The sequence below is a fragment of the Centroberyx affinis genome, unplaced genomic scaffold, assembly GCF_046629955.1.
Source record: "Centroberyx affinis isolate AG114_WGS23_722 - 3 ecotype Tasmania unplaced genomic scaffold, CSIRO-AGI_Caff_v1 ptg000915l_1, whole genome shotgun sequence".
NCBI lineage: Eukaryota > Metazoa > Chordata > Actinopteri > Beryciformes > Berycidae > Centroberyx > Centroberyx affinis.
Genome location: NW_027279498.1, coordinates 216,481 through 484,628, shown reverse-complemented (window position 1 = coordinate 484,628; position 268,148 = coordinate 216,481). Strand labels below are relative to the sequence as shown.

The 268,148-nt window shown below is 43.8% G+C and overlaps 20 protein-coding genes across 29 annotated transcripts; 8 read left to right on the top strand and 12 right to left on the bottom strand.

The window, feature by feature from the left end:
* Positions 1–2,986: 2,986 nt before the first annotated feature.
* Positions 2,987–4,982, bottom strand: LOC139645852 (eggshell protein 1-like). 2 transcript variants are annotated; one of them, XM_071521713.1, is made up of 6 exons: positions 4,869–4,982; positions 4,728–4,774; positions 3,835–3,845; positions 3,672–3,719; positions 3,533–3,553; positions 2,987–3,435 (listed from the first exon to the last, which is right to left on the bottom strand). In XM_071521713.1, exons 2-6 carry the CDS (start codon positions 4,738–4,740, stop codon positions 3,259–3,261), a joined length of 270 nt encoding a protein of 89 aa, XP_071377814.1. In that variant the 5' UTR covers positions 4,741–4,774; positions 4,869–4,982; the 3' UTR covers positions 2,987–3,258. The 2 variants fall into 2 exon arrangements, with proteins under 2 accessions (XP_071377814.1, XP_071377815.1); XM_071521714.1 differs by having other exon boundaries at positions 3,672–3,722; positions 4,869–4,978.
* Positions 4,983–10,880: 5,898 nt separating this feature from the next.
* Positions 10,881–25,979, top strand: LOC139645821 (coiled-coil domain-containing protein 9B). Its single transcript, XM_071521667.1, has 13 exons — positions 10,881–10,892; positions 14,207–14,314; positions 14,473–14,577; positions 14,728–14,883; positions 15,857–15,982; positions 21,457–21,635; positions 23,190–23,239; positions 23,376–23,426; positions 23,597–23,693; positions 24,588–24,621; positions 24,740–25,373; positions 25,460–25,542; positions 25,953–25,979. The coding sequence occupies exons 1-13, from the start codon at positions 10,881–10,883 to the stop codon at positions 25,977–25,979; spliced, it is 1,662 nt and encodes a 553-aa protein (XP_071377768.1).
* A 12,348-nt stretch (positions 25,980–38,327) lies between these two features.
* On the top strand, positions 38,328–56,948 carry plcb2 (phospholipase C, beta 2). The gene is made up of 32 exons (XM_071521677.1): positions 38,328–38,499; positions 38,909–38,986; positions 39,705–39,773; positions 40,837–40,977; positions 41,403–41,482; positions 41,581–41,634; positions 41,729–41,804; positions 42,099–42,199; positions 42,804–42,964; positions 43,444–43,590; positions 43,823–43,980; positions 44,957–45,039; positions 45,213–45,297; positions 45,703–45,916; positions 46,043–46,134; positions 46,236–46,332; positions 46,568–46,652; positions 46,860–46,984; positions 47,268–47,419; positions 48,210–48,374; positions 48,644–48,743; positions 49,078–49,182; positions 49,436–49,497; positions 49,667–49,763; positions 49,971–50,552; positions 50,734–50,917; positions 51,619–51,760; positions 52,781–52,845; positions 53,607–53,666; positions 53,940–53,997; positions 55,089–55,172; positions 55,887–56,948. The coding sequence occupies exons 1-32, from the start codon at positions 38,419–38,421 to the stop codon at positions 56,055–56,057; spliced, it is 3,954 nt and encodes a 1,317-aa protein (XP_071377778.1). The 5' UTR covers positions 38,328–38,418; the 3' UTR covers positions 56,058–56,948.
* A 10,757-nt stretch (positions 56,949–67,705) lies between these two features.
* LOC139645822 (uncharacterized) lies at positions 67,706–69,325 on the top strand. The gene has a single exon (XM_071521668.1). The coding sequence runs from the start codon at positions 67,706–67,708 to the stop codon at positions 69,323–69,325; it is 1,620 nt and encodes a 539-aa protein (XP_071377769.1).
* Positions 69,326–71,292: 1,967 nt separating this feature from the next.
* LOC139645861 (serine/threonine-protein kinase PAK 6) lies at positions 71,293–77,773 on the bottom strand. The gene is made up of 8 exons (XM_071521730.1): positions 77,570–77,773; positions 75,399–76,070; positions 74,308–74,841; positions 73,882–74,015; positions 72,576–72,702; positions 72,350–72,475; positions 72,125–72,259; positions 71,293–71,460 (listed from the first exon to the last, which is right to left on the bottom strand). Exons 1-8 carry the CDS (start codon positions 77,771–77,773, stop codon positions 71,293–71,295), a joined length of 2,100 nt encoding a protein of 699 aa, XP_071377831.1.
* An 11,382-nt stretch (positions 77,774–89,155) lies between these two features.
* Positions 89,156–92,576, bottom strand: bub1bb (BUB1 mitotic checkpoint serine/threonine kinase Bb). Of its 2 annotated transcripts, none has more exons than XM_071521717.1 (9): positions 92,421–92,576; positions 91,819–91,978; positions 91,667–91,726; positions 91,378–91,522; positions 91,069–91,265; positions 90,785–90,948; positions 90,454–90,662; positions 90,178–90,278; positions 89,156–89,981 (listed from the first exon to the last, which is right to left on the bottom strand). In XM_071521717.1, the coding sequence occupies exons 2-9, from the start codon at positions 91,959–91,961 to the stop codon at positions 89,696–89,698; spliced, it is 1,305 nt and encodes a 434-aa protein (XP_071377818.1). In that variant the 5' UTR covers positions 91,962–91,978; positions 92,421–92,576; the 3' UTR covers positions 89,156–89,695. The 2 variants fall into 2 exon arrangements, with proteins under 2 accessions (XP_071377818.1, XP_071377819.1); XM_071521718.1 differs by having other exon boundaries at positions 90,454–90,647; positions 92,421–92,575.
* On the top strand, positions 92,507–95,839 carry zfyve19 (zinc finger, FYVE domain containing 19). 2 transcript variants are annotated; one of them, XM_071521720.1, is made up of 12 exons: positions 92,507–92,621; positions 92,751–92,853; positions 92,969–93,090; positions 93,202–93,255; positions 93,343–93,509; positions 93,617–93,759; positions 93,930–94,035; positions 94,238–94,456; positions 94,785–94,861; positions 95,143–95,244; positions 95,340–95,503; positions 95,708–95,839. In XM_071521720.1, exons 2-12 carry the CDS (start codon positions 92,800–92,802, stop codon positions 95,784–95,786), a joined length of 1,287 nt encoding a protein of 428 aa, XP_071377821.1. In that variant the 5' UTR covers positions 92,507–92,621; positions 92,751–92,799; the 3' UTR covers positions 95,787–95,839. The 2 variants fall into 2 exon arrangements, with proteins under 2 accessions (XP_071377821.1, XP_071377820.1); XM_071521719.1 differs by lacking the exon at positions 92,507–92,621 and having other exon boundaries at positions 92,681–92,853.
* Positions 95,840–97,877: 2,038 nt separating this feature from the next.
* ppp1r14d (protein phosphatase 1 regulatory inhibitor subunit 14D) lies at positions 97,878–104,605 on the bottom strand. Its single transcript, XM_071521721.1, has 4 exons — positions 104,192–104,605; positions 98,567–98,647; positions 98,149–98,181; positions 97,878–97,980 (listed from the first exon to the last, which is right to left on the bottom strand). The coding sequence occupies exons 1-4, from the start codon at positions 104,369–104,371 to the stop codon at positions 97,912–97,914; spliced, it is 363 nt and encodes a 120-aa protein (XP_071377822.1). The 5' UTR covers positions 104,372–104,605; the 3' UTR covers positions 97,878–97,911.
* Positions 104,606–107,277: 2,672 nt separating this feature from the next.
* spint1a (serine peptidase inhibitor, Kunitz type 1 a) lies at positions 107,278–117,197 on the top strand. Of its 2 annotated transcripts, none has more exons than XM_071521728.1 (11): positions 107,278–107,436; positions 107,606–108,066; positions 108,922–109,079; positions 109,268–109,409; positions 112,380–112,547; positions 112,939–112,986; positions 113,307–113,435; positions 113,583–113,633; positions 113,753–113,923; positions 114,895–114,954; positions 116,736–117,197. In XM_071521728.1, the coding sequence occupies exons 2-11, from the start codon at positions 107,655–107,657 to the stop codon at positions 116,921–116,923; spliced, it is 1,527 nt and encodes a 508-aa protein (XP_071377829.1). In that variant the 5' UTR covers positions 107,278–107,436; positions 107,606–107,654; the 3' UTR covers positions 116,924–117,197. The 2 variants fall into 2 exon arrangements, with proteins under 2 accessions (XP_071377829.1, XP_071377828.1); XM_071521727.1 differs by having other exon boundaries at positions 113,304–113,435.
* Positions 117,198–119,848: 2,651 nt separating this feature from the next.
* Positions 119,849–155,287, top strand: LOC139645839 (pleckstrin homology domain-containing family G member 3-like). The gene is made up of 18 exons (XM_071521691.1): positions 119,849–119,986; positions 126,489–126,556; positions 138,364–138,896; positions 141,743–141,843; positions 144,068–144,137; positions 144,236–144,282; positions 144,426–144,576; positions 145,513–145,644; positions 146,477–146,659; positions 146,898–146,990; positions 147,317–147,403; positions 147,497–147,530; positions 147,766–147,867; positions 148,107–148,139; positions 148,981–148,991; positions 150,751–150,870; positions 151,886–153,380; positions 153,511–155,287. Exons 2-18 carry the CDS (start codon positions 126,508–126,510, stop codon positions 154,338–154,340), a joined length of 4,071 nt encoding a protein of 1,356 aa, XP_071377792.1. The 5' UTR covers positions 119,849–119,986; positions 126,489–126,507; the 3' UTR covers positions 154,341–155,287.
* Positions 155,288–156,289: 1,002 nt separating this feature from the next.
* Positions 156,290–161,974, top strand: xgb (x globin). Its single transcript, XM_071521675.1, has 5 exons — positions 156,290–156,456; positions 159,515–159,622; positions 160,608–160,728; positions 160,945–161,025; positions 161,855–161,974. The coding sequence occupies exons 1-5, from the start codon at positions 156,290–156,292 to the stop codon at positions 161,972–161,974; spliced, it is 597 nt and encodes a 198-aa protein (XP_071377776.1).
* A 206-nt stretch (positions 161,975–162,180) lies between these two features.
* srp14 (signal recognition particle 14) lies at positions 162,181–164,854 on the bottom strand. The gene is made up of 5 exons (XM_071521676.1): positions 164,743–164,854; positions 164,014–164,086; positions 163,779–163,891; positions 163,643–163,675; positions 162,181–163,392 (listed from the first exon to the last, which is right to left on the bottom strand). The coding sequence occupies exons 1-5, from the start codon at positions 164,764–164,766 to the stop codon at positions 163,303–163,305; spliced, it is 333 nt and encodes a 110-aa protein (XP_071377777.1). The 5' UTR covers positions 164,767–164,854; the 3' UTR covers positions 162,181–163,302.
* Positions 164,855–165,012: 158 nt separating this feature from the next.
* On the bottom strand, positions 165,013–169,084 carry LOC139645827 (5'-3' exonuclease PLD4). Its single transcript, XM_071521674.1, has 11 exons — positions 168,954–169,084; positions 168,702–168,774; positions 168,414–168,574; positions 167,483–167,666; positions 167,214–167,334; positions 166,921–167,048; positions 166,625–166,825; positions 166,234–166,373; positions 165,962–166,127; positions 165,750–165,846; positions 165,013–165,623 (listed from the first exon to the last, which is right to left on the bottom strand). The coding sequence occupies exons 2-11, from the start codon at positions 168,750–168,752 to the stop codon at positions 165,418–165,420; spliced, it is 1,455 nt and encodes a 484-aa protein (XP_071377775.1). The 5' UTR covers positions 168,753–168,774; positions 168,954–169,084; the 3' UTR covers positions 165,013–165,417.
* Positions 169,085–169,254: 170 nt separating this feature from the next.
* Positions 169,255–190,039, bottom strand: cep170ba (centrosomal protein 170Ba). Of its 5 annotated transcripts, none has more exons than XM_071521692.1 (19): positions 189,910–190,039; positions 188,940–189,077; positions 187,043–187,132; positions 186,007–186,085; positions 185,061–185,119; positions 184,125–184,284; positions 179,809–179,937; positions 178,534–179,022; positions 177,487–178,439; positions 177,085–177,243; positions 176,420–176,558; positions 174,645–176,300; positions 173,484–173,733; positions 173,174–173,306; positions 172,599–172,733; positions 172,415–172,503; positions 171,927–172,020; positions 171,785–171,836; positions 169,255–171,675 (listed from the first exon to the last, which is right to left on the bottom strand). In XM_071521692.1, exons 2-19 carry the CDS (start codon positions 189,042–189,044, stop codon positions 171,455–171,457), a joined length of 4,992 nt encoding a protein of 1,663 aa, XP_071377793.1. In that variant the 5' UTR covers positions 189,045–189,077; positions 189,910–190,039; the 3' UTR covers positions 169,255–171,454. The 5 variants fall into 5 exon arrangements, with proteins under 5 accessions (XP_071377793.1, XP_071377797.1, XP_071377794.1 ...); XM_071521696.1 differs by having other exon boundaries at positions 173,484–173,625; XM_071521693.1 differs by having other exon boundaries at positions 174,645–176,297.
* A 6,470-nt stretch (positions 190,040–196,509) lies between these two features.
* akt1 (v-akt murine thymoma viral oncogene homolog 1) lies at positions 196,510–229,163 on the bottom strand. Of its 2 annotated transcripts, none has more exons than XM_071521673.1 (14): positions 229,026–229,163; positions 223,502–223,687; positions 209,285–209,413; positions 207,600–207,711; positions 207,155–207,281; positions 205,810–205,941; positions 205,616–205,681; positions 205,000–205,068; positions 204,705–204,830; positions 203,406–203,534; positions 200,026–200,240; positions 199,610–199,697; positions 199,315–199,417; positions 196,510–198,482 (listed from the first exon to the last, which is right to left on the bottom strand). In XM_071521673.1, the coding sequence occupies exons 2-14, from the start codon at positions 223,545–223,547 to the stop codon at positions 198,403–198,405; spliced, it is 1,422 nt and encodes a 473-aa protein (XP_071377774.1). In that variant the 5' UTR covers positions 223,548–223,687; positions 229,026–229,163; the 3' UTR covers positions 196,510–198,402. The 2 variants fall into 2 exon arrangements, with proteins under 2 accessions (XP_071377774.1, XP_071377773.1); XM_071521672.1 differs by having other exon boundaries at positions 228,969–229,161.
* A 4,048-nt stretch (positions 229,164–233,211) lies between these two features.
* Positions 233,212–240,643, top strand: zbtb42 (zinc finger and BTB domain containing 42). The gene is made up of 2 exons (XM_071521690.1): positions 233,212–233,335; positions 234,659–240,643. Exon 2 carries the CDS (start codon positions 234,673–234,675, stop codon positions 236,266–236,268), a length of 1,596 nt encoding a protein of 531 aa, XP_071377791.1. The 5' UTR covers positions 233,212–233,335; positions 234,659–234,672; the 3' UTR covers positions 236,269–240,643.
* A 3,594-nt stretch (positions 240,644–244,237) lies between these two features.
* Positions 244,238–247,045, bottom strand: siva1 (SIVA1, apoptosis-inducing factor). The gene is made up of 4 exons (XM_071521738.1): positions 246,882–247,045; positions 246,079–246,267; positions 245,597–245,750; positions 244,238–244,472 (listed from the first exon to the last, which is right to left on the bottom strand). Exons 1-4 carry the CDS (start codon positions 247,000–247,002, stop codon positions 244,424–244,426), a joined length of 513 nt encoding a protein of 170 aa, XP_071377839.1. The 5' UTR covers positions 247,003–247,045; the 3' UTR covers positions 244,238–244,423.
* Positions 247,046–247,547: 502 nt separating this feature from the next.
* On the bottom strand, positions 247,548–252,553 carry adss1 (adenylosuccinate synthase 1). Its single transcript, XM_071521669.1, has 13 exons — positions 252,167–252,553; positions 250,967–251,069; positions 250,801–250,863; positions 250,656–250,706; positions 250,448–250,514; positions 250,180–250,287; positions 250,003–250,084; positions 249,774–249,900; positions 249,517–249,671; positions 248,808–248,932; positions 248,515–248,612; positions 248,227–248,376; positions 247,548–247,869 (listed from the first exon to the last, which is right to left on the bottom strand). The coding sequence occupies exons 1-13, from the start codon at positions 252,356–252,358 to the stop codon at positions 247,817–247,819; spliced, it is 1,374 nt and encodes a 457-aa protein (XP_071377770.1). The 5' UTR covers positions 252,359–252,553; the 3' UTR covers positions 247,548–247,816.
* A 1,080-nt stretch (positions 252,554–253,633) lies between these two features.
* Positions 253,634–260,062, bottom strand: LOC139645871 (inverted formin-2-like). Its single transcript, XM_071521740.1, has 16 exons — positions 259,973–260,062; positions 259,588–259,720; positions 258,783–259,364; positions 258,440–258,623; positions 258,106–258,208; positions 257,872–257,957; positions 257,667–257,767; positions 257,412–257,482; positions 257,214–257,321; positions 257,052–257,122; positions 256,811–256,931; positions 256,526–256,690; positions 256,026–256,128; positions 255,728–255,880; positions 254,477–255,409; positions 253,634–253,662 (listed from the first exon to the last, which is right to left on the bottom strand). Exons 1-16 carry the CDS (start codon positions 260,060–260,062, stop codon positions 253,634–253,636), a joined length of 3,033 nt encoding a protein of 1,010 aa, XP_071377841.1.
* Positions 260,063–260,372: 310 nt separating this feature from the next.
* Positions 260,373–266,081, bottom strand: inf2 (inverted formin 2). Its single transcript, XM_071521689.1, has 5 exons — positions 265,988–266,081; positions 262,228–262,638; positions 261,476–261,591; positions 261,077–261,236; positions 260,373–260,410 (listed from the first exon to the last, which is right to left on the bottom strand). The coding sequence occupies exons 2-5, from the start codon at positions 262,622–262,624 to the stop codon at positions 260,373–260,375; spliced, it is 711 nt and encodes a 236-aa protein (XP_071377790.1). The 5' UTR covers positions 262,625–262,638; positions 265,988–266,081.
* Positions 266,082–268,148: the final 2,067 nt, after the last annotated feature.

The window sequence follows — 268,148 nt, the reverse complement described above, 5'->3', positions numbered from 1 at the left end:
TCAAAAATTTGGTGCTGAATGTTATTTGATCATCTGCCTTAAAGTATAAAGTCTATAGCCTACATAGAACAGTAAGTTTTCTTTTTAAAACAAAATATTTCATTGGCTGGTAAGATGCTCTCTATACCAACTTAAATATTCATCCATGGATGAGTCATGGAGGTAAAATCAAACAGCATTGCTTGGAATGGTCTAACCAGCAATTTGACCAAATGCTTGTGACTCACTGATGCACAGACTGTCTAATAAACAATACCAGATGATGAGACCAGTGTGACTGGACCAACTGTGCAAAGCAGACACTAACCTCATTCTTTCTTTTGATATCTAGGAAAAAAATCACACTTCTCTTTCACATATGAGTGACAAATGCTCTTTCCTTCAGGGAAGGAAACGCTTGAAGACCTTGGATAACCACAAATGAACCATGTCAGTCAAAGAAACTTCGATTGGACATGGCTCGTTTAAAAAGGTGCTGAGGAGAAAGCTGACCGGTCCTCCACATCTTCTGCTGGGCAAATCGAAGAGGAAAGATGGAGGTGGAAGCGGGAGCGTCCGGGCTGGCAGACACCGAGGCTCAAATAACAGCTGTAATATGACAGACGTTTCAGAACGAAGCTGTGGAGAACAAATGGGTGCAGAAGTTGCAGGGAAATCTGCCACAGAGCCTCAAAGACAAGCAGGTGACAATAAGGAAAAGAAAGAAGAGGCCTTGACTGAAAAACCTGCCATAGCAGCCAAGTCACCCTCCATAGATCGGGCTGAAATAGTATCTGACCAAAATCAGTTCACACAAAAGCTGACTACTTTGAAGCAACTTTTCTCACCATCTGTCATTTGCTTCACATGTAGCCGGAAACCTGGTGAGAGAGACGACTGCGATGAAGGTGAATACCACGCTGTCACATTCTTCAACAGACAGACCAGAGACTCTGTGGACCTCACCGCTCAGTCAGCTGTGAAATGTAGCAACTCAGAAATACAGCAGCACGGCTTCGCAGAACATAAGTCTGCTGCTGCGGAGGAGGAGAGGGAAACAATTAAAGCCAAGACGTTTCAACTCTTCAAACGACTCATTACCGCTCCTAAGTACCAATCAAAAGCAAAATCTGTGGCACCAGATAATTCCCTACAATATGACGGCGTAATTCCCTGTTCCTTTAAGAAGCAGCCCAAGACATTCTGGAGACACAGACCCAAAAAGCCTTCTCCTTTCTTCCAGGAGCGTATCGGAGAAAACAAGGAGTATATTGAGGAGGAGACGATAGTCCTGACCAATAAACATGTCGACGATCTCTTTGCTAAGAGCGTGACCTTGAGCCCGTTCCCTGAAAACAAGGTCAAATGTCATTGCCCTGAGATGCTGACAGTGAGTGTAGATGTGAGCGCTGTGACATTAGAGATCAAGGGCTCTGACGAAAGCAGTAAAGCTGCCAAGACCTCACACACAAGTAATGACATGAAAGTGATGGTGGAAGCTGAAGGAGATCTAGGAGAGGGTCTGATTGGGGGGGGAGAGATTCAGATGAACCCAGATTCCTTGGAGGAGCGCTGCAGTCCCCAGAATAGCATGGTGAGTCAGGGTTTTGGAGTGTGTCAAAATGTGGACGTTTTACATGGGCAACAAGGCAACAAGGCAAACGTGACTGCGTCAGAGCATCCAACAGGAGGGGAGGAGATCAGATTGTATGCTACGTGCAACAGTGACTCAAACACAACTCACCTTAAGGCTTCTATAGAGAATGGCATAGATGCAACGGCAAGCAAAATACCAGAAACTGTAACAGGTGATGGTGCAGTTACAGAGGATTTGCATTTAGACATGTCTGATGATGTGCAGTCATGTATTATGGAACAAAGCAGGCCTGTTTTGAAGAGTTGCGGTGACACTTTTTATGTAAGGATGGTTCACTCTGAGGAAAATGCTGAGCAAGGGTGTGATAAAAGAGAGATCTTCCTGCTGGAAACTGCATGCTCTGTGGTTCAGGTTGCCATAAAAGGTGCACTGGATCAGTTTAAAGATGAGCTAATGGACTCAGTAACCGGTTTGGATCACTAGGACTGACACTGAAAAAGAACAAGCTATTATGTTTATGGATACACACTGTATAACTGGAAAATAACATCAGATAAGTAATAAAAATGATCATTTACACGAGATAGGATAGTTGTATATTCTATATTGTATCATAAATAATTGATAATTTCCCATGGGCGTCCCAGACAAATATTATTCAGATATACAAGTCTCTGTCCTCCCTAATACTGTTACCAAGTACTGTTGTTAATTATCTTCTCAGATGCATTTTCCTTCAATATGTAGTTTTGCAGAGTCAACAGTGTGGAACAAATTGTGCATCATTTTCATTTGGCATTATGTTCTTTATATGACTAACACACCAAGATTGTGAAAGACTTCTTTTTATAATAATGGGTTGTGATCATTTACTTTATTATGCAGTGTATGGTATTAAGAAAAATCCATTCTGTGATGTTCTATTCATTCAGCAGAGGGACTCGTTTGGTGACTTTGTATAACCGTACATGAAACTAGGGCTCGCATATAATTTCACTGATGATTACAACATTGACATTTTACACATTAGTCCTTTGGTAAAGTATGAGGGACTCCCAGTTGGCTGTGTCCCTGTTGCAGTCAAAATCATAGATACAACTGGTGATGAATTATTTTCACAAATTAATTTTGTATTCACTGCACTGTATGTGTATTTACTAGTTTAGTAGTTTCTTGTTATTGTTGTTACTCATTAAAAAGATCAATGTGAAGTGATGAGTTAGATGGATTGTGATAATGTAGATGAGAATGTCAGAGTAGCACAGACTGTATACAGCCTGTGGAAAGCTCTTGTTTCACATATTAACTTCTGAACAGGGCGTTGTCTACTGGAATGCCTTGTCTAAGTCAATTAGACAAGGCATTCCAGGTTACATTATGTGTGAAAGACTGTATGACATTCAAGTATAATAAAGAACAAAAAACATGAACAGGTTTATTGTATAGCTCTGACATGTTTTATACAGTAATGGTACATTTTCTTGAGTTGTGAACTGAAGAAGGCATTTAAACTGTAAAGATTACAGGCAACTGTTTTGTATAAATGTGTTATTGTGAAGTTTACCACTGACTTTAGCTAAAACGATCTGAATAAACAATACAACAAACAACAAACAATCTGGTTTAGTTTATTGGAGTTGTGTTTGATATTTCACAGGGTTTTCTTCTTCACTTGTGAGAATTCATCTCTGACCGCCACGGCCACCGCCATGGCCACCGCCACCGCCACCGCCACGGCCACGGCCACCGCCACGGCCACGGCCATCACCACCACCACCACTACGACTGTGACCGCCATCGCGACCATTACCATGACCATGATCATGATCATGACCATGACCTTGTCCCCCTCCTTTCGCCTGTAAACAGCCATGACAACAGTGAATGAAGCCATTTATGAACAATGAGAGATTGGCTGCATAGTTGTAATTTAAAATAAGGTTGTAAATTTCCTACCTTGTCTTTGCCCTGTCCTTTCTGTGAAAGATTAAAAACAACAACATGTCACAGGTGATGGGAAATTATTGAATCTGTCAGTGAAGCAGAGCAGTATAATAACCAAAACAAACATCAAGTAAGTTGGGAGATGTCTTACGTCATCACATTCCTCCTCATCATTATCATACTCCTCCTCATCCTCCACCTGCTTGTCCGGAGACGGGGAAACATGCAGACCAGATCTCATGAGTACATTTCATGCAATTTCATTCACAGGTCTATTGCACTTTCTGTATTTACAAGCAAACAAACTGACTCACCTTTTGGACTTCTGTAATGTAAATCAAGAGAGAGAGAGAGTTAAATAAAATAAATAAAAAATAAATCCAACTTTTTCAAACGAGGTTGTACATCATGCAAACAGTTTATCCTGGCATCGGATTTATTCCTTGTTGAATTTTAGTCATTACTGCCTTTCAAAATAAAATGGTCCTTATCAAATCATGCTGACCAACACAAAATAATTCTCATTAAAACAGAATATGCAATGATAATTTCCTAATATTTAGATTATCTTTAGCAAAATGAGCAAAATGTTTTCACTCGCATGTGAAGTATTTGAATTATGTACAGTGAGCATTCCCTGTGATATCAAAATCCTGTATGTAGGTACATACTGTACAAGCCAACATGAGTGTAATATGTGTACATAGTATATATAATGTAAAGTGTACAGTGATCATTTCTATAGCAGCACAACACAGTAAAGTGTGTACAAAAACTCACATACATTACACTATTTACAGTAGCAGTCTCAGTAGTAACAGTAACCAAAAATACTGTTGCTATTTCACAAACAGTCATATTAGTTTTCTAACAGCCTTTTCTGTAGTTGTGAAGTGACTGGCAATTGTTTTGCAGGGTTGCTAACCTGGGCAATGTGGTTGGAAGTAGCAAGACATGACTGAAAATGCCTGTTGAGTTGAACTGCATGTGTAGTAGTAAGCATTGGAACATTGTACTTATATGCAGAGTGTGTGTTTCTGAGAAGTGAGCTTGTGATTTAGATTTGTGCACTTTGTATCTAAGCACAGCATTTTGAGTCTTAAAGTAAATCAGTTTGGCTCTTTGCCCTTTTAAACTCTGTTGTGAAAACTGTTCCAAAGCAATCGTGAAAAAATGTAAAAAAAATAAATAAATGATGGAGACTTACCTGGGCCGCTCATTTTGTTTTGTTGTTGACAAGTACAGAAGAAAACACTGTAAAATGAAAATTGAAATCATTGTCTTCCTCATCATTAGTTGCAGCAAATAATCAACAACAACACTCAATATCAAAATGTGTAGATCATACCTGGTTTAGAAATTTGAAAGACTGTGTCTAATCGGTGTGTTTATTCAGTATTTATAAGGTACCATCAGTGATGAAGAATGTGGGAGTGTGAAGTCTACGCCCGAGCCTGTTATGATGTGAGTGAGTGTTTGATGGTTGCAGGAGAGGTAAGCCCAGGACAAAACTGTGATTGAGTGATGGACGGTTCCATCCAAACATATTAAAGTAGATTAAGCTTTCACAGACAGTTGAAACCATGAAGCCAAAATCCTGTTTTGATCCTTTTGTATATCATGTCAAACTTGAATATCCAGGATGCTAATTCTAACTAGATCAACTAATAGTTACACACAGCTTCTGTTTCTACTTTTAGCATTTACTGTTCTATACATACAGTATTTTGCAAAAGTGTAGGGACAGACAGAATGTGGCTCTATGTGTAGAAAACGTATGAATTTGTGTTTCTGATTAAAAGCTGTGTCAAAAGGCCCAGCTCTGTCTCTGCTGTCTGCTCTCTCTCTCTCTCTCTCTCTCTCTCTCTCTTGGCCACACCCAGCCCCAGGTGCAACACCTGGGGCTGGGTGTGTGTGAACGAAACGTGAGTACAGTTATCACCTTAGTTATGCAAATCCTAATATCCTTTGAACCTTTACTTTAAGTTAAGATTGTTGCTGGTCGAGTTAAAGGCCATGAACCTTGTTTTATGTAGGGCCCACAGTGTAACTGTGGCCTCCTGTTTAGTTCATGCTTCGGCATTTTGTCTATTATTGGCCTGTGGCTTGTGTAGTTTGTGTGATGGCTGTTTGTCTGGGCTGCAAGGGACCTTTTGCTATTGACTGTATATCTAGTCCCACTTATACATGACTGGTAGTCTGTCAGTGGAATTATTAGTTTAATCCATTCCCTCTTTATATATTACATTAGTTTAATATCTTATCATTTATTTCCTATTGGCTGTTTATTCCACATTACCCGTACAGCCTATCTGCCTTGTCTAATGCCTGTTTCCTCTCACCCCTTTCTGCAGCACGCTGCCACAGCGACTGCTCAACAGCCAGCAATCATCTCCAAATCATGTTGCTTTACCTTTATTAAAACCTGCACCCTCCTATACCTGCAACCTCCGCCTCAGTGTCTCTTCTTATACCTCCACCGGTCATCTGACCGTGACCGCCAGCCTGTGTCACATCCTCCTCACCCTAACCAGTTACACATCACCCAGAGGTCCCCTGACCTCGTTCAAGCTGTATTTAGCAAAAGTACAGTACACAATCAACTATTAATTATAGGTATTATATGACTTGTACACTCTAAATATAAAAGGGCTCTGAGGTTCCCAGGTGGGGCATGTTGAGGTTGAGTAACTTTTGACTTATGTGGAATGTTCAGCAACAATAGTTCTTCAGAAGTTAAAATGTTTTGGCAGTGATGTTAAAATGCTCTTTGTCTTACATAAGGTGAGATCTCCCAGGGTGTAGCTAGTGTTCACAGTGTACATCATCATACTAGTTAAATCTCTATGTAGCCTCAGATGGATCAGGTGTATGGCACCTTGAATGGCATCATTAATTGTCTCTAAGTAGGCAAAGCCTGCAAACCACAACACCCACTCTTGCCAATTGCATAACACAAGGTGCAGTTCATGTTGTTGTAATGTTGAAAACTGGAAAGACAACAAATAGCCACCCAGCCTATGCTTTCAACTGATGTAACTGCCATCCTATTCTGCTTAGTATCCTATTTTAAAATGCATTGTAATGAATTGGCCCTTACCACCACATTTGAAAATTTTATGACAGCCAATCAGGTCAAATATGAACTTCACTGTGACTCCGGGTAAACTCATTTATCAGTTATTCTGATGAATCATGCATACAGATTCTGCAGGATATCTGTGTATCTAAAAGGATCCACAGCTAAAGCATAATTGTAGCCAAAGCCAAATTTAAATATGAACCTGCTTGCATTTAATAATCACTGACCAATCATCCTGAGTAAAGTGTTAAATTGTGCTGCCCATGGGCCGCCTCAACATGCTGCAGGCCTGTATAACATCAGTTTTGGCTCAGGCTGCATGCAGCCAGGTCACAGTGGAATGTGAGTGGGTGTGAGCGTGAGAAACAAGGATGCAACTTCACCACTCATAAATGCAAAAGCAGTTCCACCCTTACTAAAATAATCAGGGGTTATGCATGTTTAAATGACCTGCAAGGGATGTGCAACATGTGCATGTGGGAAAACTAGATCCAGCACTGGTGTTATGTCAGGTGAATGAATGAGGTCATGTACTGCGAGACAAACAATAGGTGTCTATGATTGACGGACTGGGTGACTTATGAAGGATACACCCTAAATATTATGGCCTGAGCACTATGGTAGGCTGGTTTGGTATTTATTTCCTGGGTCTGGAACACATCACCTCATCTTATTTTATCTATCTTAACTTTCATTTTACAAACATATACTTCAATGTTTATGACTATGGTATGGCCCATAGTCAAAGTGTACCTATATCATGTATGGAACTGCCACATAGTCTGAATTTGGGTGAGAGACTGTGAACAAAGACATCTCAATTATCTGTGTATAATATGTATCAGTGCTGCAAAACAGTGCTGCATCTGTTCTAAAGATGTAAAATATCTGAGATCAAAATCCTCATCAATCTATCAACCTGTCTCATACATGTTGATAATTGCACCGTCATGACTTAATGTTCCTCTGAACCAGATTATGAAATTAACTTCTCCAAACTGATCTCCAGACAGATTTAAACTATGCAGATGAAACTGGAACCCAGAATAAATAGAGTAAATGAATCTCCAGCTCCACTACAGTTGAAACAGGATATATAGTACCACCTAGTGGACAAAATGTACAACAGCTATTTACCGCCGCTGCTGCTCCCCCCCCCCCCCCCCCTTTTAGCATAATGATGATGCTGAATGTAATGTGAAGGTGAGTGCAGTTTTCATTTGATGCCTTATTAGGGAATTTGCCCAACATTGTTGCTTTTCACTATATTTCTATATTCCTGTTCTAAAACCCGTTCGTTTTACGAATGCTTTTCAAAAGTTATACCGATAGATCAATTTAATAAGACCGTTTAATGGCGGTAAGAATATCTTTTAAGACCAGTTTCACATTATAACTAAAGCTAAAGAGTACAAACCATGTAAATCTGTCAAGACATACTAAAGTCTGCGTTATTGGGTTGATGTATCGCGAAAAAAATAGCGTTACACCAAGCAAGCACAACAATTGTAAGACCACTGGAGCTGTAAAACTGCAATTGCTCAAGGCCTTGATTTTTAGGTGGTTCAATTTACGATGTTTTAAGACTTCTTTATGACCTCCACTGTGTCAGCACAACATAGCTTGATTTCGTATCGCATATAAAATGTTTATAGGCTAAATAACCCCATTTACAGTAGTATTATGTCCATTTGATTAAAAAAGGGCTAACTCAAAGCTGCTATTCTCACTGTTTCCTTATCTATGGGGCGCCCAAAGGCCTATATTGTATTTAAAACATTTATTACAAGGTATTACACTATATTGCTATCTACACATCATTTTCGGTTGATAAAGTTCATCTAAAGGTGAAACACACAGACTTCCAGCTGTTTTCAGCTAATCTATCTATCTATCTATCTATCTATCTATCTATCTATCTGAGTTCACCTTTTTAACCTTTCAGACGGAGGCACATCTGCTTCCAGCTAGCAGCACACACTTTTATCCCAGAAATGTAGCCTGCTAACGTTACTTCTCTAGTATGATTCTAGTATCATTTCTGCAATTTGGCTGAATTTTGATGAGAAGCACTGAACCACATTTCTGTTTGATGTTGCTGCTGCAGTGATGCCATCAACAGAAGAACCTAGGAGTGAGCATGCCAGCCAGACTGGGAAGACAGTCAGTGATGGATGGCAGAGGTAGAACGCAACTAATTTCAGTTACTGTGTGCAGTGCAAGTAAGTACATTTTTGAATAACATTACTTTCTCAAGAAAATCACATGTGAAAACCCACATGTGAATTCAAAGCACATGTGCTTTTTGTACAAGTTGGTTTTCATATGTGAATATGTACATATGAACATATTTTCATATGTAATGGCAGGTGAAAAAAAAACGTAAGTAAAAAAACGTGCATGTGATGTCAGAATAGAACATGGAAAAAAATTGTTCAAATATGAAAACCAGCATGTGTTCAAAACGTACATGTGTTTTGAATTCACATGGGTTTTCACATGTGACATTTTTTGTAAGGGCATTATTTTTGAAAATAAGTACTTTTAGTTATGCTTAAGCAGTATTTTCTTTATATTCACTGAGCTGTGGTGCAAATAGGGCAGTGGTGGCCTAAAGGTTGGAGAAGCGAGCTTGTGATCAGAAGGTCGTCGGTTCAATCCCCCGGGCCGGCAGGATAAATCTGGGTGGGGAAAGTGAAAAGCAGCGCTTGCCCCTCCCTCATTACCACCACTGAGGTGCCCTTGAGCAAGGCCCTTAACCCCAACCGCTCCAGTGGAGCTGCTGAGTGGCCAGCAGATCAGACTGTGGTTGTACTGGTCAGCTTCCACGTGTGAATATGATCAGGGGGTTCCTGAAAAAGAAACTCCCCCTGAATAAATAAAGGTGTAAAAAAAATAAATAAATAAAATATATGTAATGAATTAAAGACCATAGTGAAAATTATTAGGGGGAAATACGCAATAGTTTTGAGTTGATTTATTGGTGAAATGCCTCTGTAATGATTTTTGTTCTTAACGTAACACTTGAGTACTTTTTGTGAGCTAATCTCAAGCTTATACTTGAAATATGTCAGTGCCATTTCCACCTTGATAGCAGCTATGCAGTAGACAGCCTCAACCGCTATGAATTAAGGGTCAAAGCATACAATCCCTGATTATTCTTTTGCCATAAATCTACTTACAAGGTTGAAGCTCTTGAGTTTCCCCTTGAGTATGATGACGTCTGATGTACAACTTCATTGTAAGGTATTGACATGTTAAGGGCCTATGCAACATTTCCTTTAGGGATTTCTTAAGGTAATCCTAAAACACCTAAAATGCTTGTAGGCTAAAATAGATTGTAAAGAGCTTTTGTTTGGTAGTAAGATTAATCCTCTAGAAATGTATGCTATGTGGTCTTGAGTGTGCTTAAAACCTACAATGTTGTAGCTCGGACTAGTAACTCTCAAAGATGTGTCTGTTTCCATAATGCTCTGGAAATTGCAGAGTGCTGACATTGAGCCTCACGTGGCTGACTTCACTGCTGCTGCTCTCTTCAGCAGCCTGTGGCATTTGTCTGCCAGCTTGCCTGCTTGCTGCATGTCATTAGCTCCTAGACTTGCCTTTGGTAGAGGCAACATGCCTTGCATGAAGAATTGTGGGAAATCCGGCAGGCAACCCCCCGTCTTTAGGAACCCCCCATAGTACTCTGAACATGCAGTCTGGAGCTCACAGGCAACGCAGCTGTTGAGACGACAGTGGGATTGGGACCAAACACGCATATCATTTGTGATGTCTGGAATTATTTAGCGTCAGTTTGTTATGTAGTGACATGTTCAAATGAGAATGAGACTCTAGCAGAATGTGAGGGATTCAAGTAGCTTTCCAGAAATGTAAAGATTGTTATTATGCAGATGAGGGGGCAAAAGTGTCATTTTCCTTTAAAATTCAGAGTGCACAGTAAGCATGAATGTATGGGGGGGCAATATTTAACTAACCAGCTTTGAGCAGAGGACAAGTGAGGAGGGGAAAGAGCAAGTGCTCTAGAGAGAGAGACAGAGAAGGAGAGAGAGCATGTGTGGAGAAGGGTGGGAGGGTTGGGGAGAGAGAGAGAGAGAGAGAGAGAGAGAGGACAAGCGGGTGGGTGCTGCGAAATCCGTTAACAGGGGAGCTCTGTGCGTCTTGGCCGCTTGCCCAACTTGGCTCATTGTAATCAAGGCATGATCGTCGACTCCAGGCAGCCCTCTCTGCCGCCTCGGCTGCCTAGCGCCTGGACCCAGCCCAGCTTTCCCCGCTGACATGGAAAGACCCGTGAGTGCCTCCTCTCCTTCCCTCTCCTCTCATCCCACTCTCTCTCGCTCTCTAGCCTCCATGCTCTCGCTCGCTCTCTTTTCTGCCTCAGCCTGTCTGGTATTAGGTTCCCTCTCGCTGCTGTGTCCTCTCCCCGCTGCCGGAGATTTAGCTGTGGCTAAATGCAGCAATTTCAGTCAGCCGTTACGTCTCTTCGCCTCCCTGCTGGCTCTCTCCCCTGCAGTAGCTCCTGTAAGTGGCAGGAACGCTGGGCAGGGAGAAAGCCTTGGCAGCTTTCACTCTGCAGCCCCCCCCCCACCCCTCCTGCCGGTCCGGGCATGGGTGCCGTCCGCTGGCAGGCCCACAGCGTCTCTGTGTGTTTTGTGATTGTGCGTGTTTACGTGAGGATCTGCCTCCCTACCACACAGTCAGAGAGACACACACACAGAGAAAGAGTTACCCCGCCAGACCCAGAGGGGTATCGTTCCCACACCGCAGCTCCCCACACTAAGCTAGCAGTGAGCTTCGCTGGCTAGTGGAGGCCGGCGTTCTTCAGGCTCCGCCATTGGCCTTGCTGAGATTGGGAGTCGGCAGCGTGTCTCTCTCTCGCTCCTATTCTTGGTGGTATGTCCTCATGGTGTGTTGTGTTTGGATACCCTGACAACCAGGAGCCGTGAGGCAGCTAGCCACTTCCCACCCTGCTTCCCAGCTCTGTGAGTGAGTCCCAACTTTTCTCCTACTGACTGTGTTTTTGCAGGCTTTGACACAGGTTTGAGACGCAGTTGGATTCTGCATGTGGATTCTTTGTTTTTTTTTTTTGCTCTAGGATTGTGCTGACAACAGTGTAATTGCCTCCACCATATTGGGCTTAGTTCACATCATAGTTGTTTGGGCGATAAGTGTTTGGTTTCTCTGAGGGTGATATTGATGGCGATAGTTAAACTGACAAATCTAATGAACTCAAACTGTCCAACAAAATCTCATATTCCCACATCAGGAAAGTGGCAGCCATTCTTTGTAGGCAGTAATAGCGGCGGCGATGGAAAAGCATGGAAGAATCTCATGCAGCCCCAATGTGACGGTCTCTGTGTGCTTGCTAGCCGTGAGTCATCGTTCTGTGCTAGGAATATCACATGGAGCAGCGAGGACTCTTTCTTGTCGTCACTGGGGCAACAGTGGGGGGATGACTGACTCACAAACTGTTTGGCACCCTCTCCCTCCTGTCAGGAAGGTCTGACCCCTTCATGTAGTTTATACAGAACGAGGTGAATGGGATGACTCTCAAATGAACGCTGAATTATGCTTTTGACACAATGTTGCTGGAAAGGCCCTGACTAGAATTGGTGCAGCCTAGTAGCGTCCTTGCAACGGCAGCGTCTTCATTTTATGATGAATCATCTGCAGTTCTATTCAACTGTCAATAACAATAGCGAGTGTCAATGTCGATCTTAAGTGGGAAACACTTTTTAGAACTTTTTAGAAGAGTTTGTGGTGATTGTTGGGTCATTGAATATTGCCTGAGCCCAGGGGTACAAGGGATGAGATGATATATCGAAATTCAATATATCACAATACAAAAATGTGACAATACGTATCGTGGGGCACAAAAATGAATCACGATATTAGCTCCATTTTATTCTGCTGTAGTAACCACAAATGAGACGGCTTGCTTATCATAATTTCACAAGCTCTCCATCAAAATTATATTATTTGCACTTTGTAATGGCATTTTTAAATTGTTGTTTACATTCTAGCAAGCCAATGCCATCACTAGAAAGATTTGTGGCTCAGAAATAAACATAATTCTGCACAGTTATACTTTGTTGTCATTGAACTTTTATTTATTACATCATGTGGTTGTATCAAATTGTAAAACCCATATCGTATCATATCGTGAGATAAGCATATTGTCACATCCCTATCAGATGAAATCTGATATGTTGATCCTAAATCCCAGAGTTGTTGTTAGTGTCGTGTGCACACAGGTAATGTGAGTTGACAGTTCATCCACACGCGCTACACTCACAGCGCCGAGTGTGTAAGTGGGCAGTTTGTTTGAAGAGGAAACAGCTGAGTGTTTTTCAGCATTATGTCACAGAGCATGTGTCTTTGAAACCATATGTCACATTTTGCATGAGGAAGGACCGGCCATGTGGCCTATGTTCAGGCTTGAGTTTTATGTATATCACTTTATAAAAGGAAAGTAGGCTGTACAGTGATTTTATTGCAATGCCAACTGACTTCCAAGAAAGCAGATTATCAGTAGACAGTGATAAGTGCAGCATGCTTAGGATGAGAATCACTGAAATGCCATGCTGCGATCTGTTGACATTTGCACTTTTGACATGCTGCGATCTTATTCCTTCATGGTATGACATGGCAGGAACCTGACCTAGGCCTCCAGTGACCTTGTGCTTAAAAGAAGGCAGTCGGACTCTCCTGACCCGCATGCTGCAGAGAGATCTTCCTCATTCCCCAGTCTTGTAAGACATGCGCCCTTTTAGTCCACTCAGCGGCCGTTTAAAGGAACCACACTGCCACCACTCACACATCGCACCTTACCAGGGACTAGAGAGACCAGGTCAGAGAGGGCAGAACACAGGTCAAAGCAACTGAGATCTCTTTCTTGGAGTTGGTCTACTTGGAGTTGGTGGTTCCCTGTTATAATCCCTAAAGCATATTATCCTAAGCTTGCTTGTTGTGAATAGTTGTGTTGGAAGTTAGAGTGACCTTCAAGTCGACAGCCCCCATAATCAGTTTGAAGAGAGCTTCTCTTGAAAGTAAGTGTTAACACACACCTAGTTACAGTGCCATGAGAGCACATGGAGGCTTGCAGCGAGGGGCCCCTTGTCGTGTGAGGAGGCTCGCCCTGCTGACCGCATCGGGATGTTTAGGATGCTCTGCATGTGCCTTCTCACTGTGTAACTGAGCTGCGTAATGAACGCTCCATCTGTGGGTGGGAGGCCATGCTGGTGTGTTGTGTGTTACCGCAGCCTACACAGCGGTATAGAAAGATAGGGACACATTCACACTGCCTCCAATTGTCCATCTGTAAGTGAGTTCCTCTATTCACAAGGGGCCTGAATTTATAGCTTGGTATTATTGTTATTTGTTGATTTTTCTATGAAGGCCTTTACTCATTCTATGGCTGGTTAAAGTGGCAATAGATATGTGAGTACTAGCCCAAAATACAAGGCTGCTACAGCTTACACTGAAGAAAGAAAGCACACTGCAGACCTACTTTAGAAAGGTGAAGGTCACGCTATTGTATAGTGAGCCACTTGTTGCCATGGTGTTGCCTTGTTGGTCTGAATCCTATGTGTCCCCCCTCCCAGACCCCCAGTGACATGATGCCCAAGAGGGATCAGGAGAGGGATGTGGAGCTGGATAAGAAGATCGAGGCTCTCCGCAGGAAGAATGAAGCGCTCATGAAGAGGTACCAGGTAAGGACAAGTGCTTGCAGGCAGAGGAAGAAGCCTCTGTGGCCTCACAAATTTGCCTGGCTATCATTAGGTGCAAGTATGGGGCATGTTTCCTTTCTGTGAAACCCTAGGGCTCCTACAGGTTTCCTGTTGAATGGGTTTCATTGTGTTGCATTTAGGAGGTGGAGGAGGACAGGAAGAAGGCGGAGGAGGAAGGAATGGCACTGCAGAGCCGCAAGGGCAAAGCTGACGACCTCACCATCACTATCAGCAAGTCCACCAGTGTGAGTGTCTACAATGTGAGGTGGTGGGACTTGAGGACTGTATTTTAAGTTGTACAGGAACTAGGCTAGCATTTGGGATTTCGGATGAAGGGATAACATTGCAAATGGTCAAAATGTTTTATACATGTTATTTGCTTTGGTGTGGAGCAGGATACTCGTGTGGTGATGACCAAGCTGTGCAGTGGTGGTTCACCAACTGGAAAGGGTCAGCAGGAGGCGGGGCCTGACAGGGGGGGAGACGGCCCCCAGCCGGGCCCAGGCCGAGGCCGCAGGAAGCAGCTAACGGTCACCATGGCTGGAAAAAAGGTAAAAAAAACTAAAAAAAAACTGCTGGGATTGTGCAATATTGACTTTCATGTCAAGTTACAAGGGAAAGTATGTGAACCCATGGTCTGTAGTTTTTTTGGAGCAAATAAAATGATGAACAAAACATTTACCAAAAAAGCAATTGCCAAAAAAATGTTGCCTATCATTACTCATTAAAAACAACACTACAGCTAGAGCAAAGATGAAAGCTGACCCAGCAATGAATTAAACATTCAACCAGAGTACAGCTGAGATGAATCATACCACAGCTAAAAAACAGAGGCTTGGCTGAATTGAAAATAATGAATATGATTATTATGATATAATATGAAGAATTCATCTGACCTGTATCAAAGCCAAAGCTGAATCTTCCTTGGCACTATGCAAGACTGATAAACCCTTATGGAAAACACTTTGCCAGAGTCAAAGCTGTATTACTTGAGATTACTGCATATCTGGTACTCAACAGGAGGTTTGCTTAATTTTTCCAGAGTCTACTTAATGTTTAGTTGTGATTCATTATAAACATTGCAACTTTTATTTATTATTTATTATTACCGTATTATTTGTCATATGACATCCTCACCATTAATGGAAGTTTTGTAAAGATCTGATTCAGAATCATACATAGAACAACATAACATAACAGTGGATCTCAGTGGTTACACTGCATGTGCATGGTTAACTACGACCAGGTGCAGCTCTTAACATGTGAAACTTTCACAGCATTGTTGACACAATTTTGAATTGTCAAGTTGGCCGACCAGGATCACAGAATTACTGCTTCTTGCAAAACTTGGAATAAAAAACAATGCTTCCTTTCACTTTCCAGACATCACAATATAAGACATAACAAACTGGTTGATACAGATACATCGCCATCAGAAATTTAGATACATTTCAGTGCACCTTTCATATTACAAAACACCCTTCTGTAAGTATGGTGTACTGATGTAAATAACTGCCTCTCCAGGGTAAGCGGGTGGTGAGTGAGAGGACAGAGAGGAGGCCAGGCCCTGTGGACGTGAAGAGCCCTACTGATGACGGACAGGGGAGGCGTGTGGAGTCAGCCGGGAGAGGGAAGCAGCCAACTCACATGGCCAAGAGAGACGCAGCAGCACAGGTTCGAACCAGATACTGTTACATAACGCTGTTAGTGTTCATAAGCTTCAACATTTAAGAGCAGGCTCGCTCGCTCTTGTCTGTATCCTCTCTCTCTCTCCCCCCTCTTTTGGCCATCCTCCGACGCTGCACCGCCGTGTTTTACATAGATGTCAGACATGTCGGCTGGCCACACCCCTCCTGTGATGGAGCACAATGGCCTGTGGACAGGAGGTGGACCCCGCGGCTGTGATTGACTGGTGGGGTGGGGCTGGGAACAGAGCTGTACTGGGGGCTGGAGTCTAGTATTGTTGCCTAAAATGCTCTGTAGAGTCAAAGCTCGGCAAAGTGAGAGTCTGCAGAAAGACTCTGAGTCTGAGTGGGGAAGGCGTTTATTAATTAAACTGCCCCATAGAGCTCAGTACAAGCCACAATTATGTTATATCTTAATCCCATTCTGGTTCTACAGTTGTTTGTGTTCCTTGGCTTCCTCCTAACAGCTTTTGTCTATGTTTTTAGTGAAAGAAATATCAGTTAGCCTCTGGGTGTAGATGCCTTTGGTTGTGTGGAACATCCTGTAAAGTTCCCTCTTGGGCCATGAAAGCTAGATAGATGCTGTAATAGGACTTGTCTCGATGACCTCATAGCTGTCCTCATTGTTTGTGTCAGTAGTATTATTATTGTAGTAACACAATCCAATGGGACGCGCTTTGAGATAGGAGATCTCATGTTTAAGACGGATAGACAGAGGCACACATACGCACATGCAGGCCCCCCGGTTGCTCTGTGAAATGCCACACTGTCACTGACTTTAGGCCCCCTGGGTATGCAGAAACTCTGGAACAGCCGCTCTGGCTCTGCCACACACACACACATACACACACACACACGCACACACACACACACACACACACACACGCACACACACACACACTTACACACAAGCTGTCCAATCAGCACGCTGATGCACAGCGCAGACAGCTGATCCTCACCCACTGTAAACACAGACACTGTCATTCTCTGGTAGAAGGGAGGGGCCTGGACACAAGGGGGGGCAGCAATTGTATAGAACAGAGGCCTTTTCTAGGTGTGTGTGTGTGTGTGTGTGTGTATTGGCTGACGTATCGAATGCTGCTCACTGGCCCATCAGAGTTAATGTGCACTAAATCTCTGGGCTGAACATGCTGTTCCCTTGTCTTTATTTCTGGCCTGCCTGCATTCGGTCAGTCCCCTTTATTTATCATGTGGACTGAATCAGCACTTGAACGGTGGCCAGCGCTCCAGTGCACCGGTCATCTGTGAATCCCAGAGACCCGGTTTCCATGTGGTCGCTGTTTACAGAGCCAGTGAACAGAGCTACTCTGGCTAATTAGGCAACAGCAGCAGCAAGGAAATGTTGTGCAACTTTGGGATAGGAGGGGAAAATGTCATGTATCTCTTTGGCGAAGGATGTTTGCATGGAAAAGATTCATGATGAACTGCACATGGCTATGGTTTTTCCCTGCTACTGTGTGGTCCAAATATGTTTTGTTAATGTGTGTGTGTGTGTGTGTGTGTGGGTGTGTGTGCGTTGAGACAGTGAACAACAGGGATTGTTCTTCCTGGACACCCTGGATAATGACTCTAGGAGAGGGGCGTGGGTAGGGCAGAGTCCCAGGCAGAGTGGAAATAGGACTGTCTCAAAACTAGACTGTCACTTCACACTCTGGAGAAGGAGAGAGGATAAAGGAAAGGGAAGGGAGAGGGAGGGAGCAGGGAAAAAAGAGGGAGAGAGAGAGAGACTCCTGGCTGCCCACCGTCTGTTTCCAGTCTCCATTTCTCCTCCCCAAGCCTTGAGGAGTCTGCTCTCCTCCGCCACATTGTTTCCCCATTCCCACCATCCTGAAAGGGGTGATTTGATCTAATTAACATTCGACTGCCTTTTCACTCTGAATAGGCTCATTATGCTGCCAGAGGAACCGGCCTGGCAAGGTGCCAGGAAAGGGTCCGGGATGGAGGGAGAGGAAGGAGGAGTGTGAGACAGAGGAGAGAGGAAGGAAGAAAAGAAGGAATGGGCGAGTCAGAGGGGTCTTTAGTGTGTGTGTGTGTGTGTGTGTGGGTCTGTATGTGTGTGTGTGTGTGTGTGGGGGGGGGGGGGGGGTCATTGTCAGCGGGTGTACTAAATCACTCTGCCTAGTTTCTACAGTGCCTTTTTCCCACTGTTCATGAAAGTGCTGCTGCTAATGGCAACATGACTCATCCGCTGTGTTTGCCGGAGCATAACCTTGCAGTCAGAAATACACCGAAAACTCTACTGTTAGATATAAAATTCACACCATTCTCTCTATGCAATGAGATGACAGTTTCATTTTCCAAACCACTGAATATACTCACTTACACCGTCTCCCCCTGGAAATTGCAGTCTGTTCCGGTGACCCCATTGCAGAAAATTGAGCCTCAACACCAACTCTGACCATAGCAACATTTGTCCACTTGGGGGCAGTGTAGGTCTCTCCATGGATGAGTCGGTATCCTCACTATGATGTGCTGTTACTGTTTATGGCAGCAGTAATGGTCCCCTTTACAAGTAGAAGTCATGTTTAATTGGTTGGTAAACAGTTGTTGTGTCACTCGTATTGCAGTTGTGTTCATCTTCCCTTTTTTCCCTCTCTCTCCTCCTCTGTTTCAGGATGAGGTTAGACAAGTGCAGAGGCATACTGAGGAGCATCAGAGGCTGTCAGAGCTTTGCCAGGTATGACAAGGCCTAAGACAGACACACACTCACACAAGCACACACACACACCCACACAAGCACACACACACACACCAACACAAGCACACACACACACACACACACACACACACACAGATATACATATTCATATTGTCACTGTTGCGTGAAACAGCGTATGTTTTCAGGATTTATGAAATTTGGTTTTTGCTTGACTACCACGCATTTTTGACTTCAGCCAGTGGGTTTATGAAAGGGTTCATAATCCGAAGGGTATTAGACTTTTTCCCAACCCATAGATCATCATGTAATCCTTCCACGGAAGTAAAACATAAAAATCGCCAAATTTGGAGTCACAAGGTTTTCATGTGACAACAGCGATATGTGAGCACACGAACACACAGAGAAATACATACATGCGCACCCGCTCAACACCAACACACACACATGCAGACAGGCGCAGCACGCCGCGCATGCCCCTTTCTACTGCTTGTCCCCATCTGCCTCCCGCTGGCATGCGTTAATGTTGCCAGCGAGCGTTTGCTGGAGCAGCTCAGAGCTGTCTAACAGATCAGGCGCAGGATAAACAGGCCGACTGGGGAGGCAGGGAGGACGGGCTTCAAAGGCGCCGCAGAATAAGCCACATGACAAGTGATGCTGTTCATGCCTCTCTGTGTTACCTTGCCTGCTTTGCAGTCCGGGCGGTGAGCGCTGAAGGTTATACCACGCAGCCTTAGCTTTTGGAAGTGTTGCATAAGGTGGGGGGTGGGAAGGTCAGACAGCCCTTAGCTTTGTTAACTGTTTTGGTTAACAAATATAAACGTCTTCTGGCATTTTCAGGGCCGGCCAAGCCAACTCCGCTTCTAGAGCAGTGATTCTCAACCGTTGTCATATCAAGAACCCCTAATTTAGTACACATTAGGGCCATTAGACCCCCATTAGACCCCCATTTGATAAGATTTGTAAGATATATATGTATTGTTAGATATGATTTTGTCCAGAATTCCATGACTATTTGTATTATAGGTAGAGAGATAACAGTGAAACTATGAGGAAAATAGTCACTCTTCTACATTCTCGAACTTCTTAGAAATAATGGTGAAGTTTAATAATTCATCAATTTGCTGGGGACCCCCTGGAGCCCACTCAAGGACCCCTGGTGGTCCCTGGACCCCACGTTGAGAACCACTGTTTTAGAGGACGGCTAGTAGCGGCTCAGCAGTCCAGAGTAAAGACGTGCTCATCATATTTTCACTGTTTACTAATCTACTGTTTAGTCTGCTGTCAAATAGTAGAACGGGCAGTTTGAGTGGTACAAATTAGCGGTACAGCGGATGTTATGCCACCTACATGAAACCCAGTGAGCCTGCTCTCTCGCGCGGCATCAGCCAGACACGGTGTGAAAGTCAGTGTGAGGCCCCCTTCCTGCCTTGGCCCCTGACGGCCTCCCTGGGAAGCATTGTGGAGGCGAGAAATTGAAAAAGCGCTAATTAGCGGGGCGGCTGGGGCGGCGGCGGGAGATGACCTGTTGGAACATGCGAGACTTGTGGCCCCTTGTGGCCCGCGTGTCCTCCAGGGCCGGAGGAGAGGGAGGAGAGAGGAGATGGAAAACAGAGGGATGAGCACAGATGCTGTGTTCGCCAGTACTGCCTGCAGGAAGGCAACATGTTTACCTGGCTCTGATTGGTCCACAGCCGAGAGGAAAACATCACCTATCATGACCGTTTCTCACAGACACTTTCCTCCTCTCTCTCTCTCTCTCTCTCTCTCTCTCTCACTCTCTCTCTCTGTCTGTCTCTCTCTCTCTCCCTCTCTCTCTCTCTCTCTCTCTCCTGCTCTCTCTGTTTCTCTAAACCCTTGTTTTTACTGTTTTTTACAGTTTCTGTGAGAAAGGATATGCAGAGCAGCATACAGATTTTTTCACAGTTTTCATTTCTCTCTAGCCAGCAGCAAGCTGTCCCTGCTCCTTGTACAGACAGCAAGTCCTGCTGGTCTTTTAGGTGGTTTCCCTTGGAGCTCAGCGGTGTTTGCAGTGCTGATTCTCTCCAGGGCTTTTTGTAACAAGAACACACAGCCTCTGTCCCCTTTGATGTGTTAAAGAGCGTGCATCTGAACTCCCTTTAATATTAGGCAAGCAATTCGTTCAGCTTTATCACAATAATCAATACACAGGGTAAGAGGGGAAAGGAGGAAAGGGATTTAATTGCATTTACATTGCACTGCACTTTTCCTGGAGTACCTTCTCAAAGAATGTGATTGCGTTGCCTTACAACCGTCTTTGTAGATGAACCACAGGTTTCTATAATCAAACAGAGGGCGACTGAAAAGAACTGACATCCAGAGGCAACGATTAGTGTTTACAGTAATGTGCCGTAACATAAGAACGCATGAAACATGAAAGTACCATGAACGTGAGAGCTAATCCAATATCCTTGTTTGTTCGGCTTCTTTTATGAATCAGTTGCTGTCTGACTCAACCCCCTGCTGCTCTTCTTATTGCCCACGTTGCTATTAATTAATTTGTTTAGAGATGAGCAGCTGTTATTTGTTAGGGCCACCCATGGTTAACGTGAGGGTATATTGTTGGGCTCCCATTAGTGTATAGAGCGATGCTTCAAATATAATATGACACAAGTGGTGCAGGTGTTTAGCGACGGTGAACACCTGATGAGAGCAGAGGTTCCTGATACAAGCCTGTATTAAGGAAGCCAATCGTAGGTCTTAAGTATTAAAAGACAGTCAGCTGTCTTGTGTCTCCCAAGGAGTCTGAGAGCCAGCAGGCCAGCACAGACCTCACCATTCCTACGTCGAAAGAGGAGCAGGAGGAGTACCTACGGTGGAAGAGGGAGCGCGAGCAGATCGACAGGGAGAGGGTCGCGCGCCACAAGAATGCCAAGGGCCAGTGGAGGCGGGCGTGGGACATGGACAAAACCGAGAACATGTAAGACTTCTTACCACTCGTCTTCCCCGAGCCGCTTCGCCTGAGCATGCTTACTCATCTCCAGCAACGCCCTGCTTCATATTCACACTCATTCTGAGCAGTAGGGGATGAAATGCCTTGCTCAAGGGAACACCTATGGTAGTTTAAGGAGGGGAGAGATCTTCTGGTCTCAAGTCCACTCCTCTAACCACTAAATTTGTGTCACTAATGAAAAAAGAGGCGGTTCTACATGTTGTTTCCCTTTAACCTCATATAATGCAATTTGGCAAGTTGCTAACAATCCCACCGCAGGTTGGTTGCCAAGTCACTAGCTTCATCAACCAATCACGTGCTCTGCTGGCAGTTTGTTGTTTGAGGGTTTATAAAGAATAAGACTTCCTTTTCCTTCGGCCCTTTTACTTGTCAAGTATGTCTGTGAATGGTTTCATTTGCTTTTATTCATGCAGATAACAAGGCAGTTGGGCCTTACAAACAGGCTTTACTGTTTCTAGTTAGATTATTCAGTGGAAGAATCCATTAGATCAAGTATCTCCATGCCCTACCTCGTGATCAAGTCACGTGGCATTGCTAACATTGCAGCATTACAAACTAAATTAAATGATTGGACCATCAAATAATTACATTGTAGGGTAAACAGTAAAGGTATGTTTCTTAGAATTCAATCGGAAACAGAGTTGCATTTGAAGAGAAACAATATTACATTGGAAATAGCAGTTGTTGAGTATTCTTACATTGCGAAAACTCAAAGCCTCTTATTTCTACATACATGGATAATGATAAAGGTTAGGCCTGGAGGCCCTCATTTAGGCCTAAATATAAACATATACAATCTGTTGAGTTTGAGAATTGCTTGATCTAATTTTAAAATGATCCCATAAACATGTTCAGTGTACTTAATGTTCTGCTATCCCATTGCTTAATCAAATCACACAATTGCACTCCAAAGTGCCTGGAGGAGAAAATACAGCCCATTCGTTTTTTATGGTGCTTGTTAGATTTCAAACAAGCCCAGCTGTAGTGTCCAGAGTGAAAAAGTAGCAGAGTGAATTCATGTGCTGTTTAAAGGAAGCATCGAAATGTAAAGAGACAAGGGAAGAGCAGCTATTTTTAGCAAGGGATGGAATGCCTTGCCTTATTTGGCAAGGCTTAAACAAGGCCCTTGAGTCAGAATACAAGAGGAAACGTCTTTTTGATTCAACAATTTAGATGTTATCAATGGTTGTTAAGATGTATTGTGAGTCAAACAGCAAAACACTCTCTCGTTCTGCAAAACATCAAATTCTAGACCAGCAATAAACGCACAATGATGATCCTCAAATGTCAGAGGGGCCTGTTTAATGGTATTTAAATGAGTGGACATTGTTACGTCACCTAAACAAACAATGAGATGATAAATTGCCCACCTGCTGCATGGATCCCCACTTAAACAATGGACTAGCATCCACAGAATTTGCATGTTTATTGTTAACACCAAACCATCATCCGGCACTCCCGTTTATGGAAAACACTGCTTGGGCATTTGTGTTCCTGTTTAAACTGAACCTCTGCTTTCAGGTTTTCAGACAAATCCCTTCCTGAGAGAGACCGGGGGCCCCTCAGCAGAGGTGAGACATCCGCACTGTCCCAGCTGAGAACATGGAGAATAAGCCCTGGCATGTCAAAACATGAGAAAATGTTGTTCACCAGCTTTTCGGTCTTCTTTAGTATTATTAATTCATTCATTTCTTCTTTGATTTCCAGGTGGACGAAACACGAGAAGAGGACACCCCAGGTCAAATGCTGACTCACGAGGTATCCGCTAAGGCTATGCACTTATTCATTATTTACAGGATAGCAATATTGAATATGGCCTTCAGTTCTGTTCCTTGAAATCACCACTTACACAAAAGGTGGGAAAACTTCTAGAAGTTGTCGATAAATATGTCTTGTCTATGTTGTTTTCCAATATTTTTCACCCCTAGGTCATGAGATGCGGGGCAAAGACAAGGGGGCTAAAAATTTGCCAGTGGTGAGCAGTAAGGCTAAAGGCAAGGACCGTCTGACTGGGAGGGCGAGGAGGTCAGTAACAGCTCAGCATCATCTGGACTGATACCAGACACACAACAGCCTGACGTAGTATGCAATTTAAAAGTTGATTCAACCGTCGGAGTGCCAGATGTCTCTTGCCGCAGTCTCAATTAACTGTTGTGAAACAACTTACTGTAACTAATGAAATGCTTAAAATGGATATGGGAAGGCAGTTTGTTTTCCTGCACTATGCCCCGATGTACAAATTCCCCCAGATGTCATGCGACTTGATTTAGAAGTTGTGGCAGCTGACTAAATAACCCAGAAGGCCTCATTCACATCTCACTGCATTCATATTTTATTTCCTCCAGCTTTTCTCATTTGTGAAAGGAGCTACTGTGTTGAGTCAGGGTGGTGAGGAAGCTTTCAGGGTGTGTTACACATAACCTCCAAAACCCATGAGATCACAGACCCGGAAGTGAACCATTTCACTGCAGAAGTGGTAGCTTTCCATCTCTATGTGCCGGCTAGTGATGGAGGCAGGTAAAGGCCTGGGGACAGTAAGAGAGCACTCAGCTCTGTCCAGGCAGATCCTTGTTATTAGGCTGTGCTGCTGTCACAGATGGCAATAGATCGAAGCGTGGAGAGAGACAGTCCACAGGCCACTAAGACTATAGCAGCTGTGACCAAACACTCATGGATGTGAGATGAGCTGTACACCTACAGCTGTAACCTCATTTCCTTCCTCTCCCTGTACCTTCTCCTTCTTACCTGACTGTGCAGTGTTAACCTTTCTGTGCAGTTTGCTTTAATCATGCACGTTGTAGGATTAATTGATTCTGTTGCCATCAGAAGCTGCCTGTTGCCATACACTCTGCTATTTACAATTCACATATTGCTGTGTGTTATTGAATGCTTTTTGATATAAATCCTTTTGTTTTTCAGATGGGATGCAAATGAGGAAGGAGAGCACTTACAGGTGAGAGGTCAAAACTGTGTTGCTATGAATAACAAGTATGCACGAGGATATAAAAAACATAAAAAAAACACCTGCTTTTCGATCATAAATGTATCATGGGTTAAATTTGATCTCCTAGACTTCTGAGACAACACTGGAAGACTTCTTGGAGGAACTTGATGCCTTGGCTGACACTGAGGTAGATGATCCCAGCCCAGACACGCTGAGTAAGCCTGAGGAAGCAGTCAGCGGTTCTGGCTCCGCAGAGGTGGAAACGAGCGGTGGATCCACAGGTCCTGAGCCAGCTGAAACTGCGGGAGAGGACGCCGTCACCCATGGGAAGGCAGAGACCTCGTCCCCTCGAGGCTCGGAGAAGAAAGTGCGCTTCTCGGAGGAACTCATCCAGGGGGCTCACACAAGGCCCACCGCGGGCGCACAGGACACCGCCTGCTCCGAATCCAGAGGATCCAGCTCATTAAAAGCTTCCTCACCCAGCGAAATCAAACATGAGGTGCAGGGGCCACAGCAGCCTCTGGAAAGTGCCAAGGAGGACGTTGGTAGCCTTCAGGACCAGGGGGATCCATCTGCTCCTGTTGCCCAGCAGCAGGCCTCTGAAGCCCTCGTCGCTTCTGAAAGCGCATGCACTAAAAATGACAGTGTGGCCCCCGCTGCTCCCAGCTCTCCCCCTGCTGAAAAGGCCTGTGCCCCTCTACAGGAGAACTCGGTCCAGCCTGTAGAGCTCGCTAAGTGCAATATCAGCAACACAAACACAGGTATGCTATAGCGTTGGCGGCCCTGATTGCCTTGACAGAGCATCTGGATGGTTTGTCAGTGAACTAATGTTGATTTTCCTTCATAGAGGAACTAATAGACTCCAGCCTCTCTGTCCTGAGCCTGGAGTCAGGAGAAACACACCCAGCACACACCACCAGCAGTGACAAGGTCAGTGCAAGAGAGAAGAGGGCTGGGTGAATCAATGGATGGGTAAATGGATGGATAGAGGGAAGGGCAAATGGATGAGGAGTTCAATGGATGGACGGAGGGACAGATGGATAGCGAAAGCACAATCTGCATTGCAGCGGTGTAATACCTGATTTTGGTTTGAGCATGTTCACCCCCTCTGAGGCCTGTTGGTGTTGAAGTGGAGTAGAAATAGCTTCATGAGATAATGCCTGTTCATCTCATCAGCCGCTGGAACAGGCTGATAATGTGTTACTGCCCACTTAAACCATGCATATAGAAAAACTGTGGGTTTCTGGTTTGTCCAGAGAAAGAGAAATTGCATATGCCTACATATGTGGATTGTACAAAAGAAAGGCACTGTTTTAATTATTAAAATGTTTTGTTTGCAGGCAAGAGAGAATGGGAAGATTGTCTGAAGGACATTCTCAAGATGAGCGTCATATGGAAGAAATACTGAAACCAAAATCCAGTGAGATAGATCATTGCCTTTTTGTAGTTGGAGACTACATTTGCTTCCGGTAGCTCATTTGAGATGCCCTGTTTATGGCTTACCCATAAAGCTGTGTTTTAATTGTGCTGTGCTGTGTCCCACTCGTCGAACACAGTTATCCCATAGCAAAGTCAGAATGCTATGTTTTTCAGCTATCTAAAACTTACATAGGAATGGTGAGAAGTGTTTTTGAACATTTTCCCTGCTCAAATACTTTGCGTCCAAGCACTTTATGAATATTGAAGGTATGAGTATTGGCACATTATTCAGTATATTATGCTGTGTAATGGCAAGCTCATTGAATGTCTGTCTCTGTTTACATTTGTATTAAGATTTCAAGGTACATATCAGGAGGCTAGCTAATCAACCTTACTTAGGCTGCCCTTGACAATAAACTTCAGCAACAGTCAAATTATCTTGTGCCTGATTCTGCCTTAGGGGTATTTTGAATGATGAAATGTATTCTGCATTATATGCTGTTGCCACTCAAAATGTTGAGTGGATATTATTTATCAACTGCTTCCAGCATCATTTAGTCAATGGCCTTTCATGAATCAGCAATCAATTCAAGTGCATTACTAAAGGGCACATTTGGGACTCAGAAAATCCTATCTTATTGGCCACTGACCAAGACTCTATTAAGTTTCCAAAATGTTATTCCTGACTAAAATGTTTTGTTTTGGAGAGAATGAAATGCTGCAGGTTTTACTAAGTAACAGTAACAGAATCAGCAATACAACTCGATAAGAGGCATTAACATTGTCAACAGCTAACAGTTTCTCAAAACATACATTGCTGGCATAAAAACTTTTTGGACATCCTAAAAGGACTCTTGATAAGTGATCAATAAAACACAGTAAATTTAAAATCTCAAACTTGCCCTTTAACATATTATGGTTATCGTGTTCCATCAAATCTGTGTGATTTCAAATCGAAGCTGAATCCCAACTGTCTGGTCTTCCTCAGGCTTCTGGACCTTCAGGCGGCTAGTGAAGGCTTTTCAAGCAATGTGGACCTGTAATGTGGGTCTTCAACAAGGGCCTTGGCCACAGTTCAAAGCAGAAGGGACATGATTAGAGAAAAAATAATTTGTTTATGAATTAAATCATTTGTGAATTAAAACTTAACTCATAAAGCTCTAATGGAGTAGCACATTGAGTTCAAACCCATCCAAGTGATGCATTCATATATTTTAGAATGTGTGGATTTATTAATTACCTACACAAATATGCTTTGGCATTCTATTTGCATTCATTATTTTTTTTTCTAATATAACCCAGATGCTGATTTGCCGATGCTGCATTTGCACAGCCAATGTTAATACTCCTGGTTTAGTAGGGAGGAATGGTGTCAATTTTTTTCTGAATTCAGACTCTTATCCCCCTTTGAACTGTTGAGAATTTGGAAAGTCCATAGTCCACAGTCCAAACATTGGGATTCAGCTGTAATTCCCATTGGAAATGTCATGTTATTTGTTCTGTTTTATAATTGTGAATGAGAACTAATATTTTTTTAAAGGCTTCCTAATTGAGAATTTAGTCAATTGCTGTGCCTTGCATATTAGATTCTTCAGATATTGAAGGTGTACCTCCTCATTTCATGGTTTGTATCATAACATAGTGTCCATGTACTGTACTAACAAGAGTTTGTGCAGTGCATTGATTTTATTTATTTGCCTCTCCATTTGGACAACTGAATGTTACCTAGTATAATTCTGCAAACCTAAAACTGTTTTGAAACAATGTTTATGTGCATTAGTGACTGTTTTTTCTCTGTAAAATGTATGGAAATGTTTTATTTATTACCACTTTATTTTTTATCTCACTTTGGTATCAAGTGACAAGTATAATAGAAAGCCTTATAACACGTCTTGTCATCAAAGAGGTTTTTTGGCTTTTGTCAATGCTACATACTTTGATAGTATAGTATACAGTACTGTAATTGTAACTAGAGAACATAGTGGACATGCTCTGAGCCACCAGGCTCTGTAATCTTACATGAAAAAGAATAATCAGGAATCTATTAGAAGCACACTGGGAAAACCAAGAAGCAAGTCACAAGGGTTGAGGCCTTATTCTAAATTTGGCATGTGATTGGATGGTAGAGAAAAAACGCTGTTTATTTGAAAACTACGCACAGAATCAGGTCACACAGCTTACCTTTGAAATAATTCAAATTCCCTCTGGGATTCAATCAAATTTGGAATTTAGGGTGGAATGAGCTACAACCACACAGCTGTGGCCCTCGATCAGCACCTGGTCATTTTGAGGCACAGTAATGTTTACGTGTTTCAGTAATTAATTTGCACATTCAAGGGTCATTAGACATTTGCATTATCACCTTGCTTAATGACAAATTTAAGAGGTGGCTCTGATTGTGTTGCTCCCATGGGTGTGCACCACTGTCCTCCATGTTCGCACATACTGTAGGATGGAAGGAATCATTGTGTATGTTTGGGTGTGTGTGCGTGTGTGTGTGTGTGTGTGTGTGTGTTGTCAATCGAGGTGTGTTTGCAGCTTTTTACTGTTCAGAAATGCTCATGTTAGTTTGAATCTGTGTGCAACATAATTCATTGTAAAACAATTGGAAGGAGGCATACAGAACATCAATAAAGGTTTTCCGTATTTCACACTCGAGTCTCTTTTGTTTTGGCAGCATCATTTCTGTCATGACTGGCTTCATTTTGTTGCACTGTCACAATCTCTCTCCCTCTCCCTCCCTCTGCATGTTGCCTCTGACTGACGCACCTGTGGCTCAGGACAGCGCCACAGATGTGTGTGAATCAGATCTCTGGAGAGTTGCGGTGACTACAGAAAAACAATGCCACTGCAGCGAGAAAGAAAGAGAGAGAGAGAGAGAGAATGATAGAACACACAATAGCATCAGCAGCCCATGAAGTTTGACCTCAGACCGATGGAGGTGTGAGCAGATGAGACCAAAGCCGAAGCCAGGTGTTGTCCCTGCAAATCTGCCTCCGCGTTGGATCCCGACTGATTAATTTCAAATGAGCTCTCTGCAGGGCCGTTGCACTGGAAACCATCCCCTCCCAGACCTGCAGGTGGGACGTCCCATGGGTGCTACTCTTTTAATCATCTCTCCCCGAGGCTGTCACCATGGCAGCTGTCTGTCCTCGAGGCCACAGTGCTTTGAGCTTGTGACCTTATGCACAGAGGCCTTGTTCCTCCTTGATAATCGGCAGCCTTCTCACTGCACTGAAATTATTTATTTCCTCATGTTACATGCTGCAGCCTCATTAGGCTTTTTATATTTAACACAAGATCAAAGGTTCTTATTTCCTGTAGACTTTAATTTACGAGCAGAGTCGCCTTTTCAAAGCAACAGCCCATTGTTTCAACAGCAGTAACACGGCTTGCTTCAGCTAGCTAGCTAATAGTTTGAAGGGTCTGATGCAATAGTACACCACAGTGGGTGTTAATATGGAAATAAGTCCTGTAGGCTGTGGTAGAGGGTTTAAGTGTAGTGTAGGATTATGTCAGCTACACTCTGCAGTGGAGAAAAGCCTCAGAAGCCTCAGAGAAATGAACAGGAGCTCAACTTTTTGCCCAAGCAGCTCTGAAAAGCAAGGTAGTGCTGAGGCTGTGTGCATGGAACCAAGCCTGTCACCATGGGAAATGCAAGATCCTTTTTGGTGTGCAACAACATGCGGTAGTTTTTACTGCTGGTTTCAAATAGAAGTAGCTGTCCCTCTTAAATCCACGTTCACAACTCCCCTGCTGCCCCGGCTGCCCGTCTGCCCAAAATACTGCCTCTAAACCAGGCTGTGAAGATGCTTGGAGGTAATATTAACTTTTCACTGCAGTATGGTTTGGAGCAGAAGCCCCTTCAGCTATGCGTTCCCTGCTGCTGTGGGCAACCAAGAATTTCAGTTTGAATCTGAAGTGCTAATGTGATGTCCTACTTAACAAGTTTGTGATGGCTTCTTTGAGACAGGCACGATGTGAACACAGTGAGATTACAGTAGGAGGCTCTTGAGGTGTTTCATTACAGTTGATTGATACAGGTTAAGTGGGAGAAAGGCCCGGCCGCACCCTGTGACCTTGACAGAACCTCAAACAGAAAGGTTGACAGTCCCCACTGAGCGTGTGCGTCATCCCCCCGGCCCCGTCACGGTTCAGGATGTAACAACCACGCCTTAGCAGCTGCCCTGATCACAGACAGTGTGCTCTCCCCCCTCTGCTCATCCTGGAGACAGGAGGCTGGGCTGGAGAGGCTGTCCGTGTGCTTCCTGCCATATAGATCTGAGGGCAGCGCCTTTTGCTAGCATCATCAAACAACCCCAGATGACAATCCATAAGTAGAAACTAAATGATTGTGTGATTTGTGATTTGAATAAATGTATGAAAGTACCCAATTTAGCATTCAATGAAAGCAAGAAATCTGCATCTCATTAGGATTTTCTACTGTCTGTGTGTCTTGGATCAGTTTTATATGAGAATGCAATCTGTTGTATAAAGCTGGTCAACCTCTTAGGCTTCAAAAGTCTTAGATAAAAGTTACGACTTTAACCTGTTAACAAATCTCTGGTCATTCAGTCTTGACTTTTGCAGCTAATGCTATTATTATTTTGCTAGTGTTTTGCTAGTAGGTAACAAATACAATTCCAGCTAGCCAGTGACCAGAGATTTACCTAATATTGCTCAGCAACAAAATTTGGCTCCTGGAAAGCAAAAAATAATTCACTAGAGGCTTATAAATAGCAGTAGATGCTTTTAAGTGTTCCGGACCACTCCACCACAATGTCACACCTCTTAGATATTTGGCTTTAGGGGAATGAACTACATATTGGTGACTTTTGAGCCTAGCAAATAGAAAAAATATGTCCTCTCTAGTGTTTATCTGGATCCTACAGAATAAGTATAATAATAATATAGTAATTGTAGTTTTGCTTGTTCTTTGATATTTCCCGGTGAGTATATAGACATCTAGATCATAGGTAATACAGCGTGAGATCAAAACACTTATAGGCCTACTGTGGTGTCAGTCTGTGCTTACTAATACATTATGTTGCCCACACCTGTGTCCCACACTGTGTTTCAATGCTGCTGTAATTAATTCATGCAAACATTTACAGTCCTGCGATGACTGGATGGGAGCGTTCCTAGATTTAACAAAGTTATGAAACTAGATTACTCGCACAATGCTGACAATACAGTGCCTACTGCATACAGCTTCCCTTTTGTTTCTTTAATTATGCATCACCCCATAATTTTGCCCCTTTCATTACCTGAAAAGGCCATTGTAAGCTGCCTTATATTGTTTCCATGTTTTGCAAGGCTGCGTGTTAATATTTCATAACTTTTCTGATGGTGTCTTGCTCCAACAATGGGATAATGAAAAGCCTTTGATTCCTCCAGCTTTGCTGTAAAGGTCTCTGTGGTATAGCGTTTCAGCATAACATGACAATGTAGTGTGTTGCTCCCATGCATGTCAAGTCTGATCAGTAAAACAGTCTCTGGAAAGTAGAATTTTAAGCAAAAGAAACACTTTTGTGCTGAGCATTACATTGTGTCTTTGAACAGACTCTTCTTCCTTATAATTAACATTCTTATCCTCTCTTTTTTCATGGTAAGCTGTCTGTAGTTATTATTGCAGGTAATAGGCCAATAACTGGATCTTATGGATCCAAATTCTGGTACTTTACATGGACAGCATGACTCTGGATGGACACTGGAATTACATTTTTTTCATGACAAATCTAACATTAAAGTGACCAGTACAGCTGCAAGATATCATGCTGTCTAACAATGCTTGTCACCCTGTAAAGATAATTGAAATGAAAGCAGCTATAACAACAGAATTTTATATTTATATTGATGGCTTAGTTGGGGCTGACACTGTTTAAATCAACACTGCCAGATGTAGCCATGATTATTGCTGACAACAGGGTAGAAATCTTGCATTAAAGCTTCTCTCATTGGCTTACTCATAGTACTCTGATCCTGAAATGCTGACTGGGTTAATCAATTTAATGTTTTTGTAATGTTTTACTAATAAATAACTAATAAAAAACAAAAAAAAAGATATCTTGCTATCTATTTCCTGGCTTGAGTGAGAAAGCTACAAAACAAATGAATCTTATCTTTGGCTCTTATGTAGTGTATGGCTGATTTCACATCAGATAATGTGATCATCTGCCTAGGTGACTGGGTTCAAGAGTCATAAGGTCAGAGGCCGTCTCCTGGCTCAGATGTGGCTGCCAGCAATATCTGTCAGTACTGATGGACTCCTTCATCAATAGGTCGGTCATTACTCCTTCCATATATCACAGGAGGCCATAAGAGGCATTGAAAACATATCTGTCAAGGCCCTTCTATATACAGAGAGCACTGCAGCATTGACAAGTCTGTCACAGTGTTATACACACTCTATTACATTTTTCTAGGACACACATGGTTTGTGTTGTGATGGGGGATGTTACTCTGTTGTGCAATCTTCCCTGATGAATGGACATCCTGTTTAGCACCCAAAACAGATGCCTTGGCTTTGGTTCTGAGAATCTGTCATCTGACAATTGATGCTAACAAAACAGTAGATCACCAAACCATCTCTTTACATCACAGTGTAAAGGCACCGGCTGCTTAACGGCGATCAGGTGAAGTTTTATTTTCAGTGTAATAGTGAATGATGCTTGTCACTGCCAGCATAAAAACCAAGATTTGAGCCAAACAGTCCTTTCAGGGAGAGTTGGCTTGAAATAGAACCAAGCAGTATTGTGTAATGTGTTCTTGTTTCCTTTGTACACTGTAACAACAGAGCTCTCAAATCAATACACCTCCCTCACATGCTGCTCAGCGCTCAAGTAGAAAGCGCATGGGGCGGTTGGTCTTATTTCCACTTCATAGTTCACCACATGTGACTGTGTGAAGTGCTTCTGTGAGCTGCAGTGACTAGAGTCTGAACTGTGGCAGACTGGGAGATGAATGTTCCTCTCTGCCTGAGGAGCAGACTCTTCCTCTGCTCACATACGTTACAGTTCGCTCAGGGTTTCCTGCTATAACACACACTGATTTGATTAAATGCCCAGGTCACAAGACTGGCTGTAAATTGAGGGCTCTTTGTACTGGCATGGTTATTATTAAGTCAGCCTAGTTTTTCAAATCTATTAAGGCCCAGTGAGAGTTGAGTTAAATATTAAGGTTGGTATGTACATTCCAGCTACAGTCTAATAGCCCACAGTGCATCACAATTCATTATCTGACTTTTTGGAAACAAATGTAAGATGTTAGCTAAAAACTAACATTTATTTGAATATATATTTTCAATTATATTATGGCTCTAAATAGCTAAAATAACATTGATAACATACAATATGGCACTGGTGAATTGACAATTTGCATATGATCTATTATAAATCATAGAAATGAATCATTTTCTAAGGATGTTTATTTGTACCTTGTGATATGTATACCTATTATACATACTGTAACCTTAATAAAAAGTATCTAATTACACTAAAAGTTCATCAAGGCCAAAATATGTACGCCTGCCCTATGTACATTACCAAATACACAATACATTTACATGGTTATATGCACATACCTGAGCGTAACTCAATAATGCAGGTTCCTCTATACTTGGAATCCAGATTTTATCCATGAAAGAAAATATAGCCTATGTAAAATGCAATAATTCAGTATTGTTTTCGACCAGCCGATGAATGGCAGTGATGTTAAGCGCTGTATGCCTGTGAGTTATATTTATGTCCTGCAAACCAAAAGCATCTCTGGGGGCCTGTATGTTCTATCTGACAAAATATCTATACCAATGTTGTCCATACACAGGCAGGCTAGTGACCTCAAGAGCTGTCCAAGGTAAAGTAGACACACGTTGACTTAAGGCATACAGTTGGCCTAAAAGAAGAAAAAACGCATAGTTGTTGAAGGGGGAAACAATAATCGTTGAAGATGCTCTCAGGTCTCATCACTTCTCAGTCATGGCCATTCAGAATAGGATATTACTTGGACGTGCATGAAGCCTGTGCAATCCAGCATCCATAGGCGCTCTGCAAAACAATGAGTTTGAAGAAGACCTGTGTTATCCGACCCGCGGCATTGAGTCTGTGAAACACTCCTTGTTGGATCAGTGTGTGTGTGTGTGTGTGTGTGTGTCTGTGTGAGTGTGGGTAGAGGCCTCATCAGTCTCCCCTGCGCAGGCCAGCTTGGCTCGTCGCGGAGGTGGCCCCGGTAGGAGAAACAGTGGCAGCATCTGCAGCCACTTGGTCGGGGTCGCGTTTATTCGCACCGTCAACCCGTCTGCGCGCATCCCTGTCCTCGCCCTCATGATGCGCGGTGCCAGACACCCCGGTGCCCGACGGGATGTAATGGCTCACTCGGGGCTGAGCAGATGCATGCGTGTCTCTACCCAGAGAGTCTGATCTCTGCGCGGCTCCTGCGGTTGTGTGGCCGTGGGAAGATGCGTAGAGTCCTTCCTCCTGCTGCTGGGAGTGCGCAATTTCTGCTCCGGCACCGTCCGGGGAGAGAGCCACGCTCTCGGCTCTGTCATCCCACTGAAACGCCTGGCTGTGGGGCTTTGCACCCTGCCTGGTCTGGTTCAGAGAGAACAGCTCTGTCTGTGTAGAGTTCGACTCTGAGACATTGTTGCTGGTGGAAATATTAGTTGAGATGTTTGCGGTGGCGGTGACCTCCCCCGGCACCCCCGGCTTCCCCGCAGAAGAGGATGCACTGGTCGGTTTCCAGATCAAGCTGTAATAAATTGCCAGTATAATGGCTGCTAAAGACACGGACAATACATATGCAAATACAGTGGCTAGTCTCACCCACTTCTTGTTAGTCTTAGCAGCCATCTTAGCCTTTTTGTCCCCCGTATAAGTAGCAGGTTTGCCCCTCTCCATATTGGGCATGAAGTCCCGCTCTCTCATATTGCCCCTATTTTTTCCTCGATGCTCCACCACCCCGTCCGTCTTGAAGGCTACTTGTTATCCACAATCCAAGAGAAGACGGGAACCAGAAGGTTGAGGGAAAAGATGCTGGACCACCTTGAACCGTCCGCACCGGAGTATTTTTGCAGTTAAATTGATCTGTGGTAATTCATTTCATCTCAGGAGCACTGCGCCTAATCTTCGGTACCCAGTGCAGCATTGCGTTTCATCATGGACATCAAGCATCCCCTGGCTTATTGCGCGTTTCAGCATCCGACAGCAGCCAAGACCGATGTGTATCCTTACGACATTTCCAGGGAAGAGCTGGCTGGAGGCCCACGGCGAATCCGCAGTATAAGATTTGATGTCATTTATTGAAACGATTAAGTGAGATCATACGGTACACAACTGTCTGTCTTATCCAGCAAATGAAGTGGCTGGCTCAGCTAAAAATACAGGAGAGGGGGCGGGCGGTGGCTCTTAAAGAACCAGCATCTGTGCAGCAGCCTGGAGAAGCTCTGATGAAACCACAGAATACACACATCACCTTCACATCACATCAGGAGGATGCTGCTGCTGCACATGGAGAGGAGAGGAATGGGGATGAAAATTTAATTGATGCTGTAGAGTTCAGCCTACAATGTGTTTGTCTGCGCAGCCAAGTGTAGAGAAGATGTGGGCCAATCATGTGCAACCAGTCCCGTTAGAGCCACTGAGGAGGTCATTTATGGATTCTGACCCATGAAAGCTTCTATAGTATCTACCCGCGAATATATAGGCATTACATAGGACAAATCAACCCCATTGATACACAAGTAACCATAGCTATACCTACAGCTTACTAGACATTTAGTTCATTTTGAATCAGCTCTGACCTCATCCTACCTGTTGTCTGGTCAGTTTGCATGACGGTGCATCATTTCAGCACAATGGACAGCGCCTGAGTTGGCCCTGGCGCGTTGCCTTCTGGGATACTGTAGGTAAAGCAGGTGAACAAACACTGCTAGAATTTGACCAAGCTATTACCTCCAGTTGGTGATCATCATAATTCAGTATTTCTAATAAAATGTATTTATGCCTGCTTTTGTGTATTAGAAATATTGTCATCAACAAAACAACAAAACACACAGACTATTTTTCTCAGAGATTAATAAATATCTCTACACACATGCAAGCACCATACTAGGATTGGACACCTTGTATTGCCCAGACTAAGAACTAATTCCTTACCCACTTTTATTGCAGCTAAGGCCAATAGCTAATTTATTTATTTTTTAAACTTGCTAGAAGACATTTGATTATGAGTTGAGGTCAAATGCTTAATTTTAGTACTTGTTTTATACTATTGTATCCATGCATATGTATTTTATTCAAACTTTTGTTTGTTTGAGCATGTCCTTAGCCTTTTGATATGTAAGAATTATTGTTTACTGTACAAATGTGACATTATCTTATTAATATTTCTGCTTGTCTTACATGCTGTGGCCCATGACAAAGTGGTCCTAATATTTGATTTTATTGTATCCTGGTTTTAAACTTTGTGCATTTGTTTTGGATGTATATTGTGTTTTAGTGGGACCCCAGGAAGAATAGCTGACACCCTTGAGTACAGCTAATTGGGATCCTTATCAATAAACAAATAAATAAACAAACAATCACCAATCTAAACAAAAAATGTATTATATTTTCAGAAAAACATTAACATGTATTTTTTTTTTTTCATTAAAAGACCCTATCCTTACATAACTCATACTGTTTGCCACTTTTTCTTATGATGTATGGCCTACTAAAAACTTAGCAAGATGAAAAGGTTGGAAGCCACTTCACTGCAAAGGGTGAAAATATATTAATTGCTTAGTCAGGGTGCTGCTAGGAAGAACGCTAAGCTTGAAAGGACGTGCTTATCCTGCATGTAGTGTGTGTTGTTTTCTTGTTTTGCGCCTAAGCAATTAACACATTTTCACCCTTTGCATTAAAGTGGCTTCCAACCTTTTTATCTTGTTTGCTTCGGGCCTTTTGGAAGCCCTTATTTTTTTCCACTGTTCTCTAGTGGATACTATGAATGTAGGTCATAAAGATTTATGTCAGCCTAGAAAGGTAAAATGATTTTTAACCTCCGCTACATCCCTGCATCTAACCATTTGCAAACAATGGAGCATCATGTGTCATGTTGGCCAAAGACAAAGTTTCTAGTATCACAAAATCCTTACTGAAATGACAATAAACATTGTATTATCCCTACAAAGAGGAGGCCTGAAGGTAAAGTACATTGTTGTATCTGGCAGTTACAAAAGCTTTTCCACAGTGAAGCCAAATATTAATCCTGTCACTACAAGCTTGGCTATCAGCATAGAGCATGATGGCTGCTCTACAAAGACAGGTGTTTGGAGGATTATTTTTTTTACCTGCTTTCCCAAGATAGTGGAGCTGGAAGGAAGGTGGTGATGAGCTGAAGCAGTTTTTTCTTCCTGGCATCCCTGCATGACAGCATAACGTGTATTGATCATGGTTGAGAAAATTTCATGGAAAATATTTGCATTTTCCCCTGTTAAGTGCTAAAGGGTTGTTGCAAAAATCAAATGGGACTTTCCCACATAAACTGAGTCTGTAGTGATTTAGCTGGTGTCACTGGTGGCTCTTGTCCCTGCTTGGCTGTACATTTGCATTAGATATTGCACAGTCTAAAGGTTTATTTGCATGATATTCAAATGACAGGGAGACCTCTGTTGAAACTATCATTCAGCAGTCACTACCCCCCCCCCCCCCCCCCTCCTAATATAAGACACTTTAATATGACCCTGGGTGGCTGCGGTATCATTTAGCAAAATAATAGGCATACAGGCATGGAGTGAATGAAGATGATTTACTGTTAAGTGAATATACAGTATATATGAAGCTCCATAACGCAGACATTTATTTAGATTCTGTAATAACATCTATTAAGGAAGCAATCAGCTAAGCTAAATGGAGTAATGTTTATGCTTTTTGTCAGAGGAACAGCCTGCCCCTGCATTGCATTACATCCTGTTCCCTCCAGTTTTAGTTTGGTTGTTTTGATGATAGACATAAACTTAAAACTAGAGGTTTAATGCAGCAAGAATTAAGATGTAACAGAGGGGACTGAAAGCAAAGGACAACTGTGAAAACCACGTCTTTAAATCAACGATAAAACTGTGTTTGTGGTCTGCCTTTTCCTCACAATTTGCTCAATCTAGAGTCCTGACTCTCGGCAGCTCTGCAGCAGCACATTCGCCTTTAGTCATGTTACCTATTTTTTTTGTCACCTTCATTTGCAATGCATATTTCTCGGGGTGCGTCCTCTGAAGTTATCAGCTGAAATCCAGTTTAGTGCGTCCTTTGGACAGACATGGAGGGGTAAGCTGGCAGATGGTTATACACAGATAGTAAATCTGTATCAGATATAGCATTACACTGGAATAAAAGATCACTCTAGAAGGACGGAAAAATGAAGAAAAGATACACTCTGGAGCCTCCAGAGGTCAAAGACTACTTGGTCAAAGGAGACAGGTTCACCAAGTGGTCAGAGGTGAGTGGATATTGATAGAAAATAGTTGGTTCATTCAAGGAGGCACTGATTACTGAAAATCAATCAGGGATTTACCATGTAACCTATGCTGATCAAGTGTGTGCGATCCTAAAAGTGACTCATTTTGCATCATCTGATGAGTAGTAGGCCTACAATGGAAATGTATTTTTCTGTTTCAGTAAAATTCCACAACTGAGATGTTACTATAAGTAACTTTTATGTGTGATAAACTTCTATCACTGATATTCAGTTACTGGATTGTACTGGAAAATACAAATGTCCCTACAGTCTAAATTATCCAACATTTCAGCATTAAGCAGCCCTATTACAGAGGTATAAAGCAACTTGATGTACTATAATAAATTATCTATGTGTATGAAAAAGTGTGATTTCCCTCACCTAAAACCAGGATTCAACAAAGACTGTCCCTGTCACCATGAAGATGGATTCTAAAGGTTATTACGTCTACTGGACCAACCAAAGCAAGGTAACCGACTTTAAGCATCTAAAGAAAAAAAAATAGCACATACACTACACTATTGCACAGTTGTAGAGCAACCTAGGCGCCCATACAGTGAATCCAGATATGAAATGTCTCTTTTTCACGAATGCTGACAGATCAAAACACTCCGTGCCCCACATCCACAGTGTGTGTAATGTGCACACATGTGAATAGGATCTGGCAAAGCGGTGGGATCGCTGAGAGCTGCATTGCGCCTCCCAGTCCCAGCAGCCTGTGGAGATTATTGATTGGTGCTGATGTGGGTTCACCATCCTGCCGTGCTGTGCAGCTGAACTCTCCCTGTGATGCACACTCGGCTGAGATCCGTCTTTTCTCTTCTCTCTCTCTCTCTCTCTCTCTCTCTCTCTCTCTCTCTCTCTCATTGAGGCACTTTCTGGTTTGCAGTACATTAGTCTGAAAAGCAGTGGAGCCTAAATCAAATGTGTGCCTCCTCCAATCATTGCTGGCATGCAAAGTGTTGAGCAGTGATTATAAAGTGGTCATACACATTTTAAATTAAAAAAATACATTTTCCTACAGGATTTTCCAAACCTTCACAGTCAAATACTCTTCACATCAACCATTTAAGTCCCATAGTTTTTTCACGCTGCCAAAAGATGACTTGTATCTCAATCCATATTTGGATTGGCGCCTACATGTTGAATACAGTATTGGAGATGATTTTTCTGCTTCTTGTTTCTAGGAGACAACGTTCCTGGATGTTGCCACCATCAGAGATACCAGAACAGGAAAATATGCAAAACTTCCTAAAGTGAGTATTATTATGTAATGCAGTAACCCTTTCCCTGCTCTCTGATCCGGGGTGAATGGTGCGTTCGCCGTCTCCCTGATTGTCAAAATCTCTGCATGCACTCGATGCACGAGTTCACGCATTAGTAGGAGTGGTGTATTTGCATTGCAAAAATGGCAATGGACACATGTACCCAGGGCACACACACACACACACACACACACACACACACACACACAGCCACATTCACGTACACACATAAACAAACATAAACACACAGTATCATGCCACACACTGAGTCATGAGTGTGTGTGTGTATCTGTGTTTTTTTTAGGTTTTTTTTTACCAGCTCAAGCAGTCAAGAGCTGATTTAGTTTGACAGTTTGAGATTCAGTTCCCTTCCAGTCCTCGCTCCCATCCATCGCCGGCCTCCACAGAGAGTTGCAGTATGCAGCAATTCCCACCCCCCACTGAGGGTTCAGAGGTGAAATGTGTTCCCCGGGGGGCACAGAGCACTGCAACATCCTTGTTGGGGTGCGCTTGGAAGCCAGCGCATCCTCTTTAGGGGCCCCCTGAGGACTTTTGGAAAACCAGCTTTCGTGCTGGCTTCAGCTCTGTGCTTTTGAGCTTAGCAATAGACGTGATTGGTGGTCTGTAGTATAGCAGACGTAGGAAGGTAGTGTCTAAAACATTTCTCTGCTCTTGGGTTTCTCTGCCTGTAGGTGTGTGTGTGTGTGTGTGTGTGCGCATGTGTGTGTGTGTATGCGCATATTTTTCCATGCCCTGGTCAGCAAATTTGCATGTTTGGAACAAGCTTTTGCTCCCAGGTGTCCAATCTGTAGAGAGAACAAACACTGCAGACTTGACTTTCTCTTGTCTAAACAAACAGAGGATGAAGGGATTATAAGTCAATTAAAGAGTTAATTGATTTACAATCGTACATTTTCCCCATAATTTGAACCAAGTCGAGTTTATTTATACAGCCCTATATCACAAGAATGTCTCAAAGATCGCATTAGTTATGAAAGACATGACAGTGATATTTTACAGTATAATTTAATTGTCTTGATTTTACCCTTCACAGCACCCCAAGGTTCGCAATGTGTTCAACCTGGATTTCCCAGACAGTAACCATCTCGCTAAAACCCTGACCATCGTCTCAGGTCCAGACATGGTGAATCTGACTTATCACAACTTCTTTGCCTCCAAGGAGAAAGTGACACAGGTAATAAACCACTGTACATTCCCCTTTGTCTGATATTGACACTATATCACTCCCTTATCTGTTGACTATTCTCCCTTTCTATCACTAATCCTGTTTGATTGCTCAAACAGCCACAGGCCATTAGCCAGTGTGCAGTGAGCCTTTGCTTCCCCCAACAAGGCGCCCTCTGTCCCTTTAGTCTTTATTGGACTTTATGACTCCAATATCCGGATTTAAACAAATGTAATGAAATCAGAATTGCGCTTTGTTCAAAGGCAACATGCATTACTCTCTGTTACTGATTCTGTCGATGCCCTCTAGTGGTGGTTTTTTTTGTTGATATAAAGGCTTTTATAATATGGTTTGAGAACTGAGGTTTCAAGCACAACTCAGCTTGACATTGAGTGTAATATTCCTGTATGTATTTGTGATTAAATTCACTCTAGAACTGGGCAAGTGACATTGTTGCGATTGCCTACAACCCTGCAAGAAACAACGCATGCAGACAAGTCTTCCTGGATAAAATGTAAGTGAACAATTGCCTACATATTGATAAAATATCATGTATAACCTAATATCACATGTAATGGTAATCCTCTGTTTTACTTGTGTGTTCAATCCTAGATACGTCCGCATCTCTCTCCAGACCAACAAGGATGGCAAGATCCCTGTAAAAAAGTGGGTCACAAACCTGTGAAAGTGTTGGCTAGCAGACAGTATTCAGTATTTAGATTTGTACCCTCTCAATGATTCACTGTGTTCACTTTCTCAGCATTTATAAGATGTTTCCAGCGGATAAGAAGAGGGTGGAAAGTGCCCTCGCCTCAGCACACCTCCCTAAAGGAAAGGTTAGAAACTAGACTTTCTGGCCGTCCGTCACTCCGCATAGCACTGCTACCATGAATGTATCTGTGTCTTTGAAGCTTGTTTACTGTATTTATGCCACCTCCTCCCTCAATGCTCTGGTGTATGTTATGATTCTTGAGTGTTATCTCAGTGAATAAATGAGGTCCCCGCACGGATATTACGCTATAATTCAACACGCCATCTGCATAAATGTGATAAGGCCCATGGTTTCTGCTTATGTTTTTGCATTGGTAAATAGAGTCTGATTGTTTTGATATTGTGTGTTAACATATCAGCATGACACCATGAAGCCTGATGTGTTCACTGAGACCGCCTTCAAGTCGTTCCTGACACATCTGTGCCCTCGGCCTGAGGTCTACGAGATCTTCACTTCTTAGTGAGTCTTCCTCCTCTGTGTTTCACTCATCATCGTCTGCTGTGGCTCAATAATCCTCTATTCATCATGGCCTCCCATAGCTTGTCCTACATATAATGCTTAACATTTGTTTAACCTTGCATTTACATTTTCAAGACTACTATTTTGTACCAGTTTAGAGAGCGTCAGATAAGTTCCCAATCAAGAAAACTTTCATTGAATTGATTTCCAAAAACTGTGAATGTTTTTATTCATTGTATTGTCCTATGTGGCAAACTCCATCCATCAGGCACCTAAGCAGGCTAAAACAAGCTATAAAACAAGCGAACCAAAATGTTTAACCCAAATTCTCTGAACTGTTCTCAACAGCTTAACTAATATTTTATTTAATAGCCATAAAGCATGGAACACGCTGCTTCACACATATCAATTTGGGAGTACAAGGCCAGAGACGCCCGGTGCAAATTACATTATGCCCGCCTCATGCTTGGTCAGTCAGGGCCTCCAGTTTCTGCATTAGCTACCTGGCACGGGCTCAGGTGGCAGGCAGCGGGCCGTGATGGCCACTGGCAGCATTAAGTGCGGTGCTGATGTGATTGTCACGGCTCACTGTGCCTCCTCCCAGCTCCACCAAACCCTACATGACCAAGGACAACTTTTCCAAGTTCCTCAATGAGAAACAGAGGGACTCGCGGCTCAACGAGGAGCTGTTTCCCCGTCTGCGGCAGGACCAGATCAAGGCTCTGATTGACAAATATGAGCCCGTCTCCTCTAACTCCAACAGAGGTGAGAGGCATTGATGACATTGTTGTTATATGGTAGGAGGGCTGGCATGCAGGACAAATTCATTATAATACATTGTTACTGCATTGTGTCTATACTTAAAACCACTTCCACCACCACCAAGTTTCACAGCCAAGCTTTGTTCAAACCCACAGAACTTTATTTTAAATTCTAGTCAAGATCCTAAGGTTTCCAAAGATACCAAATATGTCATGCTTAATTACACAGACATCTAGATTTTTTTTATCCATTTGTTGTAATGGTGCAGCCATAAAAAATGTCATCTTGGGTTTCAATATTTCACTCATAAGTAATCAATGAAGTGTTGGAACAAGCAGATACAGAATATGTGTGTGACGTTGTTGTACAGTTTGGGGAAAAAAAAATCTAACTTTCTAACTAGCTACTTAAGGGGAAATTTAAGGGGAAAGTCAGGGTGCAAAGGGTTAATGCTTTAATATGCATTTGTTGGTCATCTGCAGGTCAGATTTCTCCAGAAGGTCTCCTGTTCTACCTGATGGGGCCAGAGACTTCAGTCGTCATACAGGACAGGCTGGCGAAGTGTCAGGACATGACCCAGCCCCTTCCCCACTACTTCATCAAGTCATCCCACAACACATACCTGACAGGTCAGAGGGCAGACAGATAGGCACAATGAAAAACATCCTGCAGTACATTGCATTGTCCAAATACCTGTTAAAACAGGCATATATCACTTTGAGTATGGATTATATGGTCGCATGCATGATCCCCATAATATTTACAAGCAGAGTATTTTGTATATTTGCGAGTATGACATGTACGGCAACACCTGAGGATAATTTCTGAGACTCTGGTGTCTTTGCGTCTCTTCCCCTGCAGCCGGTCAGTTCTCCGGCGTGTCGTCTCCGGAGATGTACCGCCAGTGTCTGCTGTCTGGCTGCCGCTGTCTGGAGCTGGACTGCTGGAAGGGCAAACCTCCAGATGAAGAGCCCATCATTACCCATGGCTTCACCATGACGACTGAGATCCTCTTCAAGGTGCCACATGCATAGTTTTGGGGCACTGCTTTAGTGGGCTCTTCACCCATGTAACCAATTCTTAAGTGGGCTTTTTTTTTATTTTATTTTTTTTAACCAGATTTTTTGCCACTTTCATTGCTCTGCAAACAGAAAAGTGTATACCAACCAAATCCCTTTTTAGATACCATACATCACTTATTATTTGCTGAACCCTCCTGGATCTTGCAAACTACAACTTGAATATGTCTGAATACTACTATTGTCATTAATCTTGGACCTGTTACAGTAAATGACTGTGTACGGAACCCTTGTCTCCTGTGAATAAGCAGGAGAAGTGTGTTTTGCCTCAATGTGACAGCTTCTTGTGTACACTTGCCAGCCGGAGTCCATGGTGACTGAAGAGTGTCACAATGCATCATGAGTATCATCATGAGCCTATATATTCACTTTATTATTGATGTGTGCATAACAGAGGGCAAAAGGGCATAAAGGCTTAACTGTACACAGAAACACACACACACACTCACACACATAGGCATGTACCCCCGTCATCCTCTCTCACTCAACACTTCCATTTAAGGGCAGCCGGAGCTCCACATTCCCTCTGGCCCAGACAAAACACCTCAGTTCAGTTTACTGTCAGCCTGTAGATGTGATAGGTTTGGAGCTGACTCCAGGTCCTCTGCATGGAGGCAATAGCTGTGCTGTTTGTCATGTCGTCTCTCTTCATGTTTCGAGAGAATCGTCCTGATTGGCTCTGTCTGTCTGTTTGTTTGTTTTACTTTTATGTGATTTTGATGCTTTTGTTTGTATTTTTACTTATGTGCATTGCTGTATGTTGTTTGTCTGCAGTGTTTTCATTTGTTTTGATGTTTGCTTTCTTGACAGGTCTCCCTTGAAAACAAAGTATTAATCTCAATGGGACTATCTAGTTAAAATAACTGTCTGTCTGGTTGAATAAAAAAAAAGAAATGCCTGTCTCTTTTTGATACAGGATGTGATTGAGGCCATTGCTGAGAGTGCCTTCAAGACCTCACAGTTCCCCGTTATCCTCTCCTTTGAGAACCATGTTGACTCGTAAGACTGAGTTTTTCCATGAACTCATTCAGTGTAATGTTATTATCGCAAATGCAATAATGCTCTAATGCCATTATTGCAAATGGAGTATTGATGGAACATATCCAGGATATGATTTAACCTTTTGCTCTGTAACAACGAATACTAACAGGTGTTACTGTGCTTTGCTCCAGGGTGAAGCAGCAGGAGAAGATGGCCAACTACTGCAAAACCATATTTGGTGATGCCCTGCTGACAGAGCCACTGGAGAAGTATCCTGTGAGTATGCTGTTGCAACACAGCTGGTACTCAAAAAGGATTAGATAAAGCTTTTATATAAGGGATATATTAAATAACATTATCATAGCATACTGTGGGACTGTGTGTGCTGAGTTCTTGAGTTGAGTCACATTAGCTTGAAGGCAATAAAAGACAAAGTTCATGCTCAGCATCTTGTCCTGTTTCTCATCTCTGTTAGACTTGACCCTCCTGGGCTCCTGTATCCATCCAACTGATTTATGTGAACAGCCAACTTCTGTTCACCTCCTCTGAATTGTGTGCTTGTGTGTGTGGGTTTGGAAGTGTGCATGTGTGTGCAAACAGTGTATGTGTCCTTTCCTTGTTTTGTCACTGTTTGCCCCCAAGTTTGTTTCACCTCCCACTTTATTTGTCTGTAACATCTAGCTGAAACCAGGCCAGCAGATCCCCAGCCCATCTGAACTCATGGGCAAAATCCTAATAAAGAACAAGAAGGGCAGCCATGAGAAGCCAAGCCAGCCAAAGAAAACCACAGCCCTGACCAGTGACCAGACCGCAGCTGCAGCCACCCCCACCCAGGACCCAAACACCCCTGTCCAGGACCTTGCCACCCCAGCACCCACTACCCAGGAGAGCCAAGGTGGATAAGATGGAACTCAAGCCAAATCAGATCGCACTCTATCTGATTTCTTCGGCTGGTTTGGTTATTTTTAGGTTATATTGTGATGGTGCGGTTATGTAGTATTTACTAGAGGTTGTTTATAAGGTTCATCAGAGGGGGACGCAGCTGTGGAGGACAACGAGGAACAAGAAGACACAGAGGAACAGGACGAGGAGAAGATGAAGACCTCCGATGAGGTAGAGGATGACGATATTGATGACGGTATCGTTGCTCCGCATCGCCTGTGTCCAGCCAAAACAAGTCAGACGTCAGCTAACATCCTGTCAATCCCCCATAGGGCACAGCTGGACAAGAAGTAACAGCGTACGAAGAGATGTCTGCCATTGTCAACTACATCCAGCCCAACAAATTCATCTCTTTTGACAATGCCAGAAGTATGTCTTTGCTTCTTAATGTTGCAAATAAATGTAAATATGTATGTATGTATGTAAGTATTATGTGAAAAATGTGTCCTGCACGCAGTCCTTCTGACAACATAAACATTACAATATACGTATACTTCTTTTCTCATACATGTGATGAAAGGGATACTTAAACCAAAACACTGGTAAACTAATGAAAATCAGTATGTCATACAATTCTTCTTTATATTACTTCTTTCATTCACAGAGAAGAACAAGAGTTATGTCATCTCATCCTTTGTGGAGACCAAAGGAGAGGCCATGATAGCCAAGACTGCTGTAGAGTTTGTGGAGTATCCTTTAAAACTATTGCTGATGCCGTCATGCTCCAAAATCTTGCAAACCGTGTGTAGGTGGATTGAAACCGTTGCAGTCATTTTGAATTTGATCAAAAAGCCCACTAAATTAGCCTGAAATGTGTTTTATGCAGTCATGTGATTATCAGTTACATATATAAATAGAGAGCAATAAAACCATGCTTCCTAAATCGTCTCCTCCAGATACAACAAGAGGCAGATGAGCAGGATCTACCCCAAAGGAACCAGGATGGACTCATCCAATTACAGCCCCCAGCCCTTCTGGAACGCAGGCTGCCAGTTGGTGGCGCTCAACTACCAGACTATGGGTAGAAATGGACACATGTACACTGATAGCCAGTTAAACTGTCAGAAATATGTTGCATTGCATGAGAGGGTGCGACCATTCACAGTTCCCATGTGATTATCATTTCTTAGTGAGTCTGACATATTTCTGTTGCCGTGTGCGTTTGATTTTATTTTTAAACTTGAGGTTCTGTTTTTCACCACAGCAGGTCAGTGTTGTACCTTTTTGAGCTGCACAAGGCTCTGCTGTGCTTTGCATGCAAAATGCTCACTAGTAGGGCATGAATGGGCTGTGTCTATTTTCAGATTTCCCCATGCAGCTGAACATGTCTCTGTTTGAATACAATGGGAAGACTGGCTACCTCCTCAAGCATGATGTCCTGCGTCGCGGTGACAAGAAGTTTGACCCTTTTTGTGATAGGATTGACACCATTGTGGCGAACACACTGACCATCAAGGCAGGTTCACTGTGCTACAGCACAGCCTTTCATCTGACATGTTATTTTACTTCTCTCTCTTCAACCATCCCTATGGTATTGTTTGGCATATGGCCGCTGGTGCAGGCATCTGGTCAAAATAATACAAAAAAAAGGTGAAAGAAAAGGGGGAAAATAATCACTTGATTGCTACAGTTTAGCAATTATTCCTGTTTCATAAAATAAGGGTCCATTGTTTATCCTATTGCATTATGGGGCAATGATCAACAAGCAATGTGTGTATTGCTGAAAGCTGTTTTCCCCCTACTTGATTTGAAAGTCAAATAGCCTTGATAGCCTTGGGGTATGTGTGTGTGTGTGTGTGTGTGTGTGTGCGTGTGTGTGTGTGTGTGTGTGTGTGTGTGTGTGTGTGTGTGCACATGTGTATATGTGTTTGCCTGTGCTTCTTTGTGTATGTGCATGGATGTTTGTGTGCACGTGTATTTGCACATCTGTCTATGCATGTGTGCATGTGTGTGTGTATGTGTGTGTGTGTGTGTGTGCATGTGTGTGTGTGTGTGTGTGTGTGTGTTTCTATGTATGCGTAGCCATGTTTGCTCAGCTTCTAATTTGCTGTCAGGATACAGAGTCGCTAATAGTACAAGCTGCCTGCTGTGACTGATACCTGGTTCATGGTATTCAACAGACTCCACACTAAAACTGAGCTCTATTTATATCCACAGCACTATGTCCTACACATGTCTATCCACAGAATAGTACGTGCCATTTTCCAGTATGTAGATCATCGACTTTTGCTCACCTATCCCACCAGATCTATTCAGGTCAGTTTCTGACTGACAAGAGCGTGAAAACAGGAGTTGAGGTGGAGGTGATCGGGTTGCCAGGAGACCCCAAGAAGAAATACCGCACCAAGTGGTCCACTACACCTAATGCCATCAACCCAGTGTGGAATGAGGAACCCTTTGTTTTTGAGAAGGTGTGTATGTGTGTGACGCATGTACCAGATGAACATGTTCATGTGTGCAAATGCATGCATGAGTGAATGTGTTTGAGTATGTATGTGTGTTTGTGTGTACTTAATCAAAAGCATTCACACAAACAATATCTGAACTCTAAAGTTTTACCTATATAGTAACATTTTTATATTTTAAGTTCAAGCACTGTTGTGAATACAAAGAGTTTACGTGTCATAAACTGCTCTGCTGCTGTTATTGGTCTTAATGCAGTTATTGTTATTATGGATAGATCCTGCTCCCAGATATGGCCTCCCTAAGAATTGTAGTCCACGAAGAGAACGGTAAATTCCTGGGACACAGGATCATGCCTGTTGATGCCATCCAGTCAGGTCAGTGGGAGAGAGAAAAAAATCATCCATAGATACATATACAGTATATGTATGGTTTTATCTAACCTACACATATTTGCTTTTATTTATACTAACTAGTAATGGTTAGGGTTAAACTTCCCTGCTAAATTCAAGCACTTGTTGTGGTTGTTGTTCCCCAGATGGCAAGGTAATTTGGTCTATCCAATATCCTCACTTGTGCTAGTTTTATTTATATGCCAATCTTCCGGGTAGAGTTTCCCATTCAAAATGGCCACCATGTGAATAAGGTCAAATTTCTGAGTCAGAGTAGCTGCTGCCTTGTCTTTAATTCACAAGGTTTTATGCCCTGCAGGCTTCCAGCACATCTGCTTGCGCAGTGAGAGCAACATGCCACTCACGCTGCCAGCTCTCTTTGTGTACATCGAGGTCAAGGACTACATCCCTGCTGCCTTCGCAGGTGCTCCGCTTTCCACTTTGTGTTCTCACAAAAAGCTCCACTGCACTTGAATTTGTTTTGGTAGAGTGACAGTCAGGGACAGGGCTCAAATTTAATTTAGACCAGTGGAGCTTGGTAGAATATTGTTTATTGCTACTCATTTTGACACAAATGTATGCACACACACACAAACACTCACACACCTCAATTTGATTCAATGTTGAATTATGAATTACTGCTGCATTATGCAGTGACGCATTTGATTCTACCTCAGATTTCACGGATGCCTTATTCAACCCAACAAAGGGTACAGAGAAGACCACAAAGACGCAGGAGGTAAAAATAAGCCGCTAAAGCAAATTTCACTTAGCCAGTGGCTGCTAAAACTGATATATCAATAATGTCCCCAGTTCTCCCATAAAACCATAACAGCACTAATTGTTTTCCTGGAACATGATCATACTTGCTAGAATGTCATGTTCCTGTCCTCTGTGTGCCCACACAGTCGTCATCTGACTACATCTCGCCCTATGAGATGCCTATTGTGGTTCAACCCCCCACTGACAAAGCTGGAGCCAAGGGCAATGCAGTGGATGCTACAGGTAATGGAGTACAGTTCAGAGAAACACATTTTTTAATCATAATATTTTTTATATATTTTTTAAGATTTTGGGCTTTAATATGACTCTAGTGGTAGGTCTCTGAATCATAGTGTCAGTGTTCCGCCAGAATTGGAAAAGGAAGCAGTCAACAGTATAGAATAAACAGCTGATTTGATTTGACCGCTGATGTGCTGAACTCTCCACCAGAAAAACCCCCACCAGAACCTCAGACCTCTGAGGACCCTGCTGACCCATCATCCCAGTCTCCAGCGGACACCAGTACAGACACCAGTAAAGAACCCAGCAGAGAGGCGGATAACCCATTAGACACTGCACAGCCTGCTGCAGACCCGTCCCAGACTTCTGATGAGGCTGCTCCTGAAGATCCAGCCCCAGATGCAGTCAGTGCCAAACCTGAACCCCTTCCTGATGCCACTCCTTCCCCTGACACTGAAGAGGCCGCCGCTGTAAAGGAACGGCTCTCAGAACCTGAGGCAGCTCCCGAAACCAATGAAGAACCCGCCGGTGACTCCAGTATGAACCCTGAGCCTGGTTCAGATGATAACCCCAGCGTAGATGCTCCCCCGACTGCAGACGAGGGTCCAGGAGAGCCGGCTGCTGAGGCTGATCCTGAGCCCGCTGCTGAGGCTGAGCCCGCTGCTGATCCTGAGCCCGCTGCTGAGGCTGAGCCCGCTTTAGCAGTTGTGGTTCCTGTCCAGCCCAATGAGCCAAGTACATCACCTGAGTCTGCTGGATCAGATGACTCATCTCAGCCAACATCTAGTGGAGGTAATGCTAAAATGCTTCATGTGCTGCAATTTTCCCTCTGTCATTGTAGGTCAAGGTGAAAATCCTGGAAAGGAAAATTTATTTTTTTGGTTGAATAGATATAAATGCATATCTAGTGGCAACAGAAGTAGGAGGTTTTTGCAAACGAGTTCTAAGGTGGCCTGTGTGTATAACACCATAGAGCCCTCCACTGTGACTACTGAAGAACTGACGCAGCACAAGAACTATGTGAAGGTGATCAAGCATCAGGAGAGAGATATGAAGGAACTGGAAAAGAAGTTTCAGAAGAAAGGAGAGGACCTGATTCAGAAGTACTCGGACTCCTTCAAGGCCCTCAAGAAGAAGGCCTCAGTGAAGAAAAAAGAGTAAGAGGATTCATGTCTTCTCTTTGTTGTTTTTCTGCATTCCACCCTCCTTCTGTGTTAGCTGGTATTTACCTGAAGGATTGAGGGAGACAAACTGGGAATTGTGGAAGGATTCAGACCTGAGGTGAGGCGTTGTGTATGTGCTCCACAGGCAGGGAATGTAATCATTTCAGTGAACTAAGAACAGTGTGTTAACCTTTGTGTTCATGTCTAGTCATTCAACAAAGACCGGCCTATGTTTTCCAGTGGTGGTGAATTATACAGCACAATACTGACCCACTAATCAAGTTGTTGTTGTTTTGGCCAGTGTCATTAATGAGATTATATTTAGAAGCACAGAGAATATTCCTCGGCTAATGTGTTTTTCTAGGTGAAACAGAATGTTGGAGGATGAAAGTAACAGCTAAATGAATATGCTTCAAGGGTTGCAGTGCTTTTTGCACACAGTCCTCCAGTAAGCTTTCATTACAAAAGATGTTATGCAAAGCCAAGTGAACATTGCCATGTGATTTTGAACCACGTTCGACCAAGTGAACCACGTGGTCGAACAATGTTGGGGCTGTCACAGTTTAATCCTTCATAGATATTTGGTGTAAACCTATTTCTGTAGATTGAGGTACAGTGGCTGTTTCGATAAACTCTGTTCCCCTTCCATATGTCCTGTTATGTCATATGATGTTATGGCATAACGTGTCTTCCAGGGGAGGGGGCAACACTTCAGACTCCGGTGTCAAAATGGAGCGGGTGCAGGAGCAGAAGGAGAAGCTCCAGGCCGAGCTGCAGGCTCTGTGGATAGAGCAGTGTGACCAGCTGAAGAAGAGGAAAGAGCAGTGTGCCACAGAGGTAGGTACAATACAGCTGTACGTTTAAAACAACACCCGAGGGCCTCATCAAAAAGTTTCAAAAAGTGATGGAGTTGCTCCACCAGTTATTTTGCCTCCCAAACAAAAATAGGTTCATGTGTATAGCAAAAGAGGGGATGCTTAGTTGTGGCTGATTCAATTAGCAGGAAGCAATTTATACTGAATTCTTAAATAAACTATCATTTTCTTGCAAGAATGCTTTCCAAAATTGTTTTCTAAATTTCCAAATTGTTTCATATTGTTTGATCTCAGATATTTGGTGATAATGTGCATTATTCTGTTATCTTCAAAATAGGTTTTAAGGCTTTTTTTTGTCTTACATACATACATATACATATACATAAATACATTTTAAGATGGGTACCATAAAGGCAAGATGTGTTCTGCTCCTTGTCCTTTTGCAACCTCTTCTCATAACACTCCTCATGTAACCACCGCTCACCCCATACCCAGCCCTTGGCTGTCTTCATTGCATCTATTGATCCACCCTAAAACTAGGACTCATCTCCATGGCTCAGGATGCTCTCATGGCGCACCTCATCTCACCTCCCTGGGCTGTGTGTCTGGGATCATGGGCGAGTAGCCAGGGCTTTAGAGCCTCTATTGATTATACATCAGACCTAGGTGCTCTGGGGTGCTCTTAGCATAAGCTCTGAATCTGCATGAGATTGAGAGGTCAATCAGGTAATTTTCCAAGGGTCGCCACCTCGCTAGAGTATAGACCGAGCCGCAGAAGTGCAGCGGAGTGAAGTGGCAGTTAGCATCTCGTATTCAGGTGCCAAGCGCTTCAACAAACCTGAAGCCAGAGTGCATGCAAATTAACAACAGAGGTCTGATCTTGGAGAATCGCTTGGATTAAACAAAAGGAAATTTAATCACACATCCCTTGGATATTGTTAATGAGAGGCATTTAGTCTCGCTGAAGTCACTCTCTATTTGTGCTCGGGCTATGTGACTGCTTTCACTCTGACTGTGCCACTTCCTTTTTCCTGTGTGACAGCGGCTGGCCAAACTGTTGGAGATGGCTACAGAGAGACACACCAGTGAACTGAAGACCCTGGAGAGGTGTGACCACACATACAACACATTGAGTACATGCTGTACACACTGACAGTGTGCGGGACTGAATCTATCCAATCTGTGCCTTGAATTTTTGGTGTGAGACTCCCTGTGTGTGTATGTGTGTTGCCTGAGGTGAAGCTTTTGACATTTTGCAAAAAGAATACCTCAAGTAATGAATGAGTCACCTCAGCATGCAGGTCTTCTATTGTCCTTGGCTGGCTTATGGTGTTCTTCAGTGTGTGTGTGTGTGTGTGTGTGTGTGTGTGTGTGTGTGTGTGTGTGTGTTTGTGTGTTTGTGCATATGTGCTTGTGTTTGAGTCCAAAAGCGTGTTTGAATTTGGGTGTGTACACGCGCTTGTGTTTGAGTGTCTCTAAAAGCCTGTGTGTGTGTGTTTGTGTGTGTCTAAAAGCCTGTGTGTGTGTTTATGTGTGTCTAAAAGTGTGTGTGTCTGTGTGTGTGTGTGTGTGTGTGTGTGTGTGTGTGTGTGTGTGTGTGTGTTATCCAGTGTCCCCAGCTGGCAGATGGTTATCTAAGGACAACCATTATCCAACAGGTGTTTAAACAGCAAGGGAAGGGAAGACAGCCTCGGTCATCTACCTGTCCACACAGACACTATAACGCAGCATTTAAGCCCTGCTCACTGTAGAGAAAAGGTCACACAGCGCTGTATCATATGTGTAGGGTATATATAGAAGGTCACTTTTCATAGAGAGAGTTTCAATCAGGCAGGCATCCTTACATTCAGTCTATGTCTTGTTTCCAGTGAAACCAAAGAAAATAAGAAGAAAGGGCTCTCAAAACGTTCATCTTCAGAGAAAGCGAAGTGAGTTCACAACACTACCTTGCTGTCAATCCCTTTTTTGTGGTTCTATTCATTTCCATTCTTCTCGCTCATTGATCTTCTTGTCCAATCAAAAAAGAAATGTCAGAAGACAAATATGGTGAGGTCTCTCTCTATCCATTTCTAAGAGAAAAGCTGCTTAGATTCTCACCACTGTGGCACATGGCATTGCACAGGAAACCTCGCTTGATTTTATGAATTTTTATCAACGTTATGTACATGAGGTCTAATTGAAAATTATAATCATGTTCTCAGGCTAAAAAAGGCAGCAAGCTGTGAGCTGTTGGAAGAATCTGCTCAGTCTGATGCTGCAGTAAGTACAGAACTAAGGATTTCTATAAGATTCACCTGGAAACTGAATTTACATGGTGTATTCAGTGAAATAGTTAAAAAAAACTCATGTTCATATATACTATACCTATGTAAGACATTTACCTGTTGTAAACGTGTACTGTATTTATCATGTTCACGTTTACCCTCTTTGACAGAGTAACTATGGTTACATGGTGGGAGAAAGAGTCTAAAGATTTGAACAAAATGTGAGAAAATACCACAGGAGTCACATGGCCACCCTCTCCTTTAGTACATGTTCACATACGGTACACCTCCATGCCTGCATGCAGACCTAGCCACACAGTGCGTACAATAAGCGCTCTCTCACATACATACCCATCCACCCACGCACCCACGCACCACACACTTGTACACAGTGAGTAAAGTGCAGTGGGCCCTGACCATAGCCCAGGCTTGTCCATTACTCAAAGGCTGTTTACAGGGAGCGGGCAAGCCATGTGTGGTCGATGACTCACTGCCTCTGCTGTTGTTGCTGCGTTGGCTCATCAAGATTCAGACCAATTGTGTCTGGGTTATGGGTCCAGCCGCTCTGCCCGGTTCCTCCCAGATCAGCTCAATCTGGATAACAGCAACCCCCCCCATTCACATATTAGGGTTGCATTGCAGCTCATTTTGATCCACTTAATCAGCATTTGCCCATTAATTACTGCAACTATTTATAACACAATCACTTGTTTAATCAGCGCAGCCTTAGTATTGAATGGCTGGCTGCATTAAGGGCTGTGTAATTGAATTGGACAAGTCCAACCTGTTGTGACCCAACACTATCGATCCTCTCTCTCAGGTTGCATCCCATGGGTCCACTCCTCTCTAGACAGTCTCACACACACACACACACACACACACACACACACACACACACACAGAGGGAAACATGAGCAGATGAACTGTTTATAGACATGAAAACGCTCTTTATCTTTCACTTGATAGCGTCCACACAGACAAGTACAGACACACAGGCACACGCACAAACATACACACTCACACAGTCTCAAACCGCTGATCGATGGTGTATTTTTGAGCAGTGACATATGTTTTGTGCTGTTACAGTCCTCAGATTACAGTCCTCAGCAAGAGGCTTTGATGAAGAAACAGGCTGCGACACTGGAGGAGATCAAAGCCCTGGCTAATCAGGTACATACACTTACACCGACACATACGCTCTCTCTATCACACACACACACACACACACACACAGTTTTTACAATGGGAGTGATTCACCATGCACACCATGCCAACACATAGCTGCATTTTAGATGCATTGTCTGCCCTGGCCATCTGTTGAGTCGGTGATTGTACGTAATACTGTAATGTGACGCATCCTATTGAGGCGATTCACAAAGTACAGTCCGAGCTCCCACCGCTGTAAATGATGTCAGAGCACATTTTGGGTTTGCTTTGACATGGTAAAATCTTGGAAATTGATATTGAGAGTGAGGTGTTAGATATTCACACAATAGTTTAGACATTGACGCGTGAACGCCAGATGGATAGTGTTTTTTTTTTTATGCCTCACCAATGATTTCTTTAGCTTACAAATACAGTTTTTGATATTGAGGGGAATTTAAATGATGACATTAGAGATAAGGACATAAATGATGCTAGCTCCCTTATTTCAGGAGGAAAGCTAATCTTTACTCTCCATTTAACATTACTGAGTTTGAGCATTGACTCATTTTTCCTCATTAGGCACTTGTCACAGTACAGGAAAAATGTTTCTATATTTGTGCTGCAGCTATCCTAAAAATAGCTCATTAGCATACTCGAAATCAGTTCATGCCATTTGGCCTCAAGCTAGTTCCTTAGCTTGTGATTAGCAGAATCTTTTTTTTTTTTTTTAACTTGTAGCTCAACCAGGAGGCCCTGAAGGAGCATGAGCAGAAAATGAGGTCTCTGCCAGGGGAGGTGAGGGAGGCCATGAACGCCTGTGTGGGAGCCCACTTCCCTGACATGGTGGACCAGGCCGGGGACAAGAAGGTGGATGGAGTGGGCTTCTATGGCGATGTCTTCCTGGGGTAGACGTGAAAGTCTACTGTAATGTACATGCATCCACTTTTATATCCGTGTGTGCCTTCTACTCCGACTCTACTGCTCCCTCGACCCCCCAGTCCAGTCCTTTCTTTTACTTTTTCCAATTCTGCCTTCCTCTTTCCCCCACTCCCGTACTCTACAGCTTAACTATGGAATGGTAGAATATTATTCCATTAGGGAAACACTGCATGAAATTTCAATTTAGAGGTGCTATTCATATTGGGAGTACTCTTGTAAATTTTGATGTTTTCATAGATGTTGCGTAGACCAAAACGTTAGATGATTTGGAGAGATTTTCCACTCTCTTTTCCACTCTCTGTTTCTGTTGCTCTTCACCAGTGAGGAAATCACCTTGAAAAGGGCTATACAACATGAAATGTCTTCCAGATGAGGCCCTCTCATCAAAAACCTTTTGTTTGGTCTCTTTTCTCTTAATAAATTCTGCAGTGGGATTAAATGTAGCAAGAGAATGTAGCGGCAAAAACAGGTTTAGAGTCTGCAGGCTGAATCAAGATAATGACACAATCTGTCACACTTCAATACAACTTGATTTTGCTGGTGTGATACTCCAGAGCAGCCAGAGTATAACATTCACTCTGAGATTTAAGTGTCTTCTAATTGCTGAGAAAGTTTTGCAGAAGAAAAGGTACATTTGCTCTGTAACTAGGACAAAAAAGTAGGCCATGATGCTGCCATCTCTTCTTCAATTCTAAAGCTTCTGTTAAAGACACTATGATTTAGTCAAATGTATTTAAAACTCAACTATCAACATGACCATACACAAGATACCAGTACATGAACATTTCATTTGTAGTCAGAATTTCAACTTAAAATATATATGTGTACATATACATATATGTGATTTGCACTTGTAATGAAAAGCACTCAATAAAATTTCAATTACACTGTTTGTGCGTGTGTGAGTGCATGTCTGTACTGTATGTGTGTGTGCATGAGCTTCTGCACACGTGCGGTTGTGTGCACATCTGTGTTATTGTTTGCACACGTGGCCAGAGATTAAAAGGCAGAATGACAACAAAAAAAAAAAACATGCGGTGAATCATCAGCATGTCCATTACAGACTGAAATGAGCGCATCGCAATGACAAACAACAACGTGAAGACAGGAGAGAAGCAATTTAGGCAAAAGTCAGTTGTGAGTGAAGCGCCTGTGGTACATGTGAAGATTAATGATTACTGCCAAGGAGTCTCTCTCTCTCTCTCTTGCTCTCTCTCTCTCTCTCTCGCTCTCTTCATTGCTACAAAACTCTGCATTGGAGGGTGTAATTTGGCACATAATGGCATGGCTGATTCATAATTCCACATAATTGCAATGCCTTCTCTCCCCAACTATTGTGATTTCAAGGCCTTCAGTGGATCAAATTCTCTTCTAAAAACAGAGAGATTAGAAAGACACGTGGACGGAGCAAAATGTTACAGCAGCCATTTGGGGACAAACTCTCCTGAGAAATGTCCCAACTTTATCTCAGCTCCATAGACAGTAAATGGCAGCTAGGAAGCACGAGGGACATGAGGCAATCTGTTCCATCTTTTTTTTTTTTAAGTGTTTACACACGTGCATGAATTTCTTAATGAACACAGCTTTTCCTCTGATTCACCATCCAGGCCGGTCTGTCCGTTTCACTTATTTTGTATTTAGTATGGCACCCTTCCTCTGAATCAAATGAATTGAGTGACATTTAAAAGTGGAGGATCTGGACAACCGCGTCTGGGGGACACAGCTTGTGCCTGAGATTCCTGCCACCTCATGCACAACACAGATGAACTGCGAGCTTCGGAGTGTGAAACCACTCAGCCCTGAATCACTGGGCTGATAATCTTACATAAGGAGACAACTCCGGCAGTTCTGTCTCATACCAGCTGGAGAGGGATCGTCTATTAAGCGAGATCTCTAAACAGGCAACACTGCATGGACTGCTCACTGACACGGGCCAGAAAGCAGAGGACAGTGCTGAAGATCACGCAAAAAAAAATTAGAGACTAACCTCTGGAGCAGATGTTCAAACTGAAAAGTTCAACATTGATTTCAAAAAGAATGCCCTGTACATACAAATTCAGAAAAGAACGTAAAATGAGATTAAATTAAAAGGTAGGAGAAAATGAGTGAGCATGAAGAAGATAATTAAGCGATAATATTAGATAAATGAACAGAAAATAATAAAATGACAAAAGTTTGCATGTTTCACCATTATGAAATGCTTCTTCAGCCTAAAACAAGAGCTTGCAAATGTAGTTGTAGGCTGATTTGTACAGTATTTCATAGGGGTATACAGTACATTCATTTCATCACAGCATGCAAACCTTGAATCAATGGAGTGATTAAAATGAAAGCACACAAATTGGACCTTAATTGTAAATGGCAAGGCTTGAAGTAAACACCAGTCATCAGTCAAACGCTTGTAAATTGTAGCTGTGGCAGGAAAGTCAATTCGAGCAATCTGTTCGGTAGGTAGTCAGCCTGTGTTCAGTCATTTTACTCTCATTCTAAAAACAGCTTTGTTACTGACATTAGAGAACATTAGAGACTAAGACATTAGAGTGGCTGCTGAAAGATTTGTTACAGATACACATTCTCCTCAGTCATATCGTTGACGTGAACATGTTCATATACAGCAATCTCCCTTTTCCTCATGGGAATTAGTTGATCCTGCAACCTTCCCCTGGAGCTGAAGCCTCGTTCTGGAGGACACAGTTCAGCGGCTGGATGAATAACCTTTTCTCTCTCCTTTGAAATGTCTGGTTCTCCTTTTGAAAGCCCGGACGTCTGTTTCCTCTTGTGGCATTTTCACTAAATCAAAGTTAAACAAAAAAGGCCTCATTGTAAGTAAATTAGCACAGGATAAAAATGGTCTATTTTTGGCATGATAGGCACAAAAATAAGGATATTGTGAAGTATAGTGTGAAGATTTGCACTTCCTTTTACCTGTGTCCTGTGAGACCCTCTGCCCCCATAGTGGGCCGGAGGTGGAGGGTTATGATCTATACTGTGTGTCGGCTTCAGCTGAATGCCACCCTGGATGAATGCTAAGCACCCACACCACCCACACATACACCACCTGCTGATCCTGCACTGTCACAATCTGTGTGTGTGTTGTTTATATACATAAGAATCAAGGAGCTTTCACCAAAATGGGCAGAATACAATTTTGAGCGGTGAAATAAGTTAATCTAGAGTCGCCTGACTCAAGGGCAATTTTATTCAGGGTGAAGCTAGTGTATTTGTTGAATTTGCTGTCAAGTATTTTTCAGGATACCTTACATAAATCTCTTGAAAATCACAGTGATGGCATACGATCAGCAACTTAATGAGGATTCCAAGAAGCTCATCTCCCTGTAGTGTCTCTCTTATCTATGGAACTGATACTGAGGGTCTGTGAGAGGTGTCTGGAACTTCTCAGAAACGCAAATCACAGCCTCCTCCATGTGCTGAGCATATGGTGGCTGCATTGACACACACACACACAGACACACTCATGGAGCCAGCCCCAGACATCACTTCATGTGGCTACTTGAATTCTAAGGGTCTCATGTTTGCCAGGCAGCTTCTTGGGCCGACATACATCCCATCAGCTCTTGCTACTGGCTCCCCGCACCATGTGGACACCCTGTTGCCTAGTGATACCTCCACGATGGCCCCAGCCTCTCTGGGGCAGGGCCATCTGTCTCACCGTGAGCTGAGAGGATAAAGGCACAAGGGTTTACGAGATGGCAACAAGAGTCGAATCAAAACCCTGACGCTGACTGTGCTATAATGTAGTTGTAAAAATGGCTGCTGTGAACTGCAAGGTTTCGATGTGGCAGATGGCTCTACGTAAAGGTCAGCATGGACCACTGGTTGTTGCAGTGGTGGGAAGTTCATGACATGAAGTGACATGCAACGTGAAAAGCAATCTGTAATAGTTCCTGATTTGTGGAGCTCACATCAATGACATCAAAGAGGGCGCTCAAAGAGGTGCTTTGATTTACAGTTGGAAAAAATAAATCACTCATATCAGTCAAAGGAAAATTTTGAACCAGAGTCACAATTTATTAGATTGGCAGAGCTGCTGTCAGGTAAGATCAAAGAGAAAAACAATTCAGCTATTTCAGTTGACTCAAAATTAGGCATACAGTGTGCTCAGAAAAGAGAGCTGAACTCTCAAAAGCTGTTCGTCATTAGCACACCCTTAAATGAAAATACTGCGAAGGCTTAAAAAGTAACAGTAAAGAAATGTCAGTGCCATTAGCCAAGCAAGCTTTCCATTCTCAAGTCTGCCCAGTAGTTTTTTTCAGTCTGTGTTTGAAGTTGTGCTAGGGCATTGACAATATGCCTCTATTTCGAAAAAGCAGGTTTTTGTTTTTTTTACAAGTCACCACAGCATGAGTTCAAGCCGTCAGAGAGGGGAATAGCAGCAAACTGTTCCTCGATGAACATGTCAAGCTCAACTACTCATTTCTTCACTTCTTATTTTTAAATATATTTTTGCTCCATGGGACAGGAGCGGTGGAGACTGATGGGAAAGGTGGGTGTGAAATAGGCCATGGTCGTGAGCTGGACTCATGACTACATAGTATGCACTTTAGGCCAGTGAGTCACCAAGTGCCCCTTTCCAAAGTAATAATACTCTTTCCAGGGGGGCATTTTGATGTGAAACTCATGCTTTTACTTAAACTATCATCACACACTGTCCTCCTACATTTATTCCGCTGTGTGTAACTAAAAAAAGGGCCACAGGAAACCGTATGGGAGGCAGTTAGAAGGTGGATGCTGAACAATGTGAGGAGCGGCGCATGAGGGGGAGGGAGTGGATAACCTTGGGCCTGAAGGCCTCTAGTTCATGTATAAAAAGAAAAGAAGTTTGTCCATAGAGCTCAGAGAGAGTAACAAAGCTTTGTGTCTTGGAGCTGAGATATGACTTCTCTGTCTTTTGTTATTGTTGTCATGTGTTGCCTCTCTGTGTTAGATTTTATATAACATGAATAAAAGAATTGATCACAAAACAACAAAGCTTTGTGTGTTGTATGCCTGTTTTAATCTTAAACTGATTTGATTGTTCCACATGTGCAAGGCAAGTTAAAGACAGCTCGCATTATCACTGGTAGAAAACCTCAGATATTATATAGTTATATAATTTCTTAGTCATGTGACTAGCTTCCCAACGTCCTTGGCAATGCAAATACCTAATAATGCAATCTACTGTAGAACTGCACAGTTTTCTGAAAATCACCATAAGGTAGTGCACATCTAAGAAGAAGACAAAGCAATGGATTGACTGTGTCTACAGTCAAGACGTCATGTGTGATGAAAGCTGGCATGTGTTATTGTCTTAAAGCCTCCAGATGCTTTATTGTTTCCTGCACTGACCTAGCCAAAACCTGGCATTTGCTACAGTTTCCTTTGTGGATGTGACGGTGTGGCAGACCATTAGTCCAGGTGCTGCTGAGTGTCACCCATCTCCAGACAATGTGGCTATCACACAAATACATTTGTTATCCATTTGTCCAATTTATTGAGCTGTCAGAGGCGAGCGGGCCTGCAAGGCCACAAATAGGGCCTGTCAGGGAGATGGAGAGGGAGCTCTCTGGCCCTCTATCTCTTCCGCATCATTGCAGGAAAGGAATTTCCATCAGACCTGATAGATTAAGGAGGGGGTACAGGTGGCTCATGGGAAACAGAGCTGAGGCTCGACGTGGTTAAAGATATTGTTGTAACAGATTTAAGTCCTCTTGTTCAACCGACAACCACCGACGGCTTCGATTTACTGGAATATCTCAGGTGTGCTGCGTTGTATATTCCCAGATGAACGTCAAGGAATTGAGTGCATCTTTACTAAGGCATGGCTGACCTGTTGCTGACAGGCTCTGCAACAGATTATATGAATCACTCAGTGTGTCATTTAAGCAAAACCATGGCATGTTCTGTCATGTTCTGCAATCTCCCTTCCTCTCTGTTTGCAATACAATCGTTCCCTCTTAGTCTTTTGTCATCCACCTGTCACGATGGCAGAGGAACACAGGGATGGAAGTCACGACCGAGCAGGAGGTGCCTTGGGGCATCTAATTCTCCGTTGTCCAAAATGCCTCAGTCAAAGACCTGATATTAGAGCTCCCTAAATCCGAAAGCTGATGGCACAGCCTGGTGTTTACCATCTGGCTGTGGCAGGCCTGAGCCAGGGCGATAATTGATGAGAGCAGAGGGAGCAAAGGCACTGAGGGGTCCGCCTCACGGCCAATAACATATCAGTGGCCCCTGTGACTGACAGCTCCCGGCGTGCTGTCAGGGTCTTGGGCTGAAACCCTGTAACTCTCTGTAATAGTCCCCTCTCATCCAGCTCTGCCTCGCTGTCTGGCCTCGGCTCTGTCACGGAAACGGGACAAATAACCACATCCCATCTTTGGCATGCTTTCATGCTTTGGAAATAAACACGGAATATAGCAGCAGCAGCATGACTTTTTTATCAAGGTTGGAAAGTTCACTTAAAGAGATTCTGCTGTTTCACGTGACATTTGCTTTCTTACGCAGGACAACTGTTGCGACCTCACCTCAGCCTTAATGATGAAACAAATGCACCATGGTTACATGGTGACAGCAGGCCAGCTGCTGCCTCCTTCCAAGAATGGCAGGCGTGTGAAATCTCCATTGAACCCAAGGCTGTCATGTCCTTGTAGCAAATCAAAGGGCATTAGAGAAATCGGAGGGACACAGGGAAGGGTGAAACGCATGATTGGTCTAACTGAATACGGATGCATCAATCTAAGTGTTTTTGTCCCTGCAGGAGTTGTTATCCCCCACTGCTCAAATTACAAAGAGGTACCTGTGTTAACATGTTATGTAACAGTGGAAAAAACGAAGCCAAAATGATGTGTGTAATTTGATGTTTGGATGTAAGACGGAAACAGTTGGAAGAAGACTGAGAGGAGGTCCGTCATGAAGCTGACACGTTCTGGGAAGGTGGCATCTTATCAGGTTATAGATAATAGCTTGATTAGGTTAAAGCGCTCTTCATTGTGCCTTGGTTGCCAATATTTTTCTCACAGGAGATTTGCCCTGGGAACGGAAAATAAATTACCCCGGACGAGTTACATCCTGTTTTCCACAGTGCATGCTGGGAGATACACCAAACCAAGGCATTCTCAGGTGTGCTCCAATTAGCAGGGATAATAGGAAGGAGTCCATGTAGGATCTGGGCATGTTGACTGCTATTCATAGTTACAATGAATGGGCCTTGTTGAATCTAATCCCAAATGGTCTCCTGCTTCTAACTTCTGCTCTTAAACTAATTTAGTCCCAGGTGTTGGTCACTAAGTGGAGTTACCAAGGGAGTTTAGCAAGGTGATTTGTTTCCATTTACAAGTTTTTCTTTAAGTACCCTGAGAGATCTGTTGATTTTGTAGCGCTGAAAGTGCATTCTCCCCAGTGACTAATCAAGTCATTTAGGGCTGCAGATAACACCTTAACTTTACATACCTTAATTTCTAATCAGGCATTCGAAGTGGCTCCTGCCTGGGCCAGGCCCAGCAATGAATGGGAGATCAGGTATTTACCATGACATCTCTGCTTTTTTGCATACATCTGCCCAATTAGCAAGCCTCATGGTACCAACTCATTCAGATTCTGAATATTTCATCTATATTTCATTCATTTCTATTCAGTTCTACTTTGAATGAGAGGTAGAGTGCTTTTATGCCATATACAGAGGCATAATAATCACAATTTCTGTGGGTCTTGTCTTTGATCCTGTTAAGGAGATAAATTAGTTCCCACTATGGAATTAATAATTCAGTATTTGCACTAGTTTATTTCCATATTCACTCTGAGTTGGGAGAAAAGGTAATTGTAGACTGTTTTGATGGTCATACTTTAATTACTTTTATGTAGAGCAATGAATGCCTTGCAATTATCTGGATGATTCATGCAAGCACGCATGCTACAGGGCTTCAAATTCAGGGCAGAAGCAAACAAGTTATCGTCCAGTTACCGTAAAATTGTATTATTCTGTTTGCCTTTTACTAAAAATAAGGATGAGATAGAAAGGCATGTGCAGACACCTTGTCCATGGGAACTATTTCTGAACTGGACAGAGTCTATTAATCCAAAACTGATTCTTTTAGGCGCTAAAAGCCCGAGCAAAAATGTCAGCACGCACACAGATTATCAGTAGTCGCCAGTGGTGTCGGCGACAACACAATAACTCAAGCACAGCCTGCGGACTGCCTGCGAGGATGCAGTCCAGGCTGCTCAAATCTATTTCTGGATGAACCATGGTCTGAAAGAGCCGCCAAGGGCTCCAAGCACTCCACTGGAATACCTGATAAGAAGTCTCATGGTGAGCACAAGTTTTATCGAGCTCTACTTCAGTTTTATCAGTTTTATCCTAGAGTTGGCCTCCTATTTATTATTTATTTACCCCTCATGTGATACTACTGTACCTACCTCTGCTGATGTGCAGACTTTTATGGAGTCATTGGTTTGTGACTATAATTGTGCCGATACAGTCAGAGATTAATTTATGATTCCATCAACGTACTGTACAGTTCAACAGTGGGGGAAATGTATCTAATCAGCTCTGGCCCTCTGGGTGAAGCTCTCTCATGTTTTGTTTGTTAACAAAAATGATCAGAATCCAAATAACCTGATTAAGGAATTATTACCATTGGAGGAGACAGAGGCAGGGTGACGTCATCAACACAGCCTCATTGGTATGGAAAGCATGCATGGCGGTAATTAGTGCAGGAGGTGAACTGAGTTGAGACCGTGGGCAAAAGCTGGAGATATATCACCTGTCTCTGAGGCAATCCCTTTCCCTGACAGAGCAGCCAAGAGTGCTTCCAAGGAAATCCAACTAAGAGGAAAGTTAATCCTCAAATCAACTTGAGACTTTTATTTCTGGTCGATTCAGATGCTTGTTGAGTCAGAAAATATACTGTGCACATATAGGTACTGTGACGTAGTAGAGAAGTCAGGAGCCTACGATGCAGGAGCTAGATCATGTCTGATTCCCATAAAGAACCACATCTACTCCCCAGTGATGGTTTGAACTCAAACCCAGACTTGGAGTTAAACAGGCCTTCCTTGAATGGTCCACCCCAAACCACAAAAACAGAATATATTAAAAAAGCAGATTTATTTCTTCAGCTTTGCTCATTTGTAACCATAAACAGCATATATATTATATGGGCTTTATTTTCCCTTTAACTCGCAAGCCAGCTTCTATCAATAATTCATTTTGATATCACTTGGATTTGAGTTACTGCTTCCTTCCCATTGGTAATATATACACTAGGAAAGCAGAGCATAAATCCTTAGGACATAGTAAGTCAACACCATACACATGGCATTGTGAAGATAAATGTATAGTGTTGTCTCTGGCATTATAAGAATTTAAACTTGCTGAGATGTTGCAAGGATATGACCTTGTTATAAGAGGATATTTCTTGCATGGAGATAATAGCTGCCATCTACTGAAAGACACACTGTGTCAGGCTGGCCGTGAATTTCTTCCCTGTTTGGATGAGCGAATGGTGCTCGCTACTGTAAGGGACCCGCTGAGGGTCTGATGAAGTGCGGAGTCCGAGGCCGGATGGTGAACAGTAAGGAAGGTGGAACCCTGACAATGTTTCTCTCACCTCCGCTATTTGGACTGGTTTTGGTCCTGCTGAGATTTATATTAGCAATTAAAATCAAATTAAATCCAGGACTTGTGGAGAGGATACAGGCAAGCTGCAAAAAGGGTCCTTGTCACTTTTAATACACAAGCCTTGAGAAGAGATGCAAAGCTTGGTTCAGCCTTTGACTACGTTTTTTTATTTTTTTTATTATTATTATTCTCAAAACTTTCATTAATTCAAAACAATCCTTGACATAAGGCTTCACTCGACAGTACGCCAAGGGGAGGGGGAGGGGAGAGAAGGAAAGAAAAGAATATAAAAGAGAAAAATAAAGTTAAGGTTGTATGTACATAGGTACTTTAAGTCATCTTATACATATCCATTCAAATTCTTGTCCTATACAAAGTCATCCACACACTCAAGTATAATATGATTGGAATTCATCTTTGTGTAAAGGTCTCTGCCTTCAATTATAGCTGTGCTGTTGTACATTGCAATGTGTAGACTTGTTTCAGTCTGTGTGTCCACTGAGTTACACGTTCTGGGAAGTTGGCATCTTATCAGGTACACCCACTGGGTCAGTGGGTGTACACTCCACATAACTACAATCCAAATTATAGTTATCATTTTCCTTGCATTCAACAAGAGTATATATCTTTGATTATTATTGTACTCATCTTTAGGTATTCCTCCTAACACAAAGAACTATAGGGGAAAGTGTAAGGGAACATCAATTTTCATAAGCCCTTTTTAATTGCCCCTCGGGGATAAATAATGTTTTTTTAATTGAATTGAATTGTATAATTTGATCAATTTCCTTTTTTATATTTTGCCAAAATATTGGCAAAATAATGTAATATTGGATATGCATGTGATCCCAATCATCCCACACTTCCTCCAACACAATGCTGCTTAATGAACAAATGAATTAATGAATTAATGAATTAATGAGTACAGTAAATGCAGTGACAAAACATAATTATCTGTGTGCTTCCACTGTGCAAGATGGCAAAGCAATTCACAGGATGCTGCATACTACTACAAAACTATTATCATCAGCATTATGATTGTTTATGTTGTGTATAGTTATATTTAGAGACCCATTCCATAGTCACATGTCACATTAGACATATATTTTGTAGTGTTATTAAGAAAGCAACAGATAATCATGCTGATTCAGAACAGAGGTCTTGTCCCTAAATCAGAGTGATCAAATGGATCCCAGTCAGTGAGAGAACTGGATTGTTTGGAACTAGGCAGAGCAACAATACAGCTGCGTACTGTTTGAGGTGATTGAGGATGATTTGAGGATGGAGCAAATTGCAACATGATACACCAGGTGGAGAGTGTATGCTGCATTTAAATGGTATGCTGAGGAGAAAACATGCGAAATGTTCATTTTCCCTCCATTTTGTTACACAGCCCAATGGAAAGAGTTCAGCCTGTCTCCAATCTTCCCTCAAACCTTTGGTAAGAGTATTGATAACAATACAGTCTTGAATATGAATGGGATTTGACATACTGCACTATTCATAGATTTCAGAAAATACTGAATTTTTTTTAATGTTCTTTTCTATATTTGACCATTCTATCAGCACCAAGGACTTATTAATTACGTTTATTTCAGTCAAAAGTAAAAAATAAAAATGATGCATTTAAGATGGCTTATTGTAGCAACTTTAATCTCACAGACCTCACATGAAAAACACTGGCCATGTTTTTCTCCTTGAGCAATTATTCCGTTCAAATAGCATATATTTCTCTCCAGGCAGAGAGTGCTTGGGCTGAATGGATGCTGCCGCTGCATAATGGTCCTCAGACGGTTGTTTCCTAGGCAACGTAGGGAGGGCATGTGGAGAGGGAGGTATAAAAACACCGGCAGCTCCTCACTGAGACTTACTCTGAGGTAAATGCACTCACTGTCAACACAGAGAGGTCCGGGGAACTTGCTGCACGCTTTCTCTCCCAGTCTGTCTCCGTCTTTCTCGGCGCACTTGAAGGCTCAGCTCCAGAAGTAGCTGTTTAAGTATGATGCGACCAAAAGATTTACGCCAGGGCTCTGGCACCAAGACCTTCCTGGATGCCATGCATGGCGGCAAAGTTCACCTGGCGCGCTTCATCCTGGACGCCCTGGATGGACGTATCATCAACTCTAAGACAGAAAACGGCCGCACCCCCCTGATGTTTGCCGTGTGCCTGCAGGACCCTGGGGCGAGGGCCAAGTTCACTCGGCTGCTGCTGGAGAAAGGGGCCGATGTCAACTGCCAGGATGAGGACGGGCGCACGGCCCTGAGTCACGCCTGCGAGATGGGCCACCTGGAGGTGGTCAAGCTTCTTGTGCAGTTCAATGCTGACCCAGATGTCTCTGACTCCTGGGGGAACAGCGCTCTGATGTACGCTGCCTTTTCTGGACACAGCCAGGTTCTGGACTTCCTGGTCCGGGCTTTCAAAAGACTGGGGCTCAGGCTGGACAGAACCAATCACGCCGGCCACTCGGCCATCCAGGTGGCCAACTTCTTTGGACACAACCAATGTGTTCAGATTCTGAACTTCCCTTGCAGGAGGGGTGTTGGCACAGACGATCCACTTGTTGATGCAGGGACCTCGGTAGAAGGAGAGTGCCGGCTACCCAACAGGCTCCCCAGGCATGTTCTGGAGAGATTCTCCAAGCAGTTCAATAGCAAGAATGAAGACCAGCTGCCCGGGGTATTTCAGAGACAGCTGAAGGTTGGGGACAGCAGCGGGCTGTGGAACCGTTTCAGATGTCCCAGGAGCCAATCTCCAGAGGACAGCAACCATCGCCACAACTGGGCTCTCCCCCCTCAACTAGAGAGAAGCCAGACTGAGGGGGATCACAGTGTTCTCTTCTCTGCCAAACAACTCCAAAACTGCCAGCTAAGAGAGCTGAGGGGGGCTAAAACACTGAACGCCCTGCCTGAGCCGAGCCAGAAAGATGTCAGCCGAGACGTTGGACTTCAACAGAAAACACCAGAGAGTTTTCCTCTCTGGGGAAAAGCAAAGTCGTTTAACCTGGACCTCCTGAGCAGCAGAAAGCAGTCCTATCAGGGCGACGTGCGTGACATGAGCCTGTCAGCCAGCAAATTAAAGAGAGCCTCGCTACAGGATGAGAGATCCCTGATAGACAAGATGGAATGTCAAGGGAACACCCGGGGCCTGACAAACGATGCTGACAAAACTGTCACAGTGCCAAAACCACTTTTAAACGGCAAGAGCCAGTCTGCGAGAGCACCTGAGGAGAATGCCAAATCGCAGAAAGATGAGACTAATGACACGGCTCCATCAGGCAGGAGAGAGCAGCAGAAGAGGGGAAGCATCCCAGCAAGCAGCAGACACAACAAGCTGCTGTTCGCCAGAGGGGAGATGGAGTCGGGGAAGATTCCCGCCCGCGCCCCGGGGCTCTCGGGACTGGGGACCAGGCTGCTGCGTCGCTTCACCGCCCCAGAGTTCATGAGGATGGTGATAGACTGTTCGTCCAGCTCCTCACAGGGCAGAGGGCGGATGTCCCGCTCTGAAACCTTCCCTTTCTCTCACACACATCAGCAAGTCAACAGCCAGCCAAGCGTTGACAGCATCAGCGGAGTGAAGTGTGAGTTTGAAAACAGCTCTTCTCAGTCCGCCCTTGATTAGAACGGGGACAGTGTGTAGCAGCAGAGAAATTCTTACAGCACTTAAAATTCTGACAATGCAGTAGGATTGCTTTACGATATATGAGAACATAATAATCCTTCTGCTTCTGTTTTAGTTTATGAGTACTTGCAATGTGCATTAAGAAATAAGTGATGAATATTTTCAGGCTAATTGTTTCAGTTGCATACAGTAATTTCGCAATGCTGCATTTCACATGATTTATAAATAATGTAAAATAACGTCAGTCCGTGAGCTATTGAAAATCATTTATTTTCCTCTGTTTAAAATGTATAGGATTTATATTGTATGAAAATAAATTGTATATGCTATGGCCTTTGTGTTTATAAGAAATATATTATTGTATGTATTTTGCTTAAAGATATTCTACTACATCTGAATGCTTGTGCACCGTATAATTCATACTGAATATCTAATAAATACTTTGAAACGCCAGCAGCTCGCTGAATCTGTATGCATGCATGTGTGCACGTGTGTGTGTCCTTGTGTGTTGGTGCATGTGTGCACAGCTCTGAGAGGGGGAGGCAGCTCTGATGAAATTAATTCATATCAAATTGATTGTGTTCAGCTGAGATTCAATATGCATTATTTATTGGTTTATACAAAATTAAAATAATGTGTAATTCTCTTTTTCATGAATGATCCACATAGAAATACAAATACATGAAACATGTCGACATGTATCCACGTCAGAATACAAAGACCATGTGCAAAGTGTTCTCAGCTGGTGGACGTCCTGCAGCATCACATGCCAAGCCTGTGTGCTTTATCTAGGCAAACCAATGCAAATACAGTCATACTCATCTTGAGGAGCAACACACACATCTTGTGGTATTTAAAAAGTCAGTCACAATACAGAGTGGGATGTCGGATGCAAACACAGAGATGGCATCACACACACCCATACGTGCACACACACACATACACACACACACACTCATACAAGTTTACACTCGCACCTTCAAAATCAAATTAAATAAACTTTTGAGTTCATCTCATAACTAACTGCAGTGGATCAGCAGGTATATGGACCTAATATTCAGCATTTGTATTTACATTATTTATTTGTCTGCTAATGTTTCAAGTCCATACTTTATAATGAAACCTTATTTGCAACTTCACATCATACAAACAACCCACAACACCTTTTGGAAAAAAAAAAGAATAAATATGAAAAGGAGGAATAATGGTTCTGGTGATTTTCCAGTAGCCCAATAGTAGCAGCTGGGCCTTCATCTACCCATTTATTATGGTAATAAAGGAGGCTTGTCTCTCATATCCCAGTGTTCTACATATTCAAGCATTCACATTAGGCCAGGTGTGCCTCCGTTTGGCCATGCAAAGAGTCTATTGTCAGTATTTAAAGAGTACACTGACCAGCTTGTAGTCCAGTTTCCCCAGCAGAGTGTGTGGGTGTGCAGAGTAACTTTATCTAAGCACTCCCTCCTTAATAATGTCACAATGAGCTACTGTGTTTGAGCCTAACACAAGCTTTACAAGCTTCACACGGCTAGCAATCGTACCCACTATGAACACTATGAAGGATCTTCAGTGTAGCGTGTGTTCATTACATAGTTACGTGGAATATTGACTTTCACTATCAGTTGATATGCACCATGATGTGTTGTGTTGAGAGGAATCCCACAGGATGTTACAGGATCAAAAGTCGGCTCAAACTGAGTTGAGATGTGAGGAATACTGCTTGCATGCTGCCTTTAACTCACTACTAAAGTGCTTCTCTCATGTCCGAGCCCATGCTGTGTCTGTCAACCAAACTCGCTGTCCTGCCATGATCACTCTGGCAGCACCATGCTGTCCGGGTCTGCTCCCTGGAGCTGATCTCCCATTAGCGTGGGTGCTGGATGAGTCGGACCCAGGTGCCGGTCCTGGTCCGAGGCCTGGATAGGTCAGACTGAAGGTGGGTGTCGGGGACCAGGAGCCCCATAAGGTCAGCAGCGGGACATGCGCTTGCGGTACTGCTCCACCAGTGGGACCAGGCACTGGGGTGAGCCGCTCTGCAGCAGGAAGGGGTGCTCCAGCAGGTCGGTGGCGCTGGCCCGCTCTACCGGGTCCCGGGTCAGCATGCGGTCCAGGAAGTCCTTCAGCACTGGAGAGATCTGGGCCAGAGGGGGACCACATATTGAGCACATACTGAAGGTGCTATGTGTAGCATTTTAACATCAATGAATCATTACAATATTCATTTTGAGACATTAGCATAATTACCGTAAGCAAATGAGACCATTGCCAAGAAGATTGGCAGCCTCTACTGGCCTCTACCCTGCATTTTACATTGTGTGCCACAGGATCAAATTTTATGGTAAATCTGCTGATTTGCTGTACAAAGGGAGATTGTTTTAAGGCATAAAACAGGAACAGGGCGCTGTTCTTCAGGAAAAATGGCACTAAAGCTGTCAGACTTTCTCACCACCATCAGTGGCAGATGGTGAAAGTGAAAGAATTATCAGCTCTTGTCTTTCTTGCTCTTCAAAACAAATGCACGGAAAGTAGCAACACCCTCTTTACGACAGAAAGCAACAGGGTTTACGGGAAATTTTGAGAAAACACTAGCACTAACAAAACCACTGGTATGGGATAGAGGCTACCAATCATCTCAGTCATTTGTTTATAGTAATTATACCAAGGTATTACATTTGATAACGATATATTGATGTTCAAAAAATGCGGCACCTTTAAAGAAAGAATATGTTCTATGTGTGTGTGTGTGTGTGTGTGTGTGTGTGTGTAAGTCTGACTGTCTGTCTATATCTGTTCTCATACCTGGCTGACATTTCGCACAGTAGGAGCCAGCTCGTCCCTCAGTCTCTTCATAGCTGCTACAGGAGTCTCACTGAAGTAGGGCGGCTCTCCGTCCACCATCTCCACCACCATGATTCCCAGAGACCAAACATCCACCTGGTGCACCCATCCCACAATAAAATTATTAAACACATCTTCAGTAGCCTACAGATTGCCACTCATGGATTTGAATATGCGCCTCCTCACCTCAGTGCCATATGGTGATTTGGAGATGACCTCAGGAGCCATCCAATAGGGCGTCCCCACTAGAGACTTCCTCTTAGGGATGTCCTTACTGATCTGGGCACAGAAGCCAAAGTCTGAAAGCTTGATCTGTGTTGGGACAGGAGAGACACCACTGTAAAGATGCTACTGCTTCTCATCACAAATATAAAAGAAAGAGAGAGAAAGGAAGAGTAATAATATATTGCACCCTTCCGTCTAATGTGAGTAGTATGGAGTCGCTCTTGATGTCTCTGTGGATGACTCCCTGTGAGTGGAGATAGGCCAGGGCCTGCAGGACAGCCTCACACACTGTGGCGATCTGCTCTTCGCTCAGCCTGTAGGAGAACACACACACATGCAAGTGTCCACACTTACTTACACATTTTGCATTAACATTTGAGGCATTTAGCAGGCACCACTTACAATAAATGCAACAGTAGAATGAGTTGAAATTCATCAATCACCAACATTACAGACAATAACAAAGAATGCAAGGTTCAAAACAACAACACCCAGACAGTATAATAAGTAAAACATTTGATTTCTCTACAATGTCCATGTAACTTCAATAATATCCAAATGCTATGTACAGAAACAAGAGCCGAGCAGAATTGTTTGTTTTTTTTACACAGCAGGCGAGGTCAGGTGGCCACTGAGGAGGAAGGAAGAAACAATTATCTAACAGTCCGGTATCCTCTCACACATGATCCTCCTGCCAGATTTCTGAAGACATAGCCTCAAGTACAAAAGAACCATGTAAAACTCAATACAAAACTACCCTGTTTTTCATTTTAGGAAGTTATTGACTGAAATTTTTGAAACCAGACTGTAGTCAGAGAGCGCAAAGGAGCAAAGCAGTCTCATTCCTGGCAGTTCTGTCAATACAGTGATGATCTTAGGCTTTGACAAGCAATGGTTGTGACAGCTGGCTCATTTTACATGTCAGCTGACTTGAGAGGAATCTTCCCATCCCTTTGAGTCCAAAGATCTGACTCTGGGGTCATCCTATGGAGATTGAGCCAGCCATCTGTTAATAATGTAAAATACACTGACAGCTAAAAACAATATACACAGACAGTTTCCCCTCCCTGCTGCTGATCGATACATTTTCCTTATTTCTGATGCATGCAGTATTGAACACGGTGACAGCACCAGGAAATCAAATTATTCACCCCAAAATTGACTTTCCACATGTCACTTCAACATGCACAAATTTGATTATGTTATTGAATTATCATTTTTCTCCAGAGAGAGACAGCATGTTTGCGTCTTATGTGAGGGAGGGAGGAGGCTGAATGAGAGTCTTTGTGCTGCTGCATGTTGGGATCAACACTCATGATTCACCAGTCAATACCACACTACCCCCTTGTGGTTGATTTAGTTATTAAAGATGATCTCATAACTAGACAGAATGCACCACAACCAGCTTTCTTGTGAGGTACCAAGCATATTTTCTGTTGGTTGTAGTATTTGCTATGCTTGAAGCTGAAGTATAGCGTCTAGGGCTCCTATACCTGGTTTCAGACACGATGTTGGTTAGTGCTCCACCCTGCAGGTACTCCATGATAACCCACAGCTCCTCCTCCACCAGGGCCGACTTAAACATCTCCACCACATTCCTGTGCTGGTAGTCCCTCATGATTACCACCTACATCACACAATGTACACATCAGAAATAAAACCATTAGTTGACAGACATACCCATTAATGTGGCCAGGTTTAGGTTCTGTGACAGTAATTACAATAGCTTATAATGAAAAGTACATATTAAATGCTGAGCTACAAACAACAGCAGACATAGATGATAGCACTGTCAGATGTATCCTGCTGTAATTGAACATGCATTGTGTGGTGATTTATTTCAGAGTGATTTATGTGGTGTTTTGAGGTGGTGCAGGCAGGGTTGTGGGGGTCACTGTGTACGTAGTTGGATACTGTACCTCATTAAACAGCAACTCTCTCCTCTGCTGCCGCCGCAGGTCCATCATCTTCACCGCCACCTGCCTGCCACTGTGCTTCTCTCTGGCGATACACACCACCCCTGTCGAGCCCTCCCCAATCTTCACAAAGTTCTCCAGGTAAGACCGGGGGTCTCCCTTATCCACCACCATCTGCAGGGCAGCCTTGAACTGTTCATGGGTCACCTTGGGTGGGTCTGGGGGAGGTCTGGGCGAGGGGTGTTGCGGGGGTCTGAAGGCAGGGGAGCAGGTGCCTGGAGGACTGGTCGCTAGTGAGCCTGTAGGGGAGGGCCGAGGCTGGGACGGGCTGTCCTGCCTGGGGTAGGGAGGGTTGGGGCAGCCAGAGTGTCTCAGGAAGGGGTCTGGTCCATTGGGTCTCAGGCCCATGTTAGGGGACAGGCCCAGCGTGTAGCTAGCTGAGGAGCGCACAGTCCTTTGGGGTCTGATGCCACTCACCAGAGGACTGCTGGTGCCCGTGGGCAGGAAGCCGGAGTGGTACCTCACAGCCGACTCTGCCTGCAAGATAACAGGAGAAGAGAGAGAAACGTAGAGAGAGAGAGCTAAAAGAGTTGGCCGCATGCCTGGGGTCCAAGACCTGCTTTATAAATGAATGTAAATCACGTCCTTCACTCTCACACTGTGCATCCACTTCACCTGATATGCCCCACGTAAAGATGTTGCTATAGGGACCCAAATGTCCCATTGAAATCTTGCCAAACACACCATCTTTCAACATTTACAACCTCACTGGCACTATAAACTCACATTTCATATTTTATCACTAGCATCGACTAAAAGACCCCACAGCTTTAATTGAAGTCATCTACAGTATAAAGGGAAACAATCTGCTGCGGGATAAAGGAAAGATTTTCTCTACACCTCTCTACACCTTTAGCATGAAGGTGATCCCCTATAAGAAATACTTCAGCTTACACTTTATGGATACAGATTTCATGTAAAAATATGCTGAGCAATTTAATAATATGATGCACATAGCATTGGCTGAAATATGCATATTCTGTGTGTCTTCTATGAATAATGTATTATCGATGCACTTTTATAAAGAACCTTACCTTCAGGTCATAGGAGGAGTAAGGCCTCCCGGGGCTGTTCTGGGAGTGCATGTACAGTGGTACATTGGTGCGGAGCTCTGTAGTGTGTGTCCCTTGATCTCCAAGGGGCTGCTGAACAGTCATAGCCGGGCTATAGAAACACGCTATAGGTCTCTGATTAGGTGGGATCCCCCTGGGCAACTGGAAATCTCTCCTCCATACCACCCTTTCCTGCGGACTGCCCACCTCTCCGCTCATATAAGCCCCATGACTAGGCACCTGGATGTTCTGGGGTGGGGGTGGGGGCGGTTGCAACGGTCCCTCCAGCGAGCTGACGCTGACCTCGTAGGTGGACTTGGCCCTGGGCAAGATCCCATTGGGCTGCAGGGTGATGCTCTTCTTCATGCCCAAGTAGGGGGTGTTGGTCTCGCTGTGGATGTTCCTGGTCTTGTCCTTCCACTGCTGCTGAGCCTCGTCCTCGTCCTCCTCGTCCTCATCCTGGGTCAGGCCCTCGTACTGGTAGGTGTCCCCCTCCTTCACCTCGCCCAGCCGTCCCAGAGACTGGGCCCTCTTCCTGGCCGAGGGGCTGCTCTTCCTCAGAGAGTTGGAACTGGTCACAGACAGACGGCTCATATCATTGATCATGGCTGAAATGTAGTCTCCGTGACCGATCATGCTCCCACGCACAATAGTCTGAAAGAGGAGAGGGCGTTTATCTTTATCACATTGCACATGCCATGATCATATTATACAGAGCTCATGGATTTTAGGCTGAAAGGAATAATGAGGGTGAAGTAATCATCGCTCAGAGCCAAGTTAAATTTAGACTTGAGAATCTGTAAAGGACATCGTTGTCATTCTTCAAAGACAGAGACTTGAATCATTTCCCCAGTGGCTTACACTGACAATACACTGACAAATATACCAAGTGAAATGCTTCAAGATACACAGTAAGATGATGCAACTATTCAGCCTCTGCAACTGCCACAATGTTGCACAATTCAGATATTACAAATAACTTTCAGATGATACGCATCTTAAGTATGCAAAGGCGAAGGGCCTAAACTTGCCCTGACATACAACAATGACACAAACTTGAGATGCATTGGCAGTAGAGGGTTTTTAGTGTTGCATCTATAAGGGATAGTGCGTGGTAGCTCATTAATCAGTCTCTGGGTAGAGTCATGCTCAGTTCACAGTCAGTCAACGGCCTCTCCTGTTTCTTTGGTTTGGTGCCATTACATCTGCACAGGGGGTAGAGGTCAGATGACATCCCACCTAGCACCTCTCAGAGAGACTGGTAGGCGATAATGGCCTTGGTTAGAAGATGCTATGATAATGTTTGAGATGACTGTAACATTGTTTTCGGCTATCACCTCCGATTTTTTTCCTGCCCTGTTGAAGTGACAGAAATATCTGAAATGTATTTGCAATGCCTAAGTCTTGCGTGCAACAGCAGACTCATCTTGATGATGCTATTAAAGCCATAAATCTGACCTAAGAGCTGATGTGATGATTCTCATATTGCACAGCACCAATCACATCCAGGCAGTAATGAAAATGTTGGTGTTTTCTCTATTTTTTTTTCCTGAGGGCCATAAACGGCATCGACAGCGTGCTCCACGGAGCGTAGAAATCCTGAGATTTGCAGGCTTTATCGCTCACTGGCATTTCCTTTGCTGTACCTGCACTTTTTATCCCCTCTGCCTGACGTCTGTGGGAAGGCACCATGGATCGTTATTAATTGCCTGCATGGAGTAATAAATCTTGCGGCCCTCCGAGGATTCAACATTGTACAGTCAGTGTACACAGCAGGGTCATTAGCCCAGCCCCGTGATAGATAAGAAAGCAATATGACAGGGAGGGGAGCGAGCCTTGGCCTTCCACATTGCCATCACAGGATTATGGCATTTTCTGAGAGACAGCAGGGTTCCTCTGCTGCACTGAAGGACACATCCGCTGCATCTATAGAACAAACAGCTTATCTTCCCCATTTATGGGCCAATTTTTCTGACATTAAAGCTAAGCTTTTAGAACAATAACTAATTGTGATAGTTAATTTGAGGCCACGCTGAACTGGACAGAGCAAACAAACAGTTAATTATAGTGTGTGTGCTATTCATTAGCGGATCAGTTCAGGGAAAGGTCAGAGGAGAGGATCAATAAACAGTTGAATGTCAGCCCTGGTTTACCTTCTTTGGCCTCAGCTCCACCTCTGTGATCCTGGAAGGGTCCACCATGGGTTTGGGCCTGCGCAGGTTCTCTATCAGGCTTTGCCATTGGGTGGGCAGGCCCACGAAGCAGCCGCGCTTGGCGTCAAATGAGGTGTGGACACGGTGCTCAAAGTTCTTGGGCGCTGATATCTCAGGCCTCTTCTTTTTCTTCTTGCGAAACATCCTTAGGTCCACAAGAGCGACAGCTTGTCCACTTCAAAATGGCCCTGCATGAGAAATGTATTCAGACTTAAATAAACTGCATCCAACAAAGGTACATACAGCACATATTCAAAAAATGTAATCTTGAAATTTGAGCATATAGACAACTAGCTACTCTCTACTGCCCCACTGACTAAAGAGATACAGCAAACCACTCTCCTTTAGGCCTACTTTCAGGTATATTCTGCCAAGAGGGGAAAAATATTCAAACTGTTCATCTAAAAGCTGTTCCATGTCTTGGATGTGCATGTTCCAGGCTGCCTTGTTGGTTGTCACCAGTTTGTGCCTCTGAGACAAGCTCCAAGGAGAGTGGATGGATTTGTAAGCACATGTGTAATGAAGGATATCTGGTCAATTAAGGTTTATTCATTCTCTGTGCCCTTTTACTGATGAGCATGCGGCCGGCCTGGCCAGTGCCCACAGGCTTTCAGTGCATTAGTGGGAGTACAACACACACACACGCACGCACACACACACACACACACACACACACACACACACACACACACACACACACACACACACACACACACACACACACACACACACACACACACACACATAAATACAAACACAAATAAGCTAAGGCAGGCTATCCTTCATAACCCCTTCATAACCCTTTCATATCCCATCCTAATTAAATAGCTTGCATGCCCTTGATTGCAGAGAGAGGAACCACTTAATCCCCCGATGGATTGCCCTATGTTTGACAAGCCACTAACTGAGGTTGATGGTATGTTCAGTTTTTTTCCCATTCAAGAGTAGGAAAATAATTAAATACATTACATCTAATTTCCTCTGCTGCACAGCTGTACTGGGAGATAATCACTCACATTTAAGTCTAGTATTATTACTATTTCATGCAGCTCATGGTATTGAGGGCATGCTGGCTGCTATTCACAGCACAGAGAAAACATATATAATTAATTACCAACATTTTTATTTCAGCAGAATGCAACGAATATAACAAACTGACATGCAAAAGCCTGCTGTAAAGAACTTCATGTATCACATTATGTGACCAACGCAGAGAACTACAAGGTGCCCTCAGAAGATCAGATAGAATCTCCCATCATGCACTGTGAAATGGTGGGAGTTGAGGAAATGAGTTTCGCAGGCGTCCGCTGCTCAGCAGGCAATCACGCTGGCAGCCTCTCCTCTCCCCACCTCCGCCCTCAGACCAGCACGGCTCTAATCGGCATCAACGACGCCTGTTATGAGCTGTATCGGTGACTAACCACGCCACATCATCAGAGGGTAACGGAGGTCAGCCACACTGGTCACATCAGCTAAACCTGCCTCATTAAAGACGGGGGGAGAGAAGAGGAAATGGGGGTGGGGGGAGAACCACTGCTTGGACAGACTTGTCCCCCTCCAAGGATAATTCAATCACGAGGCTAATATGCTAAGTGTTGCATAAGCGCATCACTCTGTGCTCTCCCTATGTACATAATGTGGTGCTGGGAAGGACTTTAATTCCATGTGACAGGGACATTATGGTGCGAGGGCTCTCAGGAGGCAGGGGTGCGACGAGTTGGGGTAGTAAGTCAAACCTGGATGTAGTGGAGGCACGGGGACACAGTTCCCCTTCTAAAGACACAGAAATGCTTTTAACCACCGTTTGTAGCTGCTTTTTGAATAAGGGACGCCTGAGAAAAACAGACAGGGAAGAGCAGACCGCCGGGCTCTTCTCATTTTTCACTGTGCTTAGATAGCTGTTGGACTGCAGATGTTGGCATTGCCCGAACAAATATTTACACATAGCGCTTGTGTATCCTGTACAAGCAGATCAATCAATATTTACTCATGAGTGAAATGCAAACTGCTACAGTCCTCCACTGCCAGTGATAATAGGGTGATACCATCACAAATAGGATGGCTGCTTTGTGTAGTACTTTATCAAGCTTCATCAGTTCAAAACAGCAGAGAACAGAACATATCTCAGTATTCATTATTCATTCTAGACCACTGTTCCTCTCTGAAGACTCTGGAAATACAAACTAAGCACCGTGTTATTAGAAGCAAGTAGAAACACACACACACACTATGTTGATTCATGCCCGGGCGAAATGAATTGAAAAGTAGATGCAATTATTGATTTACAAGCTTTAATCACATGCATCTGGCCTTATATTGACCTCTCCGAATCCGCCAAGCTTATGACTGTCTTGATAACAATATGCTATTGATTTCTAAGCCCCATTGGATAATGTATATGCACAGAGCTGAACTTGCACTGTGCATAATCACGCTTTCTGGTCACATCCCTCTAAACTGCAGGGACTTGACCCTATGCCTCAGTGGCTTGTCTTGAATCTATCAAAGTGCTGAAGCAAAACTCGGCCAGCTGCTGTCAAGGATATCAAAAGCCAAAGAGGATGAGGTCATTCTGCAATTGTGCTATACATTCGTTATTTCCATCTCCACAAATGTGCGCAGGATAAATAAAATTTCACTGAAAAGCCCATGGACACAGAAACCTGTCAAGTCAAATATACAGCCTGCAAATTATGAATAAAATGCAAATAACATCCAGTTTCTCCAAATGTTAATCCCTCTGCAGAGAGTCACCGCTTCATCCTACCCATACATTCCCACTCTAAAGATCCAAACGCAGCCTTCACCCCCCATTGGATGCAGCTTCACCTGGCAGAGCGGGCCAGGCCTCTCACGCCACGCAGGTACGGAACCGGTCGATCCATATGTTTCCCACAGACGACATGACAGAAGAGGAGAGGGTGCGCTCGCCTCCCTCTCATGTTCAAATCACCCCGAGCAGGAGTTCTGGGTGAGTGGGAGGGGATCGAGAGATAAGAGAGATATTGGATTTGCTGGATGTTAGTGCTCCGAGCTCTGCTGAATGATTTTTTTTTTTTTCCTATTTGCCCTGATTTCTCCTCTATCTTTTTTTGTTGGCAAGCATGCAGAAATGTAGAGAGTGTGCAGGTACCTGTGCTCGCAGGATTAGTATGGTGTTCAGTCCTTCACTGATCTAATTTTAGGACACAACATATCCCCCCTCCCTCGCACCAGACGCGTGTTTATTTTGTACAAGATTCGTGTCAAATAGTGAGGTGAGGGTGGGAGACGGATATGAGGTAATCCTCTTTTTGTGTTTGTCAATGCACGAATAAGCATAATCCAGCTATGCTGAATTACAGGGGCTACATCTCTTTCATAGTGGCATAGATTGCATCAAGGTCTTAACTGCTGTTTTTGGACTCTGCAGTGCGGTGGTGAGGGCTTAGAGATTGCTCCTCTATCAGCTTCATTATGATGACCGTTTTGCCCTTTGAGTGTAATGAGACTGCCTTGCCTCTCAAGGGGGGGGGGGGTGGGAGTGGGTCATCTCTTCATTGTGCTTTGTGAACACACACACACACACACAGAGACACACACTCACACCATCTGAGGGCATGAAAAAGGTACACAAGCGCTGGACGTGACCGGACAGTACAATAGCAGTGTTTATGATTTAAGTTGATGCAGTTCTTCCATCACTGGACATGTCTGCTTTCTCTTTGAATTCACCTCTGCAGACATGGAAGGATTGTCAATAGGAGAAGACAAGTGATGTAATAAGCTATATCCAATGACACGGAATAGCGCGTTGCTTCCATACATATTTCATGCAAGTGGTCTGATGTATCATGCACGACAAAGCACTTAGAATACAAGTAATTTGAGGGAGCGGCACGCACCCAGCACCTCTGCAAAGTCACTTATCGCACGCGACAGTGGTTGCAAGCGGGGTCGGGGGGGCCTTTGTGAAAATCAAACGTTGTGAAAGAAAATCATTCACAACGCAGAAAGGCGCATGAAAAGAAAGGAGCGATTCACATCCAAAGGAGGATCGGGAGCGGAGAGAATAGTGCAGGAGATGTGTGGTGTCGGTTTCTCCGCTGCTGCTGGTTGATATCTTTGAAGTGGTCAAACAGCAACATCCTCAAACCTTCTCGATGAATTTGTATCTCTGATAAAAGCTGTGCTCGGGAGTGGGGAAGCTACAGTATGTAGAGCATACCCAAGGGCGCGTGCAGTGAATGTTATGAACTAGTTTCAGTAAATACTTTATGAACAGCAAAGTCTGGGTGGCACTGAAATGGGACAAAGTGCCAAAGGAAGTTGGAGCAAGGAAAGTGTGTGAAAGATGACAGCCAGATGATAACTCTGTTAGAGGCCAATAGCATATAATAACATACCCTGATTATGTCCATATTCTGCCTTTCGTTATGACATTACAGACTGTAAAATTGGACATTAAGCAGGGATGACCCACGTTCACACAGAGAGTTCATTGACAGTGACATCTCTCTTGGGGTATTTCAAATGTCACGTAACTTGCAGCGGTACATCATGTGCATCTCCAAGACTTTCACTCAAACCTCTGTGTGAAGTAAGTCAGCAATGGTTTGGAGACACGGGGCATCAGGGCCGCTGAGACCCTGAGAAAGTAAACAATCAAAGAGCTTTCCCGTCATGTTCTTCTGCTCTGAATGGGTAGGAAAAAGGCCGCAGGATTGGAAGTGAATAGTAAAATCCGATGTCCATGTCGGTTCTTCAAGGGCAGACAGCAGAGCGTGAGCACACATCGCTCCTGTGTTAATGTTGACAGGAGGAAACAAGAAATGAGAGACCAAGACGAGGAGAGAAAGAGGGGCGAAGGAAAGCAGGGTAGAGACAGTGACTGAAAGAGATAACAGAAGATGAGAGAGGAGGAAGGAGAAGAGAGAGACGGGGGGGTGGAGAAAGAGAGGGCATAGAAGGAATAGGAGAGAATAAAAATGTGTTGAATAGATGGACATAGAGCGAGAGCTGTCAGTGCCTTGACAATGAATGTTTCTCATGCTTTCTTTGTCACATTCCCTTATCTAGTGGCACACTGTTGTGGCTGTCAGCCCTCTAAATTCTAGAGACTCGACCTCTTTTCTCCATCATCTTGGGCGGCTGTGTCTGCAGTAAACAAGCCGCAATAAGGGGGGATTTGAGGACAGGGCCGCTGCGCTGACAGAGAACATACATCATTCTGTCTCCCATCATATTGCCGCTGATTCTCCGGGACGAGTAAATGGACAAGGAAACTAGTTTGTTTTCCCCTGCAGCTCGGACTAACGCAATAATGCTCAGTAAAAGCCGTGCTCTCTATCCACTCCAAACACCTTAACATAATGACATTGTAAAAGCAACACTTCTCAGGTCCCAAGGCTTTTATGGGCTGTTCTGTTGATGCTGACACATCACAAGAATAGCACACACTCATCCAGCGCACTGCTCCTAACCCAGGACACAGGCTTGTTCACTTAGTGTTCAACCGTACGTATTACCCAGGGCCAAAGGCAGGAGAGCATAAGGAAATGCAGCACTGACCCACACTCTGTTTAATTAAAGATGCTCTTGGCTCTCACAAGTGCTTTGAACAATTTGACGCTCTGCTGATAGAGACGTATGATCAGGCTGGACCAATGGTACCAGCCGAACACTTCTCTCTTGGGTCTAATTTATTGATGCGGTGGGCCTCAGTGCAAGCTTTACTGTACACGCATGTCCTTATAAAAGCTTTGATTTATATTTTTTTTAGCCCCGGCCTCAGCATGCTTCTCCCAGGGACAAAGCGACAGCCATTTTTAACCTCCAACACCTTGAACCCTCTCGATATCAATCTGCGCCGACTCAGCTGCCCTCTTCCGTCACCCAGCGTGGGTCCTGTTTCAGCCCAGAGTGGGATTCAAGGCATGCTGTCCCGATTTGGACTCCGAGCCTGTTTTAATCCGTAGTGTTTGACGTCTCATGGCCAGTGGCTACGCTAAGCTGTTAATGCACACTGTCCTCTCCCTTGGCTGACATGAATCTGACACGAGCGTTCCTGAAAACCATCAAGAGCACAGCAGGGTGTGTGACAATGATCTACCACCTACACCTGTGTGTTTGTGTGTGTGTATGTGTGTGTATGTGTGTGTGTGTGTGGTCCCCCTCTCTGCCTGTCAGTGTCCCAGTGCATATGAGAGTGCTGCCAGTTTGTCCCGCACTGTGCGCCTGTGCTACAGCGTGAAGGGAAGATGGGCGACATGAGAGGGCCTCCAAAAACACTAATGACTTGAGAAGACCCAGGAGTGTACACATCACCCTTAGCAAAACAGATGCCCAGGTGTGTGTGTGTGTGTGTATGCACACACCAAAGAGACCTTCTCTGTCGCCTCCTCTACTCTCTCCCTCCCTATTCTCCTTGAATATAAATGAGTAACCTGAGACACAAACACATGGTACTTTTGGTCAGAGTTAGCTGTGCCATACGACTTGCCTTAGGGCCTTAGTTATGCCATTACCATCAAAACCACAGACTTCCGAATCACACAACAGCCGTAATCAAAAACCACTAAGGGAATAATTCAGCGAATGCAGTTCAGATCAGTTAACGTCTAGCATGCTTTGACTGTCTAACTCTGATCTATGTCCCTTGTGTTGATTGCCTCTGGATCTATAGATCTGCTGACTCAGAGTGTCACAGAACAAGGCTTCGCTGATAGGGAGTTAGCACTGTACCTGCCCGGATAACAGCTGGTGCAGACATGACGCTTAGCTTAGAGTCAAATATGGGGTCAGCCTCAGTTAGGGGTGTGAGGGGCGAGAGCATGAATGTTATGTTGCTGTCGATATGGATGAGTGTAGCGGCGATTACAAAAGCACTGCACTAAGACTTAAAACTAACTCAGATACCTCGGCCTTAGAGGGATTTTCACTAGGGTTTTTAGCATCTAACAGATAGACTAATTTACTAAATAAACAATCTATAGCCTACAATACTGAACTGGTTACTAGATTCTGAATTCTCCTAAGGGTTGCCTAGATGATCCTGTTCCATATTCATATGAAACAATATAATGAGGCAGATCTCAAATTCAGCGTCAAACAGAATACAGTTCAGTCATTGTCTCCTGCTTCCATGCAAGCTCTCTCTACACCAAGCTTTCTAAATATGGCACTGTTAAATAGCTGGAGATGAAAGCAAATGTTGATTTAAAAAAGATATGTGCCACATGTCATCTTCCTGCGTTTCCTCTCCTTCAGCATCCATCTACTGAAGTGTGTATGTAGCGGACTGGATTCCTCAGGCATCCATTCATTATGACTGGTAAGACTGGTAGGATCACCTGAGCAGTCAGTCTGCACACACACCAGAATACACACTGGCAAAAAAAAAACACAGGAAGCTTCTATTCACACTGCCTACAGTTAGAGTCTATGGAAATGGCACAGTCTGTATTTGTCAATTGTGATCCATCTTGAGAAACACAGTCTCACCATTCCAGGATTATTGTATCCTCATCCTTGCTATAGAGGTTGAGGACAGAGAGAGAGAGAGCGAGAGAGAGGGGATGTGGAGGAGGAGGAGGGGTGAGCAGGAGGTGAAGGCTCTTCTTTGAGATGCGGTCCATCCAGCAATCCTCTCAGTCTTCCTTATCCCCCCCCTCCACATCAACACCTGGCCTTACTGCATTCTGTTCACAGCTTCTCCTCCTCCTTCCTCTTCCTCCACCACCGCTGATGCCTAAACCGACGGCGCACACTAGCCTGCTCTTTATCAATGACGCTAAGCCTCTCCCCCCCACCTACCCCCGTGCCCCACTCCCCTCGCTGTGGAGAGAGCAAACGGGGCTCTAGAGGGATAAATCATTGTTAGGAGAGGAAAAAAAAAAGAATCAGTCATCCCCCCCTTACCTTGCCGTCCAGTGAAGAGGAGAGCCTCTCTCCTCCAGGAAGGATTGCGAGCAAGAGTGCGCACATACACACTCACATACACTATTATACACGCTCACTCACGCGCGCACACATTTACACACACACTCTCTCTCTCTCTCGCACACACACACAAACACGCACGCTCTCTCTCATACACACATACACGCAGCGGCGAGGAGGGCTGGCTCTCAAGCAACGGCACACTGCAGGCTGCCGCTTGCCTGGGAAAGCCTGATGCGTTCCTCCCTCCGGGCAGAAGCGCACACTGCCATCTCAAAGGCTCTTTGTCGGGGCTGATTCATCCCCGGCTCCGCGGCTGAGTACGGGTCCGTGTACCGGTGCCTGCTCCCGGGGACACAGGGTGGCCGCACAAAGCAGGGACAAAGCCATGAAGGAAAGGCAACATCCAGGAGGAGAAGAGAATATCATGGCCCCATACAGCTCCTTCCATCCCCCCCTTCTCCCTCTCCTTCTCTGGCTCGCGCTTTCTCTCTCTCTCTCACACATACACACACACGCACACACACACACACCCTCCCACCCCCTCTCTCTCTTTATCACTTCCCTCCTTCTCTCCCTCCTCCCACTCTCTCATTGGGCTGTCGTTGCAGTAGCCCTGAATTGATATCAGCGTGTGTGTATGTGTGTGTGTGTGTGTAAGCATGTGTGTTTAGGCTGGTTTCCAGTGACTGTAAGGAGAGGAGAGCGCCTGTACACATCACCTGGGATACCTTTCATCCATCTGCCCGCCCTCCGTCTCCTCCTCCATCTCCTTCACACGTGATGGGGTGATATGAGAACAGTAAACTGAGGGTGCTGTGTTCACCCAGTGCGCTGCTCACTCAGATGCATTATCCATGGAATGACAGGGTCAGGGATGGCAGATGGCAAGGGGGGGTGGAGGGGGGGGGGGGTACAGTGCTGGGCTATTTCTATGGAGGGGAAAATCCTCATCCCCACAATCTATTTTGTGACAATTGTGACTCAAAGATCTTTGGGAGTAAACACGCAAGAAGCTGAAGTGATGACTCTCTAGTCCTGTATCCACCATCCTGATTATTTGAATGCAATAGTCATTTCTGTTTTGAGCACAATCATTTCCTGAATCATTTATAAGCCAGCTAAGACGAGACGCTCCGGCAGGAAATGTATTAGGGTCAAGTCTTGCAGAAATAGCAGGCAAAATGAACCAGATTCGAGACATGTGTAATACGTGGCATTTTGATAGGAGAGGAGCTTGCAAACAGGCTTAAATAATGATGTTCCTCTTTACATCAAATAAACTCAAGCAAAAGGCTTGACTGAAGTAATCTGCATAACAATGATACAGATTTGCCACTTGGGGGTATGGCAGATATGACCCCTCCCTCTTTTTCTCTCTCTTACTTGTCAGGCTTTGTTGTGACTGATATCTATTGGCCTGACTATATTCTCCTGTCGTGCATATTTGCTGAATTCTTTTGAATTCAGTACTACATTCAGCAGAAACACAGTCCTGTCACAGATGTCCTCATATGTTAATATGAGGTTATCACAAAAAACATCACAGAGATCAGTGGTCCTGTTTGCTCAGGCTATCTGAGCTCAGCCATTTTTTAGTCACCCCATATCTATGTTTGACCAGTAGGAGAGCTTGGGTCAAAATGTCAATTAAGGAAAGTCTTTGAATTGAGAACAACATTCATGATAGTGTACCAGACAAGATCCTATATTTTTGCTGTCAAACACAGCAAATGCATCATTTCTTGATACAGTAGATAGGCTATCTCAAAGAAAAGAGCATGGCACAATGTGGATGCAGCCATTATAATGGAAACTAAGATTTCTGTTAGACCACCAGAGGCTAAAAGACCTTTACCTATTTTTTATTTGTTTCATTGTTACACCTGATAAGCCTGCAAAAGCTACTGCTGAAAACATTGACTCACCATTTGGATAAATGGTGGAGCAATGGCATGCATTGTAAAAAGGGCTTACATTGACAATGGAAGTCTTAAACCTTTGTGTGTCGTCATTAAAATGAAAGCCCCAGAGCCTCATAAATGATACAGCCTTAATTGTTTGCATTTCAATTCACTCTATTGTTTAGGTTGAATCTGTAAGGGTTACTTCTGGGAAATATTCAGGGGGGATCAATGGCTCGGCCTATAGACCTAAACTGATACAGCTGATCTGTGAATCCACTTAAATTCTGAAAAGATGAGACAAATACAGCAGAAATCAAGTCCTAGCACAGATCATACCCCAACCGGCTCACCAGAAGAGTGTTATAGCATTTGGCAATGACAAGAAATTGGATTAATGATTTGCTGCTGCAGTTTTGTAGGCTCCCTTTCCCTCTCCACGCCTGGCTAGCCAAGTGCAGTTCACCTCAAAGCTTTACCCATGTCTTACAGAGACTTCTAAGTGAGGTAGAGGCTTGGGCAGAGAACTTGCTGTTAACTGGTGCATGTAAATAAAAACCGTACAAATAGGTTAAGAGCACTGACTGTAAAACATGGCCGACACAGCCCGAGTGTGTTTGTCTATCAAAGTAACAGCGCTGGACAAAAGCTCTCCTCTGAGGGCCTCACTAAAGCGCATTAAGGAAAGGTAGCTTGCCTGTTCCATCCCTCCACTGCAGTCAGAGGGAGAGCTATGGATTTTCTGTCTCAAGCGCTATCTGAATCACTGGCTTCTTGCTTTCATGGGATGAGCTTTTAATAAGTCCTGCCAAATAGCGAGCCATAGAGGATGCATTATGATGTGGTTATGCTGTTATTATAATAGCAGTGCATCATGTTGTGTATCATTTATCACCGAATTTCAGCTGTTCTCAGTACTATGCCAAATATTAAAGTAGGGACTTTGGGGAACTCACCAGTTGAGAGGATGTGGGATAGCAGCGTCATATTTCCAGTATGAGATTAAAGTCTGTTCTGCCAGTACTCCAAGTGAAAGCAGCAACACTACACACAGTACATCAGTATAGTGGTCTCTTGGGGATAACTAAGGTCTGCTCTGCCCACAACAGCCAAGGGTGGATTTCACTTGCTAATGAGTCAACCACCTATCTTCCACCCATTCATCAAAGTCTGCCCTGCAAGCTGTGTGTGTGAAGTGGATCCCATCATCACAGTAGATTAGGTCTACTCCCACTCCAGTCAGTGGGGTTCTGGACTGCCTCTCCCGGACAATAATTAAACATTTAGCCATTTGAATTACAGATTTGCTCATAAATGTCTTATGCCTATTAAACTGTTGTTGAGTCTCCCTAAAAAGTACAATGGTACCCTGCGGTGAGAAAGCTAAATTGTGTCATTTCGTTACAATAAGTAGCTGTAATATTGGAGTTCATGACCATCTGAATGCAGATCGTTTCCACTCATGCAAACCTGCCATATAGTGTTTACCCCTTTAAACTCCAGCAACAGATTATAGTCGGCACTTAGCTACTCTTGCGCCCCATTAGTAATTCAAATACCATTACCAGGAAAACAATCCATGGCTTCTCTTGCATACCCTCGGCTGACAGTGCATTACCGCAAGCCCCTTCAGTCTCATATAGAAATAATTATCCCATTAGTCATCAGCCAGACACTTTAACAAGTTTATTGAACATCAATGCCACATGGCCTGGAGGGGACACTTCACCCATACTCAAATATAATCCAAGCTGAATCATGTCACTGATACCTTCCCTCTCCTACATTGAAGTTCTGGAGCAACAGACATGAATAGCATCGTGTTCAGGAACCATGCAGTGAATAAAAATGATGGATTACTAGACTGAGAGTGAAATTAGGAATTAGGGAAATGCATGTAGTGTTTCCACAGCAGATATTTGAATAATGGTTAAAACAAAAAAATCACATGTCAATATCTTTTAGGATTGCTCTGTTTCAACAAATATGTATTTTGATTAAAAGATAAATTCACTATAGCGCCAATATCTTCAATTCAAATGGTTCCTAAGTAACGTTTTGCCCAATTTCTTTTTACCTTTATGACTAACTGCAATGCTATGGACAAAATATTAACAGCAGAATATATCTTATGACCAAAAATGCATAATAATTACATGATACGTGTGGATAAAATCCTTTCAAAATGAATGTGGAAATCCATAAAAAAGACGCTAAAATTGTCCGTCTTGGTAGAACTGCATCAGTTTGCAGCACCGGCGCTAGCTTGGTCCTTTTGGCCTCTGACCTCTGATTCCTGGGCCATCTTTTGGCGGTAGCGTTCCGCACGCAGTTCCTCAAAGCAGAACTCAGTGGCGCCACTGAGCAGCAGTTCCTTGCAGTACATACTCTGCTCCTGTGCTTTGCCTGTTTCGGCCTCCTGCTGCTGCTGCTGATGCTCCTGTAGTCTCTTTAGAGGGGTTTCCTCTCTGCAGGGTTTGCGCGCTGATAAAACTGTGTTCACTGACGGGTTGATCTTACATGGAGTCCTGAGGGAGGGAAGGAAGGAAGACACCAAAGCTTAGGAACATAGCCTTAGAAGAATAAAATTACATTTGCTCTTTGTAAATTCATAACCGTAAACCTGAATTTGCTATGTAAATTACGTCTTTAGCAAAAAACACAAAACAAAAGCAATGTACTTAAAGAACAGATTAAGATGATGTTATTCTTGTGGCCACTAACATTGTTGGAGGCTGGTCTGACTCCTCAACAAATGGCTGGAAGGTGGGTTTGGGAGGGGGCGGAGCCATAACAGTATGACCAAATCTGGACCTCTGGGGCATCTACGACAGAACACACACACACACACACACACACACACACACACACACACAGACACAGACACAGACACAGACACAGACAGACACAGACAGACAGACAGAAAAAGTTCAAATTGACCCCACTGGTTAGCGATACACACATTTTCATCAGCTAATACACCACACGTTTCTCTCGTACCTTGACGTCGCACCACTTCTCTGGGTTCTGCTCATTCTCCTTTGCCCGTGCAGAGGGAGGGGCCACCCAAGACTCCAATTTAGGCTCTGAAGGTTCATCGCTGTGAGTCTTGTTCTCATCAAAGACCAAAAAGCGGCTGTTCGCTGCAGTGCTGGGGGCAGGAACACCCTGCGACTGCAGGCCTCGGGAATTACCTGTCCACAAATGCACTGTACATCAAAACTTAAAGTATTTTCCAAGCTGATAATGCCGCTATATAAAGCTGTTGGAGTGTTTGTAGCATCAGCTGCATGTTCTACAACAGAACTTGTTTGGATATGTATGTACTTACTTTTTACTGCAGCCCCAATTCGATTGACAGGCGCAATGGCCTTTTTCTTCCCCCTGTGTTTGAGGTCAACTAGAGAAACTCTGCCAGCTTCTTTGGTCTCTTCATCACTGTCCTCCTCCACCATACTCGTCATCACCTGCCGGGACACACGCGCCTGCAGAGCCCTAGGGACAGCAATGCAAAAATTAGTTATATTATGATATAACTCCTAAGAGCAGGCAAATATTGTGTAGTTTCAAACTGAGATCCTTCTTGATCTCAAACCATGCAGGATGGATCCATACTTGTGAAACTGCAGGAGCTTATCTTGCGGTTCAGCGCAGCTCTTGAAGCCTTCCTGGTAGACCATGTCTGCTTTGCGAGAGTTCCCCTGTTGCTCGTATTCCTCAGACCAAGCAATGTAGAAGGAAGCCTGTGTCACTCCTATTCCCTGAGCTCGCATGTATCTGTAAGTGTCCAGGGGCTCCGGGCAGTTCGCCGCCTAATGAAACACATGAATGGCAAAAGTAATTACTGTTCTATTAGTGTGTCAAAACAACAAAAATATGTATAAAACATAAAAAAAATAAAAGATCACAATTGATCACACTTACAAATTTGATCCAGTGGTCAACATAGCGAGGGTCATTGTGATACTTCTTTTCATCTGTGAATCTCGTCACGACTCGCTCTAGCAGCATGGCGAGGTTGCTCTCCTTTCCTCCCTGAGGGAAGGTTTGTTCTGTCCACTTTATATAGCTGTTCAAAAACAGAACCACATGAGGATGAAATAAAATCCCTTAAGCAATGTAATTCTAATCTAGTCTCAGATTTCTGTGTCATATAAATACAAAATACATATAAATAATCTATAGTAGTAAATGGAGTCCATATTTCTCTTACCGATCCCAAACATCAAGTGGATCATCTCCATCATATATTCGCAGTTCAGACTCAAAGGCCCTAGGAAAAAAAAGCCACAAAACTTTCATCATCATGTGGAAACTTGTCACCCAATCCAGATGTCTGGTCTGTGTTTAAAACCTCAGTCTTACTGTTTCTGTTGGTTGATGGCAGAGCTGAGCCCCTCCTGTTGCTGACTGAGTGCCTGGTGTAAAGCTGATATGGCTCTGCCCCGCTTCAGTGGCTGGATGTTTTCTTTGCTCAGCTCCCATTCTGCATCTCCTCCTTCTGCCATTGCGGAAACTAACACAACTAGAAGCCAACGCAGACACACACACAGAAACATACACAAGCTATCACTAAATGGCAATACATAGGCAATGTAGGGCACAGATGACTATTGGGCAGTGCAAAACCTTATTAGGGTCAAGTCGTGCAAAAATAGCTTGCAAACGAACATAGGGACCAGAATCATACATGTACATGACATTTCGATTTGAGATTTACTAATAGGTATTAGTAATTACAACGATGACAAGTAAGATAATGTAAGTAAGGGAGAGGCTCGCATCAACGAAGAATACCCAAGTGGCAAAATCTATATTATAGAAACTTTACAAAACGTGTAGGACAGTGGTGACGTTACTAGAGGCCTAGTGTGGCTCTACTAAGTGCGTGACGTTAGCGAGCTAACGTTAGCTAGCATTAGCTTGATCATTTTCCTGTCGTTGTCTGGAATATTAGTGAGATTCACCAGCCAAGTCTTGAAAACGAAGCAGGAGGTCTACCCCGGGGTTCTTTCACATACAGTTTACAATCCTCTTTTCTCCTTTTCCACGGATTTAGAACCATCAACTGTTGCAGAAATTGTTGAGTGGCGAGTGAACTGTTCTGTTTTGAACGGGGACCGCGAGAGAATTTGGACAAAGCTGATTGGAGGAATCAGAGACAGGAAGTATGTAATCGTACGTCACCGCATGTCTTCCGGAGTACTTCCTGTTGTGATTAGACGTTTGTACCGTTTGTACTTGAAAGCTCAGAATGATTAAAGAGTTGATTTTGTTTACATAATTATCTGCTGTAGCAATATCAGCCAAATCAGAGCTGCCACATGAATCTCTACGTGCATCGGCATGGACAACCGTTGTTATAGTTGTGCTTCAAAGTTCAGTCTCTTCAGGAAAGAGGTACGGTTTTGCTGGAAACGTCAACGTTATTAACTAACGCTATTCACATATCAACTTAAAAAAAACGTTTGCAGGCTAGGTAAACTGTATGATTTGTGTTTTATTCTGGTCACAGTTGGGCTGTAAGAGCTGCGGCCGCTCCTTCTGCTCAGGCTGTCTGAATTTCAATGCTGTGGTGCCTCGCTGTGGCAACACCCAGCAGAAGGTCTGCAAGCAGTGTCATGGTAATCTCACCAGGTAGAGGACAAGCTGTACCTTCCACCAAAAAGATACTAACCTAAATCTGAATGTTATTAACATTAATTACCTTCAAATACTATCTACCTATTTTGATTTCTTTATTTTCAGTGGGGAATCGCCCAACAATGGCAGCAGATGGTCTCCTCCAGAAAACTACAAAAAGTCAGTATGATCAAATTTGTAAATGTGACACTTTCATTACATAAAAGCAGTTTAATTACATGTACAATTTTATGCTTTCTTCCACAGACGGGTTGCTGCTCTTGAGGCTAAGCAGCAAGGGCAGCCGACACAGCCTCTTGCACACGGAGGCAGTAGAAGTGCCAAAGCAGGCCTTGTACCAACCAAAGGCCTGAGTAAGGAAGACCAGGCTATTGCTGAAAGGCTTCAGAGGCTGAAACAGGACACCAAACCAAGTACTACAAGTGTTAGTTTTAACACACACCATTTTGTTTCAGTCTGACAAAATATTTAGTCTTAGTTCTTTGCTATTGTCTTTATAGTCTTTTCACCTCTTCTTCAGAGTCCATCCCATCTGAGAAGGAGATTGAGTCTCGCCTCGCTGCTCTGAAAGCTCCCAGCCAGCCAGTGCCTTCTGCAGGGGAGGTGGAGGAGCGTCTGGCAGCTCTACAGGGCAGACCTGCACCTTCTCAAGCCCCTGCACCTGTGAGCCAAGCCCCTGCCTACATGTTTACTGTTTCATAGTCCTGATACTAAGGGCTAAGTTTGTAGTATTAAATATTATTTAGAAGTAACTAACTGCTAACTACTCTGCTCTAATTCCTTAGTGTCGTTGTGATAATATGTGTTAAGTAATATCATGCTGTTCTGTGCAGGTGCACCAGCCCCCAGATAACAGGACCCAGACAGAAAAGGCCAATGATCTGCTAACTCAGATGACAGAGGAAGTTGCCATAGACAGCCAACAACCAAACCCTGAATGTACTGAGATGTTACTCCTCTCATTGATTTCACCCACATTTCAATTATTGATCAATGACACAGTCATACACTTTCACCTTACACAGTCATAACAAAATAATTAAAGATTACATCATGACTAGATTCTGACATCATAAACTCACCATGTTTAGCTACTATGTGGATCTCCCAGATATGCTCTAACATGTTATTCCCTCTGCAGGTGTGGATGGCCCCATGAACAACCTAAACAAGGGGGAGGAGGGCAGGCTGGAGGAGAACCTGGAGGAGGGCCAGGAGGCATTCAGGCAGCTGGAGGCGGAGAAGAGCCGACTGCTGGAGGAGGCCATGGAGGAGCTGAAGCAGGAGCGCTGCTCCCAGGATCACGTCCTGCAGATGGCCAAGAGGATGGCACAACTCAAGGGGCAGGACCCAGACAAAGGTACGACACACTTCAGTTAAACTTCATGTTACTTTGCTGCAGTCTAAGCATTTTATTGTATATGGCCTGTGCTACCAGTTCCTACAGCATGACCTTTCCATGCCGAGTTCTTGGCATACTTTGACTTTCTCTGTGACCCATGCTTTCACACCAGAATGTCACAAAATATGACAAGAGCGTGGAATTCCTCTCACTTGCTCTCTTGAAAAAAAAAGTTGGCCCTGTTAAGAGTGTGAATGTCTCAGTGTGACCACATCTGTGTTCTTGTTAGTCAAAAACTTGTCATCGGTGTACTTGTAATGTTATTTTCCCTCATGTTGTCTTTTAGTCACTATGGAGGACTTACAGCATCCGGACAGTGAGGAGGAGACTGAGGAAGAGGCTGTGAAGAGAGTATTAAAACAGGTCTGGGATAGAGGCAATAAGAAATGATCATACAGGTTAAATCTGTTACTAAGTGCAAATGTTGGCTCAGACATGATGTCATGTATGTCTACTAACACACAGACAAACCAGTTTGGGTTCTGATACTTTGAAGTCGACACACCCTTGAAGATGATAGTGAACTAATTCATACTACTCATGGCAACCACAAGGGGCTGCTATTTTGCCATTTTACTCATCAACTGTAATGTGAATTAGACATACTGTATGTACTGAAACTGCTGTATTTCTGATTGTTCCAGCTGTCAGAAGAGGCTGCACTGGACGAAGCCAGCGGCTACAACATACCTTTAGAGCTCAGTGGTCCGAAGAACACAGAAAAGAAAGCAACCTCTAAGAAGCCGGTACTAAACACAGTCAAAACACTAATTCAAATTTCTTTCTGAGATATTACACAGAATAAAATAGAATCCTTTTATTGATCTGATGTGTTTTTAAGATGCCGGCTCCAGCACCCAGGACCAGGAATCCACCGGCTGCTGTAGAAGCTCAGCCATCAGACAGTGATGAGGACGAGCTTCCCTGGTGCTGCATCTGTAACCAAAACGCCACGCTTCGCTGTCACACCTGTGATGGAGACCTATTCTGCAACCGCTGCTTCAGGTAGCGCCATGCACATTCATCATAATAAGCACAGAATTCATATCAGAGCCTTGCATGGAAATCGTTGCTTTGTTGCCTATGATTTGGCATGCATACCATGACCCAGATAAATCTTGCGGAGCCTGCTGCCATACTGTTGAGCAGCATGTATATAAAGTATTTAGTGTGATGTATTATCAATCAACACTCTCATTATCTCTCCAGGGAAGGCCATGATAAATATGACAGGAAGGAGCATCGCACCGCGAACTACACTGCGCCTAAGAAGAAGAGGAAGACATGATAGTGAGACTGCAGGTGTTGGCCTTATCAGGCGCTGGTCAAGTGTCACTGATAGACTTGTGCTTTAGCCTTAAATGAACTGTATTTATGGATGTCAGCAGGAAAAAACAGAACAGATTTAAACACCACCTATCGTTTAAAACAAGCCGGAACCCCTAATTATGTTGCTAATCTTATGTAATCTGTCAAGCGTGGCTATAAATTGTGTTTATGTGGCCCCCATAGAGTAGCAACTGCCTTTTGTAATAGCTGAGGGGGATCTAAAGAAACAAGTGAAATGGCCAGGGGTAACATTCACTAGCAGAGCATGTAGGCTTAATCAAGACCAAACCCTCTAATATAAATGTAAGATTAATGCAATATGTGTAATATCAGAACCACAGGTCTTATTTTTTCTGTAATGTATGTGATAGAGGTAAAACTTGCAGAGGTTGCTGCAGCTGGATGGTGTTGGTATTTTAGGAACATTACATAGCTGCTGTATCCAGACTGGTTTGTAACTGTCCAACTGAATAAGAAGCCTCATTTTTTTTGTCACTTGTCCTACTTCCCACAGGCAACAAAGGCACATCTTAGACTTGTGGTTTGCAATTTTCACCATTTGATTCTTAAATGTTGACAACACACACACAATACGTGCACATCATGGGCTCATCTAGGATGATGTACAATCCCAGACTGTCAGCTCTGGAATAGAGAGCCACAGAGGAGCCAGTATAAAAGGATTACTGAGGGCTTTGTTTTCTTTTGGCAGGCAGTGCAGTCACTGTTGTAATCTGTGTTTGGCTGAGACTCTGACATGACTATTTTCTTTTCCTGTCCTTGTGTGTAATGTCAATTTACAGGATGCACAAGTTGTACGCATTATCTGTGTGACAGCTTTGAGGGAATGCAGCATCTTTTTATTCAGATTTTCCCACTCTGAATCCTTTTTTCGATCGCTGATATCATTATACAAAAATGTCGCACCCTGGCAGGCCTTGTCAGAAGTGTGTTCTTACAGTATGGATGGCCTCTGTGTCAGAAAGGCAAGAGTGGAAGGGGGGTGGACCAAGCACATTACTGTAATGGAGCCCTTAGCCGAACAACCCTCTGTGTATGACAGAGAGAAGGCCAGAGTGCAGTTTCATCAGTGTGCATTACTGTCTGCCTAACTGAGGAGAGACCATAATTACATTCTCCTCCAGGGGCCCTCTCCATTAAGGCCCATATGGAGGCCGTTACTGTGTTTGCGTAGTCTGGCCATGTCATACACTGACCACAGACAGGAAATGGATGGGGATAATGGATGCACGCCTAATGGACCTTCCTGGCCTTGATTTCACTGTATTTACTCCTAGCCCTGACATGCTAACGTCTCCTTTGTTTCCGTCACTCTGTTTCTGTTGGGAAATTAACACTAGATAACAGAACCTTGGCAGTAATCGACAGTAAAACATGTCACATGCTTAATGCCTATAGGAAAGCCTTACAGTTGCCTCTGGGCAGTAGGACACACTGCTGGCCGTTATAATGCCCTATTTCTGCTGGCATCTTTACTAATCCTTTAAAGGCATACCAATGTTTTAGACCAGTAGTAAAGGGCACCTATAGTAACAGGGTACTTTTACAGGGCTTGTAAATTGATGGGCTCTTACATGTACATGTTGACGTTTATTACCTGAACCTACAGTACTGTTGATGAGTCATTTTGTGCTTGTGAAATCAGATGTAACCCTTTCGATAATTCATCCACAGCCTTGTCTTGAAAATGTTCTCTTTTATTTTGACATACAACACTGTTATCAGAACAAAAATATTTATGTACATAAATAGGCAACCAAAAATGTACAATCTTACACAAAAAAAAAAAAAAACAGTCCATCTGAGTAATAGTCAATACATCTTTATCACAGGTGTGTTATCGGTATGTTGAGGGGAGTCAAAAAGTTATAGCTTGTCCATAAATAAAAGTCAAATTAAAAAAATCCTAATCAAAACCGACTGCTCTGGTTTTAGACTGATGCTGACCCATGTGTGCAGGAGGAGGGTCCCACTGACATGTAAACCGCACATACAGACATCCAAAATAGTTAATGTGTGGGAGGTGAGAAGCTCCACATTGTCTCAATTCTTGATTTGACCTATTATTTCTTCAAGGGCCCTGACATTTTGCGTAGGCCCTTTATCCTGTACAGCAGCCCGTTGATAAAATCCTAGGGGAAAGATGGAGAAAATGGATTATTGCTGCATGTAACTGTTGGAAACTACAGCACAGGAACAATGGACCAGTAACATGAAGTTTTCTCTGTGGCAAAATCATGAGTCTCTAACAACCTAAAGTGTAGTTTCATGTGAGTAAAGGAGCTTTCTTTGCGCCTCACCTCTTTTGGCTTTCCACATTCCTGCAACAGCTCCTATCAAAAGAGAAGAAACAAACATAGGCTCAGTAACAGCAGTGGACATTGTTCTTTCACTGCAAACATTGCACAAGGCGTCCAGCGAGGGCTTGTAAAGCTATTATCCCACATAGTTACATATGTACCCGAGTTTATGTGTCAAGTAGGAGCAAGGTGGTATTTTGAAGTGTTCATAACTCTTTTGCAAACAAGGCGGCCCCCTGAGACGTGGTGCCTCCTCTGTGTGGGACAAAGTGCAGAGCAGGGGGGAATTTAAGGTACCAGCGCCATGGAGCAAGTGAAAATAAATGAGTGAGATTGGAGTATTTGATGTATAGCAGTGCAAAGTGGTATAAAGGATTGAGTGGTTTAAATCTCGCTGTTGTTAACTCAATCTGCTCACCTGCAGCCGGGTTCTCTGGCCCTCGTCTGACAGCTCCAGGAGTTCATCTATGTCAATCTCTAACTCTGGGATCTCTTCCTCCTATATGGACAGGCAGACAGAGACACAAAGGCTAGAGACAATGGTCCTCCATCACCATGTGCACACTTTAATACTCCCAAATGCTACAAAATTAGCTCTTTTGACATGCAAATACTGCATAATTTGGGCCACTTGCCATCCTCAGTTCACTCACAGCGTCAACACTGTCCACATCACTGACACAGTTATTCAGAAGCAAAACAAAGACCTTGAGATGTGAAGCCATGGCAAGGATTTCATCACTGCACAATAGTTTCATGTAAACTATCATGATGTGAAGTTCTAAGGTGTCTAAAGGGGTCAAAACTCCAAGCTAACATTGTTGGTTGTGCTGTATAAATAACGATTTTCTTCCTGAGCGATTTCTCCCATAACAGTGATGAGATTGATGATGTGCTGTCCAGATGAGCGAAGCTGAGGAGCGCCCAGGCATGAAGGCAAAGTGGCTCCAGGAGGCCACACTTGCCACATGCCACCATCTGATTTCATGGATGGTTTACCCAGCTGGCATTTAGCTCAGCCATTACTGAGAGATTATTTCCAGTTTAAGTGTTTCTTTCCTAAAAAAGAAAAATGCTCATCTCAGCTGGCTGATACTAAGATGCGTTTTCCCACATTGTGTGCATGCTTGGTGTTAAGTTACAATTGGAACCCAGGCCAGCAGATATTGTAATGTGTTGAACTGGACTCTTCCCTCTAAAACCATATAAACCCTTTTTTATGTTAGCATGAGCTTAAACAGTCTTGTTAACTCGCAACAATGGCAGCTAGGACACAGGAAGATGAATGGGTTCCTGCCGACTTAAGGGAAAGGTTGTAAAAATGGCCTCCAATGATACAAAGCAAATATAGAATGTAATCAATTCATATCACAAGCTCATATCCACTCCTTTCAAAAAAACATTTTCAGAGGAAATGAAGACTGCTCACTGGAGGAATCATGAGCAGTAAGATATCTGGAGTCAGCAGGTGTACACTCAAACTTGACAAGTGGGGCCCCTTTTAAAAGGGATATTTTCCAGTTGGGGAGTTTTAATAGCTGGTGAGGACGGGGCTCGCACAGTTTTCTGGATGAGGAGAGAGCTAATCAATGTGGGAGTGCTGAGTGGCGGAAGAGACCGGCCCAGCTCCACAGTCCCCTGTGCCCGCCTCTAATTGATAAATGAGGCCAGGTTGGACCCTTTGTGATTCTGCTGATGGCTGGAGCCACGCGGGGCTGAACTGCGTTGTTTCGGCCCATACTGTGCTATGCTGGGCTTTGCTTTGGGTATTAGGCTGTGCAGGGTTGTGTGGTGGTTTTTGGTTTGTGTTTTGTGCTGTACTGGGTTGGGCTGGGGCCTTTGAGCTGTTTTGCGTTAACTACACTGTGTGTATGCCTTCCCTCTGTGTGTCCCGTGACTGCAGCTCCACGCCGAGCACCGCTGAATATCAATGAGAGACATTTCCACTGAGCCAGGAAGAATGTGTGCATTTATCATGGCAAAGTACAATACGTCCCTTCCAGTAACTTCTCCGTGTTTCATATTATGTGCAGTCGCAATTTTCAGCTGTTGAGAGTTACCTTCATTGTCAAAGTAAAATTGCGTCTTAATGGGGCTTCTGGGTGGAAAATGTCTCAACAGCAATTTTTGAAGTTACAGGCAATAGACTGATGCTAAAATGAATGTTGGCACTAATACCTGAATTCATGAATATCAAAGTGGTTCTCAGAGGAACGCAATTTCAGACGGCAATCTAAATGAGCAATGGGATTTTGTCAAGACAAGATGACCTCCACTGGAATTTATAATTTGGAGTCACTAAGGATTCATTACCATGAGCTCAATGTTGTTGCTATCTAAAGCTGGTAGAGTTCAACTTATAGAGTGTTTACAGCTATCTAGATGCAGTTTTCATCTAAGTGAGTGTTACTAATAATATCTACCGAGCTAACATCTTAGAAAATATTAGAACAATTGAAATCAAACATTAAGCACTATAGGGTTCCATTACCCGTGCTATGTTTTGGCTGTGACTGACCAAGATTGTGAGGAAACCATGCCCAGGAAACCAAGCTGTTTTGAGAAGAGGCCAGTGTGTGTAGAACTTATCAGATCTTCACTTCCTTTTTCCTGTCAGAGGCACGAGCGGTCCACAAATCAAAATATTCCACAACGGAGCGACTACAGTTCATTAACCCCACTCAATGAGCCGTGGTATAATTTGAAGAGGCCATAGAGTGATAAAGATATCCAAATCCCTTTGTCCAGTGATATGAGGGCGCGCCAAATCTTCTGAAAGCATGATGTGATTACTCTACAAAAATCAAACAATGCAGTATTTAAACAAATTAAACTTTTGACTATTGACATTAGAATTCCTATAATAGCCAATGTGTTTCAATAAACTGGACTGTAACCCAAAAGGGGAAAATGCTAGTAGGCCAAACAGCAATATTGAGAGACCAACTGAACTACTTACTGAACTTCTTCACACAAAGTCCTAACAGTTGTTGTAGCATTTTGAGTTTGTGCTTGACATTTTTATTTCAACTCAACATCATACAGCCGTTTGTCACACCTTTTTTAGTTTACTATTCCCCCAAAAAGGTGTGAAGCTTGCAAAGAAGGCTGCCTTCCAGACCAAGGCAGCCCTCGTATGAATTAGAGATGGGGCTAAATAATTCAGGCGGTGACACAGGGGACTGATGGTAAATGCTTCCACGCGGAAGACTCAGAGAACCAACAGAGTAACCTTCCCCTGAGCCCATGCAAAATTCATCACACTGGCCAGCGCACATGGACAAACCTTACCTAATCCCACAGCTGTGGGTAATGCAAATATCTAGTCTATACCAACTAGATAGGAAAGTCTTTACTTTCATATGGCATGGAATTAGACCTATCCTTAGGGAAATTGTACAGATAATACAACATAATGTTAACTTTTATACATGACAGGCACCATCCCAATTGAATCAAAGGAATTTCTAGTGTTACTGCTATCTGTCGTCATCTCATCAATCATGCTGGGATCCCATCCTTCAGTTATAAAGGTCCGATTCTCTCCAGGATTCCCCCACAGGAGGAACACATGGGGAAGACACACACACACACAGAGCACATCCACTATCCATGCTGTACATTAATACTAATGTTAGATTATGTTAGAATCAAAACATGAAAGGCTACATAGTGCAAATGTGAAATATTTCTATGTTTCTGGGACAAGATGACAAGATTAGGCTTCAGATCTGTTTCTGTTCCACATAATCCACATAATATCTGATTTCCAGTAATGTGATTTATTCTACCCACTGCTTCACAGGCATATTAGCATACAGTATATTACCACGGGGAAGAAGGCATGGGCAGTAAATGGAATGAAGCTCATAAAATAAGCACTGCTATGTGGAAATATTTAGGCACCAAGGATAGCACAATATTGAAAAGCCCAAGCACTCCTCTGTGACCAAAGTGTTTTGAATTATACCAAGCAGGCTTATCTCTAATGGACTATCCACTGGCCTAGAAAAGGCTGACTGGAGCTGATTGGAGATACTAGTTGTCTATCACCAGAGTTTGCTGCAAGGAACCTCCCATCTCAGTGTGGAGTGGAGTCCTGCTGAACCCGGTGCGCCGGCCCTAGCGCCTGCACGCTCTCTCTGCACTTTCACACTCTCTGGACAGACACTCTATTGACAGCATTTCCTCAGACCCCAATTACAGACTCAACAGGTTTCTCTATAACCAGACGGATCCATCTTCATCATGACCCAATTGTTATTCACAGAACATTCAACCTCTGTGAGGATGCAACTCGCACGCCATGCACTCTCATGCCCTCCGGCATCAGCATGCCATATGCAAACGGGTTGTTGGCAGGGTGAGGGATGCCAGACAGAGAGGTTGCTGCAGGCCATCTGTGGTCGCTCAGCTTAGGGTCCCCGCACGGTTAGAGGACTAAATGAGAAACACCACTGTGTCTTCCCTTCTCCGCCATCAAGCTGAGGCTGTGTTGTCATCTGATCCGCATCGTCATCAGGACGCCCATGCTCCTTCACAGACCCCTCTAATTCCTCTGTGCCACGCTGCCTCACGTGGGCGATGAGACATCTGTTGCCATGGTTTCCCCTCGGAGAATGCCAAGCAAATCAATATGGAGCATCTGACCTAATTGGATTTTTTCCCCCGCCACACAGGATTGTAGTTATGAAGTGGGGGGCGGGAACGTTGTCCTGTGGGTGCCAGGGTGCAAACCCTTCTTTAAGCTGTTGAATAGACCGCCCCCCCCCGCCGAGACCGGGGCAGTAAATCTCTCAAGTTCTTAGATGTGCTCTGACTGCAAACTCTGTCTACGCTCTGTCTGGACCCATGTTACAGCTGGGGGGGGTGAGGGGGATTCAGTCTTCTAGGTTTAAGTCTGCATGTCTCAACAGCACACACAAGGAAAAAGGAAAAAAGGAGAAACAAGAGGCACAAGGGGCTGCCTGATATCCTGCCATAATCGCCTTGATATATTAAACATAAGTTATGCTAATGAGGTCATTCATAAAGCTATTTAATGCATTAATTAGCAAATATTTCTATGTCAACATACTTGTCTTCACATAACATATGTCATCATTCATTAATATGTAAATTTATGCAGCAAGGTGCTCCAAAATCTAATCAGATCATCTGTTCTATAGGGGGAACCTGAAGTATGAAGTTTCCATCATGTATTGTTATGGAGTTATTGTGTTCGCAAGAGTGTGTCGACACACACAGAGACAGACAGACATGATGACATACAGTCCTGCATACCATGTACCATGGTGGCAGGACATAAAAATGGCTACATCAAGTGTGCATTTCTATTTAAAAACAATAAATCTCCTCTACTTCTGTTCTTAGCTCTTATTTGAATTCCTTTTCCTGGCACTTCTCTCTTACTTGATCATTCTAGGGTCACAGGAATACATTGTCAGGGACTGTGGATCTGTCTCGGGCACTCGTCGCTATTGCTTGCTTCTAAAGTTGCTGATCTTGGAATTTAAGCTCATTCTGCTGTTGTATTCATTGTAAGTCACTCTGGGTAAGAGCGTCAGCTAGATGCTTAAAATGTAAATGTATTCATCCGGTAATCATATGTTTAATGTGAGCAATGGGTTGCACAGTCAGGGTGGCAACATGCACTCTAATGACTGCAATCAGATGTGATACAGAGGCAAAAATTATCTTATCACTAGGATCATAGGGGAACACCATGGTGCAAGCCGCACAGCTGATACTGCAGTCAGGTTAATTATCTAGAGGGGCTTATCTGTGTCAAAAAATTGCAGCCATGAAGCAGCTACTTGCCTCCCCACCCGCTCCTCTGTCACTCTCATCTGTCCCCCTTGCATGCATGATGGACTGATGGCTAGCCCACCAGAGGCACCTATGTGCAGCTCAGTGCCTCCCCTGCTCTCTTCCCTCACCTCCCCTTCAGGGACCCAACACAGTGTGTGTGTGTTTGTGTATATGTGAGTGTGTGTGTGTGTGTGTGTGTTCCCTGCAGCAGCCTGAGCCAGCCCTACCCTACCTCACAGTCGAACAGCAGGTGCAGCTGCCCGTCGATCCACTCCTCGATATCCAGCCTCCTCTGCAGGTCCTTGCGGTTGTATTTGACCGTCAGCTTGCCCAGCTTGCGGTGCGCCGGCTCCTCCGTTTTGTCTGCCGTCTGGAACATCACCCTGGACTGGGTGCTGGGCTCCGACGCCATGGCTGCCACGGCCTCAGGAGAACCGTGGAAACACACACGTAGACTGAACACGCGCGCACACACACAGACACTCGCGCCGTCCGTCTTGCACACCGGCTCCCCTGCTCTGCCTCTATCTCTGCCTCTGCCTTTCCAGTGGGCTGTTGTTCCCACGCGTATCTCCTGTTATCTTGTTGAGTGTTTGCGCTCCCCCCCCTTTCTCTAGTGCTGGCTCTCTCCCTCTTTCTCTTGCTGGCGTTGCTTCTCTGCTTGTCCTCTCTCTCTTCCTCTCTCCCTCTCTCTCTGAAGCTCACTGTGTCTTGCTCTCCTTCTCTCCTCCTCCCTTGCAACACCCGCTGCCTGCACTATCAGGAGGATGGTAATGAGATATGCCTCTGTGTGTGTGTGTGTGTGTGTGTGTGTGTGTGTGTGTGAGTTTGTGTGTACGTGCAGGTGTGTGTGTATGGGTGTCTGTGCACATGCACATTCTAGGGAGTGTTTGCTTTTTGCTCTCTTTCTCTGTGCTACAGCAGGTGGGAGAGCATAGGTCAATTGCAGTGATAAAGAATGGGGAAAGGGTGAGAGGGCAACCACAGCAATCATGTCAGGAATATATTACACCAGTGACATATGGACACTATGCCAAAATATCTTATTTGTTGACTAGACAGAAGGTTGCAGGTCCAGATACACACCTCTATTTTGGTTCTTTGAACTGGGATAATGTGAATTGTACACATCCCCATCATGACCACCATCTACATATCAACACATCACCCTCAAACACATTTTCTTACCATTACTCAGCCAATACAAATAGGTAAGACATTTATCTGCTCACTAAGTCAAAAGGGTTTTCCATTGGTAAGGGCCCTTGTGTTCGGCCACACTTACAACAATAGCTGGGTCCCCCTGACAGGTGAGCCAGGGTTCCTCTAGTGTGATACCCCGCTTGTCCTTTATAACAGGCATTATCAGGTGTTCGTTTAATAAGCCTTGAAGTCAAATTGGCATCCTCAGTTACACAGCTATAAATGATAGATGAATAGGCAAGTACTATATATGGCCGTTCAGAAGTCAAACGTCAAAGAAAAAGTCTTGAAACTTTTAATGTCCAGGAAGTCAGATAGCAACAGTAACACATAACCTGAGGTCAAAAATTCATGGCTGTAACTTCCAATGCCAAATTATTACAAGTGAGACAAGGGAGACAACGGGCCACAGAGTTTCCACAGATCCTATTACGATATGAACAATGAGGTTCAGTTTTTTGTTTTGGCAGGGACTATCAATCAGCCGTAGCTGCGCGTGTTCACCCGCTGATGCACCGTCTGTTACAAACACTGAATAATTGAGCGCCTCTGGCAGCTCACCTTTCCAGGCAAACAAATTCATTCATCTCATCCTCTGCTAGTTGGTTCTGCACCGTCGGCTTGTCTAAAAAAGGACGTGGTTTGGTAGACCCACGCTAGGCCTTCTCACCTCGGACCTGGCTGGTGACTCAGTCTGGGTGGGAGAAAAGGAAGGCAGAATCAGTAAAGGAACTTGACCTCTATTGGTTTATCTGCACTGTAAGATGAAGATGTACCAATAGATTTCACTGTCAAGAGGCTATGCAGCTTGTGGAGACTACCATAGCCTACTTTTTGCAAAAATCTGTTATTTATTTACTGCATTTGGCTGAAATTCTGATTTGACATAAATAAATCCATCTACTCTTATTATTACTCTATTTCAAAGAGTTATACACTCAAAGATCAAACTATTCCTCTTTCTCCCCAACCCACACTGGGGATGGGTTCATGTATTGCTTCATGACTCATCACATAATTTGATGACTCAGTAAATGAGTCAGATGTGTTCATTACCATTACAAAAAGAGGATGTGGGTCTTCTGAGAACGCTATAGCACGTTAATGATTTTTTTTTTTTTTAAAGAGACACAATGAGCCAAAAAGCAGGTTTTACAATCCTTTGAGGATAAGAAATAGATACACTGCACATCGTCAGCTGCTGCTTTAACTTTAGCTGGGATCATACCGCCACCTTCTGGATTGAAGATGAAGATTTTGGGCAGCACATGAATTTGAGACTCTAAAACACACGAAACTGTGCACAGACAAATACAAACCAATTGAACAGTGTATCCATGTCACTCCAGTCAGTAGCCACTACATATCTAGTGATTTTTTATTTTTTTATTTTTTTTTAAAGATAGACGTAATTTTGAAGGGCAGTGATATGACATGACCCCCCCCCCACACACACACACACACACCCCACACACACAAAAAAAACCCAATATCCTTCTAAGATGTATTTATATGATTACTATAGTTATATTTTTTAAGGGAAATTTAAAGACAAATTCAATGTTTTGTGAGGGTCATCTGCTATATAAAATGATAGCCTATTTTTATCGGGGCAACGTTGCCAAACTAACCCTTGAATCTTATTAATTTTCTTACTCTAACACTAACCCAGTGATGTATTGGTAAACCTCCAGTCGGTGAGGCAAACCAGCACCAATATGGACAAAAATCTGATTAATTAAATTAGGCCTAGATTTCTATAAAATCATTGATCTGTGCTTTCGCCCCCATAGATCCTAAAGTCCTACTCATAGGCTATACCTTGCATAAGTTGAATGCTTCTCTCTAGGATGTACTGTATATCTATGAATTTAAGTCAGAATAAAATGAGTAAACTGTTCCGCAGATTAAAAAGTGTGTAAAGTCAAGTGGGTTTATCCATATTCCTGATTACCATTTCTAAGCTTATATCTGAATCTGGACTTTGGTGCCTGACATAGGCTACGCAATTTATCAATATGTTCTTTGGAATCTCAGCCATAATCTGCAGACTGAAAGGGAGTGGCACCGGTGGGGTAGAATTTCACTTCCTGGATTTCCCAGGTAGAGAGTGACTCACCTGGGCAATGGAAAGATTGTCGTCGTTTGCATATAGGCACTAGTGTTTTTTCGACAACATCAAACGGGTAATTGTCTCAGTGGAATTTCAGGTTCTTGGCTGTAAGAGATCGAATAAATATAGAGAGCTTTTGTGGAGCAACTGAAGCATTTGTGGTAGGTTGGACCTCGTTTCACATCACCTTCCTCAAGGGTGATTTATGACAAAAGTCAGTGTTTTGTCCCTTTGCGGCCTAAACACTCTTAGACGAAGTTGAAATACTGTTGACGTTTTAATTTATGTTTTTTTTTTTGTGATGCGCTATTGACCTCTCTCTCCTTGCAGGTGATCTCAGGATTTTATTTGTGAGGAAATCTTTATCGGACTTGTTATAATGACTTCATACCAAAGAGGACTGCTGGGAGCGTCGGCGCTGCTGCTCCAAATGTTATTCCTAGGCTGCGTGCTTGGCCAGGACTTTGGAGAACAGTGTTTGGCCAAGTTCAAAAAGGGCCGAGAGGATTTTATTCTCGACACCGACGAGTCTGTGAAAGACGGGGCGACCTTCATCGCCTCGCCCCAGGTGGATCGCTACAAGGACTGCGTCCGCTCCTGCTGCAAGGACCCGAGGTGCAACGTCGCCTTCATGGAGAGCGGCTCGGACGAGGGCCTGGTCAACTCCTGCTTTCTCTTCGACTGCCTGTACAAGAAGAAATACGTCTGCCGCTTTGTCAGGAAGAAGGGATACATTAATTACATACTGGATTCCGTGTATGAGAGTTATCTTGCAGTGGATGCTCCCCCAAGTAAGACCAGTACTCATATCAGCATTACACATCCTTAACACAAGCACAGTTGTTTATGTCAGGGGGTCCCAAACTTTCCTATCAAGGACCCCAAATAGATATAGGCCTACTCCCTAGACCATGGACCCCTTTTGATAAGATTTTCTCCTGTGGGGCCCCCCATCCTGTAGGATTACTGTGGTGTCATGCTTTAGTGTAGAATTAAATATGTTGCAGATACCAGTGGGGAAAGAGAAACCTATGATCAAATAGTCGTTATTATACATTCTCCCATGTTGCCACTGTCTAGTGAGTGAAATAATACTTAAGTTTAACTATTCCTGCTTAAGGACCCCTAGAGGCCCGGGGCCCCACTTTGAGAACCACTGGTTGGGCCACACAAAGCTACCAAATAATCTATGTTTTCTTTGTTGGTCTTGACAATGACCTCCCAGTTTTTCCTCAATAGTGCGAGTTAGGTGAAGTTATTCCTTTCACTGTGTTTTGGTGGTCTGTGTGAAAGCAGGGTAATAATCTGGATATGTGGAAAATCAGGCTGCTGGTTTAGGGCAGAAATCTACCGCATGTTCACACACGCCAGGCTTCATTATGGCCCCGTTACAGGCTTAGGTTTCTGTTTTGCCCTCGACTTTTCTTTGGGAGAAGCAGGCCTCTTCAGGTGTTTTGACTATGATATTGCACATTGCTACCTCATGATTCAGAGCCAAATCTCCTAGAGACCAGTACATAACGAGTTTTTGTGGTGTCTTGAACCTAAGACAGCTGGTGAAAAACAACTTCTCTCCTGTCCTATGCCCAAGTGTCTGTAGACCATGTTTTTGTGTGACGTACACTGATCCCACGGTGTCCTTCCAGATGTTGAGGACCGTCCGCCGGTGGCCAACGGTGGCCAGGACCAGGTGATCCAGCCTCAGGACAGCGTGACACTGAACGGCATTGAGAGCAAAGACGACGAAAGGGTCGTGTCCTACCAGTGGCAGATGGTGTCCGGAAATGCCTTCGCTGTCATAGAGGTGAGTCAAAGGGGCTGCGATGCAAAGTATGGGGAAATTTAGGGGATAGTAGCATCCATTGTAATTCCTTAGTGCTTGCCACTCAATTCAAGACCTGGTGGTATTTATATACATTTATATTCATGAGAGAGTTCTAAATGTTCGCTGCTATTAAGAAATCTTTGTTGTTTTTTCTCCATGCCTTGTAGAAAACCAAATTCGAAGACCAAATCATCGTGTCCAATCTGACATCTGGGGTGTACAAGTTCAAGCTGACCGTCACAGACACCATTGGCCAGTCAGACTCAACCCAGGTCACTGTCCTGGTCCTTACCCCGGAACAGTCTGAACGTGAGTATCTAAGACTGTATTCAGCTGTGAAAAACTGATGTGATACTGTTAGATTGGCTGTGAGATGAATAGAGATAATATCTCATACAAACACATATAATACAGATACGACAATGGCTCTCCTGGATCGTGTGCTGAAACCTCCACATGATCTGAGCGTGTTCTTTGGTCTAGAACACCTGTGTTACGTTTTTTTTTTTTAATTCACCGCACACGAAACACCTCAGTTCTCTAGTGTGTTTTTTTTAGTGCACATGTAGATACAAGGGGGGCACCCAGGGGAGATGGTTTGAGTTTCAGTGGTATTGTTCCTGACTCATTTTGAGTTACAGAGACGTGTAAACATGACTCATATGTCCCCTTCTATTTGTTGACATTTCTTTCGACTTATCCTAGAGTCACCTACCTTGTGTTTATGGTTGGGACATAGGTGAGACAGGATGATGCCCTTATGTCCTTACTGTCCATAACCCATTGAGAATGTTTTCCTGCCTTTCCTTTTATTCAAATTAAAGTTACTGATGTGTGGACATTTTCTTGCTTCCCACATTTGTAGCTGAAAATGGAGGAGAATGTGTTTTTGAATAGTCTTCTTTTTTACACCAACTTGAAAGGATCTGTGATATTGTGGGAATGTCATCAACTGCTCTGGCATCGTTTGCCTTTTTGTGGCAAGAGTGAGCCCTTCCATGGTAGTTGTGATCAAACCTGTCTAGGCACGCTCACTTGATTCCTGTGGACTGGATGATGAAATACCACAAAGATAATGAGATAAAAACACTCATGTTATAATGTGATTAGGCCAGCCTCAGCCTTGGTAGGGGATGAAACCAGTAATGGCAAGTCCAGAGCAGAGGGAACAAGAGTCTGATGCAAGACAGAAACATGGCTGGTAGTTCTTTGTCACGGAACGGTGGTTTGATGTGTTGAATGTTATCCCGTGGCGCTATGTGAATTAACCAGGTCACCTCCGTTGACGTGAAATATAAAGAGCCTCGGGAGCCGCCAAAGGTCTCCGTTCGCCCATCCCAGTAATTTGTTTAGTTTCGTCAGAATAAAAGGAAGTGAGTAGGGCAACGGTTGTGATTTTTACTCCTTCACTCCTAATATCCCACTCTCTCCACCCCCGACTCCACAAAACCTGTCGGTCCGGTTTCAGCTTGGGTTTCACAAACAAGAAGACTCATCAGGTCACAGTCATGATCCTCTCTGGTATTGTTTAATGATGTTTTGTCCTTTTTGAAGTAATTTCTTCAAGCCAGGTCTATATATTGGAAGTTGTTGGTTGATTGAAAGCCTTTTTAGACTGAAGGAAAAAGGAAAAGGAGACTATTAACCATTCATTGGTTCAGTTACCCATTAACAAGCCTGTGTTCTGAGTGGTGTGAGGAATGTGGCTCAGTGGAACATGCAAAGGCACAGCAGGGACTCTACATGTCAGCGCCAACACATTTGCACCTAAATAATGAATCAATAGATCACAACTCGACCCTTAATGAATGAGAATCAAAGATGTGCTGCTTACAGGAGCCTTTGCCATTCAGTTAAAGTGCATTGATAGCTACTACTACTCTGCCTTACATTTATTCTCATTAGCAAAGGTAACAGCATGATAAATTATCAATGGCGATGTAGCTTACAGTTTCATATATCTTTTATAGTCATCTGTTATGCTATCAGTTTGTAGTTAGAGCACTTCATTATAATGTAATGACTCATATTAGGTGTACCTGCACGCACTGGGAAGATTTTAGAATGTGCATCATCAACCACAAACAGATGAATAACAGCGTATGCTTAAAACCATTCAGTGTTTCTGGAAATACACCACTTCCTTCTTCTCAGTTGCATTTGTCTATACATGTCAGCTTGTTGTGTAATCAGGCGTCTGTCTGTTCACAAGACAGACGCACTAAAACAGAAGTGAGGAAAAAACTAAAAAGAGAAACTCCCACCACGTCTAAGCTATCAAATATTAGACAGAAATAGGCTACTTATGGTTAGTCAAAGTAGTTCATTTGCTCTAACTCTACAGTATATTGCATTACATATACATTAACTCTGTGACTAAACATTATGGTTTTAAGACAAGTTGTAAGTTGCTAATGGCAATGTTTTGTTTTTGTTCATAAGTACATGAAAGGCATAGTCTTTTGAATCTAACACAAACAGCAATCCCAGCTTTATGTATTTATGTAATACGTATATGAGGTCATCTGTTATCTATATTAAACTGGCATTTCACCCATAGCTGAACTCTCTAATCCCAGCATTCGGTGTGATTAAATCTCCAGCAAAGATTGGAGATCACTCTGCTGAGCACATAAGACAACTTACACAGTGGCAAAATCAGTATGACTTTAAGTGTATAATAAATTAGCTTTGTTTTTCAGTGGAGTGGGCCTTTCAAAGTCACAAGGAAACGGCATTTTGATGGTGTCTTGCATCCATGATTCAATGTATTTGTGGTCGAAACAGGATGTTGGAGCGGAACTGTTCAATATTAGTTCAAGAGTTCAAAATGCTTTGCGCATAATCTTGAGCTGTCACCAATTTCAGATTCCTTAAAATGAATAAATCTCAGCCACTGGGACACAACCATGGTTTCTTAAGAAAGTGAAATTCACCGCTGCACCATGTTGCCACTCGTGTCACTTTCAAAGTTATGAAACTCTAGGGTTTATATGATGGGAGGGGCAGACTGTTCAAAAGTCCGGGATGGTATTATTGGTTCTAATTTCTATGTACGCTTATTGTTATGCCAAGAAGTAACCACTGTTTTCCAGGAAGTATGAAGGGATCATACTGTATAAAAACATGAGTAAATAAAATGATTGTAAAATGTTGGGCATTTATTGATAAATATATGTACATTATGATATGAAGAATTGGATAACAAGGAGTAAAAGTAATTTTTCATTTGATAACAGTATGATGTTAACCCAATCCTTATATTCTCTGTCCCACCAGACCACTGTATGGCTCCAAAGAAGCAGGGGCCGTGTCGCGGCTCTTTCCCTCGCTGGCATTACAACGGTGCCTCAGAGAAGTGTGAGCAGTTCGTGTTCGGCGGCTGCAGGGAGAACCTCAACAACTACCTGTCCTTGCAGGAGTGTGCCAACGCCTGCTACGGCGCAGGTAGCTCTCTGGCTTTTTACTTCAGTTCACTGTGTATATTTCTTTGAAAATACTTAAACTGTTGGAATCACAGCATTTATGGAAGGGCTACTATTACAAACATGTAAGCACTCCACCATAATGGTTTAGGATGTTTTTTAGGGTAATTGGCCACAATACGTTTTGAACTTAATATTTTAGGCAATTACAGTACCTAACACTCCTATCCAGGGCAACTTCCAATGCATGCAACAGTAGAATACACTTAAACTTCTGGATTGCCAACATTTGTAATGTACCGCTAGCTGAAAGACAATAGATGCAATAAATATTCATATTTCCCTAAAATATTCATGCATTATAGAGAAGTGCTAGGTGAAGAAATTTTAATCTTGTGCTGCTTCTCTTTCAGAAAAAAATGAAAAAAGTGGCCGATTGCTTCCACTTCCTGCACCTAATGGTAGGTGGATTCTGCCAGTTGGTGACTGCATACAAATGGTGTATTCTCTTACTTGTAGTTCCACATAAAGAAAATAAGTCAGTTTGTCCTTTGTTTTGTGGGTTATGCCTTCCACAGTGTAAAACATTGTCGATGTTATATTATTCATGATTATTTTAATCAAGTTGAAAAGTCGAATAACAAAAAAAACAGCTGACGTCTCTTCCTAAATGTGTGAATCTCTCTCCATGAAACCCTGCAGGATGACAAAACTATTTAGCGCCTGTGCAATCCCTCACAATAAAAGTGATGATTCCCTCTGTGCTTGTGTGTCACAGCAGAAAAATGTGGTGCTCCATGTACTGCAAAGCAGTTCACCTGCGCTAACGGCTGCTGCTTGGACCCGGGCCTGGAGTGTGACGCAGACAAACAATGCAGCGACGGCTCCGATGAGGAAAACTGCGCGGACTGTGAGCAATGGCCATGCAAACTAGGCTTCATTTCCATACTGGTTCACGGCATCATAAATGCAGCGATGGCATGATACTGATGAAATGTTTCCTTGAAAGACTTACTGACTTAAGCTACTGTATGTCTGTCCTTTGTGTCTTTATCAGTGGACAACAAGTTTCAGATTCTGCTGCAAATTCCAGTGAACGAGCAAAAAGGTGATTTGACATTTTTATGGTCCTGCAAATGTGTGGTTCTATCACTTTGATTGTAACATAATTGTGTAACAGGTTCTTGCCATCCCTTTTTAATCTATCCCCCCCCCCCCCCTACACAGTGCGCTGTACTGAGCCTCCTCACACAGGAAGCTGCAGACACAGCCTCAGCAAGTGGTACTACAACCCCGTCCAGCAGAGCTGCTTCCGCTTCAACTATGGTGGCTGCTACGGCAACGAGAACAGATTTGATTCTGAGGAGTCCTGCAAAAAAACCTGCAGAGGGGTATCAGGTGGGTTGGCACCAGACTCAGAGTAAGACATTAACTATCAAGGAGGCATTTTGGTACTTTTCAAGGGCAATTTTATTGAACTATGAAAGAATACATTTGCTTTGCGTATTGGCAAATAAACACTCAGTTTGTACCACTAACATTTGGGTACCACTAACATTTCGGCCTTACAGAAGAGAATTGTGCCGTTTTCTCCACTCTCTGTCCCCAACCAGTCCACCTTCCACTGCTCCATTGTTGAGTTTTTTACAATATCGGTTGTTGTATGTTTTGGTTTGAGGTGGTTTGAGTGGCTCGGCACTTTCTTCTACTGCTGGCTGCGCGATGCCAACATTTTCAGCAGCTTCAGGCTGCTTACTCTGTTGTTTTCTCATCAACAGCCGCTCCATTTTTCTCAGCCAGAACGCACTGGAAAGAATCCCTGCGGTCAGAGGCTCCCACGGTCGCCCATAGGCGACAGTAGTGGCATTCATGCACGAATACGTGACAAGTCAATGGAAAAATGTGAACAGGGTGAAATGTAAATGTGCACTCCAAATTATCTGGGATATTGTTTGCCCCCTCATTTTTGATTTCTCAGGCATTTTTAATTTGTGACCCTGGTTGGCACACTGCTAGCTGCTCTATGAAGTGACAAATGAGTGTTTTAGGTCATTATGGGTTAGGGTTAGTTAGGGTATGTTCTTAACCATAAGCTGCTCTAAGGAGATGATAGTTTGACTGACATCTCTTACGGAGCTTGAAATGCTGATGTTTTTTTTAGTTTGTCTTTACCACAGAATAGCATGTTGAACGTTTGCACACTCTCACACTTCAACTCTCTTCAACTCTTCAACTCTCATAACTCCCACCTTTATTTCCCTTTTGGTCCGAGTTCACATTTCTGTTTCATTGTCTCTTTAACACATTGTATATTTAATGTACCACAAAAATTTGCTAAATCTAACTTGTGTCTTTATCCTTTATTTTAGAAAAGGATGTATTTGCAAGGAAGGAGGAATTTGAACGCAGTGTGTCTGACAGCAAGACAGGTAATTAATTCTTAATTTTTTTGTTCAGTCTTGACCTCATAAAAGTGAAAATTGAGCCCATTGTCTCATTAGAATGAATTGCTTTCTTTAAGAGACACCTTAACAATGCTCTTTTTAAAAAGTCTTTTTTCTGCTCCATCAACTTTTACTTGTTGTGGGTCACTGCTGTTCAGCGCGCGGATGAAGCCGTCCTTTCTGCCGACTCATTCCAGCAGTTCATTGAGGCGCTGAATGCAGCAGTTGATATAATGATCTGTTTTGTCTGCCCAGCCTTGGCAGCTTGGGAGCCTGTCATGTAGTTTATTTAAATGACCAAACCACCACGTTAAATTTGTACATGTAAATGAAAGCTTTCACTCCAAAACACTATATATCCATGTTGGAATAATTTTACTACCTGAAATTCATCAGAAAACATTTGAAAAACCGATTCTGTCCTGAAAAAACTATTTTATTCATAGTATTCCCATGATGTTACATGCATTTCCTACCAATATGGTGGCTGTCATTTGAGTATAATCACCTATTAATTTATTACAATCACCTGTTGTTTTCCTACCAAGATGGCCATGTGGTGATGAAGCAAGGTATTCCTATTTATCAAATTTGATTGTTATTCCAAACAATCAACTCAGTAGTTAGCCCTCCTCCTAGTCAACATGTGAAAGCATCCACTAAGAATTGTGAGCAGTTTCTCCAACATTTCTAAAGTAAAATCGATGATATAAGGCTCCAGACTGCACCGGAATCCAGAAACCTCTGTCTAAACTATCTGTACTGAACCCTCTGCCAGTATGACACCTAATTCAATTTGCGACTGGCAAAAGAACCTAGGGGGCTTATCCTCCAATGTTAAACAGTCCGCCCGCAATTTTTTGAGTCATCTTTGACTCTGAGCTCTGCTTTGACAAACAAATCACTAAGCTAGTTCAATCATGCTTTCTTCAACTTAGAAAGATTGCAAAAATTAGAACTTTCCTGTCTCAAGCGGACCTTGAAAAAGCCATCCATGCGTTCATTTCATCGCGACTGGATTATTGTAATTCCCTGTATTCAGCGCTCAGCCTAAAGGCCATCTCCCGTCTCCAGCTCACACAAAATGCAGCAGCCAGACTTTTAACAAATTCCAAGAGTCAAGACCATATCATACCCATCCTCGCCTCTCTTCACTCGTTACCTGTTAGGTATAGAAGCAATTTTAAGATGTTACTGATTACGTTTAAAGCCCTACATGGCCTTGCTCCTGCTTACATTTTAGATTAATTAGCTCCATATGAGCCTAGCCACTGTTCCTCAGGTCTGACCCTCCTGAATGTTCCAAAAGCCTGCTTCTTAAAACCCACTTTTTCATAGTATTTCTAGTATTTCTGTCTGTTGTGTCATTATAAACTTTGTTTTATTTGGTGTCTATGCTTCATGTTTTATTTATTTGTATCTTATTTATGATAATGTTGGACTCCTGAGTATGTTGTACTCTTTTATCATGTTTTGTAAAGCACTTTTTAACTTTGTTTTTAAAAGCGCTATACAAATAAAGATTATTATTATTATGAATAAGGATGTCTTATGATGACTCCTAACTTCAATACAAACCCATAATGTGCTTAATTAACTTTCAAGCCATTCGTCAATATGGAGCGGGTGTCATTTTTAGTAAAACGGTGGATATGTCAATTTGGAACAAAAACTTTAAATATGCTCAGAGAGAAATGAATTAGACTTTGATTCTTTTGCGTTTCAGTAAGTTTTCTTCTGTATTGACCGTACCTATTCTTACTCAGGTATCATAGCGATCGCTGCTCTCCTGGGTCTAGCCATCGTCATCCTGCTGGGCATCCTGTGTTACTGCTTCATGAAGGGAAAGAAGCAGCCGTCCCAGCACCGCCACGTGCCCGTCAACGGCTCCCAGGTCACCAGCATGGAGGACAGGGAGCGTCTGGTCTACAACACCACCACCAAGCCCATCTGACCCCCGACCCCCGGCCCCGCTGGCTCACACCACAGGCCCGCCAGAGATGTGTTGTATATCGAATGAACTCAGCTGAATTGAGTGCATGAGAGAAAAAAACAATGTCCGCTCATCATATTTGAACGTCAGAGGGGGTCACGTTGGTCTGTTTTTATTTCGCTAACATACAGATATTTTTTTTTTTTTTAATATTAAGAGTTTTATTGTTCATTTTTACCATTATACAAAACAAACAATAGACAAGGAAAATTCAAAAGACAACACTGCATAAAAACATACAAACATACAGATATTTTGATAACGCATCGTACATAGAAGCCAGAGCTTCTTCAACAATGAAATGTGACTTTTCTTATGTTTTAATTTTTTGTTTTGTTGCAGTGGCCTGCCAGAGTTATTTTTTTGGTCAACAAATTTGTACTCAGGGTAAAAGGGATGTTTGAAAGGAATTTAATTCATGTTAAGGTGGAATAACACTGGATATCAGCCTCCACATGTTATTCCTATGGGTTCAGTTAGTCTTCATGAATGTTTTCTGCTTTGTCCTGCTTTCTCGTAAAGCCGCAATGAACTTGTGATTCTTGTCGACGTACAGTAAAGCTCTATTGAAAATCACTGGGGAAAAATGGAAAAGGTGACTGTTACAGAAGCCAGGGTGATTCTCCAGAGATGTGTTTATCAGGGCATTAAAGCTCAAATCAGTCTCTAAATTATTGTCAGTAGATCCGTACTGGCCTGTTCATCTTGATGTTATTACAAATTAGAGTAGTGGTTGTTAGACTGGACAGTTTCAGTAGTTTCAGACTGAGCTCTAGGGAATAACGTGGATACTTGCATCATAAGGTGTTTCCCTTTAACTAACTGAAGTCCTGCCACAACGTTTTCACTCTGTCCGTTTTGTTTTTATCATATTTTATTAAACATTTTAATGTACTCCATTGAATATATATTGTACATAATGTTAGAATTTTAAGGAAGTAATATCTTATTTTACTTTGGAAGATTATTTTTTCAGTGAATTTAATTGTTTTTCCAAACAAACACAATATATTACAATACAATTCTTCTGTACCTTATGAAGCAAGCTTACCAATGAATAATGGAATCTTTCAACGTTTGAAGCTTTTACTTTTAGAGCCTTTGTACATAGTACACAGTTTTCTATCTCTTTTAGCTGTATCGTGATGTTTATGCTAAATAAAAATGTTAATGAAATGTACTGATGTGAGGTGATGTGTTTTTGCCCCAGATAAGAGGCCAACTGGTTTGAACTCACAGGTCTTTTAATAAACTGGACTGAGCCCATATCTGGTTTGTGGCATGCTCATCCTGTGCTCTCTTCTCATAATATTGCAGAGCTAAATGGAACATAAAACCTAGATAGTGACTCACCACCGTGTCTTTGTATAGTTGTTTTAACAGCAGTAAATCATACTGTACCTGTGTGTCTAGAGTTTCATCTCCAAATGAGTTGTTCACCATTTGAAAAACTTAACACCTACTGTGACAGGAGAATTTTATCTATCAAATATTAAATGCATTGCCTATCCTGAGACCCTTTCTTAAAAATAGTTTGAAGATATAATCATTTGTATTTTTGAAACACTGACCTATTAAATGAAGGTAACTTTTCTTCCTCCAAACTGGATTTATAGTTTTCAAATGTTTGGAAAGGCATATGCTTCAGGCACACAGTAATAGAGAAAGGAAGAAACATTGCACAGTGTCATTCCCCTTTATTACCAGCAGATGGAAACATTGGTTTATTAGGTGTTCAACTCAGCACCTTGTGGAGTCCGTTCAGAGAAGAATGGAAATGCATGAACTCACCTCTGTCTGGCTCTTCTCTCTGAAACGTCTTGTTAAAAAAATCTAATTATGTAGTGTATAGTCAAAATGATATAGGCAGCCAATAAAATGTAAATTGTACAGTCTGTCAGATCTCTACACATATGACATTAGAAGTATAATCCTCACATGTGTAACTCCATGAAGAAAGCCCAACATATTGCTCTCTTCACAGTCTCTATGAGGATCTTGAGATAATCCCCAAAGAAGAAAAGAGAGGGGGGGTGCATAGCAAAGGCGTCCTTTTCTATTCAATCAGCCACACATAAATTAGCATCCAGCCAATTGATTCACTCAGCCCATCCTTTGTGAGCCACCCTTTCTCCTGACCTGACCCTCATAAATGTAATTGCCAGGATTACAATTTGTTATGTCGGTTCACAAGCCTATCACGGGCTGTCTGTCAAAGGCTGTAGCCCCGCATGAGCAGCTATATGTGTGACATTTAAAACACTGTTCAGTATATTTGGTGTCACTGATTTCTAATGAGTGGTAAGGAACACATTTGCAGACTATGCACGTCAGCTGTATCGGAGAGGTAAAACCTGGAATCCCCCAAGTGGACATTGACCCATCCAAAAGCAGGCGGTCCTGTGCTGCCTTCAATTGCTCCTCGTAAATTAGAAATGATCCAGGTGAATGGGCTGCCTCCTGCTCTTCTTCAAAAAAGCTCATTCTTCCTTGTTCGAAAGTTGTAAAAAAGCTTTTTCAAAGGTACTGAATTTATATTTTAATTAATTTATTAGCCAAATGTTATATATGACAACTAAAGTTAAACAAATAGTGAAACAGGAAACACATGCCAATACTATTTATTATTTATATAAACCATAACACATAACAATAAAATGCAGCATTTTTCCACGCTATTCGCGCTTCCATGCCCTCTGCCCCGCCGTCAGTGAAGATTCCCACTCTCCCAGCGCTTTGTTGGGTCGTTCCTGTAGTAATTGCGATATTTCCGACAGGACTTGAACGCGGCATTTGTTCTTCGCTGTTCTTGAAGCTCAAACTCATCAGCGTTTAGTTGTGGATAGCTGTGTTGGCTGATGATCCGCACTGGGATGTGTGTGTGTGTGTGTGTGTGTCTGAGCGGCTTTACCATGTGAAATGAAGTAACTAACGGAGTAACCACAAGATTTGAAGAAAAGAAACGACCGAGAAAAGCTTTACTACCGAGCAAGCGTGTTGGGAGAAAAGGAGTTAGGAAAGTCGGTAAGTGCTCCGCTTTTGAACACTGCTCGAATTTATCAAGTGTTATGGGTTATGATACGCGTCTGAAGGATTTCCTTCTTTGCTAATCTTGTTAATCTGTGTGTGTGAAATGTGTTGGGTTTGTAGGCTGAACACCAGTGAAGAAGTGTGTAAAGTTTTCTGACTTTTGTGAGTTCTGTCAGGCGCGTCTCGTGCTGTTGATTTGTGAAAAAAAACCGAATATCCCTTCAGGTTAGCAACTCATCATCGGTCCATGTCAGAAAAAATGAACAAATCAAAGGAAAAGCCCCTGTAGTGTGTGGAAATAAAAAAAAGTCTAGCATGCATGTATCTCAATTATGAGAGGTAATACTGTCATCCAGCCTAGAGAATGCACTCTGGACTCCTGTACTCCAAAAACACTGTAACACATCCCCATTCCTTATGATCCCATCACCTCCACTTTTGGTTTTGCAGACCTTGCATGTAGATTTCAGATGAATTTTTGCTGAATGGGCTATATAATTCCTCATATGTCTTTAACTCTAGTCATCACCAGTCAGCGTGAAGCTCTGGCAAGAGCAAGAGTTTCAGGCAGATAGTGATGTTTGTTCTTTGAGAAAAAAAACACACTCTCTGTTGAGTGAACTTTGATCAGCTGCTGCGATCTGCAGGCTTTTTTAGGGAGTCAGATTTTCCCAGTTTAGCATCAATTCCAGACTAACTGTGCGAAAAAGAAATGGCCTCTACTATTTTGACTCCATGCTGCAACTGAATCATTTGCCATTTCCCCTTTTCTTGCATCTTCTTTTTCCCCCTATGGTACTCATAGGCTGTCATAGCAAACCTAATTGCATTTTCTAATAAGCGCTCTAGTGAGACAAAGTGAGGGTTTTAAATGCAGGCTGTTCATAGGTCAATGCATTTCCCCACCAGCTGTTGAGAAAGAATAGCGCAAAATCAATCAATTGTTGCTGAAAAGTCCATCTTTTGCGTCTTTGACCTCACTTGACCTTTCAGACAATAACGTCTCAACTTGGTTTCAGATAAACGTTCCCTCAATGGAATGAGCAGCAGCCTCTTCCAGGTGGTCCGGGCAGGAAGTTGCCCAAGTGTGTGTTGGCTCTCAGGAGGAAGAGAGTTGGCACATACCTTATTTCCTTCTTCACTAGTCTTTGGTATGCTGCAGAGTGTGGCTTCAACTCTTGAAGCCTTATTTACGTACTTGCATAAACCGTTTAGAGCTTTTCACAAGTCACCTCTTATGTTATTTAATGGCTAAATGCAGCTTAGTTTGACTTTAATGTTCTAACTGAGGCGATTTGTTTTGCAGCTTAAAACAGTTACAGCAGACAACACTTATTTCCAGTCAGCACACAAGCATATCACATTGTGAAAGTGGAATCACATATTAAAATAAAATGCATACTGTGCAGTAATAATACATTTCAGAGTTTCAGTGTTTTGTTGTCAACACTGACACGCACATATCAAGATAAAGTAGGTACAAAAAGTAAAATAAAGTGCCTAATATAAAGTGCATACCTCATAATGAAGCATCATATTTAACTGCAAAATAGTTCATGGAGGGTTAAATCATTTAAAAGTAATAATGATCAAAATAAAAACAAGCAAGCTAAAAGAAAATGCAAGCAGCCTCAGAGTTAAAGTGCATATTGTTCGTGTTATATAGGACTGGAGTATGAACAGCTGTTTTTATGGCTCCAGCTTATCTCCTCTGTCTATTTAACTGAGTGATGGCTGAAGGGATGAATGAGTTTCTGGCTCTCTTTGTTTTAGTTTGATGCTGCATTGAGGAAAATTAGCATAGACCTAGATCTCTTGTGACCCTGAAGTTACAACTTTTTCAAGTTACAGCTAGGGTTACACTGGGAGAGTTAAAGGTCAACTTTTAAAGCAAACAAGACCCGAGAGCATTGCCTTCGTTTGAAAGTGGAGAGTGTGTGCTTTGAGTGATTTAGCACTCTCAGAAACCCAAGGGAGGTCAAAGTGAGTGTTGGTGCTGTCACGATGTTGACAAGGGACGAAGGAGCTGCTTTGCCTGCAAAAGTCGTGTAATGCACCTTTAACTGGGCACGCTCCAGTTCTATTTGAAGACTTGCCCCCTAATTTTAACCAGCAGCCCCCTCCTTTCCCCTCCTAACCCTGCAGGACATTATGGAGGACTACTTACCCACTGGTTGCCTACCGTTCATAATTTTTAGGAACCTGAAGTCTTCACTGATCATTTCCCAATTAAGATGGCACTTGCCATCCTCACTTGCCAGGTATGCATTCCAAAATCTGCATTCTGTGGTCATAGGTCATTGGTGGTGAAGTGAGAATTGCCATGCCTTCCCTCCAACACAGCAGGGAGTGATTATTCTGCCATTAGGGCCATTATGGCTGGGATGTACGTGCAGTATGTGGGCAAAGCTCTGTTTATCTTCACATTGCTCTGTGGGTGTTCATCGGGATGGATCGCTTATCGCCCCATCGGAGTGGCATGCTCAGAAATGCAATTACGGCGCGGACTAAAATAAGAGGCTCATATGTTGTGTGTCTGTGGGAAGTCATGGGTTAGTGCAGCGCTATTCTAGGAGCTGCGGATTTGATTGAGATGAAGAGAGGCCGTCTGGTTTATTGTTTTCCCCAGTGAATGAAAAGCTGTTAGTCTCTTAAGGCCCGGTGTCAGGGACAAAACGGCAGGAATAATGTGGGAAAGAGGGCACCCAGAGAAAGGCTGTTTGTCAGAGGGTATTTTCTGCCGTGGTAGACAGGGGTAAGAGGGTAAGAGAGAGGTCAAGCAACATAAACATGGCACTAATGCTGAAATAATAAAGGCTCTCTGTCTCAGGCGGCCAGTAGACCTCTGGACCTCTGCCTGCCATCCCAGGTCGGATTTTTATTTTTCACTTTCTGAATGTAAACATCCTTCCTGACTGACGGCGTCTTAAAGACACCCGCCCCACCATGTCTGGCTCAAGACATCCCAGGAGGCTGATGTCATACTCCCAGAATCCCCTGGGCCTTGTTGGGGTAGACGGTGCGTGGACAAGGAAATGTGATGCGGTCGCTCTCAGACTGTGAGAGAGGGGTGCAGCGCAATTTCTTTAGACTATTTTTAGCTTCTCCTCCATCAACTCATTCCGCACAAGGAAACATCCTTTTGTGTTGTTAATTGTTGCACACAGCGGGGAGCAAGTTCCCCTTTTCAGTGTGAGTGATTGCGCAAAGTAGAAATACTATACAGATGTTGGATCCGGTCTGTAGCACTATTACAACTGAATCAGATATTGCAACATGGCAATTGATGGGAATTTTCTTTGGAGACCCCACCATGAGAATAACACTTCTCAGGATTTGAAACCAGATACGTTACATTGATTGGCAGCATCCTTGGTACCCAATAGGAAGCCTTTGTTTGGCTGAAAATGATGTCACATCCTTCCTGTCCTGTCTGTGCCCCCTCTAACCCTTCCTGGACAGACAGAGAAAGTGGCATGTCTGCCCAAGAGCAGAAGTCTCATGTTCTTCAGGTCGCCTCTGTGGAGAAAGTTCAGTGGTTTCACTTCTCTCATAACCTTGATGGGCTGTCAATGGTGAAAAATGCTCCAGATAGTTATCACCCCCCAAGGGCTTTTTCATTCAATGCCAGGCCCGAGGTCTCAGTTCAAGGCAGTTGGGAGTGTGTGTATGTGTGTACTTTCTCAGGGTGAGGCTTTCGACACATTTGTGGTGATGACTCATTGCGAATTTCTTCTGTATTTACACAAGTCCACTATCCTGGCCAAGATCTGTCGCCCTTAATCATCTGTTTGTTGTATTTTTTTTTAGAGAAATATCTCTGCAGGAATTCACGCTTTGGCCGCCTGGATCAGTCTAAAGCCTGGCGATTAGAAGAACACAGAAGTTTATCAGCTCATCTGATAGGGGACACAGAAGAAGTGGTCCATTGCAGGTCTATCTTTTAATAACCATCAGACTGGCTCTTGTAGCATCTGTCTTCTATTATGGAGCAAGCTGCAGATTCCCATACGGGAGGTTCATGTTGCGGCTAGCGCAGTCATCAGCTGTGGGAACCAAATGCTCTCCATTTGTGTGGAATGGCTGCTGGTTCAAGCACAGGTGGCCAGCTTGGCATGAATGTTAGCCTGTATATAGTGTTTTCTTTAGGATTCCAATGTAGCCTTGCCTCCTTCCCTAGGAAAACAAGGATTTGGAGTTGCCATAGGTCAGCAAACTGGGGATGAGGGTTAATGAGTTACGATGGTTGAATTCTGTCCAGATGTGTTAGGGTTGTGGGTTACACTACTATACCATGTCCTAGCTGTAAGACATTTTCACAGATCATTTCCTTCCCCCACCCAAAGCGGCTTTCTACACCTGCAGACACACACAGTCTTTGATTAGACAATGGAAAAACATTTTCTAAGCTTCAGACTTATATATTTACCTTTTGAGCCCCTTATTTATAGTCTAGCCTGTCGTTGACCAGAGAGAGAGATTAGCATAGTTTTGGTCTGGTTATTAAGCGGGGTTAGGTCATAGTATTTGGAATTACCAGAGGATTTCACTAGTTCACTGCTCACTGCTCACTGGGACAAGTTCAAAGCCTGCCCTGCAACATGAACACCACTCCTAGAGCTTACACAGACTCCTCACCACTTGAAAATCAATTGGCCAAGCTTGGTCAAAGGGTGTTTGAAGAGGCTTCAGTCTTCAAGAATGTCACTCTAGCAGTGCTTCACTGACTGAGCATAAATTAGTTTTACAGCATCCATTGTCCTGTTTGCTCTCAATAATTCAACATTATTGATTTCAGTGAGACCATGTTTAAGGCGAGGCGCCACAGGTGAAAAAGGATTTTGGTTGGTCAGTTTTGCAATATAATAATATTTTGCTTCTATAACTGCTGTAGTTTCATAAAATATATAAAACATTTTTCAAAACAACCATAAATGGTTAATTTATACATTTGCTCTTTCAAGTACACAAGTACAAAATTAACAAAAACATTTTGGCAAACATTTTTTCATGCTAAACCCAATACTTAACTTATATACATATCACGACTAAATTATATTTACTTATTAGAAAATAACTAAAGCTTTACTAAGGCATATCTTTTTTGCATGAAAAAATTGCGAGATTTTTGCCATATACCTATATGGTATTTTGTAAATAATTAATAAACTTGATGTTTCATGATGTTTCATCCTAAGGACAAATAATGATAATATCTGTCAGCTGCATGGCTGCCTGAGCCTCTTGACTAACACACAGCCTCCACATCAGTCCACAGCCGCAGGACTCGACACACTGCTGAAACAGTGATCTTAATGTGCGGATCCAGCCCTGTGATTTTTCTCCCAGCATTCCTGCACATCTTAATTGACGAACCTCCTGGCAGTAGGCTTGGCTTGGCCTCGGCCGGCCTGGCTGTCAGTTCGGGACAGCGGCCAGCAAATGCGCTCGGAACAATGCCCATCCTAATCCCTGAAGAATTCCCGCTTCTCTGATCTAGCTGGTCCAAGTATGCGATGTTTGAAAGGCCGGAGGCTCACCAGGAATCACAGGGAGACAAGTTCTCAGGCACGATCTTCCGTGTTAATATGCTGTAAAGAGCCAGAGAGGCAGTGATGTGAGAAACCGGCAGTGCTGGGGCGAGCTCAGAGGTGACACACCTCATCATTAAGAGCAAAACAGCCTGGCATGAGGGATAAGAAAAATGTGTGCCACCTAGGGTGAGCCTTTAAACTCATTTAGCAGTTATATTGATGCTGAGAGACTTCTTTTGATGTGACACAGATCAATTTATTATTTAATTCACTTCCTAAAAATCACTTTTACATGCAGGGCAGGTTTTTATACAATGTTTTTCCTCGCGGTTTGTGGCTTTTCCTTATTATTTTTTGTCTGTAAAGCACTTGGAAACACTGTATTGAAAAGTACTCTGCAATTAAAGATTATGATGATGATGTTTAGTCTAAGTATTGCTTAAATGACAGGCACAGAGCTTCTTGAATCCCTTCCCCTTTTCTCTTGGTAGCTGCTGAATTCAAGTGTCCAGTCATCTGAAGTTTACGTAGGACTCTCTTGTCCCATCACGTTATTTCCTGCCCTTTCTCTCCTGATTAACATGAGCTCATGCCACACACTTGCGACACGCCACAACCAGAAACAGCTCAGTGCATTAGCAAGTGGCTGGCACGAGCTCACCCAGAACAACGTGCCGTGGAATGGGAAGAATTTCCCTTTTCAGTAAGAGCCTGATAAGACGCGGGCTAGTTTGTCTTACTCCATTGACCCGGGGCAGTATGGAAAGCCATAGGTCTTTCAAAATGACTAAAGCATAAAACCTTAGAAAGAATGACTTGCAGCAAGGGAACTAAATGTGGTTTTTTTTAAGAACCTATGAAGAATGTGAAAGATCAACATTGCTGTATTTTGTGGTATGTACTGTAAGCCTTGACATGAACTGCCAGGTTCTGTCTGACTCTTTTTTTGTTTTGTCTTTCAGCTCCAGAGGCCTGAGTGCCATGCCAGAGGGGTCCCACACTGCTCTCCACCAGGGCCCAATGGGGGAAGGTAAGATCCATGCAATAATTTACAGTATGGTCCATGCTCTGCTAATTTACTGCCAGACTCCAGCTTTTAAATGAGTCGATTTCTTTCCTATTGGTCCAACTGGCTACGTAGAGCTAATATAACTGTAAAGAGGTGCAGTGGACTAATTCCAAGCCGAAGCACAGCAGAGGTAAGTGGAAAAGCGTTGCAAATGGCAGAATAGAGGAAATCCAGAGGTTTGAGCTGAGAGAGCAGTGAACTCCCCGCCTACAGTCTCGGCAGGCAGAGAGGCTCTTTGTGTGGCTGTGGAGCGCGGCCAGCCCCCTGTTTTTTGTTTTTTTTTACACCGCCGAAACCCCTGAATGCCCAGACGCACCGGACCAGAATGTGCCGGAATACCCCAACAGCTAAGGTGCTTTAGTCTAGCCAGTGGTGCTGACCTTGTATGCTGGAGGAGGGGGAGGAGGGGTTCTCACTCAAATTACATATTATTTTACTGTTCATTATCTTCAGTCACAGAGTCCGCTGCAGCATCAACACTGGGCCTCTTTGTGTCTGTTTGCCTTCCCTCCCTCCCTCCCCCACGCCTCCTCTCCTCTCTACTGAACACATTTGGCGCTGGGCTTCCACTTTGGCTGAAGAATACCAACGTGTCAATGGTTCCCTTTTTCCTCTCCGCCTGTCCCTTTTGGTTCAGCTTTGGCGAAAAGAGGCCTTTGGCCGGGGGGGGGAGACGTGTGCCGCCCTCATGAAGATTTGTGTCTCCATTTCCTCAAAGGCCGCTCGGCGCTGACTACGCGTTCTCACAGCTCACTTTGCAGCTCGGGTCTCTAACACAGAATCACCTAGGCATGACAGAAGCCTCCACTTGCTGTTGAAATATTTTTGGTACCGGTCTTGTTTGTGGACCCAGTTGGGAGTTTTAAGTGTGACTGACCTCGCTCCCCTGCGGTGGATAGGTGGTAGTTAAGGCCCCAGGGCAGCTGGGAATGTTGTATCTGTGTGAGGTGATGATTGGCTGTGGTTAAGCGGCAGGAGGAATGCACATGCTGAAAGGAAGCCTCCGCTCTGCGGCAAGGTAAACAATAAAAAGTCTGTGGTGACCATCCAGCTCCAATTCATCTCAAGGGTCAAGAGAGCTCAAAGGTTTATGAAGTGACCAAAAGAGAAGCTAGGGGGATTATCTTTACCACTAACAGCTTTCGTTACCAGAAGAAATTCTCTGTTTACCTACATGAAGGCACATAATTGGGCTCTGCTCCAAGATGTAGCCAATTCATTTTAGCTATTGAATGTTATTGAATTTGTTTTTTTTTGTCAGAATTCTTCACAAATTTCACTTTGAATTATTTTTTTTTCCTGTAGAAATTGATGACGCAACCCTAGACATTTATGTCTTAGCCCTTTTCATTTCCTTAAGTTGAAATTCCATCAACATGTCAGAATGTGAAGTTGTTGCATCATTACCACCTTTTGTTTTTTGGATTTTTCTTGACCTCTTAGAAACCAGTATGAGCAGAATCATTGTATCCCAAATTGTGAAACGTATCCTATCGTGTTTCAAAGCCGTTACACACCTAGTCTGCCAGTCCAAGGACTGTGGCTTACCCAGGCACCAACAAACCTGAGGCAGCGTACACCAACACACAGCAGCTCTCTGAAAGATAAGGGCTCCCTCTGACCTACTTAGCCCGGGGCAGGAATGTAGCTGTGTCTGCAGAACGTACAGCTTTAAAGGGGTTCTGGGGGGACGGATGGATCATCTCCATTCACTGCAGCTTTTCCAGACCAGTGGGCACAGGGGTTGTGGACATAGATGGACCGTGGCGGGGATGGCTGCGTCTCTGAGTGGGCTTGTTAACAGAGCTTCTAGACTGGAACTCTTTCCCTGCTTAATTGCCTGTAGCATTAATCACAGGCTGCCTTCAGGTGATCCTGAAGCAGCTCCTGTTTAGTTTTTAAGTCAATCTCTGACACTTCCGACAGCCCCTTTTCCGGTATTTCCGCTACCGGCGTGCTTGTTTTGCATATGTTTAGGTAGATCTCTATATAGCGCGGCCCCTGTTGTAATGGAATTTATACAGCACCACATTCACTGTATTTCATTACATTGTGTGGCCCCGGCTCCCGTACTCGCCACAAAAGCATTTATTTCAATGTAAATTATTTTACTGCCCCCTACAATGGCATTCCTCCTATAGAGCTCTTCCACTGGATTAAACACATTAGTTACAGGCTCTCTGCTTAGCATGTTCCTGTTAGATGGCCTCTTAAATCTATAAAACCCTTTATCAGCTTGCTCCGTAACACTTCACATTCAGTTGGCGTTTAGAAAGTATGCAGCGTATGCAAATATTTTAAACTGGCAATAACATAAGCACTGCAGACATAATAAGCCACTGTCATGGCACAGTAATGGCAGGTGTTATGATACGTAAAGAACAACATAATACAGCACTGCATCCTCTTTGGAAGAAGACTACTTACTTAAAGCTGGTTCCAGTGATTTGTGATAACTTGAGAAAAACATAACTGTTATTCATCCAGGAATGTAAAAGATGGACAAAAGCAAGAGACACTAATCTCACATTTCAAGTCATATGGAAATCAAAAATGCAAAAAAAACAACAACTCAATCCCCCCTTTATAACACCGTATGTGATTAACAGCTTCATGTGAGGTGACTGGAGTGTCCCTCGCTGACCTCCTCCCCTCCACACTTCACACAGCCGCCCATCCACCAGCAGCCTGTGTGGACTCTGTAGAGAAGTGCTAACGGGACAGGAGCTGGGTTGTGGACTGTCGGCCTGGTGTTACAGTTTACAATGGACTCACACCTCAGGATCTCCATCAGCCCCAGATGGCGTGTGTTGTCCAGAGGAAATGGGAGTTTTGAATAGATGCAGGGCTGGCTGGCTGTCTGCAGGGGGGGTGGAAGGTGGGGGGGCTTGTTGTGTGGAGGAGTTTTCTAAGTGGATCATCACATGCCTGTGCACTGAAGTCAGCTGGCACGGCTGGATCCTTTAAGAGCCAGGGCATAGCACAGGAGAGGTTTACAGGATTAAATCTGAGCCTTTTGAGGAGTTTTGTCTTTTTGATACTTTGGGAATCCTGCCTCTCTGAAACTGCTCACTCCTGATTGCCGGTATTGCAGCAAAGTGATGGATTGATTATCTCTTATCAGTGTATATGTATAAGGCTGAATCCTCAAACATCTCTTTTTTCTGAGAAACTACAGTGCAATAACTTTTTTAGTACTTCACAGTGGAGACCTTTTGCTATCATAAGATGAGTTGGTGATATCCATGCTAAAACTTTACGTGAACATTTCAAGAATCTAACAAAAGTTCCAACAAATGCTCCAAAATGAAACTAAATGCAATAATTGAGTGACATTTGTAGACAACATCCAGCACAAAATAGTTTAACGTTTAAACACCAAAATCCCCCAAAACTTCCCAACACAGCGTTTTGACCTTGAGTGTGTGGAATGCAGGTCCAGCTTGTGTGTGTGTGTATGTGTGTGTGTACTCAGCCCATGTCGTCCACCGCGGTTTATTTACCGACCTTTGGGCTAATTATTAACGCGGCATATAAAGGTCCTTGTATAGTCAAAGGGAAGCGCAAGTAAAACCAAATCCTTTTTTTATATAAAAGATTGTTCAAAGTGACCCGATTCCCCTTTGCCTCAAGGGATGAGAAATCAAGCCAAGCCGCCGGTCAGTGTCTAATCACTGCTGTTCTGTCTCATGCTGTTTGATAATGGCCTGTGAAGACTTGGGGCCTAATCCTCGGAGGCACCCTTTGTGCATGTGCCTCCTGCCCTCCTGAGGGGCGACCATTCACCGTTGCCAGGTGGGGAGGAGTTTTTCCCAAGGGGATCAACACAAGACGAACCCCCCCAGTCTTCAGCCGGCCTGCGGTGGAGGAGTGGAGAGCCAGGGGTTGTGGAGGGGTGTTGAAGAAGGAAGTCGAGAGGGGATCTTGAGGGGCGGAAGGGCTTTATTAAGATGTAGTGCAAAACACGATTCCCTCTTTATCCCCAAGGAAAACAGGGTGACATACTGGGCCCTTGGCTCTGAAAGGATAAGTTAACAGATTAATAGACCCCTCAAGAGCCAGTTTGAAGGGTTTTTTTTTTTGTCCTTGCTTGCTGTGAGGGAATGTCAACGCACAAGAAAGTACTAATCAGCCAATTAGAAGCTAGGATTTTCCAGCTTGTTACATGCTTTAATGTGGAAGGCGAAAGTTCTCTTTATGGCTAGTGGGAATCTCCACAAAATAGTTACTCTGTGCATGCACAGTAAAGGGAAACAGATGCAAAGACAGCAGGAATGTCCTGGTAGCTGTGATTTTTGTCTGTGTCAGGGAAGTGAAGAGTGTGTTTATGGAGAAGTTGTAAATTCTACTGAAGAGACTGCTGTTTTTGTAGACGCATTCCAAATAATCGCCACTTTGAAAACTGTTTGTGTCTTAACGGAACAGAAATAAGATATTAAGCTTGGCCTCTCTTTGCCAAATGACTGGCATGGTGAAATAAGACATTGTACTATTTTATTGTTATTGGCCATACACATGTTCATGGGTGATCAAGCTAGTGTCACGGGGTGCCGTTAAATATGATTCACTGTTGGCTCACTTAGGTGTATTTCAATATATTGCCACTTGATACATGAGTCAGCATGAATCAAGCAGGAGCGGCTGTGTGAAGGGTTACTAACAGAGCAGGCAAGGGCTTGTTTTGCAGTGGGATGACGTCCTCAATGCTGTCACTGTTACTGGTATTATTCGTTTCCATGCTCAAAAAAGTCTTAATTCTGATATAAATGGCAGACCCCCCACAGGAAGCAAACACTCAGAAGAGCCATGGTGCTTGAGAGTGGCTGTGGAGTGGCTTCTCTTATCTGCTGTCAGTTTCCCAACAGGGAAAGAAAGCCCTCTTCCGATGCTAAGTACCACTGCAGCTTTAGGATGGGCATTTGCATGCTGGACATTGATATAGGCTGTGTTGTTCCTGTAGCTTCGCCCCTAATTTGGTTAGAAAACAAAGGGCCACAAGCCTGACAGGACGGCACAGAGGAAACTTCAGCATCAAACCCAGGTTATTTTTGGACATCTTTTGTATAATGTAGAAGTCTCATAAGCAAATACTGGTTGGGAGCGTGACATGTGGTCCCAACTGCAGCTGGAGTGGAGTCATTAAGGTGTGTCTCGCTCAGAGCAGGAGGACAGCCCCTCTCTATCTCCCTTTAGTGCACACTCATCATATTAAAAGTCTGATCGCAGAGGTTGAAGAGATTGGAGAGGAGCTAAACAAAGCTGATGATACAGGAGGGGGGTGGGGGGTCTCACAGGTTCACTGCAACTCCACTGCAACTCCACTGGAATTTCTCACCTTTGGTCTATCAAGCGTCTTAGTTGAGTGGACAAATCTCATCACTGCAGTCTTTAAGGTATGCCAAGACAGAGATATTAGAATAATCAGACAACTTTGCCTCATAGCAGTAGTTTTAACATATCATTAATACAACTTGACAAGGATTATTATTGTTTGTGGTCGACGCTTGGAACCACGGTTTCCACCATGCTATTTTTTTAACCTACCCTGTAATCTTTCAACTGACATTGTTATTACCCATGTTTGTGTCTAGATTGTTTCCTAACACCTTAAGCCAAGTAGGCATTGTGTCATGCAATACACTGTATACCATCATCTTTATGCTCCCATCCTGTTTATTTGGATTGGGCAGTTATTACAGCCGGCGGAGAAAACACCACTGTTTGTCCTGGGCGGAATTTGCATACTGGTCTGCATGGAAGCTGGTTTGCATGAGCTCATAAGAAAAGGCTATTCGCAACATCACAGGGTGTTGCAACCAATAACTAACATCATAGCTACATGTTGTGGCTTATCGTATTAGTGGAGAAGGAGGTCATATTTAGCTGGAAGAAATTATGCTCTCCATAGGAAGTGATGTATTTCTGTTGTAGGCCATGTCAGAACATGACAGTGGAGGTTAGGGGAAGAACATAGTTACTTTTTCTTTGACGCAAATATTACTCAGGTCTGAGGATTTTTCTATATAAAGGAAGGAATGCTTTGTGGCCACAGACAGGCTACAATAGAGATCATTTACATGCTACTGTAGCCTTTTAGAAAAGTTAATAACCAGGTGTTGGGGTAGGCCTATTCATTTCGCAGTTTCTGTTCACTACCTTATTAGGCACTGCATGTCATTCATATAACCATGATGTCATCGGCGGACAAGTTTATGAACTGTCTGCGTTGTCATCCGTCTGATAAGCCGAGCCTGAAATGGAAACAACCGTAGACTTTACATTATTAGTTCTAGACCGGTTAGTCATCAAGCCCCTTAGTGAGTGAATGTCTTGTCTGTTTTTGGCTATGAAACGCTGCTTTATTCTATTTCCTGGAGACTGAAGCATTCACACTAAATCACCTGGGCTAATCCTCACACTGACTTTTTTCTCATCAGAAGAAAGCCCCTGGACTTGGGGGATCTCATAAATTATATTGTTTGACCGTATTTAATTTGGCTGCTTTTTAAGCGTTCAGAGTTTATGTTGATCACATGGTGACTTGCTTACATGTTACAGCAGCGCTGCATTAAAGTGAAGCACTTCCCTGAGGATTTGGATTCAGGGAAGCAACAAAGAGGAAGGGGAGGTCATGCTTGCAGCATTAACACACCTTTCGCTGTAAAAGTTAACCTCTGCTCAGCAGCCAGCAAACTGGAATTCAAAGAATTACAATGAAGGGTTGGGAGGGTGTTTGTCTGGAATTCCAACCATTTTTCCTTCAGCAACAACATTAATAATCTGTTCACACACAAGCAGCTGATCTAATGTAATCCCATGCATGTCTGTCTGTCACTATAAATGTAATGAATAGTCATACTGGTGGCCTTGCTGAGACGAGTGGACTTTGAGAACTCTGCTGTGACTTACTGAGGTTTAGGTGATGTCTGAAATTTAGTCCAAATACTATACTATCTCTGTGGCCTTGACTTGGTTAATGGTTATGTCTGTGATTTAACCATTGTATTGATGTAGGACTGAAACAAATGAGAGTTTTGTGTCTGGTTGAGGTAGTATATTGTGTGAAATTGTTGTGTTTGTGTGTGTGTGAATGTGTGAAACCACAGCTTGGCTATTTTAACTTCTTTCGCACCATATACTTAGCCTGCAAAAAATATCTCGTCAACCATGTAGTGCAAACTATGAATTAGCAAGTCTACTGACTGAGCAGCTTAGAAGGAAAGGCCGGGAGATAGACGTAAATAAATACAAATATACTTTGCAAATTGCACTTCCAAGTGGTTAAGTAGCAATCATGTGATATTTATGAATATTTTGTAGACTTCTTCTGTCTGACAACTTGACAAATGAATTCAAAATATGGGCCGCTAGCTTTCTTTACATCTGAATCTGATTCTTGCCTGCACATGTTACATGTCTATGGCGATAATACTTCCTCTCTATCATGTATATCAGCTGTTGCCCTGCTGTCAGTGCTCAGCGGCTCTCCTGTGATGTATGTGCCATTCTGTGCATTTCCCAAATATCTCCAGCCTCCAGCGTTAAAAGAGCAGTTGTCGCAAGTTAACAGTTATCACCTTTTTCAACACTGACAGATGAAATGGTGGGGTTTGACCCTGAAACATGTTAGAATGTGTACACCTGTGAGCAGATGGTATGCTCGGCTGCCCTCGCTGATTGTCAGTTTTGCAGAAAGTAGTTGGATCGGCTTGAACTAATGTGCACCGCTCACTGCACTGGTAAGCCTCCTGTGCAGCGTTTACCTTTTTATAGTCCTTTCCCTGCCAATAAGTCATTGGCAATAACCGTTTGGATTGGGTTGTAAACGATGAATTCCAAGCAATATTTTTCCCACCAATAAAACTAATGGGAACACATTTGGTCGTAACACTAATCAGAATGCTGTGAATGTTTATCTTAGACCAATTTCCGTCACTGAGGGGGAAATTGCTTGAATGTGGCTGGTGTTGTTGTTAACAGTATTACAACCAACAGGTACAAACAACAACAAGACCCAAACACAGCAGTGCACACTACAGATATAGATCACATTAAGATATATAAAGAAGAGGAAAATAAGAATGAACACAAATATCAGGAAAAAACATGCCAGGTGAATAAAAACACAACCTAATGATACTTTCATCATGTAGAATCTTTTCATTTTCAATCTTTTCTAAAGCTAAATTTCATATCAAACTGTTTGGCATCAGCCACTTGTGGGGACAGGGTGGCAGAGTAATGGGCAGGGCATTGTCAGTGTGGATACAGATGCCTCAGGGATCAGTGATGACTGTTTGCAGATGCTGAAGAGACTCTGTGGCACCGGGCAAGACGAGACACTCTGCTTTTAAGCCGTCTGTCCGATAAAGGCTTATTATTTAGTACTTTATGGATTCTACACTGAGAAGAACTCTAAAATAACTGATAAAATAGGATAGCACCGACACAAATGTCTTTCTGTCTTCCTGTCTTCATGAGGTAGAGAGGTCACGGAGGATGCAGATTACACTGCTGATCATGAGCTGCACTTCCTCATCCAGAGGGAGAGGCAGAATGGAAACACTTGGTCCTGCATCACAAAGGGCCGGCTAGCACTCGGCTTATCTTGGACCCGCATGTTTACCAGGTCATTTGCATTCCTCTGCACGGCCTCTTTCAACAGAGCCACTCAGTGGATCACCAGCGCAGCTCTGCCCTGAAACTAGTGGTGTGTGGTATCAGCCGGAGATAATGCGAGCCTGTAGAGTCCGTGTCTGAAGTGGGAAATCAAAGCGGTGGTAGAGGCAGAGCTGGCAGTGCAGTCAAGTGTGTGCTCAAGTCTCCAGTCTAGATAAGACCAGTGGCTTTCTTACTCTACCGTTGTCCACACTTTAGTACAGGACAGTTTTAATCAGTGTTTTAATCTGTGTGTAAAGGGATATAGGCCAAGCATCTGAGCAGTGACGTGAACTGGACCAGCGTGGAAACTGGGTAAACATGGTTTTGGTTTGGGCTGTCCTTAGTCATGTTGTGCTGTTCCTCCTCCTCCTCCCTTTGACTTGGCATTGACTGCAGCACAGCGGCTTTAGAGTACAGAGGGATAGCGGGTGGGAAAGGAGATTCAGATGCCGCATTCAGTACAACTCAAAACCAAAAGGAAAGACAGAAGCAGCAAAGGAAGTGGCAGCCTCATTCTAATTCACAGTGATGTAGCTAGTGTAATAGCTCACCACTACTCTCTCTTCCACCATCAGTCCCGTGATTTATCATTACAGCTGTAAACAACGTTTTCTCTAGTGGTCAGCCCCTGCTTGCCAGCTCATCCGTTTCACTCAATGAGGTTTAGCATGGGAACTGTGTTGTTGGGACCGCTTGGTGCGGACTGTGCCACCAAGCGGTGCAGAATGAACGAGGATCTCAGGCATGAGCTCAGTACTGACTCATGGAAAGTTTGAAGATGCCAGGAGGGTGTGTGTGTGTGTGTGTGTGTGTGTGTGTGTGTGTGTGTGTGTGAAAAAATCTCATAAACCGAAAGGCAGTTTCATTCACTATGTTAAATGTTAAATGACTACCATCATCCAGCTGCCAGTCACACTCACCTCTCTATTTGTTTTTATTTCTCAATTAGTAACAGACTTCATGAATCATTGACCGTAGGCACTGTCCATGTTCTCACGTGAAATACTTGCCTCATTATCAACACTAGCAATGTTAACAGTAAAGGGTTGTATGTTCTATATTTTAAAACTACAGAGAAGAGAAGATGAGGAACTTTCTTTGCAAGTCAGTGTGCTTGTTTAAAGTGGATCAGGCTCTTTGCAGCCTCTCACGGTAAAACAGAAATAAAAACAAAAAAAACCCAAATACCTCTTCTATCCAGCAACAAGTTTGTATTATTAGCTGTGAGAAGTCCAGCAATGATGCACATCTGATGATGGACTTTGTAGTAGGTTTAGAGTTTGTCAGCAGCACTGATGCAGTAAAAGGCATTTCAGCTCCATGACAGAGGCTACATCTGGAGGCTATCAACACTATATTGTACTCTCCATCCCCACTTGGCAATATCACTCACTTAACTTGAGCCAAATGTTTTGTCTAATGATGGTTTGTCCCTCAGAGAATCCTGTTTATTAGTCTGAAGTCGAATCACACGACAAGGCTCCTTTTCTTTAAGCTTTGCAAAATGGGTTTGACCCCTTTGCCCTTCAAATGTTTAAGGAAATGGAGCTCTCTGCACAGTGGCCACTGAGTGCCCCGATCCCATACCAGCATGACTTCATATATTTAGGGAAAGTTTGCGAGGAAAATTCCCCATCTGGCCAGGAAGGATGTGAAATTGAATATGGATTCCATTTCTCTTGATTTCAGACGTAGCTCAATAAAAAGACGTATAAACAAAGCTCCTGGTCCCCTTCCCCTCTTTTTCTCCTGATCAGTTTTCCCTCTCTCTGTTTTTCCAAGGCTTAGGCTTCAGCCGTCAGGAGAGCAAGAGGAAATGGCTGGGTTTTCCACAGAATATGCAGCGTAGTAATTAGGCCATGTCAGTAATGATTTGAGCAAGGCCCTTTACAGTAAACCACTCCTTGGTGTCTGAGGCTGGGAGCAGAAACACAGCACTCTGGGCCGTCACAGGTCCTCATTCATTGATTTCAGGACAGTAGTCTGTTCAGTGTAGCTGAAATGTAAGAAGAATTTTATTGATCTGAAGTTGTCCCCGGAGAATGTCTTAATGCAGCGGCAGTTCTGGTGTTATTGGTGCCCTAGCTGAGAGTGTAAAAGACGCCCCACAAAGACAATTCAAAACAGCATCTGGATTGTAACTTATGACTACCACATCATTATATCAAAAGTACTTAATAGCAGAAATCTAGTTAGGCCTAATTAACATAAAAATTAATACATATTACCCTTAAACCTAGGCATATAACCTACTCTAAGCATTAGGTGTGCTGCAAAACTTGCTATCTTATATATTAAAATGAAATACAAAAAATAAATTGCAACAGCTTTGTAGTTGGAGAGAACTAATAGTATCTCTGAACACTCCAGTGAGTTAACGCTAGAACAGTGTCTTGGAAATTGACAAAGAAATATTACATTAAATGAGCAATATGATTGTGGAATTTTACTGCTGAATATTACTGCAAACACTGATAGAGCTATCTCATGTCAGCTGTTTCAAAGTTGATTAGGCAACCCAAGTTAATTGGCAAAAATGCAGCCTACTCTTGAAGCTAGCCATGTGGACACTTGTCATTCCTAGAGAAGTGGTTAGAGAAGCGGTCTTGTGGCTGTAAAGTCACTGGTTCGAATCCCTGGACAGGCTGGGAAAGTGCGAGTGGGGAAAGTGAACGAACAACGCTCTCTCGTCCCTCAACAACTACCATGGAGTTGCAGTTGAGCAAGGCATATAACCTCCAACTGCTCTAGTGGAGCTGCTGAGTGGCCAACAGTAGAGGACTGTGGTTGCACTGGGCAGCTGCCTGGTATGAAGGTGTGCAGCTGTGTGAATAAGAAGAAAGGCGTTGCTGGAAAAGAGCATTTTTGCTCAGTCGACTTTCCCTGGATAAAAAAAAAAAGATGAAAAATGAGGCTGTTAAACCCATAAAATAGCTTTTTTTGCATTTTAAGGTTGCCCCAGGCCAGTTGGCACCTAGGTTGCTTCCTATATTACCTATACGTCTGAAATACCTTACTTTGAATTGTACTCTGTCTTCATGTGTGACAAATTCTATTAAAGTAACAAACCACCTACCTTCTCTCTTTTCCTCTCTTCCCTCTCCCAGAATCTCCTCGGTTGTGCTCGCCCCTCTCCACCAGTGAACATGACCAGCCAGGAGTGGACCTGGGCCCAGACTGCTACAGCCGGCTGTGTGTGGAGCCGCTGGATGGCGAGGGCGAGCGTCCAGTGAGCCTGGTGTCCACCCTGTCCTCCGGCTCGTCCCGCGACAGTCGCAGCCTTTTCGGGAGCACGGCGGCCCTCCCTTCCTCTACCACCCCACCCATACCCAGCGAGGAGGACATAGACTTGGAGCTGAGCCCGACCGAAGGCACCGGAGAGCGGAGTCCCATACTGGGGGGCTGTGGGGGTCGGTGGCAGCAGCAGCCGGAGCCCGGGGTGCTCAGCTCCCAGTGGAACAACAACAACGCCACCGCCTCCGGCAGGAAGACCGGTGGTGGGATACCTCACACCCCCGCCTCGCCCGTCGTCACGGACGCCATGGCGCCCAATCCGAAGCTCACCTACGTGGACCGCGTCGTCATGGAGATCATCGAGACGGAGCGCATGTACGTCAAGGACCTTCGCAGCATCGTGGAGGTGAGCAGATGTGATGGTTAATGCCAACTGCAGCTCAAACTGAAGGTTCCTTTTCAGTTAATGCAATTGAGTGTTTTCACTTTCGGCCAAGTATTCACTGTGAGCCAACCATTTGATACTCTAGAGGGTAAATCATCGGTTTTGTGTGAATTTCAGTTGTCTGTTTTACTTGGATTAATATGCAGCTATGACTGTCTGGAGCACTCTTTTGAGGTGATTCATTGAATTTGGCCAGCAAGGAGACGAGAAAGGATCGGGTCTTAACGGCTGTTGAAAGCAAATAAAATCTACTGTGTTCCAAGCAGCTGTTTGTAGCCACAAATGAGTCTGGACTTATAAAATATCCATTGGATTATTTTACCAGGATTCACTTTCATTTGCTGTTTTCTAAACAAATTGTAAGACAAAAATGCATGTATGACATCTGGCAATTGTGTGTGTTGTTTGGAGTTTTCCAGCACATTCAGATCAAGACTGTGGAATAGTTTATATGATCCGGGCATCGTGTTGTATATAAACCATTCTGTATATTTACAGTACAGTGAAAGCTTACAGCTTGTTGCCTGGGATCTTGGACTCTGCTCATGTCTGGAGTTCAAACACAGAGACAAAAGTGGAACACAGAGCAGGTCTTTCATGACAGAAATCTTGGGTTCTGTGATCTTGGTCAAAGATAGTGGAAAACTCTGCGCTTGTCTTGGTCCTGGAGCTGTGAGGCATGGAAAATGGGCCAGGGATGACTTCACCACTCAACAGCCCACTGATCCCTTATCACATCTTCTACCTTCTGTAGTCTAGAAACCACTTCCAGACGGATCCACATCTCTGCGTTTCCCTCAGCTCTGGCCATTTATCTTCACTTGGGTCTTTCTTCGCGTAGAAACAGGAGCACTCTTGCTGTCAAGCGACCTCCGGCGACGGTAATGTCTTTAACACGCGGGATGTTTCTGAGACGGACCGGCGGTAAACGAGCTAGCACCTTGTCTGCGTGACGGACCGCGCTGGCGTCTAGGCGCTGCTCTGGGAGGGAGAGCCGCCCTCGTCGCAGTTTTGAGTAACGACCTGCTCCTGACAAACACTCCCAGAACTTCCGCAGGACCTCTAACTATTTCGGTAACAGCAGCAGCAGCAGCAGCAGCAGCTCTGCCTGGTCTGGCCCCGGTCCTATAGGCCCTACACTGAGCCCCAGCCCAGCCAACACAAACACCTCCCATCTTTACGCCAACTGGAGAAATAACACAGATGAAACACAAGCAACTGGTTTTTCCATAGGCTACAGTGTGGGAACATACTTTAGTCGGGATTTACCCAAATATGTATTATTCATGGTCGAATCAAATACATGCAGTTCATTAATTCCACACCGAGCCTCAAATCCGACGGAGCTGTGTGAAACTGCCCACTTCGGTGTGGTGTTGGTCTTCAGCAAACTAATTTGTAGTCTTCCACTTGATATTGACTCTGAACTCAGGAGCAGCTGCTTGAATCCATCCTGCCTTCAGATCCCCTTTATCACTCGCTTTCAACTCTCGTGTGTCTATCCGTGGAATAACGTTGTGAGAACAGCTGTGTTGCCCAGTTGGTCTCACACGTCCACATCCACCTCAACACCTGGCCCGAACACACCCAACATAATCATACTCAACATTGTTGGGACAGGAATGTGGTGGGTGCTTCTTGGATCCAGAGATGAGCCCATTCCCTATAGGATTATTTGGACCTGATTATTTTAGACTAGGCCACTTCTAGTCCCACAGCAGTAAAGCAAAGACAAAGGGTGTTGCTTATTTTTAAAAGTATAGATTCAGCTATATGGAGAATCCACCCATAGCATGATATCTTTCACGCAAGGCAGACAGTCATTCATGGTAGCAATGAGTGTGTTTGTATGGACAATTGAGGCGTCACTCAGTGCGTGTGTGTGTGTGTGCGTGTGTGTCTGTGTATATGGTGTTAACACCAGTGCGGACCTTTGCTATAGGAGACTATGAGACGCCCTGCTGAATGCAAGTCAGCATTGCTCTCACTGCACTGGAATGCTGCAGCTAGCTTTAGTTCATTCTGTAATGTGAAGTGATGACTCTAAGTCTGGGCTGCCTGGCAGGCCTGTGTGTGTGTGTGTGTGTGTGTGTGTGTGTGTCTGTACCACATCATTTGGGTGGGGGCTGGGTGTGTGTACAAGTTGTTTACTGGTATACTCTTTATTTAGTCTCTGCTTGTGTGTGTGTGTTTGTCTCTTGTCAACTTGCTCCTCTCTGTATTTGGTTTGAGTTGTTTGTATGGCACATGAGTGTGTAATTGGGTATGAGGGAGTGTAAACGTCCAAATGCTGGCATATTTGTCTGTGTTTTTAGTTATTCTTATCTACTTCAGAATACCCCAGGGGTCTGAGGGGAGTTGGGTCCTGGGAGGGGAACAGACTGTTTTGACTTTAATGGTCTGGTTTCAACAGAACCGCTGCCAGACGCTCAGATTGGCCTTAAGTCAATGGAACAAATCCTTAAAAGGATCCTTTAAAGATCACATCACTAATAGGTGGATTAGTGAGTCTGCTTTTTTAACACAGAAATGACTTGAACATCTGTAGAGCACCGCTTCTCTATGTACATCAGATGAGACATAAATTGTAGCCCATTGTGGCAATCAGTTGTATAAACCAAATGTCAAGTCAAGTGAAGACACACTCACATCTCCCATTATAGACCAATCAGGGGGAGCATGTTGTGAGTTTCTCTATACGCATGCTCCCTCTACTGATAAGAATTTGTAATTGCATCTATGAAACTAGATCCTAATGCATGGTATACTATCTGAAGCATAATCCCGTCCTTATTGTGTTTTTCCAGGACTATTTGGCTCACATCATTGATATGGGAAATCTTCCCATACGGCCGGAGCAGGTCTGTGCTCTGTTTGGAAACATAGAGGACATCTATGAGTTCAACAGGTAAGGCACACCCACAAATACAAGCACACTGAATGATGTTGTAACTTCCAATATACTTGTTAAAGATGAAGCACATCTTAAACAGACCATGATCACAACAGTTAAATCACTGTAATGTTGTTCTGTTTTAAAGGAAGTGCATTTGGATTCCAAGGCAGAGAGACTGTGATTAGTCATTAGTCAAATTACACTGGCTCGGTCCACTCCCTTAAATATCATTAACAGTCCACTCCCTTAAATGTCATTAACGGTCCACTCCCTTAAATATCATTAACAAGCACTTTCCCTACTTCATTCATGTGTGTGTAGTACACCATATTTATATAATAGTAGATGTAAGAGGAATTTGGAGGATGTACTGGGCCCATGATTTGCTACTTTGATTTGACTAGCTCCTGTCATGTCACTCAATGCATCAAATGGGTTAGTGAAGTGAAAAAGGAAAGGAGGGAAATGCATACACTATAGCAAATACCCAAAACCAAGGCAAATGTGGGGCAGCTAGGTTTCCATTTAGTCATCCTATGTCATGTCAGCGACTGCTCTTTGCTGACCACGCTGCTTGCCAAAACACACATTAACATTCCTCTCTCCTCTCACTGTATGGAGCCTCCCTTATAGTGCCGAGGCCATTGTGCTACCGTAAAGAAGACCAAGTAGGGAAGATGTGATTTTAACCATCTATACCAGTGGGATAGAGAGGTTCTGACACAGATTTTGGATCCAAAGCACCATGCAAAGTCCTTGTCAGAGAGATCAAAGTTTTTCCTCTTGCCAGTCCAGCGGCATGGGATTACATTGCAGTGGGAAGCACAACTCCACAGTGAAGATAATGATTTAAGCGTGTCTGTTTTACATCATTGCTTGGACAGAGATGTGGTTGTGGCAGCCTGTGAAGCCTGGGAAGATGTGCCAGCATTGCACATGTCTGCTTAACCGAGTTGTGCCAAATTGCAGGTCGTTGCCTATGGGAAACCAGATTATTGATGTGTAAAGAGATGTGTGTTCTTCTGTGGTGGTTCTTTGGGGGGGGAAATACGCAGAACACTGATTCTGGTTCACTCTGGTTGACCTTGCCGACCCAGGAGTTCTCATTCCTCTATAACGATATGACATTTGACACTGAGATTTTTTGATAAATGCTGCATTTTTTTTTCTTCTCAAATTTACCACCTTTTATTTTCTCAAAGCCAGAAAGCTTTCGTCAGTTCAGCCAGAAAATTTTCTTTCTTTGTTACACTCCTTGCCCAACCTTAAATATTGTTGACAAAGCCAGTCATGCTGCATGATCAAATACTGACTCTCATTGCTAAACAGTTCTCGAAACCAAGACATTTTCATTGCCCCATGAGCATATTGACACATTTGCTTGTCGTCTATTACTCAGTCAAACCATATAGACGGAGAGTCTTTGATGTACGTTATGGAATGTGATTTGAAAGATTGTGTTTGATTCTGATATTTTGATCCATAATGGGTAGCTATGGTGAACAACTTTCATGCACGGTACTTGTCATGTTTGTTTAAGTTTTTGTACGGTTCTACTTTGCCACAGTGAACCCTCTCTCCGTGTATCTACTCTGCTCTAGTTAAACTCCTTCTGTCTTCAGGCTCCAGAAGGTCTGCCCTGAGCAAACCACATCAGCTATTCAGTCATGCATTTTTCATTCAGGATCACAATGTGCAAAGCAAAACTATGGTGTTATAATACCTGACAACTCTCAGGCTTTGCTTTCCCCAGCACGGAAAAATGGATTGGCTTTGATGAAACTCTGTGTGTGTGTGTGTGTGTGTGTGTGTGTGTGTGTGTGTGTGTGTGTTTGATCCCAAGTCAATTGCATGTTCCTCCACATCCCCCTGCATTATTTGAAGTGAGGGTGTCATGTGCAATGTATTATTGTCCAAAATCACATCAGAGGGTCAGTGTTTATCAGTGTATGCCGCCCTCTAGTGGCGCATTTCCTAACAAGGGTCAAATCTGGCAACATCATACAAGGCAGAAATGGAGGTCAATGCCAAGTATTTAACTTGAATTTGAATGCACTGTTTACTTTGATTGCTAGATCCTCTGTATTTTAGATGTGAAGTTATAAGCTTAACCCATAGTCTTTCTTCCTTCATTCCTTCCCTTACTTCTGTTTATTCTGTGTATTCCCACACATAGCTTCTGGATTGGTTAGTCCATTAATACTTTCCTCTCCCCTGTCTTCCTCCTCTGTCTCAGTGAGCTGCTGCAGTCCTTGGACATGTGTGAGAACAACCCTGTGGCCGTCGCCAGATGCTTCGTAGACAAGGTGAGCGGAGCTGTCTCGCTCATACTGATGTACAGCATGATCAGGTTCCCAAGGAAATGAATGCTATTGATCTGTTTGTCTGCCTTGCGTTTCCCCAGAGTGAATACTTTGAGATCTACACCCAGTATTGCACTAACTATCCCAAGTAAGTAGCAGGAAAATATGAATCCAATATTCTTTTTAAATAGTCTTCTGCTGATGATACCATATGTGACAGGCTTGAATGAGCTGAGTGTTCTTGGATAGGTAAGTTATATATGATTCATGTCCCTCACTCCTGTCCTGCAGCTCAGTGGCAGCACTGACCGACTGCATGAGGAGTAAAACCTTGGCAAAGTTCTTCAGGGATCGGCAGGCCTCTCTGCGGCGCTCCCTCCCTCTGGGCTCCTACCTGCTCAAGCCAGTCCAGAGGATCCTGAAGTATCACCTGCTGCTTCAGGTAGACATGTGCTCAGCGGTCATTCTTCTTCCACACTGCTTTACTTCAAAATGCAACCACACAAGCTTAGTAGATTTCTCTACAATTAACCTCTGCAAGCTGTACCTGTATTGGATTTCTTCTTCTTCCAGCAATAATCCATCCGTGTGCCATGTATGCTTGCCACTCAGAGGGTGTTTAGGCCCTCAGTGCTGTCTTACAGACGAGGGCCAGCCCCATGGGTAACATGCTAACTCCTGCCCTGAAACGTGGAAAGATGAGCATGCCCATATGTGTCCACAGCTAACATTCAGCTGCTATTTACAAAGCCCCTCTCAGACAAATAAAAGCAGCAGCCCAACAAAAATATAACCCATGTCTCCTAACCTGTATCTGTCTACCAAATTACCAATTAACCAAACTGTAACCAAACAAATCTATTTGCATCCCAGACATGTTACTAAGGCAAGCTCTACAGCAAGCATCCAAGAAAGAATTAATATATCTTACAACATATGTCTGTCTTTCAGACAAGCTTCTCAAGATGTACCGATGAGTTACTTACATAAAGTCAAGCCAGACAAGTCTACAGGTAGCAAAAATATGCAACATGTCTCACATTATGCTTGTCCTCCAGACAAGTTGGTCAATGCAGCTGTCTCCAAGCAAACATGTTCAAACTAGGGGTTTGGTATAAATATAGTGCATGTGGTGTTAGTGCAATGCATTTACTTTACTTACAAAGTCAATGTCAAAAACTGTGCATTTCTTTAGTAACCAAGCATTAGCTAAAGACATGTTTGGGCATGCTCCACTTTCCGTGATTAGGGGGAGGAGTTGGCAAGTTACCCATGGCAACCCCCCATGTCTGTAAGACAGTATTGAGGGCTTAAATACCCTTGGAGCCACTGTTGCAGCTTGATCCCACAGGCTGTTGCTCTCTGATCTCTTCAACAGGAAATCGCAAAGCACTTTGACCCAGAGGAGGAGGGCTATGAGGCGGTTCAGGAGGCCATCGACACCATGACAGGTGTGGCCTGGTACATCAATGATATGAAGAGGAAACATGAGCATGCCGTCAGAGTGCAGGTCAGTTGGAGTTATCACACAAACACTTTTGTGCCACACACAAGGTGTATTTGTGATACAGAGATGCAGTACGCAAGCAGCAAAATGTGCAAAATATAGTACACATACAGTACATACTCACTCACTCTCACTGTCACTCTCTCTCTCTCTCTGTCTTTCTCTCTTTCTTTTTTTGAGTCAAACTTAGCGTTTTCTTTTTCTTCTTTTTCTTCTTTTCTCTAATTGAGATGCAGTACGCAAGTAGCAAAATATAGTACACATACAGTACATTCTCTCTCTTTCTCTCTCTTTTTCTCTCTCTTTCTCTCTGTCTTTTTTTGAGTCAAACTTAGAGATTTTCTTGTGTCTCCGTTCACTTTACCTCTGCTCTCCACTCAGCCTCCCACAGTGCTACTGCCACTCTTCCTGCATTGTATTCCACAGCTTTGCTTTTTCTCAATATGTCAACATTTTGTGACCTCCATCTCTTGCATTAAGATGCATTTTAAAGCTCCAAAACTTCAAGAAGAAATTGTCCAGGGCAAAATCCATAAACCTTCACCGTTTGGTATTGACCCGTGCGTCTTCTCTCAAGTCTAGTCGAGTGTGAGAGTGCAGGCCTTGTGGCTGCAGCTTTTTAATGGTTTCTTTGGTTTGAGTCACTGATTGAGCGGCAAGTTCACGCCCCTGGTTTTCTTTTTATAGGTGTTTTTATAAAGATCACAAATAAAAGCCGATACAGGAGCTGGCCTTTATTTTCTGTCATGCTGAAGGAACATGCTTGACGGTGTGTGTGTGTGTGTGCGTGCGTGTGTGTGTGTGTGTGTGTGTGTGCTTTCATGTGTTTCTGCAGGAGATACAGTCTCTTCTGATCAACTGGAAGGGTCCTGACCTGACCACCTATGGAGAGCTGGTGCTGGAGGGCACCTTTCATGTCCAACGGGCTAAGAACACCCGCACACTCTTCCTCTTCGAAAGGATGCTCCTCATTACCAAGAAACGAGGGGAACACTACGTCTACAAGACCCACATCTCAGTATGGTTTTTGATGTTTTTTCATTGATTAGTGATTTAATAGTAAAACAAAATGTCGGTGAGGGAAAATAATGATATCAGTGTTTCAGGATGAGCTGAACAATAATAGAAAACTCAAAAAGACCATATTTTCTTTTAACTTACATGACATCATTTAAAAAAGTAACAAAAAAAAGTGGGTAAACTGGGTTCAGGTGGGTTTACCCTCCGCTACATCACTACACTGATTGTGATTGCAGTGCTCCACCCTAATGCTACTTGACAGTGCCAAGGACCCCCTGCTCTTCAGTGTCATCCACTTCAAGCATCCCAAGCAACCCCATACAGTGCAGGTAAATGTGAACTGTGGCCCCACTGGTGGTGGTGCACCAACCTTTTTAATACTACAGCACAGTTACACGGGAAATAATATTCCATTTCAATGGATTGTTCCGAAATGTCACACAGATATTTTTATTTGACTTATTTATAATGATATCATTGATTCTTTTTATCTTTATTTTTTTGTGTGAACAAAACCCCAAGCTCACATTCCCAAACACTTGAGAGTCGCTGGTTTACACTATAGTAGGCTTATATTCTGTATGCATGCCTTTAGCTGGCATATCTTTATTAATGCGAGTGACTCTTTCTAAATGACAAGTGCTTGTTGTTCCAGGCCAAGTCAGTGGAGGAGAAGCGTCTCTGGGCCCATCACATTAAGAGACTCATTCTTGAGAACCACCACACCATCGTTCCACAGACGGTAAACAACAGTGTTTTTCTTACGGGAACTCTGTCTCCTTAGCTATTGAAGAAGAACCTCGTAATAACCGCACAATGTCTTTTTTTTTTTAAGGCAAAAGAAGCCATCCTGGAAATGGATTCCATCTGTGAGTGCTCCAAACAGATAGAGTAACCTTTGATATAGAAGGGCCAATTTAACTGTTGCCACAGCAACAAAAGAACACTGCTATGAAAGAGAGGGCTAATTAATTTTCTGTGGAAAACGTGGAATGCTGTTAAATTTACCAGGAATATGTAACCCGTAACCCGTCCGTCTATCTGGAGAAAATTGTTTCTGTAATTGCGGTGTTGAGCGAAATGATGTGTCCTCTCGTTGCCTAGATCCCGGGAAGTACCGCTACAGTCCAGAGAGACTGAAGAAAGCCGAGTCCTGCCAGGCCGAAGACTTCCCTCTTGGAGGACGGAATGGACGCAGGAGATCAGGTGAAATCCCCCCTATCACACACTCTCTCACTCTCTCACTCTCTCACTCTCTCACTCTCTCTCCCTCTCTCTCCCCCTTTCTCTCTCTCTCACTCTCTCAGGATGTTGTTGCAAAATTAATCATGTGCAGTTAATTTTGTTCATGGGAACCTGCACAGCAATGATTCATAGAATGCTATTGGCGATCATTATCTGTCACTTATGCCATCTGTGACATTGTTGTTTTTTTCCTACTTTAGAGCCTGCAAAGCAGATCATAAGGACCACAAAAGGTTGGTACATTGTAGTATTATATGTTTTTATCTTTGGATGTACTGTAGGATTTCGGTACAGGGAAGAGTAGATTGATGAACCATGGGTCAGTAAGATTCACATACTGGTAGCTCTCCAGTGACCCTGCGGCCCCACAACCCTCACAAAGGTTATTCAGTGTCACTAGAATAAGAGCTTTCCATGTCTCCAACTCACGTCTCCTTTGTTCTCCCTCAAAGACACCTGGAAAACAGATCAAAAGACACACACACACACTCACTTACTCCCACTCCCACTCCGCTGGCCTCACCCATAATGAAGTTAATTATATGCAACATCGGTGGAAGGCTTTGTCATACACAAGCTCTTTTCAATAGTCAAATTCAGCCTTACCTTCAGATCTGCGCCTCTCCCTGCTCTCATCTATTCTAATTGGCCGTTATGAAAGAGAAATCCTCCCCAGCTCTTCTTTGCTGCTCCCAGTCCAGATCAATTTTCAAACCAATGTAATGAAGAAGCAATTTTCATGTTACCCTCCCCATCTTGGTGAGGGAGGAGGTTATCATGCCTCGGCTAATTGCATCATGGCCAGTTTGAGCTTCTGAGAGGAAGATATTTATAATTGGTATTTATCTAATCACAAGGCCTCCCTTCAACCTGGACAAGACAAACTACTGCCATAATGATTGCTGCTTGTGGAGACAGATTGTATACTGACCATGATGGAAGATGCATAAGATATTCAGATTGTATTATTATACTCACAATGTTTAAGCTATGTATGTTTGTATTTGTTTTCAGTGTTACTGACATTCTCATTTATTTATCTCCCCCTCTTTTTTATCTTTGCTCTTTATGCAGCTATTTTGAAGGTAAGCATCTGAAATCCAAAAGTACAATTTTTTTGTTTGTTTTTTTCATGGAGATATTTGCATATCCAACTATCTCTGATGCAGGTGCGTTGTTGTTTGTTTTGTTTTTTTTACCTTGCTATGGTTTTTTATTTTACCGTTGTAGCAAAGCATCAGTTCATTTAGTTCAGTGTGTTGTGGTGAGATATGGTTTGACTTTAAACTTTGCATTTTCATTGTGAACAGACTCAACCCAAAAATGAGAAAGTGCAAGCCTAAGCCTTACAGACCTGATATTTTGTTGTGCTTTTCCAAGGCAGAGTTTTATGCTTTGCAGTGTATGTGATTGATAATGTGACTTGTTCATGAGATCATGGAGTTATTTTCTTTGACTTGGCCGGGATTACATGATCATATCACACCGTATGCTAAAGCAGCTTCATGGTGATTCCATCCCATTCACCACCTTGCAGTTGCAATCACAGCACAGCTCTAGCACTGGCCTTGCAGTAACAAACCACATGTCTATGACTTCACACTACAGCATGCAGACAGTGAGGGTGCACTGCTGGGGGACAGGTGCTCCCTTCAGCCAGCCACTAGTATCAGTACGCTGGCCTCCAGTCTAGGCGAGCCCCATTCTGAGAGGCCTTGTGTGGAGGAGGATGTTGAGGATCTAAGCCCCAGAAGGGACTCTCTGGAGCAGCTAAGTCCTACTGACAGTGACCCTAAACTGAGCTCTTCACCCAGCGAGGGTGGGCTGGAGCTGGAGAAGGCAGAGGAGGAGGGAGAGAGTTACAAGGAGGATATACTGATGGGAGACGACCAGGTAGCCGACTTTGCCAGCTCCATGCTGGCAGCCATCTCCTGCTGGCACTATAGGGCCAGGGCTTTGCTTTCTACTCACTTCACAACGGTGAGGCTTTCTGCCACCCACGGGTTTCCCATTTCCTACTCCATTCCACTTACCAATTCTCTGTATCTCCCACTCTCTCTCTCTCTCGTCTCCCTCCCTAATCAAAATCAACTAACATCTCCTACCATTTGCTGTGCACATCGAATGCCTCAATTCGAACTCACACCATGCACTGCACGGACTGAAGCTCTCCCAGAATGCTAATAATCAACTGAAACTCAAGGTCTTTGTTTTACTTTGAAGATGAAGGTCATCCCACCATGCATGCACCGTTCGCATGTGATTATGTGTGTCTGTCGCCTGTCTAGCTCCAGTTCCAGTCTGTTGTGTTCCATAATCATGTTTTCTTGGATATGATTGATCCTGAATTTTATTTGGATGGTGTAAATAAAAATTAAAAGCTTATGCTGTTGAAAAGATGCCCACATTTGCATTAGAACCATTGGCTTAATGCACCCTCTTAAATGATGTTTGACTTCAAAGGTTAATGTAGCCATCTAATTAGATGCTCATTGTAATAGCCAGAGCTTTGCTCTTTGATAATCATATTTCCTAATCATATTTCCCTTCTGAATTTTCATAATTAGAAAGCCTTTGTTAAGGCTAATTGTTATAATAATATTGTTTCTGAATATGAATGAATGCATGTCATTTCAGTAGAAAGAGTTTAATTATAATTGTTTTAGAGGATTCAAAGGTGACCTGAATACACACTAAGTGTCTCCGAAATGTCTGTCCACTGTGACATGATATCCAGTTGTTGGATTTTTCTGCCTCATGCTGTCTCACAGTAGGCGACCCATAGCAGGAATTAGAATAAAAATTCTACCTAAATTCCTTTCATGTGGTGTCTTACTCTTTCAGGATGATCAGAACAGAGATCCTGCTGCTGAACTGCAAACTACGCTGAGAGAGGAGGTAGAAACTTCCAGTCAGGAGGAGAAACCCAGCGATGTGGCTGTTGAAGAGGCTCTTACTACCCAGGTACTTATTAAGATCCCTTTACAATGTTTGGAAACACATCCATACAGCCTCATTTCCAGGCCTTGACGGCACGTGTCTGTGAGGTTGCATGTGACATGTATAATTACTGTGTCAAAGGCCATCCGCCCACATGTCCTAAGGGTTGTACAATTTGTTGTCCGGGCTAATTGCTATTCATGGTATACACTGGATGACACTCACTCAGTATATTTGCTGTTTATGTCATCTCTCTGTGAATGCAGGCAAGCTGATAGTATTCTATAAGTTTCCTACCCAGTAAGTGACCTTGACCATGAGCCCAGCATTTTTGCTAAAGCCTATTTGTATTAAAGAATGCCTGGGGCTGTATTGGTGCCTGATGTATATGTTTAGTCCTGGAAATTAAATTGCCCCCTCCCCCCTCCACCCTCAACCCACACATGCATACACACTGCTGCCCTGTGGTCAGCACTTCCATTGAGAAAAGCAACATTTGATTTCTGGGGCAGGAGCTGCTCTTGCCTGATTCTCCTTGTTACTTAGCGAGACAGTTTCTGCATCGTAGCAAAGTATGACAGGTTGTTATTCTCCCTCCCCTTATCTCCTCCCCACAGCTCGAAAGTGCACTCCTTTGCCAATACAGATACTCCACCACCTGGCAACACCTGGAAATATAGTTAGATTAATGGCAGACTAGGGTGACATCAGCGCAATACACACTGTTAGAACCACAGAAACTGCCTCATTCACCGCTTAATTCACCAAGGGTAATGGAAATGGCCCAGTGAGGAATCACTAGCAATCAAGCTGGAAATGGGATCAGAATGTCTCCATAATTTTACCACAGTTGATATTGTGCATGGGAATAGGTTGATATAATAAAGCTGCAGAGGGGATCATAAGCTGTAACGCATGCATCATAAATTGTGGATGCTGTAGAACTGCCTACTTGACTTTGAATTGGTCCATTAACTTAATGGGAATGTCTCTTTTACTCATTACATCCCACTTTGCTCACACTCCTATCATGTTTCAGGTCACTGTGGCGGAGCTGTCCCCTCTGGACTGTGTCCCTCAAGCAGACAACAACCATCACCTGGAGGGGAGCCAGTCCCAATTTCCTGAGTCTCCTGTCTCACCTTCCCTCCCCGAAGAAACTGATGCCCCACAACCAGAACCTGAGGATACTTCTTCTAGAGGAACTGGAGAAGAAGAGGAGGAAGGAGAGAGTGACTCCTCTGGGCTCCAAGTGGAAGAGACCAGCGTACTGACTAATGGGGAGTTCTCAGAGGAGGAAGAGGAAGTGTTGTTGGACAGTAAGAGCATCCTACCTTCCTCTGTGTTGGACCAGGCCAGTGTGATCGCTGAGCACTTCATCAGCAGCCTGTCCCGACGGAGTAGTCTGGTTTCAGAGGACCTGCGCTCCCTAGCTTGCCCCTCCCCTCCACTAGGCAGCCAGACCTCCAACAACCTCCTGGAGTTCGAGGAGAAGACCCAAGTGTTGGCCAGCCCTTCCCCAGAGCCACAGCTCACCCCCGAGGCTGACCTGTCAACCCCTGCCCACGAACCTGCACCGAACCCCCTCATCGAAGTGGAACGCAGGTCTACTCTCTCCAAACAGGACCGCCTCCTCATCCACAAGATCAGAAGGTACTATGAGCATGCTGAGCACCAAGATGCTAACTTTAGCATCAAGCGCAGGGAAAGTCTCTCTTATATCCCAGCAGGTCTGGTCAGGCACCTGAGCAGACAGCTTAACAGTATTCCTCAGGATCAGACTGTCCCGGTCCACAGGAAAGGCTCCTCGCCTAGCCGGCCCACTTCCTGGTCTGTGTTTGACCTTCCTGGCTTAGAAAAGAATCAAAGAACTGAACCCCATGCTAGACTTCAACCACAGGGACCAGTGGAAGCCAAAGCTAGATCTCAGAGTGTCAGTGATGCCTCTACAACAGATGAGGAGTTCAGACCCTCTTCAGACATGCTCAAGGTTTGGCAGGACATGGAAATGGAGGTAAATAACAGCCTTGAGGAGAAGCAGGATGTCCAGCAGACTGGGGAGGAGAGACCCCATGACTCGAGGTTACAGGTGACATACGGAGGGGAGTTCAGCTTAGACACCTCGGATGCAAAAACCAGAGAAGAGCCACTGCAGATTTTAGAAGAGTCCGAAATGAGCACTGCCTCAGAAGGGTCCCCCATCTCTTCACCACCCACAACCTTCCCAGCAAGGGAGGGGGGATCTGGGCAGGACTCTTGGCTGAGTAAGATCCCCTGGTCCCAGGAGAAGGGCAGAGTCGCCCGGGCCCCACTACCTAGGATCATTAGCCTCCGATCGGGTATGGATGAGGACCAGATCCTACAAGATATGGGAAAGATGAAAAACAAGGTCTTCCAGCTGGCACGTCAATACAGCCAGCGCATCAAAAATAACAGACCTGTAGTCAGGCAGAGGAACCGAGAATCTGAAAATCAACAAGGCTCCAAGAATATGCCACCTGTCCATGAGGAGAAGACGCAATGGAGGGACAAGGGTAAGTAAGGCCAGAAAAAATTACATTTTGCTTTCTTTTGCATTCACATCTTTCGTAGTATTAACTCATGTATGGAGAACACTGTAAAACGTTTTCTGTGTTATTTTTTGTTTTTTGTGTATGTATGCAGCTAGACCCAACCTGACATTGCCCTTGAACACTTACGATCAGGTGATCATCCATGAACTGCGTTCCCCAAGCCCAACCCCCAGCTCTGGAGCCAGCTCCCAGGTCACATCCCCATCCCCCCTACTCGCAACCAACCCCCACAGCCCAGTTCAGTCAGAGAGCTTCCACTGGCCTGACATCCAGGAGCTGCGCTCCAAATACACCCACCCCAGGCTGGACCCAGGGGCTTCCCACCACTCAAAAGTGGCCCATAGCTGCTCAGTCCCAGAGAGGATGCTGGAGTGCTGCACTGACGGGTTCAGTAGTTCATCATGGAAACCTACTGGCTACTCACCCAGCTGCAACGGCTCTGCAGACCTCCACACAGCTCTGACAGGCTCTCCTGAGACCAAATCTGAAACAGTATACCAGGATGGGAGTCCTGTGGTAGAGGACTGGCTCCAGCCCCAGGCCCAGCCTCAGCCTCAGCCCCCACTGTGCAGGTGGAGCTCCTTGGACCACATGCTCTGCACTCTACCTCTCCATGAAGTGCAGAACCTTCAGGAACCTGTGAGGACCTGCTATATAGCTGGTCAGGCCACTCTGCCCAATGAACACAAAGTCATCATAGTGGAAAGAGTTCCTGGAGCCAAGCCAGGAGATGGAGGGAGGCCAGGGGAGCAGGAACTAATGACAAGAGAAAATGGCAAACTACAAGACAGGGGCAACCTCCTCCACGAGGGCCTAGACTGTGCCAAGAAGTCTGCAGTCCTGAGTTCAGGGAAGAAGACAGAGAGTAATCTGGTGAAGAATTTACGGGAGAAGTTCCAGAGCTTGAGCTCAAGTTCATGAACGCTTGAATTGTGTAAAACATGTTCATTATTATCAGGAAATATGCTGTCTTTCTCTGGACCACCATGGGATGATCATGGAGACGTTATCTGCCAGTTATCTGCTCCTTTTCAACATTCAAATATGGGGTTTTTTTGTTTTGTTTTATTTTTTCAGATTTCTTTTTGTTCTTTTTGTCTGCACAATCTCTCTTTTGTTGTGCCAATGTAGTGGACACTGGGTGATGAGTTGTGTTGTCGCCACAAATGTAACATAAAAGGGATATTATTGGTCATTGGTCAAGGCCATGAGGGGAAAGCATGTTGTCTTTGAAAATGTGTAAATGCAATATTTGTACATCGGGTATTTGTCTGCACTGTACAATACAAAGTTTATATAAAAATGTGTATAGTCCTGAATCAATAGAAAGTAATTGAGTTCTATATTGCAGTAGATATGTTGGAGGGAACAGGTCCTACTCTCTTTGCTTCATTATTATGGTCTGCCCCTATTTGCTTGCCACCCACTGTTGGTGATTTCAATATAATTACTATAACACTATTATCATGTAATCATGTAAACTGTCAACTAGAGTTTAGGATGAAAGCAAAAAAGATGGACAGAAGCTAAACTAATACAGTCTGGGCCTTTATCCAAGTGATTACTGCAGTCTTATAAATAAGAGAGCTGTTAGCAAACTCTCATCACAGTTTGACCAAAGAGGGTTTTATTTTCACTTTGTTGAATATTAATTGGTGTGGTCACAACAATATTTGGCTCCCACATCTAGCTGCTTCTAAGATTTTGTTTTCATATATCACTGGAGCTTTTTTTCCTCAATGTGTTGTATATTTTCTTTCATGTTATTTATGAAATTGTATATTTGGAAGAGATTGTCCTCATATAAGTACTGAGCAGTAGCATCCCTTTACTTCTCCATTCCAGAAAATGAGTAGAATATTGTTTCATACTTGAAATTGCCTATATTTTCAATAAAAACAGAAATGTTTAATGTCCACAAGAGCCCTTTTTACCCTGCCATGGGTAGGTACATTTGGAGTACATCAGTATTGGCTTGCATATACCCATTAGTGAGAATCTGAGAACGTATATCTAAAACTCCCATAGCACGTTGTAATGAAGAATATGCTTTCATGTTACTAGGAGATTGAGACAGTGGTCCCAATTTTTTTTTTTTTTTTTTTTTTATAGAAGATGTGATGGAGAAAGAATGACAGAGAGACTATTTTATGACCAAATACATAACATGTGCAAGGAATTTGTCTTGGTAACATGGTGCTATAATCTAACATGACAAGAGTAAGAAGTTACAAGAAGACCTAGTAGCCTGAAATTAAAATATCACAATTAAATATTTTAGAATTATAAGTGTGTTTCCTCTCAGGTTTGAGCAGACAGGGACTCCTAGTGGGAATACAAGGATAAGTTTGTAAAACAGACGACTTGGTGTTTGTGTTTGTGCCTGTAAATCCATTTATTTGTGTTTTTATTTATTTGAAATAACTGCCCAGCCCTGCCCCTTGTGCCAAAGGTTATCAAGTGTCCTTATGAAGCCAGCGCTCAGTTCCCTTCTGTACTGAATCTCATTCTTGGAAAAACTGCGTCAAGCCAACCAGACAGACAGACGTACAGCGGAGGTAAAGTGTTTATCCTTCAAAATAAAAGCGCCTCTATCACCCAAACAAACCCGGTGAAACGCGTGTCCGTCAATACGGGTTTTTATTTTGAATTAATGACCAGAAGTTGTGTCTTTTCACTCGGGCTGCCTTGACACTGGTCCTAGAAACCGACTAGTCGAGTGCAGTGCAGGGCGCAATAGGAGTCTATACTTGAACCAGATGCCAGGAACAGCAGCTTCCCTCTCTGGCACAGAATCAATTAACCCAGCATTTTTTATTTTTATATTGGCGCAAATTCCTCGTTGCGGTCTTGTATAGCCTATATGAAGAATGGGCTGCGCAATATCAGGTCTGGCAGCGAAACCAGAGTTTGGAGAGAAGAACACGGAGGCTGCTACTGCTGCTCATCTCAGCGAGGACCAGATCCAGATGATCAAGGAGTCATGGAAAGTTATCCGGGACGATATCGCCAAAGTTGGGATTATTATGTTCGTCAGGTGAGATGCTTAAGCCTTTTCACTATTTGTCGACTGTTTGTTGCATGATAAATTGCCTAATAGAAGCTAAATTGAAGAACTATAGGCTGGATTTTAGAAGAAAATAGTAAAATATCACAGTAAAGCGGAAGTGAGTACCATAGTAGATACTATTTAATTAGTATTGAGGTCAGTAAACTCACTAATCAGTACCACAGATACTATGACACCCTGTAAGAATTTTGTATGGATTTTTCAGTAGGGAAAATACAACGCCTTAAAAATAATGTAGCGGTATTAGTCAAATTAAAACTATGAGAACAAAAGGTAGGCTACAGATTCAATTATGTGCCTGCGCTGCGCTCATGCAACATGTAAAGCACATCATCTGTGTATAAAGTAGGCTGTGGCTGATTTGCTTGCTATAGTAGACTTGACCTTGAAAGACAGCAGGGGCAACATGTAGACTTTTCACTGACTTCAGCTCCCTTGTAAAGCCCATTGAGACAGCTTGGTGAAACCTTGACCTGCTGGTAACACTCCCAGGCCACAGATATAACATGGCTGGGTCTAGGGCAGGGAAGTCTCAAGGGCTGCGTTGATTCAATGTGATGGTGACACGGTGCCCAACCGCCTCATGCAAGGAAACTACATATCCCTCAACCTCCACCACCATGTCCCTCTGTCTACTGACCCACAGTTTTTCATTCAAGGCTTGGGGCAGAATACCCCCCTCCTCCCTCCTACACACACACACACACAAACACACAAACTCTCTCTCATCACTTCATATCACATCTTAACAGCATTACATAATGCACAGCTTCAGGCCACCCATGGTACAAAGATTAAAGGCATCAGCGATGAGGAAAAGTCGTATTATCGATGATGATGGCCAGCCTCCCTGAAACATCTTTGGCCTTTGGCTGGAAGTAAACTGAAGGAATATGGTGATAAGGACAGACGGACACCAGCTGCTGGTGTCCGTCTTTACTGGAAGCTCTGATTACTGGAAGCAATTCATGTTCATGAATGAACATGAATTGCTTCCAGTAAAACCAGCACAGAGGAAATCACCTGTATTTTTTCCCTTTGCTTGCTGTAGCCTATATACGTATAGAGCCTGTTTCTCAGCAAGGAAATAGTTTTCTTTCAGATTCCTATAACATGAAGACTGTGAAGAGCTCATTTCATGGGTGCCAGAATACTTCTGAATAAAGCCTTTGAGTGGTGCCAATTAAAATTCCACTTGTGCAATTTATTCCTACATTGTATGCATATGTTATGCATGCTCGCCTTTGTCCTCAAGAGATACACACAGTGGAACAAAACGCCACGCTGTCTACATGTTGTCGGTGTGTTAACGGTGCTGGTGGGAGAGCAGCCATTTTCCCTAGACTCTCATCAATGAAGCGAGGGAGCGGGGGTCTGAACAGGGAGAAAGCAAATTTCACAGTCATTTAGCCTCAGAGGAATCCTGTTATGGCTTTCCTCTAAAACAAGACACATTCATCCAAAAACCCACTTACACTGTGGTGCAAACATTGAAGCATTACACACCCAAGACTTCATTCAGTCTAGCATAAATTCTGAATACTTTGGGTTTTAAATTAATAGACCACTGAGGCTGCATATTTCCCCTTTGTGAGGCTATGGTACATGAAACTATAAACATAGAGTATGTGTTCATTACCTTGTTAAATATAAACAGTCTGCTCTTTGTGATTGTAATTACTACCAATCACAAATGTAGGCCTATACTCAAAATATAATAGTAATAACAATAAATAATAAGAGACTTTAGTGGCATAGTGCTTTGTAAACAGTTACAGTGTGCTTTAAACACAATAAAGCAATCATATGTAAAAAGCAATACAATAAACTATAGGATTATAGAACAATGAAACAAGAATAAAATAGGTACATAATAGGTACATAATACAAGAAAACCTGTCAGTAAAAATATGTTTTAAGAAGTTCCTCAGGCAGGGTGTTCAAAAGCCTAGGGGCCTGCATGGCAAAGTCACACACACACACACACACACACACACCTTTACTCTTTGGCCTTCTCTCACACCTCTGTTCATCTATTGATCAAGCGGTTCAATATGGTAAAGACACCTGATGCATTTACTGAAAAGGACTCTGGTCTATATTTCATGGACAGAAACAATGCATGTTTTTCCTCTCACAACCGGGAATGGGCCAAAAGAGCTGCAGGCCCTGGGCAAAAAACAATAAAATTGAAAAAGATAGTCGTTGACGTACGACATCCACAAGTAGTTTCTACAGGGTTAAATAAAGTGTAAATAAACAGTAGTATCAATAAGATGTGCTGGTGGTGTGTGCCATGTGCTCATGTTTTCACAGTCCACCATGCAGCATTTGATGCATATCATTAACCCTCTCTCCATTTCCCTTGCATCACTAAACTATATACTGTCTGATTAAGCACAATTACCATGAGCCTTGCATCTCAGTGGAGCGCAGTACAACACACATTCAGAGGAGGGAACTGTGTATGCTGGTAGCATGACTAATCACAGATACCTCAGCTGGAGGCTGCAAGGTTCTCTGATTGGATAGCAGCATGCTTAAACTCTCTGGTTAAGGAAATTGATTGAGGTTAAATCAAAGAGGAAGACTCCTTTGTTGTCTGAGCTTAGTAGGAGCAGAGGCTCCATTTAACTCCAACTCCATCCTGGTCTGACAGGGCAGGGCAGCTCGGGGGAAACGGGAGTATGGATTGCCAGGCTAACTAACTCCCAGATCCACCGGGCCCTGCTGCTGATTGCAGCTGTGGAGTAAAACCAGAGTGGTGGGCAGTAATGATGAGAAGAAGCAGAATCAGATGGAAAAGGCATATGATCAAAAAGGCACAATCAGATCTCTATTGAAGGAATGAGGTGGAGAGAAAGCATTGAGGATGAGGTAGAAATGGCTAATCACCATATTGATGAGCCACATGAATTGACTTGTTTTGGTGTGGGAATGAATATGTCAGCCTGGTTAGGCTGCTCTTTATGAACAGCGCTCCCAGAGGTTCACGGACGCCTGCTTACTGTTGTCTTGGTAACAGGTTGTTTGAGACCCATCCTGAATGCAAAGATGTCTTCTTCCTGTTCCGAGACGTGGAGGACCTGGAGAGGCTGCGGACCAGCCGGGAGCTGAGGGCACACGGCCTGCGGTCAGTCACCAACTCTCACATCACATATTACCATCGTCCAGCCTGACACAGGACAAACCAGACCTGCCAAGGATAGTATAGCGCAGCGCAATCCAGCCCAGCACAGCATGGGATAGCACTGGGACGGGAACCATGTTATAGTCCAGCACACCGAAGCTTAACAGGTCACAATACAACAGCTCAACACAGGAAAGAGAAGCGAAGGCATTACTTACTGTTGTGTGGAGTGCAATCCCTGCTGCTGAATGACATGCATTTTAAAGATAATTTTAAGCATCTCTCCAACCACTGCCTCGCACTATAACAAAAATACATAATTAAATGGTGTTCCAAACATGCAGCGCAAGACACAAACCATGAGATAAAAGCAGGAGAGTCCTCACAGGCACTTGGGTGGTTCCACCATCATGCCTCTCTGTGTTCCTCTCCACACAAGGCCAACAGAGCTAATTATGCCTGAGGGCCTAAAGGTACGCGTGACATCACAGCCGCCAGGCACAGGCGAACGTGTTATACGTCCCAGCGTGAACCAGCTGCTCTCTAAATTCACTGATAAGGCCAAATGGCCCTTCAGCCACTCTCAGGTACATTAGTATAAATGTCCGTGGTGGCAGCCAGGCAGAGAGAGGGAGCGAGAGAGAGCGAAACCAACTCTAACCCCTTTGTTGCATATTCATCATCAAAACGGTCACGCACGCACTCTGCGGTGAAATGATGGCAGACACACCTGCAAGCAACAAAGAGAATTGATCCTGTGGTTTCACTGTTCAGGAAAAACAATGTTTTCACGGGATAAATATTGCACAATCAGCTGGCCATTAACTAGATTGATAGATGCTCAATCAATTTCATCCATTATTCTTGGCATTTGAGATTCTAAACTCACAAATGTCACCATCATGGTCAACTATTGGCTATACTAATTCATGTAGGTCAATCAGGCCAGGTAATTCATCCAGAGTCTTTGTCCCTGTGTCTCTTTCAGGGTGATGTCCTTTATCGAGAAAAGTGTGGCTCGGCTGGACCAGCTGGAACGACTGGAGGCTCTGGCTCTGGAGCTTGGGAAAAGCCATTATCGTTACAATGCCCCACCTAAATACTACAGTGTAAGATCCTGATAATCCCAATGGCACTGAGCCGCAGTCTAATTATTACCATGCTGTGTTGTTTATGATGGAGTACATACTCAAATTTCAACTCATGGCACTAAATAACTAAATAACACAATGGAATGACACAGTAATTGAACACTAGTCACCACAGCATTAGGACATTGTTTATCATATCACTGAGTGCCTCATATAGGATGAATTATTTTCCAGTATGTCGGAGCAGAATTCATTTGTGCCGTCCAGCCCATCCTGAAGGAGAGGTGGACCGCTGAGCTGGAGGAGGCGTGGAAGGTAAGAGGCACCGTTCAGCCTCTCTGTCTGACCTCTGTGGCTCCGCACACGGACGTCAGGCAGAGGCTTTTCCAGGAACCCGGCCTGCGTAAACGCCCGGTGAAACAGGCTTGATGAGTGTAACCATCATGTCAATAGTAACACATGACGGTTGGTGTCCAGAGTTCTCCACATCTCCTCATGCGTCATGTAACATGTCAAGATGAAAAGCACAGCAACGCAGGCTTGACTGATGTGAAAATTTACATGTCATTGAACCATAAATGATCATATTGAGACAGCGGAACATGGCTCTGTCACAGCGCGTCATGTCACATGAAGATCACTCACATGTTATTAATGCAGTTGTGCTCAAAAATGACACGGCTGCTCTTAGGTTTTGGGTTTACATATGAAATAGAACCATACCCCCTTCAGTGAATCTGGTGAAATATAGTGTACACCATTTAAGTTGGTTACGGCAGTGGTACTCAACCTGGGGATCAGGACACCATGGGGGGTCACAAAATGATTTTGGGGGTATTGTGAAATGATACATGGAATCTGATAAAGATATGTGTAAGATACAAATATGTTATCATGTGTTTAATTGCCCTTTATTGCGAAATGGCATGTCTGCAGCCTCTTGGCCTATCCAATAATTAAGTAAAATAGCCTTAATAGAAAAAAATGTCAATCTTTCAGTGGTTTACGTTTCTGCACAGCTTTATCTGCTACCAGAAATGACCTCTGCTGCTCTCTAGTGGTTGAATGAATGAACCTTTTTTTCAGTTTGTAACTCGTTCACCTATTAGTGTCCTGACCCACTTCACTGTTGTTTCTGACCCAGACGTTGTTTCTGTATGTGACCGGCCTAATGAAGCAGGGATACCAGGAGGAGAGCAACCGACACCGCCATCTAGCAGCCTCGCCGAAGGAGAGACCAGACAAGAAGAACACCGCCCTATGAGACCGCTGGCTCCGCCACACCTCAGACTGTTTTTACAAGTAGAGCACAGAAATGTGGCTATGTACATAGTGTATTTATTGTCTCATTTTCTACATTGCTCGTGTTTACCAAGCTGTAAGCAATGGGAGAGGAAGACCAGTCGGCCCTTTCTTTGGGGTAATCTCTATGAAATATTTGCTATTTTATCAGACTGAAGAAAAAGGCAGTGAATTTTAACAAAGCACTTTATTTCTCAACTTAGAAACTGCTGTATTTCTCTCCAATGAGATTTGGACACACTGTAGCATGATGAGACACTACAAATGGTTGAAGAAAAATGCCGGCTGTAGTTGTACCTGCCTTGTAATTGGGATAAACAGAATTCACGTTGTTAGATTTACAGTCAATACTTTGCTGTCTCTGTACTCATAAATCAAATATGCCTTTCAGTAAATCTACTACTTTATTAATACATTTAATTTTGTTCCATTTAACTCAGTCATGACCTCCTTCCAAAGTGGTTTCCTATTTACAACTGAATTATGCACATTAAATTAAGCTAAACTGTGCATTTCATAGAGGTTTAACAACTTAAGAAGGTTGCTTTGACAGCTTGCCTTACGATGAACTCAGTTTACCTCTGTGGTTAAAAAAAAAAAAGGCACAACAGCAAGTCCATTCTACTTTTAAACAAATGAAGAAAAACAGGCAAGAGCTTATTTTTATCTCTAATATGAAGCCAAGTCAAATATTTTCACATCGATTTAAAAACAAAAATTAAATCTGATTTACGCATTTCTGAGCACCTATGCTTACATTTCTCCTTAAAAAAAAAAAAAAAAAAATCATTTAACTGGAATATTAAATAAAAATCTGTGGAGATGCAGTCAAATTGAGACATGCCAACACAACTCTTAGGTTAGCTCTAAACAGAATATAAATAGGGACGATAACAATTAAATGAAATATTATGAAAGGCAATTAATCATTGGGCTCCATCATTTTGGCCACTCCGAAAGCGACACAGCGGTAACTTGGTTCCAAAGCAGACATGTTGGTGCGGGCTGTGGTGATTCAATAAACTTGACTTGCTGCATCCTGTATGAGTATTAGAAATCCTCAGGTTTTCTGCTCCAATCCACCAATGGCACTGAACGGCCAGGGATGAGACGTTATCGTGCAGACGATGGCATGATATCAAAGCAGTCGCTAGGTGGACAAACAGTGATTCTGAGGCGTCAGGTGAATGGGGGAAGCTGGAAGGGGCTGCAGGCCAGTTGGAGCCCTCCCCCACTCCCTCAGATGGTACAGGCCAGTCTAGGTACCCAAGGTATGGAAGAGTCTGTTGCTCATTGGGTGGCTTTGGTTTTCTTGCTTTTGCTTTTCTTATCTTTCTTCTTAAGTCCATCCATGTGAGCTCTAAGGAGGTTGGAGTATGCCTGCAAAGAAGACTTCAAGAATCAAGTTGATGGATAAACAACAATATTAAATCGCTATTCTACCTTTACAGACATATCCAAAACAACCTATTACGGAACACAAACTAATGCTCATCATGTCTGTTATCAGCAAGAAGTAGACGTCATCAATACAGAAGCTGCATACAGCACCCCACACTAATACAGTTTCCTTACAATATCAAAATGAAAACACTTTCCATGCAAGCGTATTCCTTATTAGAAAACCTACCATCTGAAACTTGATTACTTCTTTGGTGCTGACCTGAAAATGAAAGAAATGGGAATTCAGCATTGTGCATAAGGTCAACAGCTGTTATAAATGATAAAGATCCAACATAAGAACATGGGAAACCCAGGAGGCTCACCACTGTGCTAATTTTCTTCTTGCCATCAGACGCTCTGATGAGACATTTGTTGTCTGCTGGTTCAAATGATTCCGAGTGGCCCTTTCTGGGAACTGGTTTGGTCCTGCCGTCATCTGGAAGGAGAAACACAACCCAACCCAGCTGTTTAGATGTAGGGAAAAGGCGACTCGGGGCCCTCTTTCATGTCGAAACGAAAGGAATATTTTTGACAACCACCCAGGAAGACCCCACTTACATTTCTTTAATGTGATGACAACACTACCAGAGGTTCTGCATTTCTGGAACAGCCGCGTGAGCTCGGTCAGAAACTAGAGGACGGAAAGCAAAGATAGATCGTGATGTTCCAACAACGACAATTTTACTGTCCAACCCAACATTTTCAGTATGCTGCGACTGAATTCAAGATACAACGTGCAATGCGCACGGCACAGGATCTAATGAACAAAACCTGATTGACTGTGTGCTGTTTTACTAAGGACCTGATACATATTTAGGAAACATATTATTCTGAATAGAAAATACATTATTCTGTTTACGTTAGCTCAGACTGCCATCAAAGGACGGCTACTTGTATAGGAGTGTAGTTAGGCTAAACTGCCCTCATGTACGAGATGTTAGCATAACTTAGCTATTTATCTAACGCTAAAACCCAAATTACTTTTTCAAGAGAGCTGCCATAAATATTGTTGTTTCTGGGTTAGAAAGCAGCGTACATGCTTGCCACAGAGCCTATCTCACCTCTCTTTGAGTGTCTCAGTTGGCAAACCGGTATTAGTTAAACTAGCAGGCTAACGAGTCAGATGGACGGCTAGCTTGTCCAACGTTAACGATACCACAGCTAGCAAGCTAGTAAAGCAGACTGTGGGTTTTTCAAGTTTACAATGCAGCAAGAAAAAGACAACCAGGTGTGACGATGTAAAAAAAAAAATACAATCAGAATGTAATATTATCTTTTGTATCTTACCGAATCGTTTTCAAGTAGCACCATGATTCAAACTTCAATTCAACCGCAGCGTTAGTTAATCAGCTCACTCTCAGGCAAGCTAGCCGCTGAAGCACACGTACTACAACACGGAGCCCCGCCCTGCGCCTGCGCCCTTGTGGTTTAATTTTCATTACACTGCCATCTACTGGGGGGAGGAGGAATTACACCCAACTCTCCCCTCCAGCTAAAACCATAGGGTAAAACGTTGGGTGAACAAAATGCTATTGCTATACAAAAGGTAACAGTCTTTATTTCATGATGCATTACACCCCATGTAAATCTTATAAAAAAACAAATATCAAGGATAACACAGTAAAGCTGAGGAGCATATTTATAGGTAGAGGTGAGGTGTGAAGCCAGACAGCTGTCGATGAAACAGCTGGTACAATGTGACATGATGTGACAGTTTCATTCATAAAAATGCCTATTGACCATATCCACAATTTCACCACACAGTCTCTTCAAAGAATATGAGTAATATTATGCCTTTACCATTCATGTCTTGGATAATGGTGCAAATTAGTTATATCACACACAAAAAAAATGGAGAGATCAATGTGAACTGCTGATTTTGATATCAAGATAACATAATTTGTTTCTACTGAATATGACCTTAATTACAAAATGTATTCATGTAAAATTTTTACATGAATCCTATCCTCTTGATAGTGCACAGTCTGGGTGGTGTCCCAGGTCAGCGAGGTGCACAGCATACTGGGAGTACCAGTCTCGGTCAAACACCGCACTGAGCTGGCTCTGCAGGGCCTCGGTCTTCCACTCAGCACGAGGGGCACGCTCGGAAACCACCAGACCCACTCCAGCTGTGGTGGAAAAGTAGTCCGCTGACCAGTTGGAGGTCCCTGGGGAACACAGTGTCGGCCAGTCAATCATTAGCTGGTTCACATGCAACAAACATATGTGCTTAGTAGTTTGAGCTCAACCATTAATGCGGATAAAAATAACCCTAAAGCTAATCTGTTACTCACCAACGTAGGCTACTTTATCAGTCACCATGAATTTATTATGGTTGACTCTGGAATATGGGATGTCAGACTGGTTTCCCACAGGCACAATGAACAGTTTCTGAAAGACAGTCAGGCGTTAACAGAAAAAAAAAGGACAAAAGCACTGGTACAAATGTTGTGTTTAAGGGTCAGAAACATATTTATAGCAGAGTATTCTTCATGTTGTGTCTTACTATTTGGATGCTGATATTGTGGCCGGGGGAGTGTATTGAGGCTAGAGATTGCAGGAAGGGCAGCATGGCTGGGTCGGAGTCCCGTCCGCAGCTGATCAGCATTCGGATCTTAACCTGCCGCTCGAACGCAGCCGTCCTAATGGCATCATCAATAGCCGGCCAGTATCTGTTGAATCAAAATAACATTTGGGAAATAAGGTCAAACTCAGGCATAGTTTGATGAGATAATATAAAAAATGGTTCCCTTTGCGGTCAATGTCGGTCAGGTTCACCTCCGAGGCCGTAGGAACCGTGTGGTGGGGAAATACTCCATGACAGCTACATCGATGAAGTGTTGAGCCCCGGAGATGATGGACAGAATAGCCTCCAGGTCCTGGGTCCGCGACAGAGGGCAGAACGAGGGAGGAGAGCCCTTGGGTGCAACACAAATAGGGAATATCACCAAAAACAAAACAAGAAGCGTCCTACATTAAATACATTTAAATCTGAGCTGGTTTTCCTGAGTGATATTGTGACAAATGTGCTGTATTTTAACTGAGCCATTTCTCCAAGACAACATTAAAATCAAATCCATCTCTACTCTCGTTTCTAACTTTTTCTTTGATACAACACCCCTCCCTCCACCAGCATAACTATGTCCCGTTAGAGGGAACCGAGACTCACTGAGAGGAAGAGTCTGCTGGAAACGTTATCGGCTTTCACCACTAGGGGGTGATCTTGGTTGATGGCCGTGTCATACTGTGGGGGCCAGGGCTCCGGCAGGGAGCTGTTGGGCTGTCCCATCACCCAGTAGGACTGGAAGATCTTATGGAGGTCTTCTGCCAGGCTGGAGCAGTTGTAGATGACCACTCCCAGCTCCTTTACCTACAGCAGAGATTCAAAAGGGAGTTATGAAACGGTCAAGCCATGCGTTTGAAGCTTGGAAATAAGCATCTAGGAATGTTGATTTTTGTTGTTACCTCTGTGAGAGATCTCCAGTCCATGTTGGCGCTTCCAATAAATAGATGCTTTCTGTCAACAATCCAGAACTTGCTGTGAAGGACGCCCTTTGTCAAGTGCCCAAAGTTCACCTTCCTCACCTGAACTCCTACAGACAAACAATGTGGAGGAGAGTAGAAGAGAGGGAAGTGGTCTGAATTATATTTTCTCTTTCTGTGGTCCACAAAGACAATGCATACGGCTACAAATAAAAATACCCTGCACTGAATGTAGACGATCCGCTGAAGTGATACAATTATTTTTATTTCCTAACCTTTCTGTCTCAAGATGTTTAAGTCTGTGGAGTTATTTGGAATGGAGGGAACGCTGGTCACCACTCGGACAGATACGTTCCTGGAGGGCAAAGCTTCAAATTGCTCCAGAATATCTCTTCCCTGCCGAGACAAGACCAGAGTTCAGACTGACCATATCATGGGACACTTTAACATAGATTAGGTCTAGACATTGACTTATTTTTTATTCAACACTGATTCTTATTTTGATGTTTGTGAGCAATGATTCAGTGTTTATTTCTTAACGCACAGGTAGGTCAGAGGAGGAGTTCACGTTGATATCTTCACCAGTTAGAGTCCAATAGAAAGAGGCCACGTCCATTTGTTCCGTTGCCATGGAGAGAAGCTCTTTCCAGACTTTTTCTAGAGGGATCCCAAGGGTGACATTGGCTTTATATTTCATATGTAGGGGAATGCTCTCCACAAGGGCCATTCTGAGGGATAAACAAAGGTACTCACTGTGAACTCACTGGAGACTGAACTGTGAAAAATCACAGTGCAATTTAGTGAAACTAACCAATTTTTATTCATTAAACTCAATGTTTCAAAACATAATTGCTTGTTATAAACTTCATAACATAGAATGTGATGTTGATGATGAAATGATGAGCAACTCTGACAAAAAAAAACCCAACTTCCTTCTTGTTGTTTTAATGAAGTTACAGGACTTGGGTGAATCATTGGTCTATTTCTGATCAAATTAAAATAATGACATTGATGAAAATTAGTATCCAGCTCAATCCCTAGTCAACACAGTTTGGTGCAACTGACACTAAAAACCTCTTCACCAGTGAAAGAATAAATAACATTGGAATGCAGTTCATCAATTAGTGGATTCAACTATAAACTCTTGTCAACATGACTGGACATTTGCTCATTGAGCGTATTGTCTCAAGTTCACCTAGTGAGTTTTACTACATCAGAACAACAAAGTACTTTGACCTAATAATGCAGTAAGCTACTGTTTTAGTACAGTTCAAGGAAGCAAGAAACTTAGCCTATGTTTCCAAGTTGAAGTGCCTTAATATTACAGTGTGATCTGTTCTCAGCTACAGCAGAGAGTAGGGACGCTACACCTCATCCTCTGACAGGATCTAAGCATGAATTGATTACTGACAACACACATTAACTTAACTATATCTCCAATGAGTCAACAAGCAGACTGCTGTGTCTGGTCTGACCTGCACTGGTCTGTAGAGAAATTCCCTTCACCAGCATCCTGAGGAAGTGTCTCGTGATTTTTGGGAGATTTCGGTCTCTCCAACACAGCGATGGCCAGCAGGATCCCCAGTACGGTCAGACAGCCCACTGCCACGGCTACTGTCACACAGCCGGTGGTAGTCTTTTAAAGACATAAAGTTACATTATGACAGTAAAATGAGTCAGATGATAAAACAAGTCAGACAATTAGAAATGTAACAAACAGTAAGTGGATGCGTGGTAAATTGATGTTTGATGTATAGTCCTACCCTTTTGTTTGAAACGTAACTGTCATGCAGCTCTCTGTAGGAAGAGGTCATTCTCCTTCCAGGTGTTACTGACCTGTTACAGTTCAAAACAGGGAAAGCATCATCACTGATAGTCAATCGACATTTTAGTTCTCCGATTATAATCATAACGTCTCTCTTCATTTTGCGGAAGAATAGGCTACATTTCACAGTAAATGTATGATGATCTTCAAAGCGTTAAGCTGCATGTAAGCAAATATAAAAGCTACTTACACAAGGCAGTCGATGGATACTGATGTGTTTCCACTGAAGCGCTCTCACAATACGACTCTAACTTTTGGTTTCTTCCTCTTTAGCGCTTTCCCCCGAAACAGAGTCGAAACAATATCTATGTTATTGAATATACTCCATCAAGACCTCGTTCCCGTTTTTACTTTCATTTCAGGTTTTGAGTCGCGTATCGCTTTAAATAAATAATGGGCCGCGAGGGAAGAAAATACAAAAAAATCCCAAAATAAACCAAAACCATCAACAAAACAGATTTACTAATGAAGTTTATTAGAAAAAGGAATCACCATCTAACGCAACAAATTACACAGATAACCAAACTGCGAACATTGACACCAAATGCCGAGAAAGCAAGGAACAGATCCAGAAGAAAATATTCTGGGTAAAAGAAGTTGAAACATACATTGAATAACACAAACTGAACATTGAGAGGCAGATTTACATTTCAGCTCTTGGACTGGAGTAAAGCAAAGGGGGGAACACTATCCCAAAGAAGAATAGCAGCAACACTTTGAGCCAGAGGAGTCCAAAAGTCAAACATTCAATTTTTGCTTGAGTTTGTTTGTAAACTAGCACTATACTCTGCTGTATGAAACATGATCCCAGACAGCTTTGTGGCACTCAGAGGATTTCCAAATTACAATCATATGTACAAGCTGGTTTGGGAAGAGGAAAGCACTTGGTGGTGTGCTGGGCTGCTTTCCTGCTCCAATCCCCAACAGCAGAAACTGCTTACAATCATTTACAGGGGAAATGAACTCTCTGTTAGAAGACAGTCAAGGGTTTCAGTTTGCAGCATAGGTGGTCGAGGGGACAATGTTGTACTAAATTAGTGCAAAATACAAGATGGAGAGGTAATTATTTAGGACATATAGACGATATCTTCAGATATTTACATATTGAACAAGTAAATGTCACAAACTAATCAAGATCTACAATTGCACACAATTTAGACTTTGTCAGCTTCATTAATAAAAATAAACTACTGCTCCCGTCATGTGAGGACTTATCAGAAGTGGGCCAGTGACCCACTTCTCCCACTTTACTCGAATAGCCCTTATGACAACAATAAAGTGTAGGTTCAGGTGTAGTGTGATAAGCTCAGTAGCAAAATGCTGTGTCCCACTGAGGAACACAGATAAGGGAAAGTTACGAGTACCACTTCTGACAGACATTTTATGGTTGTCTCTAACCAAATCTCAGCAACTAATTGTGCTCTGCAGGCAAGGAAAAACAAAAACCCCAGCAGTGAGTAAAGCCCTTTGATCTCCCAACTGTGTTTGACACAAATTAAAAGCACACTCTCCAAATGGTAGAGGCCAGGAATGCTTGAAAAGCTTCAACTCACTACTCCTGTTTTGTAGCCACTTAAAGTTTGCTGTTGCCAGGTGACTAAACCTTCATGCTCTACCCATGTGCGAAGCCCCTCCTTCCATTCAACCACACATTCCTGAGGGATTTTCACCTCAAGATGGAGAAAATATGTAGTGTCCGACGACTGCAGAGGGCCTGGAGTCGCTACGATTGGAATCTTAACAGAATAAATATGCACAAAATTGGCCTGTCAGTATAAAATTGCTGGTCTGGCACTGGTGACTACAGACACTCTCCCGAAGTCATATCTTCTCTATTACAAAATGCCATAGTGTCTTATAAGAGACCATACTTTGTGTCAGGCAGCCTATACATATTCTCTTAAATACCACATTGATCAGCACAAGTAAATACTTTTTTACATTCTTCAATAAATCTGGTCCACAGAGGGGAAAAGTGGTCAGCAGAGAGAAAAACACAAGGAAAATATACTGTATAAGGAAGAGCAATGGGGTTACTGGGGATACAGATATACAGTACAGTCAGATCTGAAAGGAGTGATTGCAGTTCTTTCTACTCAAAACAAATATCAATTAACTAATATTTCCTCAAAAATGTGATTTGTCACTGAACATAGAAATTCTGATTTATTAAAATAGCTCTAATAACTGATTATCACCAAATGTCCCTGAGTTGATTATACTCAGGCTGGTTTTCAATCACACAAAGTAATTATATTGTGCTTTTAACATCGACGACGTTGGTCATATCATTGGCAAATAATGAGGTCAATCAAACACAAAGAATCAAGTATAGTTGTGAGGCCTTTCAGAGGTGAATGGAAAATCAGTGGAGGTATTATGGCACTAACATGGCCTTGTTTAAAGGGCTGTACCTCCTTCAATCTTCACCTCATATGTAGGTCTCAGACAGCATCATGTAGGGGTGTTTAGTGCACGCCTTGTCTTACTCCACTGAGTACACAGTGTAGTTGTGTAGTGCCCATAGTGCAGTTGTGTATGTGTCTTGCTATGCTGGAGGCCACAGTTGTGTGTAGCCAGTCTCACTTCCCCCCTCTTGGTTTCATTCTGTACTCAACGGTCCGGCACCTGGGTTTGTGGGGCGGCAGCAGAAGCACAGCACTGGGGGAACTTGTGTGTTTGTGTCAGACCTCAGACCAAATATCCCTCTCTGACGTCATCCGGCGTCACAGCCGCTCTCCTGAGACTCTCGCTGGGCCTGGGGCCCCCGCCGCGATGGGACACCGAGTGGACCGTTCTCCAGTCTCTGGCGGGGGGTCTGGAGGGTCGCACTCCAGGTGAGGAGGCGACCACAGGAGCACAGGCCCGGGCCGCTTCAGGCTGCCAGCTGGGCTCGATCACTGTGTTAATGACTGGATAGGGATAGGGAAAAAAGCAAATGCAGGTGTGTTAGCTAAATATTTGGGTTCATTCTACTGAAGTATTAACAAGATTTACAAATGTCTCTAAAGAGTGACTCACCCTCAAGTTGTCTTTGAACCCTTCTGAGTTCTTTCAGGATAGATGTGATTTCCTGAAATACAATTATCAGGCTGAGCTGAAACAATCATCATTAATCACAATGCATTTAGCTTGAAAATGGACAACAAGTAGAGTCACCAACCTTGTTTGAAGTTTTGAGGACAGGGACATCATTTTCAGAACCAATCTTTGCCTCAATTTCTTCCCAGACATCCATCTTGTCCTGAAACAGCACCCTGCGAGCACAACGCCAAACAAGGTTCAGTGGAAAGGAAGGTGTCTCCTTATACTTGTTCTCAAATCGTGGTGAAAATGACAGTAAATCAAAGGAAGAACTACATCTAGCTACATCTGACAATGGAAATTTTCAAACACAGAGTTCATCCTGTACCCAGAACAGTACAGCTCTGTCCAGTCCTCTCACTTCCAGATTGTTAGTCAGGCTATCAGACTGTGTGCTTTGTGCTGACTCACTCAGACAGTTACACATAGTTAACAAGATTATTGGCTCAATACAGAGTCTGGTTAGCAGAGGATTAATAAAGGTTTCTCATCAAATCCTGATTAGGCATGGGAATGAAGGATATTTCTGTATGTCAGAGATGCGTGCATGCGCGCTTAACATCATACTTAATTTTCTCAGCGAGTTGCTCAGTGTTCTCTCTGATGGCCATGGAAATCTGAGACACTGGATTCAGCATCAGATTGTCCACAATGACCTGGAGAAAAAAAAAAATATGATGAGGTGTGATCTCTCAGCGCCAGCCTCAATGACGTATTTTTAAATGAGGTGAAGCAGCATATTGTGTCAGACCTCTTCTCTGTTCCGAGCCCGTCGCCTTGAGTTGGGTTCGTGGTCACTCAAGTTGCGGTCGGGTTCCCTTGCAGCAGCAGAGCCTGGTGGGACTCTCTGGTAGTTTAGTCCGGCCTCTGGAATGCGCTGAACCAGCTGCAATACAATCAGACTCTAGACATTAGTCTTGGCCGATAACAGAGACAATCTCTTGTGACTGATGTGTAAACAAGGCAAGGAGATAAGACCATACAAATGGATGTGATGTTCTACACAGGCCACAGATGATTGATCTGCTCATTCAAGAAACAGTACAATGATTTAGTGATTGAGGCAAAGATGGCTATTTTTAAATTTGATAAGACGTGAAGTCACATTACATAGCTGCACCAGATCAGGCTGGACAGGACAAGGTTGTACTATATACAGTAGGAACCTGCAATGAGCGCAGCAATGCATACTTCCTCTTTCCATACTATAACAGAAACAAATAAGGATGCAGTTTGTGCTGAAGAGCAAAAAAGAAAATCTTTAAGCTCACATTTAGTCAGAAGAAAGGCCTACTGGCTAACTATGTCCTATGCTGTTTGACATACCTCTTCATGAGCAGTGACAGTGGAGACGGGTGTGTTGGTCTCCACTCCAGAGCTCTGGGGATCAGCGTCACCAGCAACATCATGGATCTCTCTGGCCAAGATAGCTAGGTCTTTAGCCAGGTCCTGACTCAACCTACCAGGGAGGGAACACCACAGGTACGCGTCACACAGGAATGAGGATAGCACTTTCCACGGAAGTGAAACCCTATTTTAAACCACTGATGTAACTTTTGAAATCATGGCAGTATGTGCGCCTGAAAAAAAACACCACTTGTGATATTCAAGCCAACGGTATGCTGTCCTATTTTACCGTGCAATCTCGGCGCTGTGGCTGGACCAGTTGTGGAAGGCTTCTCCGTCGTGACTCTCCTCCTCGGAGTCTCTGCTGCGGGGTTTGGGCCGCAGGGCGACGAGCGGCTGGGGACGGGGCTGATTGCGTGGGCTATGGGAAGCTGAGGAAGGTTGGGAGCGTTTGTGTTTAGGAGTGCTCTGGTTGGAGTCATACTCCTCCTCTGAAGTGGAGGTGTAGGTGTCAGAGCCTTTCTGCCGTCTCCTGGAGCCTTGAGGTCGTGAATTGGTTTGAGTTTAGGAGGAGGTTTGAGGATAGAGAAGGCAGGAAAACAGGAGAGAAAGAGAAATACCATCAAAGAACACCGCCAAGAAGAAAACTATTAAGATATTATTTTTTTATTAATCTCCAATGCAGTCACCAAAACATTCCCCAGAACCAAAGACAGAATAGGTCCACTATGGAAGTGCTCATTTTTCTACAACAAAAAAATTATACGGTAAAATTGTCGCAACAAATTTCTTTCCGTATCTGGTGTTATTCATTGTGTTTTTCTGATTCAAAATCATTTACAAACTGAAATGAGCATAAAACCTCCACAGTATATACAGTAGCTGAGGACCATACAGAGATATACAGACATACAGAGAAAACAGCGATGTGTACCATAAGGCATATAATGCTAAGCATGGGGTTACTGTAATCTCCATCAGGACCACAATATTCTCACAACATGATTGGAAATAATTTCATGGTCATAAATTAGCATACAGTGTATGAGAACATCGTGCAGATGAAAGAGAAAACTCAGGTATTTTAGTATTAATGTGAAGTATTATCAAACAGTTTGTTGTTAGTGGAAAGCCCTGAGTCAAAAGTTCCCTGAAACAAAGCTGTTGAGTAAAGAACCCAGGCTTGTACTGCTGAGATATATCAGCTCCAGCTTATCAAACTATCAAACCAATTCAATACTGTGATTGACTTTACACAGACCTTGTGCTTCCAATGCTTGCAGTCCGGGCACAATTTCATTTCTTTTCTAGAATACTGGATCGGCTAAGACATTAAACATTACCAAAGAGTAAATGGTTACAGCTGTAAAAAGACTGTAAATATATTTTGCATTCAAGGAAACAGGTATGAGTGTGTGTGTGTGTGTGTGTGCGTTTGTGTTACACTCACTTGCTGTGCTGCTGGCATATTTGGCACTGCTGGAGCGCCCGCGGGTGACTGGGGTCTTGTTGAGGGCAGCTTTCTGCGGCGCAGGCCTGGGCCCAGGAACAGAGGCCTTGCGGACAGAACTGCTGCTGGACTCTGTGCTGCGGTTGGAGAATCCTGTGGTCCTGCCTGACAACAGCGGGGTGGTGGAGGCCTCTGTGTCGCTGGGTGTGTTGAGGGAGCTGGTCCGCTTGCGAGGCATGGCCAGCATATCCAGCCTGGAGAGTTTCTTGGTTTCCTGGGGTTGCTTTGCCGGAACGTTGCCAGCCTCCTGGGACAGCCTGTCTGTCTCTGCGCCCTCGTTGTCGGAGGCGTCTCCCAGGCGGGCCCGGCGGAGCATGGAAGCCCTGGTAGCTCTTGGGGCTGACAAGCTGTTGGAACGACTCAAGGCCTGGGACACTTTGGAGACCTTGGTGCCTTCCTTCTGAAGGGGCACAGTGTATTTCTTCCGGGTCTGGTGGGTGCTAGACTCCTGGTCAGAGTAAGGTAGGCTGGAACTCTGAGGGTCGTCACTTAGGTCAGTGGAGCCATGTTTTCCCACGCTCCGTCTCAGTCCAACCAGTCTCCTGCCTGTGTCCGTCTTACTGTTGCTGTCTGCTCCCTGGGTGCGGCGCTTCTCTGACAGACGCTCAAACGCAGAGGACTGGTAATTGGAGTCTTGGCTAGCTATACTGGTTGAGGACCTCTCCCTATGGAGGCCACTATTAGAGGGCTTTTTAGTCACTGTGTTTGGCCTGGTCTTATTGCTGCGCTGGCTGACTGTGCTGCAGGTATCCACATCAGACTCCCCGGAGAGAGAGTCCATTATGGGAGAGGGAGTGGTTTCTGGCTGGCTTGCTTGGAGCTTGGCCTCCAGGACAGCCAGAACATCCTCTGTCTCTTTGAGGTAAGACTGTGTGTCCTGACTGCAGGCTCCTTGGAATGCATTAGGTTCAGGGTCTCTTTGAGCAGTCTGGCTAGAGATGTTGGGCAACCTGGCATTGCTGGGCCGGTCCTTGGTGAAGCTTTCTTGTCTGACCAGGGAGGATACCGGGCCCTCTTTGGGCTCAGGGCTGTGTGTCTCCTGGCCCAGGATAGGAGCCAAGACACTGGGCTTGACTTTCCCAGAGTCCTGGTTACCTCTTTGTTTGGTCAGGGTGGCTGTGGAGAAGGTTTTGGGTGAATGTTTTCTCTCAGTCTTTGGAGTGTCGGGTTTTGAATCTTCACGTTCTGGCTTGGACACAGCCTCTTCTGAGCCTATGTAGAATGATGTAGACTTGGCTGGGAGTCTGGGCTTGTCCTTCTTGTTACCGTCCTCGTTTGTGTCAGACAGCGGCCTCCTCCTCTGTTCTATGATCGAACCGTCATCCGACTTGCTGGTATCACTCAGGCTGTCAGGCTCTACATCGTCCTGCACTGTTAACCTATGTAGGCCATCCTGAGGCCCGGGGGCCACCGAGCTACTCTCTTCTGCATCAAATGTCGACTGCAGGTCATAGTGAACATGAATGCTGGGAGTTGGAGTCTCACTCTTCTCCCCTGGTGGTACCTGGGGCAGGATGCGGCGAGTTCTGGACCCTTCAGTGTCGGTGCTGTCATGGCTTCGGCTGAGCGTGGCCTTGTGGATGATTTTACCTCCTGCTGAAGTGAAATAGTTTTAATGCATATTAATCACACATATTGTAACTGAATATCATTCATATTCATCAGGGTGTCTCATTATCATTTCAAATAGACTAATGTCTCGTCAGGTGGCTTACCCCCTCCTGACAGCTCCATCTGGGAGGGGATGTCAAAGAGGCCAGACGAAGGGCCGGATTCTGTGTAGCTGTCTGCCAAGCTGGCCCAGCGAGACATCCACTTAGGAGCCCCCTGTAATGCTGGACCCCCTGGCTGAACCTGCATGAGAAAATAGACAACTTATTCAATATCTATAACAAACACAATTTTCTTGTGTAAACATGAACAATAACAATTTGAAGAAAGCATATTTGATTAGTGATAATTACAGTGATTTGCTTCTTGGGAGGTTTTCAATATTAAAAATGAATCTAGTTCTCTTGATAAACACAGAAGGCAAATCTGTCTTATTGAGTAAATATGCACAATATTATTACGCACAGCTGCCATAAAAACATTCCAATTTTGATTAATTCTCCTTAGGATTAGAAAGTAAAATCAAAACAATAAAGAACCCAGAACCTGTGAGGAAAGATGTGGCGAATCCAGAAACCAAGAGAGACATACACCAAAAAAGAGAGGAAACACCATGAAGGCAAATCAAGACAGCAATGCACGCTGATTTGTGCATTTAAATGCTTATGGTTTATTGACCCAGCAGATTACTTCAATGTCTTTAGAGGTGGTGTTAAATGATTGATCAATTCATCCATTAATTGATCCCACACTAAGCAAGAGGGTTTACCTTTACCAGACTCTCTCCCTGTTCTGGAGCTGGCCTCAGCTCCTCACAGCTACTCTGCCTATGCTGCTCCCTGCCCTGAATAATAACAGGCCTATATGATGCTGATGTTTCTGCTTCAGTCTGGTTGGTTTTCTCTGGGCTCTCAACAACACCAAACACCTGTCAGGAACAAAGCATTGCAAGTGGATAAGTACAGGAATGGAGAACTGGAGACTGTCAATGGCCGCCGCTCATTCTGAGTGGCAATGTTATCCCGTGAGACAAATGACATTGTTGATTACAAAGCCAGCTCACTTCTTTTTTGCCACATTTTCTGATTAATTCCATAGCATATCTAGAGATAAGCCATAGCTGCTTTTTACATAGAATGAAAGAAAACAGAGGATGGAAGGAGACACTTGCCTGATCGATCTTGCTCCGTGCTTCTTCTACCTCTTTATCTTGAGCATCTGCCTCGATGGTGTAGGTTCCTGCATCGCTCAGACTGTCCTCCTCTTCGTTCCTGAGGCCGATACGGGGGCTCTTGACCTCCATACCCTGAGAGGCCAGAGGCATCATGGGGGCCTGGAGGGGCACAGGCTGGTGGATAGGGGAGGAAGTCTGGGCCAGGTAGGGAGCAGTAGGGGGCGGAGGGCTGACTGGGTTCTGGTCAGACTGTGAGGCTACCACCGTCCCTGATGGGCTGGTTGTAGGGGGACTAGACTTATTTTTCTCCCAGCTGGCGGAGGAGGTCTGTTTTGCTTGTTTGAGGAATTCAGCAGTGAAGTCCTGGGCGAATCTGGATCTCCGGCCCACGCTGCCAAAGGGCCGTATAGAGACGGAGGAACGAGAGGAGAAGCTGGTGCTGATCCGATCCTCCGTCTTCTCCCTTCGTAGAGAGCCAGTTCTCTGGGGTCCTGCAGAGCCAGGGCCCTTCAGGGGGATGGTGTATCGTTGGGTTGGGGGAGTGCTGGAGGCTGGAGATGGGACTTGTCTCTCCCCACTTGGGCTCAAGCCTTTCTTTGCTTTCTCTAGCTGGGCCCTATGGCCTGAGGTGTCAGGCTGGGTGGTGTTATTGGTGAAGGACTGGGAGCGCTTCTTTCGGGTGTTGTCATCAAAGAATTCAATGACAAAGGCTTGGTGAGGGTCAGCCTTGCCAAGACTGGGTGGGGACTGAGACTCAGGAGGAGAGTAGGACAGGGGGCCCTCAGAGTCAGGGGAGTTGAAGCGGTGTGGGGAGGAGAGCTGTGGAGGGGAGGCTGTCTGGGGTGGTTGAGACACCTGGGATCCAGTCTGAGGTCCTGATTGGAGAAAACCATTCCCATTGACTGCAGGATCCCCTGAGTCACTGTGAGTGCCATCTTCATGGTGGTGTGCTGATGACAGAAGGACAAGTTAGTTTGCCAGTTAGCACCTTTTTCCCATTAAGGCTATGTTGGTAGATATACAGACATTGTGTCACTGACTCACCCTTGGTGATCTTCTGAATTGACTGGTCACTCTTAGTACTGTACATGTCCTCAGTCTGCGACCGCCTCCTCATCATGCTTGCGTTGCTTTGAACCAGCCAATCAGCAACCTTGTTCTCTGCTGACATCACTTCAGTGGGTGTGGTAACCACCTCTTTGGATGGGAGCTTGCACTGCTGGCGGAAGGAGAACTTGGTCACATGGTCCTTGATCTTCATCTTGCCAGGCGTGCAATCATCAAATTCGATGGTGAAGGAGGCGTGGCTTTGGACCACAGGAGGTGTGGGGGTGGAGGGGACACATGGGGAGGGATCTGGAGTGTCCTTTGTGGGAACCTCGTGAACTTCGGGTTTCTTAGCAGGCCGCTGCTGGAACTCCTTGGTCGGGATCTCGAAGTAGCTGGGCTCCCGGCGGTAGGAGTAGATGGACTTGTCCTGGCTGTCAGACAGAGAACCGTTGACCTCATATCTGGAGACCTCTTTACCAGGCTCTGGTAGCAATAAAGAGGGACAAGTCGACAGTCAATACACAGCATACATTAGTGATTGCCTGCACAAAAATGTGCACTAAATGAAAGGGTATAGAAAAGAATTAATAATTTTTTTAATATCAATTAATAAAAGCATACACACTACAAGTGAATGACAATCCTATTTTATTTCTAGTCCTTCTCCAATCCTACATGTTCATAGCCAACCTTCAGAGGCTACACAAATCTAAGGAAATAATTCCCATATCATGGAGTATTTTGAAACTGGGAGCCACAAATAACATGATGATTCCAGCTGTTAGGCTAAGGAAACAAATCGGCCAGTAAGTCTATGGGTGCAAGTTGGATGTGGCCAAATATCACTTTAGGAGCTCAGAGTCCAATGGAGGGCAGCTGAGCGGTGATAATCTGTTTCAGACTGGGCGACATGAGGCAAACAATTGCCCTTCCTCCCCCCTCGGGCAGCTTAGAGGGTCATAATCCATCACGAGGCAGACAGGCACTGCCCACTGGCCTGGCATGGCATGGTCTGGCTAACAATCCACAACTGGCAGCCAGAGACCTGCCTTGGGCTAAACACCATCCATCTCTCAATGACCCACACAGGGCATCAGATAGCAGTGCCATTTCACATTAGGATCAAATACATGAATGTACTCCTTATCCGAAACTAGGAATACAGTTCAAATAGTGTACAGAATTGCACGCTTTGCTCTAAAGCAGATAAATGACATTAGTGAATCAACTTTATGCTTTATATGCAAAATAATAAAAGTAAAAGATGACCTGTAGACTCCTGGTCTGGCTGCTTTCCACCTGTGTTCTGTTCTTTCTTGGCTGGGTCCTCATCCTCCCCCCACCAGGATGGTTGGCCATATAGAGGAGTAGGCTTGGATATTGGAGTATCTGCAGCAGCTAGCAGACACACACACAAACACAGGCACAAACACAGACACATACACACCATTAGGTACATGGATACAGAGAGGAAAGAGAGAAGAGGGAGAAGAAAGGGCGAAAGAAAGAACTGAACTTGTACAGCCTCTAGTATTTATGAGACAATTAGTTTATGTCACGTGGTAAAACTTATCGTCATGTCAAGCCACAGCTTTAAACGTCTGGGTTTGGTCTTGCAACAACAAAATATTGCAAAACACAGGAGCTTATATGCCCTGATGAAGGTCAACTAGACTGAAAGCTTGGTTGAATAAAGAAACTCGCATGGACTGCAAGTGTGCAGAAGCTTTGTTCTTCCACTTTGATTTATTTTGGCCTCTAGCACCTTAGAAAAGATAGCAGTCAAGTGTGCGGTGATCTTTCTATAAAATACTGGAGCTCAAAATGACATAGTATTACACTACCCATAGCATCCCTGCATTTTAGAATTCCTGCACATTCCCACAACACAGAGAATAGCGAGGGTCGACTTGTGATACCAGCTGAATCACGTGAGCCACCAAAACATAATCCTCACAGCGTGAGTCAGGACAAAGATAATCCTAATCTTAAAAAAAAAAAAAAAAAGGAAACATGGTTGCATTACGTCAAAATGTGAGGCTTTTCACATATAGCCTAACACCACAAGCTTGAACAGTGAAAAGACACATGAAAATTGAAGCAATATTGGTACAAAGCAATACAGGATATAGGTCTCACTTCTACAGTTGGGCTTCTTGCAGATAGTGACTCTCATTGCTGGCAAGGATGACCTAGATACTGTATCTCCATTTATACCCTATACATGAGCAACATGGGGGAAGAGGGGCGAGTCCCACCTCATGCTGTAGCCGAGCTGGTGCTTAGCTGCTGGCAGGCCAGTCCATAGAGGCTAGCCAGCCTATATGGCACTAATCAGATAATCTACATGCCTGTTGTCTGCCTGATAGCTAGGCTAAACAAGCTCTCTGGAGTCTAATGCGGAGGCTACACAATCCAAAGCATCAGCAGCACTCAAACACTGTTGCCTGGGACACGCACAATAAGACATCAACAGAGTGACGGGAGGAGTGGAGGGGCATGTTACCAATTCCATTCCCCTTACCCAATCCTTCCTTTCTAGCTAAGGAAAACATAGGGTGAGTGACACAACAAAAATGGTCCAACCACAGAGCTGAGCTGTCTTGATTTTCTTATTTTACTATTTAACCAGGTTGGTCCCACTCTTTTTCAAGGGAGACCTGGCCAAGAGAGCAGCAAGAGACAAACATAAAAGTTGCAGACCAACAACCTACAACACTGTACAAAGTCAGAATACAGTCAAAATCATGAAAGAAGGAGCAAGGTAAAACAATGTATAAAATCAAAATCACATTGAGAAAACAAAGTAAAATCTTTTGTAGGAGCACTCCAAAGTCACCAAACCTATTTAAATTTTGACTAAAAAAGCAAAGAGATCTTTTTATAATGTCTGCCACAAGATCCTTCACTATCAGTTTAACTCACCAAGAGAGACCATCTCTTTCAACTTTAAATATTTTCTGAGCTCCATGAAGAGGAAGCAGAATACATAAAGCACTTTTGCATAATTCAGTTTTGACCTTAGGGACAGATAACGAAAACAATGACTGAGTCTTTAAACTAATTTCCATCAACTTTTAGGAATATAAGAGCACAAATAATTATGAAGCAGACCCAGAAGAGCCTTACAGATAAAAATGTAATAATGGGTAAGTCCATGAGGGGACAAGGTAGGCCAGTGCAACCTGAGCATGAGGGTGCAAAGATGAGTGAGGGCTTTACAGTATTGGCACTAGAGGAGGCATGAGAATATAAAACATCACCATAATGAAGTATTGGCGAATAGGTGGCGGTAACAAGTTTTTTTTCCAGATGCAAAAGAAAAATGTGACTCGTTTGTGAAAAAACAAATCCCAGTTTCAGCTTTAATTTCTTTGCAAGGTCCTCAATATGTGGCCTAAAGGAAAGGCAGTCAGTTAGAATTCCTAAATACCGAAAAGATTAAACTGAGTCACACCCTTTGCCTTGCATGGTAATAATGGGTGGAAGATTTTTCTAGGTTAGTTTATTTTTTGGGTTAGCTTAGTATGCAACTTAGGTAGTAGACTATAAGGACAAAGAATTAGGATATTTTCAATAAAACAGTGCTAATGTGTAAGTCAATAAACTTCTGTGAACTATCCATTTCATGCCCTTATAGGAAATACTGAGCCGCCCCGGGTCCTTTCAGGGTAAACTAGGACCGACTGAGTCACACACTGTACAAGCCAGCAGGCTGGCCTTGCAGACAGCTGGAGAACTGGACACACTCCACACCCTGTACAGCTGCATGGGAAAACAACAAGCATGTATAGTATACACACACACACACGCATACACACACTCACACACACACACACAGCTCTCTCAGCAATCAAGCAAGCAAGGAAGTTGTAAGAGATTTGTCCGATTCACGAAACAGTCGTTCTTAGTGATAAAACCAGCAAAATCCAATATGAAATTCACCTTATCAAGAGCACAACACTACTTCCACTGACCTCCCATGAAATATACACATTACATCAAGGCTTCCAGTGAAACAAATGCAGCCAAAGAAACCAATTTGCATACAAGTCAACAGAGATATGTACTGGCTCTGGGCAGTTTGATTCAGTCAGTCTGGTTGTGCAGCTGAGTGAAGCACTTTTAATTTCTCATTGTGAGGAAAGTAGGAGTAGACCCATCTATTTGTCTTCCCTAGAATTAAACAAACTGAAGGAGAACAGCAACACTGTTTGATTGGGGGGCAGAGTCTAAACTAGCTCAATATCTGCAAGCTAAATTTGCCAGACTTGATAAAAATGATTCCACTATTCCACTATGAAATGACACACAATTGTGTGAAGCAAGTAATGCACATAGCTGTATTTTGTCACTCTGTATTTCTTTAACATACAATGAACTACTTATCTACCTGTGCAACTGAGTGTACACACTTTAATATAAGAGGGATGGTTAGAGTTATCAAAATGATAAATAACAGTTTTTGTAGGAAAATGGATCCACCCTTGATAAATGTGGCCAGTGAAAGTGGCAGAGGTGGGCAGGGTCACAACATACAGTGAGGTTACTCATTAATGGGTTTGAGTGAGCAGGATTACTCACAGCAGAAGATCAACAAGGAGTTTACAGTCACAGGCTTATAAGATCACCCGGGTTAGCTTATAGCGGCTGGAGATAAAGATATACTCCCATCCTAGTAGGAGACTTGTTGCTAAAAGAAAGATAATGTTTTCCAAGATTCTTATGCAGTTCAATGAGACAATTATTAGGCAATCTGTGGGTCATGAGCCTAGAGCTGGAAAAGTCCTATTTTTAACCCCAGTAGTAGTTTTCCCAGTAAGCTCATAGGGTGATTATGGAGCAGGAAGCACGACAATTGCTAAGCCAACAGCCGGAATACGTTTTGTCAGTGTGAATGCACTTCATTCAGAAAGTGCTTCACTAGAACTAACAATCCCCCGACTGTTCCACTGTTGCTTATACTGTAAAAAAGGACTTACAACAGCTAAGGGCAAAAAGGAGATGAGGGCAAAGGGAAGCATGAGTGACAACAAATCCACCACCAACTACATGGACAGAACTGCCAACTTGGCACCAAAAAACTACACACCTTTCTAATTCTTCTAGGACACGTGTTAAACCATCAGCAGCACCCCACCTCTTGTTGCAAGCAGCCAGGCATGGCCGTCAGAGATAAGACTGTTTGTCCTTAACTCCTCACCCCTTAGCTGGGCTGGCAAGCCATCACTCATGCATACTCATCCTGCCAACTCTGGGATCTACTCCTTTACCGAAGCCACAGAACTGCGGCTATAGCCTCTCAGCTCACATGGCAGCCTGATCTCCCACTGGGGAAGCTCTTAATAAAAGAAGCCATGTCTGCCTTATCAAGAGATCTACAGTCATGCAGCACATGGAGACACAAAGACTTCCTCTTCCTCATGCGTGTGAGCATGGCATTCAAATCTACTTATTATTAAAAACAGTTCCCCTTAGGCACAAGAACAATTACTGCTCTTCTAATGTGTAAAACCCTAAATCAGCAGGGTTGCTGGTTGTATCATATTTACTATGATGGGAGTGTGTGTAGACGGAGGGGTTACCTGTGGCAGAGTGGGCTCTGCGCTCAGCCCTGTCCTGCAGTTTGACATTGGACGAGTCAGAGTCTCGGCTCTTCTCTGAGCTCTGCGGCTGCTGTTTTTCCTTCTTCCTGGCCTCTAGGGCCTTTATACCGAGCTGCAGCTGGCTGGTGTACTTCTCATGCTGCGGACAGAGACAGGAGGGAAGCAGGATGTGAGAAATCTTCTCACCAACAATCACTACAGATACAATTGCCCACACACACACACACACATAAGGAAGAATATCCACCAGGGACCTCCCTTCACAGTGTTACCTTATTTTTCTTATTATTTACAATGGAAAGGAGACATAGTTGTATCTCCATTGCTAAAAACTGAGCATGGCTTTAATGTGTAGAAAAGGTTAAAAGTATTTACACATTTATATTATACATCATCAGTCTGTGTCTCTTTCTGACCCTGTGTGTACATGAGTAAATCCCCTTGTTTGCCTGAAATTGGCTTTTCAGTGAAGTTCAAAGTCTTGGAGCGTAAACCATTAGCTGTGGGAGTGGTTCCTGTAGCTATCAAGGTGAAGCTAGCAACAACAACAATGGTCAAAAGCAGTAAGAAATGAAAGAACAGTGACACTAAATGTGCAGCAGTCAAGAACTTTTCAAAAACACAGGTAAACATCCACATTGCCTGTGTTTTTTTGGTATTTATTTTCAATTTACTGTGTATACCATCTGCTTCTTCAATGCCTGTGGTGGCTTTACGGATGCTGGTTAGCTCTAGATGGTGTTTCAAAGTAGACAGCTCATCGAGTGACAAGTGCTGGGGCGGGAACTTGACCAAAAGAGGGGGAAGAGGGCGGGACTAACAATACACTTCCTGCCTCAAGGTGAAAAGTTGCATATTGTAGCTTTAAGCAGAAAAAGAGACACTCATCGGACACCGGCTGTCAGCTCTACTTACTTTCAGAGCTTCCTCTGGGACCTTGTGTTGACTTTTCTCCAGGATGTACACATGAGCATGTGGGGGAGGTGTTAAGGTATGCATATTATCATTTGGATAAATTGTTGTACAGCAGTGTAATGATGTAATGTGTCCATTATACTCTTAATCACCGTAGTGAAATTCTCCTTTAGCTTTCCCCCCTCCACAGGGATTTCTGAGCGCAGGGTCGGCTACAGAACAGCCCCCCATGAAGCTCATAGGGATTCACTGTCATGCTCAAGGACGCTTTACCAAGGTAGACGCTTGCTGACACATTCTCTTAACAGTTGAATTTCAATACTTTTCTGGGTTTCTTACATCCTCTGTCTCCTTGTCTCCTAAAATTATTGTAGATTAGGTTAAAAGTACCTTCCCTCCTTCAGTGCAATTGTTCAGGGTGGCAAGGAGAGAGGAAACAGGTGAACAGCGCAGAAATATTAAGATTCAAACAATTTCATATCTTCACTCTTTCCACATGCCACATACTACATTGTCAGTTCTGGTAACTCTTAAATATTTATGTACTCTCTAAGCAGCTTTCCTCCCCTGTTATCTAAACTGAATTTCACCATTCATGGGTTTTCTACTCTAGGGGTCAAAGGGTGCGGGAGATTTTCTGTTTCACAGTTGACCATAATCTAAACCCCCTGACTGAAAACCACAGGGAATTAACATGCTGATGGAGCGCTGAGCAAAGACCACAAAAAATGTAAAAAATTCTTGACTCAAACAGCTGCCCATCAGCGGCTGTGAGCTCATTTTATTGTGGGCTGCTAAACACGGACTTAAACTATTCCGACTGAAGGAGAGCACACAGATGGTAGAAAGTTAGCCAATGCATTAAACAGATCTAATCAAAAGTTAAGCCAATCACAAGTCAACGAGATGCAACTAAAACTCAAATGAGCATAATTGAAAAGGATATCGTAACCGAAGCGGATGACATCTGAAAGCTTGAGGGTGATGTATGTCTGATCCGGGATTCTGAGGTCATTCACAAATGTCTGTGAAGGAGAGAAAAAAAAAGATCATGCTTTAACGATGCTGAGTATCATCTGACTTGGCTATTAATAAAGTGACTGTGTTGACACGCAGGTGACAGGCTCTCTATTTCCCTCTGACATGCAGCCAGAACGGCCGTAGATACTGTAAGCCCGAGCTGCTTTGCATTTGGCCCTTTTCCCACTGAAAGTTAAGCCACCTGCACATTAAAACTCTGATGAGATTATGTTGTTACGTAATGGCCGTCTAGGCTCAAGGAGAATGCTCCAGGGCCAGGTGGATATGCAGCGTAGTGACACTGAATACACACTAACTCCCATGCAACATGACTGGGGCCTATTGATCAATTCAATTATCTCCTGCCCAAACTAACAAGTGGTAACACAGATGTTTCAGAGGTAGTTTGTTTTCAGCATCACTAAATGTAAAGAAACACGATGCCAGCAGTCCACAAGAGAGAGAATGTATGTCCCATCCTTATTCAATCTAGATTATTGTCAGAATAATTGGAGAATAAACAACAAACGGCCATGTTGGATTTCAGTTACAGGTCCTTGCTGTTCTGCTCTGATTAGTTTAGCTGCTGTAACCAGGGCCAAAAGAAACACTCCAGGAGAACAATGAACGGTTTCTCCCACTGCTCAACCCTGGATTTCATTGGGATAATGGTGCAATGAAGTGGCAACAGAATGGGGGGAGGGGTGTTACAGTGACAGATAAGAAGAATGGAAGTCCAGAAGTAAGGGGTCCAGGCTAGCGGGAAAATCCAGTCCCCTGATTACCTCTGTTCTACCAACCGTCCCCCTGTCTCTGGCACAGAGACGGTCTTTTGTGCTCGGGCCTTAAGGGAACTGCTTTGGATTTCAGACTGGAGCCTCTGAGGAGCCCTGTGGCTGCCTGGCTCCTTTATCACTGTGGGCCGAGGCAGGTTGTCTGACACTAGAGATGGACTCACTCACCCCATTCAAGCTGCCCAGGTCCTTCACCATGTGCTCATCTGTGTTCTGGTCATAGTTGACCACGGCGTGCTGCTTGTCCACACTCCGTGACTGCAAAGTAAAGCAAAAGTCATTATCGTTCCTAGACTATGACCTTAATTTAAGACCCACGTGTAGGTAAAAACTCAATATTTGAGCAGAGCCAGACAGACCAACTACTGATTATACTGTATGAAGTGAGGCTGGGCTGTTGCTGTAGGTTACACTAACAGGTCCTAACAGTCCCTACTCTTTACAGATGGCCCTTGCCTACCAAACATTGCCCACAGAGCTCAAGTCCTTATGCACACTGTCAACCTACCATTAACCAGTAGCAGGAAACATGTTTACTTCTGAATATGGCTTCATCAATTAAGGGTTAGTGCAAACTGAGCGATTCACACTGGCCCACTCTCTCTTCTCTGCTCATTAGCCACTCCAGGCCTCCTCTTCACAAAATTCAAAGAGATTAAAGTCGACTGCCAAACTCATTTGCAAAATTAACGCTGTCCTTCAATGGTTCATTTGTAGGGTTGTCACAAACGATTCCACACCACCCATTAACTGGGATAAACAGCGTTCAGAAGCTGTGTGCCATCATGTACTGCCTGCATTTTCCGATCCGATGAGTGAACTTTCAAATGACAGAAATAAAATACTTTATGCAATAAATACTGCCTAAAGTGACGTGTTTATCAATCCATTCACCCACTTCATTAGATTGCCGTCTGCACTGCAGCAACACTGAGAATTCTACATCTCTAACTTTGTGGCTCTTAGCTGTTTGGCCTGTACTCAATCACAACAACACTCTACTTTTCACTTTGGCCCCTCTTATCAGACAGAAAATGTTACCTCTGGCACTAGGCAACAGTGAACACTGCACTGGCCTAGAGACAAAATACAGTCACCATTAATGTAGGAGATTCATGGTCTAAATGCTGGTCCTGTAGAGGCAGATACTGATCACACACCAGTTGTTATGGAAAGTGAAAAGTCTCAAGTCTAGGCCCTGAGCTTTTCCATTTGATATGACTCCAGTTACACTCAATCACTGCTTTTCGAGCCAGACAGCATTCTCACATTACAGAAACTCAACTGTGGTTAGAGTGGGGTTTTTTTGAATGGAAAAAAAATGCATTGTGCTGCAAACACGAAAACAATAGATTAAAGGGTTGAAGACGGTTTGGGGCTGCACTTGTCCGTGTGCCAAACCAGGAAGCGGTCCTGAACACTTAAACAGAGCAATAGAAAAGTCTGCATCATTTCAAACTGCGAGAAGCTGTGGTTTTTCCTGGATCCGGCGACGCCTGAATGTGGACACGAGCGACTTTTCAATTCTGCCGACCTCTGCGGTGGGCAGGGCTTTGCATAGGGCTGAGCATACCACACTGAGTAAGGAAAGTATAAACAACTTCTTCTGAGGCAACATTCCTTTTTCACTGGCCTAAATACAGAGCGAGGAGAAAACTAGAGGGAGAACAACATAAGACTGCTGAAGAATTTCCAAGAGGGTATAACAGACACCGTGCAGAAAAACAAGATGGTGGAATGCGTCAGTTGCCCTTTATGTCATTGTTTGAAAGCCTGCCAGGGGCAATTTTTGCGAGAAGGCGCCCATCACCAGGTTACACACTTAGAAATGCACACTTCTCAAGCATGCTGGGAACTTCCCACTAGTGTCTCACACATCTATGCGACTGGCTGTCCTGTCAGAAGTCGGTTGGACTAAGGCATCTCCTATGCATCCTTTCACAGACTATGGTGAAGATTCATATGACATACTGCTGGTGTTTGCTGTGTAAACACAAACTTCTGCACAGTGTCACAACCAAAGCGCACACACACTCTCTCTCCTTTCTCTTTTACACATACACACCTGTAGCATTAGCTCGCAATCTTCCCGGCCCACAAAGATCATCTCCCGTGGCAACCGGTGGCGTGTGCCAGAGCTGCTGACCAGGAACCATGATGTCACACTCATCTTGGATCCACGACTCAAAGCCTTCTTAGCATCCTGGGAAAAGACAGAAATGTTTAGAGACGACTGGCAAGACTGCATTTCACTAACAGTCGAAGCAATCTCAGAGTTGGATGACAGTACTTGAGTGTGGTGCCATTCTGCAGACATGATCAGGCATGATTCTCCTCACAACATTCAATACCTGAGTCGCTAAACAATGCTTGGTGTCCTAAAAATAAACGGCTCTATTGAAAACATGCCCCTATTTAGAGATTACCGAGGGAAAGTTATTATCTAGCCTAACCCAAGTTAGGTCTGATTATCCAACCCATTCCGGTCTGGCTCTCTGACTGTGTCATTATTGGGGTAGTGTCATTAAATCACCACTCTGAACATATTTTGTTTGTTGGTCATTCAACTGGTTTAGGGTTAGACAGGATTCCCGGTGTCATTTGGTGATATATATCTTCACACACCACATCTAAACTGCCAAAACAAATGTCCTTATTAAATAAAGCCTATAGTAGAGTCTTATATGATAGAAACCCTTGACTGACTTCTGTGTAAGTAAGCATGCTGGGGAAGCCTGTTGCAAACAGGCGCCTTGGAGTAACACATTAAACTTCCAGTGTTCAGGTTTTTACTTCCTGTAAGGTTAGCTAACTAAACACCGTTGCCAAAGCACTATTAGCCATAACTCAACTTTACTAGAACGTGTTTATTGTCTAGCAATGGCACTATTAATATCTATTAGGAGACGTTAGTGACTGTTGGAGCCTCGGTGATTTTTATGGCACACTTAGTCCAGACAGGTTGACGTTATGTGGCTCTGGCTACATCGAAACAAGCTGCCTTTTCCAATGATTTGCTCCCAACAAGGACGTACCTTTAATGCCAGCTCCGCTTTCCTCTGAAGTAAAGCCAGTGTTTAACGTCCTAGAGTAAATTAAATTCGACGACCCAAATATATAACAAGAGCAGGAAACATTGAACAGGTAAATTGCGATCACACCCTCTTCTTCCTCTGGGAATGACAAACGAGCGAAACTATCCTGTCTCCTCCAACGCCTCCGCTCGCTACAGGGTGACGTAGCTTGACAAGTCCCATCAAATGCGTTGTGAGTTCGATCGGAGAGGTGGGAAAAGAAAGAGCTCTCACTCTGTATCTTTTCCCGAGTACAGAAAACGTCTTCGTGGAAAAATTGAAGCCCGCCTGCTCTCAAGGTGCTACGTTTAGCACTTTTAAACGTCAGTTTGTCATTGCCAAATTAACTGTAAACACCATTAATCACAATTACGCCATGAAGTAAACACAAGAAAGTAAAACTATCGGGATTTTGATATAAAATTACAATTTATTGTTAAATAGGTGTAGGCTATGTTCTGATATGAAGAAGTAGATAACAAGGTCGGTGGAAAAGTAATTTTTAATTTCATTGGGACTTTAACTTGTTCCACTATGGTAGCCTAGATAGTGAAAATATGTAGCCTACAGTATATGGTGAAACATGGCTGTAATGACGACTGTGTTGTAGCACATTCTGTGGGAATGAGTTGTCATAAGTGTATAAGTACAAGTTACATGTTCAAGTTACAGTTACATGTAACAGCCTACAAACTGATAGGAAAAATCCATAGTTGTTCAAGACTCACAAAACCCAACAAACAACTTCTGGAAAGAAAAAAAATCACACAAAGGCTTATTTGGACCAAGTTATTTACAAACCTAAAACAATGCCAACAGCCAAAGCTAAAAAAATATATATATATGTTTTTGCAATCGGTCGATATGATAACGGAAAAATTACATTAAGAGAGCGCATGCGTAAGGATTAGACTTTTTTAGCAGAGCGGAAGGCGGGACAGAGTTTTAACGAACATTAATCTTTACATAGACGATCTTTGGCTCTATTCACGGAACGACAGGAGTTTGTTTATCCTATGTCTCACTTCGGCACGGTCGAGCGGGGCAATGGAAAGAAATCAAAATATCCTCGCTTTTAAGTCAAATAATATTGCTGTTCGGTGACTTATTGTACCGGACGACGAGCGAAACAAATTCAAACTTTGCCAGCTGCGACAGGGATTAAGGGGATTTGTTAATTAAAAGATATGCCGTTGCTGTGAATTAATGTTGTTTGACAGTAATTTAGCTATGAAAATTAGTAGAGGCAAGGGCGTATCTTTGGTTTGGGGGGGGGGGGGGGGGGGGTCGAGATGCATAGACCTCCAGAACTGTCTAGGGGGGGTCCGGGCAGGACATTTTTTTAAAGAAGAAAACCTACTGATCAATAAATCAAACATGAAATCACAAGATTTGTAAACAGTTGATTAAACCAACAGTTCAGAAAGTCACCACCAAACCCCACTGTTCAGTTACTGAACAATGGGTTACCAGTAAATTATATTTTATGCATGCTAACATTATTAATTACATTATATTATTGATATTGTCTCTGCCACCTAAGCTCTGCCTCCTAGCTGGGTCTGTTTCAGACACTCATGTGATACGCTTACTGTAAAATATTGTGCATTATGTGTAAAACTATATTCTGTACTGTATGTTGTTTAATGCTTTATACATTTCCTTTATACCAGTCATTTGTTAAAGAAGGAATAGACCTACAGAACATCCATCAATAAGATGTACTGTGTGTAAACTTGGAAATATTCTGCATTGTGCCATTGTGTTATATTCTGGGTACACTTTAACAGCAATCTGCTTCATTTCCCACCCAATTTACACAGTTCACATTTTTATAGACAGTATAGATAGTTATGTTTATTATATTGTAACATATAATTGTTGTTGTTATATGTTTTATATTTGACATTGAATCACTATAGTGTCTTTGAGCATTTACAGTACAAAACCTTCAGCAGTGTTCTGGAGAGACTGCAGATTCTCTAGGCAGACAGTAACACATTTGAAAATGTGAAAAGTGACACATTTCATTTCCACATGTAGGTGCATTGGAATGACTGACAGCAAACTGTTGGACACCCTCCAACCACTTGACTTGGTAAGCATAGTAAACAACCTGAAACTAGTGTACTACCTATATAGACACTGCTGCTTATCAATGAAAAGAGAGTGAGTGTTAAAGCTCTGTGTTCTACACAGGCATGGCACCAGAAACGGCTTTTGACCCTCAGAAAAATATCAGTGGAGCTTCAAATGGAGATTGAAAAGGAGCACTTCAAACGCCTTCTTGACAGAAAGGTAGGCCTATATTTATTTTTTCTTGTGAAACCATAAATAACAATGACTATTACTGTATATTGATGCTGGTGTAACTTGTGAATCCTTTTTTAATTTTTTTTAATTTACCTTTTTTTTTAACCTAAAGACAACCGCTGACAGTCTGAAGCCCAAACCAGCAAAGAAGTCAGTGTCCCCCAGGGCATCAATGGTCCAGGAAGCTGCTGTCATGGCAACACTTGATGGTGTCTTTGAACATTTCATTCCATCACCTGCTGACAGAGAAAAACTGGGAACCAAGGTCAAACCACTGATGGAGAAGCTATTGACCCTTCTCAGTTACTTCCCGTGGGTTTACATCACTATGGAGGACAACATGCTCAATGCACTGTCTTATGACAGAGACGTGTCGCTGATTGTTGCACGAACAGCAAAAGAAGTTGATGCGATCCTAAGAAAAAAACAAATCTACGGAACCTTTGGAGGATGACTGGTTCAGGAAACTTATTGTGAACGTAGCAGCCACAGAAATCTCAGGATACCTTCTGGATGAGCATCTTAACGGGCCAAAGAAGGCGCAGATAACCCAAAGATGTTGGAACATTACTGGAGGGAAAGGACAGTCAGTCTCATTTGGTAATCTTTCTTTTCCAAATGTCACTGGAAAGGTCACCTATGCTCCTGCAACTGAGATTTCTGCAAATTTCAAAGAGAAAGATTTCAGCAATTTGGCTCCTGAGCTTTCTATTACGATGGCTGCCCTAGCAATCCCAGAAGCCATTGCAAGACCTCTGAGTTCTGCTCCAGTACACACTCTTGCCACCCACTCTGGAGCTGTAAAGGAGGACTCTGTGTCTTCCAGACTCAGTGTGTTGGATTCAGATGTTTCCTCTAAGCAGGCCATCAAAGTAGAACAAGAAGCCCCTCTACAGCTTCCCACCTCTGCTGCCCTGGCAACTGTCATGACAATAATGACTTTAAATGAGCACTCCACACATTTCATTGGTGACTTGACTACACACTGGCTTTGGAGGCTGGCTCTAAGTTTCCATCACAACATTCCAGGAAGCCATTTCAAAACTCCTCAGCGTTGCTCCTGTGGACTCTCTGGCCTTCATCAGAGCAAAGACAGGAAAGAAGAATTCCAACTCTTGCAAAGCTGTTGTAAGAAAGGTGGCTGCAAAATTTTCTACTAAACTGGATGTCAGAGCCGGCCTAGATGCCACTTCAAAACTCACCTATGCTCCTTCAGATGTTTGTATCTCCACAAATGTAGAACAAAAGTGGCTTCTTCAGCTTCAAGGTATAAGATGACCATAGTGATTGACATGCATTCTGCCAAAGTGGAGCAGGATCACACTGGACCACACCCTCCCACCTCTGCACCTGTGGATCCTCTTGTCTCCACACCAGCTGAAAATAATGCTCTGAAAGCAGTCCTTGGTGAGGAGGAGGAATCAGGAGCTCCTGAAGCTGTGGCCACACTGGGTGAGTTACAGATATTGTTGATGTGAATTACACAAACCATCTGATGTATTTTCAAACAGAGAAAAGTAAGTAATAGCCTATATAGAAGAACAATGATGCTGTTAAATGTGACAAAGGTGTGAGAAGATGTGAATAGGGAACCAAAAAATTAGAAAATATATCGCTGCTATTATTCTTTTTCTTTTGTTTTTCCAATACAGATGGAACCAAGCCCAAAAAGACCAAGAAGAAGGGAAAGTTCAAGGCATTTTTCAAGCGTCTCCGAAAGGCACTGACACGTTCCATCAGGACCTCAGAGGCCGATCCTTGAGTACACCACGATCCCTTTATCAAGCAAATAAAGGAAAACAGGCATATGCAACTGTGAATTTCATTTCTACTGTCCATACAGTATCAGTTGCTCTTACTGAACAAGTAGGATCATGATGTTACTTATCAGCTAATAATTTTGATACCCTAGAGGGAATGGGATCCCAGCAATTTACAGTCAGTAACTGTAATAGCCTACACCAAATCAAATATAAGTCGACGCATGTAGACCTAATGTTTTACTACCATATATCATCAGAAAAACAAAAATGCTCTAGTGATGATGTATGAATATGAAATACCACCAGAAACTATCCAAACAGAAATTTCTTTTTACACATGCTACCCGCTAGATGGCGCCATAGGTCCAAATTACTTATCTCCAGCAAACCTTCCATGGCTATGAAAGTCGTTCAGGACAGTATGAATTAACTGAGGTCAAACCTGCTTACCAGACATTTTCAAACTTACATCCCATTCACACATGCCCATATTTTTGTTCACTTTTAGTAAGTGAGGTGGTGGTAAATAAAAAGTTGAATATAAAAATACATTCATTTATCCCCCCACACCTCATAGACCTCATATACGGTAGATTCATGTCACTCTAAAAGGGCGGGTAAACTTTATTTTGCATACATAAAGGTGGATGAAGTGAGTTTAGGTGGGCTTACCCTCCACTACATCCCTGCTTTTAGTGTCAAGTGTTACCTGTTTCCCAAGGGTCCTGACCCCTGTCACAGAAACCCCCCACCCACCCTCATATAAAGAAACCTGCTCTTTCACCGAATTATGACCACCACTCTCTTTGTCTCTCTCCCACAAAGCATCTAAGAGCATCACAACCCCATGGACCAACGATCTACCAGCGTCAAAAGGGGAGAACCAGACACTGAAAGGCAAACATTTTAAAGTAACACCAACCTGAATAGCATCAGGAAGGACTAAGTGTTATTTGTTTCAGAAATGTGTCCCTTTAATGAAACAGGCCTATCTAACAAAGCTGAAGAAACTGACCTGGTTTCCAATACCCTACATTCAATGTGTGGTTCACTTTTCATTTTCCTCCCATTAGTACTACTGTAGAACAGAAGTTGCTTTGAAAGACTCTTCTGTTCCAAAGTCCAACCACATGGCAAATGCTTTTCCTCTGAGTTCCCGGTGTTTTTACTACCTGCTACAATTTTTTCTGTATAATTGTCTGTATATGAGTAGGGAGCCTGGCCTTGACCTGTAAGACACGGGTTCAGAGATATGACAGGAAATATTTTTGCATGTAGGTATACGGTAAAAGAGAAAGGATGTAGCTTGTGGGGTGTGTGAGTGACAAGTCCCCCTCGCAGCCCAGCACCATGTTCCTCCAGGGAGGGAAGGAGAGCCGGCCCGGGGCGGAGCTGCAGCCACAGAGCAGTGCAGCTGGAGTCAGGTGAGGGACGCTTGTCAGGTGAGCGCCACACTGGGCCAAAACCACGGGTCTCAGCGCGGTGCGGTGCAGCTGGCCAGAGACAGACTGCGAGCCCTGGCTGTCAACATCTGCTCCAGAGACTGTACCATCTGCCCGAGGCCCGGGGGAGCGGCGTCTCCGTCTCCGAGCAGCTGCGGAGCCGCAGACGTGGACCTGAGCGCTCCTGCTGCAGAGGCGGAGAGCGGGGCCAAGGCACCGTCACAGCCGTCCAGGCAGAGCCGCTGAGCGTTAGTCATTTGTCTCAAACACTTATCTGCGCTTTGTCCGGAGGAGTGTGATCACATCTAGATTCAAGAAAAAATGTCCAGTTGTTGAACTCATTATTCTGCTCATGATTCACTATTCTGTATTTGTGTTGGAGTGACTTTACTGATATGGCGACAGAAGCTTATCAACAATTCAAAAATCATAGGCTTCACATTTACATTTTTCTTACACACCTATCCACAGTGATCTATGATGGGTGCACCACTGGAATGAGTTTCAATTTTCCAGATCACCAACTTCAAAAGTGACCTGTAAGGACTGCAAAAGTCACATAAGAGTAGCAAATATTCATGTGTTTCTAAAATGATCTTGTATGAAAAGTGCAAGTTAAAGACATAAGAGACAGATAGAGAAAGGGGGGAAGGTGGAAGAAAGAGAACATGATCAGGTGGAAATAGATGGGGGGAGACAGGGAAGATCAACAGCATTAGTGTGAAAAGCAGCATATACTGTAGCTGTATTAGTACTGAGAAAATGTTTTTGATTATTTTTCTGTAAACTGTAGAATTTAAACTCTCAAAATTCAGAGAGGAAGATGTTTCTCTGAGTCAAAGAGTATTCAACTAAGAGCTTCAGCATCTGATGACAAGGCTGAATTAACAGTGAGAATTTTTAAGCAGTGACCAATATCTCACAATATATTTGCCCAAATATAATGGATTAAGTTGCAATTCATTCATTTGTATGTCTTCAAGGGTAGAGCTTTAAATATTTCACACCAAAAGACGAGTCTACACAGCTGTCGTTAAGACCTTTTATTTCATCAATTTGAAAGAAAACAGAAACAGTAAAAACAGTGTACAAAGTTTATATTATTTGTTTACTAAAGCTGGTGTCCTCAGTCTCGGGAGTATGGGAGGGCAGGTACAAAAAAAGTTGAAATAAAAAATAAAAAGTATAAAATGAATTTCCCTATTTTCAGAGGGTGACAGCAAAGGGTGAGAGTGCATAGGAATAAGTAACAATCAGATTCAAAAATTGAACAAAAAAGGTTTGCAAACGATTGAAGTGAGAAACAATATAATAAAAACCATTACATTCAATAACGTATGATGCACTTTTGAATAATGATTATCAGTCATCTTAAAAAATACTGAAGAGTTCTGGAAACCTCGAAGTATCGTAGTACGCTTTGAAATAAGATTTTCGGTTTCCAAGATTCTCAGTTTAGCTTCAGCCATCTGCAAAAGGGGAGTAATGATTCAAACAAGCAATTTTTGTTTTATTTGTATCCACAACAGTTCAATTTACATTAAAAAAAGAAGCTAATTTAGTCTTTACCAACCATAAAGTACAAATAAGAGTCCAAATACAATCATTTTGGGGCTGCAAAAGTGCATATCATTGGCACAGTCAAACTCATTTTAGTCAATGCTGGTCTCATATAAATAACAACTCAGAAGCTTTGTGAAGGGACAGAAGCCCCCGATCGATCGAAGCACATCAAAGACGACTCTTTGTGTATTTTCCCCTGAAGCCCAGTTTGTTTGCAGAGTTTTCCTAAAGAGGTGTATTATGTTAAAGTGACCTCATTGAGGCTGCAGCGAGTGCACTGGGCGGAAAACACCCAATACTGTACTTGGGAGGAAAAACCCAGAGGAGAGAAGAGTTTCTGATTGGCCGGCGAGGACTGGGGTACCTGACCGGCCCAATCAGAGGGAAACCAGGAAGTGTTTGCAGCACAGCATTCAGACAGGAAGGCATCAGGAACTAAGCACTTTACTTTGGGGCTGCTGGAGGAATTATTTATTATGGTGAACAGGCAACCGAGGGTCTTTCACGACTGTGGTGCGCAAACAGTTACAGCCCAAATCCATCGCAAGCCAGCTTCCACATACCTTAATGATTACTCTGTCTCTGCATTCTTTGCATGTCTGCCATTCCTCACATCAGACTGTATTGCACAATTGATTTATCAGACCCATCATGGTGTGGCATAACAATATAACTGAGACGTATCGGTGTCTGTTTTGCACCGGGGCGGTAGAATAGTAATCAAAAGCCTCTCTAGAAGGTGACATTTTAGTCTCAGGAGAATCAACCATGTGTTACGACACGTACGTATGCAGAAAGATTGACTTTATTTGACACGGTACATTCATTTTTGAAGCCAAAAAATGTTTTGAAGACTTGGTCATAATGGTAATTGAATTGTTTGGAAGTCTTGGTGAGGAAAACATGGATCCGTCACTCACTCAACAGACAACATGCTCACATGATGTTGGTCCACAGTATGCCTATTTTCCATTTTAAACGGTTGATTCAAATTCAATTGGATATTATCAATACAAAATGGCCCTTTTCAAAATTCATAGCAACGGCCTAATTTGTGCATAATATATCTCTTCCCTATTCATTATGGTGCACGGCCGCCTGCTCAGTATACAACATAACAAGCAGGAGATGCAGGGTAGTGTTTACTCTTGCCATGGACAGTCTTCTTAGGCCACACAGAACAACCACAGTTTTCTTTGTTTTGTCTAGTATTTCCTCCTTCCTGTAAAACACAACTTGCAGACTGTAATGTTATATCCACCAACATTTGTAGGCCATGCTGGCAGGACGGGGCTGCGGCCCCAGTCTTTTGAGTGTGCAGTCGGGCGGGGTGAGGGGAGATGGTGGGACCGGAGGAATGTATCGAGGGTTGTTCAGGCTGTCCCACTGGCAGAGTAGGAGAACTGGGGGAAGTGGGGTCTCCGCTCACTGTCGAAGGACTCCATACTGTCATCTGGGGGCGGAAGGGGGAGAATTAGTTAGTTTGTTGATTCTTCCACTATACCACTGTCACTTACTGGCATATCTCACTGTTTTATTTATTTATTTATTTTAAATATAATCACTTCATTAATATGATGCATGTAGCTGTAACACTGACCTGCATCTACACACAGTGTTTAGGAATAGCAGTTGATGGACTTTGTGAGACTCGATACTGTATTCATGGCACTGGCTCTCCAGGAGAGGGCAGACTACTCTCAAGGGAGTCAGGCACGCCTGTTGAACGGTTTCTGCACTCACATTAATGAGCAACCCAAGACTACCCAAAGTCTCATCCCAGACACATAAACTCTGTGACTTGACGAATTTGTTTGATTTCAAAGCAGATTCATGGGACATTCTCTCATGGGCCTGACAGCATTAGATTTAACATAAAATGAAACTTAAAATGAAACAATGATGCTCATCTTGGGGTTTTCACATGAAAACTAATTCAGTAACTCAAACAAAAAAACAAAAACACATTGCCAGCTTTAGCAGCTTGACTAGCAGCTTGACTGAACTGAAAGTTCATCTTCTCATTCTTAATAAAGTCTCAGAGGAGGCGAAATTTATCAGACAAGTCAGATGACAACTCATCTCCTCTCAGAGGTTAGACAACAGATCCACTTGGGACTCCTGTCCACATCAGCCTTCCTGTTACACTCAAACACAATGCCATGAAGCTCCAAGCTGTGAGGAACACTTTGATGTTGTGAAGTAGTGAAGCAGCTTTGTGTTCTGTCAGATGTATCGGATGTGTGTATGGGTAAGTGAGTGTGTTATGTGTGTGTCTGTGTTACCTTGTCCGGGTGGCGTAATAGTGATGGTCTGTGCTGTGAACTCCTCATCAAAATACCGTGTGTCCGTCTCCGAGGTAACCTGGGGCTTAAAAGGCGGGACCAGCTGTTGGGGAGGAGAAGAGGCATGAGCGTTTCAGCACATCAGGGTCGTCAATCACGGGGGAAACAGTTGTCGACCTGGTGACTTTCTACATCGTCTCTACATGGTGGCGCTCCAAATGACGCAACGTTATTGATCCCCGGGGGAATGCTAAGCTGTATGAGCTTGGTGAATGTGAACATTACAAATTCTGACCTTCTTCTCATAAACGTCTTGCCATTCAATCCCTGCGAAGAAATTGTGCTGCATGATTTCCTTGGCATCGTCAGGTCCTCCACCTAACCTGGAAGACAAGTACACAACAAAAAGAGTTAAAACAGGATGAATGAATGAATGAATGGGCTTCTTTTACAAGAAAGTTTCATGAATGCTATTCTTATTACTCTTATCTCAAACTTTTCTGCTCATGACCCCCAGAAAACAAAGCACAGGATGGAGAACTTTGAGACCAAATAACAATTTATATTTCCACTTTTCAGGCTATTTCATCATCTGAAGAAACCTAGAGGCTGCAAATATTCATTATTTCACAAGAAAAAGGGCATTTATCATACGGAATACAAAGATGATAATACACCTATATTAGGAATGATGCAGCGGAGGCACCTCACCTCTGCTTGGGGTCCTTCTTGAGCAGGCCAGAGAGCAGGGAGCGTCCCTCAAGTCCTAGTGTCCGCGGGAAGCGGATGTCTTCCATGAGGATGAGCTCAAACAGCTTCTCATGGTCCTGGTTGTAGAAGGGCAGCCGGCCGCACATCATCTCGTACATCACCACCCCCAGACCCCACCAGTCTACCGCACGGCCATAGTCATTGTCTTCCAGCACCTAGGGGATGGGTGGGATGAATGGGGGGGGGCAGAGAAGAAGATTAAAAAGTTAGGCTTACGGTTGTTTATCTAATGCAGCTGCTGGGATGCTTATGTGCTATTTTAATGTCTTGGGAGGGGTGCCACATTGCTGTTGTTATAAAATAAATAGAGAAAACAGACACAAAATCCTACCTGACAGCATATTCTAAGATGTAATGAGCTGAAGCAAAAGTGCACAATTCAGTTATTTTAGTTTTGTAGCTGCACGGTTCAATCATTACAGGTTTAGCTGTCAGTGTCGGTTGTGTTTGGACGTTAGAAGACTGTGAAGACAGCAGCTCTTTAGGCTGTATATACAAAACCCCAAGGCTACTGGCCGGCCAGCCCCCCCCCCCCCCCCACCTCTCCATCAAGTTCACCAGCTCTCCCCCTGGTCTGGCTGTCGAGGAGCCCCAGCCAACACTGACTCACATCTCACATTAGGAGCAAGGATAGAGTTTCCCCTGGAGCCCTGCATATTTAATCACCAGCGGGCCATGGTACGTGTACACACACACACACACACACACACACACACACACACACACACACACACACACACACACACAGATCAACAAGCAGCAGAGGTGAGGCTAGCCTCAGTAAGCATATGTGTGGCAGCCAACACAGACAAGCATCTTACACACAGCCCACACAATGAACAAAACCACAGCCATAGAGAGGCAAACACAATTCTTATTCTTTTTTCTATAAGATGATTTTCTCGACAGTTCTTAATGAGTCAAACTCCTTCAGCATTGTGCTTACTGAACAGAGCAACCTGTTGCATGACTAATGCGCTGCTGAGCAGAGTTGTTCCAAGGTCTCTGGGGACATGTACTGGATTCTACTTCGCCAGGCGGATGTTGAAGGTGAAATCAAGACAAGGAGAACAGTCTGTTCTTTTAAACCTCAAGCAGCGTGATGCCAGGCAATTCAGGCCTAAGAATAGAATCATAGGTAAAAAGACATGGGCGGATTAATAGAATTAGATACGGACACCACAGTGCACAGGGCCGGGCGAGATGGTCCTGGAAAACAGATGGACGGATGTGTCCGTAAAAGGAACAAAACTGCTGTGTGTGCGTGCGTGTGTGTGTACGTGCGCGCACGCAGCTGCGCATGTGTCAGTGGGCACACCGCCTGGCACTGTGGTGAGTGGCGAGCGTCGAGGAGGAGGACCGGGAGGGCAGGGGGAGTAACGTGAAGCCGGCGTGGTGCTAGGATTACTGGGCCGTCTCTATTTCCAGCGCTGCTGTCGTGTGATTCACACCGCGCGACAGCTGGGCCCGCAGCTGCCCCATATATGTAGAAGAGCGCCACAGCTGTGAAGCTGCCAGGAGCGCAGGAGCCAAGATCATCCCTCATATACGTAACCAGGACTGCCTGCCTGCCTGCTTGGGCCCCGGCCCCAAACTAATACTGTTACACTGCCCCAAAGGAGCAGAGACATGGGAGGAGGGAGGAGAGAGAGGATAAAAGACACAAACACTTGCTGCTGCTCTAGAGCTCTACTTGGTACTGAACTTTTTTCTTACAAAGTTACGCACTGACAGCCATTAATCTTACAAGCTTGTAGAGTCAAGATCAGTTTCAGCGACTGGATTAAACCAGTCCGCATTTTTCTTTTTAGATATTCCCTAAAAGCCAATTCCCTCAGCCAATACTCATTTTCTTCTTTAAACTACTTAATAACAGTGACAAAGTGAATTTCCCCCGCTCTCCTTACTCTAGAGACAAACCGATCAGGGTTTGCAGAGCGGGTCTCTCTCCTCCCTCTCCCTCTTTTTTCTCTTTCTCTCTCTCCTGCTCTGGGTGGAATATTCCCAGACGTTACAGCATTCCTGTGCAGCACACACAACAAGGTCATTGTTTACTGCAGAACAACCTGTAACACTGCCTGGCCCGCGCTCCATAGAGACGCTCGCCAGCGACCCTGTTGCCATGGTAACGCCCCCTGATGTCTCCTGTGCTCTGCTGCTGAGGCCGGAGCCATCACAGACTGCGCTACTACTGTGCAAGAGAGAACAAAACCAGAGAGAGGTAGGGATGGACAGGTGGGGGCTTCTGAAGAACATTTAGGATTAGGCACTTTAAGAATTTTTTTTAATAAAAAGTATAGATAGCTTTTATGTTGTACGTAACAAATGGAGTCATTTTGTGTCTTATGCTAGTCCAGGTGTGAGGGAGAAATTTCATATTCACACAGTAGGCCAGCTCAGGCCTTTGCCTTGATGGTCTGGTGCTGATGGCTAGGTGCAGGCAAGGGATCAGAGAAGTCCGCTGAAGGAGGATTGGTCTAACAGATGAGAAAAGTGTTACTGTGTGGCAGCCTGAAGAACTGTGGGATAGCGTGCCCATGAGGCCCCCCGGCTCTGCCCAGGTCAGGGAAGGCATCCTGGGCTGCAGCGGGGCTGTGGCTCCCCTGGTGCCACAGAACAGCTGTAGCCAATGTGATCTTTTCTCTAGGGGCGGAAGCTCACGTTTCCTGAGGCACTGCCAACACCTCCTCGCCCCCCCAATCCCCATCCCAACCAGAAAATTCCAAATGGAGGCTAAAAACAACGATCCGGCAACTGTGTCAACATGGACACCCTTCTCCCGGAAAACATTCTTACGGCAAGAGGCAAGGGGCTAGCGCAAACACTCGTATACTTACTCACACACACACACACCGCCCACGCTCACAATACCATATCAGGTTACACAGCCCACTCCAACACTTGTCATACCTGCACGCAATGGGGAGTCGCCACACCCCTCCCCAGCCGGCAAATATGAGAGCAGGCTGCCCTGCCCTGGGCACACGGCACACTCATTAACTCACAGAATTCAGCTGAAGATTAGACAGGCATTTTGGAACAGCTGCCCATTCTTCCACATGCCTCTCATCCGCCAGTGTCCAACAACACACTGCATGTTCACTGGCATTCAACTCATGTCATCATGACTGATAGGGACTTGTATTCTTTATTGAGCTCCATATGATTTTATAATTATTTATTCTGGATCTATTCAATCAAAAGGATCTCATTTTCTTTTTGATGACTTTTAGTAAAAAGCATTTGGTAACTATGTATGCTAGAAGAAAGTCTAGAAAAAAGTCATTATTTCAGGTAGAGTGAATCAGTGTTGGGGTTACCTCAGGTGCCAGGTACTCAGGTGTCCCACAGAAAGTTTTCATGGTGGCACCATCTTTGATCCCCTCCTTGCACAGACCGAAGTCTGTGATCTTTATGTGTCCATCTTTGTCCAGCATGAGGTTTTCCAGCTGAGGGGGACAAAGAGAGAAGACAGACTTCAGCATCAGCCTAAAATGACAGACTGACTGAGGGAGTGGGTGAGAAAATGATTCTGGATGGTGGTGGGAATGTTAACTGACATGTACAAAGATACAGGCGTCTGTATGGACAGCGATAAAAAGGACATGCTAAGTGAAGCGACAAGGCCAAAAGCCTGTGTATCACACAGTGTCATGACTTGAGGTTGTGTGGCCTTTTAATATCAGTGTGTCCTCCCTCTCTCTCTGTTTCTCTCTCTCCCTCTTTCTCTCTCAGTAAAAGTCACCTGGCAGCTGTAGCTCACACGTGGCCAGCAGCGCCCGGCCAGAGTCAGCACATCCTCCAATCCTGCTACCCTGGCATTTTCAGGAGAACCCTAGCAGGCTGAGAGCCTGCCTCATAAACCCAAGGGGAGAGGGGGAGAGAGGGAGAGGGAGGGAGGGAGCGAGGGAGGGAGATGGGGAGCTGCGCTGTGCTGTGCTGACCTGGCTGGTATAGTTTCATCAGCTGGAAGTAGTAGGGCTACAGATGCCCAATGAAACACCACCATCCCCTCCCAGTCCTCCGAAACACAAACCTGCCACATCAGTCAGCAGCTACCTATCTCTGATACCTCTGATGTCATCCTCAGAGTATACATTTTTTTAATTCAATTATTTAAAAAAGCAGGAGCTGAAAGCTTTCAGCTTCCATGCTTAGGGGGATGCCGACAATTTTCTCTCTCTCTTGCCAATCGCCATCAGTGTTTATTACCACTGCACTATCTGCATATAACATGACGTCAATCATACAGCATACAAACATCGGCAACCGACACCGCTGTATGCGTGCTAAAATGGGAGGTGGTGGCTATCTGTTCAAAGGGAGATGGTGGTTATTTCTGTCTAGCTGCAGTAAGCGTATGGACCGTGCCTCCCTCCAGCTGCAGTGAGGTCTGGAGTCTGATCTGGGGGAGGCAGATCAATAAGCCCTGGCTGCTGCCACTGCTCTGGATGGAGGCAAACACTATTTATATCCTGCCAGGGGAGAAATGAAGAGAAGGGGGGAGAGAGAGAGAGCGGAAAGAGGCAGAAAGCGAGGAGGAAGAGGATGAGAGGAAAAAGAAAGGAAAACACCAAGCAGAGGCAGAGAGAAAGGGGAGAACGAGTTCCCCCACCCACCTTTAGATCCCGATAGACCACGTTCCTCTCAGCATGCAGGTAGTCCAGCGCCGACACTATCTCTGCCCCGTAGAATCGTGCCCGATCCTCCGAGAATACGCGGTCCCTTGACAGATGGAAGAAAAGCTGCAGGGAAATAGGGGACATTGAGAGGGAAGAGAGATGACGAGGGAGTTGGGTAGTCCGGGGAAAAGAGGGATAGTAAAACAGATTAAAAAGAAAGTTAGAAATTATTCCGTCACTTGCTTCACTGGAACCTACAGGTGGAGATTCATTGACAGTAAAGATGGTTTACCTCGCCACCGTTTGCGTACTCCATGACAAAGCACAAGCGGTCATGTGTCTGGAAGGAGTATTTCAGGCCCTGCAGATGGAGAACAAGAAAGCTTAAAGTGGAACTAGGGTAAGTCAAAAGGAAGTGGTTCTTTAACCAACTGATGATAGCATGAACCATGTCACGATGATAAGTTGTAGCTTTCGCTTCTCCGGCTATATTTTCAAACACAAATGTCTGACGAGCAGAGAATGAGTAAAACTGCAACACAATGTATCCAATGTGTTGAGGGTTTCCAACAACTGTTGTGTGACAACTGCTGGTCCCATTCACTGCACTGCACACATCACATTATGTGTTGCCTCCACCCACCACTGACCTGACATTTTGGAGGATCTGTTCAATGCAATCCACCTCAGACTTTTAGAGAAAAGGGTTAACTGATAAAAAGAGGTCCAGTGTTGTCATTAGAGGCCCAGCTCTACTGCAACCTTTGTAAGTATAGCTCTCCAAAACATTCCTGGTAAAAATACCCCGATTTCCTGAATGGATGCTGCTGAGTTGGATTGGAGAGGCTCCTGAGCATCTTTGTGAGTTAAAGGAAGGTTTGCTTTAGGTATATGGAGGGGCTCCTTACTGTCAAGAACGGATGCTTGGAATTCTGGAGGACTCTGTTCTCTGTGAGTGTGTGCGCCACTTCATCCTGAAAGAGACCACAAAGAGTGTTTGTGCAACTCCCACAATGGCTAACCATTTAGGTATCAGTCATTGCTCCGCCGCCCTCCCCCAGTGTGTTGTCCTTCCATTACTTGCTCATTGGCAAACACTCACTTTTGCTACGATCACCTCCTTCTTCAGGATCTTCATGGCGTAGTAGCGTCCTGTGGCCTTCTCCTTTACCAGGATGACTTTGCCAAAAGTGCCTTTTCCCAGGAGTTTGAGGTATTCAAAGTCGTGCATAGTCTAGAGAGCCGGAGGGGAGAAAGTGGCATCCGGTTACAAACGGAGGCATTAACAAACTCATGCTCTAACTAGCCAGGACACACAATCCCACCGACAACAACACAGAAGCATTTAAGGCGCTATTTCACCCACCACGCAATTTCCACTCCTCTAATGGTTCGGCCTATATGTGGCCGTGTCTCAGTTAACCTCTGACCCCGGTGCTGGGGAGAATGTTGGAAACGGTTGCGTGGGGGACATCCAATCTGGTGGCCTTGGACCTTTGTGTCATGACTTGGGATCACACATGTGGGGGTGGTGAAACCCCTGCGGACATGCTATCTGGTGCTAAGCCACCCACGGCTGATGTTGAGAAAGCGGTGGGGAGCTGGAGAGAGGTGAAGCGAGGTGGAGCGAAGGGAAATGAGGCAGGGTGGATGAGTGAGGCATGGTGAAGCAGTGGTCAAGAAGGAAGCCTAGGGTGCAATTAGGGTGAGGAGGAGTAAAGGTGGAGGAGTTTAAGTGAGTGATAATAGGTATTGTCACTACCACTGGCCCTGACACAGTCCCTTCTCTTACCTTAGTTTTGACAGAATTAACATAGGAAATGGCTGTTGGGAACCCAGTTTAGGGCCGCCGGCGCCTCTTGGTTGCTGCATCATTACACTCATTTTCTTTCTGCTCTCTGTATGAGTGTGTTTGTGTGCGCTGGTCGATCTTACTACAGCTGCGTGTGTGTTTGTGTGTGGCTATCTGTTTGTCCTTCCTCTCTTTCAGACACCTGTTCCACGTAGTGATTCTACCTGGCAGTGGAGGCAGGCGCTGCCCTAGCTGGCCAATGTCCCATCTTTGTGCCTCAATATGTTTCTCTTTGTCTTATTTGTTTTCTTATCTCATTGTCCATTTTATTGTGTTGTTCGCCAAAGGCTTCTTCCATTTTTTTTTCTTGGATGGTTTTTCTCTGGAGTTTTTCCTGTCTTCTCTGAGGGTCTACGGCTAGGTAAGGTGGGTTGGCCCGTCATGTCTTTCCAACATGCTATTTTGTGTTGCGTGATTAGTTCTGTTTCCATGTGTTTATTTTGTTGCATAACATATTGCATAATTTTGTTTTGTGATTGATTGTTGATAAGTCCTTTGAGACAAGGGCTATATAAATAAATAAACGTGACTATGAGTGAGGAAGGGAGGCAGATGGAGAGCAGAGGATACACAGCAGAGTGCATGTGGGCCGTACCACTTTGTGTCGGGGTTTGGTCAGGTAGACCTCCATGTCCATGGGGTCTGGAGAGGAGTCCATCATCTCCTCCTCTTGTTTCTGCAGGCCGACAGCCACCGCCTGGATGGCTTTAGTCCATTCTTCCCTGAGGGAGGCACAGGCAGCAAAAAGATTACATCAGCCCATTTACCATGATGCAATCCCAGCAGCCCAATCACGTAATTGTCTTCTTATCAACAGGAAGGCAATTTCAAGTGTGAGTCCTGCCAATAGCCAGTGGACCAGTGGACCTTGTGCAAGTGTGTAACGATTGCTTGTGCATGTGTGTGTGTGTGCAAACAGAGCTCTCCACTGCTTTCTAGCAACGAGAGCGAGGCTTTTGTATCTAAATGATTGGTGTTTATGTAAGCACATGTCCTGTATTACTGCTGTATGAGCTGAGAGGTGTGTGTTTCTCTCTTGCCTCTCCTCGGGGGTCTCCACGTGGAAGGTGCGCTCGATGACAGTGGTCCACTGCAGGCAGCGGATGATAAATGTGTTGGGCTTGGGTCGTTCCGTCTTCATCAGCTGGCACTCTGACCACAGCCGGGGAGGGAGGGAGACGGAGAGGAGAGAAGGGCCAGTGTGGAGGGGAGGGGAGGAAGAGGGGAGAGACAGACCCACAGTTATAGCCATTTATCTTTATCGCCACCCTAACAGACACTGCTGGAGCCACTGCCGGCCACTTTGGAGCTGAACAGGTGCACTTTGGAGGGAGAAAGCTCTGATCCTGACTCGTCGCTCCTTCAAAGCATAATGTTTTTTAATATGGCTTTTGGTAAATAACATTAAATCTGTATAGTATTTAACGAACACCAGAATTCCTCAATTACACTGGTGTGGGATTCATGATTTTCAATTTATAATTCTGAAATTGTTTTTGCAAAATACTCCACAACTTTTATTGCAAATAACTTAACAATCCTTTAAAAATGACTGAGATCACATTTTTAAAAATAACTGAAATTGAGATTTTACTCAATCTAATCACAGAATTTGTCAGATCATCGCAACATTTTCCTTTGACTCACAGTTTTCTTCAAATTCTCACACTTTTGCAGCAAATAAATTGCCTTATAAGCAGTTTGCAAAACAATTATTCACAACAGTGTTACAACTGAATTTGGAAAGCAGTTTTCCATCTGCATCTCCTTCGCGTTAACATCTGTTCCCAAATGAAACATGTCAGCAAATACGTCAGACTGTGACACAAAATGGCCTCCATCTGATGGATGGAGGACAGGGGAGTGGACCACCACTGAGATCCAACATGGCTCCATCGGGGCGTCTATGTAATCCAGCTGCAGCAGCCCCGTCAGCAGCCACGCACCATGTGCAGTGCGGTGGGGTCGCAGTGGTGACAAACTCAAAGCCACCGCTGATGGAGACAGAGCCTCAGAGCAGAGCCTGGATAAATAATTGAAATCAGGCGGCTAATAGCCACGATAACTCAAGAGTGTCGGGGAGGAAACATTTTGTTAAACAAACAGTATGCTGTCTAATTGCTGTGTTCAGTCATCTGCACAGCTTATCCCAGCAACTTTCTCTGATGTGAAGATGGAGCGGGCTGGGCTGCGGCTGGGCATTTTTTTGGGTTGTTGTTGCTTTATTTCACAGTAAAATAGAGAGAGTTGGGAAAGATACAGAGAGGGGGGGGGTTACAATCACAACATCTTGAATGCACGGTAAGTGGCTTAGCTTGCTTCACCTTGGAGCGGTGTCGAAAGAAGACTGGAACTCACAGTGACGGGGCTGAGACGATGCCACAGCCAATTCACTAATGTTCCTATTCATTATCATTGGTGTGACATATACTGATCAGAGGTAGAGGGTTACATTGTACGAAAAGACACACCGACTCTCATATTCTCTTCTCATAGGCCTATTGGCATGCTTTCATAAGCTGGTTTTGCCTGTTATTAATTACTTACTTTGATGTTTTAATGGCAGGTAGAGAGGGGAGGTACATATGAGCTAAAAAACAAGCATATTTGGTACAACAATACAAGCAAAAAACACAAAAGAAACAAACAAAATAAGTGTAAAACACGGTTGCCAAAAACAAGAGAGGAAAAAATGTAGTGGTTTCTACTAGGAGCAGATACTCACGTGCTACAGAGAAGTTATTTAAGGGGGTTTCCAGCTGGTCCACATCTTGCGGTCGCTCCTTGTAGCCAATGAATGTACCATCACTCTTCAGGAGAAAGTACCTTGGCCTCCAGGTCTTGATGTATTCTCCTGATATGAGAGAGATATCGAAAATGATTATTGAATATAAAATAAAACAACGCGAGATAAAGCAATAGAGATGTGTTTGCTCACAGAAAATTCACATGCATATTAATTGAAAAACGACTTCATATGCTTTCACATGTGGTTTTATTCTCGAAATGCTGACCAGCGCACGACAATTTCGTTTATACTGTGGTTTGATGATTAATGACGAACGGCGTTCTCCTTTCTCAAGGTTCTCTCCTAATTCCCAGAGGTGCGACCCATTTCCTGCAATCTAATTGCTATGCTGTTCACTAGTGCTCCCTAAAATGACCATCTTGTCACCCTCTTTCTTTTAGTGTAGGTCAGCTGCAGGACAAATGGTGGTTTTAGTAGGAGTCAGGACCCTTTCCCCTGCCCCGTCTGTCCCCTTTCCAGCAGTCACTCCCATTGCAGACTCTCAGACTGCATTCAAAGTGTCTGAAATCCTTCCTTTCTTTCTACCATTTTCTTGTCTAGTAAAGCTCCGTGATGGAGGAACGTTACCAGGGAAGGAATAAAGAGTTCTATTCCTAAAAGTTATATATCCATTTTGGGCAAAAAAACATCACCTCAAGGTTAATAGCCTATAACTATAAAATACAGATGATGTAGTCTATAAAATGTTTATCATTTTATAAACTACAACCTTAAATTACCAGCTATCCTTTAAACAGTACCAGATTTCTTTTCTTTTTTAATTTCTTTGTTGTCAATCATTTTGTAAGACTAGGCATCGTGTTTTTCAAACAGTCGATGTGGTTTTGTAACAAAACTCTTCACAATTCCCATTTTCTAAACAACACCCGTAACCTTAAACCATGCATGTCCATCCCATTCACTTAGACACACCAGAAAAACACAAATGAATCTCTCATAGGCAGACAAAACCCAATTTATTCCGGTGACGCTTCAGGAAACGCTGCGCCAGATGTTCTGCAGACGGAAAAATAAAAAAATAAAAAAAGAGCTTACGCACCATAACAAGGCAGCGGCACACATTGGAGTGGGATTTGAATATTTATACAGGAAAAGTGTAATTTATTTTTAATTACGGAGCCGCATATTAACCCCATGCAGTGTCGTAGCAAGCTGTCCTTAATTGCCCCATTTCCTCTGACACAGAAGTGTGGTGTGTGTCAGTGTGTGAGAGAGAGAGTGTGTGTGTTTGTGTGTGTGTGTGTGTGTGTGTGTGTACTAGAGAGGTAGGAGATCCATCAATATGGGCTCCTGTTCCCCTCCTTCAAACATGTATAGACACACACACACACACACACACACACAGACCACAGGCTCCAGACTAGCGAAACTGATAACAGATCTGTCTGACAGTACAGACAGAACAGCATTCACTAATGTGTAGTCTATTTAGTATACTTCCTTATAAAACATTCAAGGTGACAACAAGGTTTTACAGCATTGACTGAATGCCACTTTTGAAGATCAGACACTTGTTGTGACACCTCAAAGGTATGAACCAACTTCCTTTCAGCCTCCCCATTTCATTGTCTCCATTTTTTGATAAACAGACGGCGTGAGCTCACGACAGCATACTCAACAAAAGAACATCCTCCATATAGCTTTTCTCCACCGAGATAAAAGGAGAGGAGGAAAGGAAAAAGCCACTTTAGACGCCGCAGAAATTCTGGCAAGCCTGACCGCATACGGCAGGATGCAGCCTACTAAAGGGCTCCAAGGAGGCTGCCTCTACATCACCTTCCAGCACGGCACCAAGCCATTAAACGCAAAACAAACACCCGAGTGTAAAAACACCTGATTTACTGCGACTGGCAAGGTGGCGGCACCAATCACAGCACTAGAGAAAACATCTGCCCCAGAGCACAATATCCTTTAGACTTCAATCCACAGCAGATGTCCAATATGTTATTACATTTTTCATCATGGCACAGGAGGAGATTTGTCATCGCCTGTTCTGCGGAGTAAGTGTTTTCATACCAAACACGGCTCATTTAGAAATTAGCTCGACTTTGTCAGCCTTCAGACTGCCATTCTCACTGCCTACCTTCAAAGCCACACATATGTGCTGTCCTAATTGAAATACACACCGACGGAAGGAAGTTTGGTGGGTTTCCCTCATGCTTGTTTTGATGAAATGCAATTACAGCGATGAGTCGTTTGTCTATTTTAAACTACATGGCTCACGAATCAACGTCCACATCAGTCACCCTCACACAGAGCGGTCTCCAGAGGATCCACATGCTTAGTGTGATTTATCACAAGCCTTCAAGAGAACCACATTTCCTTACTTCAGCACAATGGTGCTCGCAGACATGGCTAACATGAAATGAGCAATCAACAGAGATGTGCCCAAGTCAACTTTGCTCGAGTCCCAACTAGTCAGTCAACAAGTCTCAAGTCAAGTCTCAAGTCTAAATGTAGAACATCAAGTCAAGTCAGAGCAAATCCAGGGTCCAGTATCAATTTAATATCATAAAGAAAACAAAATATCCAGGGCTTTTCAATGCAATATGGTTTTAATAGGATAAAAACTTGGTAAGAGCATCATAAGTTTGATTTCTATAATCAGTTTCAACATCAATAAATTCAATCATTCCATACAAATTCAGAAAACAGAATTTAAATTCAGTCGTCATGTGACTTGAGTCCAAGTCATGTGACTCGGGTCCAAGTCATGTGACTCGAGTCCCCACCTCTGGCAATCAAAATAGTCATTAAAAACTCAAAATAGACGCCATTTAAAAGTGTGTGCCACAAAAGTTTCAACTGGGACTTGAACCAAGAACCTGCTCCATACAGCGTAAATATTGCCTAAATCTTTCACAGTGCAGCCAAACTGTCTCCTGAGCTTCACTCCCAGCGCCCTCCAGTCCACACCGAGCCCCGTTCCCCTCAGCCCGGCCCCAGCTGGTGCCTCGTTCTGTGGTCAGGTTTTGGCTGACCCATATCCCCCAGCTATAGCCCATGCCAGCCCACACTGAGGACAGTATGTGCACAATGCAGAGGCAGCATAATCCTAACACCATGACATCAGAGGAAGGCTCAACCTACACGCTGGCAAGCAAGAAGCCTTGTTGGTGAACTCTAAAGGTTCAGTTCAGAAGTTTTGGTTTCGGTAGAAGTTACGGTATTATTGGAAACTCTTTGATCTTGACAAGATGCAGGAAGTCCAGAGACAGAATCTGTTGTGACTCAGACTTGAACTTCCTAAATAAAGTGTTCTATAATATGAACCTTTGAGTGATCTACGTGTGCTAACACTGATGACGTGAGTGCAGCAAATCACTGATGGACTGGATAAAGACCTTATGACATACTCTGATCCTGATGGGCAGAGACAGGTGTTTCTGTCTATGCATGTATGTGTTTGTGTGTAAATACATTTGTGTGTGTATACTGCCTTGGCCAGTGCCTGGCACTGTAAGGTATTTGTGTACAGCAGATAACAGCAACATCCACTTTCAAAGGCTCAGAGCTTTCCTGGCAGCCCCGCTGACGCACAGCACCCACCCGAAGCGGCATGGCTGGTCATCCACCATGCCTCCAGTGACGCAACCGTGCATGGCCTGCATCAGCTAGACATTCTTCCACACAGAGGTGGCCTCAGTCACATGGCTGTAATGAGAAGACAAAGGCCAGTTGGCCACTAGTTGTTCTCCGTCACTACACTATTTAAACAACTCTACTGGAGTTGTGTAATTCTTATATTAAGGGCGTTATGGCTAGTCTTGATGGTTGTCACCAGGGAGAGGAGGCCATGCGGAGCGGCGAGTTCAGTGAAATAAACAAGCTCATGATGGAATGTGACACCCAGGCTCCACCTCTAAACCCCTCCTGAGATTAGTGAAACATGCTACTGTGACTTTGTAACCGCTAGAATTGAAAAAAGGGCAATTCCCATTGGTGGAAATTAGAAAAGTGAAATTGTTTGCATGAGGCTTTTGCCATCTTGTATACTGACACGTATCTCTGATTGACATCAAATGAGAGGCGACTAAAGACAAGCCCATTCTTTAAAAACTCAATATCAATCCCTCCGACAAATGACCACATTCATTCATTCCAACAGATGAGCTATGGGGACACACATCCTCAACTAGTATATGGTCTCTCTAGATTGAGGACATCCTGACTTCCTCATTTGCGACCACAAACCTGGTCACATGGCAACAGTGGAAACAGTTACATCCGTCTGTCTGTGTGTGTCTACACCGCTGTGTAGCGTTCCCCCACAGTCTGCGCTGTGCAGGGCATAAACAACAAAGATGACCCTTGGCAGTTTCCTATTTACACCTATTTCCCCTTCTTCTATTCTTATTCAGTTCTACTTTCCACACTGCCCCCTTCCTTAAGCATTAATATGGCTAGAAAGTGAAACTGACAACTAAGACTGTGCCTGAACTGTGCTTTTTGCGTTGCAGATATTGTTGCATGTGAGAAATCTAACACACAGCTGGGGATGAGAATAAATGCGGACACAGAATTATATTGCTACAGCGATATAATTATGCATTATGCATGTTATGCAGCTGTAATGTAGGCCAGCAGGCTAAACCATGGCCATATCAATTGACTAACTAAATATTAGCACAAATGTCTGATAAAATACCTTTTAAGACTTTACTACAGTGCTTCACACTTTAGACCCCAACGACATCCTGCATACAGTGAGAAACAGACGACAATGTGCTGACAAAGGACAATGGGCTTCAACACAGGAGAGCCTTCTACTTTTAAGTCAGCTCATCATCATAGCCTTCCAGTAAACTAAACACTTTTGATGTCAGTGTGTTCTCCAAAACAGGAAACTGCCCAATAAACAGCCTGGCCGCAACCTAGATAAGATAAAACCTGCAAACTGTCTTGTGTCTGTCTGCGACTGACAAGACAGGCACATCCCTAAAACACATAGACATGAAGAAATACACTGAGGGGCTGAAGATCCGGAGCTATTCTAATGTCTTACGTGTGACTCTAGACATGTGGCTGAACTCAGAACTAAACGGGGGAAGGACGGAGGGAGTAAATCGCGAATCTGAAGAGGGTGACTTGACATCGGATGAGGGATGAGAGAACTAGAGGGAATGAGAAAGCTACGCAGTGTGAGAGGAGTTGTGCTGAGCGGAGTGGTAGTGAGACAGATCACTACATATGTTCACCACATATGCAGGCGGCGCGAGCGCAAGCGAAGTGTGTATGAGCCATGCGTATGGGTGCACGCGTGTGTATGGATGGAGGGGGCCCATGCGAAGAGCTGTCAGGCCCTGATAGAGTGTCTTTACATGACAAGCAGCTGCTGAGGTCTGGGATGCACGCTGGGCAAAGTGGAAAATAATGAACGAAGAACCGCTGCCAAACACAACAGAATTCATCTTTATTTGCCAACTGCTGTATGGCCCTGTGTGTGGACAGCTCCAGCATGCCACTGCCACGCCCTCCATACCCTAAACAGGTTTGACCACAGCTGTACATGTTGGGGGATTGTCTTGTTTGCTTATGCATGCGTGTGTGTGTGTGTGTGTGTGTTTGCAGAGCTTGACCTCTGATGAATCACAAGCACTGTATATCTAAGTCTACCCATAATGGTTTGTGATCTGACGAGGTAGCACAGCAGAGCACAGAGGAAAACCTTCATCCTTTACAAAAGAAAAGAGAAAAAAAATTAGTAGTAATGGTTAACATTTCTTAACAATGAACCAGAGTGAATCGTCCCAATCCAGATGCTGAAACGATTGAAAACCAGTAAATGCCTTCCACTGTGCAACCTTACAACTCTGAACGTTTGCACCTGATTCCCGAGGCCATTTGTGAGAGAAAGAGGCGGCGGGGATTAAAATTTACATTAATGCTTCCTTTCGACACTGAAGCTATTTGCAAGTCAACTTGGCTTAAGAGGCCCTAACAGTAAGGACCGGCCAGGCAGGCTCATTGAGAGGTCGATAAAGAAAGAAAAAAAAAATGCGGAAGGCTTTAGACAGAGGAGGGAGAGCGAGAGTGACAGAGGTTAGTGGCTGTTTCTGAGGAGCGTCCTGCTCTGTCCGTCTCTACGTGACAACGACAGGAATGTGGAGGTCCCAGCTGCCGTGGCTTGTTGGCTCTTTAATAAGACGCATCATGCAACATTCATGGCGCAGTCCCCCAAAAAGAGAGGCCGAGGAGTCCTAGTGGCTCAAAGCGCAGGCCATGTATCCGAGACGTCCTAGGTTCGAATCCGGCCTAGACTATTGTCGCATGTCATCCCCTTCTCTTTCCTGTCTTTATCTAGTTTGAACTGTCTAATAAAGGCCAAAATGTCCAAAATATAGTCTTAAAAAACAGAGAGGCTCATTTCTGTCATGCAATCATGGCATCATGCAACACACACACACACGCGCGCGCGCGCGTGCACAAGCACACACAGTGAGAGGAACCAAGAGAGCGACAGACAAAATGAGCCTCTCTCAGTGCCCACACCCAGTGGTTGGACTTCCTGAGGGGGGCTGCTGTTGGGTTTTGTCCCCGTCTGGCCATTCATGGCTTGGGGATGAGAGGAAGGGAGCCAGTGGCAACTGCATGAACTCTGTGTGTGTGTGTGTTTGAGTGGTGAGAATCGGATGAGAAGGGGGGGGTAGGCGGAGGTTGAGGATTAGGGAATTAGAACTCCAAAGCGAGGGAGGGAGGGGGGGAGGGGGCTGCGCCTTTTGTTGGTTTTTCCTCGGCTGCCCCCTCCATCCCTTCGGCCCTTTTCTGCCGGGCCCTGCCTGTAGGCTGCAGCTGCGGCCTGCCACCCTGTGCCCTGCATCTCAATGAGGCGTGGGCCGCGCGCTCCAGAGGAGAGGGGGCTCCCTGATGGAGGGGTCACCGCTGAGCCCCGGCGCCCCCCACACTCCTCCCCCCACCATCTCCTGCTTTGAGACAGAGAGCTCTGAGCCGGGCTTCTCGTGCTGCCCGGACACCCATCTACCCCCATTTGCCCCTCTCCCCATGACCATATAAGGCAGTCCCAGGCAGGCACACAACAGGCTGGCTCACATGCCATCCTAAACTGCCCAGGAGTTTGGGCTCCTTCGTTTTTTTCTTCCCTTCTCATTTTTTTCTTCCTGCTGTCCCCCTCTCTTCTCCGATCCTCTTTTGTTGGCCCCCTCTCTCCCTCTCTCTCTCTCTCTTTCTCTCTCTCCCCCATGCAGCTGGATGGGGACTCCACTGCCAGGGCTTTGGCAGCAGCATCAACAGGTCACGGAGAAGGGCCGCCCCAGCCTCCAATGCAGCCCTGTCTGTCTCTTCACCCCATCCCTCTCTCTCTCTTGCTCTCTCTCTCTCTCCCTGTCACTGTGGTTGCTGCTGCTACCGCAACAGGAAAAAAAGACAGGGGGATGGGGGGGGGGGGGGGGGGGGGGATGGAGGCTGCCCCTCTTTCTCACGCTCGTAAGAAAGCCCTCACTTCTTCTCTGTGGCGAGTGACACCTGCTGATTACCATAGAGACACTGTGGGAAGTTCCCCCCTGCCTCACTGGGGCTGAGATTTGCCCCCTCTCCCTGGGTAAACAAGCAGTCCATGGATTAGTTAACTGGGTTACTGCATGGCAAACAAATAAACACACATTATTTAGTGCAAATTAGTGCCAATTAACTCTCAATGACCAATGTACGATCCAACACCCTCACACGAACAAAGAATAAAATAAAAGGGAACTGTTTTTTTCAGAGACAGGTAAACTCCAGCTGTTATAATAGAATATTATCAAGACTGACTCCCTTCTCAAATTATGATAGCATTTTCTGTGATCCATCATGAATCACTGACGCCAAGGCCTCTGGACAGTTCGCCAAGTGCGTTCTAAGCTCCAGAATAGGCTGATGTGGAGGATGTGACACAGATCTCAGCATACAGTCAAGTCTTAGTCTGCCGACAGCTGAGCATCCCAGCTTGAACGGCCCACGCTCTCCGCCACTCCCTTTAGCTCTCCCTCTCTTCCAACTGGAGAGAGGTGCCAGTGATGTGATTGATGTCAGAGACGGGGAGCTTTTCGCTGGTCCAAAGCAGCTTCCGCTGCGGGTCTGTGTTGTCAGCAGGGTCATTATCCTAGCAATAGGGTGGTGAGGCGGTGGGTGGGGACTGTGCGCTGGAAGTGGGGGAGGAAGGAGAGAGGGCGAGATGGTGGGGGCTGGCAGAGGCAGAAAAGAAAGGGGGGAGTTAATACAGACAAGAGGAAGAGAAAGAATGTGGGAGTAGAATGGAAGAGAACGAGGGGAAAGACAGAGATGAAGAGAGCGAGGAAATGACAGAGACAAAGAGGAAAGAGGGAGAGAGAGCAAGATGGGGAGAGAGAGAGAGGGCGAGAGAGAGCAACAGACAGAGACGGAGAGCGCTGCCGAGCACCACAGTTGTGGCGAGCAGGAGGACTCTGCACAGCAAAGTAAGCACGCAGCGGGCTTGTGGTGAGAGGAGACGAGTGACGGAGGTGCCACCTCCCTCGGCCTCCTGGTCCCCCACCATGCCAGCCAGCCTGCCTGCCGACAGCTGCACCCCGGCAATTTACTTCTCTCCACCACATTTAGCAGGAAGACTGCTTCCCATTACCCAGAGCAGGGGGTCCACGCTGACGGCCAGACACCCAGCCAGAGCCCTGGCTTCCTGGGGAGACACCCTCTGCTGCTGGACCCTGCCTCTGGGGCTTCGCTCCCAACTCTGTCTGGCACTCCAAGTTCCACTGCTGTTGCTACAGTCGGCTGCTGTCTGAGTGTCTAACCACCCGAGTTGGGGAAGTTATTTGTAAAGAAGTTATAAAAAAAAAAATACATGCTATAAATTACCTTTTCAGTCAAACAAATGAGTTACCCTTCATCACCATTGAATGATACACACTTTTCTCACTCTCTTTGCTCTCTAAAATAAATCCCTTTTATCTCTCACTTACATCTCATTCTTTTCTTAGCACTTTGCTGTTTCATGATTGTTCTTTGGTAAGGGCACTAAGGCCCTGACCTTTGCACTCCTGATTTTTGGGTTGCTTGTAATTTGTGATTTAGGAATTTAAGCTTATTCTTATGGATAAGAATGTCAGCTAAAACGCCTAAAATGTAACTGTACTTTACACATTTTACTTTCTGTGGAGTTGAATAAGCTGCATTATTTATTCATTTTGAGTTACTTAGACATATCAGTTATTAAATTACTTTTGCCAAGAGGGATGGTAGTCATCTATCAATTATGTGCAGATCACAGATTTGACCATGATGTTTTGCTCTTTCCCCTCAGTTAAGTCAAACATTATGAGTATATTTCATGAAAATGTTAAACAGGGTGACATCACAGCTGCAATCTCTCTTTAACTTGGACCCTATCCTTGTATGTCTGAAGCAAACACACGCATGCTAAGGAAGGCATGTGCTGAAACAGCCTGTGCAGTGTGAAATTTGCACATCATCATGTAAATAAACAAAAGAAGTTTACGATTACTTTCATAGTGGGTGCTGTCTGGTTTAATTTGGACTTCACTACAACAGCTATAAGTATAAGATACACTATAAGTTTAATTATGTACATAACTCTTTGAAAAAGTTAATATAATCACACTACTGAAACTTTAAAAGTAATGCATTGCTTAACTTAGTTACTCATTAAAGTAATTTTATTACTGTAACTCACTGACATAAGTTATCCACAAGCTTCAACATAACAAGCAGAATGGTTTTAGGATCCATTTAATTGGATTTAGTTGTTTTATATGCACTTGAGACATGTTTGTTATGTGTAAATGGCTCAGCAATGTAGGTGAAACAACTAGCAAATTGGATCAATGAGCTATTGCTACAGTACTGCAGTATGCAGTGTGTGTTTGTGTGTGTGTGTGTATTCCAACAAGAATGTGTGGCCCACGGCAGCCATAATGAGGGGATGTGTAGGAGCCTGGGTGAGCCTAGCGGTAGAGCTGGCAGCCAGTCAAAGTCCTGAAGTCCTGAGACAGTCAGCAATGCAGCGTCATGAGACAGCTTTAATCAGGTGGGTCTGCTCCTTTGAAGAGCAAAAACACAGTGCACACCTACACCGAGTTCCCTTACTGAGAGCCGATAGTGAAAGAATCCATGCAGCTAAATCGCTATTAATACAGGTCTGGGAAATGTTGGCTGAATTGTTGGAGGCCTGTTCACCAGATGGACAAGGCTAAATATTATTCAAAAGATGAAAAAAGGAAAAAGATCAGTCTTTCAACTACACTGACTACTGTGTTTGGTATTACACAAAATCCATGCATGCTTTCCCCCTCTACCTCCCTTCCTCCCTCCCTCTCTCACTCTCTCCCATGCACACTTTCCTGGACCACCAACAAGGTCTCGCTCGGAGGAGCAGCTCATGGGTGTCCTTCAGTCACATGACCAGCAAAGGAGCCAATCAGCTGATGAGCTCCCAACCAAACCACGAGAGGGTCTCAGCGGCACGTCGCACACAACATCCACTTTCCTGAGGCTGACTGGGTCACTGAGCAATGTTCTGGGAACATCACAAAGACGCTGCTCAACTTCTGTCTCTCTCTCTCTCCCCCTCGCTATCTCTACTGGTGTGTTCTCAGCTTTCCCTCCCCTTCTCCCTACCCCTCCTCTCATGACTCAGAGCCAGCTGAGCGTGCTACCCAAATCCAACAGTTGTTGTGGCCTTCGTTAGCCTAACGAGGGGGCCGGCTCTTTATACTTGTCAGGGAGCAAATGAGTCAAACAAACAAGGGCCAGGGAAGAGGGGAGGACAAGCAAGCGCTGTTCTGTTGAGCTTCACTGGGTTCTTGGCCGCAGCGCTTCCCTGGAATCTAGGGAACCCACAATCTGCCTCTTTGATGTCGGATGATGCTCTGGCTTTGATGGAAACTTTGGAAAAACACACTTGCAAAAAGAAATAACATGCTGCTCGGTCTCTGTGGCCACTAGAGGCCGTAGGCATATTCAAACTGTGTGGGTGCAGTATGTGAAGGATCTAAAAGGGAAGTATCATTTGGGGACGCATAACAACTGGTTATGATAGTCACAACAAAGTTACAGTGTTGTTGCAAGCCTCTACTTGCAATGCGGTCTGTGCATATGGGCACTGGGTAATGCACTGTTGGCAATGTAACTTCTGCAAAAATATGCTTCACACTGTCCATACAGTCACCCAGATGTGTATGTGTGTGCACACATACACACACGACTCTACTCCAGTCCTACTCCACTGTTTTGTCTTGCATTCCCAAACTGTCCTTCCAAAACAGATAAACATGATAACAGCCACTACAGCATATCCCAGGCAGTCCAGACACATGACTTTAGCACAAGGCTTAAGGAGAAAGTATGAAGGTGTGTCCTTCTGAATGAGATCATCTGACTGAGCTGAGCCTGTCTGGAACAAATGTACAGAACGCTCCAAGGCTGAGAATCTGAATCTCAAACGTGAGATTAGCCCCACTGGGCTTAAAGGGCACCAAGACACAGTGTTTGCTCCACTTTCTTTCGGGAGCCTCAAACCAGTTTACACTCGCATGCTGAACATGACTAATCACACAGGAATCAAAGAGCGAGAGAGAGAAAGTGGCATGGATGTTCTGGGCTCCCGTGCCTGAGCTGCTCCGCTCTGTGCCCGTGACTGGCCCACCATGGAATCCTTTCATAATGTAGCACCATTAAATGGGCATTAATGGAGGACAAGGCCACACTTCAATTGTACCTGCCATTATTAAGTCCCCTAAGAATGTGGTACGGCGCTAGAGCATGTGCCATAACACACGCACACTAAATGTTGATTGAAATAAGAAGGGTATCTTTTGTAGAAGATTAAATTGGTGTTTTGAGCGCACACATGGGAGTAATGAGCACGCTGAACATGGCTGAAAGAGGTATAAGCCATTTATTATTACGCCCACATGGAGATATGAGTCACTTGGGTGGCGCCACCGCACTAAAAGGCTCCACTAAAGGTGCAACATGGGATGATAGTGGCTGAGTAGGGGCTGCCTGGCTGAAATGATGGACAGCGGGACAGGGCTACTGCAGGCTCACCTTCTGTGCTGTGGCTCTGGGGCAAAGACAGCATGACAGTGACGCGACACTAAAAGCCTTCCTGTCAAGGAGGCAGGCGGACGCCCTCCAATCAAAACACAGAGGCTCTGGGTGACATTTCACAGGGCACAGCTGCTGGGCTGCGACAGCATGCCAACTCACTATTCCTGAAGGGTTGTTTGTTTAGTGTGTGTGTGTGTGTGTGTGTGTGTGTGTGTGTGTGTGTGTGTGTGTGTGTGTGTGTGTGTGTGTGTGTGTGCGTGTGTGTGACCACTAGGAGGGTGTGTGTGTGTCACCGCTAGAACAGTGTGTATGTGTGAGTGTGTGTGCACACTTTACTGTCCTGTTCCACACAACCAGACTGTTTTTCTACCGGTCACTATTTGACTGCTCTTATAGTTACATTTTACATTGGCTTTCTGTCCAAATCCTCCCTCCTTATCAACACTGCAGAAGGTGTGGAAACCTGGACCTGCGCCAAAAGTGCCAACAGAGAAGGGAATAGACACCAGAAATAACATTAAGTATACAAATTTACAGACTGAGAGAAATTATGCCTCAGGGCAAACCTTTGATGGTCAAGTCAGACAAATGCAATTTCACATCTTCCCTTCTGATGACAGCATGTGTTCCTGGTTCTGGTTTTTCCCTAGATACAGCCACACTGACACAATTTCCCTTTACAGCCTCCGGTACTCCAAACAAAAAGTGATCACATAACTTTTGTTTTATTGATTTTTTTTTTTTTTGGAGACCCTCAGGGAATCCTGGATTGTTGATTTTCTACATAGACTGTGAGTATCAAAGAAATCACCACATACGCTTTCTGGTAACTACTGCTCTATACGGCGCTTCTGCTAATGAAACACTAACAGTACCCAACATTTTATCCTGAACCTCCCGGGAAGGACCTGGGTGTGTCCGCCTGGGACCAACTGAGCCGAACCAGGCTGCTGACCCTTTTCTAAAACAGCAGCCTGTTGTGTTCTTAGCCCGGGCCTTAGGGAGGAGGAGTGTGGGCTACACACCACAGCGGCGCACTGTTCCCCCCCCAGAGCCCCAGGAACTCCCCTCTCCTAGTGACCTGGTCCCCTGTCACCTTATCCCCTGAGTCAGAGTCTTGGTTTCCCCTCTTCCAGTAAAAGCCTGGGTCCCTGGCAGTGGGCCCTTAAACCTCCAGTGGTTTTGGAGGAGTTTCTTATCCTACTTTGCCCCTGGTGGTGGTGCAGAAGGCGGAGGTCGGGATGGGGGGGGGGGGGGGGTAGGGGGGGCTCTGTGAAGCAGCCGCAGTTTGGAGGCAGAGTTAGTATGCACACATAAAGCTGCTCAAAGCCAGCAGGTATGTGAGGAATGCCTCTTCGTCCAAACACAACGGGACTCACGCCCGACACAGAGCCACGCCACGCCACACAGCACTGTCAAAGCAGCTAAATGGGGCCCACTGGGGACTCTTTGCATGGCTCTTTACATTAGATTTGGCGTATTGCCTTTTTAAGTAGGTTTACCCAGGAATCAATCACATCACAAATATTCAGCTCAGGCATTTCTGCAGCATTCAGAAAACAAGACTGAATCTGTCAATATTGCGCTACAGTAGAACCTGGCTAATCTGAGTGCCTCGGGAATGGAGGTAATGCGAATTTGTGAAACATTTGGAGTGTGCCCGAAGTATGGCCCGAAACTGAAAATTGATTTTTCAGTTTAAATGCATTTAAGCTATTTTTAAATCTATGCATAATTAATATATTTTAGACTCTACATATTTTGTGCACTGTGCCAGTTTGGTTACCCAGTCAGTTTGGACAGCTGACATTTCTGGTACATGAGGTTTCACTGCACACTGATGCATGTACTACACTTTTTTTTAAAATAAACAATGCATAAAGGAACCATAGCATATGAATAATGAGGAACAGGTAGTGCCAGTGTTTACCTTACTGCCATTCTGTCTCTAACTGAATAGGTTCAAATGCAGACCTTAGACTTAAAAATTATGATAAAATAAGAAACCTCTTTCAAACTAATATTAAATTGAAACTATCTCAAACTATCGAACACTGTTTTAATGACAACTTTAATCCGGTCATTCACCTCTTTTATGCAGCCATCCCTCCTTGACAATCACCACATTGGTCATGTTGGTGAGCAGGGTGGAGGATCCAGGATTCCTACAGGGAGAGATACAGCTTCGTTCCCCAAGTGTCCTTCACTCAGCCCAGTGCAGGAGCCTGGAGACTGGGGCCCGCGGTTTGGAGCTGCCTTCTCAATGGTGGTTACCTATTAGGTGAAGAAGAGTAAAAATTAGCCCCGTATTGAGGTGAAAGATTTTCTTTCCTCTTGTCTGAATATTAACCTTCAGGTCAACACAGAGGAGAGGCAATGGAAACTAGATCCTAGTACTCTGTGGTCCAGTTAGTGGACAATATGCTGCTAACTTTGCCATGAACCACGTGTGAGAGATGTATGAGAAAATATCAAAGCTATGGCAGTAGTCTTACCCGTTGAAATTCAAATAAGACTGTATGTGAGACAGGATTAGACTGCAATGACAGTCATCTGATCTACACCAAATAGGGCAGATTCAGCAATTAAATTAGTGTTACAAACCTGTAGGCTACCACAACCAAACGCTTGACCTTTTGATTCATTCAGCACTTCCTCATCAAATAAAGACGGCTTTGAATGCAAGGCAGAAGCAAAAAACAATCAATTGCCATGCTTTTTAATACAAATGTCACATACCGCACCAGGCGATCTCTGACCATCGACTGAAATCAATTTGCCTGCCGCAGCTCCATCGGAGTGAGGCCATCAAAAGAGAGCTCTGTTAGAGTGGCCTCATCCAGCTTACTGGTGGGGACAACAACAGGAAGTGGATGGGGCTATTGACAGACTAGGAGTCAGTCATATCCAACACAGCCCCAAGCCCAAATACATCCGTCACTGAATAATCTATCAACGTGCCTTCAACTGCCATTCAGCTCATTTCTCTCAATGAGTAGAAGTGAGTTTATGAAAGCAAGGTTATTTTTGCCCAGTGTTTTTGTTTATTGCACTGGGTGTGTGGTACTTGTGTCACACAGTCGTTGTTGGGAGGATCTCAGAGAGGGATTTGGAAAGCACACTGAGTGCAATTCAAACTAGGATCACACAAACCGTTGGAGCCCCTTGGCATCTTAGTGTGTACTCTCTGACACAGACACGCACACATTATATACACATTGGGATACATCACACAAACAAGCTCCAGCGCACACACACCACAGCCAAAAAAGCAACACATGCACAAGGCCGGCTCTGGAGCCACAACAGAGCGCTGCTGTTTTAATGGGAGCGACCTGTTGCTACTGCGGCCTGTGTGGAAAAGCTGGGCTGCTGCCAGCACTGCAGCCAGCAGCCACTGAATGAACCCAGTACCCTGACAGCGGGTCACATGGTCCTAAGGCCTCTGGGCCGCCGCCTGCCTGCCTGCCCTGCTGTCAGTCCGGCTTTCAATCATTCATCATTCTGGCTCTGGCTCCGGGGGCCACCCCATTCAATGCAAATCAGTGTCATGCAGCAAAGATGCCACACACCAAGCCAGTCACTGGGCCAAAGAGGACAGTCCCATGTGTTTACAGCAGGAAGCAGAAAATCAGGCCGACATCACACCACTGCTTCCTTCAGCACAGATAGATGGATAGGAGATTCTATTTGTGTGATTTTCTGATGCTGCTAGGGTAACCTGGAGAATACGCAACTGGATTGCAGTTGTGATGTGGACCATGGGTCTCAAACATGTAAAACTGTTCAAAGGATGAGAACACCAAGCACACTCATTATTTGCTTGATAATACTCCCTTCAGTGTCACTTGGTTTGCGTTCAAAAGCCATGATGGAACCAATACTAGTATTATCTACCACACACTGCAAAGTTCCCGTTTCAAGTTCCTTGAAAACGCAGCACTAATGATAAGAATATTGTGGGTACGTGTAGTTCAACATCGCACCACAGCTACTGTAACCTTGCAAGCCAACTAGGATCAGGGCTCCGATCCCGTGTGATGAATTGAACAGCAACCTCTAAGATCCAGATGGCTCATGTTAATGCTGTTGTAGGTTTGCTTTTGGAGATCCATACAAATTCAACCAACTCACCACACCACACAATAATTCAGTATTCATGTTGGATCAGATAAACCAACAAAAAAAAACAAATTTCAAGAAAGGGCACAAAGCTAGACATGATAGCAGGATGTGGATAGCAGACAGAGTAAAAGAGAAAGAGAAGCGTGAAGGCCTGATACTGGATGCTAGATTTCGGTGGCCTCCTTATCCTCCTGTGGAGGGTGGCCAGGAGGAGGAGTACAGGGGCCTGGTGGACCACTTTGTGAAGTGGTGCGGGGAAAACCACCTGCAGCTGAACGTGGCCAAGACTCAGGAGATTGTGGTGGACTACAGAAGGAAGTAAGCCCCACCTGCTCCGGTCTGCATCAGTGGGAGTGATGTGGAGATTGTTCACTCCTACAAGTACCTGGGCGTTCACTTGGATGACAAGCTGGAATGGTCCACCAACACCGAGGCCATCTACAGGAAGGGCCTGAGCCGGCTTTACTTCCTGAGAAGGCTCAGGTCCTTTAATGTCTGCAACAAGATGCTCCACATGTTTTACCAGTCTGTGGTGGCGAGCACCATCTTCTTTGCTGTGGTGTGCTGGGGCGGTGGCATCAAAGCAAAGGACGCCAACAGACTGAACAAACTGATAAAGAAGGCTGGGAAGGTCACGGGATCCAAGCTGGTCACACTGGAGGAGGTGGTGGAGGAAAGACTGCTGGCAAAACTGCTGGTGATTATGGACAACGCCTCCCACCCCCTCCATGACATGATATCCAGGCAAAAGAGCAGCTTTAGCAACAGACTAATTCAACCCCGGTGTGTAAAGGAGCGATACAGGAGATCATTCCTGCCAGGTGCCATCAGACTGTACAATTCATCTGCCTTTGCCAGGCCTGGTGACATTACACTGTCTATGGACTAACTTTTATTATTTTTTATTATTTAACTTGTCAAGTATTTATATATTTATATCTTTATTTATTCATCCAGTCAGTTGCTTTTTAGCCAACATAGCCTCTTGTGTTCTTATCTGTTGCGTTTTTTAATGTATTTTGTCAACTTGTGTGTCTTGGCTGCTATGATGACTCAATTTCCCTTCTGGGATCAATAAAGTTTTCTATCTATCTATCTATCTATCTATCTATCTCCCTTCAGTGTCACTTCGTTTGCGTTCAAAAGCCATGATGGAACCAGTACTAGTATTATCTACCACACACTGCAAAGTTCCTGTTTCAAGTTCAAAACGCAGCACTAATGATAAGAATATTGTGGGTACGTGTAGTTCAACATCGCACCACAGCTACTGTAACCTTGCAAGCCAACTAGGATCAGGGCTCCGATCCCGTGTTTGCTTTTGGAGATCCATACAAAGCAGAGAGGCAAGCATACTCTTAAATCTGTCGCCCATTTATCAAAACAAAAAGGAGGATACAAACAAAATTCAACCAACTCACCACACCACACAATAATTCAGTATTCATGTTGGATCAGATAAACCAACAAAAAAAAAACAAATTTCAAGAAAGGGCACAAAGCTAGACATGATAGCAGGATGTGGATAGCAGACAGAGTAAAAGAGAAAGATAAGTGTGAAGGCCTGATACTGGATGCTAGATTTCAGCGGCCTCCTTATCCCCTGCGGAGCACATTCGCTTGTTACAGGATTGTGAATCTTTCATGACAGTCGTGCCTCCAATCTACTCTAATCACTTGGCTGGTGACTTGAAAGATAAGTAAACAAGTTGAATGAAGCACTAAGTATTTTAGGCTGTGTGGTGTTCACCAGCGCTGTGACACAGACATAGACGAGGACAGTCATGTGGTGCCGACGGTGGTCCAGCATCATGCGTATCCTTCACAGCGATAACACATCTTAACTCCTGTGGCGCACGAGCCTTGGGACAGGCACAATAAGTCTGACTGTGTACGGGGCAAATTTCAAACAACATTCCTCAGATTCTGCATGCAACTGGTGGCACATTTGCGTCAACAGGGCTGCGAGGGGATGGGGAGGGGAGGGTGGGAGGTGACTGGCATTTTCGAAATAGAACAGGGACGGCCAAACAGTAACCGGCTGCATCATTACGCCAGCTTGTTGCGTCTTCCCTCTGTCACATGCCAAGTCCCCCCACGTACGCACAGTGGACAGACGTAGTCTCATGACTGATAAAAAAACAGCATGTTGACACCAAAGGCATAACGGATACAACGTGCCCAGGGACAAAATGATTCTTTTACTCTTTGCAGATTGTACATGCACACATAACACCTGGGAGATGGGGGAAAGCAGAGAATCGTTATCTGAGAAATACGGAACTATTTGAGCATCTTGAAGTACTCACTAACAATGATAGCAAATATAGGGGGGGGTATACAGACATTAACTACATCAATTAAATGAGGTGTGTCTCCTAAGAAAAAAGAAAAGCAGTGAACTCAACAAGTTGGACATAAAGGCTTTGCATGCTGTATGTCCATCTGACCTGAACTGTCAGTGTGGCATCCGGTCAGTGCAGCAGACCAGGGGATTCCCAAACTTTCTCAAGTCAAAGACTCCCTAATCCATAAGGTTTAGGTTTAGACCTTCTTTGTGACAGATTTTGTCACAAAGAAGCCTATCTGAGAAAATATTTGTTGTTCAATATAATTTAGTATAGAATTACATAACTGTCATCACCACAGGTGGGGTGATAACAGTGAGGACAGTGAAACTTATGACCATAAGTCATCCACATGCATTCTCTCATTGCACTGACTTCTAAAGAGTGAAATAATAGAGAAATAACACTGTTCCACATTGTGCTTGGGACCTCCCTGGTAGCCCCACTATGGACCCCTGAAGGGCCCCCAAACCCCACTTTGAGAACCACTGCAACTGACAACCCGTCACAACAAAGATGTGCAACTTTGCATCAGTCTAGCTGTTTGTAAGTGGGTCAAAACAACACGTTTTCACATATAGGTACATTGGTAAGCTATCATCTCAGGTTAAAATTAGCTTGTCTGTCAATATGGGGCTCACACAAACAAGTAAACAAACGCTGTGGTAGTTCATAACAATGAATGGGTTGCACTCTTGTTGCACACTTCAGCTCATTGTTTTCATTTGCCTACTAGGCCATGAAGCAGAAGTAAAAATAGCTTTCTCGTGGAAGTGAACCGTTTTAAGTAACATGACAGTAGATATTTTGGCCTGAGGGCTGTGTTTCAAAGTGGTCATTGTCAAAAATGAATGGTTAACATCTGAGAAGATTCACTACTGTTTATGAAAAACAACAACGCGTTAATCTACTATGGAGCGCTTATGTACCCGTGCCTTTCGTGCAAAATAACTTAAACAACAAACTCAAGTCAGGAAAGTACCTCGTTTCAGGTTTGCATTTAGCGATAGAAAGGATATGGGGCCTAGTAGGGCAGCTTGGGTGAGAATAACCGCATCCCATGTAGTACAATGGGGACCTACCCAGTCTAGCTGTCGACCTCTTGTAGTTAACCATGCGAAGGAAACGCGGGCATTTACCTGGACAGGAATTCAACAATGTGTCCGTTTCATTATAGTAAGCTGTTTCGGCGATTTATTTAGTTGATAAGTCCTTCAACAATCTGGACAAAAGTGCTCTCATTTACTCCGTTTCTCTTGCCTTTCTTCCACTACACCTCCCAAACGCGCTGTCTGCAATGCCTCTGTGGCAAACTGTTCTCCCGGGTCCTAGCGCCGACCCGGCTATGATTCACAGTAGGCGTAGGCTGTCGTCGCCCCATTGAAGAAAGCCCTATAATATTCCTATAGGGATTTAAAGTGTGTCTGTGGTGTTCAGTAGAGTTTATAGTGGCTCTATTGTACTTTATGATGTTTTCATTATCTCATGTGGCAGTGGTTGCCAAAGTGGGGTCCAGGGACCACTGGGGTCCTTGAAGGGGTTCCGGGGGTCCCCAGTTAAATGGGGAATAGTTTGATATCACTGTTATTTCCTCCATTAGAACAAGCACAGCGAGAGAATGTACAAGAATGACTACCACTTTCTCCACTGGTACCTCGCCACCTACAGTATAGACAGTAATTTAAAGTCATATGGGGGGTCCTTGACGTGAAAAAGTTTGGGAACCTGTGTCCTATGGTATCACAATAAAATCCCCATAATGTTCCTATATGCAGTTATGCTGTGATATTTGTAAAGTATCCTTTTAAAATTTGTCATAGATTACTATTATTCTATAGTAAAAAAGATACCTTATTAATGTCTTCTTTTTATCTGTAAGCATAAAATAGACTGTTATATCAGATTACTTAATGTAAATCAGCCATTTTGGTACAAGTGTGATATATTACAAACACGGAACACATAAAAATACAAGAATACAAACAGAATATTGTTTGGACATTTTCAGTGAGAAGTTGTGTAAGAAATGATAAATAGTATTACAAGGACAGGATAGCGGGGGCAGCTGCCAGCGCTCTCTTCTTGATGAAAAACGTATTGACCTCTGCCCTCTGCCTCGCAGCCTCTTCTCTTGCCATTTCCCCTCTTTGTCACTTGCACTGTAATGTGTTCCTCACTGCTACTATGCTTCAACCTTGCCAAGCTGTTCCTGTCATACAAACAGGGCTGACCGAGGGTATCCCATAACTACTGTTGTTGTTTTTCAGCGGTGCCCTCCTCCTCCTCCTCCATACCTCCTCCTCCTCCTCCTCCTCCTCCTCCTGCTCGGCTGTCTCTGGCCTGGTGATGAGTGTGTCTAGTCTGTTGTGTTGTTGATGTGTCCTGCGGGTTCAAAGCCACAATAGTGAGAGCGCAGTCTGCTTCAGGGTTCTTCCATTCAGTTTGTCAGCTCACCACTGGCTAAAATGATATAATATCTTTCCTGTCAAAGCTCCATCTGATCTCTTTTCTTGTCTTCTTGCATTATCTGTCTAGAATATAACAGGCACAGGGCAGAACTTAATTATCTGAGATGGACTATTGATTTCAATATTAGTTGGAAAGTCTGCAGTGGCTTATAGGAGAATAGACGAAACGTGGTAGAGACAATTAGACACAGAATGGCTAACAAGGAGGGGGATGGGGCAGCTTTACCAGTGCAGCATCTCCAGGAGCCTAGAGTGCAATGTTATTAGCACAGTTTCATTATTGTCCGGGATATAATCCACCTGTTATGAAGCTATACCCACAGCACCAAAAAAGTTCAGGACAAAGACACATCACAGACCAGGGACATTTTTTATTTGAAAAAAACAAAAGAAGCCACCATTTTTCAATAATTCTCTTTATTGAATTCCTGAGGTTTATGGAAAACAACTTTTCAAGATAAGGAGAAAATATTTATTTTTGCAGGTGTTTATTGATGACTTTGTTCCTGTACCATGAGGCTGATAAATCTCAGTAAAACGGCAAAACTAAAAACCAATAACTGTTGTACCTGATTAATCAAGTTAAACTTGTTGAAGAACTTCCAATAACCGCAAGACCAAAAGCTCCAGAAGGCATTAAAAGCATCCTCAGACAGTCAGCTCAGTGCTGGCCATCCCTGTGATGAGACCACTGGTCCAGTGGGAAGGGAGATGTGGTTCGACTGTGGCTGGCTGGCTGGCTGGCTGGCTGGCTGGCTGGCTGGCTGGCTGGCTGGTCAGGCTACACTGGAATGCGGGGCCTTTTGTTTGTCTGAGAGAGGAGTGGGTCAGGGGGAGAATGCCATTGATGATTGCAGAGAGGAAGAATGAACCTCCAGGAAGTGTTCTCTCTCTCTCTCTCTCTCTCTCTCACCCCCTCCCCACTACCCCCACTCTCATTCTCTCTCCCTCCCTCCCTCCCTCTCTCTCGCTCTCTCTCTCTATCTTTTTTCTTGTGTGTGAGAACCTTCACCGGGCTGAGCCTCTCTCTCTGAGGCCACGGTCCCCGGGCACAACCACTGCTTTGTCTTGCCCTGTGAACACACACCCCTCCTCTACTGGGCGCCTGCGCTTGCCAGGCCAGGGAAACACAGGGCCACTGGTCCTATTCTTATCCACATAGCTCGCTCCTGCATGGATTGTGTGTGTGTGTGTGTGTGTGTGTGTGTGTGCTGAATGGCAAATTGTTTTTTCATATGGCACACACACACACCAGAAGCTTCCGCATCCAAACATTTTGTTTGCTGGTGTTTTGTGATGAGTATGCAGTCATCCATCATTTTGAGGCCCTTCATAAGTTACTTGTTCAAGAAACCATTAATCTACTAGCGTCCAATTAAGCTGTTAGAACAAGCGAAGGGAAATAACTTATTTTATTTAGAGGAGAGAACGCAAAGGCAGAGGCAAGTTGTTGCTTATCATCATCTGGACACGGGTCGAGACAGACATCCACCCTGCGTAATGGTAACAGCCAGACTAAAAATGGAATAAAGCAGTAAGTGGATAAGAATCCCAGCCAGTGGCCCCTTCCGACCAGTGGCTGCCGTCTCCCGTCACATTGCTCATTCCCCTCTGTGTCAGGGGGCTGTGAGGAGCTGCAAATGGCCCTTTCAAAACACACGACAGCTGGAACACAGGGCAAAGGTGACTGAGGCAGTTGGGGGAGCACAGGGAGGGACAGGAGGGGAGGGGTGGGGGGGCATAAGATGAGCAGCTGCAACCTCAAGCCCCTGTTTCTCCGCTGTGCCGCCATCTCAAGCTTCAACAATTACAGAACACACACACATTCCCTCTATTGGCCTATTTTGAGAATCTGAAGGGAGATGTTTATGATATTGTGCCAAATTCAGTTAGTTAAACACATTTGTGACATTTTTTTTTTCTTTTAAAGGCTTTGTCTTTGGAAATCAACATCATTCCCTATCTAATGGGCCATAGAGACAATCGAAACTATATAACAGCCCCAGGGATGGATGTGCTCTGGAGAAACAAAGGCACTGGGTGATTTGGTGCCAGGAAATTCCACCTCCCAAAGCAGGATTAGAGAGAGCAGTTCTTATAAGTTGCCAATAACCACACACCCACTAAGAAACCAGAATGCACAATGTATTTTACTTGAATCAGTCTAGATACCTGTAGAGACACCAATCCCTCATCAGTGAGAAATACTGTTAGGCAAACTAAGGTGGGTCTTATCCATAGCAGATGTAAAACGATAGACAATTCTAGGAACACTGTAAAAGGTAATTTACCTTTTGGATTTGGATAGTAGAGTAATAAAATCTCATTATCTTGAAACATTTCCTCTAAGCATACTAGGGAAAGAGCAAAGAGGAAATCACATCATCTCCATATATCAACACATTTAAATCTCGTAGTTTGTATCAGTATGATGGATAGTAAAGATCAAGCAAAAATAGCCAGAAATGTATTGAAAGCCATATTTTTAAAAAAAAATAAATCCAATCGGGGGCAATGTTTCCCTAAGACTTGTGCGTTTGGTGCCCTACGTCTAATAATTAATATATTCTCAGTCATCAATAATCGCTCCACTTATCCCCATATATTTAGTCGATATAAGCGAGTTTAAAAGTTTTGCCACCAACACTTTGCCACACCTCAGTATTTTGTGAACAGACGCCCCTATTCAGGACAGGTGTTTTAATAAGGCATCCAATGGACGATCCCAATGTACTCTGCTACTTGCTGCCACTGTGTGAATTCACGGAGTAGTACAGAACTTATTGTGGCCGGCGTTATCGCGAGACTTGTGCCATTATCAACCTGCTTGACACACAGCAGCGCTGAGTGCAGCCTGCCTTGCCAGGGTCGGACTGAAGCTCAAGAAACGACAAGGAGAAGCGAACATCTGGCCGCACATCATGAAAGGACGTCGGAGCGTGTAGGAAAAAAACACACGACGAACCGCGGGGGAAATACATGTAAGTGTTGTGTTTTTTGTCTATAGAAACGGAGAAAGCGAAAGTTAAGAGTGTCCCCTCGCCGCTTCGTTCAGCGCAGTTGGCTTTGCTGTGAGTTCCTCTGCTGTTTAAAAGGCTCCCAGCAATGCGTTTCCCAACACGGACATGGAGCTCGTTTTACTGCGCCCTTGGCCCCCCTGTCTCCTGCTTGCACTTTTCCCTTTCCTTTAAAATAACCTAACTACTGCGCGCAAAATTATACTACTGCACACTGGGCATCAAACATCAAACTTATCCAGAATCATTGCAGTTTAATTTATTTATTTATTTAATCCCCGCTTTTACTAATTAGAATGGACCTCTTTAAACAAATATCTCTCTATTGTGCGTGTCTGTCTGATCAGTGCGTAAAGGGCCACAAGGCGTCTTATTCTCATCGGCGGTTTATCGGGTGCAGTTTTGCTTTGGCCTTCCAGAATAAATCAGCCGATAAAAAGTTGAATATTCCGTGTAATCTTGTGACACTTATAAATCTACTCGTATAATAAGTTGTGTGTCTTTTTTGGACTGCCTGGCTCGGAGTTAACATATGGCATAAAGAGGAGCACAGCTGGAGGTAGCGTTTCCATTGCGGTGATGTCAGAGCAGCTGACTCCACAGCTTGCAGTGTAATTAGCAAACAGAGCACCAGTTTACTCACTCTCCTCTGCTCTTAGTGTTTTTTTTTTTTTACGTTAGTCTTCCCCGATGGACGAGTGGTATCATTCACAGTCCCGCTTGATTGTTCTGTAAACACCGTCGTTTTTGTGTGCGTGTGGAAACGCCGGTGCGTCAGTTTTCGCATTTTCCACGGGAAGCGCAAAAAGTAGGCTGACTACTACTAACTGGAATACTTTTGATAATTGGAGAAGGATCCGTTTACATCGTGATTCAAGAGTGGATGAGCGCAGCAAAGCGTATCCTGCACCACTGGGACGAGAGTAGAATTTAGGTAGAATTGTTGTCCAGTTGGATAAAGTTATTGATTAGACCCTTTGGGTAATACTAAAATCGTGCTCAATTGCTGCCTCCTAAATAACTTCTAATTCTGTTTGAAATTGGGAATGATTTTATTTACTTTCACATTTCGCATTTGCGTGGTTTAATGTATGGTAAATGTATTTGTTGCCACTTTTAAACAATTTGCGACAAGGGAACGATTAGCTGAAGTTATTCCCCACATTCTCTCTGGGTTTGGTTACTTCGTATCTGCCTCTGAACGCCTATGCGTCGCTTACTCCGCGGCGCCCTCTAAATGGCTGCATTTCGTTTATTCAGTATCCTGTTTTTCCTGTTTTTCATCAGGTTATGAAGGAAGAATGGAGTTCCCAGACCATAGCCGCCAGTTGCTGCAGTGTCTGAGTCAGCAGCGTCACCAAGGTTTCCTCTGTGACTGCACTGTTCTTGTCGGGGAGGCTCGATTCAAAGCGCACAGAGCCGTGCTGGCCTCCTGCAGCATGTACTTCCATCTCTTCTACAGGGACCAGCTAGACAAAAGGGACGTTGTGCATCTCAACAGTGACATTGTGACAGCCCCGGCTTTCAGTCTGCTCCTTGAATTTATGTATGAGGGGAAGTTGGAATTCAGCACTCTGCCGGTGGAGGATGTCTTGGCAGCGGCCAGTTACCTCCACATGTATGATATAGTGAAAGTGTGTAAAGGCAAGCTTAAAGATAAGGAAGTTTGCCCCCTGGATGAAAAGATGGGCGAGGGTCTAGAACTGAGCTGTCTGGACAGGGAGAATTCCTCAGATGGCGAGCTGCACAGTAAGCAGCTCGGCCGGCGACAGCCCCAGACGCAGGCTCCGGGGCTCCACAGGGCCCCCCCGGCAGAAGAGTTTGACATGGACAACAGCGAAGTCAGGCTGGCTGTCACAGATTGTGATAGGTCTGCGCAGAGCAGGCAGAAGGCAAACGGTCACTCTGGCAGGTCCCCGGACCTTGTAGGTGTCAATTATGTGTCAGCAGAGGCCGAGCCCTGTGTCCAAACAGCTGGAAAAACAAAAGCTGATGTCAGTAGTTCCACCGTATCGCTGTCCCAGAGGTCCCGGGCTTCAGATGACATGGACTGTGCACTGGATTTGTCTTTCAAGCCTCTGTCTAGCAGAGATCCCTTACACCCCTCCTACGTCTCGGGACAGCTGGCCCTCGACAGCCAGCAGCAGGGCACTGAGCCACTTGTTAAAGACGAACACGACTTGCTGTCAGAGCAGGAGGACAGTGAGCCGATGAGCCCGGAGAGCCAGCGCTTTGGGAATAGTGCCAGGAGCTCAGTGGTGACAGGGTTCGCTGCCCTCTTCCCAGGCAACAACGGCTCCACAGCCGCCCTGCTCTCCCAGGAGGAGGACCTGATGGAGGAGGAGGGGGAGGCCTGCAGGGGGAGGGAGGGCGCCCCAGGCAGGGCGGGTGAAGAGAGGAGGGGTAGGCTGCTGGGGGACAGTGAGGAGGAGGAGGAGGACGACTTGGCCTCCTCAGACATCTCCACCTCCAGCGGGGTGCTCCTGCCCCCGGGGCAACAGGTGTGTGTGTGCCCCCTCTGCAGCAAAGTCTTCCCTAGCCCCCACGTGCTGCAACTGCACCTCAGCTCGCACTTCCGTGAGAAGGACGGCGCGCGCTCCAAGCTGTCGCCCGACGGCTCGGTTCCCACCTGCTCGCAGTGCGGCAAGACCTTCTCCTGCATGTACACCCTTAAGCGGCACGAGCGCACGCACTCGGGCGAGAAGCCGTACACCTGCGGCCAGTGCGGCAAGAGCTTCCAGTACTCCCATAACTTGAGTCGGCACGCTGTGGTTCACACGCGGGAGAAACCTCACGCTTGCAAGTGGTGCGAGCGGCGCTTCACCCAGTCTGGGGACCTCTACCGCCACATCCGAAAGTTTCACTGTGGCCTTGTCAAGACTCTCGCCATTGGATAAAACACACCTCTCACCAGTGCCATGACATAAGACAGAGTTTGTCTTTTCATATACTGAGTACTACTACTGAACAGTTTTCCCGTTAGTATACACACGTTGAGGGTTTGTTGGAGACATATCCTTTTGGAATTCTACCCCATGTGGCATTTCTCAAGTTAAAGATGTAGCAACTTAAAAACTGGAAGTGTTTTCTGTGCTGAGCTATGTCAGAGGCATACCTGATGGTCAGAGGCAGACAGTTAAAGGTGCACAGGCTGTAAGACTAACATGGGTGCTGTGAAACTCCAGCTGGATCTGTGTCGAAGGTGAACAAATCAGATGATGCACTTGTTTATTTCTGTCTTGTTAGTGTCAATCTGTTGAGTTTAGTGAGGAGTATATTTGCTGAAAGAAAGGCTTCCTTTGTTCATACCTTATGGGCAAATGGATGATAGTTAATGCTAACGTATGTTAATACAATCGTCTGAGTGAATGAGACTTTATTTGTGCACATGGGAGAACAGAACCGTCCGTGAGTAGCAATATATGATTTTTTTTAACTCCTACATTATTTATTTTGAGATTTGTGTAGTCTTTAACAAGTAAACTATCATAAGGCAGCAAAATTAATGAAGTTTGACTACTGGAAGTAAGATTTTTTGTTTCTTTCTTGGAAGTAGAATTTTCTTTTGGTTGAAATGAAGTTGGTTTCAGTTTTATGATCTTCAAAATGGAAGGCAAACAGACCATCATACGTTAATTTTCACCATGGATCACCAACATTTTTTTTTTTTTGCCTCAGCCAGAGTTACCTGATCTTTTGTTGCTAATCCAAGTGAGCACATATCGAAGGAATGGCCTTCTAATTACAACTTTAAAGAAGCTGTATAATCAGAGGGACGATGGAGAGTAGTTATTATGAAGATAAAAGATAGCTACAGCTAATGCCTGTAACATTGGTGCCTACTGAAATTCTTAACACTTCACCTAGTGTACTTAAGCAAGAATAGGATACATTGCCATGCCTTCTTGTCAAATTCAGCAAGTCTTTGGGCCTTTTTTAAAAAATCTCTCTTTGCAAAGTGTCCAAATACCAGGTGGTAACAAAGGTAGTTGTCTGCACTGGAATGTCAATTGATCCATGAGTGTCCTTAATTAAATAATTTACGAGAATGTAATAAATGTATGTAAATCAAGCTCTTGTCAATTAAATGTTTATTGACTCCTTCTGATTGAAAGCAAATAGTTCCCAGTAAATTACCTTGTTATTTCCTGGTATGGCAGCAGTATAAAAGAGAGGTAAATGGACAAAGTGTTTAGGGCATGCCCTTGGCAGGCAGGGAGGGGCAGAGGGAAAGAGGTGCCTCAGTTATTATGGATGAGTTACTGTAGACATCTATTGGTAGCACTGTTTGTTCATCAAAGCTCTGCTTCGTTGCCCGCAGCTGAATCTACTGAGTTTGTCTTTCTCTCTTTGAATTAACATTTTTTTCGTATTATCATATCTTCTTATTGTCTGTGTGTAAGATACTACTGATGAAGTTGGAGCTCGAGCCTTTTGGTGGCTCTTGGAAGGATCTTTGGGCAAAATGTTTTGCCAGAGAGCAGTGAAATGGATTTATTCTCTGTCGGCGTTCACTTAGATGCGATATGGAGGGGAGTAGCACTAAAAGCTCATGATATTTGTTTAATCTGTCCTGAGAAGACTTGATCACAATTATTTATTAGTTTGACTTGGTTCAGGGTTTACTATAGGTGTGATCTTATTTCTATAAGCTTGAAAGACATCACGTCTTGCCTGGCTATCTTGGTACTCTTTCACTGGTATTGGGGCTGTCTGTTCATTTTTCGCTGTGCAAATCGAGTTACTGTAATTGTATTTTAATATACCACATAGAAACCTCTGCGGAGTATTCAAGATTTGTCACATGGAACATAGAGAAGCACTTGTTTTTAGCATGCATATAGTTTCAACACTATTGTCTAGGCTGCTATTTCTTACTATTTGTATATTTAATGTAAATATATATTCTATTTATCAAACTGTTTGTTTTCCGTGTTAGATCACACGTAAGGTTGAGAAAGCCAGGTGTCTTATTAAGGCTGCAGTCTCTTCGCTCAGTGTCATGTCTTCCCCAGAGAGTTTTGGTTCCTCTTCCATATTCAAAGCTTGATTGGACTCCGCCTCACTACAAATCAGAACTGTTAATACCGCTACGACTGCTGTTCTGCCAGAGGGAACAGTTGTTCACAAGCACAGCCACACTGATACGGCACAGGCTACCTATAGAAACCAGACAATACCGGCATTGTTCCCCCAAGTCCCAGGTAGTTCTCAAGGGATCATTGTGTATCTCTCTCCTAGCTGTGGGGAGAAAAGGCACCGCGAGTCTCTCTTTGCACTTTTCTGTATTGAATGGAGCCATTGGAATGCGAGAAATGTATTTAGCGAAGGGAGACCAGGGAGACTGTAAACAGGTGTATTGTCTGGAGGCATCAAAGAGCAGCCCCCTATCCCAGCATGCAATAGATAAGTGCTTCATTGTTCTTCCACATGGAGGAGATACAACAGTGATTTGATTGCACATCTATCAAGGGAATATCTGAATTTATCATAATGTTGCTTTCCAAGTGTCTTCACTGGTAGATTTTGAAAAAAGGAAAAACAAATTTAAGTTGGAGAATATCTGTGGCAACCCTGACTTGTGGGAAAACTTTGTAACAGTGGAAGTCAGATGAAGGTGTTGACTGCCTGTCCATTTCAGCATAATCTCCTTAGTGATTTTTTATGTTGTTTTTTTTCCATTAATCACCAAGACTCCTTTCACAACATACAAATGAATTAACATGTGATTCATAGGTGTTTTCATGTCTTAGAGTTTGGAATGAGTCGTCTGTCAAGAAGAAACCGAACCATTTCTCTCAAAAAATTGCATGCAATCTGTTTCATTCTGTTCCCTAACCTGTAGTCTGCATTAGAGCGGTTTGGATGGGGGTTTGCAGTGTAATTTTATGAGAAATGATTCGGTATCTCCATTCACTTGCACAAACATTCTTGTCGCAGCACTGGCATCAACCCTTTGCAGATGCCCAGAGAATTTAATCACTTTGGTTAGTCGTCTTTTTAAAAAAGTCCACCGTTTCTATCATGAAATAGTCAGTGTTTCATGAAATGTGAGTTTTTTCAGAAACATAGATGTTGTGTAGTGTTGATAGCCTATGATATTTCAATCAGAACACACAGGAATGTAGATTTTGTGACTTAACCGTTGTCTCAGTTTTTTTTTTTTAAAAAGGAACATTTCTTATGCGGTGCAGTTGAATTGATTATTCTCTAATGTACATGTGTACAGAGGTAGAAACTAACGATATGTAAAGAATTGTTTCTGTTTATTGTTTCCAGTCTTTATTTATACCTCCAGGATGATCACAGAATGTGCCTTGTAGACACACTAATAGGTGTTGCATCTGGAGAAGCCCTTTTTCTATTACTGTACATTTGCCCTCGACTGCAGCGGCAACGCTCACGTCGCCTCAACAGTGGCCCAGTGAAGTGGAAACACAACTATTCACAACTATTGTTCCTATTTTTTTCTGTCATATCAAAAATATTAGCTCAGTCAAAACGAAAAATTTGAAGTCTGTTTATTTTTGCTGCTTTGGGAGATTACATTACATTACATTGAGGTTTTGAGATTTATTTGACCATTATGTTTATGTTAATAAATCTGTTTTGGACATGTTAAACTGAAAGACAAGCATTTTTGTGTTCGGCTTTTATTAGCCAATACTATTGGGAACGTACAAAGTCTGTTCCTCAGTTAATGTCACTGTTGAATGTGAAACACTGAGATTTTGATTGATGACTTAAATGGAAACAGCGCTACTCTTGATTGGGGGCTGTTTGCCTAACTCATGCTGTATGATCTTTAAGTCTAAAAATGACTGTAGGGTTACACTGATACTGGAATTTTGTCCTCTGCAGGTTACAACTGTGAAATTGTGTATAATCATGAGAAATATTTATTATTGCATTGCTTCTTGTGCAACATTTGACTGTCTCTCAATTTTAATTTGGTAAAAAAAAAAAAAAAAGCTTCTAAATGTCAACGAAAATCTTTTTAATAGAATTTGTAGAAGTGCCATTAGAATTTAATATAATTTTTTAATAAGAAAGGTATATTTTATAGTAATCAATTGCTTCAGTGTTAGTGGTGTAGAGATTAGGGGACAATCTTATGCAGAATTGACATTGCTTAGATCTTAAGGCAATTTACTTTGATCTATAATTGTATGTGCATTTTTTTTGTTTGCGCTTTTGGAGTGTGCTTGTGTGTGTGTGCTGTGGAAATGTGACAATCTTGATTTAGGTCTTTATTAAGATTATGCATAGATTAAATGGAACAACTTTCTGTGGCTGTGTGGATTTCATTTATTTTGCACTTTCACTCAGTGAATAGTTTTGTCTTTCATCGTATATTTTATCTTCCGCAGACACCACACATCTAATTATCAGTAATCATCAACATGAGATGAGCTGTGACTGAATTTGCTTCTTTAAATCCAAATAACCATTGTGAAGCAGACATGGGGGAAAGTGAAGTAAATTTTCATACACAACCTCAGTGTTTTCAAGGAGAGCCCTCGTTTGAGCAACAGCAGCAACAATCAGCCAGCCGGTGTGTGTGGGCAGCAATGCAATGTGTACAGAGACAACAGAATGTGATAATACTGTGGGTCTTACAGGCCCTATCCCATTGAAACCATAAACTCAGCTCAAGGACAGAGCAATTTCAGAGATGGCCTCCCATTGTTCCAGACCTGTTGCCAATACTCCACAAAGGGGATGAACCTGGGATAACAAAGTCATCTGACTTTGTTGTGTAATTATTAAAACTAAAAGTACAGCATGAATATATCTCACACAACAAGCCCCAAACTCATCTACATATATATGTAAGCAAACAAACAAATACCAAATATGTGTGTCTAATTGGGGGACTTCATGCCAATTCACTGGTCATTTTCTATAGAGAGAACTTTTAATTATTCCCCCGCTGCACAACTAAAGAAATCCAGCTGCTCTGCTATGTGATCCCAATAGGGATGGGCTCGGGTTCCCACCACCCTCCCCCAATCCCAGCACACCCGTTCTGGGAACCCCATATAGACAAGGGCCGCATCCAACCGACCCTGCCCCCATCCATCCTACCTCCACCCCCTCGGCCCCCAAACCACGGCCCCAAACCTCGGCCTCATCCCACCGCTCTATTGTGTGCGTGGGTAGTAGCTCAGCCGGTCTATTGTCTGGCCCGGCTCCCCAGCACGTACTTTATGCACAAACAGACGACACGGCGGCGCTGGCCAGGCAGCCCCGGCATAAAGAAAACAATGTCCTCCCAAGATCATTCATAAACACCCCGAACAGCCCCGGCCGGCTCGCGGTAAATAAGGGCCCTCCGCACTGCTGTGACCACCTCGCACTGTAAACAGCCCCGCAGGAGGCCTCTGAGCGCTCGCTGGCACCAACATCTCACATCTGTCCGACGGGATCCGGGGCTTTCAGGCTGCCTAGTGCGAAGTGTGTGCGTTTCTTACGGACCAAAACCTCCACATGGAAAGCAGGGGCCATGTGATAGAGCTTAGCTGCAGGGTGACGAGCTGGGATATGTGCAGTGTAACTCCATGGTGTAATAAAACATTCCTCTCCGAGGCTCAAAGCCCAGCTCGTTTGGCTGCTGCTGTTGTTTTTTTAATGTGTGTGTGTGTGTGTGTATTTAGAGGTACTTGAGAGAAGTTGAGAGGAAAGTTGTAAGTGTCCACCACCTCACAAGGCCAGCGGTGGGAGACCTTGACCTCTGAAGGGACGGACTGCCAGGGACAGCTGGTGTGGCCTGTGTTTATTTATTTATTTCTTAACAAAAGACAGGTGGTCACACTTGAAAAGGGCACACAAACACAGTCACACATGCGCTGGTGTGCAGAAAACGCACACACACACACACACACAAGCATGGGTAGTTTTTTTGTCTCTTTTTCTCTCTCCATGTATACTAACACACACACATGCATGGCTATCAAGCCACTTATTTGTAGAGCCATTCTTTGGACTTCCAGAAAATCCCAATCATATTGCCGTTCTCCAGTCTGATGTAAAAAAAAAAAAAAAAAAAAGCATTCTGAAGGATGAGAAGGAAGTCACCATTATTGCCAAATTGTAAGGTTAAATGCTCCCTGAGAATACAGTGGAGGCAAATGCAATGCCCTTGACACATTTCTTTATCTAGATTTGAAGGAGCACTTAACTTCTTGATCACAATCTACAACTTTGATCTGAATTGCATTACAATTACACTGCGGTATGAATGGCTAAAAGTGCATAAATACATATCAACTAGTGCTCTCACACTGGGGTTGCCTTTTTTGGAGTGGCTCGTCCTGAGAGTGCCAAGACAGTGTGTCCTTGGTCCACTGCACAGCTGTCACTTACTCACACTCGTTGACGCATATTTATAGCAGCAGCATCACTGGGCTCGACGCTCGCAACACTCAGGCCACAGCTGGTCCCCAAAAGAATGGGTGAAAGACAAAGCCACATGCTCCCGCTGGCGGACCGCAGTTGGTCCGGTCTGGAGGGTCGCGGGTGTGCGGACCCCCTCTCCCCATACATGTAGCAGGGAGGAGAAGACGAGGGCCGCTCTCGGAAGGCACGCCGCGACCTTTGTCATTAGAGCGTCGGGGAGATGTGCTGAAAAACCTGGACAGCTGCACGCTCCCATTTTGAGGGTACATTAACGCATCACATCATTATGGGGTTCAGAGAGCAGAGAGGACCCCGAGCATTGTCATCCATTCTAGCAAGCCAACAATGAATATCTCAGTCAGTGAGTATTTCAGATGACAGACAGGCATGTGAGGCTTAAGCTCTCCCTCTGTAGTATATTTTACTGGGATGGCAATGGGCTGACAGTGTGACACGCACTTCAAATGCTGTGCAACTCCTTTGAAGAGTGTATGTCTTCCTCACAACTGTACCATGTCCACCTCTTTGAGTTCTTAAAAACCTTATCTATAAAAAAAATGTTCAGACATCTTGACGCCTTGCTGGCCAGCAGCTGTCTGTTCACTCAGCCAGAAATCAAGCGGTGCCCTCGGACACCAACTGCAGCGCTCCCCCAAGACTGGAACCACAACTGGCCCGCTGAGCACGGGATGTGACTCATGAGCTCAGAGGCTCATTTCCATTAAGATCCAGGAAGCCCACTCATCCAAGCTAATATCTATAATATCAAGTCATGTGATTGATTTCTGTAAAGCCGCGCTGAGGACTTCCGCCACTGCAAACAATTACTCACAGCGCACAATACATGACCCTGAAGCCAGGCATCATCGGGGATGAGCTGGAGCCAAGAGAAAGTGATGACTACAACTCAAGGTCATGTCCAGTAGGCATAATTGTAGCCAGACGGACTGCAGCAAAGGCCTGGTTCTCTACAGCCTCTAGTTATGCTTATGCTTGTTTAAATCCAAAAATTGGATAGCAGAGATTCTCAAGGACAGTCAGAGTGACTGGATGGGAATTTCATTATCATAGCCAAGTCAAAACAAAATTTTTTTACAATATGGAAGGGAAAATATGCTCGTTAAGCACAGTGAGATATAACCAGAATTTCATTCAATGAGAAAGCAGGTTTGTTGTATTACCCTACTGAACATGGCCCAGTTGGTCAGGAACTTGTGGATTAAATCAGTCCTTGATGTGTGCTGCCATCTGCTGATGGATATTTCTAATAACAGCACACATGAGGACACAGTTGGGGAACACGTTTGGCAAGTGACAGACTCCAATATTTGTTCAGATACCCAGGCGCTGTTGCTGGAGTAGTCAACATTAATTTTTCCAGACCCATTAAATAAATAAAAAATATGATAAATCCACTAAAGAGGGACAGATAGTCACAACATCAACTGGATAAACAAAAATGCTTTCAAGTTTATTTAGGTTATTTTTGAATTGTAATACATATATACAAAAGTAAACATCTGGATCAAGATAAAAAAAAAAGAAAAGAAATCACAGGTATAAAATGCAGTTTCAGTACTATTTCATGTGAATGCAGAAGGAAACTAACGTGTTCAAGCATAATCCTCTGATCTCTCGCTGGTTGGTCTTCCTTTACGTTGAGCAGCCACAGCACAGCACTTGATCATATCGCCCACTATAACTGTGGAAGAAAAGAGACAAGATAATATGCAAAAGGTAACCAACTTATACAAAGAACAAACAGGCTGCACCTATGCAAAACTATGCAGTCATTGGAATGGGAACGACAATCTCAATCCTTCTCTTGAGCAACTTCCAAAAACAGACACTTTCATTCTCTGCATTGCAATGATAATGAAGTGTCATGTTCACAGTCTGACATCAGCAACTATAGAAACTAGCCATCAATACCATAAATGCCTCTTCTGCTGATGCCCCCCCAGCTGAGTTCCCTAAGCTATGTTGACTAATAGCATGCCTGTCTCCTTAGCCTCTTCGAAAAGACAGTGACAGTGCTTACTGCTTTCCAACAGCCATTCCTGGGTTGTTTTCTCTGTGCTTAGAATCTCAAATTTTCTGTGCATTTCCTACTCCCTGATCTTTAATGTATGAATACTGTAACAGGCAATGCTTGAATACAAATATATATTGTGTCCTGTTGTGCTTGTACTGTGTGTGGCGTTATGTACAGTATGAACGATGACATTGACAACATGTCTCTGCACCAATGTCACCAAGACAAATCCCTTTATATTTATTGTACTTGGAAGTTACAGTAAATCTGATACTGAAATGAGGCCAGGTGTGAGACGGGGCAAAATTATTAACACTCCCCAAACCTTGTTAAATTCTAATTGGTGCAATTTGGTGCAAGTACCAATAAAAGTCACCAGTAAAACTCAGGTGAAATGCTGGATGTTAAGAGATGAATATCGCTCTTGTTGCATGATTCAATTGGGCTTATGAAACCCTTTCAAAACTTATTGGATAAACTCCAAAATGTATTGTCATCAAGCTAAAAACAAGGCTGTTTCTCTAAGTACCTGAAAAATTTGGCATTTTGGAGATACAAGGTTTTCACCGAACAATATCCACCTATAACATACACCCAAAGTAAACAACAAATTTTTCATGGCAAATTTGTTTCCCTCAGATAACTAATGAGGCTTGGCATGCCTTGGTGCTCTAGTTATAAAGTGAATCTGATGGCAGTTCTGGAGCTGGGGATTAAAAAGTAAAAACAGCTGAGCTGGCTTCTGAGCCCGTACAGAAACAGGGTGAGAGGGACATCCAAATGTGACTTACTCTACAATAGTGCACACAGAGCAGCAGAGGCTGCAGCAGCTGGAGCACTGGCGGGTGCAGGAGGAGCAGGTCAGACGGTCACACTGGGAGCATGGCGTCCTGGGCCCCTGGCTCTTCTGACACACACAACAGCCTGTAGGACCCGCTGCTGCACCTGGACACAAGGCACACATACATACATACAGTTCACTTAATGAGCATTTAGCAAAGCACTCAACTTTAGTGTCAATCCCACTCTGAGGTTTCAGGTTTCAACATATTGTCTTTGGTGGATTGATGAGGCAGTGACATACAAGGCAACTCGTTAATAGCATTGGTGCTTTAATCACATATGAGCACATTCAAACATTTGAATAGATTCTTTATGTTTTGTCTCACTATGTTGTGCATGTCACCATTTCTGGTTTTGTTACCCATTTCTATTGCCTAGAATCTGCCTAGTGTATCACGATCATTTCAATTGCCTTCTCATTCAGACTCACCTGCAGCGGATGCTCTCGTCAGTCTGCCATCTTGTCCAATTAGTGTCTGTCCCCTTAACAGTGTCTGTTTGCAGTCAGGTGTCACAGCTGGTCCAGTGGACTGTGGCTCTGTGCAGTTCTCCGCATCCACATCCCAGATTTTTCCCATGACAGCCTTGGCACCATTGAAGAGCAAGTTCTTAGTCTTTTCTGTCGGACAAAAAGCACTGGGTGAATTAATGATCCTTTTCAAACACGTGAACAACTCAGCTGACCCTCCTGACGTTTTAATTAGCTAACGTTAGCTTAGCTGTTTTTGTCTATGGTTTATTCAAGGCAACTTGGCTGAAACGGGTAATACGTTTGGTTAAGTTATAGTTAGCGATACTCTGGCTGGCAGGCATTGTCAACTAGCAACTAATACCCGTTAGCTATATGGAGTAAAGACATATATTTGTCTCTCTCCGACTCCACCCTGCCTGCTTTATAGTGTCTCACAGGCTAGCTGGCAGTTGTAGACTATCGGAGTCCGCTAACACTGGAAGTTTTTTTCCTCCGAGAATCGCTTCAGACTTTAATGATATCGTTATGCAACTAGCTGACTTAAGGCCCAGCAAGTGACACATGACACTTGCAATACATCTCACTTAGTAAGAGCGGTAGTTATGTTGTAAACATGACCAAATGTGCCAAAACGTGACTAGTAACGTTAACACAATGTTCTCGTCCGAGACTGCTGCGCAAACAAACTAGCTAGCGTTGGTATGTACCCAGGGAGCTAACATTAGTTAGCGCTGCGACATGTCTTGTTAGCATGTTCTTACCATAGATTTCTTGTCGGTATTTGTTCCCAAAGACACCGTGATGATTCAGCTCCCGTTGGCCAACATGTATTTTATATTGTGATGAGAATGATTCCGGGAAAGGGTAACCTCGTTTAGGCATTTCGCCGCGCACTGAACCGACGTGCTTCTGGATTCAGACTTGTTTGTTGCGGGAAAAATGGAACTGAGGTAGCAAGGAACCAATCCAATATAGGCTTGTTGTCACGTGACATTGGTTCTTTATCCCCTCCGCCACACGTTATGCTGCCTTCAGGGACTGGCGGAAATACGGCATTTAATGGTTCAGCGCTTGACTGGAAAATCGCATAAATACTCAGAGTAGGAAAGCAGTAAAGGAAGAACAGTTTCAGATATCACGTGTGAAATAATGTCTGCTTTCTACTCTCTTCTTCATATTCATAGCGACTTAAATGCATGGAGTTTTTTCTCTTTGATTAAATTGCTTAAAAAAAAAGACAAACAGTCCCATTACACATCACTTAAATAGTCAATGGTTTCATATCTTAATAAAGATGGCATCTACTAATTATGTTGACTTTGCAGAAAGTCAGGCCAGCCTCTAGAAATCAAAACAGTGTTCAATGTAGATGATCCTCTTGGTCCCCTATGGAGCATAGAGTGTCCACCATGGATTCAGGTCTTATGAGTTTTATTTCAAAACAATTGTGCTGTTTTAATTGGTATTGTGGCACAGTAGATTGACACTAGCCTTATAATTGCAGAACATGAATATCTGATGATGATGACCAGCACTGTTACAAAACAAACCAAAACCACAGCCAACATTGTTCAAAGATTACACAGTTGTCTATTAATTGAACAGGAGTAGATAATTTTAGGGGATGAAAATAGGTCACATCATGCTATATCCTCTGTGCCATATCCTTCCTTCAAGGGCGGGTAAAGTTTTTCCTTTAGAACATCTGGATCATGCACTCTCTGGACTTTCCAACACCGACCCACTTGACTGTAGAGAGAGAGAGAAGGACATATATCAGGAAACAAAAGCCCACTGTGTCCGTCAGTCATAACCAAAGGGACATTACTAATAAACGAAATAGTGCCACCTAATGGATCTGTTAGGCATTCACATAGTTTTTGCATTACTATTTGATCTTGGTTTGGAGGCCTTCAGGGTAGCAACTGAGAATTGTTTTCTGCATACGTGTGTATTGTAGATTTAAGCTTTGTATAGACTATTGCAAAGACCTTTGAAATATCATGATTACAAAGTAAAAGGCTGGATGTGTAAGGTTTGCTATATTCTGCACTTCCATCAGGACTACCATCACTACAATCCTGTCTTGTATTGTGTCAAACGTACTGGGAACTCCAATGTGGTTCTCAATGAAGCGGATGTAGTTTTGTGCCTTGGCAGGGAGGTCGTTCCACTTCCTGGCTGCAGATGTGTCAGTCTTCCAACCAGGGAAGGTCTCATACTCAACCTCCGCTTTGTGCAAAACTTCCATGTTGGCTATGGATAAATGAGAAGAATCATTATTGATCTTTATGTCAATAATGTGTCTTGATTGTGTTACCCACACAGATCAAACAAAGTAGGCGGCCCTGCGAGTCGTCTTTTACATTTGGTTTCCTCCTGTTAAGATCATACCTGGGAAATGGGGAATTCTTTTGCCGTTGAGTTTGTAGGCTACTCCAACTTTGATTTCATCCAACACATCCAGAATGTCAAGTTTTGTCAAAGCAATGCTGTAGGAGAGGTTACAAGTCTTAGAAAAACAGATTCATGTGTGCTGTCTATGATTATATTCATTCATAATTTACAGAAAAAAGGTAGGTATTAATGGTAAATGTACCTCAACAGTCATACATTAAAATGAAGTAGAGCTCAAGATGATTGCATTTGGTAAAACAGACGGGCCCTAAACTCCTCTATCCACTCACGCAGTGAAGCCATTGATCATGTGGGCGTATCTGAGGATGACCAGGTCCAGCCAGCCGCAGCGGCGCTTCCTTCCCGTGGTTACACCCACTTCATGACCCCTCGTCTGCAGCAGCTCACCCACCGCCTACAGAAAACACACAGCCTGGTCTGTCACTTCATTACTCATCGAATCAAATGATGTCCAGAAACGCTCTTTAACTACAGAACCTTGATGTTATGTAATCAGTGCATTAGCTATACATAAAGAAGAGCACAATATAATCTCAGAAGGAGTGGGGAATAAAGTTGAAAACATCTTGATCTATATCCCTATGGCCAGGTCTCGTGTTAGGTAACGTGACCCCAGCCCACACAGTAAATCTATCTTGAACCGGGACTCTGGCCCTAAATTTATCCCTCTGAACATGTGATCTGCATAAGAGGTAAAGAGTGTTTGAGCCTGTCTCTCACAAAATTTGACAGCTGCTCTCAGCAAGTAAATGTCTCTCCTCCGCCGGCTTTGCTCCCAGTGCGTCAGTCACATGATCATAAACACACTATACATATCGAGCTCAGTATCAATGAGTTACATAAATGTCTCGTCTTCACACGACAGGAAGGTCACAGTAGCAAAGAAGACATTTAACAAAGGTCATTGTCTAGTGTCAGAGTCCCAGTAATTTGAGGGTTTTTCTTGAGGAATGTCCAAATAGTTCAGTGAGTTCTTACATTGAGTTGTTCTGTGGGGAAGGCTCCGATTCCCACTCTGGTGGTGTAGGCCTTTGATACGCCAAACACATCACCAATGTTCAGGGGAGGGATGCCAAGACCAGTGCATGCCCCACCCACAGTGCAGTTTGATGACGTCACGAAAGGATATGTGCCTGAGGGGAGGAATGCAATCGGGTGACTCCTTCACACATCCCAAACACCTCATTTAATATCCAAAACACTTCAAAAATCCACCTCATCGCCGATGACCCTACCAAAGTCGATGTCGAGGAGAGCAGCATTGGCCCCTTCAACCAGAATTTTCTTTGGAGCTCCATGAAGAGCTTCATACATGTAATAGACCCCGTCTCTCACCATCGGCCGCAATCTCTCGCCATATTCCTGCACCAAACAGCAAAACAGGAATATGTTGTTGCTGGAAATGGTGATATCCATCAAATGTGAGTACTGAATCACTTAATAATCACTTTCAGCAGTGTCTACCTTGAGTTTTTTCAGTTGGTCCTCAACGTCAACTGTCAAGGATGGATACATGGACTGATACTGCTGGACAAGGTTCTTGAATCTGAAAAGATCCCCCAAAACTCATGAATCACGACTCGTGACTGTATGTGAAATGGGTCAGCATTTGGTCTGAGGCTGTTTAACAACCAACCCTACCTGGAAGAGAAGTCCTTGAAGTCACCCAGAAGATCACAGACACGTAGGCCAGTGCGGGATGCTTTGCTGGAGTAAGTGGGTCCAATTCCCTTCTTGGTTGTTCCAATGCTGTTATTGTAAAACACAAGCCGAACTGAGCTGATTTGAAAGCACATCTGGAATATATTATCTATCATTGATTTTTATTCAGTACACTGGCATATTTCTAGTCTTTTGGCAAAATGTTGGGAGGTCTAGCTCACTGGTAGTTGTACACATTGAGTCTTACTTCTTTCCCTCCTGTGCTTGTCTCTGGGTTTCCTGTAGGCCATCAACAACCTGGTGGAAATCGAACACTGTCGAGAGACGTAAAACAAGTCAATTAAACATCACCCTCACAGACTACAAACAATTTCATGATTTATACAGGCTGCATATATTTGAATTGTGGAATCCAAATTTCTCATTTACCATCAAAGAGCGACACACATACATACCAAGGTGAGCTCTGTCTGAGACGATCAGTCTCTTGTCCCAGCCTTTGAGACCTGGTCAGAAAGCATAAACAACAAGTATGGACGTTTACAACCAATCTTTTCCAGCAGTGAATTATGTGTTTATGTGTATTTTTTGACAAAATACCTTTCTTCTCATTCTTATCGCCCTCCTCGAACAAGCCGGGTAAGTGTATGACCACACCGTTACCTACGAGAGCAGACGGAAACTGTTTGTGTATTCACAGTAAAAATCAACATTGAACACTGATAGTCATGCTGGCACTACAAAGCTGAAAGACTGAAGTTCTTACCAATGAGAGATATACTTTTGCTGTTGATGATTCCACTGGGGAGAAGGTGGAAGTCATATTCCTTGCCATCCACTACCACCGTGTGCCCTGCATTGTTACCCCCCTAAAATCAAAGCAGGGTACATAGTGACAGTGTCCTGACAAACTTTGTAATTTACATAAAGAAGTGTCGGCTATGATGATATAAACAAATACAGTATGATGAAAACACCCAAGACAGAATATATTCCACAGAAGATATTTCCCAGTGTGTTTTTCTAATCTTATTTTTCCGAGTCGGTAATAGAGTGTAAATCACCCTCTGCCCAATTCACCACGCTTTTCCAGCACCTATTTTAACAGACTTGGCTGGTGCTGGTGGACCCTCCACTCTGTTCCCTCTGGCTAAGACCTGGCCTTCTCACATGTCAAGCCACCCTGGGAATGTGACCTCGCACTAGCCCAGCGGGTGGGGCTCTCAGGCCTCCAGAACACCGGGTGCCAGTCCTAACTGTCAGTGGAGAGAGAGTACAACACAGCAACTGTGGGGAGGTCTCACTCTGTGCAGGTCCAGACTGGCCTCGGATTTCTGGGCAGAGTGTCATGTAGGCTAAGTGGACAGAAACTGGCCTGTTTGGCATTATGGCATTTCAATTAGCTTATGCCTCTTACGTGCATGTTCTTTCTGTAGTCTCTGTGCTCAGTTGAATAGGTCAATCAAAAGTTTACCCTATAGGTTTAGAGTTGGAAGTTAGTAGTAAAATTCACTAGGAGAATACACAAGTTGTGCTTAGGGTTAGGGTTACACTGGGTGTACTACTGCTAAAAATGGACAAATAATGGTATGTGGCATTTCTCATGTCAAGTCTTTTGAAGTTTTGTGTCAACATCCACAATTATTTTTCTTCTTTTGTTTCATTTTTGACTGATTTAATGCACAGTCAAGGGAATAGGCTGCACATATTTCTTGTAACAATAAATGAGGTCACAGAGGATTCAGTTGGCAAATAGTAAAACGTCCTGTTCACACTGTCAACCAAAACACAGAGCTATATCAAGTGTTTTCAGTCAACTCAGCACCTGTTGCACTCTACCAGGGCTTCACTATGTGACCGACTCCTTTGTGTCGATCGAGATTGTGGGAATAAAGAAAATATAATTCAGTACTAAAACAACCGCACACTCCTGTTAATGTTGAGATGAAACCATTAATGAATTTACCTGACATCTGCACACCATGTCAGCTTCGGTCGCCAGCAAATCGACGACTTTCCCTTTGCCCTCGTCTCCCCATTGCGCACCGAGCACTACCGTCACTTTGTTCCCCGTGTCGTTGCGTGCTCGCTTCAGCCCCGTCGCGGCGGGCGGATTCGTGTAACTTTTGTGGTCTTTCGCCGACCAGGTGAACGACATGATGGTGGCTTATGGCTGTCCGTCTCAAGCAGACTAGACTGTCTCCAACTGTGGCATTGCCATATCTGTAACTTCATAGCCGGTGATGTCAGAGCCAGACGCGCAGTGCGTCGCTGTCCCGAGGCAAGTTGTCTCCAAGGCTGTCACACGCACAGACAGAAGCCTGTAGCCACTATAACAAGGATGTAGAGGGTAAAGCCACCGAAAATACTCTAATCTTTGACAAATATATAACGTTAACTGTTATAAGTTATGAGGGTAGGGTCCAACTAAATTAATGCTTTTCTTAAAGTCTTAATTAATTTTTGTTTATATTTGTGGTTTGCCTTATAATTACCGCAGATTTACCACCACATCACTGACTGTAAACATAGCTTGAAACTCCAGCTGAATCATGAAGTCACTTTTAATAAAATATATTTAAAACATCACAAGTTCATACAATCCATTATATGGTATCCAGTGTCATATATGTCCTCTAGAGAATAAATTAGTCTTTGACATGAGATCCAAACAGTTATTTTGTTCTGATGGCATGTAAAATTCAACAATAGTTTGCACCAAACACTGCATCTTTCTTTTTGCTGTAAGGTAAATATAGCTATGGGAAAACACATTCACTGCATATTTTACAACAATTATACAAAACGACATATAAAGCATATTAATTTTTGAATAGATCTGAATCAAAAATATCACTCATCCTCATATACATATAGGCTATAATTCATTTACATAAAGTGACATGTTCACATCAAGGCTGTGCAGATCCTAGCCTTAGATGCGTTTACTTTTCTTGGTCTGAAACAAAAAACATTTCAAAAGAATCCTCTTGAAGGAGTCAATATTCATGTAGTCTCACAAAATAGGCTATTAGTCCATCAAGTTCAGAAATCCTGCACGGAATTATTGGATTAACACTTCCTTTTTCCTCTCGATTTCCTTTTCCTGGAGTCACCTAGGGAAATAAAAACTAAAATGAATAGACAGAATTGAAAACTACTGAAAAACATTAAATAACTCAATACCTGCATGAGTAACTATCATTATTGTTGCATAAAATGGGCTCAAAGGCACTCGGTAGAGAAAATAATTTATTTATATGGTGTATATTATTTATGATTAGCAAACTTGACCACATCTGCTTCAAAATGCTGAAAGTTTCTTCAGTAGTCACAACATTTTTAATGCATTCAGATCATATAGCTTTCACCAAAGTCAGATTAACAAAGGACAGTTCACAGGTAGCACATGAGACTGTGTGTTGTTAGTATGTTAAACAGTCCCATTTGGAGGCTTGGGGACTAGACAAGAAAATAGGGGCGGAGACACAGAAAACTGACAGCACTCATGAAATGACTCAGTCCACGATGTCTACAAACTGAAAGGCTGCTTGAGATAAGAAAACCACTGCCAGTGTTAAGAAGATTAATTATGGTACCCCACTCCATACTCCCTTTTCTGGATTAATTTCCCCCAATTTTGATGGACATTAGAAGCACAATATTAGACACAATAGGCACTAGTTCGACTGCTGTTAAGATTTTGGCTTGATAACCATTGATTTTGCAAAATGTTAAAGAGAGCGAGAATGTTAAAAGCTGGACGACACAGACAAATGAAATCCAGACTCCAGTTAGACCGACAAATGATGCGTTATTTTGGATCAAGCTTCGGCGGTTCATTAGGATGAAGTTCCTGCTTACATCAGTTTGCCATCCCGTCGCTTGACCTACCTCACTGCAACACACAGCCCTTTTTATGTTTACTGTGTCCTTTTCCACTGTTACCTTGTGTTTTAGAGAGTCAAAATGGAAAACACAACATTCAAACAAACTGACTATAAAAGGACTCAGTGTAATAGAGAATTGATTTATGATCTGTATATCAAAAATTATTTAAAACTTCAAATCAAGTGTGAGACACATTGATTCTATATTCCGTACTTAAAAAAAAGACCATGTCATCCATGCAAAAAACATATACTAGCATAGCCCATACATAAAATATAGAATGTAAATTGCAATAAAAACAAAACAAATAAGGATTTCCCTTTAAGACACATCAAGAGACTAGCATTCCAAACTTGATCTTTATTTGAGGTGATCGATAGATTACCTTCATGACTCTTCTTTTTGCTTCGTCTAAAGAGCTTCTGCTGTTTCTTTGGTTCAGGTTTAGGGGGAGCTGAAGCTGATGCAGGCAGCGCTTCAGATACCGATGACAGGAGATCATCTGAATCCAGTCCGTCTGGTACGTCAAATCCCTGGATCTCACTGATGACCGACATCTCGTTGTCTTTGGGGTCCGAGCGTCTGTTACTCACGACCTCATCTTGGCCAGAACGTTTTCCAGTGATGCTTTCCTGCTCTTCTCTACCCCTCTCTTGTCCCACAGTCTGTGTCAAATGGCTTATTTTATTACTCATGTTATTTTTCACAACTTCCATTATATTGCTTTCACTACTCTCCTTAAGCTCCATGTGTACATCAGCCACAGCAAGCGTGTTGTTCCCATTGAGCGGAGCCTCCACACTGCTGCCCATCGGCTCCTCAGGCATCAACTTCCCAGTTTCCAGGCTGGAGGTGCCATCCAGCACGGCCTCTGCCAGCTCAGAGTCTGAGAGAGAAGATGGGCTTTGGTTGTTGATGAGGACATTGGTCTCAAATGCGGCTGTTTTAAAGCCGTTTGTGGGGAGGCATGGCTGCTCCTCTCCCACCTGAAGCTTAGGTTGTATCGTACACGGGGGACTGCTTGGTGATATTACAGGTTTCTGTTGGCGTTTCCCATTCTGTAATGCGACAGGTCCTTCTCGGGGTGACTTCGTTGCCGTGGCAGATCCTCCTTGGGGTGTGTTGGGCGGTAAAGCTGGTCCGTGTTGGGGTGCACTCAGTAGTGTTGCTGGAGTTTCCTGGGGTTTGCTGATGAGGCCGTTCACTCCGCCTGTGGTGGCCTTGTGCCCCTCTGCCTGAGGCTGGCTGGAATCGGTAATGGTGGCTGTTTCTGGAGCCAAGGTTTCTGCTTCTTCTTCTACAGGCTTGACACTTGATTCTGAAGGGGAGAGGTGGGCAGTATTAGCCTTGATGTGGAAGGTGTATACATTGAGAGAATAATAATCATTAAAATGGTTACTGGTTGAAAGTGAGCAAAGAAGCATGACATTAGAGAGTCCGTATGAAAATAACAGCTAACAGATTGGCCAAGCAACCAAGTGATGGAGTTAGTGTAGTGAGATGGGCAGAAGCCAGAGGTGCAAAAGCACAAACGAGAGCACAGATAAAGCGGCGAGGCCGTGTTGCGGCTCACAGTTAAGTGGCTCAGGAGCGGAGCTAGGAGCTGTGGATGGAGGCCACAGGCTCTTGTCCTTACCAGGTGGGCCGGTATCCCTATGCATTTCACTAGAGGGGAGGCTTTCCGAATCGCACCTGGGCCTTGTCTTCCTGAGGCTGAAGCCTTTCCTGATATCTGCCAGGAGGTGGTCAATGATGCAACCATCGTCCTGTGGCACGAGGCCTTTCTTGACTGGGGACAGAAGGTAGGACGAAGGCTCAAGACACTCATGTACTGTCCATTTAAAATCACATCTTTGTTTGAAAGGAACATTTGAAAGGAAATCTCTAGTACAGTGCACCCTTCGGAAAAAGAGCGAGGGAGTGTCACAACTCACTTATTTTTCCATTCTCCCCCTTCTGTCTCTTGGACTCCTCCTCTGCCAGCTGTTTCTTTCTCTTCTCTGCCTTGGCTGCCTGCTCTTTTCTGGTTTTGTTTTCCTGTTAGTGGGGAAAGACAGGATATCACTAATCGCCAAGTACAAAAAAGAGAGAAAAGAGAGTTTCACAGTACATATATACAAGTGAAGCAGTGTGTTAAACAGTATACACATCACTATATATATATATATATATATATATATATATATATATATATATATATATATATATATACATACACACATACACACTCGAGTATAGCGTGCTTAATTGTTGCAGCTTCATAGGGGAGTGTAGGTCTTGAAAGAGCCGTGTCCCAAGAAAACATTTCAAGCTATATAAGTAATATAAACCTATATAAAAAGGCCACAAATGTATGACCATGCACAGCTTTCATCATATAGTATCATAATAAAAGGGAACATGAATTAAATATGGTGAGGTTGAGCTCCCCAACCTTCAGTGCCTTGATGAAAAGTCCTCGGAAAGTCTTGATGGTCCCAAAGAGCTCCTCCAGCGACAGCTGACTGGAATCCTCACATAGGTAGAGGGCCAGCTCACCTTTCTTCTTCTCAATCTCAGAGAACCGTTCCTCTAAAGCTTGGGACGCCTCCAGACTTTCCTAGCGTGGAGAAAAGGAAGGCATTTGGGGATTTGGATCCAGCTTCCAAAGCAATTACAGTATTAAGTTATCCATTTTTTTGGCTCTATTGAGAGGCAAAATTGGAGAGTATCATCTTACTTCAATCACTTTTGCGTATTGCTCCTTCACATCTTCCACAGAGTTGGAGACCTTCTTGGCTGCCCCGTTCAGCCGTTTCAGTAAGGCACTGGTTTCTGACTGAATGGAGTCCAGGTTAACTCTGAAGACAAAAAGTAAAACCTTTTGATGTCTTTTTATAAATGCCAATTCCAGATCCATTGAGGACAAATTAAAAAAGGAAAAACAAGAGCTCGAGTAGATGTGAAGGAGGTTATTATACCCTGCTGCTTTTTCACAAGTCTCTATATCATCTGGCAGCGCCAACAGCTCTGGGTGGTTCAGCTCTGCTTCCTTTGCAAAACAAGCCACATAGTGGGTAATTAAATAGGTTGATGATTGAAAAAGAAATTCTTGTAGGGCTGCTGCGAGCCAGATAGTGTACCTCCAGGATGTGATGAAGCAGGGTAATGCGGCTCTTGTTGGCCTTGGTCTCTGTAAGCTTGAGCAGAGAGCTGATCTTGAACCCCTCTGCGTTCCCTGTGTGACTTCCCTGGAAGTAGACCGATAGCCAATTAAGAATGCAAGCTCTGTCTAAATGTCAGCGTAAGTAAAATATGAATGAGTTGGGAGCGGTTCTTACATAGTTGAGGAAGTTTCCCACATCAAGGATAAGCCTGCAGAAACTGGGCATGAGTGCGCTCATTCTGAGAGCTGAGAAAGTAGTCACATATTCATTTTGTGGTAAATTTCAAATTTTCAGTTGGATATTTTAAAGAGCACAACAAGAGGTGTGATCAATCAGGTGGTATTTGATATAGAAAATGGAACAGTGAGGGTGTAGGGCCATCACTGGAAAATGTATGTTTATACAGTTGAAGTGCTGCTGTTTACTTACACTGGCATGCCTCCTCCACCAGCTCGGCTTTAGGCTTGAGCATGTCCAGCACTGAGGCAGTCTCCTCACACAACAACATACACTCAATCCTCAACTGATAACTGGGAAAACAAGCAAGATAAAGGAGCTGAATATGACAGTATACATACAATGGAGAGTACTAAGTAAACAACATATAGTTTAATAGTAGAGTAAGAATATTTACCATGGTACAGCAAGAAGAGCGATGTAGAAGCGGTCAACATTAGCCAACTTGTCTTTCTCTCCTTGGAAAGACTTCAAATTTTCAATCTATATTGAAGCAGAACACAGTGAGTCAGACTTGAGTCACTGTCTTGTTAATATATGCAATGTCATTTTCAGGTGGCAGCTGTATTGACAGATAAAAGGTGCATGAACCTCTACTTTTCAAAAATACAAAAGCACTGATAATGCCAACCTCATGCTTCTCTGGCAGGAGCTTCAGAAGCTGCTTTAGCGCCTCCACATCAAATTTAGTCCGATCCCCATTCTGAATCATGGCAACAAAGTCCTCATTCGAGCTGAATAGAGAAAAAGGAAAAATACTGAGCTAGGAAATGGACCAGAAATATTAACATCAACACCAAAACGATGGTTAAATAGCTCACCATTTGAACTGCTTCAGGAATATGTTCAAATTCAAGTTTTTCTTTGGATCAATGAATGAAATCTATAGCAAAAGGAGAGAAGGTGGGAATGCATATTGATTATTCAGCATTGATAATGAGGCGTGTTTGTCCTGTGAGTGCTACAGCTCTGAGGGTCTGCGTTGAGTGTTGACCAAGCACACCTCTTTAGGCTCCTTCTTGACAGGAGCAGCTGCCCCCTTGTCTTTGTGCTCGGTCACCGGGAGACAGAACAGCTGCTCGATACTGCTGTAGTCCGGCTCCCGAGGAGGAGGGTCTTTCTGAGCCGACGCCCACATGGAGTGACCATCTGCGTGTGTGGGGGTGTGTGTGAGAGGGAAGAGAGTCACCCGTCATGAGCTCGCACTTCCTATCAAATCACACAGTGTTTGCTGCCCTCATTGGGTAAAAACTAGATTGCCTTTGAAATCATTTGAGCGTTCAAAAACCCAAAGCTTTACACACTCACCAGTAACGGCACGGAGCTTCTGCCAGTTGAGCTTCTTCATCCGCAGGGTGGGGCACCGGCCTGCGCTGCTGGGCGCGGAGCACCCCAGGGCCTGACTGCTCTGAGCCATTATCATGCCCGGGGGAGGAGGCGGCGGAGGGGGCATGCCAGGTAAGGGAGGGGGTGCTGGAGGCAGCCCACCACCAAACCCTGGTGGGAGAGGTGGGGGCGGCGGGGGAGCCATTCCAGGCAAGGGAGGAGGTGGTGGGGGTCCGCCGCCCATGCTGGGTAGCGGTGGAGGGGGTGGGGGAGGTGGAGGCGGAGGTGGGCACTGGATGGGGCCTGGGGGCAGGAGCCCGGTCATACATGGGGGTAGAGGTGGGGGTGGGGGTGGAGGCGGGGGCGGAGGAGAGGCACACAGCGGCATCTGGGCGGATATGGCGCTTTTGGCCACTTTCTCTTCGTCCTCGCCAACCAGAACAGTCTGCACGGCCTTGTCCGCTCTCCTGACCAGCTGCCCGTCCACCTCATGACGACTGACACTGCTCTTGCCCTTGGAGAACATCAGGCGCTGCATGATCTTCTCGCAGGACTCCATCTGAGCTGGAGCACAAATCCACACAAGCGCAGACACTGACAAACCCCGTTCAAACAAACTACAAAAACAAACAGGTATCCACCGTAGCCTGCGTTTCACCACTAGGATCTATTTTCCTGGACAAACACGCTTAACACTCTTCACACAAAAATCACTGAGGATTAGTTATTGGCCTCTTTAGGCTATTGACTTAAAAGCGAATGTATTGTTGTTGCAGTGTTGACTCACAGTCTTGGGCCAGCAGTATGGCTCTGTTAGTGAGGGCCTCCAGGGCCTGCCAGATATCACAGCGCTCCGGCCCCAGCAGCAACAAGGTCTGTAGGATGGACAGCAGCTGGAGAGAGGCTGGGGAGCTGCTCACCTGGACACACACACAGGAACAAACGCATAAGCCCACTCTAAGTAGACTTGCCATGTCTACACGCCTAGTCTACTGATGCAATGCTAGTCTGTACACCAAGCAAAGTAATGAATAAAATTCTATTGATCAAAAACAAAAAGACAGAGGTACATTCATTCATGCAGTCTCCACACTTTGTTAACCATCTCACTCTGCACTTTGGAACATCTTAGGACACTGTGGTACATGATGAAGCTGACAGTCAGTTCTCACTTTGTTGAAGAGTGTTGTAAAGACCTCCAGGTGATTGCTCATATCAATTCCCCCATAGACCCGCAGCAGCTCATCCTCATCCTCAGCCATTGCCTCTTCAAAAGCTTCACACTGAATAATCAAGTCTTCATCCTCCTGCTCCCTGTGCACCACACACATACAGATCACTGCTGGGCATGGGGAGACTTCATAGCATTTAAATGACATTGTAAAAAACAAAAAGCTATGATATGGACATTTGTTTACATTTCATGTGATTAATGAATAAGCTTATACCTCAATATATTTCCCTAAAAGCATTATTTTATTTGCAATGATTATGATTTTTTGCATTTTTTTGCACCTTGAATTCAATTTATTGATACAGACTGACTGAACCAATTGACAATAGAGGGAAGACTCACCTCAATTTGGGCAGTATATCAAGTAACTGAAGCCCTGCAAGACAACAAGATAGCACACAGCTGTGAGTTTAACAACCCTGAAGTACCAATTTTCCAGAAACCTGTTCTTAAAAACGGACCACTCAGCTATTCACATTGGCATGAATTGGTTGTGGGCATTGGCAGGAAGTCACAGGTGAGCAATTACAAAATAGGAGTGGCCAATCAAAAGATTGCTCAGGTGGTGGGTGGGCATTTTAATGAGTTTAGAAAGGCCCCTGTATTTGCTAATGTGACATATTTGTCTTAAAATATCTCAACTATTTGTCTCAAAGACATCTTTAAAATCATACCAACTCACTGTGATTTAATCAATATTAGAGGGTATGTGAACTATACATTTTCAGTCTAATGCAAGACGTTTGTAATGTGCAGGAATATGCAATGCTTTACATATTTGAGGTTTGCTCAGTTCTCAGGTGTTTTTCCAGACCCAAGTGAGAATGAGGCCATCAGACCTATTCTTAGACAGACCCAGTGACAGAGATATTTGTAATAGAGCTATTGCTCATGGCCTAGTTTCCCCTCTGCTTTCCTGTGGAGTTTCAGCACAGAGGGGGAGGACTTTTACATGAACAATTTACCGCTGCGTGACCTTGCTCATGACCTGAGCCTAGATTCCTGACAAATTGCTGAGTAGCAGGTGAACCAAGAAGCGTACCGATAAACTCCTTCCTCATCTTATCTCTCTCCCTGAGGTCATCTGTCCCGAAGATGAGGGCGTTGATGACGCTGAGCAGCGTCACCATGTATGGGACATTGTCTGTGGCCTGCAGCTCGTTCATGATCACACTGAAGCGATACTGCTGGGTCTTCACGCCCTGCGGGGACAAACCAAAGTCATTATAGGTAATTACCTCAACATAATCCAGGAAGAATGTGACTCTGATGATGATATCGCTTGTGCATGCAATCCACCACTAGAGGGCATTATTGTTATGGTGTTTAATATCCAGAGTTCCCATATCATTTGACATAAAAACAAAGGTAAAACACAACACCCATTAACTTTTCAGAAAACATGTAAGCAATATGAATCTTCCGCAGGTTGGCCACTTGCCTTGTAGTGATCCAGGGCGTCCAGTGCCAGACGATAACCATCTGTGGAGAACATGCTGAGGGCAGCGAGCAGCTCAAACACCTGCTTCTTCACCATGGTGTTGGAGGTGTCCAAGGCTGTGGGACGTCATGATCACTCACATTACTACAGGTACAGTCCTATATATTTCCCGTCTATTTCACAAACAGCAAGCCGCTCTTCTCACTCTTTCCCCTATGTGTCTGGACTCTAGCAGGATGCTTTGTTTCAATACCTTTTAATCAATGCAACTTGAACTTTGCCCTCTAAAGATGCAGTGTTTTGCCTTAGATAAGCGTCTGTTTTGCGTGTGTGTGTGTATGTGAAATCCAATGCCCGTTCAACTATGACACTGCATATGTATAACTGACCTGAAGCAACCCTGTATGATTCATCTCTGCGTGAAGAGCTGAACTTTTAGCTCAATAGGGAATTTGTGTCAAACAAGACCATCGGGTCATGTGAGTTATGATAAATGTTACATGATATTGAATGTTACCTCACATCCTCACACATAAGACTGTTTTCTAATGTTATTTTTTTTTTAATGAAACATGTTGACTGACATTTCTTGACCAAAATAACATATTACTCAAAGTATTGTTTGCTCATCTAAGGCTTAAAGAATCAGACGAGATCTCTAAAAGGGGAAAGTTGTGCAACCTCTGACAGGGTTTTATCAAGTGAAAGGCCTTTTGCACGTGTTTGCTCATCAGAACTAGATGTTGCCCAACCTTGGGATAGCTTGCGGATGTATCCCTCATTATCTACGATGAAGTGGATCCCCGCTGAGGAGTTCATGACGGCGCGTACGCAGTTGACACAGGTGAGCTGCAGGAGGGCGTCAGCGATGCGAGAGCAGCCCCGCCCCGAGAGGCGGTCCAGGGCCTCCAGGAGGAGATCCAGCCCGCTCAGCTCCAGGAACTGAACCATCCATGTCTGGTCGCTGCCCTCCAGGCGACGCTTCAGCCCAGAATAGTTGACCACGGTGGGAACCTGCAGCAGTCTGATGCATAGCTCTGGGTCGGCGCTCTCCAGGTTGGCCTCCGGCTGGGAGTCCGAGTCCTGCGAGGAGCCCAGGCGGCCCCTCACCGCCGCCCACTTCTTTTTCCCATCGGACTTCCCTGACATGATGTCTGGAAGGGCTGCGGAGGGATGAAAGATATTTCAGTTTTATGTCAATGTCAGAGTGTGTTCAGATGAATAAAAACGAAAAAATTCAGCAATTGTTAAGAAACAGTCATTTCTACTTGTTTTGGCCTTGGCAATGTTCTCATTTTGCTATCTGCAGACAGTGTCTATTTGCACTGATATCCAACACATTTGGTGCACTACACAATGGCCTCATCTCTATCCAGACCAGAGGAAGCAGGCCAAAACAAGCCCTTATCAGAAGGGAACACAGAATAGGAAACGTTAGCGTTGCACTTTGTGGATGAGTGGAAGATATGTCAGCAGTCCAGTCATCACTCGCTCTGCCAAACATCCCAACTTAATCCTGCCTGAAAGAGAAGAGACTCGCTGTCAGCTCATCAACACTCGACACAAAGACAGGCTCAACGTTGCCTGGTTGGTGCATATGGCAATTTACGATGTGAACAGATTCAAACTGACTATTGAGAGCTAAATGTGGAAAAAGCTGCAGTTTCACAAGACGATAACGAATACACTGAAACATTTCTCTACCATCAAAGTATCTGAATATACCTGACATTGATGTGAATGCACACACTGATCACAGAGCAGCCTTTTTCTGGCATATTCCCAGAACACAGTCTCCTCTATTTCTCAACCTGTTCCGCCCCCGAGCCTCCGAAAAACATCCACCGCAATGCATGCAACTAGTATAAGCAAGTTCCCTCACTCTCATAAAACAAACAGGATAAGGATTCGGACTAAAAAAGGGAAAACCTTGTCTAAAAGTCTAAAAATACCTCCTCTGTGCTGGAGATGTGATATGAGCTGGTCCAGCATTAATGAACAGAGTGGTTCTGCTGGCCTCCTGAACTCCTGTTGATGATTTCACACTTGGCAAGGTTAAGATATACAGCTGTGACATTGAATGATGAAGATGACCAACCACAATGTCGCTCTGCACAGAACACACTCAGAGAGAGCTTAGGCCAACTACAACATAAGAGTGTACAAGTCCCATGTCTGTCTATATCTAGACAACGCAAAGGCCCTACTCAGGAATCCTTGCTTCTTAGTGGAGCTTTCTGTGAAGAGCTCAATAAACTGAATACAGTTACAAGCCAAGGCTAATTCACAGGGAACAAAGGTAATGAGCTGTGAAAAAAAATCTAACTGGATTTCTATTCACTTGGTAGGTACAGTCATCCCTTCAGTCGAGGTAAAATGGAGCTTTTTCTTTCCTCACACATTCTGGCAAGGCATTTGTCGGCTTTGACTGCAGCATTACTGATTCTGTCTGACTCCTGCTGCCAGTGTGAGAGTGTTACCGTGGCAGCAAGCAGCAGACAATGGTCTTTTACAATAGGCCTTCTCAGCACACTTCAAAGAGCTCTGTTCATTAGCCACAAAATGGGTGGAATGCTCCCTGCCTCACTGCCTCCTTTCTACGGCCTAATGGGAGCTATCTCCGACAAACATTTAAACACTTTCTGATTGAAAGGTACATTGTCTTTTACGGATCAGTCTGAATAGGGTACAAAGGTTGTCAGTTGAAGCTTTTCATCTGCAGAATTTGCTCGGTCATGAGCATTGGTGAAGTCATTAGGCCTCATTAAAATGAACTGAGTTATGTGAAAAGAATTCCCCTTGTTGCAAAGTCATAGTTCTGACTGATACTGAAGACACTTTCAAGGAAATGGTTTTTCCTTTTTTTTCTTGCTGTAAGCAGGACTCCCCAGCACGGGTCAGGCGTGTTTCAGTAGGAAGGAAAGGACTTTCCTGGGACAGGAAGCTCAACTCAAGATAAACATGCTGGTGTGACAGCTCACGTTCCCCTTTTTCAATTTCATTTTCATTTCCGACAAATGTCGATTTGATCCCAAGTTTATGGATCTTCTGTTTGTGTATCAACAGCAGGGTTACATGACAAATGATGCCAAAGTTCACATGTAATGAAAAAATATTTGGATTTTCTTTTGTACATTCCCCAAATATAAGCGACTTTCATTTCCTGAACTAGTCTAAGATAGCTCCCACATTCACCACTAATAGCAGGTTTATATGCTGCACACAGGACAGGCCCACGCATCTGTCCTCTGGGGAAGCAGAACTCACACTGCAGCCCACGATTACTGTACAACTATAACACTTACTGTATGTATAAGCAGAAACATCTTTATTGATTTTTTTTCTTCTGTAACAAATACAAACATACAGTATGCCTGGGAATAAAATTTGTCTAAACACACTATCATCAATACAGTTGTATGTGTCAGCAGTAATGAATAAGTAAATAAACTAGGTATAGGGGAAAATTAAGTCTCATGGGACCGTTTAATGATTTTTTTGGTTTTCCTTTCTCTGGAATGTGATATTTGGCAAGGAGATGGGAACATTGTGGGACATGTCAGATCAAAGACCAAAGCATTTCTTCCCTTTAAAATGTCCTTGGTTAACTTACAGAGACACTGATGAAGTGAACTTAGATTTTGCCTTTTGAGCCTTGAAATGGTGTAGTTGTTTCCTTGGTAGATTTATTCAAAACACATGCCTTGATAAATGGAGTGAAGTGTTCCTGCTTTATCTAAAGCACAAAATACAATAAACATCTTCATAAACATCGTAGAATATTTGCTGTGTGATTAAAATAGAGCACATCTGGCGCTCATTTAACTGGTGTCCTGAGGTTACCTTTCCCCCCCCTGTCGATGTGAAACAGTTAGAAACATTGTCTGCAAAGTCTACCGACATATTTTGAAGTTGAAACTTAGGCTAACTGTATTCCAGTGGTTTCTGTTATTCTCAGACTGCCTGTGGATTTCTTCGGCGTTTTCAGATTGATTTAAAACAGATTTGTCAAAACAGAATAGAAGATAAGCCCATATTGTGCAAATTAATCCTAAATTTAACTGGATTTCTGCAACACAACAGTTTCTCGTTTTGGTTTAAAATAACCGTCAACCATTCGTTCTGTCAAAGGCATGGCGGTTTAGGACTAAATTATACATCGATTACCAAAGGATATACCAGTACACTATAGCCAAACATCCTAGCCTAGATTGTGCATTCGTCCACCATCAACATTTATGCAAAAAACGACGTGAAATAGCAACATTAACGGTCCATCTCTAGCCTACGTTACTTTGCGCTGCGATTTTTCACATACCGGGGGACATAACGGGGGACATAACGGGACTGGTCACCTTACTGTGGCGAATTAAGACAACAGAAAAGCAAACAGATGAACGCTATTTATTGTACTGCAAATGCCATGTAGGCTATATGTACTGCTGTCCCCTTACAGATCACCTATCTGATAACCAATTCTAACCCTAATAAGCGACAGGCGCATCTGCTTACCTGGTCTTATTCCATAAATAACCACTTGAAGAATCGCGTCCTCTGGTTTGTTTCAGATGGAGCAGCGCTTTGCAGTCACCCAGACTGTCTTTTTTCACAACAAAATATGGAAAAGAAGCCCCGGGAAATTTCAACTGTGGCAGGGCAACCACTGAATGGTATGCGAATGGTAGGACTCTCCTCAAATCGCCACGGCCCCAGCGCTTTGATTCACTAGTGAGACCCTGCCAGTGTCAAGTTAGCAGCAATACTCAAATAACACTTCCGGTCATAACTTTCAAAATAAAACACTTATTGGCAAACATGGTACATTTTTTTGTTTTTTTTTGTTTTTTGGAGAAATACAAATTGCCAAAGTGAAAACAAGGATTGCATTTAAGGAGGGATAAATGAAAATACAACTGTACAAATCTTTTCATGGCATATATTCCGAGTCAAAGGCACATGCGAGATGCCATCTATATTTAGGATGTTGGAAATATCAAGAATGTTACTGTTAGTGTAATGTTAGTAAGGAATTAACTTTTAGACGAAGTATTTAGTTCAGCATACAGTCACAACCATAATCAGATTTATTTACAAAATGGCATGGTGACAAACTAGTACAAGTGCTAAAAATATAAATATAGCCTATAAATAAAATAGACTATATGGGTCAGAAATATTCAAGAACTCAATCACATAATATATATCAGACAACTTGGAAGGATGTCCGTCATTTTATTCATTTTAAATAGAAATTAATCCATATTGTAAGCCATTCCCAATTCTTCCAGTACCAACTCCAGTACCCAATGTTTTATTTTGAAGGCGAAATTGCCTAAATTCCGGTCTTATTCTCTCTATCTTCAGCTGGCTTGACGATGCTTGTGATGCTGAATGCAGCCACCGGATGGGCCCTCTCTCCCTCCCTCTCACTCCCACTCACTCACTCCCACTCAGCCGGACCTGATGTGGACAGTAGCTGCTGATGGTGCTGTGATGACAGGCTGAGGGAGGATTAACCTGGAATTCCTCAAGTCATCCAGTGACTCTTAACTGTGTTGCTACAAGATTATTATCACAATTACATGGGATTATACTCTTGAGTTAATGTGGCTTTTATCTGATAGAGGAAAAATGTGTAGCCAGTAGGGTATGATCTGCTGTGGGGCATTAACACAAGGTCTAACAATGTTAAGAGTCACCTGTGGATTGTTAGACATTTTTTCTCCTCATGGCAATCTAGACCAGGTTTCCTCCTTTCTCCCAGTGGAATGGCACTTGGTTGCTGTTCACCAAAACCAAGTCCCATTTGTCTAAATTGTCCTGTTAACTATTTAGACTGCTAACATCAGGGAGGATCCAGATATTAGAAGGGATTATCTCACTTTTTAGGTTTGCTTACATAACCTTCCAGGGGTGTACTAAAACCATCCAAAGCAGCTACTTTATTGCATAAAGGGGTTATATACAGTTTTACATTTTTCTACACTGTAGCAGAACTGAAATTTTATACCCATCAGAGCATGAAGATGATAATGCAAACTAGTTTATCATGAATTACATGAGATGGTGCATAGCCAAGCTCTTCATCCAAGCTAAACGGTATGGGGAAACCATCTGTGTTATTTTATAGCCTATAGCCATTATCATGAACTCCACACTCCTTAGCTTAGGCTTTTGTTTGCATTCAATCCTTCATTGAAGATCAGGAGTTTTATTATTCCTGGGAAAGTCCCTTTCTATTTCCTTATGCATTCTTTGTTGAGAATTTGTTGTACTGTTGTAATTCTATTTGTTGCATTGCAGTTGTTATCTTTACCCTTGTGAGTGTGGCAAGTGGCTTAGAGCTGTATAGTCGCTGTAACTTCACAGCCTCCCTGATAAGTATAATTGTATTGTTTATCTATTGTAGTAGCTACAGCCTCAGGTCCTCGAAGCCAAACTGTCATCACTGTGAAGTAGGGCTGGGCGATAATTCAATATTCGGCTAACGTTTATCATCTTTCAGTGGAATCATATCGTGGTGATATGAAAATATTTTGATATCGTGAAACACATTTCTGCTGTCTAAATTGATGATGACAAGCAAATTTTACTTAAAAACTCTCATAAAATGAGGTATGGTACGAATATTATTTGAATATTTCTGTTTTGTTTGACATCACACACTCACACA

Bases quoted from the DNA above. Each gene is read 5' to 3' on its own strand.
- akt1 (XM_071521673.1), bottom strand. From the start codon at position 223,547: ATGACCAATGTGGTGATTGTCAAGGAGGGATGGCTGCATAAAAGAG. The intron at 205,069-205,615 runs GTAAGGAGCCCC...CTCCATCTGCAG, and splicing joins CCAAGCATCCGTTCTTGACA to GGCCTGAAATACTCCTTCCA. The intron at 198,483-199,314 runs GTAACACAGACA...TTCCGCCCCCAG, and splicing joins TATTACGCCACCCGGACAAG to ATGACAGTATGGAGTCCTTC.
- LOC139645852 (XM_071521713.1), bottom strand. The intron at 3,554-3,671 runs GTAAGACATCTC...AATCTTTCACAG, and splicing joins ATGAGGAGGAATGTGATGAC to AAAGGACAGGGCAAAGACAA. The intron at 3,436-3,532 runs GTAGGAAATTTA...GGCTGTTTACAG, and splicing joins AAGGACAGGGCAAAGACAAG to GCGAAAGGAGGGGGACAAGG.
- adss1 (XM_071521669.1), bottom strand. From the start codon at position 252,358: ATGTCGTTCACCTGGTCGGCGAAAGACCACAAAAGTTACACGAATCCG. The intron at 249,901-250,002 runs GTAGACACTGCT...TGTTTGGTGCAG, and splicing joins ACCAACTGAAAAAACTCAAG to GAATATGGCGAGAGATTGCG. The intron at 247,870-248,226 runs GTACGTTTGACA...CTCTCTCTACAG, and splicing joins GAACCACATTGGAGTTCCCA to TCAAGTGGGTCGGTGTTGGA.
- xgb (XM_071521675.1), top strand. From the start codon at position 156,290: ATGGGCTGCGCAATATCAGGTCTGGCAGCGAAACCAGAGTTTGGAGAG. The intron at 159,623-160,607 runs GTCAGTCACCAA...TGTCTCTTTCAG, and splicing joins CTGAGGGCACACGGCCTGCG to GGTGATGTCCTTTATCGAGA. The intron at 161,026-161,854 runs GTAAGAGGCACC...TTTCTGACCCAG, and splicing joins AGCTGGAGGAGGCGTGGAAG to ACGTTGTTTCTGTATGTGAC.
- LOC139645821 (XM_071521667.1), top strand. The intron at 14,315-14,472 runs GTAAGGACAAGT...TGTTGCATTTAG, and splicing joins CGCTCATGAAGAGGTACCAG to GAGGTGGAGGAGGACAGGAA. The intron at 21,636-23,189 runs GTAAGACTTCTT...CTCTGCTTTCAG, and splicing joins ATGGACAAAACCGAGAACAT to GTTTTCAGACAAATCCCTTC.
- siva1 (XM_071521738.1), bottom strand. From the start codon at position 247,002: ATGCCTAAACGAGGTTACCCTTTCCCGGAATCATTCTCATCACAATAT. The intron at 245,751-246,078 runs GTGAGTCTGAAT...CCTTGTGTCCAG, and splicing joins GACGAGAGCATCCGCTGCAG to GTGCAGCAGCGGGTCCTACA. The intron at 244,473-245,596 runs GTAAGTCACATT...TTTCTTCCACAG, and splicing joins TCTGTGTGCACTATTGTAGA to TTATAGTGGGCGATATGATC.
- bub1bb (XM_071521717.1), bottom strand. From the start codon at position 91,961: ATGGCAGAAGGAGGAGATGCAGAATGGGAGCTGAGCAAAGAAAACATC. The intron at 90,663-90,784 runs GTAAGTACATAC...TTTGATGTACAG, and splicing joins AATTGGGGCTGCAGTAAAAA to TGCATTTGTGGACAGGTAAT. The intron at 89,982-90,177 runs GTTAGTGGCCAC...TCCCTCCCTCAG, and splicing joins TCAGACCAGCCTCCAACAAT to GACTCCATGTAAGATCAACC.
- srp14 (XM_071521676.1), bottom strand. From the start codon at position 164,766: ATGGTGCTACTTGAAAACGATTCG. The intron at 164,087-164,742 runs GTAAGATACAAA...TCCGTCCTCTAG, and splicing joins TGCTACTTGAAAACGATTCG to TTTCTGACCGAGCTCACGCG. The intron at 163,676-163,778 runs GTGAGCCTCCTG...TTTCATTTTCAG, and splicing joins AGAAGAAAATTAGCACAGTG to GTCAGCACCAAAGAAGTAAT.
- LOC139645839 (XM_071521691.1), top strand. From the start codon at position 126,508: ATGCCAGAGGGGTCCCACACTGCTCTCCACCAGGGCCCAATGGGGGAA. The intron at 147,404-147,496 runs GTAAACAACAGT...TTTTTTTTTAAG, and splicing joins ACACCATCGTTCCACAGACG to GCAAAAGAAGCCATCCTGGA. The intron at 153,381-153,510 runs GTAAGTAAGGCC...GTATGTATGCAG, and splicing joins GACGCAATGGAGGGACAAGG to CTAGACCCAACCTGACATTG.
- ppp1r14d (XM_071521721.1), bottom strand. From the start codon at position 104,371: ATGGCGTCGGAGCCCAGCACCCAGTCCAGGGTGATGTTCCAGACGGCA. The intron at 98,648-104,191 runs GTAGGGTAGGGC...CTGTCCATATAG, and splicing joins ACCTGCTGTTCGACTGTGAG to GAGGAAGAGATCCCAGAGTT. The intron at 98,182-98,566 runs GTGAGCAGATTG...CTCTTTTGATAG, and splicing joins GCCAGAGAACCCGGCTGCAG to GAGCTGTTGCAGGAATGTGG.
- LOC139645822 (XM_071521668.1), top strand. From the start codon at position 67,706: ATGATGCGACCAAAAGATTTACGCCAGGGCTCTGGCACCAAGACCTTC.
- zbtb42 (XM_071521690.1), top strand. From the start codon at position 234,673: ATGGAGTTCCCAGACCATAGCCGCCAGTTGCTGCAGTGTCTGAGTCAG.
- LOC139645827 (XM_071521674.1), bottom strand. From the start codon at position 168,752: ATGACCTCTTCCTACAGAGAGCTGCATGACAGTTACGTTTCAAACAAA. The intron at 167,049-167,213 runs GTTAGGAAATAA...GTTTGTCTGTAG, and splicing joins AAACATCTTGAGACAGAAAG to GAGTTCAGGTGAGGAAGGTG. The intron at 166,826-166,920 runs GTAACAACAAAA...TCTCTGCTGTAG, and splicing joins ACTGGAGATCTCTCACAGAG to GTAAAGGAGCTGGGAGTGGT.
- zfyve19 (XM_071521720.1), top strand. From the start codon at position 92,800: ATGGACAACCGTTGTTATAGTTGTGCTTCAAAGTTCAGTCTCTTCAGG. The intron at 93,760-93,929 runs GTGAGCCAAGCC...TGTTCTGTGCAG, and splicing joins CTTCTCAAGCCCCTGCACCT to GTGCACCAGCCCCCAGATAA. The intron at 95,245-95,339 runs GTACTAAACACA...TGTGTTTTTAAG, and splicing joins AAGCAACCTCTAAGAAGCCG to ATGCCGGCTCCAGCACCCAG.
- LOC139645871 (XM_071521740.1), bottom strand. From the start codon at position 260,062: ATGGCTGAGGATGAGGATGAGCTGCTGCGGGTCTATGGGGGAATTGAT. The intron at 257,958-258,105 runs GTTGGCATTATC...GCTTCAATATAG, and splicing joins TCCTGCCAGAGAAGCATGAG to ATTGAAAATTTGAAGTCTTT. The intron at 256,129-256,525 runs GTTGGGGAGCTC...CCCCACTAACAG, and splicing joins TTTTCATCAAGGCACTGAAG to GAAAACAAAACCAGAAAAGA.
- cep170ba (XM_071521692.1), bottom strand. From the start codon at position 189,044: ATGAGTGTGACATCATGGTTCCTGGTCAGCAGCTCTGGCACACGCCAC. The intron at 177,244-177,486 runs GCAAGTGTCTCC...TGTTCCTGACAG, and splicing joins CACGGAGCAAGATCGATCAG to GTGTTTGGTGTTGTTGAGAG. The intron at 171,837-171,926 runs GTTGGTGACTCT...ATTGTATTTCAG, and splicing joins TCCTCAAAACTTCAAACAAG to GAAATCACATCTATCCTGAA.
- LOC139645861 (XM_071521730.1), bottom strand. From the start codon at position 77,773: ATGTTTCGCAAGAAGAAAAAGAAGAGGCCTGAGATATCAGCGCCCAAG. The intron at 76,071-77,569 runs GTAAACCAGGGC...CTCCTCTTTCAG, and splicing joins TGGAGCTGAGGCCAAAGAAG to ACTATTGTGCGTGGGAGCAT. The intron at 74,842-75,398 runs GTAAGGTTCTTT...GTTATCTTGCAG, and splicing joins ACTCCTCCTATGACCTGAAG to GCAGAGTCGGCTGTGAGGTA.
- inf2 (XM_071521689.1), bottom strand. From the start codon at position 262,624: ATGTCAGGGAAGTCCGATGGGAAAAAGAAGTGGGCGGCGGTGAGGGGC. The intron at 261,237-261,475 runs GCAAGTGGCCAA...TTGTCCCCGCAG, and splicing joins ACGCCCTGGATCACTACAAG to GGCGTGAAGACCCAGCAGTA. The intron at 260,411-261,076 runs GTACGCTTCTTG...GTTGTCTTGCAG, and splicing joins GATGAGGAAGGAGTTTATCG to GGCTTCAGTTACTTGATATA.
- spint1a (XM_071521727.1), top strand. From the start codon at position 107,655: ATGACTTCATACCAAAGAGGACTGCTGGGAGCGTCGGCGCTGCTGCTC. The intron at 112,548-112,938 runs GTAGCTCTCTGG...CTTCTCTTTCAG, and splicing joins CAACGCCTGCTACGGCGCAG to AAAAAAATGAAAAAAGTGGC. The intron at 114,955-116,735 runs GTAATTAATTCT...ATTCTTACTCAG, and splicing joins TGTGTCTGACAGCAAGACAG to GTATCATAGCGATCGCTGCT.
- plcb2 (XM_071521677.1), top strand. From the start codon at position 38,419: ATGAAGAAAAGATACACTCTGGAGCCTCCAGAGGTCAAAGACTACTTG. The intron at 49,183-49,435 runs GTGCTCCGCTTT...ATTCTACCTCAG, and splicing joins CATCCCTGCTGCCTTCGCAG to ATTTCACGGATGCCTTATTC. The intron at 50,918-51,618 runs GTAAGAGGATTC...CGTGTCTTCCAG, and splicing joins GCCTCAGTGAAGAAAAAAGA to GGGAGGGGGCAACACTTCAG.